The 277,023-nt window shown below is 50.7% G+C and overlaps 5 protein-coding genes across 7 annotated transcripts; 3 read left to right on the forward strand and 2 right to left on the reverse strand.

Moving 5' to 3' along the window:
* Nucleotides 1–9,325: 9,325 nt before the first annotated feature.
* Nucleotides 9,326–24,223, reverse strand: FCF1 (FCF1 rRNA-processing protein). Its single transcript, XM_056133530.1, has 8 exons — nt 24,177–24,223; nt 23,705–23,772; nt 22,130–22,201; nt 18,164–18,312; nt 15,394–15,466; nt 13,468–13,555; nt 10,115–10,209; nt 9,326–9,469 (listed from the first exon to the last, which is right to left on the reverse strand). The coding sequence occupies exons 1-8, from the start codon at nt 24,177–24,179 to the stop codon at nt 9,421–9,423; spliced, it is 597 nt and encodes a 198-aa protein (XP_055989505.1). The 5' UTR covers nt 24,180–24,223; the 3' UTR covers nt 9,326–9,420.
* Nucleotides 24,224–44,706: 20,483 nt separating this feature from the next.
* Nucleotides 44,707–75,691, forward strand: AREL1 (apoptosis resistant E3 ubiquitin protein ligase 1). 3 transcript variants are annotated; one of them, XR_008795063.1, is made up of 20 exons: nt 44,707–44,966; nt 51,696–51,756; nt 52,488–52,714; nt 53,553–53,790; nt 59,646–59,815; nt 59,926–60,106; nt 60,675–60,922; nt 63,804–63,881; nt 65,735–65,876; nt 66,170–66,291; nt 67,931–68,006; nt 68,553–68,662; nt 69,400–69,579; nt 69,752–69,877; nt 70,640–70,769; nt 70,962–71,020; nt 72,867–72,956; nt 73,288–73,463; nt 73,556–73,991; nt 74,169–75,691. XR_008795063.1 is itself a non-coding variant. In XM_056133527.1 (19 exons), the coding sequence occupies exons 2-19, from the start codon at nt 51,741–51,743 to the stop codon at nt 73,656–73,658; spliced, it is 2,472 nt and encodes an 823-aa protein (XP_055989502.1). In that variant the 5' UTR covers nt 44,707–44,966; nt 51,696–51,740; the 3' UTR covers nt 73,659–75,691. The 3 variants fall into 3 exon arrangements, 2 of the variants coding, with proteins under 2 accessions (XP_055989502.1, XP_055989503.1); XM_056133527.1 differs by having other exon boundaries at nt 73,556–75,691; XM_056133528.1 differs by having other exon boundaries at nt 52,488–52,684; nt 73,556–75,691.
* Nucleotides 75,692–106,839: 31,148 nt separating this feature from the next.
* LTBP2 (latent transforming growth factor beta binding protein 2) lies at nt 106,840–205,390 on the forward strand. The gene is made up of 37 exons (XM_056133339.1): nt 106,840–106,880; nt 114,538–115,134; nt 121,866–121,936; nt 127,317–127,381; nt 135,602–135,848; nt 163,451–163,621; nt 164,878–165,084; nt 166,068–166,333; nt 167,080–167,182; nt 175,714–175,788; nt 180,296–180,418; nt 183,050–183,214; nt 183,445–183,660; nt 184,714–184,733; nt 185,609–185,648; nt 186,801–186,920; nt 188,633–188,752; nt 189,479–189,607; nt 191,610–191,732; nt 194,037–194,156; nt 195,075–195,197; nt 195,344–195,469; nt 195,802–195,927; nt 196,561–196,683; nt 196,779–196,904; nt 197,835–197,957; nt 198,706–198,837; nt 199,044–199,169; nt 199,603–199,746; nt 200,273–200,461; nt 200,582–200,665; nt 201,751–201,879; nt 202,032–202,169; nt 202,276–202,443; nt 202,620–202,901; nt 203,859–204,008; nt 204,885–205,390. The coding sequence occupies exons 1-37, from the start codon at nt 106,840–106,842 to the stop codon at nt 205,028–205,030; spliced, it is 5,454 nt and encodes a 1,817-aa protein (XP_055989314.1). The 3' UTR covers nt 205,031–205,390.
* A 6,592-nt stretch (nt 205,391–211,982) lies between these two features.
* Nucleotides 211,983–213,874, reverse strand: ISCA2 (iron-sulfur cluster assembly 2). The gene is made up of 4 exons (XM_056133878.1): nt 213,780–213,874; nt 213,465–213,567; nt 213,187–213,302; nt 211,983–212,740 (listed from the first exon to the last, which is right to left on the reverse strand). The coding sequence occupies exons 1-4, from the start codon at nt 213,848–213,850 to the stop codon at nt 212,566–212,568; spliced, it is 465 nt and encodes a 154-aa protein (XP_055989853.1). The 5' UTR covers nt 213,851–213,874; the 3' UTR covers nt 211,983–212,565.
* Nucleotides 213,875–214,107: 233 nt separating this feature from the next.
* NPC2 (NPC intracellular cholesterol transporter 2) lies at nt 214,108–227,283 on the forward strand. The gene is made up of 4 exons (XM_056134005.1): nt 214,108–214,404; nt 219,062–219,169; nt 222,058–222,230; nt 226,450–227,283. Exons 1-4 carry the CDS (start codon nt 214,323–214,325, stop codon nt 226,534–226,536), a joined length of 450 nt encoding a protein of 149 aa, XP_055989980.1. The 5' UTR covers nt 214,108–214,322; the 3' UTR covers nt 226,537–227,283.
* The last annotated feature ends 49,740 nt before the right edge of the window (nt 227,284–277,023 follow it).

Here is a 277,023-nt window from a genome sequence, read left to right on the forward strand (position 1 = left end):
TATTATGTGTGCCACTTGGTCAATTGTGTGTCACTTAAAGTTTGACCTTGTTTCCATTATAGCAAGTCAGAGAGAAGGTTAACCTCTCACAGGAGGTGGAAAGAATAGAAAGTTGGGCATACCTGGATTGAACTTTAGTTGTGTTATTTACTGTTATTTGCAGGGTAACATGTACATGAAATTGTAGATCATGAGTGTACAGCTTAAAGAATTTCCATAAACCAATTACATTTGTGAAACCAATATTTGCATCAAAAAACAGGACTTATTTTGACTCAGAAATTCCACTTGTATTTTTAATATTTTCAATTAAAATTACAATTTTTTTTTTTTTTTGCTTTTTGGGTCAAAGGGGTTGCATAGGAGTTACTCCTGGCTCATACACTAAGGAATTACTCCTGCCGGTGTTTTGGACCATATGGGATACTGGGAATCAAACCCAGGTCAGTCACGTGCAAGGCAAATGCCCTACCTGCTGTGCTATTGCTCTAGCCCCTGAAATTCTCCTTAAAAAAAAAAAAGTAGGGGCTGGAGCAATACCACAACGGGTAGCCTCGCATGCGGCTGACCCTGGTTCGATTCCGAGCATCCCATATGGTCCCCTGAGCACTGCCAGGGATAATTCCTGAGTGCAGAGCCAGGAGTAACCCCTGTGCATGGCCAGGTGTGACTCAAAAAGCAAAAAAAAAAAAAAAAGTAAAAAAAGTAAAATGAGGACTGGAGTGATAGTGCAGTGGGTAGAGCAATTATCTTGCAAGTGGTAGAATTGGGTTCCATCCCAGGCAACCAATATAGTCTCCTGAGCCCTACGAGCAATGATCCCTGAGCACCAGTGGGTATGACCCAAAAATAAAAATGTGAAATGGACCAGGGTGATTACTTTAGGTGCTTGCATATGGTTGATGCCCAGTTTGATCCCCAGCATCACATATGGTCCCAAGAGTACTACTGGGAGTGATCTGTGAGTATAAAACCAGAAGTAGGGGGGCTGGAGTCATAGTACAGCAGATAGGATGTTTGTCTTGGATGCAGCTGACCTGGGACCTATCCCTGGTATTCCCTATGATCCCCCAAGCACCACCAGGAGTAACCCTTGAGCATCGCTGGCTGTGATCCAGCAGAGAAAGAAAAAAAAAACAGGAATAGGGGCCAGAATGGTAGTACAGTGGGTAGGGAATTTGTCTCTTACGCAGCTGACCTGGGTTTGATCCCCAGCATCCCATATGGTCCCCCTAGCACTGCCAGGAGTGATTCCTGAGTGCAGAACCAGAAGTAACCCCTGAGCATTGCCCCGGACGTGACCAAAAACAAACACAAACAAAAAGCCAACAGCAATAAGCCCTGAGCACCACTGATATGGTCTAAAAACCAAAAAAAGAGAAGAAAAATGTAAAAATCAATGCAAGGCAAGGCACGTGCAAGGCAATTTACTATAGTAATCACTAATGATTTTATTAGATGCAGAAAATTGTTTTATCATATATGATTTTTTTAAAATTGAGAGCTAGAGATATTGCTAAACATCTGAGAGCATGTTATTTTATTTATTTATTTTTGCACGTAGGAGTTGTGGGTTCAATTCCTGGTTCCACATGGTCCCCTGCGCATTGCTTCATAGTATCATCAACCACATATGTTCCCTGTGCACTGCCAGGAGTGGTCACGGAGCAAAGAGCCAGGTGTAGTCCCTGAGCCCCTATATATAGTCTACCAGGTATGACTATATATATGTACATATATACACATTTACATATGTACATATACACACATGTGTATGTACATATATGCATATAAACATACATACATGTATATGTACGTGTACATATATATGGGAAGGAGAAGAAAATGATGTTAGTGAGAAATATAAAGGGGAATAAAAAAAGTTTTATTGATGAGAAATGAAATTAGGTGAGGAAGGCTGGTAATCTCTGTGTTTTCCTTTTCCATATGGCTCAGGCAGGTTTTATTTTATTTATTTTTTGGGGGGGGGTCACACCCAGAGATGCACAGGGGTTACTCCTGGCTCTGCACTCAGGAATGACTCCTGGAGGTGCTGGGGGACCATATGGGATTCTGGGAATCGAACCCGGATCAGCCAACATGCAAGGCAAACGCCCTACTCACTGTGCTATCGCTCCAGCCCCTCAGGTAGGTTTTAGCTACCAGATTTTCTTTCCAGACCCATCTTCATTGGGCCTTTGAGCCCTTCAGCACCTTGGATGACAGCACCGCCATTTGAATGTGCCTTTCCACGTTCCCTACATTTCAAGATAAGTTGTTCTATATAATTCTGTAGAAGTTCACCCCTATCTTCTTACTCTTCACAACGGAGAAAATGACCCAAATAAGCCCCTTAATCTAGATACACAATTTTCAGCAATTAGTCAGGTGGGAGTCAGAAAAATGGTACAGTAGGTATGGCATTTGCTTTGCTTGCAGCTGACGTTGGGTTTCCATCCCCAGCTTCCCATATGATCCCCCGGGCCCACCAGAAGTGATTTCTGACTGCAAATTCAGGAGCAAGGGTTGAGCATCTCTAGGTGTGGCCTCAAAACAAAAAACAAACAAGCAATTAGCTATCTTAATCATAAAGAACCCCTATCTCTAGGAAATTCTTTAAACCAAGCATCACTGCAAAGCTCCCCTTGTGACCTCTTAGTAATGGTGATTTTATGTTGTATAACCAACCCAGGCCCATATTTTGGAGAGTAGATTTACTAATATAGAATGCAGAAAACTAAAACTACAAATACAGCCAACAGAAACCAAGTGCTCTTATTCAAAATGAACCAATATGGCCGGAGCAATAATACATTGGGTAGGGCTCTTGTCTTGCATGTAGATGACCCAGGTTCAATCCCTGGCATCACATATGGTCTCCTGAGCACCACCAGGAATGACTTATGAGTGCGGAGCCAGGAATAACCCCTGAGCACTACTGTGTTCCTCCTCCCTACCAAAAAAAAAAAAAAAAAGAGAGAGAGAGAAAGAAAGAAAAAAAGAGAGGAGGGAGGGAGGGACGGAAGAAGGAAGGAAGGTGGGCAGTGCAAAGAGATAGTAACGAGACTAAGGCTCTTGCCCTACACCCTGGCTGAGTGGGTTCAACTTCCGGCAATACATATGGTCCCTGAGTACCACCAGAACTGATCTCTGAACAGAGTTAAGTCTTGAGCACAGTCAGGAGCAGTGTACCATCCCCCCATAAACGAAAGGAAAAATAGTCTATGTGAGCCTTATCTGACCTAGTTTTACAAATCAACTGAATTTCTGTTACTATGTTTTATACTTGCTGTTACTAAAGAGACTTGAGATCTGGAAGGAGGAAGCAGTATTTGATTGGTATTTTTTATTGAGGCCATATTCTGATTGGGTGGTAACTTGTATGCTTTTCTGGTGCTTTTGTTTTGTTTTGTATGCTTTTCTTAACATTCTGCTAGTTCCTGCAGCTTATACCAGTCTAAACAACATGCTCTGAATGCGTATCATCTGCACGTCTGGTACTAAATTTTTGGATGAGTAGTGTTGGGACTGAGTTCATTGCTAAGAAGTGATCCCCTGGGTTGGGGGAGGGGAGAAGCAGTCACTAAACCATGAAAGAAATGGGCAGGCCAGTACAGGAAGTCATCCATCAATTTGAGGCAGGAGGGCGCTGAATAAAAAAGGCTAACAAACATCGTCTTTACACCAACATTGTTGAGATTAGAGACTGAGAGATAGTAGCACTGTAGCACTGTCCTCCCGTTGTTCATCAATTTGCTGGAGGGGGCACCGGTAACGTCTCCATTGTGAGACTCGTTGTTACTGTTTTTAGCATATTGAATACATCATGGGTAGCTTGCCAGGCTTTGCCGTGTGGGTGGGATACTCTCGGTAATTTTCCAGGCTCTCCGAGAGGGGCGGAGGAATCGAACCCAGATCAGCCACATGCAAGGCAAAAGCTCTACCTGCTGTGCTATAGCTCCAGCCTGAGACAGATACTACTGTGGGTAAAGCACTTACCTTGCACACAGCTGACCTTGGTTTAATCCCTGGCATCCCATTTGTCCCCCCAAGCAACACTGGTAGAGTGCAGAGCCAGAAGTAACCCCTGAGCATCGCTGGGTGTGGACCCCAAACCAAAACAAATAAATAAGAATAGGCTCAGGTCTTAGTAAGCCCAACACAGCTGGCCACAGGTGCTGGTCACAGACTGGGGCAGCCATGCCTGTGAGTTGTGGTCTCAATTCCACACTGAAAGGACTGTTGGAGCTGACAGGAGCCACCCCATCCAACAGATTCAGAGCAGGATGCTGAGCACCTAGGGTTTTTACAGAATCCAGATTTGTTCTTGAAGCACTTGAGTTCTAAAGGGTCTCACAACTTGTTAAACCCAATAAAGGGTGTGGCTATATGTGGCCTGGACTGAGGGCAGCCACGCCTAGAATACCACCCTTCACAACCCCAGTCCCCATGGTCTGGAAGCCTCAGGCCCATGACATAGATTCACAGCTTCAGTACAATCTGACAGGTTTATACAAATACAGCTGGCTTAGAAATAAAGGAAGCTTCCCCCAACACGGTGGCACCTAAGACAGAGGACAGGGAGCACAAAGGATCCATGGAGGATCCGTTTTGTGCCTGCATTTGCTGTATCAGAAAGGGACTGGGAACTGGCAGTTCCCGGCAGAGACAGGGTGCAGCTGTCCCCAGGCTGCAGCTGGGAGCAGTTGTTCCCAAGGCCGCAGCTGGAAGTAGCCATCCCAGAGGTTGCATAGATCTGAAGGTGAGCCCCACCCATCAAGACATGGGTCAGAGCTACTGTCCCCTAATGGAACTGACATGTGTCAGATTTACCCAGTAGCTACAAAAATCCACTTGCTGAGTAGCTGTAATTGGCCACACATGACCACAATCTCCAGTCACTGCCACATCAACTGCCAGGCACCAACAACTGCGAAGCCTGGGCTAGAGCCAGGGCCAGCTAGACCTCGGATGCTACTACAAATCAAAGGTGCCACTAATACGCTGTTGTCATCCAGGTGCACACAAGTCTAAGCAAGAATCATGCAGCTTTTTAAGAAATCCTTACAAGGCATCCGTGCTGCCAGAAATTAGTCAAGTCATAGGCACTTGCCTGAGATTGTGAATGGGAGCACAGACAGTTGCAAACACCTTCATTTAGACATTATTCCTGATGTTTCTTGGAGCTCCACCGTTAGGAGTTCGATTGCATTAGTGGATTGGGACAGAAACCCAGGAAAGCCCTTAAGGACATCAGAACTTCTTCCCAAGGATGATTCCAAAGAAACAATCATTTTTCCCCCCCAAACTGGAGGGAATCATTGGAGGAATCCATAAACTCAAAGAAAGATTAATGGAAAAAATAAATAACTCAAACAGAATTGTAGCAGACTGTTTCAGAATGGAAGAAATAAAAAATTGAACCAGTACCCACAAAGGCAAGATACACATGATCAATAAAAAATAGAAAAGAGATTTAAAAAATATTTGGGGCTGGAGAGATAGTACAGTGGGTAGGCCGCTTGCCTTGCATATGGCCAATCCAGGTTTGATCCCTGGCACCTTATATAGTCTCCTAAGTTCCATGAGGAGTAAACTCTGATGCTGCCAGGTGTGGTCCCCAAACAAAACCAATCCCCGCAAAAGAAATAATGCTTTCTTTAGCATTATTATCCCAAAGATATAGAAGATGAAGCAAGCTCTCCAGAAGATCACTGGTGAAATTGGCTACTTTGACTAAGCATCATACTTTTTTTTTTTTTTTTTTTTTTTTTGCTTTTTGGGTCACACCAAGCGATGCTCAGGGGTTATTCCTGGCTCTGCACTCAGGAATTACTCCTGGCGGTGCTTGGGGGACCATATGGGATGCCGGGGATCGAACCCAGGTCGGCCGCGTGCAAGGCAAACAACCTACCCGCTGTGCTATCGCTCTAGCCCCATAAGCATCATACTTTCAACATCAATAAAAGGATTTGGTAGGGTGGGGGGAATAGGTGGGAAGAGGCATACCCAGCAATACTCAGAGGTAACTCCTGCCTCTGTGCTCAGGGATGAGTCCTGGTGGGTTTGGAGGACAAATGAGATGTCAGGGATTGAACTCAGGTCAGCCACATGCAAGGCAAGTGCCCTGCTGTACTATCACTATGGTCCCCAAATAGTTTTACAGTAGAAGATGTCACATAGGACTTTCATAAAGTCAATTCTTGATTTGGAAGTTTCAAAAGACAGGTGATCCCTTGGGACTAATGCAACTTGTAACTTTAAGTTGAAGTCAATGAGCATTTACCATTCTGAAAAATCCTAAGACTTTAAAGAATCACGCCAAACCTATTATTTCTGGGCTGTTTTAAAAGGAACAACAAAAGCGAAATGAGACCACATCCTTTTATAACCTGCATTACTGAATATCTTAAGCCCACTGTTTTTGTTTTGGGAGGTGATATTCAAATCATTAAGATGGTTGAGTTTAACATCTGCGATGACCTTCATGTCAACTCATGACTCCACATGGATGGAAGTAATCTGCTTATTTGTCTCAGAACTGTGCAAGTCAATGAGTTGTTTGTGGATTCCCATCTGAAAACGATCCCAAGTCTTAAAACCACCACCACATGGATTTTTCTCATAGCGATTGAGTGATCCTAGATTCCTGGCAGACACCAGAACTAGTCCTTTGCTTCCTGGATATTTTCCTTTGTACCTCTGATGAAATCAGTACACATTTCAGGGATTATTCCTGCCTCTGCACTCAGGTACGACTTCTGGCGGTGTTTGGGGGACCATATGGAATGCTGGGGATGGAACCCAGGTCAACTGTATGCAAGGCAAATGCCCAACCTACTGTGCTCTTGCTCCAGCCCCTGGTTAGAGTGATTCTATTTCAGTGAAGTCATCTCTAATGTCTCCAGTGTCTTTCCAACTATCTTTAAAACCCATGATTGCAGAATCCTGACATATATGTTCTCCAACAAGAGAGAACTGTGGTGAGTCACGAGGAGTGGGCCGTTAGGAGCTCTGCTGCAGCTCTGACTGCATCTTCTATAAGGGAAACCTACTGTTAAGACTGCTCACAAAAATAATTCCTGTCCAATATTACTGTGCATTGACAACATACTTGGTTATCAAAGAGCAGTAGTGGCGTAGTACAAGACTAAATACTGTTTTCCAGCCTGCCACAATAGTCACTCTGTACCATAGACCAAGGATTAATTCCAACTTTACATCTTCTTTGTTTTGGGGCCATGTGTGGTGGTGTTCAGGGCTGACTACTTGCTCTGCACTCAGGGCTCACTTGTGAAGGTGTTCAGGAGCTGGGGATTAAACCCGGTCAGCTGTGTGCAAGGCAAGTGCCCTGCCGGCTGTACTATTGCTCCGGTCCTGATTCCAGTTTTTTTTTTCTTTCTGATTCCAGTTTTGAAAGAAGCTCAATGATGGATAAAATGCTACCAGACAGGATTACATGCCACAGTGAGAACTCTGGTGAAAGGAAGTGCACATCGATATGGTATGCTTCACTGCTCTTACTCAGGTAGCTGCCCCAGCCATCCCAACTTTGATTAGCAGTTACCCTGCCCATCACCAGGCAGCAGTTAGAATACCAAGACAGACAAGACCTTCCACAGCAGAGGTTATGAGTGGCTTTACGATCCAAAGTAGGCTATCATTTTTTTTTTTAAACAAGGTTTATTTTGTGCAGCTCTGGGGATTGAACCCAGGCCTCTAAAATGCAAGGCAGGCACTCTACCATTGAGGCATATCCCTGGCTCCCGATAAGTTTTATTTTTGGCCCACACCTAGTGGTACTCAAGGGGCTATTCCTGGCTCGGTGATCGGTGATAAGAAGTGATCCTTGGTGGTACTTAAGGGGTCTAATGTGGTGCCTGGGATCAAACCAGGGTCAACAGCATGCAAGGCAAACGCCTGGTCTCCATATTATCTTTCTGGGCCCCAGGAAGCATTTTAAAATTTTATTTTGGTTTTTGCGTTATACACTGATATGCTCCTTTCTCTGCACTTAGGGATCGCTACTGGTGGACTTGGGGGACCATATAAGGTGCTGGAGACCAAACTGGGACGTTATGTGAAGGCAAGCACCCTACCGACTGTACTATTGCTCTGGCCCATCTGAGCTCTTCTTCAAATGCTTCCCAAGTTCCTGTGTCTTTATTTGCTTGACAAGCACCTATTTATTATTATTTTTTTCCCTTTTGAATCACACCCGGCGATGCACTCCTGGCTCTGCACTAAGGAATTACTCCTGGTGGTGCTTGGGGGACTGTATGGGATGCTGGGAATCCAAACTGGGTTGGCCATGCGCAAGGCAAACACCCTACCCGCTGTACTATTGCTCCAGCCCCATTATTATTATTTTTAAAACCACATCGGCTGTGAACTCAGGATCACCCCTGGAGGGCTCAGGGGACGATATGGGGTCAGCTGTGTGCAAGTCAAGTGCCCTACCTGCTATACTATTTCTTGGCCCCCAAGCATTCACTCATTTTTTAAAAGATTAACTGAAACATCACCATATCTGGTCCATCCTCCTCACCCTAACCCCCGTCAAGAAATCATTTTCTTTTTTTGGTGCTTGGGGGTCCCGTGTGGTTCTGGAAATCAAAACTGACAGCCTACCACATGCAAAGCATGTGAATTCACCCTTTGAGCTGTATCCCAGGTCTGTTCTTTCCTTCTTTGTTTTCTTATCCAGACTTTCACCCAGGCATCACTAGTTATCTTTATTTATGGCTTTGGTTTATTTTTTTGTGCCACATCTGGAGGTGTCAGGGCTTAGTCCTGCTCGGAACTTAGGAACCAATCACTCCTGGCAGGCTCAGGGGACCACATAGGATGCCAGGGATCAAACCCAGGTCAGTCAAGTGCATTTCTCTAGCCCCTATCTGTATTTATTGATACACATTTCTCCCATCATGAATGTCTTTAGGTCATCTTCCCACTAAGCACCTTGTATAAAAAATAAATTTCTGTTGATTCAATATAAAATCAGCAAATTATGTAAGCAACCAGGATTTATAAAAATATGCAGACAAAATTTGTAATGATACAAAATGACATTTTCATTGTGTTTTTTGTTTTTAGGTCACACCTGCTGTTCTCAGGGCTTACTCCTGGCTTTGTGTCCAGGGATCACTCCTGGCGGGCTGGAAGGACCATTTGGGGTGTCAGGAATCAAACCTAGGCTGGCTGATAGTACAGTGAGTAGCAAGTGTGCTACTCACTGTACTATCACTCTGGCTCCCAAAGTATTTTCAAAACATCAAAAAGCAAATGTACTTAACCATTCTCAGCTCATGACAGAGCAAATGGGTGAGTGGAATGATAATTGATACACATGCTAGTGCATGTTTAGTGAACCAGCAACAAAGAAAGTTGAGGGTAGGCAGAACTTTTCTCTTCAAGAAATTAGAACCGAGGGGCTCCATAATCATCCGGCATCCGTTCAATGTTATACCTGAACAGGACAAAAAGTTAACAGTGGTAAGAAAGCTGGGCTCAGAAACATGTAAAAACCCGCCCTTTACTGATACCAACGTTCGCCCCCTCTGAAATGACTCCATCCAATTACTGGGAACATCTGAGAGGAAGAGCATAATGGACGTTGCATTATCTTTTTTCTTTAAAGTCAGAGAAAGTTTGCAAGTTGGAATCCAGGCTCTGCGTCTCCTAATGCATTATGCTCTCCCCAGGCCAAAAGCTGGACAATCATACTCTGAGGACTGACACGGACACATTCAAAAAGGATAAAAGACCAGCTTTTGGTTTTTACAAACTTTTAGTTTCCAGATGAAGGGCTAATCACATGTACCAAACTTTCAAAAACAAGATCTCTGGCCAAAATTATTTGCTTGATTTAAATTACTGTTTTGTACTGAAGGCAACACATGTCTCTACTTCTACTAATCTTATTGTGAAAATATGAATGTCTCATTCCTAAATCCTAGCTTTATTGTTTGCTCTTGTTACTTTGTCTTACTTCTCCAAATATAGCTATACACTGATACAACAATCTCCTCCAAATCCCTCTATAAAACCTGACCTCATTTCACACTGATACTTACTATGCACTGTTAATAATTTCCCACCAGAAAGTTCTCACCTATGATTAGAAATGTACATGATAGGAACTCCGGGGATCTTTCGAATTCTTCTTTTAAGGTCTCGGTCAACAGTGGCCACAATGTAACATTTGTGCTGCAGGCAAACAATTAAGAATTCATAAAACTTTCAGAGTCAACATCTTCATACTGGATAAGGCACCAGACTAGCCAGTTTTAATCACTCACTTTCATAGTAAATAGCTCAGGAAAGGTTACAAAAAATTCATAGACAACTACCATGATCTAGAAGCTCTTATTTATAAACATAAGACGGCAATACAGCTCAAACTTGAAGGGAGAAGAAAAACTATTTAAGTTGTTTTCTGTCACATTTGGGAGAAAATGATGAAGGGATTCTTTGCAAAGGTGTGAGTGCCTTAGAACGGGGGTCACAGTTCGTCTTCTCTGGGCTCTGCAGGTTTGGGTTTAGTCTGAGACCACCTACAGAGAATTGTGGAGACAAGACAGTCAGGGCTAAGAATCCAGACTAGGATCTCCAGGTCAAGTGAGAGCCTAACAGTGATGAAAGCAGCAACATTTGGAAGTGGAATTTGGAAGTGTTGGTTACTTTCACACTTATTCTCTGTTAAGGTTAAATAAGGAATTACTGGCTGGTGTCAGCTACACAATAGGAAGTTAAAGGAAACGTACTCCCACCATAGATGGGGTGGCTAAAGGGATAGAGATGTGGTGACCAGTTAAAGACAATTCTAATCTGCAGAGACAGGCTTTTTTACTGTCTTTGGGGTGGTGGTATTGGGGCCGTATCTGGCAGTGCTCAAAGGCTACTCCTGCCTCTGTGCCTGGGGGTTTTCCTAGCAGTGGAATTGTTGCACACAAGGCAAGGCATTTACCCCTGTACTTTATCCAGTCCACAGAGGTTTGGTTTGGTTTTCTTTCAGGGTTTGGGGGCAACATTTGGCAATGCTCAAGGGCCATTCCTGGCAGTGCTTGGGGGACCATATGTGGTGCTGGGAACAGCCTATGCAAGGCAAGTGGCTTAACCCCAGTATCTCCATACTACAGTGTCGTTGTCTCCCTACCTCCCCAACACCCCCGTTCTTAAAAAGGACAATCAATAGCAGCAATTCTATGATGTTTCATAAGAAAGCCAGAAGACAAGAATAAAACTTTCTTGGGGCCGGAGCAATAGTACAGCGGGTAGGGAATTTGCCTTGCACGCGGCCAACTTGCGGCCAACTCGGGCTCAATCCCCGGCATCCCATATGATCCCACAGCACTGCTAGGAGTAATTCCTGAGGATTGATCCCTTGGGTGTGACCCAAAAAGCAAACAAACAAACAAAAGCTTTACTTATTTCTGGTTTTTTTTTTTTTTTTGCTTTTTTTCTTTTAGGTCACACCCGGCGATGCACAGGGGTTACTCCTGGCTTTGCACTCAGGAATTACTCCTGGAGGTGCTCGGGGGACCATATGGGGTGCTGGGAATTGAACTCCGGTCGGCTGCGTGCAAGGTAAACATCCTGCCTGCTGTGCTATCACTCCAGCACCCCTTTACTTATTTCTTGGGGCTGGAGAGAGTATAATTATACTTGCCTTGCATAAGGCTGACTTGGGTGAACCCCTGGATCCCACACGATCCCCATACACTGCCAGGAGTAATTCCTAAGTATTGCCAGGTGTAACCAAAACAGAAACAAACAAACAAACAAACAAAAACCCAAGAAACCTCCAAAACCCTTTCAAACTTGATTTATTTCAGTGTATATATGAGACAGCGCCCCTAGAAACTCACATTTAACAGAGAAACTTTCGGATTAGGGAGAGATAGAATAAAATTTCTCCACGAGAGTGAATAGAAATACAATCTTAGAATCATAGGGTGTGGAATCTTAAAATTATATTTGTATACATCCACTTAAAATCATTTTCTACACAAGATTTGTGGAATAAAGAGTCAGAAGTGCCCAAATCACATAGCTGGTAAATGCATGTACTGGGATTTGAAGCACAGGTTTCTCCCATGGCAGTGCTCCCCCTTTCTCAGGTCATGAAGCACCTACCCTTACAATGAAGGGGATTGGGATTTGGGGTTGCACTCAGCATTACTGAGGCTCTGTGCTCGGGAGTGGCTCCTTGTAGTGCTTTTTTTAAGTATGTGGGGTGCACAAGTCAAACAGGGTCAGCAGTGTGCAAGATAAGTGACTTAATCCTTGTTATTATCTTTCCTCTATTCAGGGAAGGCCGTCCTCTTCGACCAAGCGCACAGCTTCGGGAGGGACGCACATGGAGCGGTGAGGGAGGAAGGGGACACCCTCCTAGCCAGCCAGATCAGCAGAATCAACCCTAGCGATCAATGGGGTGACAGATGTCGCAGCCAGATCGCCTTTCCTACCCCCACAGTGAAGAAATTTTATATACATTTTTTGTTTTGTTTTGGGGCCACACCAGGCAGTACTCAGGGGTTACTCCTGGCAGTACTTGGGAGACCATATGGAATGCCAGGGATCAGACCCAGCTTAGCCATGTATAAGACAAAATGCCTTACCTCTGTATTATCACTCTGGCCCCTAAAAATTTTTATTTTTTTTGCTTTTTTTTGGGTCACACCCAGTGATGCACAGGAGTCACTCCTGGTTCACGCACTCAGGAATTACTTCTGGTGGTGCTTGGGGGACCATAGGGGATGCTGGGAATTGAGCCGGCTGCGTGCAAGGCAAACGCCCTACCCGCTGTGCTATTGCTCCAGCCCCTGGCTCCTAAAATATTTTTAATATTCTTAAATACTTGGCTATCTTGAACATTCTGGCGATAACAGTTCACCTTATTATTATTAGTTTTTTTTGCTATACCAGGCTATGATCACAGATCACTTCTGGCAGCACTTAGGGAACCATAAGCGTGCTAGGGATTGAATCCAGATCATCCGTGCGCAAACAAAAGCCTTACCTGTTATATTATCTCTCTGGCACTCACCTTATTTTATCAGTGTGCTCAGGGCTTATTCCTGGCCCTGTACTCAGGGATCATTTCCAGTGGGCTTGGGGAACCATATATGGTGCTAAGGATTGGCATGAAAGGCAAGTGTCCTACCCATTGTACTGTTTCTTTGGCCCCAGCTTTCTTTCTTTTTAAAAAATTTATTCATTTGTCTTAAATTTTATTTATTTATTGCTTTTTGGGTCACACTCTGCAATGCACAGGGGTTACTCCTGGCTCTGTGCTTAGGAATCACCCCTGGCGGTGCTCAGGGGACCATATGGGATGCCGGGAATCAAACCCAGGTTGGCCGCATGCAAGGCAAACGCCCTACCCGCTGTGCTATTGCTCCAGTCCCCCAGCTTTATTTCTTAAGGCACAAAGCAGCATGTATACTTAAAAACTGGTGATACCTGAGTGACTCTTTGTACTAAGCAGTCATCTGCATACGTTCCTTTGTGTGCGCATGGTAATCGTTCAAATCTTGGATCCTTGGCAATCCTGGAGAATTGTAAAAGTAGGTTAATTAAGGCAATTGGGTAACTTTCTGAGTATCAATTACGTAAATAAAAGCAACAATTAGGTAAATAAAAGAGATTTTAAGACATCCTCTTACCTTCTAATTAAAAAGCAACTTCCACGGAGGGGAATTAGAGCTTACAGCCTAACAGTATGTGTGCCTGAGGTCATTTATATTTCACAAAACTCAGTAATTTTAGATTTCCATGTCAAAGATGAGGAAGCACACTGAGAGCAATTCATTTGTTCAAAGCTACATAACTAGAAAAAGTTAGGACTCAAACCAAATACCTTTTTTCCCTCTTTTTTTTGGCGGGGGGGGGGGGCATATGCAATGCTCAGGGCTTACTCCTGACAGACTCAGGGGACCATGTGAGCCTGGGTTAGCTGTAAGCAAGACGAACACCCAACCCTGCTATACTACTGCTCTGGCTCCCAAATCACTTTTAACTCAAATACTTCACTTTAGGAAGCTGTTTCACACAAATGTAAAAGAAAGAGGGACAAGGACGGTCATTATAACCCAGTATATATAACAGTAAATATGAGATAATTGGAATCATCAGCAAGATAAACGCTAAACGCATTTTCTATGAATATTATTAACATTCTTCTATGACACACACCTAAGAGTCCAGAGACCAGAGTCCGAGAATAGTTACTTTAAAATCAGGGGTGCTTTCTAAAATCATGCCTAGAATGTGAATCCTTTAAATGTGATTCTGATGATATCTAGATAATAAATAGATTTAAAAAACTGAAAATCTTGAGGTGTATTTATTTTGTTTTGGGGTCACATCTGGTGGTGATTTTTGTTTTTTGTGTCACACCCAAGTGGTGATCAGGACTCATTCCTGGTGGAGCTTGGGAGATCATTATGAGATGCCCGGGATTAAATCCGAGTTGGCTGCATACAAAGAAAGCACCCTATCTGCTGTACTATAGCTCGGGCCCCCTGGTGGTGATCAGGTCTCACTCCTGGCTCTGTGCTCAAGGATCACTACTGACAGTGTTTAGGTGACAATATGCATTGCCAGGGATCTAACTGGAGTTGACCACATGCAAAGCAAGCACCTAAACCCCTGTTCTGAGAGGAACTTGAAGGCCCAAAGACCAACATGACTAAGTAACTTGGTTTAATAAAGCTTCTGCTTAAATATCGTTAAATATCGCTAATCTTCAAGTGTTTATTTTCTCTTTCTTTCTTTCTTTCTTTCTTTCTTTCTTTCTTTCTTTCTCTCTCTCTCTTTCTCTCTTTCTCTCTTTCTTTCTTTGCTTTTTGGGTCACACATGGCAATGCACAGGGGTTACTCCTGGCTCTGCACTCAGAAATTACGCTTGGTGGTGCTCAGGGGACCATATGGGATGCTGGAAATTGAGCCCAGGTCAGCCGTGTGCAAGGCAAACGCCCTACCTGCTGTGCTATCGCTCCAGCCCCAAGTGTTTATTTTCTTAATTACAAACAATTGATCAGTTTTGCATTACTTTTTTGAGTGCATGAGCACACCTAGAAGTGCTCAAAACCTGCCCCTCTGGTGAGGTTCAGGGGACAATGTGGTGCCAGGAATCGAATCTGGGCCTCCTCAATATGCTCCCATGCATTTAGCTAGGTTTTTTTGCAGTTTATACATGACTTTTATTTAAATTAACGGGCTAAAACTTCTGGTCAGCAATTAAGAGACAGTGGGTCAAACCTCTCCAGTACATCACCTAGAACATATCTAGATCAGCCCTTTCTTTTTTTTTTTTCTTTTTGGGTCACACCTGGAGGTGCACAGGGGTTTCTGCTGGCTCCAGCCCCGAGATCAGCCCCTTCTTACCTGAGAGCTACTCGATACTTCTGCCCCAATTTTTCAATCTCAGCCATCACACAGTCAGTTATACAAGGGATACCTGCCAGGGAAAAAACACATTTTAGAAACAGAACTTATGAAGAAATAGAATATGCTCTAAATTACATCCTATTTATGGTCTTGAGAAGGCACATTAGATAGCTGGAATAACAGCAGAATAAACATACTGAAATGAAGAACTAGAAGGAAAATAAAATCTATTCATTTCATCATTAATTTTACCTTCTGAAGGGAGAGGAAGGCAAGGGAGGGCTCTATGGTTTCTTTTTCGCTAATGAAAACATTTAAAAGCGACCTAGTGTGTAATCAGCCAGAAGTGTGTGTGGGGCTGAGGATGGGTAAAATAGAGAAGGGACAGCTATGGGAATCACAGCTGGGAATGATCATGCTGGACAAGAGCTGAGAGTAGGTAAAGGGATATTCTTTTATTTCCTTTTTTTGCTTTTTGGGTCACACCTGGCACAGGGGCTACTCCTGGCTCATGCACTCAGGAATTACTCCTGGCGGTGCTCAGGGGACCATATGGGATGCTGGGAATCGAACTCAGGTCAGTCGAGTGCAAGGCAAATGCCCTACCCGCTGCGCTATCACTCCAGCCCCCGGTAAAGGGATATTCTTGATAACCTTTCAGTATCAATACTGCAACCCACAATGCCCAAAAGTGTAGAGAGAGAGAAAATCGTGTACTAGAGAGGCAGGCTGGGGATGGGAGGGGTGATGGGAAAGAAACTGGGGAAACTAGTGCTGGGAAATGTACAATGGTGGAGGGATGGGTGTTGGATTACTGTACGACTGAAACCTCATCATGAATGGCTCTGTAAGAGTCTATTTTACAGTGATTCAATAATAATAAAAAAGATACAGAGAATAATTTAGCAAATATCAATTTGTTCCTAATCAGCTTAACAATGAATTTTAAAAAAAAGGGGGGTGGTCTGGAGTGATAGTACAGTGGGTAGGGCGTTTGCCTTGCATGTGGTGACCTGGGTTTGATCCCCTGGCATCCCAAACGGTCGCCCAAGCATGGCTAGGAGTAATTCCTGAGTGCAGAGCCAGGAGTAACCCTTGAGCATTGCTGGGTGTGACCCAAAAAGCAAGCAAGCAAACAAACAAACAAAACCCAAAACACAAACAAAACAAGCATTTCTACTTCTTGTGTTATTGTCTCATTTACTTTACAAAACCCATTTACGGCTTACTCATCCATAACTGCAATTCTATTTTTGGTATTTATTGATCTGATGCATGGGTAGCAGTATATTGAATGCACATGCACCTTTAAACAACATACAATGTTCATATGTTTTTAAAGTTTATATAAACAATGTAATGCAACATGTCACATTTAATAAGTTATGTCTTTGATGTTTATGTATGTGTAACTTTATTTTCACTGCTATATAGTATTTCATGCTGTAACTTCCCACTCACTGACTCTCATGAAAAAAATCTTTCCCACAATAAACTCAAAAGATACTCAGCATATAAAAAAACAAATAAATAAAATTGACCCAGTCTTCGAAGACACTACAAGCCATGAGCCTTCAAAGGGTCAACTGACGGTATGTGAATTACATCCCAATAAAGCTATTTTACAAATTCACAAAAAGGGGGCTGGAGGAATAGTATGGCAGAAGGGCACTTTTCTTGCTTGCAGCCAGCCCAGATTTGAGCTCTGGCACACCACCATAGGGTGCCTTGAGTCCCGTCAGGGGTGATCCCTGAGCACAGAGCCAGGAGTAAGCCCTGAGCACAGCTGGGTATGGCCCAAATAAACATAATCACAAAAGGACAAGAGAAATAGCTCCACAGCCAGGGGGACCTGAGTTCAAACCCCTGCACCACATGCCGCCCGAGAACGCAGTGCCTGAGCACAGCCGCACATACTCTGGCTCTAGCATCGTACAGCCCAGTCCAGTTGGTATTACTGGGAGTGACCCCAGGTTCCTGGCCTCCTGCCACAGTTTGAGAAACCTCTCAAAAAAACTCAAAAAGGAAGACAGCAAATATCAGGTGATCCATTTTAAATTTTTATTTTATTAAAACAAAAAACTAAACAAAAACTAAAAACAAAAACCACTCAATAGAGATCATGTGTAAATTTTTGTTGCTTTTTGGGTCACACCCAGTGATGCTCAGGAATCCTGGCTCTGCACTCAGGAATCACTCCTGGTGGTGCTTGGGGACCCCATGGGATGCTGGGAAACGAACCCAGGTCAGCCGCGTGCAAGACAAGCACCCTACCCGCTGTACTATTGCTCCAGCCCCCATATGTGAATTTTAAGAAACTGCCAAGACAGAAAGTATAGCAGGCAAGGTGCTTGCCTTGCATGTGGCAAACCTGAGTTTGATCCCTGGAACCCATGGGGTCAACCAAGCCCTGTTAGGATTGATCCCTGAGCACAGAACTAGGAGTAAATTCTGAGCATTGCTGAGAGCCCCTTCTCACCCCCTACCCCCCAAAACCCTGAAAAACAAATAAACAAAAATTGCCCCACGGAGGCTAGGGAGATGGTTTACAGCCTGGAGTGCGTACTTTCCCCAGATTGTTCTCCAAACCTCCAAGTGATAGTAGGAACGATGCCCAGGCACTGAGGTGGGGGTAGTGTTATGGTGCCAGGGTTCAAACAAGGGCTGAACTGCCTGTGATGTTCTCCCGCTCTTCTCTTTTCATGTCAGTGGATACATCTGACTACTCTGCACAAATGTCACAGAAACATAAAAGTACGATACTCACACTTGGCATACAGACAGTCCATCATTGATTGTACTAAGTCCAGTTTGGCTTTAATGGAGAAGTTGATAAAGTTGGTATCAACCAGGATATGGTACGGTGGGCCCAGCTGCGTGTTATATTGGAAAAATAAGCAGGAAGGGTGCTGGGTGCTGAGGGAAAAAGAAACAAAACAGAATGTCCACGTTGACATTTTAGTATCAACAAACACAACAAAGACATCTCTGAATAGAACCGTTTGCTATAGATTTCTATTTTTAGCTCTTTTTCTATTTAATGGAAATAAACCTTATATATTCATCATCAATCCTCGGCAAAATGAGAAATATAAGGAAAATGTGATGAGGTTTCCAAAAAGTCAAATGTACTATCTTTATTCTGAAAAAGGTGACCTTACTACTTTATTCCCCCCATTTGGGCCACATCCCATGATGCCCAAGGATAACTCCAGCTTTAGGTTTGCAGTGCTGGAGATAGAACCGAGGCCTCCAAGCAAAGAATGTGCCCCAGTCCTGTGAGCTACCTTGGTCCTGGCTGTATTTTTGTCATGTATTTTGAAACCAGGTCACACTACCGACAGCTTACATCTGAATGTGGTTAATTAACACAAATTGGAGTGCCAGAGTCAAGGGGTTAATGAAATGCGAGTGAGTTAAACAATGTTAATTATTTTTGCTGTTAAGACTCTGGGAAAAGAGAAATATTAATAGCCTCAGATTAAACTCCTAGAACTTTAGGCGAAATTCTGACCCATGAAATTAAAACTCTTCTTATTTCTGGGCCACACCCAATCGTGCTTAGGAATCACTCCTGGTTGTGCTCAGGAGACTGTGTGTGGGTGCTAGGGATCAAACTGGAGTCATCTATATAGAGGAAAGCACTTTAACTCCTCTTCTATCTCTCTAGCTCCTCTTCAAAAATGTTTCAACTAGTGAAAATGTGTGTAGGAAGCTCTGGCAGTCACCCTCACGAACCAAATCTAGTGCCACCCGGTAAGCTCTACTACGGGCCTTGCTTCAGAGACCCATAAATAAATCTTGAAAGAGATAAAAAGCCGCAGATAAGCTCAGACCTGCGAATGGCTGAACAGGGGTAAATCAGAGGAGCGGCGGGTTGGCCTGTGCCCGCCCAGGTTGTGGGTTGGTTGTGCCCTCTGGTTGGCCAGAGCTTCTGGCAGTCACTTGCTTCCACAATCCAAAATCGCCACCGTACTCCTAGCCTGACTCCACTATCTCAGGACGAACCTTACCAAGATATAATCTGCTAAAAATTTTGATATGTGGGTTTTGTGACAGAAATCTCCAGGCTTTCTTGGGGTCGGGATGGGCTACGTCCCCCACCTCCTTGTACTTTCGGAAGCCTCAGCAGTCACATCCAACACCCCAAAGCTGCCATCCACCTGAAAAGGTACTCCAGCCTTACTATGCCGATAAAAATACTGAATGCCCCAAACAAACACCATGACCTCTTAGCGCCTGTATTGCAAACCATAATGCATAAAAGGAAAAGGAAAGAGAGAGCAAGAAGGAAAATGCCTCCCATAGAGGAAGGCTGAGGGTAGGGGGTGGGGGTTGGGGATGGTGCTGGGGAAACAGAGGACACTGGTGTTGGGAGATGTGCACTGGTGGAGGGATGGGTCATGAAAACCAACTATAAACAGCTTTGTAATAGTCGATCTCACGGATATCCAATTAAAAATAAAATGAAAAGTAATGTGGAGTTCATGCCCAGCTCAATCAGCTTAATCAATGGCTGAATAAATAGCAGTACCCCTACACTAAAAAAGGAAAAAAAAAGAAAAAGAAAGAAAATGATATGCTCTTCTCTCAAAGAGAGAAGAGCAGAAGTACTGCTAGATGCGGCAGAAGCTGGGAAAAGTATTCGTAACGCCTCCCTGTCCTTCACCAACTACAAGACCAAGATGACTGCCCTCCGACGTCCTGATGGATCCATCACATCCTCCAGAACAGCAATGGAGAAGATTATCCATGACTTCTACTCAAATCTCTTCGATAGCCATGTCCACTTGCTGACATACCAAATTCCACAGGATGGATATGTCGTTCCCAACGTTCTCCCTTCCGAAATCCGACATGCCATTTCGTCGGTAAAGAAACAAACAGCACCCGGCCCAGACATGGTCAGACCTGAACACCTGAAGAACCTGCCATCAGTACTCATCAATACACTGGCTCGGCTCTTCACTCGCTACCTGTCTGAATGCAAGGTTCCGTCCCAATGGAAAACCAGCAGGACCGTACTACTGTTCAAGAAGGGAGACATCCATGACATTGGCAACTATCGCCCGATCTGCCTATTGTCTATCATCTACAAGTTGTTCACTCGAGTCATCCTAAATAGGATTGGCAGAACACTAGATGAAGGACAACCATGCGAGCAAGCCGGGTTCCGCAAAGGATTCAGCACCATCGACCATATCCACACGATAACCAAGCTCATTGAGGTTTCTTGGGAGTTCAAGATGCCTCTCTGTCTAACGTTCATTGATTTAAAGAAGGCCTTTGATTCTGTTGAGACGGAAGTGGTCATTGAAGCCCTAGCCAATCAGGGCATTCAAGCCCAATACATCAGGATCCTCCGTGAGCTGTATTGCGGATTCACTACCAGGATCTCACCATTCTACAAAGAAGTGATTGTTGATGTCAAGAGAGGGGTGTGGCAGGGTGATACCATTTCATCGAAACTCTTCAGTGCCACCTTCGAGAACATCATGCGACAACTGGAATGGGAAGGAATGGGAGTGAAGATAGATGGTCGGCAACTACACCACCTCTCCGCTTTGCTGATGACATTGTTTTAATAACACCAAACATCAGCCAAGCGGCACAAATGCTGGCTGACTTTGACCGTGAGTGTGGAAAGATAGGACTACAGCTGAATCTTACGAAGACAATGTTTATGAGAAACAGCCTCGTTCCTGACGCCCCATTCGCTCTCAACAGAACGACCATCTCCGAATGCAACAGCTATGTGTACCTAGGTCGAGAAGTCAACATGACAAATGACCTGGCACCCGAGCTGCGCAGGAGGAAGAGAGCGGCTTGGAATGCCTTCAAGAACGTCGAAGAAATAGCTAAGAGGACGAAGAACCTCCGGCTCCAGAGGATATCTCTTTGATTCCACTGTTCTTCCTGCATTAACATATGCCTCAGAGACCTGGGCCCTACGCAAACAGGATGAGAATGCTATTCAGGTCTCCCAAAGAAGAATAGAAAGAGCTATGCTTGGAATATCACGTTTCACTCAAATAAGAGAAAAAATCCGGAGTTCCGACATCCGTCGACGATCAAGAATCAGGGACGCTGTCTCATTTGCCAAGGTGTCAAAAATCAGATGGGCTGGTCACGTAATGAGATTTAAAGACGACCGCTGGACTAGAGCTGTTACTGACTGGATTCCACGGGATGTCAAAAGACCGTGTGGCCGCCCACCTACCAGATGGTCAGACTTCTTCATCAAGATCATGAACGATCGGTTTGAGGCTCTTCATGTTCCCAGAGCGAACAGATGCCATTGGGCTACACTAGCACGCGACAGGGATAAATGGAGACGTTACTGGCGCCCGCTCGGGCAAATCGACGACTAAGGGGAAGTTAAGTGATTAAGTGATGTACTCATTAACAGCACTTTCATTTGCATAGCTGAGCCAGACTCACAAATGATTGAGTAAACTAGCATAGGAAAAATCTGAATTTCAAGGTTTTAAAATGTCTCTTGTAGTTTGTTTTGGTGAAGCAAGGTAATTTTCACTGAAACCTATTTAGAAAGATGTGAGGGGAGAGAAAGGGAGAAGTCTGTGTCTGAGAGAGAACACAGTCTTCTCCAGAGTGGAAATGAGCAAGCAAAGAAAACAAAGGCAAGCAAGTGAGATGGGTTCCAGGGTAGCACCAACTTGGAATGAAAGCCATCTCTTCCAGTTTTAAAAACATGAGAATTATGGTTACTCACACTTCTCTTTCCTTAAGTGCACTGGGATCTTTCTTTACTTTCTTTTTAGGTTTTAATCTGTCCTTTTCTTTCCTAAGGGGGGGAAAAGTTCATTAAATGCAAGAAGGAAAACAAGAACACATAGCAGCTATTATCTCATTTGAAATGAGAAGGCTTTTTGGTTTTGGTTTAGAAAGAAAATTCTACTTCGTGATTTTTTTGTTTGTTTGTTTTGCTTTCTCCCAGTGATGCTCAGGAGTAAGTTTTATTCCCAATTCCCCTCTCCCTGTGCCCCCCATTTTTGGGAAAAAGGTGGAGGTACTCAGGAATTACTCCTGGCATGGTGGGGGACAGGGGCAGGGGGTGGCATATGAAATGCTGGGGATCTAATCTGGGCCAGCCATGTGTAAGGCAAGTATCCTATCTGCTATACTACTGCTCCAGCACCTAGGAATTACTTCTGGCAGTGCTCGGGGAACCATATGGGATGCCAGATAGTGAACCTTGGTCAGTGCGGGCAAGACAAACATCCCACCCAAGTACTATCACTCTGCCCCCATCCCCCCAAGTGATTTCTTCACTAGAATATCAGCTTATAATGTCCTGGATGGAATATAATATGGAAGAAACATAATTACTCAGATAACGAAATTTAAAAATCTCCAGCCAAAGGCCATAAAAATTGTTAATAGGTAAATAATTATTGGTTGTACTATTATTTTTCTTTTTTTTGTTATTATTTTTCTTTGATTTTTACATCAAGGATCAAAATCCTCTCCAAGCTGTAGGGAAGCAGGCTGATGTCTATATCTGAAAACTCGTGCTTTAGTGACAGGTAGGGAGGCAGGGTACCCCATATGGCTATTATGAAGAGCTAAAATGTACTAAAACTTATACAAATGACCATTCCTTTTTTTCCTGAGGGCTCTTCACTCAGGCACCACTCCTGCCGGGGCTCAGGGGACCAAATGGGGTCTTGAGATGGAAACTGGGGTAGTTGTGAGCAAGGTAAGCACCTTGCCTGCTGTGCTATCTCTCCAGTCCCTTTGTGAGAAATACTGGTCCTGATTTTCTAACTTTGTTCACCTGTCACTGCTGCAAGTGACTAGGGCCCCAGAATATACATACACACATATATATATATAATGTCAGGTGCTAGAGACAGAATAACAAGGTTGCGCATACCTGTTATTCAACAATTACACTTCCCTAACTCCTGCCCCTCGATATAGTGGCTAATGGCAAGAACGTACAGACAATCCCACCTCCATCATAGAACTTTATCAGGCCGAAACGTGAGATGCTGGCTAGAAGTCCTGGGCAGGTGAAACACTTCAGAGAGGCTTCATTCCTGCCCCCTACAGCTCAGCGGGGCAATTCCACTTAGCTTACAATGTAGCTTAGGAGGCTTCCCCATAAGTCAATCAAGACACAGTAATTTCATGCCATAGTAAATGCAAGGCACAATAATGTCAGAAACACACATAAAACCGCGAATGAATAAATAAATAAATAAATAAAATAAAAGCACCCTCCTTCGTGGCTCCCTACCAACCCCGGGTGCGTCTAGGAACCCAGGGGACGCCAGACACTCACAGCCTCTGGTCTCGGAGACTGAGCATTCGCTTCATGGTCGCAAACTTCCTGGTCTTCTTCTGTTTCCCCTTGGGGCAGAAAGTGCAGAGTTAAAAAACAAACAAACAAACTGGGAGCTGGAGCGATAGCACAGCGGGTAGGGCGTTTGCCTTGCCCGCGGCCGACCGGGGTTCAATTCCCAGCATCCCATACGGTGCCCAGAGCATCTCCAGGAGTAATTCCTGAGTGCAATGAGCCAGGAGTAGTAACTCCTGTGCACTGCCGGGTGTAACCCCCCCCCAAAAAAAATGCCAAGAAGATTCGGAAACACACTGGCCTCTGCAGTTTCCCCCCTCTTCCCCTTCCCTTCTGCCCATTCCCCCATCCCCCCACCACTCCGCAGCTCCCCTTCCCCCCGCCGGGATGCGGGGGTCTCGGCGGGCCCCCAGAGGGGCGGCGAGCAGTCCACCGAGAGCCCAGCCGGCGGTCTCACCATCTCCACGCTGGGCCCCGGCTCCTTCCGGCACCGCCAGCCGCGCGTCCCGAGCGCGTCACCCCGCCCCCCTCACGCGCTTCCGGCGCGGGCCAGCCCGGAAGCGGAAGTCGCTTGGGGAAAGGGAAAAGCCCGGAGCCGGCTCCCAGCGCGGGCGTCTCGCTCCCCGGGCAGCGGCGCCCCCCGACCAGCCCGGTAACGTGGGTCTCCGTGGCCCCCCGGCGGCGCCAGGGGCAGAGGGAGGGAGGATGCGCGCAGACCCGGGGGCCGGGGGCTTGGGGGTGCGGGAGACGGGCTCCGAGTCCGGTTCTTCCTCGGTTCTCTTCCCTGGAGTTCCGAACCTCAGTACCCCCATCCTCGGCTCGGGAGTGCTTAGGGGGCTTTTGGGGCCGGGGGAGCGGGGAGGCGGCTTTGCACTTCTCTGAACTTCTCCGGCCGTCTGTCAGAAAGACTTTCAGGCAGAAAGTCGGGGCATGGTGAGCCTCGAGGTGGGTACCAGCCTCGAGGTGGGTACCAGTCGGCAGCTGGGGGGACGGTTAGGATGGAGGCGTGTTGACTCATCCTTAGGGGAGAGGGTTTTTATTATTATTTTTTTCCTTTGAGAGCTTCACGAAGAGAGGGAGCCGGTTTTTGTTTCTACTTCTTCTTTTAGTGGCTGCTATGTAGGTACTCCTGTTTTTTCTTCCCCCCACTTAACTTTTTGGAGATTGCCATCTCTTTGGCGGAGTGGAGGGGAGGGTCGAGGGAGGTGGAAATTAATAAAAGGGCTCTGGATCACCAGGGACGATTTTTTTAGAAAACGTCCTTGATAAGGGCACCCTTATCACGCCTGTCATCCGGCTCCGGGAATCAGGTGGGGACCTGATTCCCCCCCCCCCCCCCCCCCCCCCCGCCCCAGGGGAACCCTTGGGGTCGATGAGCCCACTAGTGGTGTTCTGTAGCCCGCACTTTAATCCACCTATGGTCAAGGTGCCCCCTCCTCATGTGCCTTTCGGAGAAGCTGGGGCTTAGACTTGGCTCCGGAGCCAGGTTGGGGTGTGCTTGATTCTGTAGCTTCTCCTGATGTACAAGGTCATTCCAGTGTGGGAAAGCCCCAAAGGTCGTTAGGTGAGGAGAAAGGTGACCTTTGCATGACCTTACTGTCCAGCAGCATTGTGTTGGTTAGCATGGTCTTCGCGGGGCTAACTGATGAGTTTTTGGAAAACAGCAACAACAACAACAAAAAACAACCCCAGCCTGTCTCTTCTAACTGTAGTCTGTGCTTCAGTTTGTTTCTTCATTGGTCAGAGGGAAGTATCACCATCACCAATTTAACCGGGTGGATGCTATCAGGACCGGAAGAATTCAAAGGGGAAACTCCCACGACAGTGCCCAGACACAAGTAAACCCAGAGAAAGTGATTTCTCTGCTATCTCGATAACTTCAAGAACCGTGATAATGACTTTCAAGAATCTCATTAGCGTTTAGATTCTTGAGCCCAATTGCAAAGTGGTTTCTTGGGTTGCTTTTGAGAATAGTTTTCTTCAACTGCTTCTCCTTTCTCCTGTAAACATGCGTCGTGCTTTTAGGTGACTTTGTAGTTCCACTTGTGACTTTTTAGCCCTGAATTTTTGATGTGGAAATAACTATATTAGTGAAAGCTTTATATTATTATATGTGCTTGATGCTTTTTTTTTTTTTTTTGGTCACACCTGACCTTGGTTGGGGTTTACTCCTGGTGCTGAGCTCAAGGATCACTCCTGGCAGGGCTCATGGACCATTTGGGGTGCTGGGAATTGAATCTCGGCCTGCAACTTGCATTGAGGTGCCCACCCACTATACTGTCTCTTTGGTCCCTATGCTTAATTCTTTACCTTATTTAAGGTCACTAGACATTTCTAATCTTTCTGGAACAGCTTATCTCTGCCAAGCTGTCGTTTATGGATAGAGCTGACAGCACCATTTTTATGACGCAATGGGACCTCTTGGTGATGTGGCAATAGTTTCTTTTCTTTCTTTTTTTTTTTAAGTAAACATGATTAGTTGTTTATTTTGAACACTTGGAGACCGATTAGTATTTTCTATAAATGTATAGGTTGAGAGGAAAATTGCATATAATTAAGTGGTAATTTGCATTTAAATGCAGGCACTGACAGAAAAACATTCTTTTGGTAATATGTACCCTGGATTTTGGAATCCGTGAACAATAACAAATTAAAAACAGCAAGCGGTTTGCAATACCTATTCTGAGAACTTTCTGATTTCCTTGATTGTTAGTACTTGATAGGGAGCTAAATTAATGTAGGAACACCCTGGGGGATGAGAACATTCTTTTAGAAAAGATTTTGTTGCATGGTAATTTTGTATTGAGATTCTTGTATCCCAAGATTAAAGTTCTCATAATCTACAGCAAGTTTTGATGGTGATGGAAGGGGGGAGATGGTGTTGGCTTTCTGTTGGGCAAAGGCATGAAATAATGCCTTTTGATTACATACTTGTGAGAAAAGGAAATGACTTTAGTCCTCAGCACTGAAGAGCATGGCTTTGTACTTCTCTGTAATATTGAAGAGGAAGAATTCAAGGCATTCAACCCACGGTTTGAAATCATAGTTGAGAGATCCCTGAGCACAGAGACAGGAGCCGGACTACTGGTGTTGTCATCTGAAAACAACAGCAACAACAAAATAATAATAATCATTTACAGGTGTTTCACTTTTTTTGGGTTTTGTTTCTGGGCCACACCTGATGGTGCTTGGACTTCATTTTCATTCACTAATTAGTGTAACTTACTAATTTAAATTGTTATCAAATTTCTTTATAAAACCATGGATAATGAAAGATGCCTTAAAGAACGTCTCTAACACTCTAACACTCAGTGTTAGAGTGTTAGAGATAGATTAAAATTTTTGTCGGGAAGGTGGTCCATGCCTGGTGATACTCAGGGCTTACTCCTGGCTTTGCGTTCAGGGATCAATCCTGGCAGAGCTTGGGGTGCTGCATGGGTGCCGGGAATTGAACCTGATTCAGCTCTCTGCAAGGAAAGAAACTTTCCTGTTCTGTTCATCTGCCCCCCTGTGAATTATTTTTACCCTAATGACCACAAAAATAAATCTACCTCTGGTACTGGAAAGATCCCTGAGCAGAGAAATGGGAGCAAGACTGCTGGTGTGTCACCTGAAAACAAAAAGTAATCATTTACAGATGTTTTATTCACTTTTTAAAATTTTATTTATGGGCTACATTGAGAGTGCTCAGTGCTTACTCTTGGCGGGGCTCAGGGAGCCATAAAGGATGCTGGAGATTGAACCTGGGTCTGCCTGGTAGGCCAGGCAAGTGCCCTACGCATTGTACTAGCACTCTGTCCCTATTTTCTTCACATTCAAATTAGAGTTTTTACACTTAGGACTTTTTTTGGCAGCGGGGCAGGGGAGGGTGCACCTGATGGTACTTGGGAACCATACTGTGTTGGGAATGAAACCTAGTGCTCCTGCAGGTAAAGCAGACAGTCCAGCCTTTTGGGCTATCTTCCTCCCCTCTCCCCACCCCCCCCCCTTTTAAATGTCCTGTGATAAGAGATTTTCCCCAACCAACATTGCTGTTAATTAATTTTCAGTTAACTGAATGTCTCCTAAATATGATCACATAACGTGCTCTTTTGCTAGGGTGTTGATACTAATTTGAATTCATACTATGAGTGGTCAGAAGTTTATCTTATGACTTAAATGGCCAGAGGTATATTACTGCTGTATGTTCATTCTGGTATATTACTGCTGTATGTTCATTCATGCTGGAGCGATAGCACAGCGGGTAGGGCGTTTGCCTTGCATGCAGCCAACATGGCCGACCCGCGTTCGATTCTTCCGCCCCTCTCGGAGAGCCCGGCAAGCTACCGAGAGTGTCTCGCCCGCACTGCAGAGCCTGGTAAGCTACCCATGATGTATTCGATATGCCAAACACAGTAACAAGTCTCACGATGGAGACGTTACTGGGCCCGCTCGAGAAAATCGATGAACAACGGGAGGACTGTGATACCATGATGTTCATTCATTCCAAAGGTGTTTGTTGAGCACCCATTCATCCCAAGGAGTTCTTTGCTTTAGAGGAATTTACTGTGTTCATGTTTCTGAATGTAGTTCAGGTCAGAAAACTATTGCATACAATTTTTTTTTTTTTACTTTTTGGGTCACACTCAGCGATGCTCAGGGGTTACTCCTGGCTCTGCACTCAGGAATGACTCCTGCCGGTGCTCAGGGGACCATATGGAATGCCGGGGATCAAACCCAGGTTGGCTGCGTGCAAGGCAAATGCCTGCTGTGCTATCGCTCCTGCCCCTATTGCGTACAATTTAATATTGTCAACATACCACATAACAGATCACATTTTATGACCATGGTAAATTCTAGTGTATCATTTACCTTTAGTCATGAAGTAGCTTAGCTTAAATTTCACTTGTTCTGGTTTCCTTCCTTTGATGGGTTGTGAGTATTTAGCCTTGACCAATACTCTGTTGTGAGATATTTTTCAAACTATAAATTTGTTTGACCTTGTTATGGGGTGTGTATGTGTGTGCATGCACAGGCCTACGAGAGGGCTTATTAGGGTGTTAGAGCATGAAGATGTTTCCCTGCTGAGATCCTTGAAACTTGTTCTGCAGTGACGTTCTAGGGTGAGCTGAGTTTATTTATTAGAAACTTAGGGAAGATAGGTGTTTTGTTATTTATCCTACATTAACCAGTATCTTCTGATTTAAGGAATTTTTACCATGTTTTTCAGAGCTTGTTGCCAAAGAATTCATTTTAGTAGAGTTTGCTTTTCATATGGAGATGCTGATAGTCAACATTTATTACATTTTTGGTTTATTACCTTTTTTTTGACCTGAGATGTAGTAAAGCTAGGCTAACAGTACTACACATTTTTTTCTGTACTCACTTTTTGCTCTTTATCTGTGATTCAGCCCAGAGTATTTTCCTTATTTATCTTGTTTTGTACACCATAGTGGGCTGTGACCAAGGCTTGCTTCTGGCACTGTGCTTGGGGATCACTGCTGGTGGGGCTTAGGGGACTGTGTGGGATGTGAGCCAGGTGCAAGGCAAGTGCCCTCCCTGCCTTACTGTTTCTCTAGTCCCCTGCTCCCAGCCCAGTTTATTTTAAGCACTCTCTCATCAGCTTACGGAAGGTTCGCTCCAGAGATACCCCTGGTATGTGGTATTGCTAGTAGGAAGAGAAAACAGAATCTTTCAAGAAGTGGGTTTTTTAAAAAAATTTTTTTTAATTGAATCACCATGAGATACACAGTTACAAAGTTGTTTCTGATTGGACTTCAGTCATACAGTGTTTCAACATCCATCCCTCCATGTATAGCTCTCATTTCCCACCACCTGTGTATTTATGGGAGATAATGTAGGTACGGAAAGGTTATCACTTCTATCACTTTACCCCCTTGAAGCACTCATTTCTTGTCAGAAGTGATCATTTCCAGCGCTGTGGGTTTTTTTGTTTGGTTTTGGGATTTTGTTTGTTTGTTTATTTGTTTTGAGGAGGGGGAAGTGGGCTTACTCCTGGTTCTGTGCTCAGGGATCCCTCCTTGTGGTACTCAGGTGACCCTCTGGGGTGTTGGGGATTGAACCAGAGTCAGCACATGCAAGGCAAGTGTCTTACTTATTTCACTCCCCTCTAAAGAAGTGTTTTACTCAAACATTACCTGAGCTGGGGCAGTGACTGGAGGTGCTTGTTTGGAATTTCGTGGGGAATTGAGCATGTAAAGTGGGAAATTGTATATTTGGGGGGAGGTTAGGTCATATTCAGCAGGGCTCAGTGACTACTCCTAGATCTGTGCTCGGATCACTAATGCTTGGGGGACCATAAGCAGTGCTAGGGATCTAGTTAAGGTCAACTGCATGCAAGTCAGGTGCCTTAGACCCAGTAGTGTGTCTCTGGCATTACCATGTGCTTTGGGGTTAACCCTGTCAGTGTTCAAGGGCTGTCGTTTATGCTCAGGAGTGACCCCTGGTGGTTCTCAGGTGCCACTGTGTAGTTTTGGGGATCTAAACCTGGGTTATAGCCACATGCAAGGTAAATGCCTCAAAATCCCATTTGGCCCCACCATGTGCAATTAATAAATAAAATATTTATTTTGAGGGTCCAGGGATGTGATTCAGTGGTAGAGCACTTGCATGCACAAGACTCTGGATTCAATTTCTGACACCACCAAAAGCAAAAGAAAAGTCAAGTTTTATTTTGGGATAATTTTAGATTTGTAGAAAAGTTCCAAAGATAGTACAGGGAGTTCTTATATGACTTTCATGCTTCTCACTTGTCTCTTGTCCCTAATACTGACTTCTTACATAACCACGGAACATTTGTCACATCTAAGAAATTAACATTTGTACAGTACCAATAACTGAACTGCACACTTCTGAATTTTACATATTTTTCCACTTAATGTCCTTCTGTCACAGGATCCACTCCAGGCTCCCACTTTTCATTTAGACCATGAGTAATTTTGTTAAATGAGATGGGAATATTGATAGGCATTTTCTGTGCCGTGTGTTTAGAATAACAATCTCCTTTAGCCAGAAATGGAGAAAGAAAGTCCTTGGCCATGAAAATAAATAAACAATATTGCATAGATATGCGTTTTTGTGCCCCTTAATCCCCAAAGCACTTGAACTCTGAGCCAGAGTTGGCTTTGTTTGCAAGGAAGGTGCTGTGGTAAGAGGTTTCTTGAGAAGCTGAGGGCAGATCCTTCTGAGGACTGCAGCACCGCTCACCCCCGGTGCTCCCTTCTGAGATTCACTGTGTGGATCTAGCACCAATTATTTGCCTGTCTTCCTTACTAAGCTATGTTTTTAAGAAGTTAGGGATCATCTTACTCATTTTAATTCTAAGTACCCTACATGTCGAGTTTCTTTTCCTTGAAATCTTACAGTCTTAGGTTATCATTTCTTGATTTTTTTTCTTCCTGAAATTTTTTTGTTTGTTTTTGGGCCACACCCAGCAGTGCTCAGGGCTTATTCCTGGCTCTACACCCAGGTATCATTCCTTGCGGCTCTCTGGACTATTTGGATTGCTGGGGATTGAACCCAGGTTGGCTGTGTGCAAGGCAAGCACCCTACTCACCTGTACTATTGCTCCCTGACCCTTTTCCTGAAATCTTAAAGTACCATGAATGCTCATTGAAAGTTGCCTTTCCTTTTGATTATAAAAATAACTTATTTCTCTTTACAATCACAGAGTAGAGGGGCGGAGGACAGCGGGTAAGACGCTTGCCTTGCACACGGTCAACATGGGTTTGACCCTCTCCAACCCATATGGCCCCAATCCTTCCAGGAATGACCTCTGAGTACATAGTCAAGAGTAAGCCTTGAGCATTATCGGGTGTGGACCCCCCCCAAAGAACAAAAAAAATCAGAGTGCTGAAACAGTAGTACATTTGGGTAGGGCACTTGCCTTGCATGCTGGTGACCAACATCCCATATGGTCTCCCAAGCCCCACTAGGAGTGATCCCCGAGTGCAGAGCCAGGAGTAAACCCTGAGCACTGCTGATTTGGCCCCGAAATTAACAAGATTAAATAAAAAAGTAGAGGAACTGGAGAGATAGTATAAGCAGTAGAATACTTGCTTTGGACAAAACTATTCCAGGTTTATACTCTGGCACCACATATAGTCCCTTGAGCCATGCCAGGAGTGATTCCCCCCCCCCACCAAAAAAAAAGCAGTAGAATTGAAAGTAATGGATGGTAGTAGAGGTGGAAATTTTGTTAGTTCTTAAGTTTATGTGTGACAACCTCAGTTCTGCTCCACTGGGCTCTCGATTTGGCTTTTTGCCTGCCACATCATGCCCAGTAAATGAAATAACTTTCTAGACTTATTGAAGGAGACAGCTTGTCAGGTTCGGAGAGTTCTAAAATTGTCCTGTTTCAGCCAAGATTCAGTGGCCCAGGGTCACCTAAATAGAAAAGTTGCCATGGTATGAGAACACAGAGGGCTGTTTTAATTCTGTGAATTGAGGGCACAATAGAGTCAGTTTAGGTGGGGGGAAGAGAGAGAGAGATAGGGAGAGAGAGAGAGAGAGAAGAGAGAGAGAGAGAACACTTGATAGTTCTTTCCTCCTTTCACTCATATTTGTTTTGAGTCCCTTTTTTCCAGCTTTCCCTGAAAGAAAATTGAAAGAGTCTGAAAATTTGAAAAAGCAAACTGAAAGAGTTTGCTAAGAATGCAAGCTCTTGTTTCAGAGCACAGTTGAATCTGAATTATGTTTTTGTACATACTGTTCATTTATTTCATTTTGTGTCTGAACAGCTCTGGCTTGTTTGAACAAAAATTGGGCCATACAGAGAATCCAAACCAAATTAAGAAAATATAGAATTAGTTTTTTCTTGGTCAGCTTAACCTTTATAAGCCTGAATTTCTGTTCACCAGCGAGTGACAGTAGAATTCTCTTCAGCTTTTTCCTCGGTTAGAGTGACTTGGTATTGTGAGGATGAAAGCTTCTCTTTAGAGCCAGCAGAGCAGGAGCAATAGCACAGTGGGTAGGGTTCAATTCCCAGCATCCCATATGGTCCCCCAAGCACTGCCAGAAGTAATTCCTGAGTGCAGAGCCAGGAGCAATGCCTGAGCATCACCGGGTGTGACTCAAAAAGCAAATAAATAAAGCACTAATATTAAATAAATAAAGCCAGCAGAGCAGGCCAGAGAGCCAGAGCTCTATGGATGTACTCTTTGCATGGAAGAGGCCCAGGTTCGATCCCTGACATCACACAACCTCCCAAGCTACAAGCCAAAAGTAGCCTCTGAGCCCCCCAAACACTAAGCCTCGCCCCAATAGAGCCAGAAGGCAAAGAATATATTGTCCCTCCCATAATCTAAAAGTGCATGCTCCTAATTTTGGGATCTTGCTCTTGTTTTAAGAGCACGCATGAGAGGTCTAAAGGTTTTATGGCAGTTTTTAGGAGGTCTAAGTGACTAAGACCTTGACTACATTTAAATACGCCATTTAGTAGGTTGAAGAGGGGGGAAATGTGCTAAGAGATAAAATTCTTTCTAAACTCCAGAATAGACCCTTGACTTAAATAGTGCATGTAATGTGGGAAGTTGAATTTGAAAGAAACAAAGAGATAATAAGACTGAATAACTAATTATGAGATAAATGGAATGCAGGGGCTTAAAAAACTCTTGTTAAATTTTTTGACAAGAGATTTTCTTTTATGAACCTTTCAGATAAAGCTTCTGAAAGAAAACAGAAGAAATATCTTTGTGACATTGAGTCAAGTTGAGTTTTTTTTTAACATTTGACAAGAAAATTGCAAATTATAGGGCAAAAAGGTAAGTTAGATTATCACCAAATTAAAAATTTTAGGTTTTTGAACCACACTGATAGAAAAATGAAGTAGTAAGCCATAGAAACTGTTTGCCAAAATACATCTTATCAAAAAGCTTATACTCAGAATATATATTGGTTTGGGGGCCACACTTAGCTGTGTTCACGCCTGGTGGTGCCCGACTACCTCGTGTTACCAGGGTCAGACCGGGGTGGCAGCGTACAAGGCCGGTGTCTTCACTCTTACGCTATTGTTGCTCTGTACCCTGGATTCAGACCATAGAAGGGCTTCTGCAGCTAAGCAGTGAGAAAACAGACCACTGAAATTTTCATGATTTTTTTTTGTCATTTGGGGGCATCCCAAGCAGTGCTCTGGGGGCCACACCCAACTAAACTTGGCCTACCAGTCTATCAGTTCAGTGCTGAAAGGAGCCTGGGGGTACAGAGCTGCTTATGCGGTGCCGGGGTCCTCCAGGATGGCAACTGCCATCAGGTGCTCAGGAGGTCTGGCCAGGCCTGCTTTGCACAGCATGCACTCCAAACTGAGCTGTGTCCCTGGCACCAAACAACTCAGGGTTTGGGTTTTTGTTGTTTGGGGCCATCCCTGGCAGTGCTTAGTGTCCATTCCTAGCTCTGTGCTCATGCAGTGCCAGGGATTGAACCCAGGTGGGCTCTAGACAAGCACCTTACCTGCTTGTCTCTCAGACCCTAACTCAGTTTTTACATAAAAAAAAATTATTTTTTGGTGTTTTGGGCTAACTCAATTTTTAAAAAATGGCAAATGATTTGGAATGCAAAGATCGTTTACAAATAGTCAATAAGTACATGAAAGAGATGCTAATTATTATGATGAGAAACCATCATGAGATATCACCACTGCACACATGATAAAATGGGTGACAGAAAATTAGAAAGATTTACAGTTGCAAATGGTGGGTATCAAATGGCTGCAACTCTTTTTCTGGAAACGCACGGTGGCATAGCTGCTTTGGAAAACAGTTTTGGCAGTTTGTTTATTTTTTTGTAGTGCTGCTGATGGAGGAACCTAGGGCCCTCACACACGCAAGGCAAGTGGTCTGCCTCTGAGCTGTACCCCAGCTCAGCAATTTTTTTATGTTAGATATATTCACTTAGGGCCCAGCAATCTCACCATAAACTATTTACTCAAGAGAAATGAAAGTCTTTGTTTGTCCACACAAAGACTTAAATGTTCATAGCAGTTTTACTCCATAATTGCCCCCAAGTGAATAGAACCCAAATGTTCTTCCATTGGTGTGTGGATAAACAAATAGTAGCCTGTCCCTGTGGTTGACTGGTACCCACAGTAGAGAGAGGAGTGAACCAATAAATGTAGCAATATGTACTCAGCTTAGAAAGGTGTGTCAGATAAAAACAGTGTTTTGTATATGATGCTGCTCATATGGAAAAACTGTAGTGTAGGCCTACCAATGGTTGTATGAGATAAGAGCATTACAAAGCTGTTCATGATTGACTTTCAGTCATACCATGTTCCAACAGCCATCCCTCCACCAGTATAATTTCCCAGTACCAGTGTCCCTGGTTTCCCTCTCGCCCTTCCCAACCCACCATATCATGACTTTAAAAAAAAACATAGCCTTATACAATTGTCAAAATTGTTTACTTTAAATCAATTTATTGTTGTAAACTTCATTTCCTTAAAGCTAATTTTGACTAGAGATTTTTATTTTGGGTTTGTGTGTGTGTGTGTGTGGGGGGGGGAATGTATTTGGGCCATACCCAGGAGTACTTGTGGGTTACTTCTGACTCTGCAATTGAAATCACTCATGGCAGTGCTCAGGGACCAGATGGGATGCCGGGGATCAGCCACATGCAAGGCAAGCTTCCTACTCCTGTACTACCTCTCCAGCCCAAGACGTTTTTCCTTTTTGCTAGTAATTATGTGGGTCAGAAATTCAGTTATATTAGTTTAGATCCACATTTGTTAGAGGTTTTAACATGTTAATCAGCATCACTGAATCGAATGGTAGAAAGCTTATAAATGTTGGGTCAAATTTATTTCTGGTTGAGGGCTGGGGTGATAGCACAGCGGTAGGGTGTTTGCCTTGCGTGCAGCCAGCCCGGCCGAGCCGGGTTCGATTCCTCCGCCCCTCTCGGAGAGCCCGGCAAGCTACTGAGAGTATATTCAATGTGCCAGAAACAGTAACAAGTCTCAAAATGGAGACGTTACTGGGCCCGCTCGAGCAAATCGATGAACAATGGAAGGACAGGTTCTAGGAGTCAGATAGCTGAATGGTTTAGGGCTTATGCAGGAGACCTGGGTTTGACCCCTAGTATGAGTGTTGCCATGAATTATCTCAGAGTACCACTTGGCATAACAGCCCCCTCCACACCCCCCTCCCCAGTACCCCTCCCCCCCCGCCCCGTGGTACCCCGTAACATACAAACAAAAAAGTGTAGACTCTGGAATTGCATTACTTGGTGTTTTTAGTTATGAACTGGGTGACTGTAGGCAAGTTATTTCAGCCTTCTGGGTCTCTTGTTTCCTAGCTGAAAAAATATGGATAATCATATGGGTAACTGGTAGAGTTGATGTGAGAATTAAATGAGGAGACACAAAGTACTTCGAACAGAAAGTTCTAAATAAAGAATGACTCTAAGGAACAAATGGGGATGCATCTATTGACAGACCAGCAGCAGTTGCTTATCTGTTGCCAGGGTTTCCACTACACATGCAAAAAAGTTGTTTTTTTTTTGGCGGGGGGGGGGGGGTAGAAAGGGAGAGAGAGAGAGAGAGAAGCTGTGGGAGGGAGAAATGGAGATGAAGCCAAGGGGCCAGAGATACAGTCCAGGTTTGCCTGTGGCCCATCCTGATTCTATCCCGGGCACCATATGTCCCAGGATCGCAGAGTGCAAGTACGGGAGTTCCCTGAGCCCATTGAGAGTGGAAGCCTATGTAATTCCCAGCACCGTAAGGACTCTGCAACACTGCCGCACCTCAAGGACTCTGCAACATTGCATCCTTGGGCCCTTGCATTGACCTATTGGCCAACTAGGCCTTTGAGCATAGCTTTGGGGTTCCCGAAACAAATTAAAAAATAAAAAGAACAAAACAAAAAAGTTGGTATTTTGGACTGTTACTGGTTTTGTTTCCAAATGTGTAGGGTTTGTTTTGTTTTATTTTGTTTTGTTTTCCTGGCATACCAGTTAGCCCTTCAGGTACATGCAGCATCTTTGTCTACTACGGGTTGGTCTTCTGTGATCTGGGCATAGACCAACGTGATAACTTGGCAACCCAGCAGCTTTGTTTGCAGGAAGAGGCCTTTCCCTTGAGGTGCGCTCTTGTAATGACAAGTCACCTGGGTCTAGTTTTCAGTTTCAACCAGTTCTTCCCCTCGTGCTCCAAGTCTGGTTCCCCAGCTGAATTCTCCTTTCTCTCCCTGCCTCTGTTTTTATCTGATGCAACTGAAGAGAAGTCGTTTGTCCAAGGTGTCTTATGCAATCAGATTCATGCTCTTGCCCACAACCCTCTCTTGTACTTAGAGCTAGTCACCCTAGTGTGACCCCAGGTGAACTGCCCAGATCCTTTGCTTTTGTAATGCTGAACTTGGCACCACTTTCTTACATGGTACTTTTGCTTGTGGGCTGGAGCAATAGCACAGCGGGTAGGGCATTTGCCTTGCACACGGCTGACCTGGCCAATCCGGGTTCGATTCCTCCGCCCCTCTTGGAGAGCCCGGCAAGCTACCGAGAGTATCTCGCCCGCAGGCAGAGCCTGGCAAGCTACCCGTGACTATTCAATATGCCAAACACAGTAACAACAAGTCTCACAATGGAGACATTACTGGGCTCGCTCGAGCAAATCGATGAACAACGGGAGGACAGTGCTACAGTGCTACTTTTGCTTGTGCTGTGCTTTCTGGCTGAAGTACTAGTCGTCTTTGTTTTTTCTCTGCCTTTCAGTGCTTACTCATTGTCAGTAACTGGTCTGTTTCTTCTGCGAAGACTTCCCACTCTATTATTCCTCTCCTTCCTTTGCCTTTCACGCTCCTTTATTCCAGTACTCCACACTGCATTGTCTCTCTCCACCTTGAACGAAGTCTGCCAAGGCTAAGAAAACATACTTTAAAATAAAACAAAACAAAAAAACCCTGACCCTGTGATTTTGGCTTTTAGCACATAATCTGGCATATAGCAAATACCTAAGAATTATTAGAGAATGAACCATAAAGAACCTAAAGAGATTGGTAGGGGGTCAGTTATGGTGAATTTTCTAAAAGGATTTTTTTTTAAAGTCCATACATTTGGCTAAGACATCTAGGGATGAAGGGAACATAAACATAATGGAAAAGCAATTTAAAATGCGAGTATTTGGGATGGGTAGTGATGGAGTAATAGGATAGCAGTTGGGTGGGATCGGTTCAAACTTCCCAGCTCCAGTACCTTAGTGAAGGAGGATAGTGTGTGTATATGTACATCTATATGTCTATGCACGCGCACGCACACACACACAAACACACACACACAGAGCCCCAAGCATATTTTCTGCCTCAGGTACAAAATGTGTATGCCTGGGATGAACATATTCATCCATACTTTCTCTATAGAAACTTTTACCTTTCTTACGTTCTGGATTGTCATCTTTGAGTGCATTTTAATACTAAAGTACCTTTTCTCCCTACCCGCCACACCCCGGCTAGGAGCCATTGCTCCAGGAACACGGGTTGTTTATTCCCTGGCTGCCCGCACTGCTGGCATGTCCCAGTGCCCAGAATCTGGGAATCTTGGAATGCGCCCCTCGTCTGCGATGGAAGCATTCTATATTTCTGTGATTCGGGGGATTGTCTACTCAGGAGTATTATGTCATGGAACTGAGGAGACTGAGCTCATCTCGTTCTGACTAATGAGGTTGTTCCTGGAAGGCTGCAGTCAGTTGGAGGCACCTCATTACCAGGTCGCTGGGGACCAGCTGGAGAGAGTTCACAGAAGACCCACAGGAATGATTAAGAGACTGGAGGGGCTGACTGATGAGGAAAGAACAGAAATGCGAACCGTGTAACTTGGCTGAACGAAGATACCGGGAGTACACAACAGTATAACTATCTCAGGAGTCTAAATGTGTGGGGGACGGTAAGGCTAGGGTAGGGTTTTAGCGTGGGGAACGTAAACCAATAAATTAAGCGGAAGGAAATGTCAGTGGGTCGGCTGATGGTGTGCTTGCTTTCGTGAACCTCTTTAGGTAGACCTCTAACTGGTGAACCTTTTTAACTCATGTCATGGTTTATTTTTAATTTGATTTCCTTGAACTCCTGGGTCTGCGTCTAGAGAATGCCAGAAACTACGATTTTTTAAGTTCTTTATTGAATGACTGTGAGATCTATAGTTGCAAAGTTGTTCATGATTGGCTTTCAGTTATATAATGTTCCAACACCTGAGCCTCTGTGGCAGACACACACTCTCTCCCCCCCCCTACTCTCCTTTTCTCCCCCTCTCTCTCCCCCTCTCCCCCCATTCCTCTCCCCTCCCTCCCTCTCCCCCACATACCCCTTTCCCTCTCCCTCACCTCCTCTCCCTCCATCCCTCCCTCCCTCCCTCCCTCCTTCTCCCCCTTCCTTCTTTTGGGCTTTGTGGTTTGCAGTACAGATACTGAAAGGCAATCATATGTATCATTTTACCACATTTCAGCACACAGTACTTGTCCAGAGTGGTCATTTCCAGCTCTCTCTGTAATAGGGGTCCCTTCTCTGTCCTGACTGCCCTCTCTCTTCCCCTCCTTGTGGCAAACTTCCAACCATGGGCCGTCCTCCTGGCCTTTGTTTCTGCTGTCTTTGGATATTACTTGGAGATTATATCTCATGGAAGGAGATATCTTCTTTAGCTCTGGCTTGTTTTATGGAATTTGGTAGGTGATATTTGGCATTCCAGAGTGCTGCCACTGCCTCTATTTGAACTGGGATTCTGAGGTGGCTTTTCATGTGACAGATTTTTTTATTTTTTAGAGTAGTGCTTTATTTGTTTGTTTATTTCGCTTTTTGGGTCACACCTGGCTGATACACAGGGGTGACTCTTGTCTGTACTCAGGAATTTCTCCTCGCGATGCTCAGGGGACCATATAGAATGCTGGAAATTGAACCCGTGTTGGCCGCGTGCAAGGCAAATGCCCTACCCACCGTGCTATTGCTCGAGCCCCTAGAGTTGTACTTTAAAAGTAGAGACTAAATCAGTAAAAGTTACTGTGTTAATTTCAGAAACCTGGATATTGTATTTGGTCCCTGATGTTCTGGTTTTAGGAAATTATAGCCTTGGTGGAATGCAGGCATGATTGTAAGAAATACGTACTTTGGGAAATGATTTGTATAAAATTCCTAATTGAGGTAAGGGCAGCAAAAAGTTTTTATACAACAGTTGAAACTAGCCAGAAGAAACATTTGCATAACATTGCAAGTTTTATAGCTCTTTTCCAAAGAGAGGATTAGAACTGGGAGAGAATTAATTTTAAGCTTTTAAAAAAATTAATAAAAGTGCATTCATTTATACAGAGCAATTATGCCGTTCTAAGGCTTAGACCTATATCCCAGAAATTGGTAACATTTTTATAAATGATGTATAAAATTCATAGCCCATAAAACTTTGTGGGCTCTGCCATCTCCATTCAAAACCAATCACAGAGAGTACACAAGTGAAGGAACTTGGCTGTGTTCATCTATCCTTTATAACCAAGCTTTTTGTTGTCAAGAATGAGTAAGATGTACTAAGTGTCCTAAGGGCCGCCCATAATCCTTTGGGAGAGACTAAAAATAAATAATTTAGCCTGTCCTTTTTTAAAAATGGGATCGGAGGATATTCAGTCACTGGGACCTACTCCAGGCTCTCTCCTCAGGGTAGTGTGTGGTTCTTGGGATTGAACTGGAATAAGGTGCACAAAAGGCCAGTGCCTTACCTCCCGTACTATCTCTCTGGCCCTACTTCTAATACATTCCAATAAATGCTATAATAGAAATAGCTTTACCATAGGAGTTTCACCAAGGGGGAGTGATCTGCCTGGAAATTGGACCAGACATGGAATTGATACTTGAGTTGAATCTCTCTTTTTTTTTTTTAGGTGGGGAGCACATCTGGTGATGCTTAGGGATTACTCCTGGCTGTGCACTCAGAACTCACTCCCGCCAGTGTTCAGGGAACTGAATAGGATGCTGGGGATCAAACCAGGTCGGCTTCATTCAAGGCTAGTGCTTTTCTGTACTATCTCTCGGGCCCCTTGATCTCAAACTCGTAAGAGAGATTGAAGCATTGGGGTAAACACCGTAGTTCCTGATGGGGAATAGTAAAGATGATGGAACTAGGAGTTGTCACTAGCCAATCACAGAGCTAATCTTATTCGCTTAACTAATAAGTAGAAATAAAAGTTTAGTAATTCTGGTATCTTTGCCCAGTTTTTTTTTTTTTTAATTTTTATTAGTGAAACACCATGAGGTACAGTTGTAGACTTACAAATTTTTGTGCTTGGGCTTCAGTTATACAATGATCAAGTACCCATCCCTCCACCAGTACCCATTTTCCACCACCACGGGTCCCAGTATCCCTCCCACCCCCCATCCCACCCTGCCTCTGTGGCAGGGTATTCCCTTTTGTTCTCTCTGTCCTTTTGGGTGTTGTCTTTGCCCAATTTTTAATATTTTTAATTCAAATAAAAGGCTAACTTGCTTATTCATTCCTGTGCTTATTTTAATTTATTTGGGGGGGCGTGCGGACACGAACTCCCCAGTAGTGGCTTTCTGGTGCTCTAGGCCTGAGTGGTGCTCAGCTAAGCAGTCTGGTGGTCCAGTGCTAGAGCTCGGGGATGCTGCTCAGGCCCTCCCATGCTGGGAATTACCTCACTCACCCTAGTGGTGCTTGGGGACCTCCAGGGCTACACCTGGAATATCTGAGAAGCCACGAAGTGCTGGGGACCCGAGTCAGCTGCATGTAAAGCTGTGCCTTAACCTCTCTAAAAATCTCCAGCCCCTCAGTCCCTTTATTTGGGGCGGGGGGGGGGGGTTGTTTTAGTATTTGCCCACACCTGGCAATACTCAGGAGTAACCCCTGGCTCTGTACTCAGGAATTACTCCTAGCAGTGCTTGGGGGACCAAATGGGATGTCCGGGATTGAATCCGGGTTGGCCACAACAAGGCAAGTGCCCTACCCACTGTAGTATCTCTCCACTACTTCAATTCCATTATTAATTATTCTTAATTTTTTGTGAGAGTTTGTTCCCAAAGGTGTTCAGGAAGGTCCAGGGGTTCCTCCTAGTGATTCTACGTGTGTGTGTGTGTGTGTGTGTTTTGAAGGGGGGCATACCCAACAGTGCACAAGACTTATTCCCGGTGGTGTTTATGGACCTGTATGAGGTACCAAGGAGCTAACCAGGTTTGGCAGAACTGCAGTGCTTGGGTGGCCATGTGGTGCTGGGCATTGAACCAGGTTCACCAAGTGCAAGGCACATATGTGCCTTAACTCCTGTACTATTCTGTTTTCTTCCATCCCCCCACCCCCCATTTATTTTTGTTGTTGTTTGGGGCCACACCTGGGTGCTGAGGGGGGTTACTTCTGGCTTTGTACTTGGGAATACTCCTGGCAGTACTCAGGGGACTACTTTGTTGGATGCTGGGGATTGAACCTGGGTTGTCTGCTGCAAGGCAAATGCCCTTTCTGCTGTACTGTCACTCAGGTTCTCATTTCTTTCTTTTTTTTTTTCTTTGTGGGTCACACCTGGCATTGCACAGGCTCATGCACTCAGGAATTACTCCTGGTGGTGATTGACGAACTATGTGGGATGCTGGGAATTAAACCCGGGTCGGCCGAGTGCAAGGCAAACGCCCCAACCGCTGTGCTACCACTGCAGCCCCTCATTTCTTTTTTTTAGGAAAAAAAATTAAAAATGGTCCCTAAAAAGTATTTGTTCTTAAGAAATAGAAACTATTTTATGTCCTTGTATCATTAAGAATTTAGGAAACACTAAAAGGTATGGGTATAAAATTAAAAGTTTTTATAATTCATTACCAGGAAATCGCCACAGTCACCATTTCTCCGTTTTTTTTTTTCTTCCAGCTTTCTTTACTGTTTCATTTTAAAGTTGGGCTCATAGTGTATAAATAATTTTGTGCTTTTTAAACTTAACATTTTATTTGGGAACGCTGCCCTGTGTTATTCCTTAGAAGTGTCATTTATTTTGAGTGCTCCTATAGCATTCTAAAGATTTCTTAAAGTTTATGTCACTGTTCTCTTGTTTGTGGATCCTTTAAGTTGGTTCCAATTGCTAGTTGACCTGGGTTTTGGCTCATATGTTTGGCAAGTCCATCATCATATTTTAAAGTAAATACATAGACTTATTTATTTTTAATTATAAAAGATTGCCAGCTTCCTTGATCTTCTGGCCTTCTCTCATTCTCTTCTGCTCTTGTTAGCATTTTGTGTTTTCTTTTTTGGTTTCCCACGACAGTGCAGTGGAGCCGTGGATTCTGAGTCTGGGTTGCCTGGCTTGGACTCGACTTTATTGAGTATCATATGTAGTCTTGAGACAGCATCTGGGAGAGTGTCGCAGTTTTCTCATCTGTGAAATAGGGCTAGTTTTATCTGTGTCTTGGGGTTGTGGGCTGATGCTTAGGAAGCACCAATAGTTTGTGTCATGTGGTTACAGACTCTGTGCGAGGGATCAAACTCCGGGCCTCACACTAGGGAGGCATGTGCTCAGCTCTGCGCCTGATTATTTTACTTAGCATGATTGCTTATGCCTGCTCTAATCTCTTTTCTGTTCCATCTAATTAATGAATATTTGAGCAACAGACTGACTTTACTGGTTTAGTGACTTTCAGGTCTCCTCTTCCCCACCCAGTAGCAAGTCTTCCTGTTTTAAAGATAAAACTAGCAGTTATGTAACCTTGTAGAAAGGTATACAGGGCACGAAGGGCATGCTTTAATTGCATCCCTTTTCCAAATGAATAGTACCTTCTTCAAGATATTAGAACAAGATATTAGAAGGCCCGCTGTGATGTGCCCAGTAACTTTTCATTAAGTTCTCATCACCTTGTTCCCAGACCCTGTTCCCCAGCACCCTTAAAGTGGAACTGGGTATGTAGTAGTGATGAGGTTCACTTTTGGGGGCTGGGGGTCTGATATACACCCAGCAGTACTCAGGGCTTACTTTGTTGGTACTGATACACAGAGATCACTTCTGGCAGTACTTGGGGGGCCCTTATGGGGTGCTGGGGATTGAACCCTAGTTGATCGTGTGCAAGGTACGTGTATCTCTCTGTCCTGTGAGGTTTGTTTAAAAAATTTATTCATTTGGTTTTTGAGCCATGCCTGGTAGGGCTCAAAACTTAACTCCTGGGTAAGTGCTCAGGGATCACTCCTGGTGGGGTTTGGGGGACTGTATGTGGTGCTGTGGATTGAATCTGGGTCAGTTGCGTGTAGCAGCAAGTCATACACACTGTACTATTGTTCCAATCCTAAAATTTACTTTAAAATTTCCCATTTTCTTTGGTTGTTGGCATTGGCGGGGTTCATACGGCTGGTGATAGTGCTGTCTAGGGCTCACACACTTAGTTGTGGGGCTTGTACATTTGGTTGTACTGACACTTCATCGCGGGCACCAGGCATTTCAAAAAGCATTGCCACCCAGGGTTTACTCCCAAGCATATAAGGGTAGTACCAGGGACTGAACTCAAGCTTTGTGTCTGCAAGGCAGGGACACTGAGCTATCCCTGGGCCCGGATTCACTGTAAAAATCTGTGCTCTAGATTGCTGATCCTCAACGATTGGGTTGAACCATGGTGCTCAAACTTCCTTCTGGGGAGTGGCACAGTTCCAGAGACAAGATTGCCACTCAACTCTTCCTGTGGCAGGAGAAGCTGTTAAGCGTTTTCATTGGGGGGCTAGAGAAATAGTACAGCAGATAAGGTGCTTGCCTTGCCTACCTGGGTTCGATCCCTGGTACCCCATATGGTCACCTGAGCATTGCCAGGAGTGATGCCTGGGCGCCGCCAGGTTTGGTCCAAAAACAAAAAAGGTTTTCACTGGGAAAGCTTGATCAAGGTTTACCAACTTTTGGGTATTTGTGTCTTAAGATTTCCACTACCTGTTCTATCCCCTCTTGATTCTTGGGATTCACTTCAGTAATAAAATATTCCATTGTCTCTCTTTTTCTTCGTAGGGTAGTCTCTGAGGCTAGCCAGATAGATACAACCTTCGGCAATTAATTGGATCTGGCACAAGAGAGAAGTCCAGGGATGATATATTTGGCGGCTCGATTTCTCCACTGTGGAAGTCATCCAGTTCCTTTCAGAAACACAGACTCCTTGCTTCCGTGACTCACCCTAAGTGAAGGTCTGATGGACAGGCACTTTCCGTCAACATTGCGGCTATTTTCTTTCATGCGGAAATTGGAAGACAAGGTGAAAGGGGCCACACGTTACCTGCTTTGGTGACTAGCGCTGTGCCACTCCGTTCTCGGAACATGGGCCCTCGTTTAAAGGTAAGAACATCATCTGGTCCAGATGGACCAGTAGGCCAGAAAGAGCTCCGCACATGTTCTGCAGCCTGGGGGTCCATCCCTGTCATGTCATGGCAGCACCTCCCAAGCACAGACCTGGGAACAGCCTCCAGATATGCCGTGTGTGACCCCAAAACAAAGAAGAAGCAAATCCCCAAAAGTAGAATGTGGACTCAGTGATTAGTTTCTGTGCCTTTTCAGTTACAGATAGCTGTTAAAGTGCACCGGTGCATTGAATTGACTTTGACTCCCAACAGGATAATTTTTAGTAGAAAGAAATTAGTTCTTTATTTCTGGGAAATGACTGTTAACAATTTAGCGCCAATGTTAGAACTAAATTTATTTGGTATTGTAGTTATAAAAAATTTTTTTTGCCTCCCCAGTGGTGATTATTGGGTGTTCGCTCCCTCCCTCCCTCCTTCCTTCCTTCCTTCCTTCCTTCCTTCCTTCCTTCCTTCCTTCCTTTTTTCCCTCCCTCCCTCCCTTCTTCCCTCCTTCCTTCCCTTCTTCCCTCCTTCCCTCCCTTCTTCCCTCTCCTCCCTCCATAATCCACAGTGCTCAGGGCTTACTCCTGGCTCTGCAATCAGGGGTCGCTCCTGTGCTCAGGTTACTAAATGAAGTGCCAAGGATTGACCCCAGCTTGACTGTGTGCAAGGTGAAGGCCCTGCCCTTTGCATTTATCTCCAGCCCCTTAGTCTTGATGGTAGTTAAATTGGCAGCGTAGCCTGAGAGCCCAGTTCTCAGCCAGCATTGCTGGGTGCCACCAAGGCCACCTCTGGTGCTGCTGTGCAGGGCTAGGGCTCGAGTATGCAGTGCTAGGGATCAAACTTGGAAAACTGTATGCGGGAGGCATGTACTCTGGGCCCTAAAATTGTATTTTTTATTCTTAAAAAATAAAAGAGCAGAGATTTTGTTTAGTTTTGTTTTGTTTGGGCAGTGCTCAGGGCTCACTCCTGGCTCTGTGCTCAGGCATCATTCCTGGCAGGGCTCAGAGATTAAATCTGGGTCAGCCACTTGCCAGGCAAGTGCATACCCACTGTACTATCTCTCCGGCCTGCAAGTGATATTTATATATTAGATAATTGGCCCTGCATTCCTTTTTACTTTGTCATGCTTTATTTTAGTTTCAAAAAATTAAAAAAGGAACCATAAATCTTTATCTTTCTAATTTTAGCTTCATGGTGAGATTCTTCAGAGTAAGATTGGGGAATATTTTTCTTTTATCTTTCTTTCTTCTTTTGGGGGGCCATGCCCCTGGTGCACAGGTCGTGCTCCTGGCTCTATACTCAGGGATCACTCCCGGCATGGCTCAGAGCATATGGGTGTGAGGGATCCAGAGCCTGTGGTCTGTGTGCAAAGCAGGTGCCCTACCCACTTGCTTATCCCTCCAGCCTTTTTTGACCTCTCACACTCTTTTTTTTTTTTTTTGAAACAGATAGATTTTATTTGGAGGATTTTTCGAGAGGGAGGGGCAGAGAGAGAGAGAGAGAGAGAGAGAGACAAAAGCATGAAAGTACACATCTCAGGAGGGGAGATGCGGGCGACACGTGCGCTCGGGCACCACATATGCTCAGCTACATGGGCGTAAGCACACATGGGCTCAGGCAGCATATGCGCGCCCTTCCTTTGTTCAAGGTGGCCTTTATAGGGTTTCTCCAGCCTGCTCCCACGTGACGCTTCTTCCCAGGTAAAAGTCTGTTGCTAAGGAGGTTACCAGGGAGGTCCAAAAAAAGGAATTTCATGGGTTGACCTCTCACACTCTTTACCTCTCCAATATAGTTGGTCCTTGAGCAGCACAGGTTTGAGCTGCATGGCTCAATTGTACCTGGGTTTTTTCTATCCTTGGTGCCACTTTTGTATATTCCACCAACTTTGAATGAATATTCACTGGTTAATCCCAGATTTTGAAACCTATATAGATAGGGGGTCAGTGCTAAGTTATGCAATTTTCACTGTGCCCTTAACTCCCGCATTATTCCTACAACTCCATCAAAGTTTTCATGATTCAGTGTTTCTATAAAATTAATAACGTTGAACTTCAAAGTTAGGCATGAGCTGAAGACACAGCCCTGTCTCTTAAACAGGTGGGAGATGTCCAACAGTTTCACTTTTCTAAACCCAACTTTTTTTTTCAATCTATAAAATGAGAATAATAGTGTTTATTTCACCAGCTTGTTAAATGGGGATAGTTATTAAAGGAGGTTAGCACTCAAAGCCAGTTGTGCAATGGTTTGGCCAATGGCAAGGGAACTCAGTAAGGAATGGTAAGTCACTACTGATTTCTGCTAGGTTAGAGTATTGCAGTTGAATCGTATTAGTTGAATCATATTAGGTCTGGGACACTAAAAGAGATATACTTAGAAAGAAGCAAAATACATAATCGAATTGTGTGAAATAGTGTGGTGGGTGGGGACTTAGCACCCTGCCTCTTTGTGCTTGATTTAGACTTGGTAAGAAATCCAGAATCACTTTATGAAGAAGTGTGAGTAGTAGGAGAGTGCTATAGAAGCTGTTGAAGAAAAATAAGGCTTAAGGAAGATTAAACCATAAAACTGGATACCATGTCATGATTGAGAACTTATGACCTTAGTGGTGGTTAGTTGAATGCATATTTGTAGAACTGAAATTCAATGGTAACTTTTTTTTTTTATGACTCTTTGGTGGGTTTATTGGTTTTTATTGTTCCATTATTTATTTATTTATTTTTAATTTTTTTTAGTGAAACACCATGAGGTACAGTTGTAGACTTACAAATTTTTGTGCTTGGGTTTCAGTTATACAGTGATCAAATACCCATCCCTCCACCAGTGCCCGTTTTCCACCACCACGGGTCCCAGTATCCCTCCCACCCCCCATCCCCCCCATCCACCCTGCCTCTGTGGCAGGGCATTCCCTTTTGTTCTCTCTCTCTCCTTTCAATGGTAACTTTTAATTTGAAGAACTTAAATAACTTCGGCTCAAGTGAATATAAAGAATAGAGAGAATAGAGAGCTCCAGAAAAATTATTTCTAAAAGGAAGATCCTATGTAATATTCCTTATCCTTAGGCTTCTAGCCAAAAAAAAAAAAAAAAAAAAAGAACAGATTTGACTCCATTCAGCATTTTATTACTATTTAATTACTTCTAATACAGTTAAAATTTACATGCTATATACAGTTATGTTGAGTACTGTAGAGAATTTTGTTGTTTGTTTTTGGGCCGCAGCCAGTGATGCTTAGGGCTTACTCCTGGCTATGTACTCAGGACTTACTCCTGACAGTGCTCAGGGGACCATATTGGGTGCTGGAGATGGAACTTGATTTGGCCACATGCAAAGCTAGTACCTTCTCTGCTGTATTCTCTCCTCAGCCCCTGTAGAGAACTTTTTTTTCTTTTTGGGTTACACCCGGCGATGTAACAGTACAAAGGGGTTACTCCTGGCTCTGCGCTCAGGAATCACCCCTGGCCATGCTCAAGGGACTATATGGGATGTTGGGAATCGACCCGTGTGCAAGGCAAGTGCCCTACCTGCTGTGCTATTGCTCCAGCCCCTAGAGAACTTTTCTTAAACTAGTTACTATCCTGAAATGGCCTCCTGCATGCAGAACATATCCTCAACCCATTGAGTTTTCTCTCCAGCTCCAGTTTTAGTCTTGATGGCCATGGGAGGTTGTATTGAAGGCTTCTCTCTCCAAAGGCAATGGTGCCGTGATTGAATTGATTAAATGATTAAATTGCAATGCTTTAACAGTCATGAGGATTCCAAAACATAGAAAGGTCACAGTTACACCTCCAAGCTTCTCACTTTCTCCTCCTCTGCCACCTCTTACAGAAAAGGCAGTCGCCAAGGTCAGTACAGGAATTCCCCTAGGTCTCATGCCTGTGTCATCGGTTTGGTAATGCTCTTACTCCTTCAAAGAGCAAGAGCTGGGGCAGAGTGATAGTACTGCGGGTAGAGTGTTTGCCTTGCATGTGGTCAGTCTAAGTTCGATCCCTGACATCCCATATGGTCTGATCCAGCAAGGGCATCACCAGGAGTAATTCCTGAGTGCACAGCCAGGAGTAAGCCCTGAGCATTGGCAGGTGTGACCCAAAAAGCAAAACAAACAAAACAAACAGAAAACAAAGAGCAAGAGTTCTGAGACCATCCTGTGACATCAGCCACATAGACTTTATCTTTTGCTGAGTTCTACAACTTTGCTAAGGACCAAATTGGCTGGTATTCTGCTTAGTCAAACTACTGAATTTGGTTCCATCAAGTCCTCTAGCACACCTTGAAAGGTGCAGATAGATATTTTCCAAGATGTTAGAGCTTTTCTGCTACGTGTCCCAAGAAGATGGAATACTTGTTTAGGAAGGAGGTTCAGTAGTTGTGATCCCAAATTGGGGTCTGTTTTGTTTTTACAACATGAACCCCTTTGGGGGCAGCTTCATTGACATGTATTAGAGTGTCATTGTTCCCTCTTTTTTGGTAGGACTTTAGGCTTTAAATAGAAATATCTTTGAAACTTGGCATGGCCACTTTTTATAGGAATATCTTTGAAACTTAGCATGGCCACTTTTTTTTTTTGATATAGCCACTTTCATACGGTCAGTTTACCTACTCTGGATTCCATTTGGCATTTGTCTTAATTGAACTTAGGACTATGTTCTGTCTCAGTTTTTTCTAGTATAGTTAGACATAAACTGACATCTTGGGGTTTTTTTGTTTTTGTTTTTAGCTTTCTCACAAATGTGAGCTTAGAAAGTTTCTGCTGTTTTGTCTCTAAGTAATATTCTAGTGCTGGTAAAAAGCATTAAGATGGTAAAAATCTTATGAGTTAAAAGAAAGAATGAGGGGGCTGGAGCGATAGTACGGCGGGTAGGGTGTTTGCCTTGCACGCAGCCGACCCGGGTTCGATTCCCAGCATCCCATATGGTCCTCTGAGCACCACCAGGAGTAATTCCTGAGTGTATGAGCCAGGAGTAACCCCTGAGCGTCACTGGGTGTGACCCAAAAAGCAAAAAAAAAAAAAAGAAAGAAAGAAAGAAAGAATGAATGTAGTGCATTAGAGAATGGAGAATGTACTTAGCTTGTTCTAAGGTCAAACCCAATAATAAGGGCCAGAAAGATTGCTCAACAAGCTGGAGCACATGCATTGTACACAGGAGACCTAAGCTTGGTACATAGTGCCGTGTGGCTCTCTGATCACCAGCAGGTGTGACCCCAAAGCACTAAGCTAGGTATAGCTCCTGTCTACTGCTGGGTGTGACCCCAAAACAAAACAAAAAAGAATAAATAAAAAGTACATATTCAGGAGCGGTGCCATAACACAGCGGGTAGGGCATTAGTCTTGTGTGTGGCCAGCCCAGGTTCGATTCCCAGCATCCCATATTGTCATCGTTCCCACCCCCCACCCCCTCCCCCACCCCTGAGCATCGCCAGGAGTAATTCCTGAGTGCATGAGCCAGGAGTAACCCCTGTACATCGCCAGGTGTGACGCAAAAAGCACTGTACCACTGTCCTCCCATTGTTCATTGATTTGCTCGAGCGGGCCCAGTAACGTCTCCAGTGTGATACTTGTTGTTACTGTGTTTGGCATATCGAATATGTCACGGATAGCTTGCCAGGCTTTGCTGTGCGGGCAAGATACTCTCGATAGCTTGCCTGGCTCTCCAAGAGGGACAGAGGAATAGAACCTGGGCCGACTGGGTCAGCCGTGTGCAAGGCAAACACCCTACCCACTGTGCTATTGCTTCTCCCCCAAAAAGCAAAAAAAAAGTACAAATTCAGTATGTAAAGCATCAGTATATATGCATTGCAATTTTCCTTGGGTGTTTCAGATGAGTGATGAATATTATTAGTCTTATTCTAGAAACAAATTTAGTAACATTGCAAGTTTCTCCTCAAATTCTGGCTTCTGTTTGAACTGTTCTGACCTAGAACATCATTCAGGATGCAAAGTACATTCTGTTCCTTTTTTTCCTCTCGTTGGCCTTTTTGCTGAACTCATCTTCCGCTAGGCCCGTTCATTTGCCTGATCAGTAATAGCATAAGCGGCTTCTCTGACATACCCACTACTCATTATTTGGGACAACCCAGGGTTTATTTTAATTATATAATACCAGTGTGGTGATGATGATAATACTTGCTTTAAAAATCTACATTTTACAGAGCTCTTCTTGATGAATTACTTCCAGAAGGGGAGAGTGATTCCATTATCTTCTTTGCTTGTGTTAATTAGCACGCCTTTGCTTGGGGGAAGCAAACTGTCTTGGAGGTCCTGGCTCCAAAGAGATGGAAGCTGTGTTGTTGCTTATTGTAATTAGCAGTAAAGCAAGTGGCTGCCTGTGGTATTCTGGGGGGGTTGGTAGGTTAGAAGGCTTTATGGGGTGGGAAGCCATTTGTTTCACTGTTGGGGCACCTGTCAGGCTAAAGAGAAGACGGGGAAGTCAGGCTTAAGGTGTGGCTCAAAGGATGTGCTCTATTTTGTCTCTGAGAGGTCTGTACAGAAGAACTGGAGAGGAAAACCAAGCAGGTTTGGAGCTGGAGTGATAGTACCATGGGTAGGGTGCTTGCCTTGCATGTAGCTGACCTAGGTTTCATCTGCAGTACCCCATTTGGCCGTTCCCCTCAGCCTACCAGGAGTGATCCCTGAGCCAGTAATAAGCATAAGCTCTGAGTACTGCGGGGAGTGGGCCCAAACCCACAACAAATGAATAAAACAAAACTAAGCAGGTTTTCTTTTGCAGCTGCAGCTGTGATCCTCGGCTGTCTGTGGGCTTCGAAGGGACCTGATGTTTTACGTTATTGGTATGTTATGGCGAGAACTCACTTTGTTATCTTTTTGTTGCCTCTGTGTCTATTCCCTTTCCCCCAGAAAGTAGAAGTAAAAATATTTCCACTCGTGCCAGAACGTACCTTCACAGAATTGGCAGCGAAACTCATTCAGTTTGGGAAATATTTATTGCGTTATTTATAGTCGGTGTCAGACACGATTTCCTGCCTAGTCAAAGTCAAATAGGGCAAAAATCTGCCTTTAAGGAGTTTGTAACATGAAGGGTAGCTGGCCGGGGGGGAGGGTGTGTGAAATATTTTAATCGGTAAGTAGGAGTTTAAGGGCATCCTGAAAGGGGCCCCTCAAATCTCTCTGCATGGACAAGGGAGAAGGTTTCCTACTAGAGGAAACGGAACCCACAGTTCTTTCTTTGAGACTTCAGCATAGGCTGTTGTTATCTGTCCCATGGTATAGAGCAGGCATGGTCATACTTTCTTTGAGGGGCCAAAGAACCATTTTTTTTGGCTCCGTCTCTATGGCAGCTGTTGAACTCTGTCAGGTCAGGACAAAGTGGCCCTCAGTGATAGTGAGTGAGTGGGTGAGACCTTGATCCTATGGAACTTCCTAGAAAAGGGCCCGACTGGGGTTTGGGCCCAGATGGTCCATTCCGATCCGTATTACAGTAGTTCCTCTCTCCACCCTCCAAGGGGTCGGCCCCGACTGTGAGATGTAAACTGGCGGGTGGTGTGTTCTCTCTTTCACCCAGGCGGAATCACAGTGTCTGTGGTTGCATTCTTCTTCACAATTAAGTTCCTCTTTGAGCTCGCCGCCCGCGTAGTCAGCTTCCTCCAGAATGAGGACCGTGAGCGGCGAGGGGACCGGACTATCTATGACTACGTGCGGGGAAATTACCTGGATCCCCGGTCATGCAAAGTCTCCTGGGATTGGAAGGACCCCTATGAGGTGGGCCACAGCATGGCCTTCCGAGTGCATGTAAGGGAACGTTTCTGTCTCCGTACCCGTTGGGGTTTCTCGGTCACTTGCTTTCCAGAGCCCGCTCAGTTGCTGGCCTAGAGTGTTAATATTTTCCCTTGATTTTCATCCTGCCTAGGAACGTGGGAATTGTTCACGCTTGAGGTCACACATTGATCATTTTGGTTTAATACGTACTTCTTTTTGAAGATGTATAAAGTTTAGTGTTACCTTTTCAAAATGAAAATATTACTAGAAAGAGTCGGCGTTATAGATTGGAGACTTACAAACCAGTCTGAGGCCCAAGTCGGGCTGCTCCCTGCCTGGCCAGGACACAGCCACACCCTTTGCATCTTCCCATGTTGACTGTGCTTTGTGCCCAAAGAAGTCAGCCACAGTTGAGTGGCTGCACAGGGGCCCCAGAGCCAACAGACGTGGCCTCTTGGGCCCTTTACGGAACACGTGCTTCCCCTGAGGTGACTTCTCCACTGCCGTACTCCACTTCACTTCTTCTTCAGAACCCCATGGGGTCAGCCAGTGGTACCCCTTGACTTCTCACACCTGTTCTGGCAGTATAACATAATTTAAAAAGGGCTGGTAAAGACAGGGGAGGCCTCATTTGTAGTTCAGAAATGTCAGGTCGAAGTGGATTTAGTGGCACTTTATCCCTGTCCTGAACAGGTTAAATAACAGTTTCTTTGACACCTTGAAGAATTTGTTTCTCTCTGGGATATTGTGAACCGCACTGCGGGAGTGGGCTGTACCGGTTACCGCCTCTCTCCTGGAACTTGCTGGCGTTGGATGGGGCAGATGTTCTCCTGCTGTTTACTTGTATGTGTCTTTTTGTCTCCTGCTGCAGTTATTCTACAAGAACGGGCAGCCTTTCCCCGCACATCGGCCCGTGGGACTGAGGGTTCACATCTCTCATGTGGAACTGGCAGTGGAAATCCCGGTGACCCAGGAAGTCCTCCAGGAAGCCAGTTCCAACGTGGTCAAGGTGGCCTTCACTGTGCGTAGGGCCGGGCGCTATGAGATCTCTGTGAAGCTCGGCGGTTTAAATGTGGCCTATAGTCCCTACTATAAGATTTTCCAGCCTGGTAGGTTCCTTTTTTTTCCCTTCTCCTTTCCTGTCCATCACTTCCTGCCTTGGTCTTTTTCTTTAACAGCTCACTGAAATTTAATTTACATGTCATAGAATTCATCCATTTAAAATACACAATTCAGGGACTGGAGTGATAGCACAGCGGGTAGGGCGTTTGCCTTGCACGCAGCCGACCCGGGTTCGATTCCCAGCATCCCATATGGTCCCCTAAGCCCAGCCAGGAGTAATTTCTGAGTGCAGAGCCAGGGGTAAGCTGCTCAATCAAAAAAATAAGTGAACTTTTGTGGCTGACATTTCTTTTAGTGTAATGATTTTATTTTATAGATACGTACATACACGTATATATGTGTGATGTGTGTGTGTATTGTGTGTGGGTTTGTGGGTATGGGTATGGGTGTGGTGCTAGGAATAATATAATGCCTTTAAGATTCATCAGTAATTCAGGTTGGCCTCCCTCCTTTCTTTCGTCCTTCCCTTCCCCTCCTCTCCTCTCCACTCCTCTCCTTCCATGCTGTTTAATACCCTCCCTCCCTCCCTCCCTTCTATCCTTCCATCCTTCCTTCTTTATTGGGATAGGTTCCTGGTGATGATGGTGGACATCCCTGGTGATGCTGGGGGGCATTCTGTCTCAGTTCTGGGTTTTTTCCCCCTGTACTCAGGGAAAGTTGGTGCTGAGAATGAATCTAGACCCTGTCTGTACAGCATGTGCTCCAGCCCTTTGAGTGTCTCCCCAACATTTTTTTCCTCTGCCAGCTGATAGGCTGCTGCCAGGGATGCTGCTATGAGTTTTGGCGCATGGGCCTTTGTGTGGCCAGTTGTCTTTTGCTTCTCTAGTGGGTAGCTCATTTAGTTCTTAGAAATAGGCGTGCCAGAATAGACCAGATAAATTCTCATTTTTGAAACCTTTTCCAGTAAAAGTACCTTGACCCTAATTCCAGCACTTCTGCCAAAGTGTTTTACTTCTCCCTGAAGAGTGTCTGCCCAGGCCTTTGGTATCCAAGAATCGCGGCCTTTATCTCTACCCTCCCACCCCCACTCCCTGACAGATGCTCACTAACTTTGAAGCCTAAAAATAGAATCTCTGACTCCTGCTCAGTTTCTGCTAAGCATGTTGAGCTCCTGTGTCCTAGTGCCCTGCCTCTGCTCGCTTCTCAGGGTGGCATTGGACACACTCGCCGGAGGACCTTGGCAGGTTTGCGAGTCCAGCCGTCATAAGAGGGGCCTTAAGATTGATTCCTTTTGCTCTCCTGGGTTCAGTTTTCATTCTCTTCGAGCAGGCTGACTTGAGACGGTGCCCCCCAAGGCCTCTCCCTCCCCGTTTCTCCTTTGCTTCAGTGCCTCGCCCACAGGCTCCGTTCTGCATGAATTATCACCACCCTACCTCCCTGCCACCAGTGGAGAACAGTTCAGATCCTTCTAATAAATTTGAGTTCCTTTCTTCTTAAACTAAAATAAGGCATGTATTGGAGATAATAGTCAAATCCCATGCAGTTTTAAGAAACAGTGCAAAATGCTCAGTACCCTTGACCCAGTTTCTTCCAAGGGCAGTATCTTAACAATACTGTAGCATACTACCTTCTGTATAGTCAAGGTTGGGGGGTTGACTGCGGGGCCTGCAGAGCCACGAATATGGGAGCGGGGCTCCTATCTGCAGAGCATGCGCTTCAGCCTGTTGAACTCTTCCCTGTCCCCCACATTTCTCATTTCGTTTGTATGGGAAGCAGCTTACTGTCAGTTATGACATTTAATAATAATTGTTCAAGTGTTTTGACACCTGCCCTCACCGTGCCTTCATACTTAGTGTTTTTAAATGACAGGAAAACACCAGTAACAGGTTTAATGGATTTATTGAGTTTATCCCTTCAGTTCCTATTTGTAGCAACCTGTATATCCTTGGAAATGCCAGACAGCAGCAGTGGCCAACAGTAAGTTCAGACCTACGGAATTTAATAATAATTAGATGCTAAAAGCGTTCTGTTGCAGTAACCCTTGTTAAATTTGATACCTCCCTATAGTTGGGGAACTTTAAAATATACCAGGTTTTTTTTGTCTTTTGTTTTTTAAGCCATGTTCTCCTTCAAGAAAGGAGAACAAAAATCACTCAAGATGAACAGATCTGTCAGTGGGGTCTTTTTGTCCTATTCCTTCTTTTATGACTATTTTTTTTGCAGTGGACCAAGAGGGACCAGCGTGTGAAGTGAGTACAAGAAATACGACAGGGATGGCTGTAACGGGAGCCCTCAGGAGCAACAGAGATGCCCCTTCACTTCCCACATCTAGCATATGTGATTCTTTAGAAAAGCAAAAAATAAAATAAAATAACAAGCCCATGAAACACAACAGCTAGATTTATAATACTCGAGGGTGATGGAAGGCAGCTGGCTTGGGGGAAAAGCAGAGTAGTCAACTGATGTCCACACTTGGGAAACTGGCTGCTGGGGCGGGAGTGACCGAAAGTGAAGTGCTTGTAGGGTAAGGTGCTTGCTTTGCACGCGGCCAACCCAGGTTCAATCCCTACCTTCCCATATGGTTCCCCAGTCCTTGCCAGGAATAATTCCTGAGCACAGAGCCAGGAGTAAACCTTGAGCACCGCCGGGTCTGGCCCAAACCACCACTGCCTCAAGAAAATAAAGCTGGTCCTTTTAGACTTCCTGGTGTTAAAAATCCACATACTGGCACCAGGGAGATTCTTTTGTACTTGAGTCAGAGACAGAATTTCCAGTTCCAGAGAGAAGGGATTATGCAGAGGGCCCTTGGCTGCATGGGTTCTGCCTTGCCAGGACCTTCTTATCCTGGTTCCCCTTGGAGAGCAGATGACTCAGTGGCCTGTAGCAGGCTGCACTTTGGCAGGAGATGGCCGTGGTAAAGGACTTTCTCTGCTCACGTTCAAGCTGCTCAGGGCAGACCACTGGTCTCGAGGAAGAGTCTGCTGCTCTAGCAAGTCACCCAGGAGAAGAGGCACACCTGGAAAGAGTATGCTTTGTGCTCCGTTGGTACTAACCCCTAGGCTCGAGAGTAGAAGGCTGCTCACGGTATGTGAGGACTGCATTGTTAGGAGGAAGCTGAGGGCAAAGCCAAGCCAAGGTAGTAAGGCCAGTTCCTGGTGCTGGAGCACCACAGCCGCGCTTCAGTTCCTCTGCTGCACCAGTGCTACGAAAGCAGCGCCGTGAGTAGAGAAGGGACAGATGCAGGAGACTCTCCTGCTGCCTTCTGCGATGGACAGGAAAGGCTCACGGTGCTCTGGATGAGGACCAGGGCCTGCTGCAAAAGGCAGGCAGTTATTTTGCTGCCACTAGGGAGAGAGTGAGGCTTCCTCCCTGATACCTCAGTTGCTTATCAGCAATGTCTTGGAACCACTTGGCATTTCCAGCTTTGCTCAGCATGGTTGGAGGAGCATCGAGGAACTGAGGAGCACTGAAAATTGATTTGAGGAAGAACTGTGGCCACCACTAAACATCTCCCAGTAGTGACAGATCACCCGTAGTTTAGGCCGTTATTGGCTGGGCCCGGGGATGAGCAATTGCATAAAACAAGAGTAGACCGAACCAGAGTACTCCACCATCCCACGCCGAGCGTGTCTCTCTCTAGATTTGAGATGGTACATTTTCCCTAGCTCTAGTCTTTGACTCTCCTGGCTAAATCCCATTGAAAGTTTTGTTCCAAACTGCATGAAGGACCTGGCGCCACCACCTTTGCGCCAACTGTGGCTCCAACTTTCACTGACTCTGCCCCCACTCCTAGTCAGTTCAGCTCCCAAAGCTCCTCTGGGCCCCCCCCCCCCCCATGCCCTGTGCCTCCACACAACCTGCTCCCACCTAGGGCACCTGCACCCTTTCTCCTTTTCCCATAATCGTGTTCAAGAATGGAATCATATAGTATACCACTTTTTGGCTGCATGTCTGTTTTTTCCCCCATCAGCATAAATCTTGAGTCATTTGGTCCAGATTAGCTTTCTTCCCTCCCTTCCTTTTTGTGTTGTTGCAGTGACTGAGGATCTCACACACACACTTGACTGTGTTGCTCATATGCTTAGTGCTGGCCAGAGCTGTAGTTTGCCTAAAAAAGGCAGATTTCGGGGGGGGGGGGGTGCTGAGTGGTTTTATTTATCTTTTGGGGGCAGTTGCAGTAGTCCACGTAAGTTCAGTAACTGGTGCTCGGCAAGCATTAAGTGTTGGAAAAGGTCATCTTTCCCTGTTAACCTGCTTTTGTACTTTTGTCAGAGATCAGCTGGGCATATTTGCTGGAGGTCTATTTGTGAGTTCTCAGTTCTTTTCCACTGATTTCTGTATCTGTTCCTGCACCAGTAACACAAGAGCTGTATAAAAAAACCTGGAAATTGAGTAAACTGATTCTTCCCACTTAATTTTTTTTTGAAATTGTCTTATTATGCTAGATCCTTTTTCCTATACATAGAGCGTTTAGAATGATACACAGTTTAGAACTTTTTTTTTTCTTTTTGGGTCACACCCAGGCTCAGGGGTTATTCCTGTACTCAGGAATTATTCCTGGCGGTACTCCGGGGACCATATGGGATGCTGGGAATTGAACCCCAGTCAACCGTGTACAAGGCAAATGCCCTACCCACTGTGCTGTCACTCCAGCCCCAGAATGATACAAAGTTTAGAATTATATTTTCTAAATTTATAAAAGAAATCTTGCTGAGATTTTGATGAATTATATTAAGCCCATCTTCTCTTGAGGAGAATTGACAACTATACTACAGTCTTCCAGTTCATTTGCCTGGCTTACCTCTAAATTTAGACTTAAAAAAATTTTATTTTTAAATTTAAGGGACCAGAGTGTACAACGGGTAGGATGCTTGCCTTACATGCGGCCAATCTGGTTTCAATCCCAGGTACTGCATATGGTCCACTGCGCACAGAGCCAAGAGTAAACCTTGAGTAATGCCATGTGTGGCCCCAAACAAAATTTGTATCGATATTTTGTAGTATTTAACATACTAGTTCTAATATCTTAGGACCCAAGCGTTCTATTCTGGATTGTTTGTGTTGTGGGGTGTGTGTATGTGTGTGTGTGTGTGTGTGTGTGTGTGTGTCTGAGCCACACTTTTTGGCCCTCTTGAGCACTTATTTTCAGGTCTGCCACTTTTTGGTAAGCCTGGGGTAGGATTTGGGCCACACCCAGCTGTGTTCAGGGATTACTCCTGGCAGTGCTCAAGCATGCAGGGCTCCGGATTGAACCCAAGTCAGCCATGTGCAAGTCAGCGCCTTCCTTGCTGTACTGTCTCTCTGTCCCGATCTACCTCACTCTTTGGTTCCTTGTGGTACTCTAGGCATTCAAGCTCTGACTCTCAGTTCACTTTTCTCTACATTCTCTATTCCTTTTGCTTTAGTGCTTATAGTGATGAGAAAATCGTAAAAATCAGTCCCCAAAGTTCATTTGACTTATTTGCTTAATTTTCTTTCATTTTCTCTTCAACTTTTTGTTTGGTGTTTGGCCCACATGCAGCGGTGTTCAGGGCTTACTCCTGACTCTGTGCTCAGGGATTATTCCTGGTAGGGCTCAGGGACCATATGGGGTATCCACAATTAAAGTCGAGTCAGCTATGTGCCAGGCAAGCTGTATTATCTCTCCAGTCCCTTTTTTCCTTTGCTACTTAATGGTATTGTTCATCCCTAGAAATTGGGCAGAGACCCAGTGCTATATGATTCATATATATATGAATATGAATATGTTTAGTATATATAATTCATATATATATAAATATGTTTAGTATATATGATTCATATATGAATATGAATATGTTTAGTGTATATATATATATACTAAACCAATCTGTATATCCCGAAAGCATCTCTCAAACATTAGATCCTACTGTCTTTGTTCCAGGCGTGGTGGTTCCTTCCAAAACCAAAATAGTATGCCATTTTTCTACTCTTGTGCTGACCTGTGGGCAGCCACACACCCTTCAAATAGTGCCCCGAGATGAGTACGACAACCCTACCAACAATTCCACGTCTCTGAGAGATGAGCTCAGTTACAGCTTGACCATTCATGAGGTAAGCGCTTTCTCTGTGCTCTTTTCTCTCATGCTCACCCCTCCCAATTCATTTCCACCCTGTCGCCTCTTCTTACATGCATTTAGTGGTACTTTCTTTTCCTCTTACAGCTTGGTCCTCAAGAAGAAGAGAGCGCTGATGTCCCCTTTGAGAAGTCAGTGTCGTCCAACAGGCAGACATGCCAGGTGTTCTTGAGACTCACCCTCCATTCTCGTGGGTGCTTCCATGCCTGCATTTCATACCAAAACCAGCCTATCAATAATGGCGAATTTGACATCATTGTGCTAAGTGGTGAGTTCCGAGGACGTTGTCCTTTAATCCTCTACCCAGACCACTTGTTTTTTTGTGGGTCCACACTCCTCTTCTCTTTTGATTTGGATTTGGTGCTTAAGGTTTGCTCTGGGCTCTATGCTCAGGGATCACTTGGTGGGCTCGCAGGATGATGTGGGGTGTCTGGGATCCAACCTAGGTCGGCTATGTGCAAGGCAAGCACCCTGTCCATTGTACTCTCGCTCCAGCCCATGTCTGCACTCCTCTGACCAGACTCACAAACCTTTGGTATTTGAGCTAAACTCTGCTTAGAAACTCATGAACTGACTAGTGATAGGTTATTTCTTTAATCTCACAACTTCTGCTTTAGATCTTAATTCTTGGAGCCAGGTTGTGGCTCAGTTGATGGAGCATTTGCCTTATGTACATGAGGCCCGGGGTTCAGTCCCTGGCCTCAGCACATGCTCCCCCACACAAGCATGTGTGTGGGCCACCACTACCTAGTGTGGCCACCCCCCAACCACCACCAAAAGGGAAAAAAAAGTACAAAATTTCATGGCTCTCCCACTTTCTCCTTATCACACTTCAGAGAACGAGAAGAATATTGTGGAGCGCAACGTGTCCACCTCGGGAGTGAGCATTTACTTTGAGGCTTACCTTTATAATGCCACCAACTGCGCCAGCGCGCCCTGGCACCTGTCCCCTATGCACATGAGCTCCGCCCAGCGCCGGCCTTCCACGGCCATTGAGGAGGAAGAGGAAGACTCTCCCTCCGAATGTCACACCCCCGAGAAGGTGAAGAAGCCCAAGAAGGTGTACTGCTATGTATCACCAAAGGTAGGCACACCCCTTCCGCCTCCGGATTCCCCACCTGCACTTGTGTGTGGGATTTGGTGGCGTGGTCCCCCTTTTCCACCACATCTCCTTCCTTGGTTCCAGTTACCCACAGTCAGCACTGACACCAAAATACTAAATGTGCTTGGATGTTTAGAGAGGGGGTGACACCACGCTCATGAACTTTTTCTAGGTTGCTATTATAATCACTCCATTTTGTTGTTGTTCATCTTCCTGTGTCTATACGTGAAGCTTTATTGAGGTGTGCCTTCATAGGAATACTGTCTGGGGTTTCAGGCTTCTATGGGGCAGGGGGCATATGTCTCGGGATATACGCCTTACAGAGAAGTGGGGATTCCATGGGAATTGGTGACAAGAACCACCAAAGGAACTGTCTCAGCATGGAGCATGACCAGTGACTTACAGTGTGTCCCTGCCGCTGAGAGAAGGTGGTGGACGTCGAGAAGAGTGTACCTCCCACCCTGTGACCTGGAGCACCTGTGGCCTTCTTTCTTTGATGCTTCTGGGAAGACTTTTTTTTTCCTTTTTAGGTCACACCCAGCAATGCTTAGGGGTTACTCCTGGTTTTGCACTCAGGAATTACTCCTGGCAGTGCTCAGGGGACTCTATGGGGTACCAGGGATCGAACCCAGGTCGGCTGCGTGCAAGGCAAACGCCCTACCCGCTTTGCTATTGCTCCGACCCTGGGAAGACTTTTCAAGGCATGGTTCTTAGCATTTTAAAGAGAATTGCTTTTTTTTTTTTTGCTTTTTGGGTCACACCCAGTGATGCACAGGGGTTACTCCTGGTTCATGCACTCAGGAATTACTCCTGGCGGTGCTCGGGGTGGGGGGGACGATATGGAATGCTGGGAATTGAACCCAGGAAGGGCCGCTTGCAAGGCAAACACCCTATCCACTGTGCTATCACTCCAGCCCCAAGAAAGCCACTTCCAACCAATAAGCGTTTCTCATTAATGTAAAAATTTCTATTTAGCCCCCTGTGCTGTTTGGAAACAATTTGATCTTTCATTCTGCCTTTTGTGAGACCACAATAAATGGATATCACCATCAGGCTCCACGATTGGAGTGGAGAAATTCTGGCAGAGACAGGAGGGTGACTTTCTCAAGGCCCCTGGGCTAAGAGGCGCTTTGTGTTGGGGGTTTTCTTTTTTGTGTCTGTATCTTACTTATTCATTCAGACCTCAGAAGAAAAAAATGGAACTTGTGAAACATCTCATTATGCCTTAATGTCATAACCAAAACTGATTCCTAATTCTGTTCCTCATAAGATCACTTCGATGCCATACTCTCTTCTGTACTATTGCTCTGGCCCTCTTCTAAAAAAATCAAGAAAAACTGACATAATATGTTTGGGTTCTTGCTTTTCGTCTTCTTCTTCCTTCATTGTTGGTGGTGTTGTGATAACAGGGGTATCTCACTCACACATACACACACACACACACACACACACACACACACACATCTGGTGCTCCTTGTTGGTCAGCTCTGCGTGCTCCCGCCCTGGGCCTCCCTGCTTGCCAAGGGCCGCGCCCCTTTCGTTGTGTGCTCTTGAGTTAGCGTGCTTGTGCGCCTTCTGGTTGTGGTCCTCATGTTCGTGTTCACCCTAGGAGAGGGGTTTGTGCACACCCATTGCTCACTCCTAGCAGGCCAGGTTTGTGCTCCATCACTTTGGGTGTGTGGACATGAGTTTTTGTTGTTATTCAAAGATTATTGCATGAGGCCAGAGTGATAGTGAAGCTGAGAGGCCATTTGCCTTGCATGGAGCCAACCTGGGATCCCATAGGATCCCTGAGCCACCAAGAGTGATCCTGAGCACAGATCCAGGAGCACAGAGCCACACCTGAGCACTGCCGAGTGTGGCCTCAAAACAAAACCAAGTTACTTCGTTGCCAGCTTCCTTTAATGAATGGCGTAAAGGGAACCTGGCCTATAGTTTCTGGCCTGTCACGGCTATGGCATGTGAGCACCATAACAGACAGATGTCAGAGCACTGGGGCTGGGAAGGGGCCCTGCTGAGCACCTCACAGTGAGCTGGAGTCCCAGTCGCACTGGTGCAGGCACTCTGTGAAGCAAGTGAGCCCCAGGGAGCCACAGCCAGGTGTTGGTGCGACCTCTGGTAATCATTGCCAGGAAGAGAAAAAATAAATGAATAAATAAAAACATTTCACTGATTATAGAAATCAAAAGCAGAGATCAGAAAGATAGTGCAACAGGTAAGACGTTTGCCTTGCATGCAACTGGCCCGAGTTTGATCCCCAGCTCCCCAAACAATCCCCTGAGCCCACCAAAGGTAAGCCCCGAGCACCACTGTGCATGGACTGAAAAAGAAAAAAGCAGTGGGTAGGGACCCCTCATGTTCACTCCCCTGCCATGGCGTGGGGTCAGTCTCTGGGCAGCACCGGGCTGAGCAAGAGGTTTTTGTTATTTCTCGGTGAAGTGTTCTTGCCTCATTAGGTGCAAACCTTATCTCAGCTATTTAGGAATGATAAAAAAAAGACTTGAGTGTTGAAAGGATGAGACACTGCATTGTCAGCATAATGTATTTTTATTTAAGTTTTTTTTTTTAATTCTAAATATTTTATTTAAGAGAAGGGATAGGAAGGGGGAAAAACAGGAAGCTTCTGAGTTATGCGTAGGCTCTTATTGTTGGAATTTCCTAGAGTAACCGCATTTTAGTTTGCCTGTTTTGAGATGGGGTCGTTATTCACTTGATTTCAGTATTGACTCAATCATTCTCTTGCTTCATAGAGGAAAGAGGTTAGCGTGAGAGTTGTAGATAGGGACTCTGATGTTTGAGATTTGCTGTCCTAGAAGAGCCTTTAATTCCTCATTTACTTCATTTTCTGTTCTTGATTTTTCAGCAATTCTCAGTGAAGGAATTCTACCTGAAAATCATCCCATGGCGCCTGTACACCTTCCGGGTATGCCCAGGAACAAAAGTAAGTGGGACTTAACATCCGTTTAGGCGAGGCTGAGAAGGCCTCGATGATGGAGTGTGTCAGCCTTTTCTTTCTTTCCTACAAGGGCTTTTTGTGTTTCTGCAAGTTCTCATTATGCACATAGGATTCATTGCCAAATAAACTAAGGGTCATCCTCCTCAGGAAGTGGCGTCAGCGTCTAGAAGTTCTAGAAGAACACATGCCTACAGAAGCAGAAATTACTAACAGGGCAGTATTTCAACAGCTATCTTTGTCCTGAAGATTAAGTTAATGAAGAGGCTTTTGGTAACTTTGGCTTGGTTTCCCAGTGTACTAAGCTAAGAACTTTTCTAGAATCAGTGCTCATAGATTAAAACTTTTTGAGACTTTTCTGAGCTTCAGGAATCTAAAGACTATTTCCATTTGCACAACCTCTCCAAGATAGTTATTTGCTCGTGTGTGTGTGTGTGTGTGTGTGTGTGTGTGTGTGTAGTGCTGTAGCACTGTCCTCCTGTAATTTGCTCGAGCGGGCACCAGTAATGTCTCACAACAAGTTGTGAGACTCGTTGTTACTGTGTTTGGCATATTGAATACGTCACGGGAAGCTTGCGAGGCTTTGCTGTGCGGGCAAGATACTCTCTGTAGCTTGCCATGCTCTCTGAGAGGGGCGGAGGAATCAAACCCGGGTTGGCCATGTTGGCCGTGTGCAAAGCAAATGCCTTACCCACTACTATCGCTCTAGCCCATGTATGTGTGTGTGTTTATATATATATTTATCCTTAGCATTTTTGCCCCTTATGTTTCATGTTGGGAGATCTGTAGTGTTGCCTGTTATTCTTACTTAGAGCAGTCTCTCCCACTCATATTATTCTAAACGAAATCAGAACATTAAGTTGAAAAACACAGCCATACATTCTGTACTGATTAGTCTTCACTTGGAGAAAAAAACCTCAACTTGGTTTAATTGGTTGATGCAAAAGAGTAGGGATGAGAGCTGGAGTGATAGTATAGTAGTGGGTAAGGCATTAGTTAGCCTTGTACTTGGCCAACCTGGGTTCAATCCTCAGCATCCCATATGGTCCCCCGAGCTCCACCAGGAGCAGTTCCTAAGTGCAGAGACTGGAGTAACCCCTGAGCATTGCCAGGTATGCCCCTCCTTCCTCCCTCCCCCAAAGTAGGCATGCATAATCAAGTCCATTAAAAAGTATTTTTGTTGATTTTATAGACTGAATAATTAACCAGCTACAAACTGTTCTCATTATATTAACATAATTACTTACAAAATGTTCCCTGGCAAGCTTAAAGTTTATAAAGGGAAAGGCTAATTTGATTTATGTAGGTTCTATAAGTTTTTCTATCCGTGGAAAGATTGATAGAACAAATTGATAATACTTATGTATCATGAATTTATTATATAGTTTCATTGTAATCAAAGTTAAATTTGCTTTTTAAAAGGGTTGGTATGGGGGCAGGAGCGATAGTGCAGCAGGTAGGACGTTTGCCTTGCACGCAACTGACCCAGGTTCAATCTCTGGCATCCCATATGGTCCCCCAAGCACCGCCAGGAATAATTCCTGAGTGCAGAGCCAGGAATAACCCCTGAGCATCGCTGGGTGTGACCCAAAAAGCCAAAAAAAAAAAAAAAGGGTTGGTATGTGGGCTTGAGAGATTGTACAGGGCTCTTGCCTTGCAGGTGGCAGGCCAGAGTTCAATCCTTGGCACTCTGTATGGTTCCCAGAGCACTGCCAGGAGTGAGCAGAGAGACAGGAGTAAGCCCTGAGCACTGCTGAGTGTGGTCAAATAAAAAAAAGATGTGGAAAGTTTTGTGTATTTGAGGATCTTATATAATAACTTTCCCTTCCCCCCTTTGTTAGTTTTCATATCTTGGCCCTGACCCTGTCCATAAACTCCTCACACTGGTGGTGGATGATGGCATTCAGCCTCCTGTGGAGCTCAGCTGTAAGGAGAGGAACATTCTAGCAGCCACTTTCATCCGCTCTCTCCATAAGAACATAGGTAAGTTTGGGGACAGAGGAAAGAAATCAAGGGGGAAAGAAAGGGAAGTAATGGGGAAACAGGGGTCAGGGCTTCAGTGATGTGGAGGGCGGGGAGCTTATACATCCAAAGCACAGATCCAGCAGGGAAAACGTGAGATCTAAGGTACAGCCACCGAACATTGTAAGGTGCCTGTCAGGGTGGCAGGAGGGGTGCCAGGGACTCTGTCAGGAAAGGTGGCCACCTGCTCTGAGGTCTGAGGGTAAGAGGGTGCAACGGATGTTGTTACCATGATGGATCTTGCTGCTCCTCAGGAGGCTCTGAGACCTTTCAGGACAAGGTGAACTTTTTCCAGAGAGAGCTTCGACGGGTACATATGAAAAGGCCACATTCCAAAGTCACTCTGAAGGTCAGCAGACACGCCTTGTTGGAATCGGTGAGTAAAGATGTATCTCCATTGACAGGTGCCTCCGTTTTCCAATTGCAAACCCTTTTAGTGTTTGAGCATGTGTGCGTGCGTGCGTGTGTGTGTAACTCAAATTTCTCTTCAGATTTTTTTTCTACTTTCCCTCTCTTCAAGTTCTAGTTTCTGTTTGATTCTACTAAGTTGAGGTCTGATTTGTTCAAGCTAAATCACTGACGGGGAAGTCTAGTTAACACCTTGGCTCTGGAATGTGTACTGAACTGGTGGAACAGCCTCACAGTTTCTCTATATAAGGGATATATAGGGCTGTAACTACTGCCATGGAAGAATGTTCTTGTTATGGAATCTCTGGCATTGAAGAGTTCTTGGATCAAAAGGAAGTGAGTTTTGTTGTCACTCTGGTCTAATGGAAAAGGAACACCTAAGGTGTGTCTGTCTGCACTGCACAGACACTGGCCTGGTTCTTACATTCCCCGAGACTGAGGAGGCTTGATTCCTGTCCAGAAAGCATTTGTGGTGTTTGGCTCACCTGGGTGCGACTGGAAACCCCTTTTCTCAGCCACATTCTCCATGTGGTGTGGCTCCCAGTCTGCACCTAGCCCAGTGGGTAACAATTTCTAGTAGAGAATCTGGAAACAGCTCTTGTTGGCAGCTAAGTTTGGGTCATTTTTACTGCTTTTTATGTAAGTTTTCTCATTCATAAAATTAGCACCAAAAAAAAAAAAGACCCTTGCCTTCTAGGTGGCCGACCCTGGTTTGATCCCTGGCACCTCACATGGCCTCCCCAGCACCACCAGGAGTGACCCCTGAGAACAGTCAGAGTAATCCCTGAGCACTTTTGAGTGGGGCCCAAAACAACAAAAAACAAAACTTAAATTTTTTAAAATTTTAGTTTATTTTTATAAAGTTGTTCACAATGATTTATTGCTTTCAATATTCCATCACCAATCCCACCATCATTATACCTTCCCACCACCTTTACTTCTAATTTTCCCATCCACCACCCAAGCCTGCCCTAATAGCAGTCTCTGAATAATTTATTTTATATTGGTTGTCATGAATAATTCATGAAAAATGATGAAAAAAGATTTCCTTAGAAGAAAGTATGTGAAGATCGTTGTATCTCACCCAGGAGCCATTAAGCCCTTCTATAAGAAGTTACTAACATGCTGTTAGAGGTTGAGCCTTGCGTGCTAATATTTTCTTAATCGAGATTGGTTGCCTTCTATTTTACATCCCATCCAATGTGGTGTGCTACTCCTGGTATATCAATGAAAACCTAAATTTCTTCTTGAGTTGTGCATTTTAAATATCAGGTGATGTGTGCGCTTTTGTTTTTATTTTTTTGTTTTTAGTCCACACCTGACAGTGCTCAGGGCTTACTCCTGACTCTTCAGGGATCACTCCTGGTGGGTTTGGGGGACCAGATCGGGTCCTGGGAATGAATCAGGGTCGGCTGCACGCAAGGCAAGTGCTTCACCCACTGTGCTATCTGTGCTATCGCTCCATCCCTTGTGCTTACTTATAAGCACCATATTTCCTCCAAGTGCTCGTTGGCTAGTTAAATGTACAGTGACAGTGTTCTTGTACTTTTGTTTTTAATACCCAAGAGATTCCAGCCAGTATTCTGACAGCTTCAACTGTTTTTCAGTCTTTGAAAGCCACTCGGAATTTCTCCATCTCAGATTGGAGCAAGAACTTTGAAGTGGTTTTCCAGGATGAGGAAGGTCAGTTTTGAAAGTTTGTATTCATCTTTTTTAACTCTCCCAGCGCCTCTTCTTCCTCTTCAGCCCCTCTCTACAAAAAAGTTAGAACAACAACAACAAAACCCTATGCTACCCCACTTTACCCACCCCAACACCACCCCAAAAAAAAAACCCCGTTCCTTTCCAAGGGAAAAAGAAGGCATGAGTTAAGATGAAAAGGGTGGTGGTCACTGGCCAGACGGCCCCGTGGAGCTGACAGCATAGACATGCAGGGCCTCAGAGAGAGCTCTGAGTGTGAAACAGAGGCAGAGTCACCTTTAGAACCCAGAGATATGTCCAGAGGCCCCTTGCAGGGCTCTGATCTGTATTTCCTGGAGGGTTTCTGTTTAGCCCAACAGAAAGGCATGGGGTATTTGGTTTTGCTTAGTTTTTTAAGTCTCTGATTTAGGTGGATTGGAATGGGGAAACACTGGATGTGGGCAGTGTAAAGTGATGGGAAGATGAGCAGATTGATAGATGGTGGGTAGTGAGGCCAGGGTCACTGTTTACTGTTACCATACTTTGCAGCACTCGACTGGGGAGGGCCTCGCCGGGAGTGGTTTGAGCTAATCTGCAAAGCACTATTTGATACCACCAATCAGCTCTTCACCCGGTTCAGTGACAACAACCAAGCATTAGTGAGTTCATGGCTTTCTCCCGGGTGGGAGGGAAATGTGGATTATTTTACCACCACTAGAGGAGCTCCAGATTATGAAACTGTCTTAGAAGTCTGATAACCTGTGCCCTAGTCTTGATTTTGATAATGGAATATGAACTTACTCAGTTTCCTTCTACCTCTTTGCCTTCATTATGTAGTCTATAAAAAAAGAGAAAATCAAGACATATAACTAAAGAGTCTTATAGGAGCTGGGGAGAAAGCTCAGAGGACTAGAGCATATCCTTTGCAGTGTGGGAGCTCTGGGTTAGTCCTGGACACCAAATGATCCCTGAGCACTACCAGGTGTGGCCCCCAAACCCAAAAATAAAGGGGGTGTGTTATAGTGCGTGGCTTTTATATAAACTGCTTTCTCAAAACTGAAGCAATTGAATCTTGTATTAAATATTGAGTGGGCATAGGAGGCAAGAGTAGAAAAGTAGACTTTGACTGAAAAAGTTCTGGTTTAGGGAAAAGGCATCACCTCATTCCCAGTTTAACATGCACGCTCAGCCAAGAATCACACACTTAACATAAGATTCTGCAGCTGAAACTGAGTGCATGTTTGCTCTTTATCTTCATGTCACTTTGTATTACTCAGTGACTGTGGAAGGCTAGTCTGCTTGGAGGGCTTCTGCTCCTAGCACTGGGCTATTTGGTGAGGAATGGAGGATCTGGAAGATAAATGGTTCCAAGCCTTATAATGCCTTTCTTTGACAGGTGCACCCCAACCCCAGTCGCCCCGCCCACCTGCGCTTGAAGATGTATGAGTTTGCAGGGCGACTGGTGGGCAAGTGTCTTTATGAATCCTCCCTAGGAGGAGTCTATAAGCAGTTGGTTCGAGCTCGATTCACCCGCTCTTTCTTGGCCCAGATCATAGGATTGCGTATGCATTACAAGGTAATGTCCTACCCATGTGCTTTTCACTAAGGCCCGGGGCCTGTAACTCTGGGATCTCTCTATTCTGAGCTTACTATTAGGAAAGTTGGATGATAAAATGGTTTTAAGCTGGTACAAATTTGTGTCCTGGGCAAGAAGTACTGTTCCATCCTTACCTTTTCTGTCTTCTCAGTACTTTGAAACAGATGACCCAGAATTCTACAAATCTAAAGTTTGTTTCATCCTCAACAATGACATGAGTGAGATGGAGCTGGTCTTTGCAGAAGAGAAATACAACAGATCAGGTCAACTGGACAAGGTGAGAAAGCGGACCAGAGCCTGTGTCTCCCATTGCTCAGCTTCCTCAGCACAGTGCTGGATGCTAGAACTTTCCACAGCAATGGAGATGTTCTCTATTGAGAACAAACAGTGTTGTCTTTGGTCAGCTGGAGTGACCAAGTAACTGAATTTTCCCCTTTATTTTGTTTCACAGACTTGTAAATAAGCCTCTGAGCCTGGTGGCAACCATATTATATAGTACAACCTAGGGCACTGATTCCCGCCCTTGTGATTCAACCTGCCCCACCCAGAGGAAAGAAACTTACTGGGCCAGAGAGTACAGGGAGTAGGGCATACACGGCTAACTCGGTTCCCATCCCCAGCACCCTTTATGGTCCCCTAAACCCTGCCAGGAGTGATTCCTGAGTGCAGAGCCAGGAGTAACCTCTGGTGCTACTGTGTGTGGCCCCAAAACAAAAAACAATAAAAGGAAAAGGAATTTCTGAGGGTTAAAAGAAGTCAGTCGTGGTTGTATCTTGGATCATGGAGACATTAGAATGTTACTAACGTAGTTCACAGTACTGCTCTGTTTGACTAAGTCTGAAAAGAATCGCTTGGATAACCGGAAATCATGACCAGTAGAACAAAGCAACAGTTGGAACCCCGAAGCTTAGTGACTGAAAAATAAAAGTGCGCTGAGAAGCTGAATGGGCAGGAGAAACTTGTGCGCGGCAGAATTCAATAATGCTGGACGGATAAAATTCCATTCACAGCTTCTGTCTTTTTTTCCGTCTTACTTCAGCTGGTAGAACTCATGACAGGTGGAGCGCAAACTCCAGTAACCAATGCAAACAAAATCTTCTATTTAAATTTGCTGGCCCAATACCGGCTGGCCAGTCAAGTGAAAGAGGAGGTGGAACATTTCCTGAAAGGTGAGATCCTGTCTGTGCTGGGGTCGAAGCTGTTTCTAGTCTTCATGATTTGGGTCTGACTGTTGTTGTTGTTGTTGTTGTTGTTATTTTTATTTTATTTTTAAATTTAAATTTTTTTAAAATTTTTAAAATAGTGTAGGAATACAGCTATTTGTTTAGGTCTCACCTTTTTAATGTGGCTGTTTTCTTCAGGCCTGAATGAGTTGGTTCCTGAGAATCTTTTGGCTATTTTTGATGAAAATGAACTTGAGGTAAGTTCTTCCAGCTGACAGCCCCTGTTACTATGAGTGGCAGGGGGGCTAGTTCACTGCCCCCTCTGCTCAGGGACAGAAAAGCCTCTTCAGCAAGAGTTGGTGTCTATCTGGGATTCTCCTAAGCATCAACTCTTTCTGCAGCTTTTAAAAAGCTCGAATGTGGGGGCTGGAGCAATAGCACAGTGGGTAGGGCATTTGCCTTGCACGCGGCTGACCCGGGTTCGATTCCCAGCATCTCATATGGTCCCCCGAGCACTGCCAGGAGTGATTCCTGAGTGCAAAGCCAGGAGTAACCCCTGAGTATCCCTGGGTGTGACCCAAAAAGCAAAAAACAAAAGCTCGATTGTGAAGTTAGAAGCCCAGTAAATAACCATTTATGAAGAGTAATCCTGTTGATCTGTTCATGAGTATTATTGACACTGGTCAAGTTAGACAGAACGTCGGTTTGCGGCCAGGGCTGGAGTGCGTGCCTTACGTAGGCTCGGCCCCAAGTTGAATTCTCAGAGGCATATGATCCCCTGGGCACCACACTGTCAGTGCCAGGCTGAGTATTGCCCGGGTTCCTGAGTACTGCTGGGGAGATTCCCTTGCCCACTCCCACCAGAAAAGAAAAAAACAGAATGATGATATCAAGTTTAGTCTTCGTAAATTCTGTGACATTTTATGTCAGTGTAAGGAAAAAATAGAATTTATTTGTTCAGGGACTACTTATTAAGGGCCTCCAGTATGTCGTGTACGTGTGAGGCATTGGAGAGATGGCGGTGAGCAACACAGTTTTGCCCTCCTGGAGCAATATTCCAGCGAAGGGGACAAAAACCAAAAGATATGACAAATTTCAGAGTTTTAAGACACGTTACCTAGGTAGATATTCTTATTTCAGTTTTTATAAGAACCGTCAGATGGCTTTCAAATGGCAGTTCCCTTCTGTGTGGGTAAAAGTCAGGTCAGTTTTTACCTGCTGCTCACCGAAGTTTCATACCACTCAGCTGAGCTGTCCGTTGCTTTACGGGGAGCGTGTTTCTGCGGTGATTTCATCTAGAGTGGAAGTTCTGTGTTGAGTCCCTGCATGGCCCACAGTCACTCCACTGTGTGGGATTCCTGGTGCCACAGGAAGGCGCCTTGTCCCCAGTGCCCTGCCAATAGGTATGCCGGTGCCACCCCCAAGTGTGCCATCTCTGGTGAGCACGACAGCCAAACTGTGTGTGTGTGTATGTGTGTGTGTGTGTGTGTGTGCGTGCGTGCGCGTGCGCCCATGTGTTACCCCTGTCTTAGTGCTCAGCGATTGCTCCCCACAGTGCTCAAGGGACCATGCAGTGCCAGGGATGGAACCTGCTCCTCCTGGTGGGCAAAGCGCTCACTGCAGCCCTTTGAACCGTCTCCTCCTTTAGGAACGCACAGGCTTCTATGCCTTTCCTGGAGATCCTGACTCAGGTGGGCTTTCCTAAGGCCATGGACGCCCCTTTTTCCCACACTGGGTAGGATCCAGCCCCTGTTAGCACACACTCTCCTATAGCAGCAGCCTGGCATCAAGGCTCCGCCCTCAGTCTTTCTCCCAGTGTGCACATTTTACATACCAACATGAGTAGTTCAGGGGCTTTGTTGTTTGGTTTTGGGGCCACACCCAGCGGTGCTCAGGAATTCCTCCTGGCTCTGCATCCAGGGATCACTCCTGGCGGTGCTCGGGGAACCATATGGGATGGCGGGGATCACAAATTGGTTGGCCACATGCGAGCACTTTCCCTACCTGCTATACTATTGCTCCGGTCCCAACCTGGATCGTCCTGACCGCATGTTGGGTCTCTGTCCCAGTGGCTCTCCTCATAACACCCGACTGTCTCTCCAGCTGCTCATGTGTGGGACCGGGGACATCAGTGTGTCTGACTTCAAAGCCCATGCAGTGGTCGTTGGCGGCTCGTGGCATTTCAGAGAGAAGGTAAGGAGCCAGACCTCTGGGTCGCTCCGTCCTGTCGCAAGGGAGACGTTTCCGAGGAAAAGGGAGGAGTTGGAAAATGGATCTCTATGGACAAGGTCTATGTGGTTGTGTGGGCGAAGGGCACCCACGTCCCAGAGGGCCGCCATGCACACTGCCACAGGGGCTGTTGTGACAGCGTCAGTCCCCAAGGAGCGGGCCAGCTCTCCCCATTCCTGCCCGTGTCCTCTGAGGACAGGAGCGGGCATACCCCCCCGCCCCCCACATCGGGGTTCTTGCCCTCTCTCAGCCGCACGAGGGCTGTGGCCCCACCCCCCTCTGCTCTCCCTGCCAGGTCATGAGGTGGTTTTGGACCGTGGTTTCCAGTTTGACCCAGGAGGAGCTGGCTCGGCTGCTCCAGTTCACGACGGGCTCCTCCCAGCTGCCCCCCGGAGGCTTTGCCGCACTCTGCCCCTCGTTCCAGATCATCGCCGCGCCCACCCACAGCACACTGCCCACTGCACACACGTGGTATGTGTTGGCACACGTGGTATAGTCTCCCGGGGGCCCGTGTCGTCCCAGCCCTCGTGGCGCGGGCTAATCCCCTCCCTTTGTCCCCGCAGTTTTAACCAGCTGTGCCTCCCGACGTATGACTCGTACGAAGAGGTGCACCGGATGCTGCAGCTGGCCATCAGTGAGGGCTGCGAAGGCTTCGGCATGCTCTGACCATTCTCTGACCCTTCGGGGCACCTGGCGCATGTCACCAATGTCATCACCGTGGACCCCGCGCCACGGAACCGCCCGCCGGAAGCTGCTGCATGCTTCCCTGTGTCTGGAGAGCCGGTCCCCTGCACGCTCTGTGCTTCCTCCCCTCTCCCTCCCTGTCCTCATTAGCCCGTAGGCTGCCTGCTGTGGGGACAGGAAGGGGGCCGTGGTTCTCAGAGGAGCTCAGTAGAGCGCTGCTGCAGCGGCCAAAGGAAGCTCCGCGGTGGACGCGGCGTCCTCGCCTTGCTCCGCTCCCCAGAAGCCCCCTCGGGGGAGCTCGCCGCTTCACCCGAGGTACGCACGCCCTCCCCGCGGGCAGGGTCACCGCCTCCTCTCATCTGGAGCCTCCACTTTGTCCCTCTGCACAGGCCGTGGCACTGGACCTCCCCGTAATGGGAACTGAGGGCAACGCAGAAGCCAGTGCTTGTCCAGGGTGTGGGGTCGGCACTGAAAGAGGAACTTTGTCTGCAGGTGGCTCTGCAAGCGACTGTAACCCCTAAAATTAACAGGAAACTTCCGGAGTCGGAGCCGGGAGCAAAGCAGCCAGGAGGCTGCGAATGAATGTGACAGGGCCCTAGTCCCTAGTACTGAACGGAATTCTCCCTGGAATCTGACGCTGATGCGCATCCCTGCACTCCTGTTACACCGAGGCGGAGCTGGGCGTGACTACTTCCCTCCGGGATCTGTGGTCCGTGAAGAGCTGGGCACTGTGCGTGTGTCTGCTGAAGAGATCTGGTGGCAAGGGACGGGGACAGTAGGAAGAGCCGGCCGCTGCTCCCTGGTTCTGCTCTGCCAGGTCCTTGGGGTCGAGGCCAGCAGATGTCCGCTTGCCCTGTTCTATCCCCTTCACGCCATCAGTCGCCGGCATTCACTTCGTGGTGGTTAGAGAGAACCTGCAGCTTTCTCCCAGAGCACCCCAGCATCACTACTCACCCCCGTGTGATCGCCAGCATTGTCAGGAGTCCGAATCTCATGCGCTTCCAAATCTGTCCGAAGGCTCTCCTGCAGCCATGCCCAGCGGTCCATTCAACCCCGAGAATATTACAAGCCATCTTTATTGCCAAAACCAGCAAGTCCAGAGACGTGGGGCGGGACTTGCGGTGATGCCTTGATCTCCTCGAAGCTTGTCTGAGCCTCCCTGTTCCAGGGACCCGAGGAACAGGCCCTCCTGAGCTGCTCTAGTTCCTGTCTGACCTCCGACCGCGCACTTGTCATTTGTCCCTCCCGGTGTGTGTGCTGACCTCACTAGCAGTGGGGGCCCAGGGCCCGGCATCCTTGCCACACGGCCACTGTTCTCCTCAGGAACCAGGACAAGGCGCTGCTGCTTGCCCCCAGGCGGGGCAGGGGGCCAGGCCAGCATCCTCGCCCTGGGCAATGCCCCTCGGGCGCAGAGGGGGCACCGGGACTGGTTCTGCTGTCTTTGGCAGTTGTTTGTCTTTGGGTTCTGCATGTCCCCTCGGAAGCCTCCGGAGTCCCTGCTGGAGACTCTGTGTTGACTCTCGGCTGGCTCTGTTTCCAGCTCTCGCTGTCGCACTGTTCGCAGCGTCCTGGGGGACCCTGCGGCGTCTTGCAGTGGCCTGCAGCCCCAGAGTCTCTGCTTCACAAAACCTTTTGGTACTGTGGTCCTTTTCTATTCCCGTTTCTTTTCTCCTAGCTCTTTCCCCAGAGTATCTTTGCTTCTCTTTTTCTTTTTCTGTCCTTTTTCTCCTCCTCCCTCCTCAACCTGCTTCGGCACTAGCCATTGAGGGGGAAAGGTACAAGATGTCAGTGAGAGAGAAAAGTGTCTATTTTGTTTGGGGCAAGTCTTGATTGACAGTTCTTGACTCGGGGCTGTTATTTCTGTCCCTCTGACCCAGGGAGTTGGAGGGCCAGTCAGCTCTTGCAGAACAGGCACCCGGTACACAGGAACCCGTCGACCTGTGTCTAGAACTTCTGCAGAGGCTGCAGCAAGAATGTAAATATTTTGTACAGTTAATAAATGAACTTTAGAAGGATGATGGAGTGTGGTGATTTGGTCTCAAGTTGGAGGTGGGAGAGGGAAAGAAAATGTAGGCACGTTGTTGTCTTGTCCCAGTAATTGATTCAGAAACAAGCCATCTCGGGGTAGTGAGTGTTCATGCAGCCTTCATCACTGATTTTTTCCCCCTTCCCTTTCAGGCAGAGAGCCACGGTGCTTAGCACCTGAGGATGTGGGATTGACCAGAGCAAAGCAGGGCTGTTCTCATTAGTCTTCAAACATTTAACTTTTGTTTTACTCCACAAGAAAACCTGTGTAGAGGGGCTGGAAAGCTAGTATGACAAATAGGGCTCTTGCCATGCCTGTAGCTGAATTGTTCCATCCCTGGTGCCGCATATGGTTCCCAAAACACTGCCAGGACTGACCCCGAGCATATAGCTGGGAGTAAGTCCTGAGCACAGTAGGTGTGGTCCAAATACAGCCCTTACCCCACATACACTCCCATCAAAGTACAAGGGAAGGAAGTCACTGGAAGTCACTGGCTCTTCAGAGGGAACTTAACTTCTGTTCGTGCATGGAAGGAAAGCCCTCTGGTTTGCATGCAGCCTTTTTTTGCTTAGACTTGCATATTATATTTGTTTTGAGGAGCCCTGAATGGGGCCTTTCCTGGCCCAGTGCTTAGGAATCACTGCTGCGTGCTTGGGGGTCCAACTGGAATCCCAAATATGTGTGCCTTAGCCCGTTAACCTCTCTCCCCGACCCTTAAAACGTCATCTTTAAGGGCTGACTAGAAGTCAATCCTGGACTGCTTAAGGTCCGTTTGTGTTGACCAAGACACATCCCGATGACAAGAATCTCCATGCAGCCTCCATTTTGGACTCCAGAACCCAGAATCAACCTTCCCTATAGCCCAGCCATAGTCTGGGGTTCAGTCTTCCTGCAGAGGTTCTCTTGGGGACTTGGGGGTGTGATGTGTAGAAGGCGTCCTTAAAGGATAGAGTCTGGAACTGCTGCGCTTGAATGTTCTTTTTTTTTTTTGCTTTTTGGGTCACACCCGGCAATGCATGGGAGTTACTCCTGGTTCATGCACTCAGGAATTACTCCTGGTGGTGCTTGGGGGACCAGATGGGACGCGGGGAATCGAACCTAGGTCGGCTGCGTGCAAGGCAAATGCCCTACCCATTGTACTACTGCTCCAGCCCCTGAATGTTCTATTTTATTTTCAGAGGCGCTACCCCAAGCAGAGCTGATGGTTTGGTGCTCAGGCCTGACAGTATACAATATCATTTTCATGACCTGCAAACTCAGTTATTATTGGAATAAGAAAGTTGACTCAGAGCCTGGAGTTTTGGGCCAAGTTTTCCAATAATCACATTGACTGTGAGTAGGGACCCAGTCATTCCAAGTGAGGGGGCTCTGTGGAACTAGGGGATGGAAGGCTCATGTAAGAGGTAAGAGCCGGGGGGCTGGCACAAAGTTCCAGAATGGCTCTTTGCCTACCTGGCATATGCAGGCAAACCCGGAATATCACCTCAGACACCTAGTTCAGACACGGAAAGAGAAGACCCTAAGTCGAAGTGGCCGCCACACACTTCTCACGGTCCTCCAAAGGCTGAGGAGATTGCACTTAAAACATGTCAGGGTAGGTGATCTAGTGATGGGCAATGCTCACAAGGGAGTTCCCTTGACTCACCTAATTGCTGCCATCATGATGGTATCGTTCATTTTCTATTTTTTCTTTTTTTTGCATTTTGGGTCACACCCGGCAATACACAGGGGTTACTCCTGGCTCTGCACTCAGGAATTACTCCTGGCGGTGCTCGGGGGACCATATGGATGCTGAGAATCGAACCCGGGTTGGCTGCGTGCAAGGAAAATGCCCTACCTGTCGTGCTATCACTCCAGCCCCAAGGTACCGTTCATTTTTGAGCTTTTCCGTTACATCAGGAATTTTCATATCCTATGGTCTTATATGAACAATGAGGGGCTGGAGCAATAGTGCAGCAGGTAGGGTATTGGTATTTGCCTTGCACTCTGCCGACTTGGGTTCGATTCCCAGCATCCCATAGCACTGCTCCTGAGCACCACCCCTGAGCACCGCCAGGGTTAACTCCTGAGTGCAAAGCCAGGAGTAACCCTTGTGCATTGCCAGGTATGACCCCCCCCCACCAAAAAAAATGATCCTCCAGAATAGCCTTACTTTCTCAACAAGACAGTTGGTCTCATTTTCTCCATTCACAGACATAGTTGAGGCTCAGGGAGGATGTGTAAGCACCAAGGCTCCTTAGCTTGGCAGAGCTGTATTTGAACACAGGTCTGTTTCATGTCAGAGCCCAAACTCTTTCCACTTTGCTAATTTGTCTCAGGCAAATTAGTTTAGACTAAGAAATCTCCTGGGCCCTGGGCCCCTGGTGCTCACTGATTTGCCTCATGTTTTCTTGATGACACTGTCTTGACAGATGGACACTTTTGACCCCCATTTACCTGTCAGTCACTCAAGGATTTGGAAATTATGAGAAGGCCCCACTCGAAGAGAATAGCTATTAGCAGTAAGTTTCTAAAAACCTTTTGCATGTAGAATGTCGCAGAGAGTACCAACTCATGACAGATGGAGCTGACTTCCAAGTTTAAATGAATCATGCATAAATAATACAAGACACCCCTGAGGATATAATTGCTGGGGGCTGAGGGGAACCCTGACACGCTAATATCCTAATATCCCCACTTGGGTGGAAAATCCACAGGTCACATGCAAATGAAATGAAGTCAGACACGCTATACAATACCCTGATGTTTATCTCTCTGGCAACTAAATTGTCTGAAAAAAAAGAAAAGGCTCATTTAAATAAACCTTTGTCTCTAAGGTCTCTTCGCATGAAACACTGCTGCATTTTGCAAAGGTGAGATTCCTGATGCCTAGCTCAAGTGGACAAGCAAACACCTAGAATGCCCAGGTAGATGCGCACCTCAAATACAGCGATTCTGCTGGAACTATGATCCCAGTGACACCGCCCCCTCCTCCCAGGGCAGACACTCCTCTGCAGCCCTCATTTCACCTGCTGTCCAGATGTGCACACGCGGGAATCTCTGTGTCTTCCCGTCCTCTACAGACCAGCCTTGTTCCCTCTTCTCAGAACTCCCACTCGGCTGAGCTGCCAAGACATTCCTCTGCTTGCCCGCTCTTAGCGGAGTCGGAGATAGCAGAGGGATTTGTGAGCCAGCTGGGGAGAGTGATGGCTTTCATGCCGAAATGAAATGTTGCATTCTTGGGTAAGAGCGAGACTGTGTATCATCGTTTTTGTGCTAGTTCTTATGTCTTTTGTCTAATCCTACTCCAACTTGTCATTTCATTTCCTACAAATGTACCTCCCCGCCCCTACCACCCACAGAACGCCTGACATCCCTGGTCCATCCATCCCTGAGCTCATGGCCCTTTTCCCTTTAGTTCTTTGCATTTCAACAAGCCTTTGTGGGTGTCAGGCAGTGTTTGGGGGATCTAGGAATACAGATAAAATGTGAATTCTTCCTCAGAACAGCCCACAAGCATCTTGTGGAGGGAGACAGTCAACTCATTGCCCTTAGTTTTCTTTTCCCTAAGGCTGGAGCACCCAAGTCCTTCATCAACTCTCCTCATACTTTCATTTCTATTTAATTGGGGTGGGGAGGGACACATTGCTATTTGGATCATTTTCACATAGAGTCATAGCTGCAAGTGAAATTTCTCTAGCTCCTGCTACATTCTCCAAGGGATTTTCCCTGTTGATCTCAGAGAAGAACCTTAAAGAGATGGATTCCAAAGTAGGAGGCCTGAGGAGGAAGCCCTCCATTCGACACAATTCGAGTGATCTCGAGCAGGTTCCAGGAAAGGCTGGACCTGGGAATTCCATGATCATGGGATCTCCTTACTCTCCCGCCTGCCCTCTCTCCCAGGCAGTGTAGATCTCACAAGGTTGACCTTGGCTGTGGGGGAACTGGTTGGTAAGTGGCCTACAGTTAATATCTGGCCCAGAAGGAGGTATTTCCAACAACACCCAAAACGGTTTGCGTTCTGGTCAGAAGTGGACAGTGATGGGAATGGAGTACAGTGCCACACCCAGCAAGTCAGACGAAGGAGGAGACGAGGCCTGCATCAGCACGATGCCATGACAGGTGATTTGTGGAGGCTCTGGGTGAATTTCTCTGGATGTCTGTCAAACAGGAAACGGGGGTCCCTGCTCACAGCACAGTGCTGCAGCTGAGGTCTGCCCCTCTCTAGAGCTTGGGCAGATATTAAAGTTACACATGCGTGGGGGCTGGAGCAATAGCACAGTGGGTAGTGCATTTGCCTCGCACGCAGCAAACCCAGATTCAATTCCCAGCATCCCATATGGTCCCCCGAGCACCGCCAGGAGAGATTCCTGAGTGCATGAACCAGGAGTAACTCCTGTGCATCGCTGGGTGTGACCCAAAAAAGCAAAAAAAAAAAAAGTTACACATGTGCACATGTGTATGCGCGCACGCGCGCGCACACACACACACACACACTTCTGAGCTGGGTGGCAGCCAGGGATGGACCTCAGACCAGGCTCTGATCTTTAGGAAAAGCTTCGAGCTCCTTTTCCTAGAGGGAGTTATCTGAAGCTGTGTTTACAGTACCAGTCTCAGTCTTGAGTCAAAGCCAAAGCACAAACTTGGGTGTTCTGTGGCTGTGACACTTGCTCTCAAGGCGGGAGTGATAGCCATGCTGGGGAAGAGTGCTGAGCTGCCAGCGGAAGGGCTGGGCCCACAGCCCTGTGTCTGCCTGCTCCCCGGGGCTGGACCGAATCGTCCCGCACACCTTGAACATTCTGTTGTGTTTGTATCCTGTGTTCTCCAGACAGCCGCTCCTGCCCCAGAACAGCACAAAACCCTTTTGTCAGACCTGATCTTGAGTTCTGGCTCCAAAATGTCACTGTGGATTAAGTATGGAAGGGAGGGAACCATCAAAGCAAAACGCCCGGCTGTGAGGGGTCAAGACAGGCTTCAGGGCTTGGTGCGGTGGGAGAAAGGGGCTGAGATAGCAGTTGGCACAAGGATACGGAGAACTCTGGAAGCGGAGCCAGCCAGTGAGGAGTGAGGCCCCGGGAAGTTTGGCACGCGCGAAAGCCGGGTATTTCACCGGAACAGCCACTCTATTTTTCTCGGCCTTGGCAGCGGGTCAGGGCAACAAGCAGTTCTAGCAGGGCCCACATCCTTCCCATTGTCTCCACCCGCCCGGCTCACTCGCCCGCCCAAACATCTGCTTCAGATTGGGGCCCTTGCCCTCTCCCCAATTCCTGGACCAAACTGCAGGGGGCAAGCGTGAGGGGCACAAGTCTGCAGGTATGGGATGGGGCAGACGCCCGGAAAGTTGCCTAAAGGTTTGGCCTGAGGTGCTGCAGAGGGGTCAGGGGTCTGGCCCTTCCTCCCTTCACGTGTCTCCGCCCCCCGCATGCTCCCCTGCCACTTTTTAAAAATGTGCACAGGGGCTGGAGTGATAGCACAGTGGGTAGGGCGTTTGCCTTGCAAGTGGCCGACCCGGGTTTGATTCCCAGCGTTCCATATGGTCCCTTGAGCACTGCCAGGAGTGATTCCTGAGTGCATGTGCCAGGAGTAACCCCTGTGCATCGCCGGGTATGACCCCTCCCCCCCAAAAAAAATAAATAAAAATGTGCACATATATGACCCAGCTAACCTGGGAGCTGTTTCTCTATCGGGGTAGAGGGAGCTGGCGGGGGCGCAAGTAGTCGGGAATCTTGAGTCGTCTAGGCCAGCTGTTCACTGTGGCTCAGGGAGCCCCCAGGCGCAGCTGGCTGAATGTGATTAGTGCCAGAGCACAGAAGGTGCTAATGAGGTTTTAAACAGCTCTTCCTCCCAGGCTGCAGGAGCCAGAGTCCAGCCCGGGCCTGGAGCTGGTGAGAGGAGAGGAATTGGCAGCCTGACTGTGGCCGCCTTGCGCTAGCAGGGTCCCAGTGTCACTAGCCCGGACACTTTGATCCATTTTACTCCCTGTGGTGCTCAGGGTTTCCGGGTCAGCCTTGTGCAGAGCCAGCAGCCTTTTGTAAAGGTGTGCTTCAAACTTTAATTTTTTTATTAAGTATCCTTTGTGTTCTTGGGGGGCAGGGGGCACATTCAGCAGTGCTCAGGGCTTACTCCTGGCTTTATGCTCAGGGGTTACTCCTGGAGACTTTCGGGGACCAGATGGGGTCCTAGGGAATCAAACTGGGGTCTGCTGTGTACTATCTCTTTGGCTTGGTAAAGAGCATTATTATTCTCATTTTACAGCTGAGGAAACAGGTACAGTGCAGTCACTTGCCCGGAGGTTACACATTCAGGGATGAGTCTAGGTGTTAAGTTTTATGTCGCATAAGTTCAGAGGAGGTGGGGTTTGAGGACAGAACTTGGGAGAGTATGGGAGGCAAAGCGTGGGCCTGTGACTTCTGGGGGCCCCGGAGCCAGTCAACAGTTCCTCCCTCAGAGCCTCTCACCGCTTCTGCTGCCCCTTCAGAGCAGAGCTGGGCTTCCCACCACCCTCTGCAGGTCAAGAGGTGCCCCTCCACCTCCCTCTTCAGCCTTAGGGAGTCTCCTGGCTCCAGACCCTGTCGGAAATGGAGGAGGTCTGGCCAAGGCCATTGTGCTGCCAGGAGCCCCATTAAACTTCAGAGTGAGGAGGATGCCAAGCCCATCACTTGGCGGGAACATCAGGAGCCTCAGTGACTTCCCTGGCCAGCCAGAGAGAGAGAGAGAGAGAGAGAGAGAGGCACTGTGCACAGGAAGGGACCTGGGCTCCTCTGGGACCCAGTAGGTCATCTTCAGGGAGAGCAGCTCCTTGGCAGGAGGGAGGAGAGCACTAATGAGTGGGCAGGAGGCAGGCCAAAGCCTGCGTGCATGCTTGGTGTGGTGGGAATCTGCCCAGTTCCTCTGCCTCCTGGCCTTTGTCTAGGACACGGCTGCCCTGAGGGAGATCTGGTCCCCGAAACCAGCTGGTCCCGGACAGAGCTAAACCCTCTATTTAACAAGACATAGGCCAGAATTATCCCAGAAAAAAACTTTGGTTTGGAAATTAAGGGGGTAACTTAAACCAAGAACATGTAAAGCAAAAGGAGCCAGAATCCCGAGGCGTCCAGTTATGAAGTCCAGCGCTGGGGACCAAATTAACAGTGACCCTGACCACAGGTCCCTTTGGCTCTCTTCAGCCTGGCCTAATGGGTTGGGAGTAAAGGCACAAAGGAAGGGAGAGCCCAGGACAGTGGAGAGACACCCAACATACATGCATGCACACACACACATACACGGAGGACTGGTCCACACACATGCATACACACACGTGCACGGACACACACATAAGTGTGTGCTCATAGAACTGAAGAAATTCTGTGTGTGAGCCTCACAGGAGCACAGGAGTTTGGTCACTGAGGCCAGTGTTCTACTCTCCGGCCAGGGGCTGCGCTGGCTCCTTGCAAGGTTATTTATTTTATACTCTCTGCTAATGTAAGACTTTCAAGCACCCGGCCTAGTGAGGAACTATCGCAGGTAAAGCAGGACCCCAGAGGCAGAGCCAGGAAGGAGTAAGTCTTGAGCACTGCCAGGTTGGGTCTGAAAGAAAAAAGGAGCAAAATAACATTTAAAAAAAATTGGAAAGCCTCTGAATGACCATGATCCCAGAGGCACACAACCCAATCTCAGAACCCAGGGGCTTCTGGCAGTAATCCCTCTAGGTTTATTACTAAAATATCAGAAATCCAAATTTGCGTGGCCACTATTGTGGCCACACAATATCATATGCTCTTCGTAATCGGCAATAGAAAACAAATGATCTAATGATGTCTTTTTGTCAGGTCTGAATGTTGGGGAAAATTCCAAATAATAATGTTGGGTCTTTTGTCGTAATATTGAATGTGATCAATGTAGATAGAGAGAGAGTAAAGTGGAAATCTGCCACACAGGCGGGAGGTGGGTGGGAGGGGGCATATACTGGGGTTCTTGGTGGTAGAAAATGTATACTGGTGAAGGGATGGGTGTTTGATCATTGTATGACTGACCGAGACTTGAACTAAAGGGTTTATGACTCTTCTCATGGTGATTCAATAAATTTAAAAAAAAAAAAAGGAAAGCAAAACCAAGGGTGTGGTTCAGCAGCAGAGCACTTGCATGTGTGAGAACTACATACACACAGTTTTTTTCAAATTAAAAAAGTGGCTGTGGAGTCAGGATCTTTTGGGGCAAAGGCAGGTAGGGTGCTTACCTTGCATGCGACTAATTTGGGTTTGATCTCCAGCATCCCACATGGTCCCTCAAGCACCTCCAGGAGTGTTACCTAAGCACAGAGCCAAGAGTAACTCCTAAGCGTTTCCAGGTATGGCACCCAAACAAAACAAAATAATTAAAATTTTAAAATAATTAAAAAGAGACAATACCATAAACGTCACAAAATCCAGACCTCCCCCCCCCCCCCCCCCCCCCCCCGTGCACAGCAGAGGTGCTTCTGGCAGCTTCAGGGTCTGCCATTTCCTGCAGATAGGATGTGGGTAGAGGGACAATAAAGGGTTAACCTGGCAGGATGGAGGAGGGCCAGGAATGGGGGAGGTGGCAAGGATTCATTATGGATCCAAAACCATATTTTGACATTCTGGATGGAGGACACTGAGCCCCCAGGTTCCTGCCCAGGAACTCTCCATACCCAGCCCACATGCTCCTCCGAGGGACTCAAGGCACCAGGGGGACGCCTTGGCCAGGGGCAGCGCTGGGGATCCTGGGCCCCCCAGCTCAGGAGGACACCTCCAGACTTGTTGTTACTGTTTTTGGCATATTGAATACGCCACAGGGAGCTTGTCAGGCTCTGCCATGCCAGAGGGAGGCAGGGGCGGGGATACTCGGTAGCTTGCCGGGCTCCCCGAGAGGGATAGAGGAATTGAACCCGGGTTGGCCATGTGCAAGGTAAACGCCCTACCCACTGTGCTATCACTCCAGCCCGGGCATTTGCATAAAAGTGACAAATTCTTAGGAACTCCCTGGAAGGGGGTAGTCATGGAAAGGAAAGGAGGCGTGGCAAGGACATAGCGTCAATCAAGAAACCAAAGTAGGGAGACTCCAGGTCCCAGGCTCACGACGGAGCCTACACCTCACACCTGCAGCTGGAGATGGGCAGAGGGAAGTCACCTCTCAGAACCATCCCTGAGCTCCCACAGGAAAGGCGGGGGCCCAGCCATGCCGCAGACCACACACAGTCACCGTCCCCTGCTGCTGGCTGCTCCAACCGTGAGCTCCCTGTGTTCTGTGCCCTCACAGACAGCTCTGAAACCTCCTCCTATGCCCCCTCCCCACCCCACCCCCGCCGTGCTTCTGAGTTCCCCCGCGATCACCCAGGCTCCTGCCGGCTCGCCACTCACGCCCACCGCCTAGCCCAGCATCAGTCCTGACATGGTACCACGCCCGGAGGCTGCCAGAACCAGTCAGGGCTCAGCTGCCACTCCTGGGGGCCCACGTCCCCAGCTTAGCACAGTGCAGGGACTGTAGGCAACCCCCCTGATTGCGGAGTGCCACCACCCTGGGGAAGACTGGCAGCCTCTATGCGGATCCTTCACAACACGTCGCCCTCACTCCCCGCCAACATGTGGCACCGATGCACGTGCCTGTCTGCAAAGCCCACGTGTGAGAGGGCCGCTGACCTTGGGACAGTACCCCACAAGGCCTTCGAGAGTCCCTGGCGGTGGAGCCTCTTGCGAGTGTTGCAGACAAGCCAGGGAAAGGCACATCTGCCCGGGGAGGCGGAGGCCCCCCACGGGGTGGGAAGCACAGAACCGCTCTAGCTCTCTGGAGAGCATGGGGCATGGGGGAGCCAAAACACAGCACATTCTGGCCTTGTGCCCTTCCCCTGGGGCCCGGGGCGGGAGCGGGCAGGGCCCACTGGGGTGGGGAGAGAGGTGGCACCCTGAAGGGGACCTCTGGGCCGGGCTGAGGGTAGGCTGTGGCCGGGAGGCTCTCGCAGACGCGGGAGCTGCAGGCTGGCTGCCACCTGCCCTCTCCAGCACAGACTAAATATCTAGGCCGGCGGGTGAGTGAGAAATTCTTGGCTCTGGCCGGCCTGCCTGCGCGGAGGCCTCTCTGGCTTCACATCGCCTCCTTCATGGGACCGGGGCTGCTGTCTGCCCTCAGCCTGGCCTGTTCTTCCTGTTCCTCACCGCAGGGGCCCGAGCCCATTGGCAGCCGGCGCAGGCGCAGGGCAGGGGCACCGGCCTTGGGCAGTGGCCAGGACGAGGCAGGGAGTGAGAGCCAGAGAGCACAGACATGCAGTCAGAGAACGTCTGAGCGCGAGAGACAGAGTCAGGAAGTGACATGAAGACAAAGAGTGAGGGAGACTGGGAGACAGGAGGGCAGCAGAAGAGAGGGAGGCTGGGCTGGGCGGGGGTGGGTGCGGGGAGGAGGCAGGAGAAAGTGCTCATCTGCCAAGAGGGAGGGGGAGCAGAAGGGTCAGCAACTGGCCAGTCAGGCCCTGAGCTGGGGTCCCTGCAGGCCCCCCTGCGCCCTTGCCCATCGGCCTTCTGTAGGGAAGGGGACACGTTCTCCAAGGTGGATCGGAGGCACTGGAGCAGGGACACGCCACATTCCCACATCTGCTTCTCATCCGCAGCCCACTCACGGCACATTTGCAGCCCCGCATGCTCTCCAGAGCCGCAATCCACCCAAAACAAGCCAGGGCTCAGCCTCCAGAGCTGTGAATCCCGGATGACGGCTGCTGTGGCTCCCTTCAGTGGTGTGCGGGGCCCCGGGGTTGGCCGTACCAGTACAGAGCCAGGCGTGGGGAAACCGAGTCACTGACCAAGGTGGAGAAGGGGAGCCTGGGTAGTGGAGAAAGAAACCTGGTCCGGAGGGGGGGTTTGGATGGAACTTGGGGAGTTCCCCCCCACCACACCCCCACACTAAGGCACCAGAGCCTGGGGGCCTTTACCAGTGGCTGTACCAGATAGTGGGACCAGTGTGAATTCTTGATCTGAGGATGGGATCCGCCTGGGCACAGCCCTCGGCTGTCAAGCCTGGCCACATCCAAGCAATAGGCATCAAGGCTTTGAGAGATGGAGAAAGAATTTTTTTAAATTGCAGTTTTCATTTTGTTTTAATTTATTATATTTTTATTGAATCACTGTGAGATACAGTTGCAAAGCTTTTATGTTTGAGTTTCAGTCATACAATGACTGTACACCCATCCCTCCACTTCTGCACATTTTCCATGAGCAATTGTCCCCAGCCCAGTATCCACCCCCTTCATCCCAACCCTTTCCCTGACTCAATGGCAGACAATTTCCCCCATATTCTCTCTCTACTTTTGGGCACTATGGTTTGCAATACAGATACTAAGAGGCCATCATGTTTGGTCCTTTATCTATTTTCAGCACACATCTCCCATCCTGAGCGATCCCTCTAACCATCACTGACTTAGTGATCCCTTCTCTATTCCAGCTGCCTTCTCCCCCAGCTCATTGAGGCAGGCTTCCAAGCATGGAGCAATATTCCTGGCCCTTGTCTCTACTGTCTTTGGGTGTCAGTCAAGAAAATTGTTCTTGTGGGTAGTTAATGAGCTCTGTGAAAGTCTCAGCTCCAGCTTCATGGCTTTTTTCTTTTCTTTTCTTTTCTTTTTTTGGACCACACTTGGGAATGTTCAGAGGTTACTCCAGCCCTGCACTCAGGAATTATTCCTGTTGGTGCTGAGAAGACCACATAGTATCAAACCCAAGTTGGCCGCATGCAAGGCAAATACCCTAACCCACTGCACTATTGCTCTGGCTTTTATGTGGCGTGGGCACCTGCTTCTTCCCTCTGCTGCACCCAGCCCTGTGCCCAGGCACTGCCCTCTCTGGGGCTGTCTGACGGTCAGCACTAACTTCTTCACTCACTTGTTCATGTCTCTGTTCTCATTCCACCTTGCTCGCTTTATCGGGTGCCTAATGGGCATGGCGTTAGGCCAGTAGCTTCATTCCAATGTCTGTGTCCCACCTCCAGTGCATAGACTGAAGCGCTGCAACGTGCCGGTGTTGGGAGGTGAAGGGAAAGAGGTTTGGACGAGGTCATGATTTGCAGGACCGACCGTTGGGAGCCCCCCTGGGGCACACTTGCCACGTGGGGACACAGCATGAAGGCAGCCATCTGCAAACCGGGAAGAGGGCTCTCAGCAGACTCTAGATCTGTTGGACCCTCGATCTGGGAGTCCTCAGCCCGCAGACAGAGAGGGACACATTTCCGTTGTTTAAGCCACGGAGTCTGTGGTATTTTGTTATGGCAGCTTTTGCCGACACAGACACCCGTCAATTATAGAGGCGAGCCTTGTCAGCCTGAGGGAAAGCTAACGTGAAATGGGGCTTGAGGGGCACAGGGGCACCAGACATGACGTGATGGAGCGAACGCTGGTCTTCCAGAAATGGGCATGAAGTCTTCCGAGAGGAAGTGGGGGGTCTGAGTTCTCGGGTCGGCCTCTTACAACAGGCCTTTTGCTAGCACCAACATCCCGCCGTCAAGCCTGACACCCCCCAGCCCAGGAGTGGCAAGAGGACTCCGGGAACAGATCAGTCCATCAAAGGGGACCCCTCTAGGGTGGGAGGGTGCCCCTGGCAGTCTACCCCTGGTCTCTGGGCATGGAGAAGACTCACACCTGATAGGGCCGCAGATGGCAAGACTGAAGCTGGCAGTTCTGCCAGATTTGCTTTGGAAGGGGAGGCCTGGGTGAGGTGAGCGTCAGGGAGAAAGTCCAGCATAGGGGATGGAAGAGGGGAGGCTGATTAAAGTCCTTGGCAGGACCCTCCAAGGGGAGGAAACGGGTGGGAGGATCAGAGGTGGGATGGAGGATGGAGAAGGGATGAGGTGTGGGATGGAGGAGAGTGGAGGGGAGCGAGGGAAGTGGAGGAAAGAGAGAAGGTAGAGGAGAGGAGAAAGAGAGAAGAGAGAGATTAAAGTTGGGAGCACTGTCGCACTGTCATCCCGTTCATTGATTTGCTCGAGTGGGCACCAGTAATGTCTTCATTGTGAAACTTGTTGTTACTGTTTTTGGCATATAGAATACGCCACAGAGAGCTTGCCAGGCTCTGCCATGTGGTAGGGATACTCTCGGTAGCTTGCTGGGCTTTCTGAGAGGGATGGAGAAATCGAACCCAGGTCGGCCGCATGCAAGGCAAAAGCCCTACCCACTGTGCTATCGCTCCAGCCCAAAATTGGGAGCAAAGCAGGAAATTAAGAAGTACTTGGAGCAAAAAATAGAGATTCAAAATGGGAACTGCTGGGGGCTGGAGTAATAGCACAGCAGGTAGGGCATTTGCCTTGCACGTGGCCAACCTGGGTTCGATTCCCAGCATCCCATATGGTTCCCCAAGCACCATCAGGAATAATTCCTGAGTGCATGAGCCAGTAGTAACCCCTGAGAATCGCTGGGTGTGACCATAAAAAAAAAGGCAAAATGGGAACTGCTTGTGGTTTAGAGTTCATTTTCTGAAACATCAAAGCAAGTTCAGGAGTCTTCCAGAAATGAATAAAGGGAATGTATTGGCTTGTGTAGCTGAAAATGCCAGAATAGGACAGTCTTCGTCCATCCCTTACTCAGGGGCTTGTTACATCAGAGCACTGAGACCCCTCCAGTCGTGGTTGTGGCTTATTCTTAGGCCATACCCCCTTCCAGCACATGGACCATCAGGTCTTGCTGGGTTCTACTTGAGACACGTGTTTTTGCCTAAACCAATTGCTGTGACTAGAGCAATATAGTGCTATGATATCGTGGAGTGGTTGGTTCCCAGTGTTCAATATTTGAGTTTTTGAGAATTTGGGTAAACGGTTTTGCCAAAAAGCAGAGAGGTTCTCATCTTCTCACCACTGTCCTCAATTGCAGTCTTTTGTACGGGTTGGACTTCGTTACTTCCGGGAGAATTTAAGCTCTAGGAAATCTTGGACTGTTTGCTTGCTCTGGGACCCCAAGACTCATTAACAGCGCGTGGTACAAGACTCAATAGATAATTGCCGGATCAGTTCAGCTGGCTGAGTTCATTGCTGCGAAGTTCTGGCTAAAGGTTATGGAGTATTTACATATTCCAGAGAGTGTTCTAAGCAATTTAACTATTTAAGTTCACTGTCATCACACAATTCCATGGCAACTACTGCTGGGATAACTTGCATTTTACTTATGGCAAACTGAGGCACAGGGGAGTTACTGTAAGTAACTAGTGTTTGGGCCACACCTGGCTCTACATTCAGTAATTACTCCTTGCCATGCGCGGTGTGTGTGGGGGTGGGGGAAAGGGGAGGGACCATATGAGATGGCAAGGATTGAACTGGATCAGCCACATGTACTACCACTTCAGCCCCTAGTGTTCAAACACAGGCATCTCACAATGCACTCTTTGGGGGTGTCTCCCAAGCAGTGTTGGGGAGAGGGAGGGTCTCTCTTTCCTCTTGATAATGCTTGGTTAACAGGGCTGATGGTTCAATTCTAGGATGTGAGGATGTGCAGTGCGGTCGGCTACCAGCAAGACAAGTACCCTAACTGCAGTATTATCTCTCTGGGCTCCAGCAAAGATGATTTTAAGCACTGCCTCATTCTACTTGGTAGATGGGAAAATACTTTTAGGGTAGACCAATTGTTCAGCCTGCTACTTCCACAGATAGAGGTTTATTTTTGTTTAGGTAAGAAGTTTCTCGAGCTTCCCCTAACCTTCATAAAGAAGTGAAATAAGGGCCGGAGAGATAGTACAGTGAGTAGGGCATTTGCCTTGCACATGATCGACCCAGGTTCAATCCCCAGCACCATGTATGATCCCCCAAGAACCACCAGAAGTAATTCCTGAGTGCAGACCCAGGAGTAACCCCTGAGCATTGCAGGGTGTGACCCAAAAAGCAAACAAACAAAAGGTAAAGGTAAAGGTAAAGGCCCTCCCGTTGATCGTCGATTTGCTCGAGCGGGCCCAGTAACGTCTCCATTGGAGACTTTGTTGTTACTGTGTCTGGCATATCGAATACTCTCGGTAGCTTGCCGGGCTCTCCGAGAGGGGCGGAGGAATCGAACTCGGGTGGGCCATGTTGGCCGCTTGTAAGGCGAACGCCCTACCCACTGTGCTAAGAGGTCCTTCACTTTTTTTTTTCTTTTTGGGTCACACCTGGCGATGCACAGGGGTTACTCCTGGCTCTACACTCAGAAGTTACTCCTGGCGGTGCTCAGGGAACTATATGGGATGCTGGGAATCGAACCCGGGTCAGCTGCATGCAAGGCAAATGCCCTACCCACTGTGCTATCTCTCCAGCCCCAGTCCTTCACTTTTATTTCTCTTTCCAGCTAAAAATGGAGTTGTTGCAGCCTCCTAGATGGGAAATCACAGAGAGTTTGTCTTCTCCATGAGCACCATTTTACTCAGTATCATCTAGATATTCTAAAATAGGACCAAAACGTTTTGTGGTACCCCCAAATAAGGAAGGACTTTGAAAAGGATGGTTCACATAGAACACAGGAATCATCTTTTGGGAGCTGCCTGTGGATGGAGCAATTTGGACAAGATAAAATAATAATAACATAAGATTAGAACTTATGGAATAAGAGTCAGAAGTCCTATCATAATGAAAAATAATTGAAAAAAGAAGTGTGGAAGGAGGAACAGCTCTTCTTTACAGAAGAATCCCCATTAGTAAATACACACATGAAGAGAAATACAAAATCACCATTAGGCAAAAACAGTAGCAATGATTGTTGTAGTAAGGTCCAATAGTGATGATGGTTGCTATAATCAGTGGGAGAAACTTTGAAGAGGAGCAGGATATTTTCACAGTTTTTTTTAAAAAAAAAAACTCTACTTGGGTTGGAGAGATAGTCCAGAAGTTAAGGTACTTGCTGAGCATGTGGCTGTGTTTGCAAACTTAGTTCAATCCCCAGCACAATAGTCCCGGGTTACTTACAAAAAATGCCCCTTGAGCATAAATCCAGGGATGACTCCCCCTAAAATCTCCCTTCAAAGGAGGTAATTATTGATTACAAAGGGAAGGACAGTAGTAATTTTTTTTCATAAGGAAACACAGTGAAAAAAGGCAGGTAAACACAACCAAATGTCAAGGTTAGCTTCACCAGTAATCAGAAAAATAGTTGCTACTCCACACATAGCAAAATGAGAAAACAAAAGGGGTACATCACTTTTGTGGTACTTTCACCTAAAATGCATGTCTTCTCAGCACGAGAGAGCATCCACAGAGACACACTGAGAAGAAACTGAGCAGCAGGCGCTGAAAGTCAAGGTGAGGAAAGAAGGATGTCCAGGGGACTGTTGCAGACTAAAGAGAATCAGCAAGTAAACAGAAAAAGGATCCTGGGTTGGAAAAGGGGTGTGCGGGTGGTGGATGTGAGCGAGGATGAGATTTGAAGAGGAACTGAGGTTCAGAAAAGAGTCTCATGCTTCTGTTCACGCACTCACTTTTATTTACATATAATTTATCCATTTAATCTTGTTATGTTTGTGAAAGCTGTTAGCTCTTCTTCTTCTTTTTTTTTTTTTGAAGTAAAAACAGATTTTTATTTGGAGGCTTTTTGAGGAAAGGGAGGGAGGGAGGGAAGGAGGGAGGGAGAGAAAGGGTGGTAGAGAGTAACATGCTCGCAAGAGAATGAGAGCTTCTCCAAATGCAGGGAGCCCTCCAATACCCATCTCGAGAGGGGACATGCAGGTGACACATGTGCTCAGGCACCACATGTGCTCGGCTACATACAACACATGTTGGAGGATGGTCTATGTGAACATGGTTCATTTCTGCAGCTCTGTACTGCAGAAGAGAACTTCAAAACTGGGACCAGAGAGATGATACAGTCAGTCAGGCATGACTTACATGATGTGGCAACGTGGGTTTGATTCTCAGCAACACATATGCTTTCCCAAGCCCCACCAGGAGTGATCTCTGAGCATCACCAAATGTGGCCCAAAAACAAAACAGAAAGGACTTTCAAACAAAAAGCTAACCCAGATGACCACAGATGTATTGAGCACCTGTTTACACCAACTTTCCAGAAAATGAAAACTTAGTAACTGTTGCAGAGATGATGACAGCAAGGATAATGTCTGCATCCAAGGACCCTTGTTCTCAAACTTACATGCATCAAAATGCTGAGAAACTGTGTTAATATAAACTGTGTTAATATCCTGATCCCTTATATCTATAATGCTGCTCAAGATTTTACAGTTTCTTTTTGTTTTGGGATCACACCTGGCAATGTTCAGGGCTTTCTCTTGGCTCTGTGCTCAGGAATTATTCCTGGCAGTGCTCGAGGGCCCCTATGGGATGCCAGGAGTCGAACTTGGGTCAGCTGCATGCAAGGCAAGCAGGAATAAGTTCTCTTGGAGAACTCCATCTCGAGCAGCCGGGGAGACAGCTTGGTACAGTCCTCAGCAGAAATTGTCCTTCGCTTTGGGGGCCAGAGAGATAGTAGAGTACCCACTGTACTATCTCTGCAGCTGCTTGAGATTTTGCATTTCTAACTAGTTTCCAGGTGATACTCTTGCTACTGGTGCAGGAAGAAGCTGCCACTGAGAGTTCACCTTGCACACACACACACACACACACACACACACACACACACACACACACACTCAGTCCAACGAAGGGAGCTGGGGCCATGCAACTGCCGAGCCTCCTCCTATGTGCAGAGAAGAAGGCATCTTTCCAATAATTTTTCTGGGGTCTCCAGTGGGGTCTCAGCAGCATCTACCATTTCTTTCCAGGCTATAGCCTGCTGGGCCTAGCCGAGCTAGAGTTTAGAAGAAAGGGTCAGGTACCGAGTTAATGACATGCCCAGAAATTTCATCCTATCAGTGCCCGGGTGCCAACCTGGAGATTGGGGTTGCAGCCATGGACCGTTAAGACATCCACTGGCCCCTCTGCCTCTTGCCCTTGGACCAGACAAACTGGTGGTGGGTGGCACTCAGCTCCAAAGAGATCTCTGTGATCCAAGAACATGCACAAACATGGAACCCGTCACCTCAGAGAGGCTCACTCTCCTGCTGATGAACTGGTGTCTGCACACGACTTGCTCACAAGGTGGAGCCCAACACGGAACCAGCAATGGAAGCCACACCCTGCACCATTTTATTCTGGTTCTCAGTCCTGCTACATGCCAGCACGTCCCCTCTGCAGCCAGTATTTAGCTCAGCAGGCTCTTGGCATGCGGCCTTCCAGCCTCTCAGCGCACAGGGAGCACTGCAGACTGGAGGCCTGGCTAGCCCCACTGCCCCACTGGGCGACTCCTCTCACCTCCTCAGCCTCCACTAGATACTCACTCATGGGAGCGATGCAGGCAAATGTGTGTTTGCTAGCAGAGGTCTGGTGGCTAGGTCTGATGGATAGACTTAGAATCCCCAGACAAGCGGTCAAGTGACCAAATTCTCAAGATGGGGTCTGAAGAAGGCTAGGGAGCCTTGTCCCTCGCCTTGGATGTTTCACTTGACCTTGCCTTTGGGGGGAGGGTGGGGAGGCAGACTCTGACGTGAACAGCAGCTATGAGCCTATCCGGCCTTGCATTACATTCTTGCCTCATGCACACTTCAATATTTTTGGTGGTTTAAGTAACCACCCTGCTTATAGTTGGGGAAACCAAGGCACAAGGAAGTGGTAGATTACCTGGGCTGGCAGAGAGCAGTTCAGGTTTCATTCCTTCTCATGTGTAATACTGAGCTACATGCTTGCCTCCTCCACAATTGACAAGTCTCTTATTTCAGCATTTTTTTTGGGTGGGGGGGGCACTTGGTACCACACTCAGCAGGGCTCAAGGGCTACTCCTAGATCTATGCTCATGGGCATTCCCATTGATGCTCAGGGAACCATGTGGTGCTGGGGATCACACCTAGGCCTCCTGCTGCAGAGCGTGTACACTGCCCATTGAGCAATTCCCCTCCCCCCAGTGCTTATTTAATTTATTTATTTATCTATTTTTTGCTTTTTGGGTCACAGCCAGCAATGCACAGGGGTTACTCCTGGCTCATGCACTCAGGAATTACTCCTGGCAGTGCTCGGGGAACCATATGGGATGCTGGGAATCGAACCCAGGTTGGCTGCATGCAAGGCAAACACCCTACCTGCTGTGCTATCGCTCCAGCACCACCACCCCCCCCCCCCGCCCTTATTTTCGATCCTTAATTACCCAGTGCATGTCTCGGCATCTCTGTAAATAGGCAGGCTCTCGTGTTAACTCCTTGAGGCTGTTGACGGTACCATATGTTTGCACAGAGCCTGGAAAATGGCATGCCCTCAGCTGACACTCTCCTTCTCAGCCTTACGGTTTTAAGGTGTCAGATTCTTCACATGGCCGGGCACACAGCAGGGTCCCCACAAGTCCTGACTTCCACTCTGAAGATTTGGTGCCCTCTGCCCAGACCCCTGCAGTCTGTCCTCAGGTCGACCTTGCCTTGTCGATCCAATCACCGGGCTGGCTGTTGGAGGCCTCTGAAGTGTTTCTGGACCAGGCTCAGCTCAGTCTGCAGGCTTCAACCCCGATTAATGAGGAAAACAGGAGCAGGTCGGCTGCCAGAGAGCAGGGCACAGGGAGCCCAGCCCTTCCTGAGGAGACCGACGGGGTGGCAGGACGGACGCAGAGGGGTGACCTGACTTCCTTCCTTCTTCCATGGGTCTCTCCATCTACTACCAGACTTGCCTCTAGTTTGGACACAAGTTTATTTATTTATTTTTTTGGGGTCGGGGGGAGGTCCACGCCTTATGGTCACCAGGCCTTACTCCTGGCTCTGTGCTCAGGAGTCACTCCTGGCAGGTTCAGGAGATTGGAGGAAGTGCCAGGAATGGAACCTAGTTCAGTCCATGCCAAGCAAACGCCTTGCTTTCTGGACTGTTGCTCCCGTCCCTGGACACAGGGTTTGTCACATCTGGAAACTTCCTCTTGGAGAACTGCATCCCGAGCAGCTGGGGAGACAGCTTGTTGCGGTCTTCAGCAGAAACTGACCTTTGCTCTCGTGGCCAGAGAGACAGTAGAGCTGGTCCGGTTTGATCCTGGAACCCCAGCTAGTCTCCCAGCAACACCAGGAGTAGTGTGTGTGTGAATGTGTGTGTGTGTGTGTGTGTGAGTGCATGCGTGTGTGTGAGCACGTGAGTGTGTGTGTGTGTGTGTGTGTGTGTGAGTGTGTGTGTATGTGTGTGTGTGTGTATCAGGAATAATTTTTGAGTAAGCCCTGAGCAACACCAGGTGTGGCCCCAAACCCTCCCCTCATGACAAGCAGCTGGTCTTTGCTTGTTTCAGGCTCTGAGCTCACCGCCACCCCCCACACCCAGTACCACATGGACCCCCGAGCTCCTCAGCACTCCTGGGCCCCAGCACGGATTCGTCTGCCAATGTTTGTCCACTCTTGCCTGGAGCGGCCACTCGGGCCCTTGGGAACGTGACATTCCCCTCATGGGTTCCTGTTTCCTCCCTCCTCCTCCTCGGTCCCAAGAGGAGTGTGGATGGTGGACTCAGGCCTTTCCAGCACACTCACCTGACAGGCCTCAGGCTCCTGTTATGGGAGGGGAAGCGCAGGCACCCAGAGGCAGCAGGAACAGGAAGTCCCTGGCCATGAATTCAGGTCTCTGACATGACTGCCAGCTCTCCCTCTGACAGTGCCCCATTGGGGGTGTGCCCAAATCTCCCCCAAATCCCCATTTTGCCTCAGCAGGTCACAGCCCTGCCCAGGGCCTCTCCTCGCTGCTGCTCCTAATCCAGCCTCCTCACCTGAGAACATTCCCAACAGCTGGACCTACATAGCCTTTGACCCCTGCCAGGTCAAAGGGCCCTGTCCTATTGGCCAAGCACCCGTTTGCTGGCAGTCCATGACCCCTGACTCAGGAGCTGCAGACAGACCGGTGAGGCCCTCCGGAGAGGCTGGAGCTTGGGATTAAGCCGATGAGGACAGCAAAACCCAACCTCCACTTGGACCCCACTTCCCATCACCAGCTTGTCCCACTTTCCAGGACTGAGGTCAGAGGGTGGCGTCAAGCCCCACTTCCTCCTGACCAGTGACACTCTCCTCTGGGGACAGCCACCCCCAGTAGCTGCCCTTGTGGTCAGGGCAGTAGCCGTTGTGTCAGTAGGGGCCTCTCCTTCCCAGGGCTTGGGAAAATAGCCCACTCTCGACCCTGCCCGGGGAGAGGAATGCGAGGCCGCGCCCCAGCGAAGTCTGTGCTCTTGCCAGCACCTCTTCCTGTGTCTCCGGGTGAGTGATGAAGTGGGGTCACTGGGGCGGCAAGGGCTGACATCTCCTCCTGGGGGCCCACCCTCCCGGTCTGGCTCTGGAGGCTGCATCCAGTCCAGTCCCAGCCCATCTTGAAGCACAAAAGCGTGCAGTGTTCTCAGACTCTGTCCCAGATCACTGCACCTGCTCCAGGAAGGCGGGTGTCGTGGTGGCCGTGGTGGCCAACCTTCTACCTCACTCTTCCCTGAGAATGGCGAATAGGGTTACATGTGGGCACTCCAAGATGAGCAGCCCAGTTTGAGATGGTTCCTCCGAGGGGCTGGAGAGATAGTACAGCGGGGAGGGCGTTTACCTGCTCATAGCTGACCTGGGGTCCATATGGTCCCCCTAGCTCTGCCAGAAGTGATTCCTGAGTTCCTAGCCAGGAACAACCCCTAAGCATCACAAAAGACAGCAGAAAGAACAAAAATAGCAAAAAGAGAGTTGTTTGCCCAGAGACAACAAAGCCAGGGGGTGCATGTGAGTGGGTGGTGGCTGTGGTGTGTGGGAGATGCACTTATCAGCCAGTTTTCTGATTTCAACCTTGACCTGGTCCCAAGGCCCTGGGCCATCTGGTGTCTGCAGAGTTGCCCCTTCATGCTGGGTCACCGTGTTCCATCCCAAAATCACCATGGTGACCTCTGCCCCTTCCTCCAGTTCCATCCCTTTCCTGCCAGAAGGATTGCCCTCCTAACATCGCTGGCCATTGGCCACTCTTCTCTAGCCCTTCGCTCATTTCCTGCGTGCCTCTTCTTGGGAGTGGTACCCCCTTGCCTCCCTATCTGGGAAGCCAGTGGGCTTCAAACCCATCTCTTTCTGCTTGTTTGCTTGGGGGCCACCCATGGTGGTGCCCAAGGCTTACTCCTGGTTCTGTGCTCAGGGGTCACTCCTGGTGAAACTCAGGGGACTGTATGGGGTTTCAGAGATTTTAGCCAGGGCCGCAGCAGTGTGGCTGCAGGCTAGGCGAGTGCCTTAGTTCCTGCCCTCTCTCTCTCCGGTCGCCGCACCCCCAGCTTTTGCTCTGCTCCTCCTTCTCCTTCTCCTTCTCCTTCTCCTTCTCCTTCTCCTTCTCCTTCTCCTTCTCCTTCTCCTTCTCCTTCTCCTTCTCCTTCTCCTTCTCCTTCTCCTCCTTCTCCTTCTCCTTCTCCTTCTCCTTCTCCTTCTCCTTCTCCTTCTCCTTCTCCTTCTTTTTCATCACACCCTGCGATGCACAGGGGTTACTCCTGGCTCTGCACTCAGCAATTACTCCTGGCGGTGCTCAGGATGCTGGGAATCGAACCCGGGTCAGCTGCATGCAAGGCAAGTGCCCTACCCCCTGTGCTATTGCTCCAGCCCCTGCTTCTGCCTCTGCACTGCCTTCTTGTGGCCCTGCTGATCTGCTTCTGGGTTCTGCCCTGCTTCCCCCACCACTCTGGTGCTCGGGAAGGAGGGCAAGTATCAGGCCTGTGTGCGCCCCACACCTGGCATGCAGCAGGGCTTCATAGAAGGATGCATATGGCAAAGGCTGACATTGTGATCCAAAGATTTTACTACTTAAGACTATTATTATTATTATTATTGCTTTTTGGGTCACACCTGGTGATGCACAGGGGTTACTCCTGGCTCTGCACTCAGGAGTTACTCCTGGCAGTGCTCAGGGGACCATATGGGATCCTGGGAATCAAACCCGGGTCAGCCGCGTGCACTGTGCCCTACGCACTGTGCTATCTCTCCAGCCCCTACTTACTATTAGACTATTAGAAGTGATGCCCGAGGCTTTTCCCAGGCCCTGAACCTCGAACATCTACCTCTTCCAAACTTGAGGCGATCACTTTCACTACCCAAACAGTTCTGGCTCTCCCTGCTCGGCCCTCACCTCACCGCCTTGTGACTGCCAGGGCTCTCAGAAGAGAGTGGACAAGAAATGGGAATAATAACAAGGGGGTTCTGAGAGAGCAGGTCAAGGCTGACCCCGCTGGAGAGTGTGGTGGGAAGAGAGCCCCAGGGCCTTTTCTCGTTTCAGGGCACATCTATCCCCTGGCCACCAACCTTTCCTGTTGGCAAGAAGGTGAGGCAGCTACTCAGGCCCCAGTGACCTGGTCTCTTGGGCCAGCTGTTACTTTGCCTTTGAATTTGTGGCTGACCCGGGGCTGTCCCCAGTCTGTTCTGAGTAGCCTGGGAGACTTCCAAGCATGTCTTTAAGAGGCCAGATGTGTGTCCACTGGCTGTGAATTGATGCATGCAGAACAGGTGGGTGGGAATTACTCGAGCAGGAGCCAAGTGTGACTGGAAGCTCAGATGATTCTACCAAACCCTCGTTCCCCAACTTACTCCTAGAAGGGGGAGGGGGACGGAATCCTGGACTGGAGCGGGAGCCTTGGCCCCACGGCAGCGTCTGGAGTGCCCTGGACATCCCCACCCCCGCCTCACTCCTTCCCTGCTCTAAATGGACATCCCATGTGTCATGAACATCTGCTGTGTGCATATGCCCCACTCGCCTTCCCCTTCCTCGAATGACAGAAACCCAAGTTTCCTTGGGGGAATCTCCTTGCCGGTTCTATATATTCCTGGTAGGACCGTTAGCTCTGAAGACCCCCCTTACCTCGAGCTCAAAAGGTGGATGCAGGATTCTGGGCAGGTCCATCATCAAATGCTCCTGGAGAATCTGAATCTGACGTGGGGTGTCACTGAGCATGGCAGGTGGTTGACTTAGCATCAGTCAAAGCAATGGGACCCAGCTCCCGAGACTCGCCGAGGCTGGCCTGGCTTCTGGCTACTCAGACCTGGTTATTGGATACCTTCTGTTCCCTGAATCTTTCCACTGAATTCTTTCCCCTAAGTTTTCCGGAGTCTGCTTTGAGAACTTGCAGCCAAAGCTGATATGTATCCCATACACTTATGGCCTCTTCCTGGCCCTGGCTTTTCCTCTTCTCCTACCTGCAGACACAGCTTCCCTTTTCACAAATCCTGAAAGCCCTGTGTCCCCAGTCCCCCTCTCTCTGAGTCCTGGCTACTCAGGAAAGAGGCCATGGAGTGGACAGAAGCGATGTCTTGGGTCTCCGAGGGGTAGCCACGCTTCTCTTCCTCCACCTCTGCGTTAGCTGATTGTCTTTGTCATTCATTTCCACCATTCATGGAAGGCGAAAGTGACAGTTGGGAAAACAAAGTGGCCTCCCCCCCCCCCCACCCACACACACACTGCAATGACCCTCCTCCCCAACCCTCCACTCCATTAACTTCTTTTTTGACTCTTGATGCATACAGTGGGAACTGCTTTGCCTCAACACAGGTCTGTTCAGTCGCTGGTGACATCTGTCCATTGTGAATGATTCTGAGACTCATCCCCACTGAACTTACTTGCTCAAATTACAGGACCTTGATTCAGTGCGAATTAGCGTGTGCAGCATGACAGAATTTGAGCCACATGTACCTATGTTTATTTTTGGAGTTGAAGGCTTATAGAGCAAACACCACCGCCACCCTCCTCCCCGGACCCGCCCTCCCCCGCCTACATGGATTTGGTCCTGCTACTGATTGCAGTGCCTCCCCCCACCCCATCTTTCTCAGTGTCTGGCCCAGCCCACCTCATTCCTTGGAGCCTGCTCGCCACTCGCTGTGGTGGGGCTCTGTCCCGACTCAGTTCCTGGCCATCTGAGGCCAGGTGTTTCTGCCTTTCCTTTCCCATGAGCAGCAGGACTGAGCCTTAACTTGGGGCCCTCCCATGAGGGGCTCGGTGAAGAACAGCTGAAATGCACCAGGGACTCACTCACAATTTGTGTAACCGCCAGCACAGGACTCACCTCTCTCTAAGCCGTCAAGCTATGTGGGAGGTGTCACTGTGGATACTTACACAGGATGGCGCTTGGGTACCAGGAGCTGGTGGGATCAGGAAGAAGCCTGAGGCCCAGCCAGAGTGAGATTGGGCGGGTGGGAGCCTGCTGAGAGCAGCGACAGGGGAGGTCCCTGGGGCAAGCAAGGGCTGAGGAACCGGTGCCAAGCCAGTCTGTTATGGTGGTGTGAGCCTGGGGACCAGGCCAGCCCTGCTCTGTTTCAGAGCCACAGCATCCTAACGAGAGGTGGCGGGTGGGGTGTGGCCAGGTGGGAACCAGGCCATAGGCACTACCCTGGGGCTGCTCACTGGGGGCAGCTTTAGGTTGATGCAAACTCAGATCCTGGTGCTTTCTCCCCCTCAGCCGCTCAACTCCTGCCTGTACCGGAAGATATCAGTCCAGAAATTGGGGTGAGAAGTCTGACCTTTCTGGGGTCCACTGGGGGCTTGAATGGGAAACAGTTGAACCCTACTAGCGGCCTCTCTTTCCATGGCTCCTTGTCTAACTTCCAGCCCCGGTGCCTGCTGTGGTCCCGCCAGGGCCAGGCAGGCCTTCCACTGGGCCTTGTACCCGCTACGTGATCGGCCTTTGCTTTCATGACTGCCGTCCCAGCTGAGCTCTCTGAGAACTGCTCCCTGCTCAGGAAGCATGCCTGGAAGTGTCTGCATCCCCCCTGCTGAGGCCCTTACCCATGTCAGTCAGCGTGGTGACTAGGCCCTCCTGACTTCCCGTCCCCGTGCCCAGCACAGCAGGACCCAGGCACAGCAGGTATGTGGAAAACGGTCATGGAACTGGAGGCATCACGAGGGTTGTGCATTAGAAAGGAGGCAGCTGCCCAGAGGCTGCTCAGGTCCCGGGAGGAGCCGCACGTTCCCTCAGCAGTGCCCAGAACATGGCTGTGCCCGTCTGGGACCAGGACTGTTTCAGCGGCTAAGAGGCGGGGTTGTGTCTGTGTGGAGTGCACAGGCATGAGTGGTAGAAGACAGGGAAAGAGAGGAGAGGGAGAGAGGGAGGAGAGAGGGAGAGAAGAAAGAGAGAGAGAGAGCAAGGAGAGACGAGAAATAGGAGAGAGACCAAGGAGAGAAAGAGAAAAGAGAGAGGAGACTGGGGAGAAAGAGAGAGAGACAGAGACAGAGAGAGAATCAGAAACGAGGACTGTTTCCTGTCAGTCAGCGTGGACCCTTCCCTGCTCCCTGCCAACTGGAAGAGAGGGGATGTTGGCAGCTCATCTCCAGCCCGCCCTGCCTGGGCCCTCTCCCCTCCGCCCCTCCCCGCCTTGGCACTTGCACTAAGCCTGTCAGATGTTCCCAGGCCCCACTGCTGACACGCACAGCGACTCTTGGCTTCCCTGCAGAGACAGCCAAATGGCTCCCAGCTTCTTGGGGGAGTTGAAAGAGAAAGCGCTGCGCGTCCTGGCAGCCAGTGACCCCGCTTCCATGCTTCCGGGACCTCGCTGCCAATGGGCTGTCACGAGACCATGGCCCAGCCTCGCTCTGGTTTGTTTTTGTTTGGGAGACACACCCAGTGGTACTGGGGTCGGGGGGAAGGGAGATGAGGGAGGTTGTGCCTAGTGTCATGTGCTGTGTGCCATGTGCAGGGGACCATGCAGTGCTGGGAACAGTACCCCGGGCTCCCACACGCGAAGCCTGCGCTCCAGCCCTCTGAGCCATCTGCCCAGCCGCTCGCTCTCCCGCTGGGCCTCTGTTTCCTGTCCTATCAGTGGAAGGTGTGGGCTGGCTCCTCTCTTAGGGTGCCCCTCCAGGGTCCCCATTCTGTGGGTCCCACTGCTCACGGATCCACTCCTACCCCCTTCCCCGTCTCTTCCTCAAATCAAAACAGAATTTGAGGCCACCCAGCAACGCCTTCTCTTATATGTAAAACAATTTATTTATTATATTTGGGGTTATTTAGGGGCCACATCTGGCAGTGCTCAAGGGCTACTCACGCCTCGGTTGTTCAGGAGTGACCCCTGAGGATCATCTATGTGGTGCCAGGGACTGCAGGATGCAAGGCAAGTGCCTTAAATCCAGTGTTCTCTCTCCTGCTCTGAAACCTTCTCTTTTCGTGGAAGAGGAAGATCCTGCATGCAGAGCGAGTAGCCGCCGCGTTCAGGGGCCTCTCTGGTCTCTCTTCCCGGCCGTGTTTTGACCGTGTCCTTGCTGTGAGCAGCAGAGGTACCAGGGCCAGCTCAGAGCACCGCAGTGCCTGCCTCCCGAGCTTCAGCCACTCTGAGCTCGACCCAGGTCCAGAGGCTGGAATTGCCCTCCATGGCACTGAGGACCACTCCGAAGCTGCAAAGTCATTTCCTAGACCTGCAGTTCGGGATCAGTCGTGTAGGGCAGAGGGAGCTACCTACCCTAGTGCAACAGGGGTTTAGTAAAGAGAGATGGAGCATTCTGCAGGTTGGGTCAGGCAGTGAGATGGGCTTTCTCCTCTGAGGAAAAGACCTTCAGGTGGGGTTTAAAGGACACTCAGGCAGGGTAGGAGCCAAGACATTCTGATGGGGGATTCTGGGAGAGGAACGGGTGGGAACAAAGAGGGGATCCTGAGCAAGAAGGTCTGCGCTAGAATAGGGAATGTGGGTGTGTGCCTGCAAGTGTGTGATGGTGGCTGAGCCGGTGAGCAGACTGATCGGGTCTGGGCTGTTGAAATGTACAAGTTCTCATTTACCAGTTTGCTTGTCCTGGTCAGAGATCTCTGGGCAGAGAAGGGGGGTGGGGCTGAGGGCTGCCATGGCATCACCCTCTTTGGGCGGAGGAGTTAGAAGAAAGCGGGTAGTGGCCAGGGCTTCCTGAGGACTGTGGGGGGTGAGAAGAGGGGGGTGCTCGGGACTTTCCTCGTCCCTTGGCCGACAGCCCCCTCCGGACCAAGGTCTGGTCTGGAGAAGCAGAGCACAGAGCCTGTCTCGGGCGTCTGTGTGAGTTCCTAAGGAGTGACATCTTTAATTTTTGTCTGCTGAGCCTCCATGGGCGAAGGGCCAGCCTGTGTTACAACCTCCCAAAGGTCCCTGGGCCAAGGCGCTCAGATCACAGTGGACAGAAATAAGGAATGAATCACCCACGCTGGAGGAGGCCCACCAGGATTCGTCTGCACCCCTGCCCCCAGTCTGGTGTTTGTGCCCTGTCCTGGGGGTCAGCGCCTGTCCCTAAGACAGCGTGGAGCCACCAGGTCCAGCTCAGTGCTGCCCACTGCCCCAAGGTTGAGAGTGAGCAGGGTGTGGCTTCTGGGCCCCTCTGGGCAGCTCATTCTAGGAAGACCCCCGAGCACTTCTCACTGTCTGCTCCACAAGCTTCAAACCTCAGCGCAGGGGGATCCTTCTATTGTAGAGGGCTGCAAGATGGGGACAGGCTGGAAGACGCCAGTATCCTACAAAGGAAGCAGCTTCCTGATCCCTTGTCTTAGCTCCTAGCACAGCCCCTGTAGACAGGGAGCTAGGGAGAGCTCACAGGGGGTCAAGTGCTGTTTTAGTGCGCCGGTGGCCAGCACCTCTGGTGTGTGGCCTTGGTGTTCCCCGGGCACTGCAGAGTGTGGGCACTATTCATTTTGGTGGGGCAGGACATGCCCCAGTGATACCAGGGTCCACTCCCAACTCTGTACTCAGGGGTGGCCCTATCGGTGCTAAGGAGACATTTGCGATGCCAGGATTAAACTGTTTCTGATGCAGGCAAGGGCAGTGTCTCGCCTTCTATACTAGCTTTCTGGCCCTCTATTCATTTTTTTAATTTTTGGGTCACACCTGGCCAGGCTTGGGGGTCACTCAAGCATGGTGATGCTGGGGGACCATATGGTGCCACAGAACCTGGACCTTCTCCATGAATGCAAGAGCATTCAGCCTCTTGAGTATCTCTCTGGATTGTCTCTGTCATTGTCACTGTCCTCCCGTTGTTTATTGATTTGCTCGAGCGGGCCCAGTAACATTGTGAGACTTGTTACTGTGTTTGGCATATCGAATACATCATGGGTGGCTTGCCAGGCTTTGCCGTGTGGGCAAGCTTGCCGGGCTCTCTGAGAGGGGCAGAGGAATCTATCTTGGGTCGGCCATGTTGGCTGTGTGCAAGGCAAATGCCCTACCTGCTGTGCTATCGCTCCAGCCCGGGTTGTCTCTATTAAAAAGAAAAATAGAGTCTAGGCTCTGTGCTGTCCTTCTATCCACAGGCTTATCTATCTCCTTGGGGGTTTTGAAAGGCTAATACAATGGGTTACCCCTTTCCTGCCCCCCGGCCCCCACCATAAGGCACTTTAAGTTCCTGAGATCCTACAGGGGGTGCGGATGGGGGTGAGAGGCAAGAGAAGACCTTTCAGGCAACCCCATTTCCCTGCTCAGATCTTTACAGAGACTCTACCTGGTGAAGCTACAAAAGTTCCCTCAGGAGTTTTTGAAGATTCCACTCCAGACAGGCTGAGGGTATTTGTGTGGGAGAACAGGCCACATCTGACTTTCAGCAGAGCATCTTCAGAGACAGAAGATGCAGGAAATCAGTTATTTTGAGGCTTTGCACTTTGAACCTCGCCATTGTGGAAATAGCTGGGATTTGGAGGTTCTGGAGCAGTCAGACTTTTTAGCTGAATTCTGGCTATGCTTCCAACTGTATGGCCTTGAGCAAGAGGCTTCACTCTCTTTGGATTTGGGAAAGAGATAACAATGCCAATTTTCTGCTGTGCAGATGCATCGTTTTGTCACTTCCCTCTTTTTTTTTTTTTGGTGGGGGGACAGTATACCTGGAGTTGCTCAGGTACCACCCCAGGCTCTCTGCTAGGGGCTGCTGCCAATGACATGGTGTTTAGGGAGAACATTGTGGTGCCATCAAACCCAGACCTCGCTCAGACAAAGCTTGTGCTCAGCTCTCCAACTTCATGTCACTTCTCTTAATGTCAGTGGGATAGCAGTAGCCTCAATAAAGAGAGCATGGGGCCACAGTGCAGTGGGTAGGACACTTGTCTTGTACATGGTTGACCCGGGTTCAATTCCCAGCATCCCATGTGGTTCCCCCCAAGCCCATTAGGGATGATTCCTGAGTAACACTGGGTGTGCCCTAAAAACAACAGAAAAATAAAAGAGAGCATGACTGTCCTGCTTTGGTTCACCTCAGCCCCACCCAGATGTCTGGGTAGGGGAATAAGACTAGAAGATTATTGCCACAATCACCAGCGTGGAATGGGCCTGGGTTCCAATAGCCCCACCAAGGCAGCCCCTAGACCTGCACTGGAGGTCCACTTGATCTCCATGGTGTGGGAACTGATGGAATCATTCAGGTTCTCAGGAAGTTGTGGACTCAGCCAGGGGAGTGGGTTCCTCTTTGCAGAATATCCTCAGTCCTGACCTCTGCCTGGGTTTCCCAAATTATCTGTTCTTGCATAAAAGAATTCAGGAGGTACCCAAGCACAAAAATTTGTAAATCTACAACTGTACCTCATGATGTTTCAGTAATAAAAATTAAAAAAAAAATCAGGAGGAGATTTGATCACGTGCCATCCTATTGATTTACTCAAGCAGGTGCCAGTAACATCTCCATTCGTCCCTGTCGTGTAATAGTGTAGCCCAATAGCGTATTGGGGAGTCTTTCGGGGTCAGGGGAATGAGACCCATTGTTGTTACTGTTTTTGGCGTATTGAATACGCCACGGGTAGCTTGCCAGGCTCTGCCGTGTGGGCGGGATACTCTCGGTAGTTTGCGGGGCTCTCCGAGAGGGACGGAGGCTTTTGGGGCGGCCTCTAATCGTTTTTACAGGTGTTCCCAGTCTACCAAATGCAAGCTTTTGGTTGACTGGCATGCTGCAACATTAACAAACACACCTGTTTGCGCCTCTGGCAGCACCTGGGACATCTGCGGCTCCAGGTTGATCTTCTTGAGGTGGATGGAATGCGCCTGGAGGTTATTGAGCAGCTGGCAGAGTAGGACCCCAACGCAGAGGGTCTGTGATGGGTCGAAACACCTGAGCTGAGTCCCAGGTCACCTGGTAGTTGGCGGACAGCACCTTGCAGTAGATGAGCCACTGCGCACACTGCTGCCACAGCTCCATGGCTGATGGCGCTGCGACTCGGCCTGGCCGAGGCAGGCAGCGATGCTGCTGCCACCGCAGGGGTTTATCCTTGCCCCTCTGATGCCATTCTGTCCGAATCCTGTAAAACAGCCAGCGATGTCCAGCAGGAATCACACGTAGAGTTCCATGCCTGGCGTGCTGAGCCGCACGCTGTCTAAGGCGAGATGGTGAGCTGGGGTTGGGATTGCTCAAGGGGTTCTTACCTCCAACCAGGAGGAGACAAATAAAGGAAATATAGGGATTTTAAAGGGGAGAGAAAATACACTCGAGAGAATGTGGGCTTTCTGTGTAAATAAGGCCAGTCCCTAGGCTGTATTAGGAGAAAGAATTTTGAGCCCCAGAAATCTACATTTAGAGTCTTTTGCTGTTGTTTGTTTGGGGGCCACACCCGGCAGTGCTCAGGGCTTATTCCTAATTCTTCACTCCTGGCCCCTTGGAGGGGAGCGGGTTGAGCTTTCCTCCCCGCCCTGACCAGGGCCCCGGCAGCCGAAGACCTCCAGGACCAGCCACCACCATGCTGAGACCACTCTCCGCACACCTGAAGGTACCGGCAGAGGGACAAAGCCACGCGGGTTCCAGGGCCGAGATCTCCAAGCCTACTCGGATTGGAGTCGAGCATCCTCCAACCAGATCCTTCAAATTCCAGTAGGCGGGGGTCACACCCACCAACTGGCCCCCTGGCGCCGTGTAATCCCATCAGCGGCCAAGACTCAGAGACTATAAAAACCTGCTCCTGGAACCTGACATCTTATTATGACATCTCATTCCTACTTTGACAAACTGGCAGGCTACATTCGGTAGCCTGCCCACACGGCAGAGTCTGGCAAACTCCCCGTGGCGTACCCAATATGCAAAATACCAGTAACAATGATGGGTCTCATTCTCCTAAAGAGCCTTGAATATAATCTCAGGGCTAGGATGAAGGAGGCGTTACTGGGACCTGCTCGAGGCAATCGACAAATAACAGGATGATTTGTGATTTGTGATTGTGCCACAATCATTCCTCGCTGTCTTGGGGGGACCATATGGGACACACAGGATGGAGCCAGCTGGGTGCAAGGCAGGCTTCCTACCTGCTGTACTGTCACTCTGGCCCCTGCATTCAGAGTTTTCTCAGCTTAGTTCCTATTGCATTAGTAACCCGAGGGGATCCAGACGTCAATCTGGGCTGGGTTCTGGGCCATCTGGAACTGGAGCCTCTTGTAAGTCTGGCTCAGTCATTTGAATCCCTGCAGCAGATCAGGGCAAGACAGCTCCTTCTCAGACCACATCTTGGTTTTATTCCATCCGAAACTCATTGCCAGGAGTCCCCTACCTGACTCCCTGGCTCAGCTCTTCCAGACCGCGAGGGTCGAGATGAGCCCGGCTGGCTGTGGCACGCGGGGCTTTCTTCCTTCTCCTTGGGAGTGGGAATCAGACGCACGGAAACTCGCGCCGTGATGACCTCTGTCTGATGGGAACCCAGGGGACCCTCCAGCTGTAAACAGACCTGAGGAGGGTGGGATGTAACTTTGTGTGTGTGTGGGGGGGGGGGAGACAGGGAGGAGGCTAAGACAGCAATTCCCTGTGGCCATCAGCGTCCCCCCACCCCAAACAGCTGTGACTGCTTCCGGTTCCCAGAGCCACGAAGCCAGAGGCCGCATCTGGGAGCCAGACACGCCAGGAGTGAGCCGGCTTCCGAGCTGTGGTTGCGGGGAAGTCACCCTACCTCTCTGGGCCTTCATTTCCTCATCTGCAGCATGAGGAAATCATAGCATTTCCTTTAGAAGATCAAACGGGAAAATAACTGTCTAAACTTAGCAGAGGGCCTGACCTGGTAGGTACACTTCAGGTGCTCAAGATGTAAGAGCCAATAAGTGGGGTATCCATCACTGATGCCCCCATCCCTGGGCAGAGGGGGCTGGTGTAGGTGGCAGGAAGAGGACCCTTTTCTTCCTTTTAAAATTATTATTATTATTTTCTTGTGTGTCACACTCAGCATTGCTCAGGGCTTACTCCTGACTCTGCACTTATGGATTAATTCTGGTGGGGCTCAAGGGACTCATTTTCAGGTGCCAGGAATCGAACTCAGGTCGGCTGCATGCAAGGCAATGGTACCAGGTCCTGACCTGCTGTACCATCACCTTGAAAGAGGCAGCCTCTTTTCCTCTCCAAATAGGAGAGTGGAAGCCCAGGGCAGCTCAGGATGAGCTTACTTTGTAAAAGACAGAGCACTGAACAGAGAGTCCCCAGCACCTGTGGCTTGACGGAAGCTTCCCCCCACCCAGCGTCTGAAGAAGAGCATCTGAGCGCAGCCAGCTTCAGTTCCTTCCTTTAGGTACCCGTGGATTTGCCAGGGAAGGCCAGCTTGGTTCTGAGCAAGGAAGAGGAAGGTGGGGACAGGAGCACCAGCCCCTTTAAGAAAGAAAGAAAAAAAAATGCCCCAAATTCCATGTGGATGCGGGGCTCAGCAAAGGGAACAGGAGTGCAAGTCCTTGTTTGGGGTCCTTATTTACTGAATTAGTTCAGGTTCTGGTGTCGCTCTGGCCGCCAGCATTATTCCAGCAAGACATGGGAAAGCAATTAGTCGGTTAGGGGTGTCCAGCAGGTCCCTGGGTCCTCCCCCACCCCCTCAGGGGCCACAGACCCCTGCAAACCCTCTCCACTGTAATCCTGTGGCCTTGGGACTTGCTCTGCAGGATGCTGGAGAGGATTCCTCCCGGAGATGGGGGAGTTGGCACCTGATGAGTCGGGCTAGGAAGTGATACAGGGTGAGTCAAGGGCCTTTCTGGAAAAGGTTACCCCTCCTCCTTTCACTGGGCAGGGAGGGGAGAGTGGGAGAGAAAGTTCTGCCAAGCCCATGTCCCCCAGGGAGTTGGGGAGGGGGCCAGCAGGCAGTAGGAGGGCAGTGGAGGGGGGTGGCGAGGGCGTGGGGTTCCAGTGTGGGAGCCACGAGCTCCATCCCTGGGGGGTGGGGAGTGGAGCAGTTGGGGAGTGCAGGTGGGATACGACCACAGGCTGCCTCCTGCATCTGCTGCTCATCAGCCTGTGATCTCCGGCAAGCTGGGAGCCAGGCCCAGCCTCAGTTTCCTCCCATGTTCATGTGGAAAGCATAACGCCGCCTTTATTGGGTTCAAAGAGCCAATTTCTGTAGCATGCGGAGCCCGGGGCTGGCTGAGACCAGAGAGAAGGCGCCCTAAATTTTGGCAGCTTAAAAAAAAAAAAAGAAGAAGGAGGGGCTGGAATGATAGCACTGAGGGTAGGGCACTTGCCTTGCATGCGGCCGGCCAGGGTTCGACTCCCAGCATCCCATATGATCCCCTGAGCATTGCCAGGAGTGATTCCTGAGTGCAGAGCTAGGAGTAACCCCTGTGCATCGCTGGGTGTGACCCAAAAAGGACAAAAGAAAAGATAGAAGGAAAGAAAGAAAGAAAAAAGAGAAGAAAAGAAAAACACCCCCCCCCCCCAAGTGTTTAGGGGATTGGAGTTTCGGAAGGGCTGATCCACAGGCCCGGACAGCTGTGGGGAGTGGAGTGGTGGAGGAAGGCGCCAGGCAGGGAGGAGGTGCCAGTCGTGGGGTAGATTAGCCGTGGGCCCCTGGGGAGAGCAGGGTGGGGATTTCCAAGGCCCACTTGTACTCACCCAGGAGTGGGGGCGGGGAGGGAAGCGTGCCTGGAGGCAGGTTTTGGCTGAGGCGCAGCCACTAGAGGCTGAATGGGCGGCCGGCTTCCAGCAGCGCAGACGGAGCCGTATTAATGATTTGGACACTCGGGAGGAAAAAATAGCTCAGGGACGAGGATGACGCCAAGGTTTCTGGCCTTGGGAGGCTCCTGGGGATCTGAGGTGAGTCTTGGAGGGACCGAAAAGAGAGCTCCTGGAAGAACTGGCCAGGTAGGAGGACAGGAAGGAAGGAAGCTCAGGTTTGAAAGAAGGTGTCAGTCGCTGGGGATTCAGAGGGCGTCCGTCCCTACGTGCAAGCTGTGGGCTCCGACGAGACCTTCCCAGGCAGCCAGCGCTTGAATTTGGATCATAACGACACCCAGAGTTTCACAGCCTCCCTCTAAAAAGGGGTCTAGGGGCTGGAGTGATAGCACAGCGGGTAGGGCATTTGCCTTGCACGCGGCCAACCCAGGTTCGATTCCCAGCATCCCATATGGTCCCCTGAGCACCGCCAGGGATAATTCCTGAGTGCAGAGCCAGGAGTGACCCCTGTGCATCACTGGGTGTGACCCAAAAAGCAAAAAAAAATAAAATAAAATAAAAATAAAAAGGGGTCTAATACAGCAGGGAGGGTGCTTGCTTGATTTCCAGCACTGCACAGGAATGACCCCAAGCATGGAGCACCGCCAGGAGTGATCCCGGAGAGCAGAGCCAGGTGTTAAGCCCTAAGCACCACCCGTCCCCAGACCACAATAAATCAAATCAATCAATAAAAATGGTCTAAAGGTAGCAGGGCAGCTCCTGTCGTTCAGTGAGCATGCTGGTAGTCACCAAGCTCCCGCCATGCTCTCTCTGGGCTGGGAAGCAGGAACAGGGAAGGCAGAAAATAAGATGCTCCTTCTGTGCGATTCCTGTGGCTGGGAAACCAGGCAATAATGCTTCTGCCGTTTGTGGAATGGGTTTTGCATTTCTGCAGAATCTGCCACAAAGGACAGAGAGACTCCCCACCTTGTCACAGTGCAAAGAGCACTCGACTCTGGGCTAAAAGCAGAGCAAGGAGAAGCCCCCACTCCCCACAGAACTCACCCTTCAGTTCCAGCCAGAGGAAAGGACTGGGGTGGGGCTGGGGATTCCCCAAAGGTGCACCAAGTGAAGGGGGCTCCCAGAAAACCTGTTACAGAGATTGGGAGGCTCCCAGGAAAGACCAGCCTGACTCCCCACAACTCTCCCCTCGCTGATGCTGGCTGAGTACCTAGGAGCTGCACGCATGCTAATATACCGAAGCCCACTTAGAAAGTTCTGGGGAGAACATGAGTTGTTTTGGGAATGGAGGTTGGAATGGTTCTCAGCCAAGCTGGGGGAAGAGGCCTCTTCTTTTCCTCCAAGCAGGGGAGAAGCAGCCATCAAAGGGGGCACAGACAGAAAGGTCCCACGAGGGGCAGGAGGCCTTGGGGTCTGCAGGGAAGGTACAGAGAGTGCTTTTCCAGAGCAGGCTTGGGTGAGAAAACGGACCTGCAGGGGCTATCCAAGGACCCACAGGTGCCCATGAAAGTGGCTGCCCTGCCCAGCCTGTCCACCACATAAACAGGACTTGATCACTTTTAGCACCTGTCTATCCCCTGAGCCCTGGGAGTCAACGCAGAGACAGGCCATGCCCACTCACCTCCCTCTAGTCTCTGGGTGGGAGATGGGTGCAATGGGTGAGACTTTGACTGGACAGGCCCAGACTTTTTTGATACTGAAATTGCCCACAACGGGGGCTGAAGTGATAATACAGCAGGTAGGTCTTTTTGCCTTGCACGCAGCCGACCCAAGTTCGATTCCCAGCATCCCATATGGTCCCCTGAGCACCGCCAGGAGTAATTCCTGAGTGCAGAGCCAGGAGTAACCCCTGTGAATTGCTAGGTGTGACCCAAAATGCCAATATATAAATTAAAAAAAATAATAAAAAGTAAACTGTCCACCTCAGAATGAGACTGTTCTTGTGAATCTTGGAGAAGGAAAGCCCAGGGCCCTGCTCAAGAGGTTTTCAGGGTAAGAAGGGAAAGTCAGCAGCGGAGGGTTGATGCTTAGGGCAACAGGACAGAGCAATGGGAGAATTAGTTACACGAATAAACAACTGAGATCACTCTGGCTAGTCCTTAGCGCAGTGAAGGTAAATGGGGTTCGTGTCAGAAAGTGATGATTTGGGACTGGGAGGGCTGCTGGGGGATGGGAGGTACGTAGTCAGGGATTGGATATGTGAGCAAGCCAAGAGAAGGGATTAGGAGTAAGTTCTATAAAAAGATAAAACCCTGGATCCACAGCACCCCAGATGGTCCCCTGAGTCCTGCCAGGAGTGATTCCTGAGCACAGCTGGGTGTGGCTTCCAAACCAAACCAAACTGACCAACAAACAAAAAAATCAACAACTCTGGCCAGACGAAGCTGAGCCAGAGTTTCTGGTTCCCCGAGCCCACCAGAAGGAATTCCTGAGCGCAGAGCCAGGAGTAAGCCCTGAGCACGACTGGGTGTGGCCCCCAAACAAATACAAAACAACCCCCCCTCAAAACTCAGCACTCTGGATAGAAAATTCAGTGGGCTGGGCTCAGGCTTTGCATGTAAAATCAATTCTGTCCCACCCCATCCCTACCCCATGCCCTGTACCACCAGGAGTGACTCCCCGAGCACAGAACCAGAAGTCATCCTGAGTGCTCCTGGGTGTAGCCCCCTCAAACAAAAAAAATAGTAGAACAAACGCCAAAAGTCTTGGAGACAATGCTTTGGAGGCAGGATGGTCCTGCTCTGGGCAGTGAGGACTCTGTGCACTGAGGCTGAGAGGGTCATGCAGATGTTGGGAGGAATCAGAGCATCCTTTGCAGAGGCACTTTGCAGCTGAGGACAGGACAGATGCCCTAGTGTCCCCTTGGGCGTGAGCTTAGCCGTTCCAGCAGTTGGGCAGTATGGGTAGGTGGACACTGGCACCCTTCTTTTTTACCTGCGCTCCACTCATGCCTCTCCAAAACTGCGCTCCCGGAAGCCCAGGGTGGCAAGGCCTTCGACTATGAAGGACATGAGAGAAGGACCAACTGTTGGGGCTGGCAACTTGCACCCCTGCCTCCTCACTGTCAAGCCAGGAAGATGCCAGCTGATGTGTGCGGGGACACACACACACACACACACACACACACACACACACACACACACACACCACAAACACTCAGAGCAGATCAGAGCAGCTCGGTGAGTTCCCAAGCTCCGTGAATTCCTAAGAGGGTGACTCCCTGGAGGGAATGAGGGGCTGATGTGGGAGTCCCAATAAAGGGCCTCTGAACCGGGAAGCCGGATTTCATTCCCGGATTTCATTCCCGGAGTCCTGATTTCATTCCCCCACTGGCCTTACTCCAGAACGCCCAAGTTCATGCTTCTGCGGAAAAAGGGATCCGGCCAGCCGTGGCCTCCTGCCCCCCACCTCCCCCCACACCCAGGCCTTGCGATCCTGACGCAGCAGGAAAGGGATTAGGATCCCGGAGCGGAGGCGGCGGGTCCCTGCCAGGAGCGGGAAAGGCCAGAGCGACCAGCAGAGGGCGCGCGCCCCCCAGCCGACCTCTCCCTGCTCCCGCGTTCGACCGTGGCGGTCGTCAATGGGCAACTCCGCGCTCGCCCGCACCAGGGAGGGCGCCCCCCAGTGGCCGGGGTGGGAAGCGAAGGGTCTTAGGAGCCAGTCGCTCGGGTCCTGGGGATAGGGGTAGGATGGGGTGGTCTTGTCGTGTCTTGGCACCTCTCGCGGCCGCCTTCAGAGGCTGCAGCCTCGGCCATCCAGGCGGCGGTGCGTCCCCGAGGTGAGGGACCGGAGGTACATCCAGGACAGGTCGACAGTGGGAGCTGGTGCAGGGGCAGGGCAGAGGCGCCCCCCTCCCTGGCCGACGTCATCCTGTCCCCCCCACCACCACTCTGTCCCAGTCCTCGGGTCAGCCCTGGTTAACCCCAGCTCCTCACGGGTTAACCCCCCTCGCCGCCCGCTCGCTTCGCGGTGCCAAAGTGGGTGTTGCTGGAATTCCTCTCTCCCTCTGCCGTAATGAGGGGGGCTGAGCTGTCCCTCCGAGGAGGGGGCATGGTGTGGATAAAAGAGACGCGGGGTGAGGGGGGAGAGGAAAAACCCGGGAGGAGGTGCCCCAAATAAAAGCCTCCGCTCCCCCTGCCGAAGGCCACAGTGCCGGGGGAACCGGGCTAAGGTGCTGCGGCGGCGGCGCGCGCGGCTGGAGGCTCGGTCGGTGCGGGCGCGGGGCTGCCCGGCGAGCCCCCCGCGGTCCGACTCCACGTCTAGGGGCGCAACCCCCCGCAGGTCCCGCGGCCGCCCCCCACGCACCATGCTGCCGCCGCCCCCAGCGCGCTGGCTGCCGCTGCTTCTGGCCCTGCTGGCCGGCCTGGGGCACGCCCAGCGGGACCCGGTGCGCGGCTCCGAGCCCACGACGGGCAGCCGCCCCGCCGCCGCGGCCAAGGTGTACAGCCTGTTCCGCGAGCAGGACGCGCCCGGGCCGGGCTCGTGGCCGGCGGAGCGGGTCCAGCCGGCCGGGGGGCGCCCCCGAAGGCCCGGCGAGGCGGAGAACCGGAGACCGGCCCGCGCGCAGCCGTCCCCGCGCCGAGGGCAGCCACCTGCGCAGACCTGGCCGCGCCGCCCGGGACCCTCGGGCCCGCAGCAGCCCGCCCCGCGGCCCCGCGCCGCCCCGGCCCGCCCGCGCCTCGGGACCCCACCGCGGCCCCGGGCCGCGCCCCCGCACCCGCCGCGCGCGCGGCTCTCGGGGTGAGCACCGGGCCGGGCAGCTCGGGGGACGGGGGACGGAGGACGGGGAGGGAGCGACGGTCGGGGGTTCGTTCTGGGGTGCGCTGGGCCCTGGAAGGGAGCACCAGACTAGACGGGGAGGGTGCGGAGGCCGGACTCTGTCCCTCCCGCATCCGGGCGGCGGGGGATGCTCCCCGCGCCCAGGTTCCCAAGCGGGCGCTCCGTATCCCACGCGCCTTCGAAGACTCCGCGGTCCTCGTGGGCCAGGCGAGGCGCCCGCCGCGCGCCCCGAGCCCTGCGGGAACCGCACACGGAGCGCGGGGAGGGGGAGCTTGTCGGGGCTTTGGGGTTGCGGAGCGTGGGGGACGCGGGCGAACTGGGGCTCAGGGATGCAGGGAGGGGCGGACGTGCGGGTTGGCACGAGCTGGGCAGGGTGCGGTGGGCAGGAAGCCTGTCCCGGGGTGCCGGCACAGTGGGGAATGGGTGGTGGGGGGGTTGGAGGGTTGTGCTTGTGCGTTGGTGCCTGGAGGTGCCCGCACCGAGCGTCCTCCGCACCTTGCGGGTCTGAGCCTCCCCCCTCATGTCCCTTTTTGCTCTCTCTGGGAAAAGGGGCACTGGTTGCATGCCGGGGGGGGGCACCCCCAAAGCCTCAGGAGTTATTCATCGGGATGGCCCTGGTGGAAGGGCGCCAGGTGTCTCCAAAATGGGTGCCTGTGGTCGGGAACGACGCTGGCAACCCCTTTGGGCTGGGTCTGACTTACAAGTGGGTTGACTCTTGCACCCCGCTATTCAGCCCCGAGGACGTTCCGCCGGGCTTTGCACCCTCCCACGTTCAAGCGGGAGCCCGCTGCGGAGTGAGTTACTGGACCGGGTCCCCTGCGGGTGTCGTTTGCCCCTTTCCTGTCGGGTCTGGGCTTTACTTCTTAAGAGCCCCCAGGGACGGGCTCCACAGTCCGGTGCTGGGAGAACCGTTCAATGACTTTCAATCATCTTGAGAAAGGAAAGAATGAACTCGCTTTCTAGTACCGGAAGCTTCCTGCCGTGTTCATCCAGGAGCGGAGCAGCTCAGAGGAGGCCACTCTTGGGCTCCGTGGACAGAGGGCAGGGAAGCAGCGGGGAGGTGACAGACGGTGCAAAGAGTCCAGGGTCAAGAGACTTTCACTGTTGTCCCTGGCCTGGGCCCGATTGCAAGGCAACCCAGGAAGCTATGGGGCTGGGGGCACAGTCTGGGACAGGTCTTGGGGGACGCTTTCTGTGGGTGGTACTTTCCAGTCCAACCCCACGTGGGGGGCTTGGAGGCATTTAGGCAGTGTTGGGGGTCATAGAGGACTGGCTTGGGAACGTGCAAGTTGTGAACTTAAGTGGTGATGAGCAAAACATTGTCCCCACAGAAAGGCAGGGAGATGGGCGCAGATGTGTGCAGACTTGGGCTGTGCCGAGCACAGGTGAACATCCTGTCCCATTCTGGGGTTGGCACTGCCTCCAGATTCTCTTTGGTTAAAGTTGGGTTCCCCTGGCACTGGTTTCAGCCCGCCCCTACAAGTCAGCTGGATCCGGACAGAGTAGCAGTGTTTCTTGTCTACTGGCTTCTTCTAAGCAAGGTCATTAGGGCTAAGGGCTTGTGGCCAGGTGGACCACTCCGGTCATGTGAGCTGCTCAGGGCCAAGGACCAAGTGCCATCTGCTGGTAGAACTTAGAATCGTGGCACTAGGAATTTCATTCCTTCAAATGTTTGCATTAGGCACTGCAAGAAGTGTACCAGCTTGGGTCCTGGGGAAATTGTGGTGCCGTGGGGATCTGTTGCACGTGATGGGTATTTTAAACATGTGCCAGGCACAGAGCTAGAAAATGACAGTTTGAAGGGGACTTCTATTTTTTTTTATTTAAAGTTAATTTTGGGGGAAGCATACCACGCCATGCTCATGAACCATTGCTGATGGTACTTGAGGAAGTCATGAGGTGTTGGGAATAGAACCCAGGACCTCACATATGTAGGTTTTGCTACCCCCTCCCCCAGTGCTTAAAGGGATTTTAAAAGCTATTATTTTCCTGTATTTGGTATTTCTTGAACTTGCCTCATGGCATACCACGTTCAGAATATTTTCCCTCTTGCTTTATTATTTTCTTTAGATCCATATACAGTTAAAAGAAAATTCTGTGCTTGATTTTTTTTTTGCCACACTTGGCAGTGTTCAGAGATTACTCCTGGCTCTGTGCTCAGGGGTCACTCCTAATGAAGCCTGAGTGACCATATAAGGTATCAGACGTTGAAACCGGGTCAGATTATCCCTCTGACCCCTTGTTTGATCTATTTGAACTTCTTCATGTTATCAAATTGTGTACATATAAAAGATATTATTAATAATATATCTTAGGGCAGGATTCAATCCTGGCATCCCATATGGTCCCCTGAGCACTGCCAGGAGAAAGTTCTGAGTGCAGAGCCAGGAGTATCCCCTGAGTATTGCCAGATGTGGCCCCAAAACAACAAACAAAAAAGTCATATAACTCAGAACCTAGCTTTATCAAACCTGAATATTTCAGTCTACTTTGCTTCTTTTTTTTTTTTAAATTAGGGGCCATCGCCTGTGATGCTAAGTTCAGTAGAGCGGGCTTCATGGTTGCTCTGGGGGGTCACAGGACCACAGTCTGGCAGTGACAGGCCAGGGATTGAACCAAGGGCCTGGGTTCTACTATTTACACTAGCTTCCTGGCCTGCTTCTGACTTTTTCGTTGAAATTTCTCTATAAATTTGCTCCCAGTCTTCAGAGTGAACCATCATCCTGAGTTTACTTCTGAGTTTGATTTGTTTTTATGCCATTGTTGCAGATGCATGTGTTCATAAGAGAAACAATATTGCCATGGAGCATCTTAGTGAATAAGTGATACCAGATGGGACCCCAACCTGCTTCCTCTCTACCCCTGTCACTAGAGTAAAAACAACTTTTCCTTCTCAGTAGATTTTTGAGATTTAGTCACATTAATTTAACTAGCTCAGGTTTATTCATACGTTAATGGTTGTATATTATGCCACTGTCCGAATATACTTCCGTTTAAGTACCCATCCTCTTGTTTTTGGACATTTCTCTGAGCTGTGTTTTTTTAAATTTTTACTATTACTCATGGTCCTGAAGTTATTTTTCTGCATTTTTTTCCAAGGAAACTTTGTATCAAAATTGAGTGTTGAAAATAGTATACTTGAGGCTAGGGAGATAATACGGTGTGTGGGGAACTTGCCTTGCATGTGACTGACCTGAATTTAATCCCTGGCACCCCATTTGGTCCCTGGAGCCTGCCAGAAGTGATCCCTGAGCACAGAGCCAGGAGTAAACCCTGGGAATTGCCAGATATTGCCCAAAATAAAACAAAAGGAAAAATTCTGGAACTGTAGTGATAGTGGGGAGGGCACTTGCCTTGCACGTGGCCAAACCAGGTTTGATCCCTAACACTGCATATGTTCTCTGGAATCCTTCCAGAAGTGATCCTTGAGCTCAGAGCCAGGAGTAAGTCCCCATGACTGAGTATACACCCCTACACTCCCTCCAAAAAAATAAAAAGAAAAAACCCACCAAGAAACAGTACCATTTGGGGCAGATAGTACAGTGGGTGAGTTTTTGCCTTGCTTGTGGCTGACCTGATCCCAAGCACCCCGAAGAGTCACTGGAGCCTGCCAGGACCCCAATTTTTTTTTAAAGTGTGGCCCATTTTTTTTTTTTTGGAAAAATGTGGCAGCAAATTTTTTTTTTAAAAAGATGAAGTAAATAGAATTAGTTTTTTAAAAAAAGAAGTAGTTCTAAAGAGGAATCAGCAAGGACCCTCAAGACCCCAGGGAGGAGACAAATGCTGCCACCCCTCCCCCCCCAAAGACAATCAGCCTCGAATGATGGCAGCGCCAACAGTCAGGGGGAAGAGATGTCTGGGGTGACTTTACACCAAGGAGGGGACATTGCATCTGAGAGTGTCGGAGTATGCGAAGGATTTCAGTTGGCAGAGGAGAGAGGAAAGGGAGGCTTTCTAGGCAGAGCAACTTACTCGGAGGCTTCCAAATGTGACCATAAATGGCGCAGCTGGGCATCGGCCAGCCTCACATCCTTGGAAGAGCCCAGCGCTGACTGTGGACAGTCTCAGACATGAGCAAGGATTGGGGAGACATGCTTACCCACTGGCGGCCTCTCACAAAGGAGTGGTCTGACTAGCACCTGTCCCTGACTGTTAGCTAGATGGTGCTGGGTCTGGGGGTTCGCTGAAAGGGGTTCCCGGGTTCAGCCAAGACTCAGAACCACAGATGTCTGCCTCCACCAGTCAGGTCAGCTGTTCTCGAGCTGGCCAGAGTCAGCAGGTCTCTCTCCACTGACCACTTCCTGAGCCTGTGGCTGGGACCAGTCCTGACGAGAAAGGATTCTCCAAGCTCCCTGCTGTGTATCTGACGCCCTGCTCACTATCCCAGAGAGCGGTCTCACTGCTAACCTGGCAGCCTTTGATTCTGGCCAGCCCTTCCGGGGGCTGTAATGGCCTTAAGGGACCCACCTGGCTGCAGCCCCTCAGATACCCCTGCTTCCTCGCCCAGCCCTCCCCAGTCTGCTCACCGCCCTGAGGGTGGGAAGGAGGCAGACCCTTCCAGGAGGTTCCCAGAAACCCAGCAGAGGAGTGTGTACCCCGGAACCAGGAGAACAGGATCCTAGCGGGAAGCAGGATTTCGCAGCCCAGTAGCTGCTGAAGGCACTGGTCCATAGAAGCTTCCAGGTGGCCACAGTGGCATAACTCTGGACCAATGGGACATCCTGGGAGGCAGCTGGGTTGAAAGGGCAGCTTTCAAAAGCCGCAGGGATTTATTCTGAATATTTTATAAGGCTCCCTAAGCCACACAAATGTGGGGATTCACTCAGATGTCTAAGTCACCCTATATACTCGCCATGCTGGCCACGGGGGCAGCATAGAGCCCCCTGGCTCTGACCTTTGTCTAGTTCCGTGCCCTGCACCCCACTCCTCCAGTCTCAACATATTGGAAAATACTTTCTTTACCTTCGGGGTTTTTGAAGCACACCGCAAGTGCTCAGGACTTCCGCCTGTCTCCGTGCTCAGGGGTGACTCCTGGTTGTGGTAGTACAGTGATGGGGGTTGAGGCAGGATTGGCCGTGTGCAACGCAAGAGCCCTACCCACTGTACTATCTCCTTCGCCCTGCAAGACAGTCTCGAATGACCTTGATTGAGTTCACAAAGCCAGAGCCCAGCCCAGCCTGTGCCAGGGAGGCAGGAAATGCCCAGAAGTCTCCAAGAGGGGCCCCCTTTGTCAGGGTCCTGGCCAGTCGACCCTGACACACTGGAGTATGATTCCCCAGAGTCGCCGGACTTACTCCCTATAGGAGAGGGAGTGGGCAGGAGAGACGCCTCTGCCCTGGCACTCCACACACTGTGGACTCCAGCCGCCTCAGAAAACCATACGGAGGGGTGAAAGCTGGTGGTCAATCAGCAATCCGTTTATTAGCTCTCACACAAGGGTTTTTATATATACATTTCAGGGGCCAGTCCACATATATCACATTTACCTCCTCAGGCCTAGTACAGATGATAATGATTTACATCTTCCCCCCACCCCACCCCCCCCACCCCCGGGGTGTATCAGCTCAGGCAAATGGTAACTGTTATATCCCTCATCCTCAACCAGGGTGCCTACGTGTGTGGAGTGCTGGAGCAAACCCCTGGGCCCCCGTGAACAGGGCCGGCTCTTGCTTTCAGGGGCAGGGAATTTGGTCAAAGTCTCAGGCTGGCTGCTGAGACCTCCAACACCCCTTTAGCACTTAGACACCACGGCTTTGGGCTGAGAGTCAGGCGGGTGAGGGAGACCAGCCTTGCCTGAGCCTGAGAGCCCAGTTTGGGCCAGTGTCATGAGTGGGTGCTTTGGCAGCTCCCAGGGGAAGCTAGGGGGATGGGCTCCCGTCCTTAACTGCCCAGTGCTTGCCCTGAGAAGCTCTACCTCCACAGAGAAGAACCCTCTTGAGTGCTGACCCTTGCCGTTCCCACCCAGTTCATAGTCTAGTTTGATTGCTCATTTTGTTTTGGGGGGAGGCACACCCAGGGTTGTGAGGGGTCACTTTTGCTAGTGTCCAGGGGGCGATATGGTGCTGGGGGTTGGACCTGGGCCTCCTACCTGCATCCCCACCTCTTTCAAATTTGGGCCAGACCCAGCTGTGCCTTGAGCCGTGCCGTGAGCCTCGTGGTTTGGTACTTGGAGGTCCCTGGGGTCACAGAGCCGGGCACCGGCTTCTTGGGCCCACAGCTCTGCCCAGGGGCCATCCATCTGTCGGTGGGTGACACGGTGAGGCAGTTCTGTTTGCTGGTCCTCAGCTCCACATGGGGACCAGCATTACTGGGCCAGGACACCTGTGTTTATCTGGGGGAGTCGCGATGGCATGTCCTTAGGGTGTGGGCAGCCAGGGCGCCTCTGAACTTGTTCTGGGTCATCTTCATGCCTCAAGGTTCTGTCGTGGCCACCAGAGGAGGGCACCCTGTCTGAGGGCTGCCCCCACTCACCCCCTTCTCTCCTCACCCGTCGGCAGGGGCAGGTCCCCAGTTTCGTGTGCAGAGAATGAGGGGCCCCCACACGGCATGCAGAGACCCCCTCAGATCCCAGCGTAGATCCACAGCATAGATCCCCTGCATGTCTGGGGGTTCTGCCAGGCTCTGGAGGTTGAGGGGGGAACCCCGGGTCTCTGTGAGTTGCCCCTCTGAGCTGATCTGTTGGTGCCCTGCAGGAGGAACGTGTGCGGGGGACAGTGCTGCCCAGGCTGGACGACAGCGAACAGCACCAACCACTGCATCAAACGTGAGTGCCCCATCCCTCCCCCCAACAGTGAGCAGAGACCCTAGAACTCAGGAGTTCCAGGCACACATGTGAGGAGTCTGGCTCCAACACCCCGTCTCTCATCTGGGGGTGGGGGGCTTTGTTCTCTCCCACCACCCATGGCTGTGCCTTCTGGACTTTGGAGCCCAATGACTAACAGAGATGGGGGCATCTGGGAGCCCCTCCTGGGCCTCTCTAGCCCCCCCCCAGGTCTTGGGGCCAACACCTGGGAATTCTACCCACTGTCCCGCCTAGAACCGCCTCTGCTGTCTGCTTGGCCCCAATTTCCTTCCTGCCCCCGGGCTCCCCCGGTGGCCCTGTGGTGTCTGGCCAGTCCTCTGGGTCCCTGGCCCTGATGGAGGCCTTCATCTTGGTACTCCTGAAACCCCCAAGATGGAGCTCCCCAAGGAAGGGTGCTAGGTCTCTGCCTCTCAGGGACCAAAGAGCTGATCTGTTGGTGTCCTGATCTGTTGGAGACCTCCAGTCTCAGAGAGCAAAGGCAAAGGGCTGGACTCGGGGAGGGACACTTATCCTTGGTGCTTCTTCTGTTGAACACAGTGTGACCAGAAGAGGGGGTGACCCCTCTCTGGAGGGGAGGGTGTGAGGGTCTGGAGCTAGAAGCCAGGGTGGGGGGGACCAAACAATTTAGGTGATTTGAGTCCCTCTGGGCCCACTGAGCAGAGTGGGGGTCCCACCCCACCCCCCGAAGCACTGCAGAGGGAGCCTCCCAGAGTTGCATGCACCCCCAAGTCCTCGAGGGTCTTGTTCAAGTGCAGATGCTGTTGCAGTAGGGTCACTGTGAGCAACAGGACCTTGGGGGAGGGAACTCAGGGCTGGGGAACCGAGCAGACTGGTGCGGAGATGGGGCAGGAGCAGGGTGTCCGAGCCGCATCTTGAGAGTCTGTTTTCCCGGTGGCTTGGGATTTCCTATGGCCACTGTGTCAGACGGAGTCTCCCTCTGGGGAGCTGAGGTCGTGCGTGTCCTGGCATAGCCTCGCCCTTCCCACTCTGCCCAGTGGGGAGACGTGGTTGGGGGGGGGGGGGAGGACATCTGTCCCTCTGCCCTTCCCCTCCCCTCGCTCCCCTGCTGCTCGGCGGGGGGGGGGGGGGGACCCTGACCCAGAACACAGCCTGCCTGTTCTCCTGGAGGAAGGAAGAGCCAGTGGGCTAAGCCTTTCCCCTTGGCACTGCTGCCCACTGGGGGCTGTGCCCCCTCCCTCCGCCCAGAGCACTGTGATTATGGCTATTTTTCTGTTAATGAGCTTAACGAGAACCACGTGAGCCACGGGGTTTGGCCCCGGATGGCGGGGCTGAGAGGGAGCTCTGCAGAATGTGGGGGTGCCTGGCTCTACACCCTGCTGGCCGGCCCCCTGCTCTGTGTCCCCCACCCCCCCATCCTTCCCCACAGCTGCCCTGCTGGCAGGAGCCGCAGCTGCCCTGCCAGGGAACGCTCCAGACTCGGCCCTGCAGTTTCACACATGTGGGTGCCTCCCCCCAGCAGGAAAGGGGGCGGCAACCCCCCGCTGCCAGGATTGGGACCGGATCTGTGCCCTGGTCTTGGGCTGGTATCTGTGGGCCCACCTGCTGCCCTCCCGGGGCCCCCTGGGTTCCTTGCACCTAGCCCCAGGTTGTTGGAACACCTCATTAGGCCATCTCCTGTGGCCTCATCTCTGTCCAGTCACTGGACCTTGGGTGAGGGGGGCACCGTGCCTGTGGTTGACCGTCGCCGGAAACCAGCCCCTCTGTGCGTGTTTAGGGGTTTGTGAAGACAGCAGACTGGGGCCTGGCTGGCCCAGCTGAGGGGCAGACGAGGGAAGCGTGGGGTGCCAGGGTCCTGCAGGGTGTTTGGTTTGGGTTTGGCAGGGATCTAGCCCTGGTTCTCCCCTGTGCCAGGCCGATACTCTACTGCCGAGCGCCTCGCTGGCCAGGTGCCTGGGTCCCGCGCGTAGTCTGGGCCTTGAGACAGCTGTGCTGTGTCCCAGACAAGCTCTCCCCAGCACTACCCTGACACACGCATTCCCTGGGCCCCTGCGGAACAGGATGGGAACATTCTCTGACTCGCAGAAGTCCAGCCTGGATGCACAGGGTCAGGCTGTTTGGGGGTGAGGAGGGCAGAAGGGGGTCCCTGCAGGGGGCAATGAGGGGCCTGGGGCTGCCTGTCCCCCCCCCCCCACACACACACTGAGCACCCCCAGCAGTCAGGCTCAAGGTAATGGGCTTTAGCTTCTGCAGCCGATCCTAGGAGTCGCAGGTTCGAATCCCAGCTGTGGTCTCCGGCAAGTGATTGTCCTTCCTCTAGTCATCGGTCATCGAGGTTCACCCCTATGTCCCTGCCCTGCCTGGGATCCTCTGAGAACACCCAGAGAGAGGGCTGCGGTCAGCTCTGGGGCCATCCAAGGACGCTTACAGGCAGGGGGGTTGCGTCTTCCCCATCTTCGTGCGGGGAACTGTGATTTGATAGTGGATCACAAGAGGCTGGAGTACTTTGTGACTCAGCTTCATCTGGATCATGGGGTGAGCATTGGGCCCTGCCTGTGAGTCACACGAGGGATTGGGGAGCAAAATGTCCCCCTCGAGGGCTGGTGTGCTCCATGTGCCCCATTCGTGCCTGGCCCTGATCTTGAGGGCAGCAATGGTGGTGGCTTGCAGCCCCCAGCCAGGGGCACCGAGGCCTGAGTGCACTGGGACCAGCCCTTCCAGAACACTCCCCGGTGTCTCAAGAGGGGTATGGCTCTCTTGGGGCACCCACAGAGCAGCATCCTCGGCTCTGCAGTGCAGGGTTCCAGCCCCTCCGCTGTCCTTATTTGGGCCGCTGCCTTGGTTTGGCACAAAGCACTTTCCTGCATTGTGACCGCGCCCCTGGTGTGCCCACCCCCTACTCCCCACCGTGCCCATGTCGCTGACCCAAAGGAGGAGACTGACCAGTTAGGTACGAGCCCAGATCTGGAGCCAGACCCCCTGGTTCACAGCCTTCTGCTCCACGTCCTTACACCCAAGGCTTGCCGCTGGCTCTCTCTTAGCCTCAGTTTCCCCACTTGACCCAGGGGCTTGGAAACAGTCCAGGCGCATTTCTAAATAAAGAGATGCGTGCAAGGGTGCTGGAGAGGTAGCACCGCATGTGAGGCATTTTGCTTTGCACGCAGTTGACTCCAGTCCCACTCCTAAACACACCTGGGAGTGACCCTACAGCCTAGAGCAGGGGGTGTCTTCAAGCATCACTGGGTATGACCTCCCACAAAATCCAAAATAGCACTGTAGCACTGTCCTCCCGTTGTTCATCGATTTGCTAGAGCGGGCACCAGTATCGTCTCCATTGTGAGACTCGTTGTGACTATTTTTGGCATATCGAATATGCCACGGGGAGCTTGCCAGGCTCTGCCATGCGGGTGGGATACTCTCGGTGGCTTGCTGGGCTCTTCGAGAGGGACAGAGGAATCAAACCCAGGTTGGCCACATGCAAGGCAAACGTCCTACCAGAAAACCCAATTTTTTTTTTTTTTTAAAAAGGGTGCATATAAAAAGCAAACACTTTCCTCATAGTAAGTGCTAGACACATGTTAGGGAGAAGGCCAGGCCAGGCCTGGGCAGTGCAAAGACTGTGGGGCTCCGAGGAGGAACACCCAGAGACAGCATTGGCAGAGAGGGCACTGGGCAGGGGCCCAGAGCAATAATCATGTAGCTTCAGGGGAAAATCTTTCACCTTCCCGGAGAGCAGTTGGGCACCCCAGGCCTCTGCTGCACTGAGTGTTTAGGATGCTCTGAGCCTGAGCTCCAGAGCCTGCCACTGCCCCTTAATAACAGCCCGGCGTGGTCCCCTCTACCTGCGTGTGTGGTCTTGTCATTCCGTGACCTAGTTATTTTCTTCTCCGCTCCCGGCTCCCGGCTCCTTCTTTCCCACCGACATCATTATGTTGGGCTATCCCAGTACTTGCCCCCAGTCTTTCCGAGTGGCCTCTGCACAGAGGTGGGGGGCCCTGGGGGCCATACTGAGCATGAGTTGTCCCCCTCGATTGAGCCCCACAGACACTGCACCTTGACAGCAGCGGCTGTCGGGGGGTGCTCTGTGCCCGGGGCCAGCTAAACACCTGAACGCCCTTTCACCCTGCCAGTGACCCTGTGCTGGTCTGCCCTGGTCTTTCCCAGGTCCCTCTGGCCCTTTCTCCTCAGCCCAGCAACTCCCCATTGGGTTTCCCAGGACTGGGTCCCAGGCCCTCCCCCCCTCCTAGCCGCCCCCCCCCCCCCCATCGGCCTTTCAACGCCCCTGCTGGAGTGATCTAATGCATTCCCGCGCGTGTAAACATGCGGCGCGGACACCGCCCAGACGGGGAGATCTGTCTTCAGCCAGCCTCGGGCCGCCCTCCAGCCTCCAGCTCGCTGCCTGCCTGCACCACTTCGGCTCTCGGGGCCTCCCAGACCTGGCAGTCCCAGCCTGTCCCAAACGAGCTCTGGATGTCGCTCCCTCTGAGCCGTCTTGCCTGCCAGTCTCGCCCACGCTGTTCTCCGGGCACCCCCAGCTACCTGACTGCTCAAGTCAGACTCCTGGGGGCCCTTAGGGACCCTCCCCCCCCCACAACACACACACACTACTTGCTGGGGCTTTCTGTATGAACCATCCCCATGCCCTGCATGTTTGACTTCCGTATCTCGGGAAATCATTTGCTTCTCCTGTCATACTTCTTGTCTAGGGAGCAAGCAAGCGGGTCTGGGTGAAGAATGCAGGGACAGGGCCCCGAACTCTGGCCTCCAGCCGGTGTAATGCCAAGCTCAGCCCGGGGAGCTAGCACACCACCGCACACCACCGCCTGCACTCCAACTCTCTGCCGGCATCCAGCTGGGTGCCCCAGCCTCCTCTCTCAGCCCCTGCACCCTGCTCCCAGCCAGGCATCTGGAATGTGCCACCTCCAGGCTGTCTCCTGGATTGGCTGAGCTCCCCGCTTCCTCCTCGGGGCTCCCACCCCCGATGGCATTCACTCTGGACCTCAGCCCATGTCTCCTCTGTCACCCACGCCCTGGTGTCGGGTGTCCCTATTTGTCTGCTTGCTTTGCGACAGTCTCTTGCACTTAAAAGCTCCAGGAGGAAAAAGGACAGTGCGTGCCTGGCTTGGCTCATTGTCCTGGGCACAGTGTCCATGTCGAGGACACGGTCATGTGGGGGGGTGGCACTGAGGTTACAGAGGGAAAGAGATTGGCTCAAGGTCCTGCAGCCGGAATTTAAGCCGACCACTGGCCGCTCTGTCCTGTGTTTCTACCTTGACCTTGGCTGGACTCTGGGTGCAAATATGACCCTTCCCTCATGACATTTGGGGGGCTGGTCATGGAGCCAGTGGGTCCGCGGGACATTGTGCCCCTTCACTGTCCCTAGGGGAACATCTAGCACTGCGGCCTCTAAGGCTCCCAGCCAGGCCCCAGATTGTGAGATGGGTATGTGTGTGTGCATGTATGTATGTACATGTGTATGTGTATATTCCTGTGATGTGTGAGTGCATGCATGTGTGATCGTGCATGCATGGGCATGTGTGTGAGTATGCATGCATGTGTGCATGTGAATGTGCGTATGTGTATGTGCATGTATGTGCACATGCATGTGTGTATGTATGTGAGTGTGCGTGCATGTATGATTGTGCATGCAGGTGCATGTGTGTGAGTATGCATGCATGTGTGCGTGTGTACATGTGAATGTGTGCATGTGTGTGCATGCATGTGTGTGTGAGTGTGCGTGCATGTGCCTTTGTATGTGCACGTGAGTGTGCATGCACGTGCCTGTGTGTATATGTGCATGTGTGTGCATTGTGTGTGATTGTGTGTACATGTGCCTGTGTGAGTGTGAGTATGCATGTGTACATGTGTGCATGTGTGTGTACATGTGCCTGTGTGAGTATGTATGTGCACATGTGTGCATGTTTGTGTGAGTTTGTGTGGATGTGCCCGTGTGCATATGAACAAACACATGCGTGTGTATGTGTGTGTGTCTTCTTTGATGCAGGAGGTAGCGCAACCCCTAGCCTGTCCAGTGATGTTCTCCCTCACGCCTAGCTGAGTCTCTCTGCCCCAGTCCCGGCCCCCAACCTCAGACTGGCCCAACATTGCGGCATTTGTTAATGCGATTAGCAGGGCGGTCCGAGCTGAGGGGCTGGGGCCAGGGTCTGACTCACACCTCCCCTTCCTCCCCTCCGGCCGCCAAACAGTAGAGGCCCCTTGGCCTGCCAGACAGCGTCTGCGGAGCTGTGCGAGGGGCCAAGAACTGCATCTTTCTCTCATTAGAGGCTTTTATGCGAACACAACTGCTATTTTGGAGCTGGGCGCTTAGCCGGCCCCTGAGCCCCTGTCCAGTTTCCAGCCACCCCCAAGCTGTGGTCCGGGCTCAGCTGCGGTCAGCCTGAGGCCCTGACTTCTCCACCAGCCTGGGAAGGCCACTGGGCAGAGCGTGCATGAAGAGTGAGGTGTCCAACACACATTCTTGGACACCCAGGGTGTCTGGGACACACTGGGACTTCCCTGGCCTTGGGGGTCTCTGATATTAGGGCCCCCTCTGTGTGAAAACCAATGACCAAGGCTGTGTAGAAACAGTTTAGGCCACAGACAGAATCCCCACGGTGAGCAAATCCAAAGACCAGCAGGAGAGAGCCTCGGTGGGCTGCCCTGGGAAGAACTGAGGTCAGCGGTGAGGAGGGGCAGAGACTGGCCTCAGTGCGGAAGGTGACAGGGCTCCATCTCTGAAGGGGATACTGGGGACCAGAGAGAAAATATAAGAATTAAGGCAACTCACCTTGCACGTAGACGTCCCAGGCTTGATCCTTGACACCTCCTATGGTTCCCGAACACTGCCAGGAGAGACTCCTGAGCACAGAGCCAGGAGTAAGCCCTGAGCACACCTGGATGTGACCTTAAGCCGCCCCCTTCCCCTCAAAACTCAAAAGGGGACCAGATGCTGGTTGCCAGGGCTCTGCCCCACTGACCCAGGCTGAGGAGAGAAGGTAGTTTAACCTGGCCTGGCATAGCAGATCTTTGGGTGTTGGGGAGTTGGGCCCAGAGTCTGATCTGGACCCAAGGCTCATCTCCCCAAAAAAGAAGGGGCACACTAGAAGGAGGAGGGGGCAGGCTTGAAGGGCCCTCTCTAAAACTAGTGTCTTATCAAATCAGATTAGATGAAGGGGTAGGGGGCTCTGGGAGCCAGAAAGGGCTAATGATGAAGTGAATGCTGGACTGAGTGCGTCTGGAGAGGGGACCTTGCGGCCTTCTGTCTAATCAGGTCTTCACTGACGGGTCTTTCTCATAGGGCAAGGGTCATGGCCAAGTTTACAAGCAACCTGGCTTCAGTTGCTGGGACTTGCATGGCTTTGTTTGCTTTTAAATAGCTCAGAATGGATCACATACTTAATTATTTTTATGGGTTTGTTTTGAATCACCGTGAATTACAAAGTTACAAAGATATTTGTGATTGAGTTTCAGGCATATATTGTTCTAATACTGATTCCTACCCTCCACCAATGTCCCTGTATTTGTGTGTGTGTGTGTGTGTGTGTGTGTGTGTGTGTGTATCAAACCCAGGAGCTCATACATGCAAAACATGTGCTCTCCCTCCACCCCTCTCTGAACTGCAACCCCAACCCCTATCATGTTTTTACCAAAAAGCTTCCAAAGGTTGTGAAATAGAAGTTTCTCTGATGACAGAGATGTTCTGGATCTTGCTGTTCAACATGATAGCAGAGGCCACATGTGGCCCGTGTGAATTGGGAGCGGAGTTTTTGGTTTTGTTTGGGGGCCACACCTGGTGGTGCTCAGGGACTACTCCTGGCTCTGTGCTCCGAGGTGCTGGAGATGCTTGGAGGGACCATATGTGGATCGAGCCCGAACCAGGGGAGCGCAAGGCAAGCGGCCTCCCCGTTGTACCCTCACTCTGGCTGGGAGCGGATGCTCTAAAGTGGTCATTAAATTCAGTCTGTTTCACTATAAATAGCCATCGTAGCTCTGGCCCCCCAGTGAGTGGCTGTATTGAACACTGGCGTTTGCAGAGAGCCCAGAGTGCTGTCACAGACATCAGCTCTTGGAGTCTAAAATCGTGTCCAGTTAGTGGCTGAGACCATGGTGGAGGCCTATGAGAGGACACCCCCATGGTCACACCTCTGGGTCCTCCTGCCTTCCACCACAGAGGCACTGGTAGGTGCTTGGGGTGGCTTGGACAATGGGAGCTGTTTCCAGAACCTTCCCCAGGCTCGTCTATACAGCTTTGGTCTCCTCCCAAGGGTAGGGGTTTTGTGTGGAAAATCTGAGCAAAGTTGCTCCACTGTGTCTGGAACCGAGAGAAGGTAGAAGGGGGCACGGCGCCATCTGTTCCTTACTTTCAAAGCCATTTCAGGAGTTTTCTTCTTGGCATCCTGCTCACCCCGCAGAGCTGAACTCCCCTAGCTGAAACTTTCCACAGGCCCAATTCTCAGCGAGGAGGGCGGTGCCAGGCAGCATGCTAGGGAAAGACCAAGTAGTGAGGCTCAAGTTATGAATGGCCGAGGTCAGGGACGTTGGAGCCAGCAGTGCCTTCTGGAGGCTGGGGCATGCCAGGGTCTGTGGGGAAGTCCCGTCTAGAGAAGACTAAATAGTGGACACGGCGGCGTCAGGAGTGATGACCCAGCCCTCCAGTCCACCACCATGGCTGTTCATGTCTCCCCATTGTATGTGACCTTTGCTCCTGAGCAGCTCGGGAGGGCAGGGATCTGGAGACAGAGCACGTGGGCTTCTGGGACAGCGCAGAACAAAACGCCTGGACTTCTGGGTCTTTCTCTCACCACCCCCCCCACCCCCTGCCCAGTCCTGTCTATAAACTCCCCGACATGCGGCGCTCCCATCCTTCCAATTATGAAATCTGCACTCATTTGACATAGGAATGGTTTGCTTTGCTCGCCCTGTAACAAAGTGAGCTGTAACAGTCGTAGCTACTGTCGTTTGCTTCTTCCCAGCCAGTGGGCAGAACCCTGTGAGCCTGGGTTTCGTGCAGCCCCGGTGAGCTACGCCAGAGCATCCTAGGAACAGAAGCATGGATGCCAGTTTTTCCTTTTTTGCCCAGTGTGGTTACTAGAAATACAAACTACCGTTTGTCATCACCTTTAAAGAGAACATATTAATACTTTTTTTTCTTAAAGTAGCAAAGACATAATCTCAAATGAGACACTTTTATGTGGAAAACGCCAGGGAACTTTTCATTTCTCTGATTTTATGGCAGGTCCACGAGAACTGCTGTAGAACTGACTGGAGAAGCCACCTTTTGGAGCCATGTGGGTGTGACTTTAGAGGGAGGGGAGGGAGAGGAGAAACATTGATGGCCTAACCCTTTAATGTGTATTCTCCACTCAGTAAAATATTTCTTCTTTCTTCTTCTTCTTCTTCTTCTTCTTCTTCTTCTTCTTCTTCTTCTTCTTCTTCTTCTTCTTCTTCTTCTTCTTCTTCTTCTTCTTCTTCCCTCTTCTCCTTCTCCTTCTTTTCCTCCTCCTCCTCTTCCTCCTCCTCCTCCTCCTCCTCCTCCTCCTCCTCCTCCTCCTCCTCCTTCTCCTTTCTCTTTCCCTTCCCCTTCTCCTCCTTCCTTTTTGGGTTACATCCAGTGATGCTCAGAGGTTACTATTGGCTCTGCACTCATAAATTATCCCTGGCAGTGCTCCGGGGGCCATATAGGATGCAGGAGATTGGAACTGAGTTGGCTGCAGGCAAGGCAAGTGCCCTATTCACTGTACTATCACTCTGGCCCTGGGGAGTATCTTCTTGATAAGACTACTGAAAGCAGCCAATCACAAACTAAATGACAGTGCAGAGGGTTGGTTTGAAAGCTGAAAACCTGGAACAGGTCAGAGGCTCCTTCTCAGCACATCTGACCTACCTCTTTTCCCTTCCCCAGCATCTGGCTCAAGAAGAGTCTCTTCTTGAGTGGGTTCTTTTCTGATTGGTTCAGAGGCCTTCTAGTGCTTTAAGTTACATGCATGAGGCCTGGACCAGCCTCATAGGGTTTACAGAAGCACTGCCAGGGTGACCCAGGAGGTTCCTGAGCCTGCCCTGGTGACCCCTGGCATTGCAGGACCTGAGCGGCCCTGCATCCTCAGACCCTTACATGGAACCATCCAGCTCAGTTGACTGGACATCACTGGGAGTGACCCCTAAGCACTGCCTAGGAGGCCCACCATAGTCACATGCAAAACTTTATGAGAGATATTAGTTGGAAATAGACATACCTTTCAGGGGAGAGGGTTGGCCACACCCTGCTGTGCTCAGGGCTTATTCCTGGCTCTGTGCTCAAGGATCATGCCTGGGAGACTTGGGTGACCCTGTGTAGTACTGGGGACCTCAAAAGGCAAGTGTCTTTGTACTAGCTGTCCAGCCCATAAGGCCTTTTTTTTTTAATGTAGGAGTACTGCTGTTTATTCAGCCATTGATTAAGCTGATTGAATTGCACACGAACTCCACGTTACTTCTTTTTTTTTTTAATTGAATCACTGTGAGATACAGTTATAAAGCTTTCATGTCTGCCATAAGACCATTTTTATGGCTTTACTATTTGCCCTGAGCTATTACTCACACCAACTAATGTGTTCAGGCCGGGCTTGTCTGGTGACCTAACTCCCCGCAGGGTGAGGGACTTTGTGGTTATGAGAGCCCACTCAGGGGCTTCCTCCATGCAGAGACCTGACTTGTGACCTTTGGACTCCTGGCAGTCCGTTTCACTGAGAGCCTTCTCCCTAAACCTTTGCAAAATGGATTGTGGGAAGGCAGGAACCTGGGTAAGAGAGTGACCTCAGGCCACAAGCTGGGCCTGTGGCATGTGGGGGCTTGAGTGTCAAGAGTGGAAGATCTTCTTCAAGTCCAGGACAGACACCCCCCAGGGCCCAGGAGAGGGGAAAGGGGATACAGTGATTTCAAAGCCCACCTTGAGGGCCAGGCCTGCCCATTAAGGGATGAGCAGGAGACACAATAAGGGGGTGCTGTGTATCTTATGGCACCCAGGTTTTGAGGTTCTGCCAAGGTCTGGGGCCATGGGTCGGAGTGGGAGTGCATTTCTAGTCCACATGAGAACCATGGCAGGCTCCTTTCTTCTCTGCCCCCAAAGAAACCAGGTCTGAGACCTGTCCCACCCCTACCTGCTTTTTCAGAGAGCCCTGGTTGGGTTGCAGGGGGGACTGTCTCTCACTTCCGTACTCCTCCCCTGCCTTGTGTGAACGTTGTGGTCAACACACCACTCACTCCGCAGTGTCCTAGCTCTGGTGAGAGTGCTTGCTGCTTGAAATCTGGGTCCTTTCTGCTTCTTGCCTCTCTCCTAGTGAGTGCCCGGGCCTGAGCTGGTACCAGCCTCCTGCACAGGGTGAGTGAGACCCCAGGAACTGAGGTTTCCACCACCAGAACCAGCCTACCACGTGCCACTCTCTGGGTAGGTTGCAGGACTAAGTTCGGAGGTGGCAGAGAGGAAAATTCATATCAGCCCTGCTAGGAAGAGATGGGTGTGGGTGGGGGGAGGGGCTGGGATTTTCAACCCAACAGACCGAGCCTGGATCCCAATCCACCATGGGCTAAGCTGACTTAGAGGCATTGGTATAAAGGGGATCCCAAATGACCGCTAAGAGCTTCTGAGCTAGTTGATGAGCTGGAATCCTGGGAGCCTCAGAGAGAGAGGACACGGGCCGGGGTGTGTCTTGGAGAGATTTCTTCCCATGGGCCCCTGGCATCAGGAAGTTCTGGCTCCTGTTCTAGATGGCGGGGTGGAGTGTCTGGCAAAGACACTGAGAAAAACTAAGGCTGTCCAGGGCCTGCAGGATCTGCCTCTGTTTCCTAGCTGACCTGGGAGGTCCATGCACTCTAGCCCTCCTGGGATGTGCCACACGCCCACCACTTCCAGAACATTGAGCTTGTCTGTCCCTCTGCCCAGAATATTCTGCCAAATCACTGCCTTTCCGGCCCCTTTGTGTGGGTCCCGCCTTAGTCTAAGGAGAGGCCTTCCCTGGCCTCCTGATCTCAAGTGCCTGGTTGGGTGTATAGCACCCTGTGTCTCCTGAGTGACCAGCTTTAGGCTGGTGGTTCCTCAGGAGTCCATGATAGGGTCACATTCTTGTTTCTCATCTTGGTCTCCCCGACTCCATGGCTAACTTTGAAGATGGATTGTCCCTTTGCCCTAGCATACAGTAAGCACATGAATATGCTTGCACACACACATATACTTTTTTTAAAGAAAAAGTTGTTCACAATAATTTATTGCATTAAAAATTATAACACCAATCCCACCACCATTACACCTTCCCTCCATCATTATTTTTTTTTTTTTATGTAGGAGTACTGCTGTTTATACAGCCACTGATTAGCTGATTGAATTGGTCATGAACTTCACACACATATACTTTTAAAATCAATTTGTTTCCCCCTTCTCTCTAGTGATGTTGCTGCCGTGTCCGGGGTCTCACGCCTGCCCGGCCATGATGCTCACACACTGGATGGTGATGCTTGTGGGACATGTAGCCCTTCAGTCGTAGAGCTTGCCCATAAGGTGCCAGGGGTGCCACCCTGAGTTGTAATTAACACATTTGAGTGAATGAGCCTGTGTTTTTGAGCTGATGAGTGACAGATGGAGGAGACCCTGATTAGAGGCCCCAGGCTCTCCTGAGTTCCCTCTTCCTTGTCCCCTGGTGGGTGGGTGGGTGGGGGGTGTTGGGGAATGTTGCTGGGAGTCGTTGATCAGGATGTGTTGCTATCATGGATTCTCCCATGGCCTGGTCACTGGAGTTTCCTCTAGATTTTGCCAGGTTATTAAGAACAGTGAAGGGACAAGTTCTGAGCCCCCCTCCCCACCCCGCACCCCCCATGTCTGTGACTGCAGTTCTGTGCCAGCCTGGAGGAAGTAGCCCAGTTCATGTCCCACTCTGTCCCCACGGGCTAGAGCTGCACTCCAGGAGGCAGAGTCCTTCCAGCTGCCTAAGTTACAGCACAGACAGTGAAGCAGTGAAGGGGAGAGCAGGAGAGTATGGAGTAGAGAATCATACCGAGAATGCCTTTGGGAGACCCTTGGGGTTCCCCCCAGCTTTCTCAGCCCATCCCATGCCTAACTCAGGAGCTGATAGGCTCAGTGAGATCAAGAAGACAAGGGCTCAGGAATTCAGAAAATACTAACAAGTCCAACCACTCCCAGCTCCCAACTTTCAGTCAGTGTTGAGCCTTTTCCCATGAAAGAAACTCATCCATTCAGCCATCCATCTGTACATCCTTCTTTCCTTCCTTCCTTCCTTCCTTCCTTCCTTCCTTCCTTCCTTCCTTCCATTCTTCCTTCCATCCATCCATCCTTCCATCCACCAATTTATCCATCCATCCATCCATCCATCCACCCATCCATCCATCCAAGATTTGCTCTGTGACCATCTCTGTTCCCAGTTCAGGGCCTACAGGAGGGAACAGTACAGAGATGTCTGCCGTCTCAGACTCCCCGTCGGGTAGGAGATGCGGAGAGTCTTCAGACGTGGGCCTGTCGGTGCTGCTGTGTGCGGGTCTTCTGCCTCTCTATGGCTCCCATCTGGGTTGCTCACTGATTGTGCAACCCAGGCATCAGGGAACTTGCTCTGGAGGCCAGTGGGAGAAGGGCGGACCTGAGACTGGCTGCCCCTGACAGGAATGCCCCCTGCTCTGTCTCCCCAGCCGTGTGCCAGCCGCCCTGCCAAAACCGGGGCTCCTGCAGCCGGCCCCAGCTCTGCGTGTGCCGCTCCGGCTTCCGGGGAGCCCGCTGTGAGGAGGTCATTCCCGAGGAGGAATTCGACCCCCAGAACTCCAGGCCAGCACCCCGGCGCTCAGTGGAGAGCTCACCTCACGTGTGGAGGAGCAGCGTGTCGAGAGAGAGCCCTGAGGCCAGACGTGGACCGTCAGTGCCACAGCCACCACCAGCCAGGTAAGTGCTACCTCCCAGGGTCCCTGGCTCTGTCTGGCCCAAGGCTTGTCCTCCTGTCCTTCCTCAGTCCCTAAAGGTGAGCAGGGTGCGGGTGTCTTTGGCTGCTGGGAAGCAGCTGAGAAGGTCGTGTCAATGGCCAGGCGCTCCAGTCTCAAATGTCGCCATTTCCCGGGTAGGTGGTCTTGGCCAGGCCACTTCCTTCTTTGCTTCTTCAGCCTTGTGGTGGGGACAGCCGTGGTGACCCTCTCACAGCACTGCTGTGAGGATGAAGTCAGTTACCGTTAAAGAGTTGTGCCTGGCACCCAGAAAACGGTGGTCCTTCTCCATCTCTCTCTGCGTGTGGTCCCCTCTGCCAGACAGACCCCTCCATTCTCTCCGTACCCAGGGCTGCCTCTCCTTGGAGGAGAAGAGAAGGCACATGGAAGGAAAGGGGTGTAATTAAATAAAAAAGGGGCAAGGAGCATGCCACGGGCAGAGATTCCTGGCCTGTGTGCCAGCCACTTGGCCAGACTCTAACTCAGGACAGGAAATCTGAACTTTGTAAATGGGGCCATTGCTAGGGGGCTGTGTTTTCTTTTCTTTTTCTTTTTCTTTTTTTTTTTTTTTTTTTTTTTTGGTTTGGGGGTTTCTTATTTCCATTTACCGCCTGCTTTGGAACTTCTTTCTTAGGACATGTTGCGAACTTGCCTTGCCCAACTAAGGAAAAAGGATCGACTGTTCCAGGCTAGAGAAGCAGAGGCGGGTGGGGGAGGGAGAGGAAGGCAGGAAGGGGGCTGCAGGTCAGCCCCTCGGGCCCTGGGGTGAAGTTGGGGCACAGGGTCTTGGTGGGGGGGGGGGGGTTCCAGGTCACCAGAGCAAGCAATTTCCAAAGGCGTTCAGGAGCAGGAAGGCTGGAAGGATGAACTCAGTTTGAGGCCTAGATAGCTCCAAGGTCAAACTCAGAAGTGCCCACGCCAGTGGCCATAGCCTGGGGCTGCCAGGCGGGGGTGGGGGACTGAGGGGGTGGAGCTAAGCTGCCAGATGGCCTGGGGGTGGTCAGGACTGGGTGGGCCAGTGCCAGGCTAGACCTGAGCTATGTGCCTACTGGTCCTGGCTGTGTGGGTCCCTGGCAGAGGGCCTGACACGTGGATGGATACTTGGTGTGCCCTGCAGCGGTGCCAGCTCCAGGGCTAGCCAGGGCTGACGGGAAGCAGGGTCCTTCCTACTAGGCTTTCCCCGGGCTGACTGTAGACAGTTGGGGTGCTGTCATTGATGCCTGTGTTCCTCTCCAATGAGTGTTAAGTGCACTGGGGGCAGGGGGTGGGGTGTGAGGTCGGGGCGGTTGCCAGCACCTTACTGAGCTAGGTGACCTCCCTGCCTCATCTCTCCAGCCCGCCCCACTCCCCCTGCTCTTCAGGGTCCCATTTGCCTTCATCCCCAAACCTTCCCCCACCATCGCCTCCACCCAGTGACCTGACCCTGCGGGGCCCACTTGGCACACCTCCTCACGGGTCTGCACCCTGAGTGACCAGGAGGACGGCAATCCTGTCTCACACTCTTTGGTGGAGTCCCCACAGCTCGGTTCTGGCTCATAGGAAGTGAGGACGCGGTCGCTCAGGCCAAATGGAAGAGTTGGCCCGACGCGATCCCCCTCATCCCCGCCCCCCAGCCTGCGCCTGGAACTGCAAGGCGCCCCACACCCACACACTGCACCAAGTGCAGGATGAAGGGGGGTCCCAGGCTCCTCTCGGGAGCATGTGTCCCCGCGGGAACAGTCTGCTCCTTGACACCAGTCCATTCTTTACCAGCCCGTGGCTCCAGGAGCAGGCGCTGAGGCTGCCAGGGAAGGAAAATGGACCCAGTGAGCCCGAACACCCAGGGAAAGTTCCGCAGGGCCGCAGACTAGAGGCGCTGGAGGAGAACGGGGCAAGCTCTGGGCCTGTGGCAGGGCCTTCCTAGCTCGCTCGCACACAGACTACTGTGGGGCCTTTAATGAGCTGCAGTCTCGTCCTTTCTCTGCCCTGCGGCCTTCATGCCAGGCAGTCGGGGAGCGTCCGAGGGGCTGCATTTGGCCCAGCTGTGTGTTTAGCTTTGGGTCGCCAAATCCTGCCGGCCTTGGGGTCAGACGCTTCCTGTGCGCTTGGCCGGGTTCCCCAGGCCGCCGCTGGCCTGGCTCCTGCTAGCAACTTGGCCAGGTGTCGGTGGTGGCCAGACAGGGGTGACATGTTATGGGGATAGCCTAAGAGCGAGGGAGGAGGCGATACCAAATGTCCAGGGAGGGGCTACCCTGTGGGGAGGGATTGGGGGCAGAGGCCCCTCGCAGAGAGCAGGACCTGGGGGCCAGGAGACGTGGAAGGCGAGAGGGAGGTCTGGAGAGTGGGCCCACTGGCAGCTGGCCCGACCCACCAACCGAGCACCAGATGTGCATTGAAGCTGTCCAGCTGTGGTCTGGGCTGACTGTAGGGGCCTGGAGACTGCCCCCGCCCCCAGCCCCTGGTCTCAGGTTCTTCCCTGAGGCACGGGGCAGGGCCTCAGAGACCTGGTGATTAGCGCCTGGGCCCAGCAGCCCCAGGAGACACTTGGCATTAGTGCTTCTCCAACTGCAGCGGGAGGGAGCCAGCTGGGAACGTGTGTGTGAGCGTGTGTCTGTGTGTGTACGTGTGTGTGCATGTGCATGTGTGTGCGTGTGTGTGTGAGTGTGTGTACGTGTGCATGTGTGTGCGTGTGTGTGTGCGCATGTGTGTGAGTGTGTGTGCGTGTGTGTGCACATGTGTGTGAGTGTGTGTGCGCGTGTGTGTGCACACACATGCATGCATAAACCTTCCAGTCTGGGGTGGTCGTCTTCTCTGGGTTCCCTAGACCCCATCAGAGCAGTGAGTGTCAGAGGTTGGGCTTTGGTTCTAATCATCCTGGCTTGGAAGGTCTGGGTTTCCGGTCACCAGCCGTGTGCTTCTGTCCCCGGTCTGCTGGGTCAGTGATGTCCCCGAGAAAAGTTGCAGGGAGGAGTGAATGAATGAGCGCCCCCTCCCACCCCACCCCCACCCCCCCAACACACACACACACATCCCAGTCCTGTGCCTGGGATGAGCACAGGATCACAGCTCCATGGCTGTCAGCCGCCCGTCAGGGCTGAGCAAAGAACAGGCAGAAAACCGGGCTGCTTGTGTTGTGACTCAGCGTACATGTGTGCAAAGCTGTTCTGGGAACTGAGCCTCGGGGCAGCGTGAGCAGCAGATGCAGCACCCCAAGTGTCTGCTGTGGACCGGTGTCAGTGTGACACAGGGGTCAGAGGGGCTCCGACATTTCTCAGAATGAGAGGGGCCTCTGTGGGGGCGGCTCCTCAGTGGGGCTCTTGGGGGGCTCCGATGCAGGCTGGGCAGCAGGGCCCGGAGGACAGACAGAGGTGGCGGGTGTTGGGGAGTTGGGGCTCCCTGGCGGGAGTTCTCGGCAGGCTGTGTCCCCAGACAGCTGGGGCAACCTTCTCTGAACTGTGCCAGCCTCTCCCTCCGGGTCTCCTGCTCTCCTCTCTGCCCTCCCACCTCTCTGTCCACCGTATTTGCTTTCCATGGCTGCCAAATTGGAAAAAACTTGGGTTTTGGTTCCAATCACCCTGGCTTCCAGGTCTGGATTTCCGGTCAATCTACCGCACAGTCAGCAGCGTAGAATCACATACATATATTTTCCCAGTTTTGTAGGGGGAACTTTTGATGCAGATGCCTCTGAGTTAGAGTCAAGGTGTCAGTAAGTCTGAGTTCTTGGGGGCTCCTGAAGAAAAGGCTTCCTTGCTCATTCAAAATTCTTATCTTGAATCTCTCCTTCCCTACCCTCCCCCCTCCCCCACCTCTAGCTGGCTTTCCCTCACACATTCAGTTCCTTGTGGGCCAGGACATGGCTCTGATAGAGTGCAATCCTGGTGGCCTGAAGCCCTGGTTCTGTCTCTAGCACCGAAACCCAAACCAAATCAACAGAAATCAGTTCCCTGTAGCTGTGCCTCTAAGGTCCCTTTTGACTCGCTGGCTGCCATTTGAGGCCATTCCTAGAAACTGCCCGCGTTCCTTGGCTGGTGGCCACGTTCCTATCTGAAGCCTGCTTGGCTGGTGAACTCTCCTTGCTTTTCTTTGGGGAGGGAGGTGTCCTCTCAAAGGGTGCTTAGGAGACCTTGGGGTCCCTCCTGCGATTCTCAGGCAACTGGACTGGTAGTTCAGAGCTGCTGGTGCCTAGTGTCCTCAGAGTCACACCTGGAGTTCCTGTGGCCTTCCAGACCTGCCCCTGGAAATGCTCAGGGAACCATGTGGTGTGACCATCGAACTGGGGTAGGCTGCACGCTAGGCAAGTGCCTCAGCCCCTGGCTGTCTTTCCAGCCCTTTCCTTCTTCCCTTCCTCCCTTCCTCCCTCCCTCTTCCTTCCTTCCTTCCTTCCTTCCTTCTTTCCTTCATTCCTTTCTCCCTTCCTTCTCTCCTTTCTCCCTCCCTCCACTCTCTTTCTTTCTTTCTTTCTTTCTTTCTCTTTTTCTTTTTTCCTTCCTTCCTTCTTTCCTTCCTTCCTTCCTTCATTTTTTTCTTTTTTTCTTTCTTTGTCACACCTGGTGATGCTCAAGGGTCACTCCTGGCTCTGCACTCAGAAATTACTTCTGGCAGTGCTCAGGTGACCATATGGGATGTCGGGGATGAAACTCAGCCAATCGCATGCAAGGCAAGTGACTTACAGGGCTGGATTTTCCTGTAAACTCAGAGGAAACTCTCCTGGCATCTGATGGGTCCCTGTAATCCTTGGTGTCCTTTGGCTTATAACTACATCACCCATCCCTGCCTCTGTAGTCACATAACGTGTGTGTGCATGTGTGAATGTGTGTATGTGTGTGTGTGTGTGTGTGTGTGTGTTTGTGCGCGCGCGCGCACTTGCCAGGTAATCTTAGACACCAGTCACTGGATTTATGACCTTATCTCTGCCTAAGTACTCACATCTGCAAGATCCTATTTCCAAATAACTTCACCTTCATAGGTCCTTGGGGGAGAAGAGGGTTAGAACTTCTATTTGGGGGGTACACAGTCCAACCCCCCCTCAGACTTTCTTCCAGATACTCTCATGACTGGATCCCTGTCTCCCTTCAGAGTCCCCTTCCGCTGCCCGCGTTCACGTGGTTTGAGACTGCATTCATTGCCCGCATATCCAGCCTTCCCATGCCGACATCTTGGCAGAGTGCTCACACTCACACACAGTTTCCTTAGTGTTTGGTTTAGAGTTTTTCTAACCCCAGTGCAAAGTCGAGTCTAGCGGGGCCTGGGCTTCTGTGGATTCTCTGCTGATGAATGTTCAGCGCCTGGCATGTGGCTGACAAGAGTGGAGTTGAAGGAAGGCGGGGCTTGTTGTCACTGACAGGAAGGACACAGAGGGCAGCCTTGTTCCTGCTCAAATAGTCCAGTGGGGACCCTGTCCTCAGCCGGCCTCTCTGGTCTTCTGTCTGTGGGGAGCAGGTCAAGGTGAGGATGCACGGCACAGCTCCTGCCGGAGATGCAGTCTGGCTGGTAAAAGCCAGGGTGGGCCTGGGGTGCTCTGGACTCTCCCTGCTGCCTCTCCCTCGCCTACCCCCCACCCCACCCCATGCCAGTTCTCTCACCCTGTGCTGGGACAATGGGGTCACATGTTTCATTTCATCCCCGGACCTCCTCATGGGAAACTCTGCCCCCCACTCCCTGGTCTTCGTCACTCTGGGGAGACAGGACAACCTCTCAGGAGCTTCCTGTCCCAAGAGCCACACTAGAGGGGACACCCTGAGTCCCGTGGAGGGGGTGAGCAAAGTCAGCAGGCAGCTGACACAACAGGAGGGATTGTCCCAGGAAACCTGACTTGGAAAGGAGATAACTGCGGAACGCAGGAAAGAGGGTCCGAGTTGGGTTGGGGTGCCGGGCTTTGGAGTCAGGCAGATTTTCAGTGCTGGTACCTGACTGGCTAGTTGCTCAGTAACTTCACCGCATTGCAACTTGAATTCTTTGAGCTGAAAGCTGAGACCCATTTTGGAGGCGAGTGAGAGAATTCAGTGCAACAATGCATGTGGAGTGATTGGCAGGTGTCAGGCACACGCTGGGTCCAATAAAGAAACTCACAGTCTTTTTCTCTACCAGTCTAGGGCGAATCAGTATAAGACTTTCTCTTCCTTCTTTCTCTTCCTTCCCTTATCATCCAGGAGGTCCTTTTCCCCATCGCATTGTCTGGGCTCACAGATGGGGAAACCAAGGCAGGACATGGTTTAAGGGCATTGTCCTAGGCATACGGGCGATCATGACTCTGGACCATCTGAAGGCTGCAGGGGCCCTCTGAGCCAGTCTCTGGCTCCAGACACCCCCTCTCACCTGCTCTGTCCTCTGCGACTGTGTTCCTTTGGCTCATGCCTTTGAACCAGGACCCGTTGCTTCTCCCCCCTCCAACTTCACACCCCATAGGTCCCAGATGGTTCTACAATGCAGTTTAGGACAAGATGAGGGACTAACACGAGCCAGGGCCTGTGGGAAAGTCTCGTGGCCTCTCCGAACCTCAGTTTCCCTCGTAATGAACCAGAGGGATGGTGACTCATCTCTCAGGCCTGAGGGAAAGGTCACAGATCCGGACCTCCAGGATCGCATCCCATCCCTGGGTTGTGGCAAGGAGACGTGACGTCCTGGCCCAGGGGGGTCCTTGGCTATCCCTCTCATGCTGTGTCACCATCCTCAGCATGATGGCAGAGCCTCCCTGCTGGCTTGGCTGAGCCCCACATCCTGAGTCATGCCTCCGGCACCTTGGGTGGTTGCCGGCCTGTCTCTCCTTTCTTTTTGGTTTCAGCTTTATTTTTTCAGATCTGTTTTCCTAAATCTGAACCCTATCCTTGCCTCCTACTTTTTTTTTTCTGGAATTCCCCAACCCTTACTATTTAATTTTTTTTTCTGTGCCCAGTATTGAACCCAAATCTCATGCATGCAAGGCCAACACTTCCCCAAGGAGCCAATTCTTCATCCCTGAAAAGACTTAAGACCAGGAGACACGATCTTGTTTCCAAGCTGAGCCACTAAAATTAGACTCTGACCTTGAACTTGCCGCATACCTTCACAAGCCTTGCTATTCCCGTCTGTGAATAGAAAGGACAGTTCTTGCCTCACTGGGGTGTGATGAGGCTCACCTGGAACAAGGTTTGGGTGAGACCGGGAGCTGCGGGGTGTCTGGTCTGTGGTTCTTTAGTAGCCTTTGCCTTTCTGTCCACTATGACCCCTTTCCTTTTTTTTTTTTTTTGGTCTTAGTTGCAGTTTATTCCATTCCCATCTCCATTCTCCTCTGATTCTCCTCCTGCTTCTTCCTTCCCCATGCGACTTTATTCTCCTCCATCCCCCTTCATTCTCCTTCTGGCTCTGGGATCTAGATCCCCTTTCTCCTTCTCCTTCTGAAGTCTGGATCCTGATCCCTTTCTCCTTCTCCTTCTCTGGAGTCTTGATTCTGATCCCCAGCCCACTCTTACAGTACAGTTAAATCCCAAAGCATGAGGGGTTGGGGTTTACACATAAGTGTGGTCACAGTCAATAGGGGTAAAGTTCTTTCCCTCAGGGAAAGCAGCCGCTTCTAGGACAGATACTCTCTCCGTGGGACGACCCACTCTAGAACGGAATCCCTAGGTTTGTTTCTCCTCTCCTTGTCCAGCAAACATATAAGCATACATAATATAAATCATTTTGTATGGATACAGTAAGAAATATCTTAAGCTTATAGAATTGCTCTCCTAGGACCATCTCAATCTCAGACTACAGTGTTCAGGCTAGATAGTCTTTCCTATCCCTAGCAGGGTCCTAGTCTCATCATTACTTTTGGATCATGACAGCATTTGTATGACCCCTTTCTAAAGGTATTGACCTTAGGGCTCTTGTTCACCCTTGGACACACCTCGGGGGTCTCACCTTGCAGTGTCTGCAGGGACGGCAGCCCCAACCTAGGCAGCTGTGTTGGGGATCCTGGGTCTGGCTTCTGCTCGGGAGGGAGATGCTCCCACCTTCCTTTTATTTAAGATTATAAACTCCTCATTGAGGGTCCCCCTCCCCTGCACCTGACTCATTCTTTATTTCCACCATACTCTTTCTTTTCCACATTCTTTCTTTTTTTAGAGGCCACATCCAGCAGTGTTCAGGGCTAACACCTGGCTCTGTGCTCAGGGGTCTCTCCTGATGGTGCTTGGGGATCATATGGGGAACCAGGGATCGAACTGGGGTCAGCCGTGTGCTAGGCAAGCGCCCTACTCTCCATTCTATCGCTCTGGTACCTCTTTTCCACTTTCTAAGTTGAGAAACCATTTACTTATTTGTTCTGCCCATGGTCGTCTCATGTCTCCAGCTGCTGTATAAGCTGGTCAGGGCTGGGGTCCTTTTATTTTTTAATTTTTAAAATTTTATAAAGTAAATCACAATTTTGGTTACATTTAATATTCGAACACCAATCCCACCACCATTATAAACCTTCCCACCATCATATTTCAGATGCTTCCATCCTGAACCCCAACCTCTGCACCAAGGCAGAACCGAAATCAATTATTTTGTATTGTTTGTTATGAAAAACCGTTGAAAATGCTACAAAAAGTTTCCTTAGAGGAAAGAGTGTGAAGATTGTCGTATTTCACCCAAGGGTCATTAAGCCTTTCTATAAGAGATCACTAACATGTTGTTAAAGGTTGAGCCTTGTGTGCTTACACACACACACACACACACACATGTGTGTGTGTGTGTGTGTGTGTATCTGTAAAAAAAGCTTCCTTCTAAGATTGGTTGCCTCTTACTTTAAACCCCATCAAATGTGGTGCGGTACTCTTGGAGTATGGGTGGTGTGAGGTATGAATTGTTGCTTGGTCCAGGAATATGTTCACTCATGGGTGAGACACGGCTTGAGCATTTGCAGATTGGCCGTGAGCATGGCGGTGGTTGAGTTCTGGAGGTTTTTGGCTGCCGGGACTGGGTCCCTTGGAGGGGTCTCACCCATTCCGCTCTGGGGAGTGGGGTCCTTTTTTGTCCCCTAACATAGCCCTGGTGCCCAGAACTCCTCCCCGGGTGCCGTCTGTGCTCAGTGAGGAAATGCCCTCACAGTGACAGTCCTGTTGACATCCTACTGCCCCGAGCAGAGAGGAAGGATGTGCTTAGTCTGAGAAACAGACACTCGGCATGTCCCAAGCAGCTCCTTGACCTGGAAGGGGCCTTTCAACTCTCCCAGGAGCTGGGAATCTGCTGTGCCCCTAGGCACTGGGGGTGGTACCAGGCTTCTCCCTAAGGCTGATGGCGGTGGGGTGAGCACAGGGCTATGCGCCCCCTCAAGAATTCCAGGAGCCTGGCCAGGACGGGGGCAGCATTTGAGGGCTCTCCCAGTTTCTCCCACACCTTGGCCCTTAGGAGAAACCCAGGAGCCCTTTTCCCTGGGTTGTGAGTGTGGAAGAGGAAACACCTCAAAGGGGCCTTCAGCTGGGGGCTTCTCCCATAGCCCTCACCCATCTCCCCACTGTTTTCAGGGGCTTCTGGAGGTGCAGGGGGCCCCTAATGAGGTTTGTGGAGAGTCTCTTTGGTTTGTGGCAAAGGCTCTTTGGAGCGGCTGGGTGGTCTGCAACTTCCTGCTGCCCAGGAGAGAAGGCAGACAGGCTGGACCTTTCCCAGTGGGCCTGACCTGGGACCCCAGGGGAGAGGCTGGCATGTCCGTCCTGATCTCTGGGGAAGGACCCCTGGAATTGTTCTGTGTGCTGTCTCTGTCCATCCCAGGCTTTCCTGCTGGGAGGAAAGGTCCTGCGTTTCCCTCCCTCCCTTGCATCTTGCTTCGGAGTAGTCCTTTCTAGCTGGGTGGGCTGCTGAGACACACCCCACCCACCTGCTTTCCTAAGACCCTCCACTCGAGGCTGGGGCAGGGTGCTGGCTGGCCTCTGGGTGCCTGGTTGTGAATAACAGAGAGTCAGGTTCTTAGCAGGCGCTTGGCAGGACGCAGAGGCTGTGAGGAAGATGGGGGCTCGTGTTCCCCTCCCCAATGTGGTCGAACCTGCCTTTCTCCTCCTTCCTCTTCGCTTGTTCAGCCCAGACTCCTCATCGTGGCGAGGATGCCAGGCTCAGGCTTCTGCATGCTCAGGGCAGAGGAGCCTGGGGTCTTCCGACACTTCTGCATCCCCCTTCCCCCCCACCCCAGCACAAATGTAGGCCAAGGGGCAGGTTCAAGGGAGAGGGATATCTCCCTGGCAGGATGCTGCTGCCTGACACCCTCCGCGTATGTGAGCTGCAGACCAGCGCCCCTCATCTCTGCCTCCCTTTCCCAGGATTCTTCCAGCTGAGGCGTCACAGACTCCTTCCCTTAGCTTCGGTTCCAGAGAGGGACTGGCCCATCCTGGCCTGCCCCCTCCCACCTTCCCAGCTTTGACATTCCTGCCTGCCCTATGCCTGTTGCATTAGATGGAGACAGCACTTGGCCTCCTGCTCCTGCTCGTGTGTCACCAGCATCTGTGCACTGCTGGCAGTGGTGTCCTTATCAACAGACATTTGGGTCCCTGTCGCCAGCATCTGGGTCCCTGTCACCAGCATCTGTGTCCTTATCAACAGCATCTGCTATCACTATCACTAGAGTCTGTGTCTCTATCACCAGCCTCTGTGTCCCTGTCACCAGTGTCTGTGTCCCTATCAACAGTATCTGTGTCACTATCACCAGCATCTTTTCTGTGTCACAAATGTTCGAGTCCCTGCTATTTCCGGCATCTGTGTCCATATCACAGCTGTCTTCTCCCTGCTCCTCTCCGTGTCCTTCCCACAGCCAGGCCACTAGCTTGCGCCTGTGGATGTGAACATTACACAAACGTCCTTGGGCCAACACCATACTCCAGTGGGCTGAACTTCCCTGGCCCCGGCTCAGAGCTGTCCCTGTCCCTGGCTGACCCCAGCCTGACCCCCTGGTCTGGAGTTGTGGCTCAGGGTCAGTGTTTGGGTTAGGAGTGGATGGGACAGGGCTGATGGTTCTGGTGGCATTGGTTTCACAACAGGGGGTGACTGGGGGTGGCAGAGACATAACTTTAGTCTCATTAGGCTGAGGTTTTAACTGAAGCTTGTGATTAGGGTTGAGTTAGGGTTTACGCTACAGTACAATTTTGGATGGTGGCTTTTTTGGAGTGGGGTATCCAAGCTATATTTTATAGTATTTTAAACATATTTATGGAACCATTTTGACTTGGCCAGTCCTGCTGTGCAAAGCATTTTATAAGCTATCCCTAACTTAGTTCTGGGGACAGTACAGACAGTGATGAACTGTGGGCCCTGGACCAGATCTTATTTTCTTTTGGTGGGGGGGGGGGGACTCACTGGCAGTGCTCCAAGAACCACAGGGGAGCAGGGACCAAGCCAGGGTTGGCTACATGCAGAGCGTGTGCCTTCACCTCTGCACGACTCTCCTCCCCCAGACCTCACCTATGCTTTGCTGCTGGGCAAGTCTCTCACCTCCCCGAGTCTGGGTGTGAGACAGCGATGCCAGTAGGGATGCAGAGTTGTGATGGGAAGAAGGTGAGAGAAAACGGAGAACCCGGGGGGCTGCCTCACAGGAACTCAGTACTCAATGGCGAAGACTCTTAGAGGATCCATCACCACGCAGGCCCTCAGCCGGAAACAGGCCACACTCATGGGGATGCTTTGATCAATGGTCTCTTTGCAAAGGCCAAACAGGCCAGACAAAGGAGTTGGTGTGCCGGGGGGGGGGGGGGGGGGGGGGGGCTGTGAGCCCAGCAGGGGAGAAACCCTGGCCCACCACAACTGAAGGGGCTTGTGATCGCTGGTTCCCAGACGGTGTGCGGGGACCAGGATGCCGCCACCCAGAGTGTCCCATCAGAATGGAAGCAGGGAACTGACCTTCACTCCCTCTCCTATGTGTATCCCATGGGTGCTGAGTGGAGCCAGAAGGCAGGGCCAGGGGAGCCTTCCAGAGCCCAGCATGCGGAGGAGATGGGCCTGGAGGGGCAAGCATGCACATGAGCGGGTCCTCATAAGAAGCCCATGCAGGGAATATTCCTGTGCCCCCATCCCTCCCACAAGGAGCAAACCAAGGGAAAGGGCAGTCCCAGGATTCCAGCCCAGTTCTGCTCAGGCCTCTGGAATCCAAAAAACACTCGCAGTCATTTTGCTAAAGGGTCCTGAAGAGCAGGTGAGCTCAGGCTGAAGCCCTTGAACAGATGGGGAGTTGGGGGGTGGGGGTGGGCGTGAAGAGCACTGAACCAGGCAAGCCTCGGGCGACTCTTCAGGAAAATGCAGAAACCTGGGCAGAACTGGAGACAGAGTTCCCCACCCGTGGCTGGAGAGGGAGGCAGCATTTTGGGGATGAGTGAAAACACAAATGTGTGCAGTTTCCAGTACCGCGTTCAAACTGCAAAAGTAACAGCAGGCATTTCAGGTGCTGGCGCCCCTGCCTCCTGCCTGCACTGGATGAGTCCTCCAGGGGCTCAGATGTTTTGTTGTTAGAGAAGAAAAGGGACAGGGAGGGCTGAAGAAGCAGGAGAGACAGACAGACTCGAGAGAGTTGAGAGAGACTCCGAGAACATCTCTCAGAAACCACGATGGAGATATTTCAGGGACTGTGAATTATGAATTCTCCTTCTAAGTTGAAGGTTTCCACGTACTTATCAGGTTTCTCCAGAGAAAGTTTCTGATTTATAGGCCCAGTGGTTTTTCCAGTTACGTGATCTTTAAATCTGCCATCAGTTAATTAATTTGCCACTGTCAGAAAAGGCACTCTAAGCTTCCCAGGTGAAAAACACTCTACGAAGGAAAGCAGTGTTATGATAACAGCAGTAAAAAGGGGCCCTGAAATGTATATTTGTTTCCACTTGTGGAGTAACTGAATCAATGTCTCAGTGTTCCTTATTCTGCCCCATCACAGTCAACACACAGGTGTACTATGCATTCACCTCCTCCTCCTCCTCCTCCTCCTCCCCTTCCTCCTCCTCCTCCTCCTCCTCCTCCTCCTTCTCCTCCTCCTTTTCTTCTGTCTCTTCCACCACCTCCTTCTCCTCCTCTTTCTCTTCTTCCTCCACATTTTCTTCCTCCTCCACCACCACCTCCTCCTCCTCCTCCTCCTCTTCCTCCTCCTTCTCCTATGCATCTTCCACCACCTCCTCCTCCTCTTCCTCTTTTTCTTTCTCTTCCTTCTCCATCATTTCCTCCTCCACCACCTTCTCCTCCTTCATCACCTCCTCTTTCTCCTCCTCCTCTCTGCCTCTTCCACAATCTCTTCCTCCTCCACCTTTTCTTCCTCTATCACCTCTTCTTCTTTCACCTTTTCCTCCTCTATCACCTTCTCCTCCCCCATCACCTCCTCTCCCTCCTCCTCCACCTCTCCTCCACCTTCTTCACCATCACCATCACCACCATCTCCTCCTTCTCCACATCCTCTTCCTCCACCACCAACTCCTGCTCCTCTTCCACCATCTTCTTCCCCTCCATCTTCTTCTCCACCACCACATTTCCTCTACCTCCTCCTCCTCACTCTTCTTCCTCACCTTCTCTTCCACCACCTCCTCTGACCCCATCTCTACCTCCTTCTCCTGTACCTCTCCCATCACCATCACCATCACCATCACCATCACCATCACCATCTCCTCCTCGATCGTCTCTTTTCTCCTCTTCCATGGAGCTGAAAAAGAGGCTAATTTCCCAGGAAAGAATGAGAAAGGGAAGATGAATCCCATGCAAAGTCCTCCGATGACTGTGGGTGTCAGGGGACTCCTCAGGACCCAGATGGGTGTGCATTTGCATCTGTCTGTCTGTCGGTCTGCAGATGACATAGTGAATTGCTAAATGATTTCCAATGATGAGATGTGAAAACACATAGCTCCTTTGTTAGCCACATAGCTGTGGTTTTGTGTCCGTGATTCATTGTGGAAGGGAGTAGCTGCGACAGGCATCTTGTGGGTTGATTTTTTTTTCCCTCCTTCTTTTTGCTCCTAAAAAAATATTTGTGAAAGGTCTAACATTCAAGGAAGTCCAGTGTTTTTTGAAAAGAAAAATCCCCTTTCCTTGCAAAATGAAGATAGCAAATCAGAATTCCAGCCTGTCGACGACACTGCACAGAGCCGCCAAAGTCCCTGACTTGGGGACAATGTCCCAGCACCCTCATCCACCCCTGTCCACTCCGGGAGCAGGAATAGCAGCCGAGGCCTCTCAAGGGAATTTTGTACTTTGAGGAGGTGAAAATAGGCTCTTGAGACCCCCCCAGATAGGCCGCACCTTTAGGGAACAAATTGGTCCACATTTCTTTCTTTCTTTGAGGTACTTGGGAGAAGATCAGAGTGCCTCCAGCAGGCAGTGACCTCGTGGGAGGGAGGAATTGTGAAATCAGCTCATCCTACAATAAGATATGCCTCAGTTTGATGCTCAGTGCAGGGTAACTGCTTAGCAGCGGCTAGCCTAGAGCAATGCTTTAACCCCACAAGACTTTTTTCTCATCTGTGGGAAGGACTTTCCTGTCACTGAGTTACACATTGTCCCAAATACAGGGGGATGCGCCTGGCACCTTTGTGTGCTCTGTGAATGCTTTCTGCTCTTGTCTGTAGACTCTGAGGTCTCTCAGCCTTTGTTTATGTCAGAAGCAGCAAAGTAGCTTGAAACTCTGGGAGTTGGCCCAGATTACCTGAGTGTTTTTGGCACTGGTAAGAGGGTTTTTGTTTGTTTGCTTTTTTTTTTTTTTGGTTTTCTGTTATAGCCATGGTGAGCAATGGGGGTTAGGGAGAAGGATCCTCATCCCCCAAAGACAAGTGCATTCAGGCAGGGGTAGGGGTGGAATCCAGGCCGATATTAGCCTCTCTGCTTCCATTGTCTCTTCTTTCCAGTGAGAGAGAGAGAGAGAGAGAGAGAGAGAGAGAGAGAGAGAGTGAGTCCAGGAAGGAGTGGAAGAGGCTGGAGCAGCCTCGGGGTTAGATCCCCAGTTCTTGTACAACTTAAACCCCTGAGTACTTTTGGGTGTGGCCCCAAATCAAAAATAAAAGGGAGGCGGAAATCATTGTTCATATGTTAGAGTGTTGTAGTTTTGTTTTTTTTTGAGGGTTGTAGTATTTTTTTTTTTTTGAGGTTGTAGTGTTACGTGAAATCTCACATGTCAAGGGCCTCCCAGCCATTTCTGAGGGGAGGAGCACACTCAGCAGTGCTGCAGACTACTCCGAGATCCGTTTGGGGGTTGCTCCGGAGGTGCTTGGGCGATCATGTGATGCTGGGAACTGAACCCTGAGCTGGCGTGCACAAAGCACTCATTCAGCCCCTAGCAAGCCTTTTTAGATAAAATGCCTATAGCGGGTGGTAGGACAGGCAGTTACACTGCTGAATGAAGACCTCTCAGGTGTTGGGGCCAGTTGTCATAGAAATCCCTTTGTTTATGTTTCTGGGGTTGAGTCCCGCCCCGGGCAGAGCAGGCTGGCTGCTGGCTGCCAGAATTCTGGCTGACCCTGAGAAGTGTGCCTGACCAGGTCCTCCGCCCACTGCCTCTGTCCACAGCGGGCCTGTCCGGGCAAGCCCAGGAGTGGGGAAAGCGCTCCTGAGTCACAGCCGGGGCTTGTGTCCCCTGAGCTGTGGTGTGTGTGTGTGTGTGTGTGTGTGTGTGTGTGTGTGTGTGTGTGTGTGTGTGGTGGGCATATTCCTCAGCACAGAGGGCCCCTAGGACCAGAGCTGGGAGCTGAAGTGTTTAGAAGGGGGACTCCTGGTCAGTCTGCAGGTGGGGAGGGGCCCATCGTTCACATTCTGGTGGCTTTGGGAGAGGAGGCCTTGATCATTCCCTCACCTCCCCACCCAAACCCCTCTCTCCTGGATCACTTGCTAGGGACCTCCAGGTCCTGAGTTTTCCTTCCTGACCTCAACCCACACCCCACTCCCCACCCTCTGCCCCTGGGTTCCCCACAATTGCTCTGGGGATCCAGAAATGCAACAGTTATATTTTTTTAAATTTCTTATTAGCGAATCACCGTGAGGTACAGTTACAGACTTATAGACTTTCATGCTTGTGTTTCAGTCATACAATGCTCGAGTACCCATCCCTCCACCAGTGCCCATTCTCCACCACCGATAATCCCAGTATCCCTCCTGCCACTCCCGCCTCAGCACCCTCAAATGCAACAGTTATTAACGAAAGTGTGTGTGTGTGTGTGTGTGTGTGTGTGTGTGTGTGTTTGTGTGTGAGGCAGGTGGGCTCCAGACCTCCCAGCCTCATCTTACCCTTGCCTAGACGACATCACCTTTCCAACCACTTATCTCCCCAGATTCTTTATGGCTCACGCTGTATCACACAGTCAGAGTTGGGGGCTATGTAGGAGGAGTGTGGTGGGCTGGAGACCCTGTTGACCTGAATTTAGAGCCAAGTTTTTTGTTTGTGTGTTTTGTTTGGGGGCCACACCTGATGGTGCTCAGGGCTTACTCCTGGCTCTGTGCTCAAGGATTGCTCTTGGTGGAGCGTATGAGGAACCATATGAGATTCCAGGGATTGAACCCAGGTTGGCTGCATGCAAGGCAAAATTCCGTACCTGCTGTACTGTGGCTTCAGCCCTGGAGCCTAGTTTTGGCCTTCAGGAGCCGCTTGAGCTCAGGCCACCACTGACCTCAGACCCCCCCCACCCTCGCCCCACCCCTGGGTGCCCACATGTCTCTGGGGTTCCAGAACCACAGCAGTTATTCATGGTGGTAGTAGTGCTTTGTGTATGTGCGCGCGCGCGCGCGCGTGTGTGTGTGTGTGTGTGTGTGTGTGTGTGTGTGTGTGTGGCAGGTGGGCTCCAGACCTCCTTGCCTCATCTCATCACCTCATCCCTCAGTATCACAGATACCCTCAATGCCTCTGGGAGGGGGGTGGCTACCTGCTCTCAGAGGCAGGAGAGGTAGGGGGCACTTTTGGTCAGACAGTAGGGTGCCAGGGACAGAGGGGCCTCCTGGATGTTTTCCTTCTGAAGGGACTGTTAGCCTTGCTCCTTCCTGGTGGTCAGGCTTCCCTCTCGTGCTGGAGAGCTAAAGGACAGCCCCAAAGTGGATCTCTGCTGGACCACGTGTTGGGGTGCAGGCTCTGAAACCAGAGTGCCTGCTTGCAGTCAGGATCTGACCTCCAGCTTTGTTCCTCGTCTACTGTGTGACCTTAGGCAAGTGTCCCTGCTTCTCTGGGCCTCCTTTGTACATTGGAGGTAGCCACACTCCCGGCTTGGGTGTTTTCCCAATGAGTCAGTGAGGGAATCCGTGGAAACTCCTTACCAGCAGGCAGTCCTCATAAGAAGCCCCAGGGAGCTGTTCGCTGTTATTGATGGAAAGTTCTCCTTCCCATTAACCAAGGCCAGTTTTCTGGCTCTCCAAGTCAGGATTTTGCCTCTGTGCCCGCGGTTCCTCTGCCTTTCATGGACTCTCCTTACACCCCTTACCTTCCTCCAGCAAACATCATGACCCACTTGGCGGTGGCTGTGGATTGCAGCTGCCAGGGTGGCCTGGGGTTCGGGCTGGGAAGCCCCCTGGTGTGACAGTGCTGACACTTGCGACTCTTCCATCTTGGGTTGCTGAAGTGCTCATGGCAGGTGGGGGTGGCCCGCTATTCGGATGGGGGAGAAGCTGTGGGGGATGGGAGGTGCTAACTCCAGCCTGGTTCTGCTCTTCCTGCCCTGGACTGGGCCACACTGGTCGGGGTTCGAAGGAAAGAAGGTCAGGGTGTGGGCCGCAACTTTGCCGGTCACAGGAAGGCACTGGGCTCGCCCTTCACTTCTTTGCCCTCCTGCCTGGTCTGTGAGACACCAGTCCTACTTTCTATGCACCCACAGGAAAGGTGCTCTGGGTTGCACCCTAGAAGGTCAAAGGATGAATTTCTGACATCCGGGGTTTTCCCGAGCTCTGAGACTTCTGGGAAAAAAACTAGCAGGGGGTGGGGGGAGAGTTAGGCTGGTGTGGAAGGGGAACCAGGCAGGGTTGTCAGGCTGACATTGTGAGGCGCGGGCATCACTGCAGAGGTTCAGTGCTCCCTGTGATGGAGATCTGGGGACAGCATATCAGCAGGGGTGCCCCAAACAGCAGGGGCTCCCAGGAGGCTGTGAAGAGAGTGAGACCTTGGCCCTTCCCTTGTGTCTGGGGGTCTGTGCCTGGAGGTGTTAGGAGGAGCCCTGGAGCCCATAGCGGGTCTTGCTGGATCCTTACCTCCCCGAGAGCATGCACTTAGCAGATGGTGGAGCAGCCCACCTTCCCCCCCCCCCCCCGCCTCCACATCCCCTGGGCCCCTGCCCTGCTCCTTGGCCCTTCTAGGTGCCAGACAGGAACTCCAGCTGGCAGCCGCTGCGGAGAAAAGATGCTGAGTAGGGTGGCATCCATGTGCACCCCTAGACCTTGCGAGACCAGCCAGCACCTGCTTCAGGCTGCGTTAGGGGGGTCAGGACTCAGGTTGGTGGTGCCCCCCAAGATATCCCCCCGCCCCAATATGCTGTTTGTAGCCCCTGTGCCATTGTCTGCAAGGATGTGGGGGGCTATGTTTCTCTGGGTCTCAGAGTCCCCCCACTTCTGCTCTCTCTGCTCCACTCCCCTCCAACCTGGCGGGGGCACCCCTGGGTCTGTGGGCTGATGCTCCAGACACTCCAGGGTGTGGCCACACAGAGGGCCAGACTCAGGCTGGAGCCGGGGGTGGTGACTCACGGGGGCAGGGCAGAGGTGGTGACTGATGGTGGACACAGGATGAGCAGCAGGAAAGGTCCGAGACACCCAGGGGAGTCTCAGCCCTTTCAGGCACGGAGGTGCCAAGCTGCAGGAGGGCTGGGTTCACAGGATACCTCCACCCTGAGCTCCTGGACATCAGGGCCTCGTACCCAGGCCCAGCAGGGAGTCTGCACCTTCCTTGGTGGCACATGGACACACAGCCCATATGTAGGGACAGATACCCCAGGTCCTGGTCCTCTCTGGCCCTTCACCACATCCTTCCTCCAGGGTGCTGAGGCTGGAGCCCTCACCAGTTGTGGCCAGAAACCCACCCCCTGTCCCTCCAGAACCCCCAGGACATCTGGGGACAGGCAGGACAGCAGAGTTGGGGTGGGTGCTGAGTCCCCCAAACTAGGTCCATCTGGGGATCCAAGTGGCGCCTTCAAGGGGTGCCAGGCAGACGGCACGAGGCACCCCAACCCCTGCAGTGACACATCCTCTCTGGGAGTTTAAATTCCAACTCCTGCGGCTCTGGAGGGGCAGCCACCCCATATGAGGCCAGTTAAGTTTAACTTTCGTAAATCACAGCCCTTCATCCTCTCAGCAGCCTGCTTGGGGGCGGGGTGCTGAAAAGCCACAAATGGAGAGTCGTTAGCATTGTTGGAGCTTTTCCATTTCCCAAGCTCCACAAGTTCGGTTGTCTCGTACCTTCTAAATGAACAAACTCCGACCAGGTCATCTTCACAGGCTTCCGTTTTCCTGGCTGGGAAGAGGAGCTGACAGGATACAGGCACAGATCTTAGGGACACAGATCCAGGATGTGGTTCTTTCGTGTGCATTCTCAGGGCTGGCACAACAGACGGGGTCCGGGCCTGCTCCTGCCCAGTTGGCAGCTACTCTGTACCCATTCATCTTGGGGTGCCCTGTGTCTGCACGGCAGTGGGCGGGTAGGTGGCGGGGGCTGGGGCAAGGAGTTTGGAGCTGCTGGTGCAGGATTGCGGGGTTCAAAGCAAGGACTGGAGAATGAGAACTGCCAACCCATCAGGAGGAATTAAAGAGAGGGGTCTGCCAGGCCCACCTCAGCCCCTGCTTGACAGCACTCAGACCCTCTGTGGAAAGTGAGGTCTGCAATTGTGGCAGAAGTGGGGTGAAGTTTTGGGGTGCCCTCATTCCAGTGCTCCCACCCTGTTCCTTGACAGGTGTTTTTGGTTTTGGTTTTCATTTTTTTTTTTTTTTGGTTTTTGAGTCACAGCCAGTGATGCATAGGGTTTACTCTTGGCTCATGCACTCAGGAATTACTCCTGGCTGTGCTTGGGGGACCATATGGGATGCTGGGAATCGAACCTGGGTCGGCCATATGCAAGGCAAACGCCCTACCCGCTGTGCTATCGCTCTAGCCCCCAACCAGATGTTTTTATAACCCCTTCTCTGCCTACCCCAGGAGGGGCGTTCCAGCCCCTCTTCCCCCTTTTTTTATTCTCTGGACTCCTATATTTCTCAAGCGTTTACCTAACCAGATGGTAACACCACTGGGATCTCTGAGGAATAGCTTGAACGGTCAATGCGATTCATTCTGTAAGTTCATAGCATGAACTAATACAATTCATTAGTTCCAGGAATAGTTTTTTGCTTGGGGGGGGGGGGGGCGCCCACACCGGGTGGTGGTCAAGGCTTACTGCTGGCTCTGCACTCGGGAATCACTCCTGGTGGGCTCCAGGGACGTGGTGCTGAGAATTGAACCCACTTGGCCCTGCGCGAGGCAGGCTCCCTGCCCGCAGTCATAGGACTGCAGCCCCCCGGGAGTAGTTCTATCAGCAGAGCTGATGTTCGTCTGTGTGAGCTGAGTGAAAACTCAGCGGTGGGCACCCGTGTCTGTGACAAGCACAAGCTGGCGTGAATGTGACTGCATTTCCCGTTACGATTCATTGACGGTGTGTGTGTGTGTGAGTGTGTGTGTGTGTGAGAGTGTGTGTGTGTTCTCGTGTGCTTGCAGGCATGTGTGAGCAGGCGCCAAAGGGTGGAGGCAAAATTGATGGGAGCAAAACTTCCAGCTGAGGGCAGTCTGCTCATGAAGGCATTTCCCCCCTCCTGGAAACGGGGAAGTGTCAGACAAGTGAGGAATGTCCTAAGCCAGCGCGGAGCGCTGAAGCCTGGCTCTATCCCCCCGAGTGGTGGCGTCGCTCCCCCTTTACCCTGGGATGTACAACATGACGGCCATGGATGTTAACACTGCTGTTTGGAATATTTGGGATCTAGGCAGTCGGGGCTTCGGGGATGATGGCGCTGGAAGTTCAACCCAGGGCCTCACACAAACTTTGGCTCTCATACCCTCAAGGCAAGCGCTCTGCTGCAAGACACATCCTCGGCCCCTTTATCTCTGCAGCCGCCACCTGGCCCCCTTATGACTTCCTCATTTGTATCCGTCGTCTGGGTCTCTCTCCCAAACCCCGTTCTGGGGCGTTTCCATCTGGAGATGCCTCTCGAGGCACCCAATGCTTGTGTCCAAACCTGAGCCACTTTTTGGATCTCTTTGTGGTGATCTTGGCTCCTGGAACCCGCGTCCGCCCACTTGTATAAGCAGCCGCAGCTGGGAATTGTCTGTGTCTCTTACAGAGTCCCACATCCCATGCCTTCATCCTGGCCCAGCAGACCTCGCCGCAGCCAGTCTCTTGAGCTGGTCTCCACTCCGCCCCGTCTGTCCCCTCCATATAACCTTTCGCTGGAGTTACAAGGATTTAAAATGCCCGATGCAGTAGGGCACATGCCCAACATGAGCAAGGCCTTGAAGGGTCCCATCTCCTGCACTCTGGCCAGGAGTGGCCCCTCTACAAAGTGCCCGTTCCTTGGCCCTAGCCCTCTGAGAAGACTGTGAACATCTCAAGACCAATCTGTGGGGGCTGGAACGATGAGAGCACAGCAGGTAGAGCATTTGCCTTGCATGCGGCCAACCCGGGTTTGATTCCCAGCATCCCATATGGTGCCTAGCACCATCGGGAGTATTTCCTGAGTGCAAAGCCAAGAATATCCCCTGTTCATTGCTGGGTGTGACGCCCCCCACAAAAAGAGACCAATATGTGGCTCCCTGTGTACCACACACCTTTGCTGGGGTGCTGATCCCCTTGCCCAGATGCCACAGATGTAGAGAGAGGCATCCAGACACCGTGGATGTTGGAGACTGGCCTGTGCCTTGAGTGCGTGGAAGGGTGTGGACGGACAGCTCTTCCACCTTCAGCATTTCCTCATTCCCAAAACCTCCCCGAGAGCCCAACAACACCCCAATATTCCAACTCCTCCACCCTGTGAACCCAAACCTAGTCTCCTGAACCCCGCAGAGTCACAGTTTCCTTGTCTATAAAAAGGGGAAAACCGAAGTGACAATGGGACAGAATGCCAGGAGAGATCTACCCAGTTTGGCAGCCTCACGTCTATACCCAAGAGTCTACGTGTATAACTTTCAGGAACCTCTGTTTTCTTGACTGTATAAAAATGGGGATAATGAGTAACTCTTGGGGTGGTGGAGAACCTGTATGAGAGAAGGCATGGGACTGCATCGTTGGCACAGCCTGGCACAGAGGAAGCATTCATTAAATCCTAGCCCCAGCTTGTCCACACTCTTCCCTCCCCACACACATAGACAACCACTGAAATAGATTCCCAGGGTATCCATCCAAGGTTGCTTTATAAGTATGCAAATGAATGCAACACGTATCCTTATTTTCTCTATTTTTACAGCAAAGTTTACATGCTCTCCACCAGAAGTCGGCAAACGTATTTCCATAAAAGGCCAGATAGTAAATATTTCGGCCGTGGATAGCATATGGTTTCTGCAGCTGCTCATTGCTGCCATTGTAGAGTGAAAGCAGTTCTCAGACAACCAGCGTGGGGGTGTTCCAACCGGTCTTTATTTATGGAAACTTTCACTGGAGTTCTGGAGAGTTCTCTCAGGTCATGAGATCTTTGGGGTTTTAACTGCTTTCAGCTTCAAGTACAGGATACCACTGCTAGGTGGGTCACAGTCGGTGCAAACCCTGTCGCTGGCCCCATGTGGGCTGCTGCTTCTTCCTCTGGGGCACATCTTGAGGGGAGTCTTCCCTGTGGCTGTCAGGAGCGATTTCTTTCTGCCTCGAGGACATCGGACTCCATCCCCTGGACGTACCCTGGTTTGTGTAACCAGTCCCCTCTGAAAGGCACTTAAGTTGTTTTGACACTTTGCGAAATAGTTTGCTATTTCAAAATAGAATTGCTCTGAACAATCTTGTTCATCCATCATTTAGGACATTTACAAGTGTGCCCCAGAGGCAGAGCTGAGGCGAGGACAGGGGTGTGTGATTTATGAAGGCAGAGCTGCGAGAGAGCAAGCAAGTGGTATGGAAAGGTAGCAAGAGCCAAGTGTGAAGCTTTCCGGGAAGCTTGAGGTGGGGTTGACCCCCCGGGGGGTGGGGGCAGGGCTTTCTGGCCCGGATGGGGGAGGAGCCTGTCGATTGGTTGTGTCAATCAAGAGGGATTCAGAAGATGCCGGTGGAAGGGGTGGAAGGTGCGGGTGGGGTTGTTTACCTGCAGCTAAGGGGACCTGGGCGACTGGCCACAGCGGTGTCTACCACAGTAGATTACTCCGCTGCCTGGGAAGGGGAAAGACAGGGCAATAGCCAGGTTGTTGCCATACGGACAATACATGTTCCTACCAGTAACTTCTGAAAATGACAATTTCTACACAATCTTACCACTTAGTCCATGATTAAACAACCCGAGTTTTGTTCATCTAAGGGATTAAAAAAATGCTATCTCAGCATTATTTCTGTTAGCACATCTCTCTGGTAGGGCATTTGCCTTGCACACAGCCGAACCGGGTTCGATTCCTCTTTCCTTCTCAGAGAGCCCGGCAAGCTACCGAGAGTATCCCGCCTGCACGGCAGAGCCTGGCAAGCTCCCCGTGGTGTGTTCGATATGCCAAAAACAGTAACAACAAGTCTCACAATGGAGACGTTACTGGTGCCCGCTCGAGCAAATCAATTGAACAACGGGAGGACAGTGATACAGTGCTACAGCACATCTCTCAGAATGAGGAAGGTCGAGTATATTTTTATGTGTCTAAGAGATGTGGGGGCCAGAGAGATAGTACAGGGTTTAGGGCCTTTTTTAGGGAGCCTCTGGTCCAATTCCCAGCACTCCATATGATTTTCTGAGCATTGCCAGGAGTTACCCCTGAACACAGAGCCAGAAGTAAGCCCCGAATACCATCCCCCCACCCCCAGTGTGCTCCATAGCCCATAAAAAAGCAATACATAAAATTGGATTGTATTTTAAAATTTTGTTTGCTTGTTATGAAGCCTGGAGTGATAGCACAAAGGGTAGGAGTTTGCCTTGCAAGTGGCCAACATGGCCACCCGAGTTCGAATCCTCCGCCCCTCTCAGAAAGCCTGGCAAGCTACTGAGATTATCTCGCCTGCACAGCAAAGCCTGGCAAGCTACCCTTGACGTATTTGATATGCCAAACATAGTAACAATTGTCACAATGGAGACGTTACTGGGCCCAGTCGAGGAAATCAACGAACAACGGAAGGACAGTGACAGTGACAGTTATGAAGCCACACCTGGTGGTACTAAGGATTTGCTCCTGGTTCTGTGCTCAGGATTTACTCCTGACATTGCTCAAGAGACCAGGTGAGATGCTGGGGATCAATCTCAAGTCAGCTATGCGTAAACACCCTATCTGAGACACTACCACTAGGGCCAGGATTGTCTTTTTTCAAAGAAAAAAAAAGTGCATTTTTTCTTTTAGGGCCATTAGTGTGTCTTGTCCATTTCCAGGACTTGTTTATAGATTACTCAGATTGGTCTTTTGCCCTGGCTATGAATCATGCTTATTTCTCCAGTGTTGTCACCTATCTCGTTATGTGGTTTAAGGTGGTTTTGACTAAGAAGGGATTTTGATCAGGGGTTGTTTGCACAAGCAAAAACTTAGCCTGGTGGCTCTTCCCTGCTGAGCCCTGGATGGGGGTATTTCCCTGCGCTGCTCCCTGCTTCATTCTGTGCTTTCGCCAGTGGTGCACACGTCCTTTCCAGAAACCCAGCTCGTGCATTTTCCTATGCTTTCTTTGTGGCGGCAGGAGCCCGCTCTGGCAGTGCGCTGGGGCTGTGATCCTTGCTCTGGTGGCACAGACCTGCTTCCTGGTCTATAAACAAGAGTGCAGGGACCTATTTGTGCTCGGAATGAGAGGCATAAAAGATTTGTTGGGATGGAAAGCGATGAATCATTTTTTTTTCCCCCACTAAATATTTTTGTTATATTGTTAAACTATTGAAGAGCCTCGGGGGGGACAGGGAGCCCCCCCTCCATCTCACATCTTCAAAGTGCCCTAGGGGACCCCAGGGGGCCAAGTTACCTGCCGAAATAACCCAGCAAAACACCTGGCTGTTCCACACAGGGCCAGTACTTCTGCTGCCAACCCCACACTAAACACAGTCCCCTCCCCCTGGCACCTCCATTCCCCCCCAACCCCCCCACCCCCCCACCTCAACAGAGGGGAGTGGCTTGCAGCCCTGCAGCAGGGGCTAAGTGACTGAGGAGGGGAGGAGGGAGGACTCAGTGCTGCTGCTCTGGGGAAGGTGAACATCCCCCCCCCCCCACACACACACACTTGTCTTCACAGGACCCTGAGTGGGCTCAGCCAGCCTCGCCCTGCCCAGCAGCATGTGGGACTATCCCGGACCGTCCGCCTGTATCCGGCCAATGCTGCCAGCCAGCTCACTTCCAATGCCCTACCCGCTGGGCCAGGCCAGGAGCAGAGGGATGGCACCCAGCACGCAGCCTCCCTGGACCCCTCATTGTCATCGTCTCCCTGGGGTAAGGAGACCCGGCCTGGGGCTCCCAGACTCATCCCCCGACCTTTGCTCCGGAAGCTGTCACCTGCCACTCATCCTTGCAGCCAATCAACAGGCCGGTGTGAGCGCCTGCTTTGCGGAGGGTCTCGAGGCAGCTGAGCGGGGCCGGGCCTGCACTGTGTTCAAACTGCAGCCCCCATGCTCCATCTCTGTCCCTTCTGTGGTCCCCTTCAGCCTCAGCTTCCTGGGGAGCCATCCCTAACCTCAGCCTCCAGCCCTGCCTCCTCAGATGTCCTGCCCTGCCCCTTCCAAGGCCTCCTTAGCATCTCTAGCCTGGCCTGCTGATTGGTAGGCATGAGCCCAGCAACCCCATGGATCTCCCCCTCCCCCCCACCGCACCTTCTTGGTAACACTTCCAGGCATCCCTGTGTGTCTGGGTACTCCCGCACTCAGAGCCATCTCCTCAAATCCTGCCCCACCACATTGCACCCAACCCTCTGCGCTGGGAGCAGCGCATCCCCCCCCCCCCCCCACGTCTGCCCCACCAAACCCGTGTCTGAGCTCACCTCCCTCCTTCTCTTCTGTTTGAACAACTGCAAACGAGCCACTTGTAAGTGCTCATTCACTAGAATGAATGTTCTAGTCCATAAGGGAGTTCCTGCCACTGCCACCACAAAATCCTAAACATGTCCAGAAGGAAACCTCAGATTTGTAGGCAGTGATCCCCAGCCCTCCCGTTCCCACCTCCATCCCGGGGATGCCTCCTACTTAGCGCCTACTCCTGTCTCTGGACCGGCTCTGCATGCATGTTGGGACCCTAGCACCCCACGTTCCCCCAAGCATACCAGGAGCGACCCCCAAGCACAGGAACAGGAATAGTTCCCAAGCATCGCCAGGTGTGGCCCCAAAGTCAAAAAATAAATAAAGCAACAACAGACACACCTAGGACTCTCACCCTCAGGTGTCAGGGTTTGGGGAACCTGCCTCCAAGGGAGGATGGAGGTCAAAAGCAAAGGTCAGAAAGAGAGAAGCCCTAAAAAATAAATAAATAAATAAATAAAAATTTTTTAAAAAAAGAAAGAGAGAAGCCCTGAATACCTGTGAATTAGGGCCTTGTAAGAGCTTCCACCTCTGTGCCGGGAGCTGGGGGCCAGACCCCTTACACACTTTCTCTCGCCCCACCTTCTCACTCCGCCTGTGTGTTGGGCTCCCCTCCCCGGGCTCCCCCCATCAACCACACACCTCTCCTTTGCTTCCCAGCACCATGCCAGCACCTGGGTTGAAGCAAGCGGCCTGGACTGCAAGGCTCCAGGGTCCTTCTGATGGCACCCCTCCATGGGGCACTATGATGCCCCCCACTCCTCTTTCATCTCCTGTGGGAATTTTTCAGTGACTTCCCTACTACCAACCATATAAAGCCCCTGCCCTTGTCCTGGGAACCCCAGAACTGCCCGGATTCCCACTGTTTGCCTCCTTAAAAGGCTTCCCAGAGAACCCGCTCCTCCCTGGCCAGTCCAAGCTGTGTCCTGCTCTCTGCCCGCAGTCACTCCTGCCAGCTCCCTGATGCAGGTGACACAAGCCTCCTTCCTCTGCCATTCAGTTCCCCGACCTGGGAAATAGGACACAGTGCTAATGGCAATTTCTGGGGTGGAGTGGTCGTATAGCGGGTTGAGTACTAACCTGACACACAACTGACCTGGGTGTAATCCTCAGCACCCCATGTAGTCCCCCAAGCCCTGCCAGAAGAACACAGAGCCAGGAGTAAGCCCTGAGCACCACTGAGTGTGACCCCCCCAACAACCTTCTTTCCCCAAAGACAATTTTTTTTCTCTTTGGAGGTGGGTAGCAGTTGGGCTACCCTGACTGTGCTCAGGGATCACTCCTGCCAGGGCACAGGGGACCACAGGCAGTGCCAGGAATGGGACCCAGATCAGCTGTGTACAAGGCAAATGCTCTCTCCCCCCGCCCGCCCACCGGGGCAGTCTCTAATGGCGCAGCCCTAGGAAGTCCCGCTGAAGAGAGCTGGAGTCGGTGGGCTGGCAGCAGGGCAACTCTGCCTTGTTATAGTCACGGCCCCTCCCTGTTCTCTCCCCACGGGGGCCCTGGTGGGTCCAGCCCTGGGCCCGCTCAGCTCTGTTCCCTGGACCCAAGCCCATCTCTCTGCAGGGCTCAATCTGACTGAGCGAATCAAGAAGATCAAGATCGTCTTCACGCCCACGGTGTGCAAGCTGGCATGCGTGCGCGGGCACTGCTCCAACAGCTGCGAGCGGGGCGACACCACCACCCTGTACAGCCAGGGCGGCCACGGCCACGACCCCAAGTCTGGTTTCCGCATCTGTGAGTCCGTCCCTGCCTCGGATGGTTCCCGGTTTGGCCTGCGGGGAGGAGGGGTCTCTCGGGGAAGAGACGCTCGCTGTTCTCCGTCTGGGGTGCCTGGGAGCCGAGCCTGGCCACTGCCTAGCGGGGTGACCTCGGGGACAGGGACCTGGCCTATCTGTACCCAGCCTCCCTCCACAGAGACATGAAGAGCAGACGGTGCCACCACCCTGGAGTCCCGGGTCCTGGGGGCCAGGGGAGGTGGGAAGCGCTGCTGAGGGTCTACCCTTGTTTGCTTTGGCCTCCTGGAGGGGTCCTGCTTTTCAGGTCTTCTAGATTTGGGGTCCTGTTGCTTCTGTGATGGGGGCTGCTCAGGTCTTCCACCGCCAGTCACCTGGAGGCCAACTCTAGATTTGTTTTATTTTTCTCTTCATATTAACCTTTGACTTGTGTAAGGTATACAACAAAATATACAGGTATACAGATAATAATTAGCCCATATTAGCTAACATCTATAGATAATAGTTCAATATTTTGTGATAATTTAAGATCTTTTTATTATTATTTTATTGAGCCCGGCAAGCTACCGAGAGTATTCGATATGCCAGACACAGTAACAACAAAGTCTCCAATGGAGACGTTACTGGGCCCGCTCGAGCAAATCGACGATCAACGGGAGGGCCTTTACCTTACCTTACCTTTTTTAAATTGAATCACTATAAGATAACACTTTTGCAAAGTTGTTCATGCTTGGGTTTCAGTCATACAATGTTCCAACACCTGTCCCTTCACAAGTATATATTTCCCACCACCAAATGTCCTCATTTTCCCTCTCCCACGGGACCCTCCCCCTTAGTCAGCCTCTATGGCAGGAATTTCTCTCTCTGTCTCTCTGTCTCTCTCTGTCTCTGTCTCTGTCTTTCTCTCTCTGTCTCTCTGTCTGTCTGTCTCTGCCTTTCTCTCTCTGTCTCTCTGTATGTCTGTCTCTGTCTCTCTCTCTCTGTCTCTCTGTATGTCTCTGTCTATCTCTGTCTCTGTCTCTCTGTCTGTCTCTGTCTGTCTCTCTGTCTCTGTCTTCTCTGTCTCTCTCTCTGTCTGTCTCTGTCTCTGTCTTTCCCTCTCTCTCTCTACTTTCTCTCTCTCTCTCCTTCCCCTGCTTCCTTCTGGCCATTATGGTTTGCAATACAAGTACTGAAATATCATGTCCACTCCTTTACCTCCTTTCAGCACTCACTCCTTGTCCAGAGTGGTCATTTCCTACTATCCTCCATCCCTAGATTTCTGCCAGATCCCTTGCCTGAGCGGGGGCCGCTGTGTGGGCAGAGATGAGTGCTGGTGCCCCTCCAATGCCACCGGGAAATTCTGCCACCTGCCTGCACCGAGGCCAGATGCTGAAAACCCAGAGAGGGGTCCCCAGCACAGGGGCCCTCTCGGAGGCCCCTTGAGGCAATCCACCTTCACACTGCCTCTCTCCAACCAGCTAGGTGAGTGGGGCTGGGGTGCACAGGGCCAGGGTCCGGGCAGCCTCCCTGTCCCGCCTCCCTCCCCCTCAAGACTCCATCTTACTCCCTAAACATTGCCTCTCTGTTGGATTCCATCTTGGTTTTCGACCTTAAAACCTCCAGGTATTAGTTGAGACAAAAAGAGGAGACTGAGGCCAGATCTTCCCCCCAAGGAGTCCCTAAGCCTGGGTGATGGGGGAAGGATGGAGGGGAGGGAGAAAACTGAAAAACATTTCATTCTTCTTGCCTTCTGTTGGTGGGTGCCAAGGGAAGGGAACCAAAAAGTACAGAATCCTAGGGGCTGAGGATTAGCTCAGCAGTGGGGTGCTTGCTTCACATGTTTGAGACTCTGGGATCCATCCCTGGGACCAACATTAAAATACAACAGGGGAGCTGGAGCGATAGCACAGCGGGTAGGGCATTTGCCTTGCACACAACTGACCCAGGTTCAATCTCTGGCATCCCATATGGTGCCCCAAGCACTGAGTAAGTCCTGAGTGAAGAGCCAGGAGTGACCCCTGAGCACCACTGGGTATGACCCAAAAAGCAAATAAATAAATAAATAAAATACAACAATAACAAAAATAAAAAGGATTCTATTAGCCAGTGGGTGGAGATGAGGGAAGGCCTGCGTGGAGGAGGTGGCCTCCAGTTTGGTTTTTAACAGGGCCTTTGGTAAAACAGAGGGAGGAGATGCTCGATAGGAAAGTGAGGGAGAGGGCGGTGTGACCTGGCATTCTGGGTGAGGGTGGGCTGGAGCTCAGGGTGGCCGGGCTCTGGGAGAGGAGGAATCGGGCAGTGGTTTAGATCCTGAGAGGGGCCACAAAGGAGGAGTGTTCACCTGTTTTATTTGGGACCTGCTCAGGGCTTGGAGTCTAGACTTGGAAAGGGAAGGGGAGTTCTGGGGAGACATGGCAGGAGTATGGGGCGCCATGCCCGACTCTGAGTCCAGCCCCTGTGTGCAGCCTCGGTGAATCCCTCCTTGGTGAAGGTGCATATCCGGCACCCGCCTGAGGCCTCCGTGCAGGTCCACCAGGTGGCCCGGGCCCCAGAAGAGAACAGCGTGGAGACCAGCCCTGCAGCCCGGCCGCCCGCCAGCCCCGGCCACAGCCCCTGGGACAGCAACAACATCCCGGCCCAGGCGGGAGACAGCCCCCGGCCACCACCCCCGGTGGTCCCCAGACCGCGGGGACCGCTGGGCCGGTGTTTCCTGAGTGCTGTGAATGGCCAGGTGAGAGCATGGTGCTGCCTCAGCCCGCAGGATCCCAGACAGAGAATGCCCCGGTGGGGGGGGGGGGGGGGGTGCCCACGCCTTTGCTCCCCGGAACGTAAGTGGCACCACTTCCCAGATGCAGAAGCTCAGGCAGGACCTCCCGTTTCCCAGCACATGCACCAGTCACTAGTCCCTCTGGGCTGCCCTGGCCACTGCAGGGCCACGCACATCCAAGAGGACATAGGGGGTCCCACCTGTCCTCATTGGACCCCACAGATCCTGGGGCATCCTGGACCTGAACCTAGGGAGCCCTTGGGGGTGGGGAGAGCAGTTTGGTGTTCATACTTTATTGGGGTGCAGGCAGGTTAACCCCAGAGTGTTGGGGTGCAAAAGCAGGCCCTCCTCGTCCTTCCCTAGGAGGCACCCCAGTGGGGGATGGGTGGCCATCAGGTGGGGGATGGGTGGCCATCAGGTGAGAACGTCTGAGCCTGGGTACCCGAGAATACGGGCTCAGCCAGACCCAGGGGCTCCTCAGGGGGTGCAGTTTGGTGTTTGCTGATGCCTCTCTGAAGATGAAGAGGCTGGAGGAGTTGGGAGAGGGACCTCGGGGGCTCCAGCTCGTCCTCCTGCCCTGGGAAACCTGAGTGGCCACAGTGGTGGTGATGAGGGCCCCATCCTTCGGGGATCGGGGTGAGGGGCAGAGGCCCTGGGCAGGCGAGAGGGGTGACCCTGTGGGTGACCAGTGTGCTCGGGCTCTTTTCCAGTGTGCCAACCCCCTGCTGGAACTGACGACCCAAGAGGACTGCTGTGGCAGTGTGGGCGCCTTCTGGGGAGTCTCCTCATGTACCCCGTGCCCAGCCAGACCAGGTGAGTGTTGGGCGTCAGGGTGGACAGGGTGAGCAGACCTCCCCAATTGAGGGGGGTCGGCCCCCTCAGCTCCCACCAAGGCCTCAGAGGCAGGCCTGGAAGACAGCCTGGCAAATTGGGCAGTCTTCTACCTGGGGGGAAAACTGAGCCATTTGTTTTGTGTCTGGGCCACACACAGCCAGTTCTCAGAACTTATTTCTGGCTTGATGCTTAGAAATCTCTCCTGGCAGGGCTCAAGGCACCATATGGCATGCCAGGGATTGAACTTGGGTCAGCCACATGCAAGGCAAGTGCCCTACCCGCTATAAAATTGTTTCAACTCAAACTACATTATCAGTGGTTTACAAGAATGTGAAATTTTAGGGCTGTTGTTGAAGTCATTTTGGGGGGGTGAGGGTGGGGGAAATTGGGTACCATACCAATGATGCTCTGAGCTTACTTCTGGCTCTGAGCTCAGGGATCACTCCTTATGGAACTCAGGGACCATATAGGATGCTGGGTATCGAACCCAGGTGTCTATTAAAAGGCAAAAACTATACCCACTGTGTTATCACTTCAGCCCAGGAAACTACTTTTAACTGGTAGGGAGGGTCCTGAGGGTTTGGACAGTTCCGCCCCTTGCTGGACGTAGCCTGGCCTCCTGACTCCATCTGATTTCCAGGGCAGAGTTCCTAAAACCCAAAAGCTCAGAATTTAGGTTTGCCTCCCCATCCTGGGTCCCCTTCCATATCCTCTGTCTCCCTTGGGCCTTGGCTACTGACTCAGTGTCCCTCAGTCTCTCTCCTTAGATCCTTCATGGCCTCCTCCTCATCACCTCTTGTTCTCCACCTTCCTTTCTTTCTTTTTTTTTGGCTTTTTGGGGTTACTCCTGGTTCATGAACTCAGGAATTACTCCTGGTGGTGCTCAGGGGACTATATGGAATGCTGAGAATCGAACCCTGGTCAGCCGCGTGCAAGGCAAATGCTCTACCTGCTGTACTATTGCTCCAGCCCACCTTCCAGTCTTTTTTTTTTCTTTCTTTTTGGGGTACACCTGGTGATGCACAGGGTTTACTTCTGGCTTTGCACTCAGGAATTACTCCTGGCGATGCTCAGGGGACCATATGGGATGCTGGGAATCAAACCCAGGTCGGCCATGTGCAAGTCAAATGCCCTACCTGCTGTGCTGTCACTCCAGGCCCCCCACCTTCCATTCTTAGAATGAGAAGACCCCTGACTCTGCACCGCCTTGGGGTCTGGGAGTCCAGCTTCCTGCTCTGTGTGGTGGGAGGCACCTTCATTCCCTTAGCAGCTGCCTTTGGCCGGCCCAGCGCTCAAGAACCAGGACCAAGCCTGCTGCCCTGGTCAGCCTCACCGTCCCCCTGAGGCCTGCACCTGGGGGTGGCTTGTGCTTCCTCCAGCCCATCTCCCCTTCCCGGCCTCCCTCGAGGGCTGGGCCTGGGCTTGGGCCTGGCAGGGATTTCTCTGGCCTGTCAGCAGTTCACTTGTTGAGTCGGCTCATTGGGGGGCCTGGCCCAGAGCCCAAAGGTGGGAGGTTCCTAACTGCAGACTCAGCTGGGAGTGGCGGCCATGTTTGCCAAACGGAAACGCGGCGTGAAGGGCTGACTCCAGGGGCGGTGGGATGACGGGGGCCGCCACAAAGGGCCAAGGAGCCAGCACACCGCAGGTACCTGCCCCACACTGCCCACTAGTCTCTGCTCGGGGAAGAGATGACGGTAGAAACGCCAGCCAGGGAGGGTCTCGGTGGACAGTGAGTGAGATGACCCAGCCCTGAGCGAGTGGACCTTAGGACCCATTCAGAAAAGCCAGGGGACCCTTGCCCCCCTGGGGAGCATCTCTCCCATCTCCCAGCAGGGCTGAAACCCTGCCCCAAGCACAGTGAGTGTGACATCACCCACCAGGCTTCTTGCCTGGCCAACTCCCTTCCCACCCACCCACACCCCTACCCTTCATTCCATTTGGTCAACAAATATGACCAGGCATGAGGCCGCCCTGGGAGGTGCCAGTGGGCTCCAGAGTTGGCTCAGGAGCGTGTGCTGCTAGTGGGAACCCCAGCTGGAGCCTGGACACCGCATGGTCCTCTGCGCAGCGCTGGGAGTGGTCCCTCCATGTGGCCAGCTGTGACCTAAAAAAGCTCAAATCAGAAGAGTCCCCCCGTGCACAGTCCCCAAGCCAGGACTGGAGAGCGAGGGAGGGAGGAGGGGCCATATCTCCAAGAGCACAGGCTGGACACAGACATGTGACAGCATCAGGGACAGGGGCGTGGGGGGGAGGGGCAGTGACCTGAGGCCCAAGTACAGTGGGCACCCCAAGAGCAGAACTCTTGAGATGTCCTGCCCCACATTGGTATACCCGCTTTAGGAAGGTTTTCAAAAACAGTCTTGAGTGAGATGTCAATCTAGGGTGCCACCAGCCCCCTGGGGCAGTACACAAGCTGCACACATGTGCCCTGTGGGTAGGGGAGGCTCCTGGCTCCAACGGGTCTGGACGAGCTTCTTTTAGGAGATGACATCCAGAATAAGGGCTGAAGAATTATTCGGGCAGGCCAGCCAAGGGGATGGGCAAGAGCGGAGCAGCCCAAGGAGGCTGCATCTGCCCTCCCGGTGCCAGGGGTGGGCACCTCCCCCCGCCCTCCTGCTTGGCGTCCCACACAGCTCAGCAAGCTGGGCACCAGGGCGCAGACCCTGGAATGTCTCGCATTCCAGCACACCGAGCAAGAAATAACAAAGACCAGGGCAACGTAAACATGGAAAACACATTCAAGTCCGGCGGGTGTTGTATAGAGACGGGCAAGAAGCTGGGGGACCTTGTTTGCGTTGACCGGCTGCCAGACACGCTGCTCCACACACACGTGCCCAGCCAGGTAGAGGATGTTTCTTTAAGGAGGCGTGACAAGCAAGCTACTGTGCAAATCTGGGGGGGTTGCTGGGATGGGTTTGGGAATGTGGGCAAGGAAGCAGAAATTTCCTGCTTAACCCTGGTGATTTTGCCCCTCTAAAGCCTTTATTTCTCAGGGCTGGAGTGATAGCACAGAGGGTCGCGCATCTGCCTTGCATGCAGCCAACCCGGGTTTGGTTCTCAGCATCCCATATGGTCCCCCGAGCACTTCCAGGAGCACTTCCAGGAGTAATTCCTGATTGCAGAGCCAGGATTGGAGTAACCCCTGTGCATTGCCGGGTATGAACCAAAAAGCAAAGAAAAAAATAAGCCTGCATTTCTCTTTCAATAAAAAAAAAAAAAGTGGGAGGGGGTATGGTTGGGCAGAGCATCAATACAGCAGGGAGGGCACTTGTCTAACACGGGCTGACCCAGGTTCATTCCCTGGCACTGCATGTAATCCCTTGAGATTGTCAGGAGTAAGCCCTGAGCACTGCCAGGTGTGCCCCCCTCCCCAAAAGACACTGTCACTGTCCTCCCGTTGTTCGTCGATTTGCTCGAGCGGGCCCAGTAACGTGTCCATCATGAGACTTTGTTGTTACTGTGTTTGGCATATTTAATACGTCATGGGTAGCTTGCCAGGCTCTGCCATGCAGGCAAGATACTCTCGGTAGCTTGCTGGGCTCTCCGAGAGGGGTGGAGGAATCGAACCTGGGTCGGCCAGGTCGGCCACATGCAAGGCAAACGCCCTACCCACTGTGCTATCACTCCAAACCCCCCCCCCAAATAAAAGCAACAACAAAAAATGAAAAGGTGGGGGTAGCTCCTATTCTTTTGTCCAGTAGAATCAGGGGGTTAGGGCTGGGACTAAGGCCTGCAGCCACCAGCCTGGGATTCTACGGCTCCCCCTAAGTCACCTTTGGCTTCTGAGGCGCCATGGTGGAAGATGGCCCCTGCAGAATGCCTGCTATTTCTGACATGGAAAAGGGCTGCTTTGAAGTCTCAATGACATGGCACAGACAATTCCCTTTTCTTCCAGAAAAATTCCTCTGTGCCGCTTTCCCAAGGAGATGAGTTGGGGCGTCCGCCTAGGCTGGCTGCCCGTGAGCCCTTCTCCCTCATTCTGAGGGACACGTGCTGCTGGCTTTCCTCCCTGATGCAGGGTGGGGTGGGGCCCCCAGGGGCGCCTCTGTGATCCCTCTGCCAGGTCCTCGGGAGCCCAGAGCGCTCCCCAGGCCACTCTGATTGAGGCCACATTTGGGAGTTTTCATCTGAGACAGACATCTGGGTTGACTGGAAAGTTGGCGGTGGCCCCATCTGGCTTGGCACTGGCTGTGTCAACCCCAAGGCCCCTTTGCTGGGGCGTTGGGGCGGGTCTGCTCTGGCAGCCTGCATTGCTGGGTGCCAGCACTTTTTCCCGAGATTGTCTTGCCTTCCACCTGACCAACAGGGCTCAGTTCACTTCAGAATCTTGACCCTCCTGCTATGTCCCTGCCCGCTCCCCTCCAGGGAGAGCAGGTTCTCTTGCTTGGGCACTTCAAGGAATTCTGTATCTTTCCATCTTGGAAAAAAAAAAAACGCTGATGGCCAACCGCCAGTTCCGGAATGTTTACATGATGCTGGTCTCCTTGCCTGCTTTCACTCATCTAATTGTCACGACTACCTGCAAGCTCAAGGTCTTTACCTTGGCTTGACGGAGGAAGAAAATGCAGCTCAGAGAGACTGAGGAGCTTGTCCGAGGGCACACAGGTAGGACAGGAGTTTGGATGCAAACCTCACCATGTCTGAGACTTGCTATCAACCAGGGTCTCCCTGATCAATCTAGAGAGGCTGGACCTGCACAAAAACAGCAGAAATCAAGATGCCAGGGCAGAATCCCACAGCTGGAGGGGGTGCCCCAAGGACTGTATATCACAAGTCTGTGTGTGCAGGACAACCCCTCTCAAGGTGGTTGGGGAGTGCCTGAAGTCCACCAGGAGGCCGGGATTCAATGTTGGGAAACAGTTTTCCCCAACATGCCCAGACACGTTGCGTACCGGGTCCGGGCAGACGTGGGGTGAAGGATGACAGGTGTGCGGAGAAACCGCTCTGGGAGACAGCTGATGGCCACTCACTTTATTGCCAACTACACACATATTTTATAGAGGGTCTTGGCTTAAGAGGATGGTCCAATCACATAAAGTTTAACATTGCTGGCCGATCACCTTTCCAACTATGCTTTGCCCTGGCCCAATCCCAATTAGGGCTAGATGCTGCAGTTAGGTGAAAAAAAATTTTTTTTTGGCTTTTTGGGTCACATCCGGCAATGCACAGGGGTTACTCCTGGCTTTGCACTCAGGAATTACTCCTTGCGGTACTCAGGGGACCATATGGGATGCTGGGAATCCAACCCAGGTTGGCTACGTGCAAGGCAAATACCCTACCTGCTGTACTATCACTCCAGCCCCAAGGTGACAATTCTTGGGGGATGAGACCCAACACCAGATTCCTGGTGTTTGTAAGAAGCGCCTACACACTCCCTACTGGATCACCATACAGGGACAGGTCTTATCAGCTCTGGTGCCTGTTGCCATTCTCCACAGTTCAACCCCAGCAAAACGTCATCCCCTAAGTACTGCCAGGAGTGATCCCCAAGTGCCAAACCAGGAGTAACCTCTTAGCACCACCAGGCGTATCCCCCCAAAAAAGAAGATTGGGGTTCCATAAACACTTAGGCCTCGGGAGTAACAGAGAGGTGATGTTGATTTGGTTCTGGAGGAGTTGAGCTGGTGTGTACAGGTTTCCGGTGAACAAAGTTCAACTCCATCCCGCAGGAGCAAGAGTGTGCTGAGAGCCACAGCCTCATGGTGCAGTCACAGGCACGAGAAGTTCCCAGAGCTAGCTGGAAGCAGTGATCCCCACACCCAGAGTGGTTCAGGAGGGTTGGTGGAAGGATTTTAAAGGAATGCGGATGAAGCTATGCTCATGAAACGCATATGTGACCCTTCAGAAGGAAGCACGTCTGGCTTGACCTGCGTGTCTGCGCCTTACTAGGGGAGGGTTATGGGGGCGCTCAGTGAGGGAGCAGAGGCCGTCACGATGGCAGCATGGGTGCCGTCACTGTCATCTCTGGCATGCCTAGCCAGTGCCCTCACTCACCCAGGAGGGGATGCTCCTAGTGCCGTTCCACTGACGAGGAAATTGGGTGGCCCCAAGCCCCCAGCATCTGGATTCTGGAATCTTCCCCCCCCCCCCCAGCCACTTCTGGTGTCCTTGGCATGTCATTAGCTGAATGAGAGGGGCCTGGCGTGGGAACAGCTGGGCTGGGGCGGGGCGCCTGTGTGGGGATTCGACTTCAGGTTTAGCTGTCAGCGTTCCCGCTGCTGGGCTGAGGAGAAGCTGCGACTCTGGCCTAGGGTGGTGTGCTAAGCGCTCCTTCCAAGGTACCCAGAGCCCCCCAGAGCTTGTGAGCAAGTTAGCGCTTTCCTGCCCTGTAGGAGGCATCTCTCTCCTGCAGAACTCCAGGGTGTGTGTGTGTGGGGGGTGGGGGGCGCGCGCGCATGCTGGGATCTGACCAGACCCTCCCCCCTCACTGTGCGACGTACCCGCAGCTGACCCCGAAGAAGCAGGCAGCACTCATCTTTGAATGTATTTCTAGGGTCAAGGGGGGGGCCCAATGATCCCTCCCCACCCCCAGGAGGAAAAGCCACATGGATGGGCATGATGTCATGATGTCATTGCCAACATGTGACAAGCATTTGCTGTTTCACATGCTTTTCAGTGTTCACAGGGAGCAAGGAATTGTCACCTCCGTGTTACTGGCAGGAAAACCAAGGTTCAGCAATACTGAGGAACGTATCCAAGTCTGTCCAGTCAGTGAGGGCTTGTTGTCCTGGAGACTACATTGCTGGAAAGATGGAAGGAGAGGAGAGGAGAGGAGAGGTGGGGAGGGGAGGGAAAGGAAGGGGAGGGGAGGGGAGGGCGAGGAAAAGAAAAATGTAAAGAAAGAAGGAGGAAATGAAAAGAGGAGAGAAGGAAGTGGAGAAGGAAGAAGAAGGAAAAGAAAAGAGGGAAGGAAGGAGGGAAGGAGAGAGGGAGAAAAGGAGGGCAGCAGGAAGAGGGAGGAAAGCGAAGATTTAGGGAGCATCTACAGGCTGTGCCAGCTTTGTGCTCGCTTCAGCCTGAGGTCTATATCAGGAAATAGACCTCAGCCCAGAACTACGTCTCAGTCCCCACTTGGATAGATACAAACTGAAGCCCGGAAGAGGGAGAACTGTGCCCAGGTCCCCCAGCGATTCAGGGAGGAGCCAGGAATGGGACATGGGTCTGACTGCCCTGTGCCCCGTACTTGCCTCGTGGCCTCTCCGAGGGAGCAGACGTTTCTCTGCAGCTGTCCAGTTAGCCGTGGAGGGTTCCGCTGCAGCCTGCTAGCATGCCTCTGTGCAGTGAGTGGAGCCTCACATCCAGCCCGTGTATGTGTGTGTGTGTGTGGGGGGGGGGGTGCTTTGGGCAGAGGGAAATCTGGCAGGGGACCCTCCACATGTCCCTGCTGCAGCCATCTGTCATCACAGGCTGAGATCAGTGTGGGCTGGAAGCAGCCCCTTGGCGAGACGCATGTCCCCACGTCTCCCTGGGCGCTGGCATGGAATCCGGGCCAGAACTGTCTCAAGCAATTAGCCGAGCCTGGCTGAGGCCTCTGGGAGCCCCAGCAGTTAGAGGGGTGAGCAGTACAGGGGCCGGGGCCCCGCAAGGCCCCTCGGCTTCCTTATCAGGCCTGTGCTGTGCACAGGTGCAGCGAGGGTGGACAGGCCAGGGCCAGTGGCCTGCAAACTGAGCCCCGGGGTGCACGTGGCCCAGGTGTTCTCTCCAGGAAGGTCAGGCCCATCTGCCCAACATGCTTCATTTGGTGCCATTAAGGCTCCCTGGAACTTGGGCTGGCCCCAACTGACTCCTGCACGTGGGGCCCTGGCTTCCTCAGGCCTGAGTAGCAGTTGCCAGTGGCCAGCAGCCCCTCCTGAAGTGCCTGTGATCCCCACTCTGCTCTGTGCCCACCCACTCCCACCCCGCGCTTTTGTATCATCTGGTGGAGCACCTGGCCCATGCTGATCCCGTGTCCGTCCGATGAGTTCGTTCTGGCCTCCTGGGGAGCCCTGCCTTTCACCTGCTTCTGTCATTTGCTGTGTGTGTGTGTGTGTGTGTGTGTGTGTGTGGCTTTTTGAGTCACGCCCAGCAATGCACAGGGGTCACTCCTGGCTCTGCACTTAGAAAATACCCCTGGCGGTACTCAGGAGACCATATGGGATGCTGGGTATCGAACCTGGGTCGGCCGCGTGGAAGGCAAATGCCCTACCCGCTGTGCTATTGCTCCAGCCCCTGTCATTCACTGTCTTGATCCTCATTGGGAAAAGTGGAGTGAGGCAAGGAAGCCTGAGTGGGGCGAGAGGCTCCCCATCTGCGGCTTCCTTCTGGGCCCCTGACAGCAGTTGTGAAAGGTTAGTCGCACTGCAGGTGCTTGAGTATCGAGAACGGTGTAGGACTCTTTCCCTGCAGCTGAACCGCCTGGCTTCAGAATTCCCGCTCTGTCTACCTCCTTGGGCATCAGCCTGTACCCCACTTTGAGTCAGGATGACAGAGGAAGCCCAGGGCCCTCATGAGACCTCTCTGTATCTCCTCAGCCTCCCCTGTGATTGATAACGGCCTGCTGGAGTGTCCCCAGGGATACAAGAGACTGAACCTCACCCACTGCCAAGGTAAGGATGGGGCCAAGTGGGGCTGGGGGTGGGCTAATGCAGGACACCCCTACTGAAACAGGAAGGGTATCTTTTAGCCACCTGAGTGGTCTCCACTGGCTACCCCTAAGACCAGTATGAGGGAGGTGTGGGGGCTGCTGGACCCAGGGACCTACAAAGTTGGGGTGCAGTGATGGAGAGGGCTGGGAAAGGGTCTGAGAGCAGAGTGTGTTCCCTGCACCCCATCTCCTCCCATCTGCACCTAGGCAAGGGACCTTGTCTTGAAGACCCCCATCCCGCCCAACCCCACCCTCTCATCCCATAGGCTGCTCTCCTGGCCACAGGAGAACTTGACCTCATGATGGGAGACTAAGTTAGTCTGAGTCTGGGGGGTACCTCTGGGGACTTTCCCCACCAAAGTCTCTCTGTCACAAGGGGGGCAGGGGCTGGTGTCCAGAGGGCAGGAGACGAGACCCTCCAGCACAGAAGGCCCCTGGCATACTCTGTAGGCATGCGGGAGTCAGAGCAGCCCTGCCTCAGTGACCCCAGACGGGGCAGGCCCACAGGCCCCTGTACTCTGGGCACAGAGTAACAGGGTGGGACTAGCTGCAGCTTTGTCTCTTGGGGGTCCCAGGGGCCATGGGGAGACCAGGATGACTGAGGGCTCCAGAATGACTGAGGGGACTGTTGGCTGCAGGCCTGGTGTCAGTGGCCTAGGAGAGGGGCCTTGCAGTAGGCACACGTCTCCCGAGAGAGGAGCCGCGGGTGGGGGTGTGGGGGAACCACAGGAGCTGGGCAGGACTGTGCGAGAGACCAGAACTTGACCCAGAAGTGTCCTAGACAAGGTTCGGTCAATAATGGTGTACCAACGATCGAACAAGTGCACAACAATTATGTAAGATGTTTATTTAAACAGAGAACTAAAGCGAAGTGATCAGGATCATGGGGACCGCTGGGGGGGGGGGGGGGGCGGCGGGAAGCCAGGCAGAGTGTAGATCCTAGAGACAAAGACAGTCGACGAGACCCATGCCAGGCAGACATGCAGTGTTCCATCCTAAGGAGGGACCAAAGCTTTCCTTGAAACCTCAATATGAATTCCCTCCGACCAAGCAGAAGTCTCATTCTTCTAAAATCTTGATAATCAAAGTAAGATATTTTGAAAAACGTCAAATCCCAGAACCACAGATTTCCATGGTCTCTTCTCTTTGTATCAATAAAAAATGTCTTTTAAAAAAAATAAAGAAGTATTCTAGATAGGCATCCCCTGAGTGGAGGGTGCCATAGGGCGGCTGGGTCACCTGCTTGTGGCTGCTGAGACCAGAGAGGAGTTCTGGGCTGTGGTTAAGAGAAAGCTTGAGGAGCTGGAATGATAGCACAGCCGGTGGGGCGTTTGCCTTGCATTCGGCCGACCCGGGTTTGATTTCCAGCATCCCATATGGTCCCCCCGAGCACCGCCAGGAGTAGTTCCTGAGTGCAGAGCCAGGAGTAACCCCTGAGCATTGCTGGATATGACCCAAAAAGAAGAAAGAAAGAAAGAAAGAAAGAAAGAAAGAAAGAAAGAAAGAAAGAAAAAAAGCTTGAGGGCCAGGGACATGGCTCAAAGGGCCAGAGTGCTTGCTTTGTATGGAAGAACTCTGGGTTCAATCTTTAGCATCACATGGTTCCCTGAACACTGCTGGGTATGGTCCCCTCACAAAACTTAAAGAAAAGGACAGAGAACTGGAGAAATGGTACAGTGGGTTGGTCACTTGCCTTGCACACGGCCAACCTGGGCTCAATCCTTGGTTTCCCATATGGTCCCTAAGCACTGCCTGGATTGATCCCTGAGTACAGAGCCAGGAGTAATCCCTGAGCATCGCTGGGTATGCCTCCTGCCCCCTCCCCCACCCCCCTCAAAAGAAGCCAAAAAGCAAAGTAAAAGACAAAGGAAAGGAAAGGTTCGGACTTGGCAAAGGACAGTCTCTGGCTCATCAGGCCTGACAGATTATGGGTCCTAAGAAAAATCTGTCATTAAAAAAAAATTCCTTTGAATTGAGTCACCGTGAATTGCCAAGTTACTAGGTGCTGAAAGGAGAGGTCATTTTGCCCTTGGACGGAGGAGCAGCCGGCTCTTTGTATCTGACCGGCCCCCAGCAGCCTCTCCTCCGGGAAACTTTCCTTATCTGGAGCATGGAAGTTTGTTCCCAGCACCTCAACTGAGCCCTCAGCTCCCCCCTCGGATGAGCCTCTGAAAGGCAAATGCCCAGGGCCCTCCCCGTTCCCCTGTCCACTGCCCAAGCAGAGCCAGCTCAGAGATGCACCCACAAGCACTGCCTCTCCTCTCGTCTCTCCCTCCCGCTCCAGACTAATGCAGGAGGTTGTTCTGAGCCGCATACAGGTTTGGGTGCTCCGTGTCGGTGCGAGCCAGTGGTTGCTGCAGGCAGGGCAGGCCCTGAAAAGTGGCGTGCAGTGGGAGCGGTGTCATTGATGGAAATAGGCTCAAGTGGGGTCCCCCAGACCGCAGGGTTGAGGAAGGCTTCCAGCACTACCTAGACGTGAAAATGAGAGTTGCCCAGTTACAGAGAGACATGGGTCATCCAGGCAGAGGACAACAGAAACCAGGAGCTGGAGTCCACACACGGGATGGCACAAAGCATCCGAGGGTCCCATTCAAGCCCCCCACTCACCCCAGGCTCGAGAGAAACTGTTCTGGTGAGGATTTCACGCCCGCTACAGTGGAGATGGACTTGCAGTGGGAACGGAGGATGGTCCCCAGGCATGACTGTCCGAGCAGCGTAGCTTGCCAAGGGACAGTTGGCCTGTCTCTCGACCCTTGAACCTGTGCAGTTTCTCCCCCATGTGTGGATGCTCAGGAGGAAGGCGTGGGTGTTCCTCTTCACTTCCTATGTCTACCTCTGAAGTTGAGGACAGGGATGGCATCATTGTGGCCATCCTCAATGGGACACCCAGCTGCCTTTTGCCAGAATTTGCTTCTTTTCCAGAAGCTATTTCCAGAAGGAAGCATTTGGGGGCTTGGGGGGTTGGTGGTGGGGTTTGGTCCATACCCCTCAATGCTCAGGGGTTACTCCCGGCTCTGCCCTTAGTGCTCTGGGGAAATATGGGATGCCAGGGATCAAATCCAGGTTGGCCACATGCAAGGCGTGTGCCCTACCCACTGGGCTATCCCTCAGGCTCCCTCAGGAAGCGTTTTTGAGATGGAGAAGGAAGCTGGCACAGTCTGAACAGCAGCATGAGAAGCTGCTGGGCTGGGTGATGTCTGGGATGGGCCCGAGGCAGGGGTCTGGAGGACTTGAGGAACTCTGAGTACCCTACTAGCTCCTGCCTTTTCCCCATGTCGCCCAGTTCTGGTCCCACAGGAACACATGGGGTCTCTCAAGGCCTGTGAGTAGGAGTGACCAATCTACTCCTCTGTGAGACCACGTCTCCTTCCCACATGCCTTCAGACTGTTCTTGACTTCCCAAGTGACTAGGCAAGTTATTCGAGGGCCTTCACCTGTGTCCCTTACTCAGTCAGTATTTGTTTAGTTTTGTTTTTCATTTGTTTTGTTTTCGTGCTATATGTGTTGTGCTCAGGAATCATTCCTGGCAGTGCTCAGGATTTCGTACGGGGTCCCTGGGATTGAACCCAGCTCCCTGAACTCAATGCCTTGCAAGGCAAGTGTCTCCTCCATGTATGATCATTTCAGCCCAGCCAGTATGAACTCAGCACTCTCATGATTTCCAGCCAGTAAATCTGGCAGTTTGTAATTTTTTTAATTTTAATTTTTTTATTTTAATGAATCACCGTGAGGTACAGTCACAGACTTACAAACTTTTGTGATTAAGTTTCAGTCATACAATGAGTACCCATCCCTCCACCAGTGCCCATTCTCTACCACCAATGTTCCCAGTATCCCTCCTGCCACCCCCACCCCTTCCCACCCCCTGCCTCTGTGGAAGACAACTCCCTTTTAACTCTCTCTCTCTCTCTCTCTCTCTCTCTCTCTCTCTCTCTCTCTCTCTCTCCTTTTGGGTGTCATGGTTTGCAATATAGGTTCTAAGTGGCCAAGTTTGCAATTTTCATGTCATTTTGTCCTCCGAACGAGACTCTCCTCATCCCTGTTTGACAAAGGAGGAGGAGAGCTGAGTACAGTGGAGAAAATTGCACGAGTAAATTGCAGTTCTCTGATTATTGTTTCTCTGGAGGGACAGGGGGACCCAAGCTGTGTTCACGTGGTTGGGAGGGAGAACTGGGGACTGCTCCTGCTGATTCTTGGCCAAGCAGGCCGTGTGGTTCAATGCTCAGGCTCTGTACTGCCGGGGACCACCAGGCCCACATCTGGCAGTGCTGAGGGGAACGGGAACAAGGGGACATGGAATGCCAGGCGGTGCGGGGGTGGAGGGGCCTGACCTCTGAGCTCCCTTTGCCATCCTTTGATCTGGAGAGAGAGTGTGAGGGTGACTGTGCCCTGCCCACCTCAGGTCTGGGTGGAGCACGTAGAGGCTCATGTGTGTGGTTTTCCCCACCCCACCTCCCTCTGCCCTGCAGACATCAACGAGTGCCTCACGCTGGGACTGTGCAAGGGTGCGGACTGCGTGAATACCAGGGGCAGCTTCCTGTGCACGTGCAGGCCAGGCCTCATGCTTGATCCTTCCCGGAGCCGCTGTGTGTGTGAGTGTGGGTAGGGGCCAGGCTGGGGGGTGGAGGGTGGGGAGAGATGGGGGCAAGCTATGGGTCCCCAGGCCAAGCCCAGAAGAGCACTTGCTCCTAGACCCAGAACCCCAGACCCGGGGCCCAGGGTCTGCCACTCAGCCTTCAGCTGCACCCAGAGCACGAAGGTCCCTCCCGCCAGAAGGAGCCGGCGTCCACCTCCCTGTTAGGCCTCTCCTTGTCTGCTTCCTGGGTTCTTTCTCTGAGCCTTTCTGCCCCCTCTGCCGCTGCTGTGTCTACACAGGGATTGTGTGAGCGCCCTCTGCTCTCGGCAGCCCCATCCCTAACCGTAGGTCTTCCCTAAAAGGGGTCTTGTGGATTCCTGGCACTGGGGGCCCTGCTGCCGGGTCCCCACGGCTCTGAGTCACGAGCACATCCCCAACCATCTGAGCATCCCCTGTATTCACGTCCTTTTCCTGCACGCCAGTGGGAGCAGCTGTTCCCACTGCGAAAGCTCCAGACGGACAGCGCCCCAGAGCCCTGGTAGAGCCAACGTCATGTCCAGGAGGGACTTTCCTGGGGCCTGACTGGAGCGGAACAAAACCCCAACTAAGGGCCTGGGGGTGGAGAGCCTCTCCCCGCTCAGCAGGGGGCCACATCTCTGGGCATCCCCGGGCTGCAGGAGGCTGCAGGGCTCCTGGGCTGGGGAGTCACAGTGCCACCTAGAGGGAGCGCCTTGTCGAGCAGAGGGCACTGACGGCCCCTCCTGGTGGCCAGGGGTTGGAGCCGGCCCCCTGCAGCCAGGAAGTGGGGTGTCCCCATTTTAATCTCAGGGACTCATTGTGGGGAAGGGGTGGAGCTCACAGGGAACCAGGTGCTTAGGCCAGAGCAGGGGGCATAGGTGCCAGGCAGGCGGGCACAGAGCACTCCATGGCCCACGGCGTTGCCATCCTCCATATTTTATTGAGGCAGCAGGTGGAGCCCAGCGCGGTCCTGGGGTTGATGGGGAGCTGTCTGGGTCAGCTCCTCGGCTTTGAGGGCTGCCCTCTGCACCCAGCCCTCCACCCCTCACCTGGCCCTCTGAGGGTCTCCTCCCTTCCGATCAGGAGTACCTTCTGATCTTCCATGAAGATGCAGAGTCCAGCAAACAGCCTTCGTTACTGTCCAGCACAAGAGAGGCACAGCGGAGGGCTGGGGTCATTGTGTGACCTCTCGTTGGTATTTATTAAAGAGACTGTGATTTGAAAAGTTGTTCAATATACAGTTGTGTCCAGCACTTATTGTTCCAACCTCACCAGTGTGACCTTCCCTCCACCAATGTCCCAGTTTCCCTCCCACTCCCAACCCCTCCCGCTTAGGCACATAACAAATTTACTTTCTGTTGCTTATTCCAAGAAAACTTTTAAGACTGAGAAATAGAATGATCAGAAAATAAATCAGCAAGGGCCAATTTCTATATGATTTTGACCTATGTCACTAAGAAAATTAGGACCATTTAATATAAGATAAAAAATAAAGTCCAATCTCATTTACATATATGTATTTTCAACTCTGGACTCTAAAGTATATGACATTAAAGTTTACTTTATACTTGGATCGCATTATGGTAATAATCATGTCTCACCTGCCATTAATGACACTTCTTCACGGTCACGGTCCTCCCGTTAGTCATCAATTTGCTTGAGTGGGCCCAGTAACGTCTCCATCATGAGGCTTGTTGTTACTGTGTTTGGCATATAAAATACATCACGGGTAGCTTGCCAGGCTTTGATGTGCGGGCGAGATACTCTCAGTAGCTTGCCAGGCTCTCTGAGAGAGGTGGAGGAATTGAACCCGGCTCAGCCGGGCCGGCTGCACGCAAGGCAAACGCCCTACTGCTGTGCTATCGCTCTAGCCCAATGACATTCTTAAAATTTTTTTTAATTGAATCACTGTTAGATACAAAGCTTTCATGTTTGAGTTTCAGTCATACAATGATCGAACACCCATCCCTTCACCAGTGCACATTCTCTACCACCAATGTCCCCAGTATCCCCCCGTCCTTCCCAACCCTCCCCCTGCCTCCATGGCAGACAATTCCCCCCATACTCTCTCTCTACTTTGGGGCATTATGGTTTGCAGTGCAGATACTGAGAGGCCGTCACGTTTGGTCCTTTGTCTACTTTCATCACACATCTCCCATCCCAAAGGATCCCTCCAACCATCATTGACTTAGTGATCCCTTCTCTATCCCAGCTGCCTTCTCCCCTGCTCATGAGGCAAGCTTCCAACTATGAGGCCCCGGGGTCTTAAGGAGACCATGGCCCCCAGAACTCTCTGCTCCCCACTCTCCCCTAGGGCCTCCTTGGGCTGGAGGGGACACAGAGATGAGCACTTGGTCCCCACTCCACCCTGGGTCTCACAGGCGCCCCGGCAAGGCCAGCGTGGGAGGTGCTGAGATATCCTTCGGCTGCTATTCTTCCCCTAACATTCCTCAGAGCATTTCCAGGGCCCCCAGCCTCGGGCCTGGCACAAGGGCGGGGCAGGTCTGAGCGCACCTGGCGGGGCCTTCCCGCCCCCCCCCCCCACCAGGCCCAGCCCTGCCTCTGCTCCCTCCTGGGGCCCTGCCTGGCCCTGCCCGCCCCAGCCCGACCCACCCGGTGTCTGTTGCAGCGGACAAGGCGGTCTCCATGCAGCAGGGCCTGTGTTACCGGTGGCTGGGGCCCAACGCCTGTACCCTGCCTTTGGCCCAGCGGATCACCAAGCAGATCTGCTGCTGCAGCCGTGTCGGCAAAGCCTGGGGCAGCAACTGTGAGAAGTGCCCCCTGCCCGGCACAGGTGAGTTTTGCTCCCCAGCTCAGCACCGGCCACGGGGGGGCCTGCCTCCCTGCAAGCCTGGGCTGGTGGGCCGCCCTCGGGCTCAGAACCCCCCGGGTCTCCCCTGGCCTGGTCCCAGCCCCCGGCTCCCCTCTCTGTGTTGCCATGGCCCTCAGAGGGGGCACAAGCAGGGAGCACCCAGCTTCCTGCAGGGACAGCAGCTCTCCAGTGGGCACCCCTGGATTTTGCAGAGGCCTTCCGGGAGATCTGTCCTGCAGGACACGGTTACACGTACTCCAGCTCGGACATCCGTCTGTCCATGAGGAAAGCCGAGGACGAGGAGCTGGCCAGGCCCTCACAGGAGCAAAGTCACCAGAGCAACAGGACACGCCCAGGGCCGGCAGAGAGGCAGCCGCTCCAGGGGGGTGCCCACACATGGCAGGAAGCTGGCACCACCTCTGCTGCGGGTATCTGGGCTGGGTATCTTGTTATCTGGGCAGACACCGGTTCCCTCGGGCTCCAGCATTGGGAGAGCCAAGAGGGGGTGTGGCTGGACTCCTTGGTTCTCTCCTGGGGGCATGAGAAAAGCAGAAGCCCCCAGTCCTGGGTGCTTGGGCTCATGTTCAGCGTGCTAAAGGGTTTCACCCTCTTGCTTTCTCATGGGGGGGGTCCAGGGAGTCACGGAGGGGGATCAGGGGCAGCAACAGCCTCCAGCCCAGATGTGCAGCCTTTGCGTTCCCGGCCCCGGTCAATTTGGGCCACTCCCACAGTGCTCAGGGGACCATGCAGTGTTGGGGTTCAAATGTGGGGCTCCCTCCTGCAGAGCCTGCGCTCGGCCCTTTGAGCCCTCTCCCCTGCCCCCCTCCCCCATGCAGCCTCTGGGCTGGCATTTGCCGTTGGACTTGATGCACTGGTGGATTATGGGGCATGGAGGGATGGAGGGGAGGGGTGTCCCATCATCCCCACTGGGGTCTTAGGGGCGGACAGTCCACACCATGCACTAAGTGCAGCTCCTCCACAGGCCCAGGACGGTGGCATGGCAGTGAGACCTGCAGGGGGCAGAGGATGAGGCGGGATGGAGCTGGGCTCAGGAGGGTGGATTTGGACTAGAACTGCGTGATGGACCTCAGCAGGGAGGATGGAGCCGAAGCCCCTGGATTAGCACCTGGGTCTTGCTAGAACACCCACACCTGAAGGGCGGGGGATGAGAGAGTCAGCTTTGGGAGGGAAGAGGCCACAAAGGATGCTAGGAGTCTTGGTGGGATGGGGGCATTGTCACAGAGCCTTGGGGGGACAGGAGACTCCCTTGTCCAGGTGAGTCACCTGGCAGGTGATTTCAGGTGATCATCCTTGGAGGGTCGGAGTGGCACGTCCTCGAAGGGTAGGAGCAGCAGGTGCAGGGGAAGTGTCCCAGCTCTCAGGATGACCCTACAGGGGAAGCCGGAAGCTGGTAGAAGGGAGCAGGTATAGGGTCACGGGCAGAATGTTCCGCAAACTCACTATCTCCCTTCCCTTCCCAGGAGGTGCTCGGGCTGGCCAGGTGAGTCCTCAGCAGGGCCTGAGGGCAGTGTGGCAGGACATGGGAGCTGGGAGCCTCTTACACCCCATGCTACTGTCCCAGGAGGGAGAAAGGGGGTGAGCTGGTGGGGGTGTGTCCCAGTTCCTGGAGGATTTCATGGCTGTCTCTCAGACTGGCACCAGGGACTCTTCCAGCTCTGCCTGGGCCCAGTTTGACTCTCAGCATCTTCTCTGGGGGGTGGACTGTGCGGGACAGGAACCCTGGGAATCACCTCAGAGCACACCCCAGAACAGGAAGTGTTCTTTTCCCTGGGCCCAGGGCTCAGTGTCCTGGAAAAAAATCCAGAATCCTGAATCGGCTCCTTCCCTCCCATCTGCCTCTCCCCGCCCTTGCCCTTCCCTCCAACTCCGTTCCTGCCCCCGCTCGGTCGATTCTCTCTTGAACTTGTTCTGTCCCCAAAGAACCAGGAGCCCCCTAATCCTCAGATCTTAGTGGCCCCTTGTGTCCTGCACCCCTCAGCCGTGCTTCTCTGCCCGCCCTTCTTCCCTCTCTCCCTCCCTTCTGCCTACCCACTGCCAAAACACCCTGGGGAGGGGCTCCAGGAAGGACCCTGTGATCCTGGGAAGGTCTGTGTCCACCCCCAGCCCCTCCTCGGGACAGCTTCTGTGGGATTCGTGTCTGAGATGTGAGACAGGGCCCTGTGCTGGCCTGTCCCATTTGGCATTTGATCATTCAAACCCACGGTCTGAAGATTAGTGATGAGTCAAGACAATGGGCATAAGGTGCCCAGCAGAGTGCCCAGCCAGACGCAGGCACACCTGGAATGAGCGGACACACAGAGCAGGGGGACCTGGTCACAGAGGCCACAAGAGTGACCCTGTCCCGTTTCCGCTCAGGTGGAGACCAGCGTGACCCACGTCCCTGCCTGGGTTCCAGGTGAGTCCTCTGTGCTCCTAGCGCTCCGGGAAGGGGAAGGAGCTGGGGGAGTTTCCCCCGAGAGCTCGGATCAGCTGGGGCTGAGCCTGAAAAACAAGTGACAATTTTTTCCCCGGGAACTCAGTCCCCTTTATGCCACCAAAGGTCAGCAAGACGCTGACAGGCCCTGCCTGTGTCCACCCCACACCCTGAGGGTGGGAGCACTGGTCCAGGGGTGCTGTGGGCCCTGGGAGCACTTCCTCACCAGTAAGTGCCACTTCCTTCCAATGTTGGTTGTCTTTATACAACGTGAGGCCACATCCCGTGATGCTCAGGGCTGCTCCTGACTCCAGTAGTGCCTGGGGGTCCCTACAGTGCATGCAGAGCATCTGCTCAGTGCTTCCATCTTCTCCAGAGAGTGGTCAGGGCTCTGCAGAGTCTGGAGGGTGAGGGGCAGGCACAGCTGGGCCTGCAGCTTCCTCTCCCAGAGCCTGGCCACTAAGGCTGGCCCCAGCCACTAAGGGCCCCCAGCAAGGAGGCGCTAATGTTCAAGCCGAACTCTGTCAACCATAAAGCGCTTTGCCAGCAGGAGAAGAAGCTAAGGTGGGGGGCTGGAGAGATAGCACAGTGGGTAGGGCGTTTGCCTTACAGGAGGCCGACCCAGGTTCGATTCCCAACAGCCCATATGGCCTCCTGAGCACCACCAGGAGTAATTCCTGAGCACAGAGCCAGGGTTAACACCTGTGCATCGCCGGGTGTGACCCAAAAAGAAAGAGAGAGAGAGAGAGAGAGAGAGAGAGAGAGAGAGAGAGAGAGAGAGAGAGTGTGTGTCTAAGGTGGGCTCCCAGAGGCCCAGGAACCGGTTCTGGCCCCACAGACAGGCTGGCCCTGGACAGAGGCCCAGCCAGAAAGCCACGGTCTCTGCTCCTGACCGGCGTAGTGTATGTGTGTGTGTGTGTGTGGGGGGGGGGGGGGGAGGGAGGTGCTAAGATGCCCTAGAAGGGCTGGGCCGTATTTCAGCAGGCAGAGGTGGCCGGCCCCGGCATCCCTCTTTGTCCCCCACCAGCGAGAAGGGGCACACTAGGCCAGCTTCCCAAGAGGCACTGTTCAGGGGTGGAGAGACGGGGCTAGGAGCCAGGACCCACCTGTTCTCCGCTCCCCTCTCCCCTGCAGAACACGCCGGAGGCAGACCCACACAGCCCCTGCCTGCCCAGAGGAGTCCAGAGACCTGGACGCAAGTGCCAGCACCTGCTCCCAGCCCCACGGAGGTGCCGGTGGCCCTGGGCCCCCCAGGTACGTACATGCCACAGCCCCCCACAGGCCCTCCTCCCCAGACGGCTCTCAGCCATCCCCCAGTCGCCTCCTGGCCTCTGTGTGGGGCACTGGTCCTGCACAGGAGAGGACGGGGAAGGAGTGTCTTGGGGAGGGCGTCTCTCAGAGCCGTTCCTGGGGAATCCGGGGCTACCCCTTATAGATGGGAGCTGCCCCCTGCATCCACTGAGTATGGGGGTGGGGTGAGATGGGGTGGGGAGAGGGCTGACCCTGGAGAAGGAGCATCCATGTTCTCAGGGGTGTGACCACCTCGGGGCCTATATCCCCCACTCTGGGCAGCTCCAGGGCTGAGGGCGGATGGTGGCTCCCAGTGAGCGAGCCCGGGCCCTGACCGGGTCTCCGCCCAGTGCCTTGTGGGACCCGGGGCAAGGGAAGCCAGGCCTGCATTACCACTGGGGCACCCTGCATGGGCTGAAGGGTGTCCCTCCTATGGCCTGGCCAGGGCTCGGTGCCCACTTTGTTTGAAGGGGTACTAGGGAAACCCTCCCAGTGATTCCCAAGGAGCCAGGCTGGCAGTGTAATGCAAGGCCCCAGGATGCAGCATTGCTCAGGCCCTGCAGTCTGAGGATTGGCTGAACCCCCTGCAGTGGTAGGGGGCCTCCGGGGCTGCCCCTTGGGGTCCCGGGAGTTAGCCAGGACAGCTGCATGCAGGCTAGCATCCTATCTGCAGTTCTGGCTCTCCAACCCCATCCCTGAGCCCATCCTCCTTCCTGTTGAGCACCTCCCAGAGTCTCAGGCACGCCCAACAGCTGGGATCTGGGCAGTGCTGCCCACACCTTACTCTGCATGACCCCCTGACTGAAGGATTCCCAGCCTGTCCTGCTCTGGGGTGGAAACAGGTCCATGGGAAGATGACCAGGACTCAGAGTCACCAGGAGAAAGTCCAGTACAGAGGAGAGAATACAGAGGCACCCAGGCTGCCTGGGGCAGGGTTGGGACAGAACTGCTGATGAGGTTTGCAAATTCCCGGTGCTTGAGCTGCTTCTAGTCCCTGAGGAGGCCCCTGGCAGCGGGGCAGCAGACAGACATGCCCTGGGTGGGGCCATGGAGCCTCAGCAGCTGAGAGGGTTCTGAGCACCCCCAAAAGGCACAGGAACCTGGGCGAAGATGCTTCACAGTGACTCTGAGACCATCAGGAAACTGGTGCATCTTGCGGGGAGGGAGGTGTATCCAGCAGTGCTTGGGGGACCATGTCGGGGTCCTGCTTGCAAAGCCTGTGCTCCCCACCTTTCCAACGCCCCCCTGGTGTGCGGCTTGCATTTTTGTGACTGAGTTCCCAGGGGATAGCATGCCGTCCTACCCAAGTGGTGCCCCGGCGGTGGGGTGGGGGGAGTCATAATCCGAATCACTCACACTCAAGGCCCTGCTCAGGGATACCAGCCCACTTCTCCCCATGCCCCCTACTTACTACATCTGTCTGTCCATCTGTCTGGCAAGCGTGGTGCCAGGGAAGCACTGGGCACTGTGGTGGGAGCCAGGCTGCGGTCAGTCGAGGTTTGAGGAGGCCTCGTGGTGATGCTGAGATCTCTTCAGCCCTGTGGGTCTCTGGAATGGGGCGACTTCTGCGCACCCTATCCCGGGCAAGTGTCTGTGGGCCCCTCTGCTCCCCACTCCCTTCAAAAATTCCTGCCCTCCTCTGCACCACCCTCACCCCTGCCATGCCCTCTCCACAGACATGGACAGATGCGTCCCCAACATCTGCGGCCCCGGGACCTGTGTGAACCTCCCCGATGGCTACAGATGCCTGTGCGGCCCCGGCTACCAGCTGCACCCTAGTCAGGCCTACTGCACGGGTACCACTCGGGACTCCCTGCAGGGGAGGTAGTGGGGGGAGGCCCAGGGAAGAAGGTGGCACAGCTCTGGGGTGGGGGAAGGGGCCGAGCGATGATACAGCAGGTAGGCCTTGCATGCAACCGGCCCCAGGTTCGATCCCCAGCATCCCATATAGTCCCCCAAGCACTGTTGGGAGTAATTCCTGAGTGTAGAGCCAGGAGGAACCCCTGAGCATCGCTGAGTGTGAACACAGCAACACAGAAGAATTAAAGTCTCAGCATCAGCCTGATCGGGGCAGACCTGCCTCTGGGAGCACCACCCGGTGGGATTCTGGTACCCTGAGAGGGGTGCTCACTCCAGTGTTCCTCTCCCCAGCTCATGGGGATGACAGCCACCAATAATCCTGGAACTGTCCTGCCCCACACACTAACTGCTCGCTCCCTTGTGGACCAGAACAATCTTGGTCCTAAATGTCTTCATGGGGCCACCCTTGCGGGAAAGAGGCAGGCAGACCCCTGTGACCATTCCCACCCCCATATGTTCATACAAGGGAGAAACATTCACTGTGACCACCAAGGAGACAGGAAATGGCTCTCAGGCCCCTGGGGAGAGGGAGGAGGTCAGCGTGGAGGTGCAGGTGTGCCCACAGTCCAGCTCATGGACCCCCAGTCTCAGAGAGTCTCACCTCCCCGCTCCCTCCCACCCATCTGGCTGCCCTTGGTGAACCTGTCCCTCCCCTCTGCCAGATGACAACGAGTGTCTGCGGGATCCGTGTCGGGGACGTGGGCGCTGCATCAACCGCGTGGGCTCCTATTCCTGCTCCTGCTTCCCCGGCTACACACTGGGCCCCGCGGGAGCTGCGCACACGTGCCACGGTGAGTCCAGCCTGTCCTGCCCCAGGATGGGCACCCGGGGTGGGAAAGGGTCCATGGGAAGATGACCAGGACTCTGAGCCACCAGGAGGAAACCCAGTACAGAGGGGGTACAGATGCCCCCAGCCTGCCCCAGGGGAGCAGGGTCGGGACACACTGCAGATGAGGTTTGCAAATTCCCAGTGCTCGGAGCTGCTTCTAGTCCCTGAGGAGGCCCCTGGCGGCAGGGGCAGCAGACAGACATGCCCTGCGTGGGGCCATGGGGCCTCAGCACCTGAGAGGGCTCTAAGCACCCCCAAAAGGCACAGGAACCCGGGCAAAGATGCTTCACACATGACTCTGAGACCATCAGGAAATTGGTGCATCTTGCGGGGAGGGAGGTGTATCCAGCAGCGCTTGGGGGAACCACGTTGTGCCGGGGATGAAACTGGGGGCCCTGCATGCAAAGCCTGTGCTCCCCACTTTTCCAATGGCCCCTGGTGCTCGGCTTGCATTTTTGTGACTGAGTTCCCAGGGGATAGCATGCCGCCCTTCACAACTGGTGCCTGGGGAGTCATGATCCGAATCAGGTCACAGCACCTGCTCAGCTCTGCAGTCTTGGGGCTGGTTCTCGCCGGGCCAGCCCTGCAGTGCTCACGGTCGCTCCTGGAGGCCAGGAAGGCTGTGTCTCTCCCTTGTCCAACGTCCCCTGCATTCCACACCCCCCCAGGATCTGGTCTACAAAGACCTCAGTCCCTACCCAGCGGGATCTCCCCTGCTGTCCCGTGGACCTGCTCCTCCTGTTCTCATCCCTCCGGGACTAGAGCAGGGCAAAGTGAGGACCCAGCTTATCAGAAATGCTGGAGGGTTGTTAGAATGCGGGTTCCAGGGCCTGGCCGGCACTGGTGGGTCAGAATCCCCAGGTGTAGGCCTGGAACTGTGCATTTTACAGCTTCTGCCAACTCTGAGCACTGATGCTTTAGAGCTACGTCTGGGCCAGGCTGTGGCTCTGGTAGAGTCACACAAGGGTTTGCAAAGCCAAGACCCTGAGCTCCTGCCCCGGCTCCATACGCCCCTGGGAATGGCCCCGGTATGGTCCCCGCAAAGAAAGTGCTGCCCAAGTAGAAATCCAGAAACAAAGGCTCGTTATTCCAGCCATCCAGTCAGCAGCTGGGGGGATCTGGGCTGGGCACTGGGGGCACTGATAGTAGGAGGCAGCCGGGGAAAGGCGAGTGGACAGTTGTTTGAAGCCTGGGTCCGGAGGCAGTCCTGGGAAGGCTATTAGGTTGAAGGGGAGAGACTGGGGGTCCCAGGGAGTCGGGGAGAATGGTCGTGCTAGGGGGTGGGCGGTCCCCCAGACCAGGCACGTGGTCAGTTGGGCTGAGACTAGCAGGGGTGGCATAAAGGTGGGGACACGTCCATACCCTTCAGCTGCCTGGGCAGCTGTCTCACAGGTGCTGTACCCCTGTCCTGTCGGGAGGCCCCAGAGAAACCACAGGATCCTCTGGGAGCAGGATCCAGCCAGCAGGGAACGTACCCCTCAGGCCATGCCAGCTGGACTACTACCCACACCCAGGACTGGCCCTTGCTCTGAATGAGGAGATAGCCCCCGAGGCCCCCTGAGGATTCCCTGGTAGCCTCCCCTCAGAGAGAGAAGCCCAGGGCTGTGCAGGGCCTGAGCTGGGACAGGCTCAGCACCCCCCCAATCACAGCTGCAGCAGGGGCATCCCTGGGCTCAAGCCCCCAAGGGCTGTCCTGGGACCCCCCCTCCCCCCAGCAAGGCACAGCCCACATCTAGAATTTTTCTTTCCTTTTTTTTTTTTTTTTTTTTTTTTTGCTTTTTGGGTCACACCTGGCAATACTCAGGGGTTACTCCTGGCTTTGCACTCAGGAATTACTCCTGGTGGTACTCGGGGGACCATATGGGATGCTGGGATTGAAGCCGGGTTGGCCATGTGCAAAGCAAATGCCCTACCCATGGTACTATTGCTCCAGCCCCCATCCAGAACTTTCTGTGTGTTCCCAGACATAGACGAGTGTGAGCGGCCTGGGGTATGCGGCAGCGGCGGGCAGTGTGTCAACACAGACGGCTCATACCACTGCGAGTGTGAGCAGGGCTACGTCATGGTGAGGAGGGGGCACTGCCAAGGTAAGGATCAGGGCAAGCCTCTGCCCCCCTCCGGTCACCCGGGCTTCCGAGTCTGACTGAGCCTGCCCCCACCTCACCCTCTGAGAAATGGGCAGGCAGCCTGGCCTGAGGCTCCTGGACAAACAGCACCCAGCATATAGTGGGGGGCAACAGTTCCTTGATGCTTCTGGGGTCTCTTCCACGGCCTCATGCAAGCGGGCGTGATGGTCGGTCCCCTGGTCTCGTTCTGATCAGCAGGGGAGTTTCCATCAGCTGTCTCCGGCTTACCCCATCTTAGGCGGGTGGTCCCCCTCTCCCCAGAGGTCAGCACATTGGTGTTGAAGTTGGAGGGCCGATCAGTGCAGCCCACAGCTAGAGCCCAGAACTGCCCGACCCACCTGAGCAGCACCAGCTGAGCAGGCGTGCCGGCCCCAGTCCCAGGGGTGGCGGGCCTGATGTGGGGGTCCCTGGTGACTCACTGGAGCAGCTCAGAGAGGCTAGAACCCTGATGAGCTCCTTCGGTTGGTTTCGGGAATGGTTTCCCCCACACGGGGAGGGGGGCACATTCACACTCTTAGCTGGCTCGGGTGGGGGGCAGAGGGGCCACTCTGGATGTTGGCACCCTTATGCCTTGCTGGGGTGCTGGTCTAAGGGAAGAAGCCAGCATAGACCAGGTGGCATGGTGTGAGCCAGCACCCCCAACCCCGGTGATGGGGACACGGCTCTCTGCATCAGGGTCATGAGGGCCCCAGCGAGCCGAAGCTTTGTCCCCTCCCACCCCCACTGAAAGACCCCCAACACCCACTCAAGTCCCTCCTCCCTTGCCAGCCCTCTCTGCTCTCCCCTTGCGGTCTGGCCTCAGCTATGCCCCTCATCCTCTTCATCTCCCGAGGCAGGATTGCTCAGGCCTCCGCTGACCTTCGCAAATGCTCTCCGGAGTGAGGGGAGGCACCCAAGAGAGTTCCTGCAAGGGGGGGTCCTGCAGCTCCTTTCATTCTGCCGTCTTTCTGCAGAGAGGCTCTGAGTTTAGCCTGGTGCCTCCACCACCCCAGGGGGCTCCTGGCTGATCTCTCAGAGACAGGGCTGATGTCAGTCCTCCGAGAGGGTTGAGGAGTTTTGGGGTGCTCCTTGCTGGCACTCCACTGGATAACCACCCACCCTGTCTCATCTCCTGGACCCTCAGGGTGAAGTTTGGGGCTTGCCAGCCCGCCAGGCCCCTAGGCTATTGTGGGTCTGCCTTCTACAAGACCAGCCCCTGGGGGAAATGGGATCTCAGCCCCCCACACCCAGGCCCATCCCCGGCTGTGGCCTGGCTCGAGCTTCAGTGCCCCTGGGAGGTCAGGGAGAAGAGGGGGCATGTCCTGACGCTTGGCCCCGTCCTTCCTCCTCCTCCTCTCCCTCCCCCTCCTCCCCCTCCTCCTCCTCTTCCTCCTCCTCCTCTCCTCCCCCTCCTCTTCCTCTTCCTCCTCCTCCTCCTCTTTCTCCCCCTCCTCTTCCCCATCCTCCTCCTCCATCCTGTGCCAACTCTGTCCTCTATCTGCCTGTAAGGGCCACAGTGCCTCTGAGTGTTAGGAAGCTGCAGTCATCCCATTTCCTGCTGCTCATCCTGCTCCAGCTCTCTGTGGTCCTCACCTTGGCTCGGTGCCTTCACCATGGTCCCCTAGGGCCCAGCCCTGCCCCAGCTGCACACGGTCCCCCTGCTCATGTCCCTCCTCCCGTGCTCCCATGTCCCTCCTCCCATGCTCCCGTCCATCCCTCCTGGCTGCTGCTCCCAGGTCTCACGGCAGGGGCTGCTGAGAGCTCCCCCCACCCCGCCCCAACTTGTCGTTCTCAGCTGGAGCCTTGCCAGCTGCCCCCGAACATCAGCCTCAGGCGGGTTGTGGGGTCCAGCTTCAGTCTTGGTTTCAGGGTGCAGGACGCTCGCTTGGCCTTCACTGCCCTGCCCATGGCTGACTCTGATTCTGGGGCTCTGACAGGCTCATGTACTCGATGGCAGTCATTGCCACCCTTGTAAAGGGACAGGAGTCCCCTGGGCAGAGAGAGATGAGCCCCAAGCCCCACTTGGGGGGTAGAGTGCAGGTGCCGGCCCCTGCCCAGCCTGGAAGTCAGCTTCTGCTCCAGCTGATGCTCATCCAGAACCTTCTCCCAGCCGGGACCGGGTGGGACGTGGCGCGGGGAGGTCCAGACAATGCTCACTGTTTCCACATCCCTGTCGGTCCAGAATCTTTCCCTGCTGAGGACAGGGTCAGGACCCGGCTGCCCTCCCCCGCTTCCGCCCTCCCCCCCCCCCCAACCCCATGCATGACGGACTGGGTTATTTTTCAGATATCGACGAATGCCGTCAGCCTGGCACCTGCCCCGATGCGAGATGCCTCAACTCCCCCGGCTCCTACGCATGCCTGGCCTGTGAGCCGGGCTTCCGGGGCCTGGGCGGGAGCTGTGTAGGTGAGGGCCGCGGGCCAAGGGGCTGGGGCCTCCTGGGGCCCACACACAGGAAGGGCAGGAGCTGGGCGAGGGGCATCTGTGGGAGGCCATTGTCCTCCACGGTCCGGCTGGGCCTGAGGCGGGTGTGCTTGGGTGACCAGTGCTCTGCCCTCTGAGTCAGCGAGGGTGCGGCCCCCTGGCCCTTGGGCCGTATCTGTCTGGTAGCTACTGGCCCAGATGCCAGATGCTTCTGTGGCTGCCTCCTGCCATGGGTGGGAGGTTGCTGGTGTTCCCAAAAGAGGCAGCCAGACCCACCGTGCTCCCAGGATGTCGCTAGTACTCTCCTGACCACCCCCCCACGCATCGTCAAAGGGTCAGCTGAGCAGCCGGTGCTCCTGCCTGGGGGCTGTCCGCACCCCACTACTCCCACCCAGGCCCTGCAGGAAGAGGGTGCGTGCTTCCGAGTGTCGGGGGCGCTGCCTCTGAATAGCTCCTTTGAGGCTCCCAAGAGGGCAGCCAATTCCCAGGCCCCGGGGACTGGCCACTCTCGCTGCACTGCCCACCCATCTCCCAGGCACAGGGGCCCCAGCCTGTCTGATTGACAGCAGGGAGGTTGGAGAGATGTAGACCCACTGGTGGGTGAACCCCGCTTTGGGGGTCCCTTCACTCACTGCTGGGGTTTTTGGAAGGGCTGAGCCCGCCCCAGAGCTGGGGTGGGTCTTGGCCCCCTTTTCTGGGTCCGAGGCAGGGTGCTTCATGAGGTGAGCTGGCAGCAGCGATGGGGGGAGAGGGTAGGATGGGAGCAGGAATAGGCGCCTGGCCCTCGCGGGGCGCTGTCAGGCTACTCCCCCTCTTCCATCACTTGAGAATCTAAGCCACGTGGGGTGGGCTTGAGAGAGAGAAGCCGCCAGTCACCCTCCCTGGGCTTCCTTCTCTCAGATGTGAATGAGTGTCTGACCCCCGGGGTCTGCACCCATGGAAGCTGCACCAACCTGGAGGGCTCCTTCCGGTGCTCCTGCGAGCCAGGCTATGAGCTCACCTCCGACCAGAAGGGCTGTCGAGGTAGGCAGAGCCCAGAGGGCCTCCATCCACCTCCAGGGCTGCGTGTGGCCTGTCTGTCTGAAGACCACCCCCACCTCTCACCTAGACCCCCACCCCCTCCCGTCCCTGCCTCCGGAGCCCCTCACGGGACCCCATGGCCATTGCAGATGTGGACGAATGCGCCCACCGGGCTTCGTGCCCTGGGGGCCTCTGCCTGAACACTGAGGGCTCCTTCACCTGCTCAGCCTGCGAGAGCGGGTACTGGGTGAATGAAGAGGGCACCGCCTGCCAAGGTGAGCCGGGGCCTGGGTGACGGGCACGCCAGGGCCACAGACCACCTCCCACCCAGAGAGTGACCAGCATATGCCTCCGAGCCCTGGGCCCCGGGGAGAACCTCTGTCTGGGAGTCCCAGAAGAGGGGCGCCAGGGGCCGAGTAGAGCCAGGAATGTCAGCCAGCTCTGGGCCTACAGAAGGCTCCTAACCAGGGCCTGCCCGTCCCAGGGTGCTGGGGGCGTCCATCAGCTCAGACAGTGGGGAGGGGAAGCAGAAGGGGTGAGGTGTTTTGTCTTGCCAGCCTCGATGGGGTGGCTCTGGGGGTCACCCTGACTGGCTGTGATCCCTCAGACCTGGACGAGTGTGCCTTTCCGGGAGTCTGCCCTGACGGAGTCTGTACCAACACGGTGGGCTCCTTCACCTGCCAGCCCTGTGACCCAGGCTACCAGCCAAGCCCCCTGGGCCGCACGTGTGAAGGTAAGTGCAGGGCAGAGAGAGGTGTGATGGGGTCAGGGAGGGCTGCTTTCGGGCCAGGATACCCCTGGACACCTCTGGACATCTCAGGTGGGCGGTGGGCTAGTTGCGAGGAGGTAGGCTTTCTCAGCCGGGCTGAGCATCAAATCACTGAGCCATACCTGTGCGGCTTCCTGGGCCCAACTGGGAGCTGAGTTGGTGGCTGGAGCTCCTCTGGGTTCCTTGGAATGGCCCAGAACGGGCGGGTGAAGCTGGAGTGGGGATGAAAAGAGCACGGGTGTCTGCCCCGCACCTGTAGGCCAGGGGGACGACCTCCGACCATTCCCTCCCTGTATGGGTTGTGTGTACTTCCAATGTCACCCTTTCCGCCTCTCCCCAACACCCAAGCCACTTCAACCAGAACACTGGAGGGTTCAGGGGCTGGGACTGCAGGCGTCCCCGGCGGGGGGTCGAGGAGGGGCATTGTGTGTGGCTGAAGAAACTGAGTCCAAGGGAGCTGCCTGGTGGACCACAGAGCTGTGGTCACGTGGCCCTGCTCCTCCCAGCTACATCCCCTTTAAGGGCCCAGGCCCCTGCGGGTGGTTCGTGGCCAGGGGTGCAGACTCAGCAGCCTGTGGCTCCCGCTGTGCCCTGCAGACGTGAACGAGTGTGAAGCCCTTCCGGGCAGCTGCCAGGGTGGCGAGTGCAAGAACACAGCGGGCTCCTACCAGTGCGTGTGTCCCCAGGGCTTCCAGCTGGCCAACGGCACTGTGTGTGTGGGTGAGCGGCTCGGGTACCCCCTCCAGGGAATCAGGGGCTGGGCAGCGTGGGGATCCGCAGCCATGCCACTGCCCCTGCCTGTCCTCTCTCTGCAGATGTGGACGAGTGCTCAGGGGAGCAGCACTGTGCGCCCCGGGGCGAGTGTCTCAACAGCATGGGCTCCTTCTTCTGTCTGTGTGCCCCCGGCTACACCCCCACGGATGGGGCCACCCGCTGCCAAGGTGAGAAGCCCCTAGGCCCAGGGCACACTTGCCAGCAGGAGCGGGTGCTGGAGGCTCTGTCTGGACTAATATCAAGTCAGGCTAGAGCGATGGGACAGTGGGAGGCCAACCCAAGTTTGATCCCCAGCACCCCATAGGGTCCCCTGAGCAGGCCAGGAGTGATTCCTCAGTGCAGAGCCAGGAGTAACCAGAGTATACTCAAAAAAAAAAAAAAAAAAAACAAGGGGGCTAGAGTAATAGGACAGCTGGAGAGCACAGGGCGTTTGCCTTGCATGCGACCGACCGGGTTCGATTCCCAGCATCCCATATAGTCCCCTGAGCACTTCCAGGAGTAATTCCTGAGTGCAAAGCCAGGAGTAACCCCTGTGCATCACTGGGTGTGGCCCCCCAAAAAATAAATAAAAAATAGGGCTGGAGCAATAGTACAGTGGGTAGGGCGTTTGCCTTGCATGTGGCCAACACGGCCGACCCAAGTTCGATTCCTCTGCCCCTCTCGGAGAGCCTGGCAAGCAACCGAGAGTATCTTGCCCACACGGCAAAGACTGGCAAGTACCCGTGACGTGTTCGATATGCCAAACACAGTAACAAGTCTCACAATGTTACTGGGCCCACTCAAGCAAATCGACGAACAACGGGAGGACAGTGACAGTGACAGACTAACGTAAAGTGCTGGGGGGAAGGGAATTTTGGCAGACTAAGAGGGGGTCCCCAGGATTCCAGGAGGAATTGGGGTTTCCACTAAGGCTGCCTCCTGGGGTCCACAGCAAGCAGGCACCCTCCCAGCTCCAAGTGTTGTTCCTTCCCCCTTAACAGTGCCAGGGCCCCTCACCACAGCCCTCGCCTCTCAGGCCGCCCGCCCCACTCACCCTGAGCCACCTGCTGCCTCCTAAGGGCCAGAGGAAGCTGGCCTGACCCACATGTCTGTTCCAGATGTGGACGAGTGTGCAGGCCCCGACCGGTGTCAGGGCGGCCGCTGCATCAACACGGATGGCTCCTTCCACTGTCTCTGCAACACTGGCTTCCAGCCTGCCGCCGAGAGCACCGAGTGTGTGGGTAAGGGCTTCCTCGGTGGCTGTGATCGGTCAGTCATACCCCCACTGCCGGGACCACCTGCCTGGGAAGCTGGGATGGATGGGGCCTGGCTGCTCGAGGGAACGGCACGGATGGCAAAGGGCAGAAGACCAACAGAGCCCCTCATGCTAACAGAGCAGACAGTGTTTTAGAGCCATGTTGGTCCAGTGGCGCTTTCTTAAGTACCCGCCAGCCTCCTCTGGGAGAAGTAGTTAGGGGCCACCTTAAAATTGAGCCGTGAGGGGCTGGAGAGATAGCACAGTGGGTAGGGCATTTGCCTTGCACGCGGCCAACCTGGGTTCAATTCCCAGCATCCCATATGGTCCCCTGAGCACCGCCAGGAGTAACTCCTGAGTGCAGAGCCAGGAATAACCCGTTGCATTGCCGGGTGAGACCCAAAATTGAGCCGTGAGACAGAGGTGGGGTGAGGTGAGGTGAGGTGAGGTGAGAACCGCTCTCTGGAACACACCTGCCAAGGGTCCCCTCTGATGGAGTGACTGCAGAGCTCTACTGGAGGTGGCATGGGGGTCAGGGGACCAAAAAGACTCAGAGCTCCCCTCCTAGATGCTCCGTGGGGAGGGCAGACTTGGAACCGGATGTTTTGGGACTGACCTGAGACAAGGAATTCAGAACAGATGGAGGAAACCAGAGCTTGTCTGGGATGGGAGGGGCCAGCGAGGTGAGACAGAAGCCTGACACTCCTGTCCCCTTCTGCTGGCCCTGGGGACAGACATCAATGAGTGTGAGGACTACAGCCGTCCAGTGTGTGGGGCCTGGCGGTGCGAGAACAGCCTCGGCTCCTTCCGCTGCGTGCGGGGCTGCCAGCCTGGTTTCCACCTGGCACCAACGGGCGAATGCATTGGTGAGTGGGCAGCGAGGGCACGGGGAGTGGCTGATTCCTAGGGTCCGGCCAGGTACTTTCCTCCAGAGGAATTTTTTTTTTTTGGCCACTGTTTACCAGTTACTTTTCGCCAAACTGGGGTGGGGGTGGGGGTTGGAGGGTTCATAGACCCGATAAACAGGCAAACATTCCCAGCAAACTGACCAAGCTCTCCCCGCCGCCCCCAGACATCGACGAGTGTGCCAACGACACCATGTGTGGCAGTCACGGCTTCTGCGACAACACCGACGGCTCCTTCCGCTGCCTCTGCGACCAGGGCTTCGAGAACTCCGCCTCGGGCTGGGACTGCGTGGGTGAGAAGCTCGTAGGCCCCACCCCCCACCCCCACCGCCCCCTGGTGCCAGGGTACAGCCCGGGGTTACCGTGCAGAGTGGCCAGGGCTGGGGCTCCTGTCTGCACAGTAGGCCCTAGAGAGCGGGCGAGGCAGGGCGAGCTCATAGCTCATACCTACCTGTGATTGGCACCTTGGCCAGGCTGTGTGTGTGGGGGGGGGGGGGTGGTGTTGGGGGGTAGTCCTCAAGGTTTCTAGAGCCGGGACACACTTGACAGGAACATCCTTTCCTCGGGGTCTGTCGGGGGGCTTCACCCTCCTCTTCCTCCCCCTGCCCCGTGAGCTAACTCAGACCCCCCCTTCAGCTCCTGCTGGGCTGCACCTGCTTCTCTGGGCAGGGGTGGGGAGGGGCCCCAGGGCTTCCCCTAACCACCAGCCCATCCTCCCGGCCACAGACGTGAACGAGTGTGAGCTCATGCTGGCCGTGTGCGGGGCGGCACTCTGCGAGAATGTGGAGGGCTCCTTCCTGTGCCTCTGTGCCAGTGATCTGGAGGAGTACGACGCTCAGGAAGGGCGCTGCCGCCCACGGGGTGCTGGAGGTGAGCCCCTCTAGCCCACCCTGCCGGGCAGGACCGGCCTATTGCTTATGGGGGAGGGAGGGCGCATGTGCGGTTGTGAGTCTGAGAGCCCTGAGGAGATCAGAGATCGGTTCCAGGTGGGAATGAGGGTCCTGGGGTGGAGGTTGGGGAGGGGGGTAGCCGGCTGGGATGAGTCTCTGGGTTCAAAGCCCCCACCCACTGAGGGCGGCCCCAGGGGAGCTCAGATTGAGCCACCCCCCATCCCACCCATCCTGCTCCCCAACACCCCAGCCCTCCTCACCCCTTGGCTGGTGGCTGACATGGGTGGAGGAGGAGGCTGGGCACCACCAAGCTGTACCCAGGGCTCCAGCTGGGGAACCCAGGGAGGAGGGCAGGGTGGTCCGGGGGGATGGGGGGGGGCACAGCGGCCATCACCGTGGGAATGAACAGTCCCGCGCCTGTGCTCAAGCCTGAAAGCCTTTCCACGGCGAGGAGGCCTCTGAGAGCCACTGAGAAAGGACACTGAGAAGGGGCCCCTGTCACCCAGGTCAGAGTGTCCCTGAGGCCCCCACAGGGGAGCACCCCCCGGGTCCCCGCCACGCAGAGTGCTACTCGGGGACGGAAGGCCAGCCCTGCTCCCGCCTCCTGGGCCGGAACACCACGCGGGCCGAGTGCTGCTGTACCCAGGGCGCCAGCTGGGGGGACACCTGTGCCCCCTGCCCCACCGAGGACTCAGGTAAGGCTCAGGTTTTCCCAATCCTCACAGCTCCAAGTGGGGGGTAGGGAGGGGGGCAGGCAAGGAAGGGGTGGGGTGGAGCATCCCTGTCCCCGGCTCAGCCTCTGCCTCCCCGTGCAGTGGAATTCAGCGAGATCTGCCCGAGCGGGAAGGGCTACATCCCCGTGGAGGGCGCCTGGATGTTCGGGCAGACCACTTACACAGGTAAGCCGAGCCCCCATTCCCTCCTGCTGGCCCAGCGTGGGGAAGTTCTGACTTCGTTCCCCCCTAAGAGTCAGTATCCCACCTCCACCCCCCAGCTTCTCTACGCACTCGAAGGCTTTGACTAATCAGGATGCGGAGCACAGGGACGGAACAGAGAGCTCTGGCACCCAGAGGCTCATCCCTCTGGTCTCACAAAGTCTGAGTCTCCAGAGTTGGGGATTTGGGGGGTGGGGGTGGGGGGCTCAGCAGTCTGGCCCTAAGGCTGGAGAGAGAAAGGCCTAGAAAGAGCCCAGCTGGCCTGGAGTGCCTACAGGGTCTGGCCCCCTGGAAACACTCACGATAGAACCATCCTTCCTCCCTGTCAGAAGCGGATCAGAAGTGGTACCCACATTTGTGTGTGGAGGGGGGAGGGTTTGGGCCATACCTGGCAGTGCTCAGGGCTCACTCCTGGCGGGACTTGGTCAGGGCATATGGGATCCTGGGCATCGAACTGGGGCTGGCCCACACATGCTAGGTGGAAAGGCAGCTCAGATAGAGAAGGGAGCACCAAATAAAGGATGTTGGGAGGATCCTCCCAGGATGGGAGAAGCATGCTGAAAGTAGACTATAGATCGAACATGATTGCCACTCAATGCCTCTTTTGCAAACCACAGCACCCAAAAGGAGAGAGAACAAAAGGGAATGCCCTGCCACAGAGGCAGGGTGGGATGGGGGGATGGGGGTGGGAGGGATACTGGGATTAGTGGTGGTGGAGAATGGGCACTGATGGAGGGATGTGTACTTGATCATTGTATAACTGAAACCCAAGCAAAAAAATTTGTAAGTCTACAACTGTACCTCATGGTGTTTCACTAATAAAAATTAAAAAAAAAAACAAAACTGGGGCTGGCTGTGTACAGGGCAAGTGCCCTATGTGCTTTCCCCTCTCTCTCCGGCCCTGGGACTCACCTCTTTTAGGTAGGAAACTGAGGCCAGAGGACCCCAAGCAGCTTGCCTGCAGTCCCCTGCCTGCAGGACCCGGGTTTAGGCATGGTGGTTCTCATGTGTGGCCCCCTCCTCAGTCCTGTCTCCTACTGCTCCCACAGATGCGGACGAGTGCATGATGTTTGGGCCTGGCCTCTGCCAGAACGGCCAGTGCCTCAACACGGTGCCCGGCTACATCTGCCTGTGCCATCCCGGCTACCACTACAACGCCGCCCATGGGCAGTGCGAGGGTGAGACGCCACCCGCCCAGCCCCGTCCGTCCGCAGAGCAGGCAGGAGGGGAGCAGCTGTCCAGGGCTGCCAGACTGAGCTGGCTGTACCAGGATGCTGCCCACCCACACCCTATCCCCCCCTCCATGTCTCCTGTCTTTCTGTCATCCCAGATCACGATGAGTGCCAGGACACGGCCTGCGAGAACGGCGAGTGCGTGAACACCGACGGCTCCTTCCACTGCTTCTGCAGCCCGCCGCTCACCCTGGACCTCAGCCGGCGGCGCTGCGTGAACGGCACTGGCGACCCAGGTGAGTCAGGTCGGGCCTCAGCCGGGGTCCAGGGGCCGGGTGGGCAGCAGGGACCACCAAGACGCGGGGGCTGGGCCCTCACGGTCTCTGCGCCCTGGGCCTCCAGAGGACCTGCCTGACCATGACATCCACATGGACATCTGCTGGAAGAAAGTCACCGACTACGTGTGCAGCCAGCCCCTGCATGGACGCCGCACCACCTACACGGAATGCTGCTGCCAGGATGGCGAGGCCTGGACCCAGCAGTGTGCTCTGTGCCCCCCGAGGAACTCTGGTGAGAGGGGGAGGGGCACCTGCAGGAGCAGAGCGGGGGCCAGGCCTGGGGGGCAGCGGGGGAGGTGGGGATGGGGAGGGCAGCACTGCCTGGAGCTGTGAGAGCCAGTCCCCCGCACCCCTTGCCCTCGGGGCCGCCAGAGTGGGGCAGCGTCCTCTCCCTCTACCCCCCAATAGAGGTCTACGCCCAGCTGTGCAACGTGGCCCGGATCGAGGCAGAGCGGGAGGCTGGCGTGCACTTCCGGCCGGGTTACGAGTACGGCCCCGGACCCGACGACCTGCACTACAGCCTCTACGGCCCAGATGGGGCCCCCTTCTACAACTACCTGGGTCCTGAGGATGTTGTCCCCGAGCCGCCCTTCTCCGACCCAGCCGGCCACCCCGGGGACCGTGTAGCTGTCCTCGAGCCACCCCTGCCCCCCTCAGAACTCCAGCCCCGCTACGTGGCCAGCCAGCCAGGTCGGTGTGTCCTACAACAGAGGGACAGCTGGGAGGGGAGAGAGGTACTACTGAGGCCTCTTACAGGTCACTCAAGGGACAGCTCCAAATGCCCAGATGTGGCGTGAGGTCAGGGTAAAGGGTACTATGAGGCACTGGTGCCGCCCCAAAGCGTCCCTGTGGGCTCAGGAAGTGGGCACACATCCCTCCACACCAGTCAGTCACACTTACAGGATAATCTCCCGTCCAAGTTCAGGCTGGCCACCGAGACGGGAGCTGAGGGCTGCTGGTCACTGTGAAGTCCCACCCCACCACTCCTTGGTGACTTGGGTCACCAATAACCCCAGCACTCAGGCCTTAGATTTTACTTTTGATTTTTGGGTCACTCCCGGTGGCTTAGGAATCGAAGCCTGGCCTTCAGCATGCGAAGCCCAGGCTTAGCTCATGTCTCAGGTCCTGGACACTAACACACTGATGCCGGCGCTGTAACTTGTGTTCATCAAACTGCATGCAAGTGTGGGCCACCGGTGGAATGCACTGTCGACAGTGCCAATGAGACCTAATGAGGTCTCTCTGACCGGGTACCCCCCATACCACCCAATTTGGTGCTTATTCTAGGGCAGTTTGCTTAAAGAAGATGGTTCTGGTGGAAGCTTTGGTTTGTGTTGGCTGCGAATATTATCCTCTGTTACTGCCAACCCCCTGCCACCCACCCCCCTCTTGCAACATATTTACAAAGTATCCTACCACTAACCACCACAGTAAGCCAGGGCCTGCACAGACACTGCTCTGGAAAACTCAGGGGTCATGGTGAGGGCTCTGGAGCCCGACCCTCCCAGGCCTCCCACCTAGCACCTCTCCCCAGGGACACGCCCCTCAGAGCAGTACCCTTTGTTCTCGTGCCTGTGAGAGCGCTGGGCACCGAGCAACAGGCCCCAGCGTCCTTCTCTCTGACCACCACCCCTCCCCGCCACCCAGAGTACCAGGCCGGCTTTGAAGGGCTGCAGGCAGAGGAGTGCGGGGTGCTGAACGGCTGCGAGAACGGCCGCTGCGTGCGCGTGCAGGAGGGCTACACCTGCGACTGCTTCGAGGGCTTCCAGCTGGACATGGCCCAGCTGGCCTGCGTGGGTAAGGCTGGACCCAGGGGCAGTGCCCGGGAGCAGGCTGGAAAAGGCAGCCCGTGCCCATGGCTCACCAGGGATGAACAGCTGGCGTTAAGATAGTGTAATCCACTGCTGCCCCCTAGTGGGGCTGCGAGGAGGCGGCCTGGGTGCGGTCAGAGATCTGGTTTAGACATCCAGTTCTCAAACCTAAACCATAATCTATACCATTATCCCAAGCAGGTAGGGTGTTTGCCTTGCACGTGGCCGACCTGAGTTCTAATCCCTGGCATCCCATGTGGTCCCTGAGCACTGTCAGGAGTAATTCCTGAGTGCAGAGCCAGAAGTAACCCCCCAAAAGGAAAAACAGCAAACAAAAAAACGAGAGAAAGAGAGAGAGAAATCCAGTTCTCCAAGGTGAAGAAACATACATCTTCACACACTTTCTTCTAATGAAAAACCTCTTTAGCAGATCATTCATAACAAGCAATACAAAAGAAATTATTTAGGATCTGCCCCAGTGGTGAAAAATTTTTAAATAATGGTGGTGGGGAGCAGTAATGGTGGTGGGACTGGTGTTGGAATATTGAATCTAATAAATCATTGTGAGCAGCTTTATAAAAATAAAATTTAAAAAATTAATTAATTAAAAAAAATAGAAAGCCAGATCTAAGGAGGTTCCGAGACAGAAAGGCAGAGGAGAGAGACCACTGTTTCCCAGGCACCGGCTGGGATAATCACCTTCTGCTTGGGCCCTTGAGTTGCTTAGTTTGGGCGACAGCTTTGGTCTCTGGAGGTGCCCAGAGGCTTCCACCATAGGGCGGGGGCCGGGGCTTCGGGAGCAGAGGGAGAGCAGACATACTCAGGCTCCCTCTCCAGCTCCCAAATCCGTCCTCTCTCTTAGATGTCAACGAGTGCGAAGACTTGAACGGGCCTGCCGTGCTCTGCGCCCACGGCCACTGTGAGAACACCGAGGGCTCCTACCGCTGCCACTGTGCCCCGGGTTTCGTGGCCGCGGCAGGTCCCCCACACTGCATTGCTGAGGAGTAGCAGCGGGGGTTCCGTGTGGGCAGCAATCTGGAACTGGGGCCCATGCCCCAGGGAAGGGCCTGGAGGGAGCTTTCCGGGTCAAGAAGACCCCTGTGGACACTGGGCAGGCGGCTGTGCAGCCGACTCTCTTCGGGTCTCGTGGCCCCCGGCTCGGGCTCTGGTGATGAGCTTGTCACCACCTCCATGCTGCATGCCTTTGCTTGGCTCCAATACCACCAAATAAATGCTTTAATGCTTCCGCCACTGACCACAAGGCCCAGCCCTCCGTCTGCCCTGGCTTTGGCATGGGATGTGTACAAAGGGATGGTCCCATCTACCCACTCAAGCTGCACAAAGGTGGCAAGGTCCTTTGGCATCCCATCACAGACACCCTTTTCCTTCATGATCTATACCACTATCCTGATGATTCCCCAAGTGGGTCAGAAGCCACGTCGACCCTGAGCTGGTCCTTCCGATCCATGGAGTAAGGAAATGCTGGTGGAACACATCACCGCCAGTTTTTGGTGTAGACCAGATTTTGCTACATCTCCATTCTGTGGGCCCAGAAAGGAGTAAATGTTTCCTGTCAAAGAATTCCAGATTGCAGGGAGTCTGAGAAAGCAGAGAGAAGGCGGTGTGAAAAGAATCGGGGAACGGGGTGGGGTGGGGTGGGGGGGATTTGGTAAGAGCGTGTTGGGGCTTTGTGCAAGTCTAAAGCAAAATACTCAGTAGTTGGGGTAAATAAATTAAACCTATGATCTGCCCTGGGAGGTCCCTGTGCACTGCAGCAAGGGTCACAGACAGGAAAGCCATGGCTAAGAACTTCAGTAAATACATATGCTTCTCACAGAAACAAATATCCCTGGGCTCTGCCTCTGTGCAAACCAGTTTGATGGAAAGCCCTCCTTCCTAGCTTGTGAAACACAGTGCAGTCTTGTTTAGGGGAAGGCAGATTTCCTGTGTTCTTATCTGAACTCAAGGGCTCTGTCCTCCTCTCCTCGTAAAGTAACTGTCCCCTGTCCCAGGTTAGCGGGCAGTTCAGAGCCGCCGGGACTAAACGGACATACAGCTCAGCACTTCTGTTCTTGTGTTTATGTCACTTTCAATCAAATTTCTTCACGTGTTGGCTGAGTCGAAATGTTTGCAGTGAGGTTGTGCCACTCCCGTGGCCAGCTACGTATCCCCAGGGAAAGGGCTCGTGACCCTTCCAGGCCAAGGTCACCTGTGACTTGGCATTTCTCTGAGGAACGGCCATGTCAATGAAAAAGGCGCCCTGTGACTGATGACGTGGAGGTGAATCCGTTTTTCTGACTTCATCTGTTCTGGCCTGACCTGCCACCAGCTGCTGGTCATCTCAGTCACTTACTGGAGGCTTGCTGTGGGCCAGACGCTGTGCTCAGTCTCAGTGCTGTGTATGAGTTTCATTTAAGCATCCAGTAATCCCACCTACTGTATTTATTCCCAACTTATAAAACGAGATGAGAAAAGCTGGCACACATAAAGCCTTAATGATTTGCTCTAGGTCATGCTGGTTGAGACAAAAACTATATAGTTCTTAAACATATGAACATATTCTGACCTTTCTTCATAATTAAAAAAAAAAAAGCACAAGTCAAAATCACATTAAGATACTCTGTCAGACTGACAAGAATTTAAAAACATTTTTTAAAGAATCCTAGTTGAGGGGCCGAGGATATGGCTCAGTGGTAGGGCATGTATCAAAGCACATGGGGAAACTGGCATTGTCATACTGACAGGAGTATCAACTTCTGATGAGGATGCATTGAGCACTGTCTTCCAGAATTACAAGAGCATTTACTCTTTGATTCAGTAATTGTACTTTTAGGATTTTTACCTTCAGATATAGTCTCGCTACATGCGCAATAACATCAATATGGTTATTATAGCATTACTTGGAGTAGCAAAATATTAGAAATGATTGCTAAGAAGCCCTAAAAACACACAAGAACAGTTCTAGCTATCAAAGATAGAGTAAGGAGGAAGGGAAGTTTGTATAACAAAACGCAACATGCTGCTACTTGTCTAACAACAGGGGAATGCGAATTGGGTATCTGCAAATTCTATCCTTACAACCCCACTTTACACCCTGTATTTCAGAGAATTCCTAACCATGCCCTAATATCCCTGCTGGTATTGAGCATTCCTAAATGCAATTTCCACATTCCCTCATCCCAAAGCTCACCTTCGCGAGCTATTTTGTGCATATGCATATTTATCTTTGTATTCGAAGCGCATCTCGCACATCACGGATGCTCCCCTGCACTTTCCTCTTTCACTTTATACTTGCACACAGAGAGCTGTCGTGTCCTATTTCACAACTGTATGTGACTCCATTGAATGGATAAACCGTAATTTATTTCACCAGTCCCCTACTAATGGAGGTTTCTGTCTTTTTTATGCTGTTATGTTGTGCTGAATACTCTTGTACATGCTTGCTCCTATCGTATCAATGGCATTGTATCTTAGAAACAATGGTGGCTTGTGGGGAGTGGGATGGGAAGATGGGTACAGGATGAGGACTTTTTTTGTATCCCCTTTTGTGTTTTATTGAATTGTGAACCATATGTATTACCTATTCAAACAAATAAAATATTTTTAAATACAGCTGCTTGGCCGTAGTCTGCTTCGATGGTCCTTCCCTTTAGCTCTTTATCTGACAGTATCTTACATTTTATTTTTGTTTTTTGGCATTATCTGGTGGTGCCCAGGGTTTATTCCTGGTTCTGCAACTCCGGGATCACTCCTGGCGGGGTTCCAGCACCTGGGTTGCTGGGAATTGAAACTGGATTGGCCCCAGGCAAGCCAAGTGCCCTACACTCTGTACTGTCTCTCCAGCCCTAGAGCAAACATTCTTGAGGTACCTCTGTGGAGAAAGAAGATTCTAGGAAGGTAGAGGAGTTTCCTGCCTTGGAGCCAAACCCGGGAAACCAGGCTCGTGTTGGGAGGCCATGTGAGAGCCCGCCTAGGGCGGATGCATGACCTCAGCTTGGCCAAGGTTCAAAGAAGGCCCACACCTCCTCAAACAGCGCTGCCCACTACTCCATACAGGATGTGCCCACGGATGCAGACCCTTTAAGGGGATACTGAGCAGGAACAACCAAAAGAACAGGATTCAATTTTCAGAAGTTAGAGAGATGAGTGTGTCATCACAGAACCCTGGACAGCAGTCCTTCCTAATCTGTTGTAAACCTGTTTTCCTAATTCCTTGCTCAGTCATGGGTCCCAGGAAAAGAATCTAAGGGTGGGCAGGCCATATAATTTACAAAGCACTATGCGCTATCAGTCACTTCACTAATGTGACATCTGGATGTTAATTCTTTGTTTTCCCTCCATCTTCCCCCGTTCCTTATGACTAACTCTTTGAGACAACCAAGGGTCAGGTTGCTAAAGGTCACCTTTGGTGCTAAAGCAAAGGTGTTACTTGCTGCTGTTGGCATTCGCTATGAAGGCTAAAAAGTTAAATATCAAGGGGTTGGAGAGATAGTACAGTGAGTTAAATATCAAAGGGCTGGACCTGAGCACAGAGCTGGGAGTAGCCCCTGAGAACTGCCATGTGTGACCCCACCTCGCTCAAAGGAAACAAATAATTTCACAACCTTAACGTAGTTCTTGTAGCATTTAGATGTATTTTTCTTACAGTTTTAGTACATATTATTGTTTTATAATTGTACTCATAGCAGTATTATAATTTTATGGCTGGTTTTTAGTCTTTTAAACTATTATAAAATGGGATATCTCTCTAAGACCAAATGGTTTTTGCGACTGTAATTTTCAATGGTTGCATGAAATCTTATTTTGTGGATTACCATAATTAGCTACTGGTGATTATCGGACATATTTGTCACGATTTTGCCATTTTTATGATACAATTGACATGTAAAATTATATTTTTAAAGATGTACATTATGAAGTTTTGATATATGAAAGCATTGTGAAATGACTAACAAAATGTACTACGTTAACACTTTGATCACCTCAGACAGTTACTGTTTTTGTGTGTTAAGATCTATTGTCTTAGGAAATGAAAAATATACAATGAAGTATTATGAATCACAAAAAAATATATATATCAAGGGGTTGGAGAGATAGTACAATGAGTAAAGCAAGTGCCTTGCATATGGCAGACCTGAGTTGGATCCTCAGGACCCCGGAGGGTTTCCTGAGCCCTGCCAGGAGTAGTCCCTGAGCTCAAAGCCAAGAGTAAACCCTGAGCACTGTTGGGTCTGGCCCAGAAAAGTTAAATAACTATTCCAGAGAGATAACTCAACAGGCTTTGCATAGGCCTGGGCTTGATGCCTGGTACAACAGTCTCCTGAACATCACCAGGATTAGTCCCTGAGCACTGCTGGGTGTCACCTCACTGAAAAGAAAAAGAAAAAATCAATTCTGCAGCCAGTAGTACCTTGATAACTTCCTCTTGAAAGTTGTGGGGAGGTAAGGTTTTTTTTTCAACTGACACTAGAAAAGTATAAAGTTTCCCTAAATGAATCCGCAGTAAGCAAATTTTATAAAAATGCTGGATTTTGTGGTTTGCTAGGTAAAAGAATCTATGCAAAAAAAAGTCTTAAGGAAATCCTTAACCCATTTTACTGTTCTTGTTTATTCCAAGCAAACTGCCCAAAGGAAATCCTTAACCCATTTTACTGTTCTTGTTTATTCCAAGCAAACTGCCCAAAGTCCTGCTATAGCCGGAAGCTATCATTCCCTCATGACAGTGCCTTAACTTTCACCCGTTTGCAACAGAACCTTCTTACCAATTCAAATTTCCTTATAAAGCTTTCTCAATCAGAAGGCGATTTTTCCCAAATGTACTCCATTCTAAACATAAAATTCCAACCAAGAGTCAATACTTACGCATAGGAAATAGGCACTTAAGTCAACAGGCACTCAAGGAAACCTATCCCTTGCCTACAACAATTTAATGAATCAAGGAATAGGTGAAGGAAATGCTATTTGAATGATTTAAGCACAAAGCTGTTGTATTTATTTTGCTCAGCCTGAGTTTTTAAACCAAGAGAGCAAACAACAACCAAGATTCTAAAAGAATTGGTTCTAAGATTATGATTGTATAGCAAAATCCCCTTTTAGAGAGAAAAAAAATATTTTCTTTTGGACGACACCTAGTGCTGCTCAAGGATTACAGGATTACTCCTGGCTCTGCACTCAGGGATCACTCCTGACAGTGATCGGAGGGACCATGTGGGATACCAGGGGTCTTTGGACTGAGTCAACCATGACCATGTAAAGGAAAGCACCTTATGCACAGTACTATCTTTCTGGCCCAAGAATGAAAATCAGTTTAGTCCCGTGTGTTGGACAGTTGTAGGCATCTTGGTTACTACAGAGCCTTCCATGTGGCTGCTTCCTGCTGCCACCACTGCAAAGCTATCAAGTTTGCTCAGGAGCTGAGTGTCCCCCACTTTTTCTCTTTATACACATTGAACACACAAGTAGCTGTTACCTCAAAGTCCTAGGTTTTCCCTTGTTAAGACTGTAAGGAAGATTCTAAGATATTTCCTCTGACCTCTGCCTCCATTCTTCTTAGTGGTGCATTTTTTTTTTTGGTGTATTTTAATTCCAATTCATTTAAACATTTTAGTCCTGAAATGGATTTTTGTTGTTATTGGTGTTGAGACACACTTTGAAGGTTTTAGGCAGAGAGAGATTTAACCAACAATTCTTTGAGAATCAATCTGGTGATATTTTTCCTAACATTAGCATTCAGAGATCATTTATCTTATGGTGGCCTTGTCATTTTCAATTGTTTGTCCATATAGTTCTGGTTCTCCTGGCACTGTAATACACAAAGTGTGACTATTTCTAATTAGTGTAGCCTAATTAAGTGATGTGCCTAAACACATACTTTAAAATTCATTGAAACCTGTGACTTACAAAGCTTTGTTTTGGCTGGCTGGAGAAACAGTTCCAAGACCTGGAGTCCACACTGCATTTGGCAGGTTTGGGTTCTATCCCTGCCACCACACAGTACCCTGAGCACCACAGGATGACCCCAGAAAATCAAACCAGGAGTAGTCCCCAAGCCCTACTGGGTATGGATCCAAGACAAACCAAGAGTTCTCTTCAGTGGCCTAAAGTGGTGCTACCAGGCTTGACATAAATAAAAATACTGGATGTCCTGGTTAAAGTTGAGCTTTAAATAAATATATTTTGTATATCTCATGCAATATTAGTGACATACTTACACCAAATTTTTTTTGTTTATCTGAAATTTAGATTTAACTGGGTATCCTACATTTTATCTAGGTTTCTACCTTTTTTTTTTTTGTCCTACATTTTAACCCAACCTAAAAGAAAATTCTCTAAGAATCTATTATTTAGATCTGAGGTTCCCAAGTTTATTTGATCTACTACTGCCCTTTTCAGGAAAAAAAAAATCACTCAGTGGTACCCGCCTGAAAAGGTACCTTTTCTAAGCCTACAAAGGATTCTGCAGCTGCCCCTGAACCACTAACTGCTCCCCTGTCCTCACCACACCATTCCAGCACCCTCAGGGCAGTCTCTCTTTCTTTGGGAAATAGTGATCTACACCAACAAGGAATCACTTTCTGCTATGCATGGAACAGGAAGTACTGTACACTATGACAGGAGTGTGCATACCCTATATGATCACATATCCTATATGATCACAGAAATGTCAATATAAGTAGGGGGAGGCCATTTTTCAAATTATTCATGCATCCATGGGGCTTTCTGGGTAATGTGTCACTGGTTTTGTCAACTGAACAGATTCATAAGTGTATAAGAGAAAAATTGTGGGGCTGAAGCGATAGTACAGTGGGTAGGGCATTTGCCTTGCACACAGCCGACCCGGGTTCAACTCCCAGCATCCCATATGGTCCCCCAAGCACGGCCAGGAGTAATTCCTGAGTGCAGGGCCCAGAGTAACCCCTGAGCATCGCCAGATGTGACCCAAAAAGCAAAAAAATAAATAAGAGAAAAAAAATGTATATGCTTTAACAAATAATGGAGAATGGATGCAGAGGGGAAGAAAAGGATCAGTCAATGGGCACATTCAGGAAGAGAGAGATGAAAAGGAATGTTTCATTTGACCAACTTGAAGCAAGTAACAACCAGGTATTTCTCCAGGAGGAATAACCAGTGTCCAAACTACCCAGGCTATGGGTAATCCAAAACACAGTAAGGTCATTCTTTGAAAAGCTGCTTTTATGCACACGCACACACACGATATAAATACAAACAGCTCTGAGGGTCAGAGAAATTCAAACTCCAAATTCCGGAAAACCACGAAGGTTCTACAGATTCAACAGGATTCCAACCTGTTATTGAATCTTAAAGAGACTAGCATCTAGCTGCCTCAGAATTGCGGATACTTAACTACAGTCAAGTGTAAAAGTGTCACATTCTGAAAAGAATAGTGGCAACAACACCCCTGGACTGAAAGGGGGAAAAAAATCGATAGGGACATGATTGGAAGGCAACCTCTAGAACGCTACTGACTCCAGGTTCCTCAGCTCAGTTCAACGTGCGGGCGACCTCGGCCGCCTGTCACAGCATCAGAGTTTGAGAGAGAAGGATGAGCCACAGGAGCAGCCTTGCTGCGCTTGAGGGTTGTTCAACACTTGGAAGGAGCTTCGGATCAGTTCTTGGCTGAAGTCCACCTGGGCGCCTTTGACGAAGGCCAGGCTATCAGCATCAACCACCACTCTGGCCCCACCCTGTTCGAACACCCTGCAAAGACAGGAGGAAGGCACAGCAGTGAGCCTGGTAAACACCGTAGCCTCCAGCCCTGTGCCCTCTGCTGCCCTGTGAGCACAGAGGGCTCAGTTTCAGGAGGTGGCTCCAAAGGAGACTGCATTGGAATGGAACACTTGGGGGCCAAGGCATCCTCAGCAGGCCAAGTGCCAGGGCCAGAGAGAGAGCCCAAGGGGCTCAGCGCAGGCTTTGCATGTAGAAGGCCCAGGTTCCATCCCTGACGCTGCTCCCCTAACACCTCCTTCCCACTCCCATCCCACCCTAATACCCCCACCACCACCACAATCCTGGGGCAGAACTGGGAAGTCATCCCCGAGCACCACCAGGTGTAGCCCCCAAATAGAAAAACAATCCCAGAGGGCCCCTTAAACTTCAGAGCTTTGTCCCCTCCTCCACCCCCACCCCCTCCCCTGCCTCCTTGCCTGTCGTCCGGGTTGACAACTGTGTCCAGGGAAAACTTGTACTGGAATCCGGAGCATCCACCACCTTCCACCTCCAGCCGGAGGAATTCTGACCCTTGGGTGATTTCCAGGAGTCTCTGAAATGCAGGAAGAGAGATTGGGGGGCAAGGGGGAGTGGGAGAAAAGTAGTAGCCGGGGAAAGAGAGCAAAGTGCAGGAGGCAGGAGGTGTGTCCCCCCCCCCCACCACCACCCCCACCCCCGGCTCCCGCTCTCCAAAGCCCCACGTCCAGCGTCCTACCTGGACGCAGCTCTCGGTGAGGTGGATCTGCCCTTCATCGGCCTCGGGGTTGGAGGACGACGATGCCCGACATACCGGTGACCCCGTGGGGACCGCCAGTAGCCTGCAGCACAAAGGGAGGGGGCTGAGCCCGGGGACACAAGAGCACCTGCTGACCCCCTAGCAGAGGACAGCCGCGAGTGGGACCTTACGACCCCAGCCTGGACAGCCGCACACCGGACCTCACTTCCTCCCGCCGCGAGCCTCCACTTTCCCCTCGGCCCCGGAGGCGTTCTAGACCCTGACACACCCGGGGCGCCCTCCCAGGCTCGGTACCTGCCCCTGGGCCAGGGAGTGACCGCTCTCAGCGCCGCGGCAGTTACGGACAGTCCGCGCACGGCCGCCATCTTCCTCCCCGGGCTCCGCCCTCCCCCCCCGCCCGCGCCCCTCCGTCCCGTCCAATCCCGTCTCAGCCTGGGTCAGGGGAGGCGGGGCCCCAATGAGTCCACGCCCCCCAACACGCCTATTGGGCGGTGTCGGCAGAAAAGCGTTTGATTGGCTACAATTCTCCCAAGGCGGAAGAGTTCCACAAAAATCCTGGCGGAGAGCAAAGGGGGTTCGAGCCGGGCGGAGATGGAACTTGAAAGCGGCGAAGCGGCGGGGGCCCGAGCCGAGGGGCGGAGAGAGTGGGCGCCTGGGCCCGGCCAGTAAAAGTCCGTCCCGGTCCTCGGGGGCGGGGCGAGGGCGGGCCTGTTGCCCTGCTGGCTGACGCTTCGTCGCCTGACCGGGCTCCACCCCGGCTCTCCGGCTGGATATATCTTGTGACCCGGGCGGCTGCATCTTCCTTCCTCGGGGAGTTGCGTCTCGGTCGCCGTTGCCATGAGTTCCCTGGCCGCTACGTTCCTGCTCCTGGGGCTCTTCACCTCCGCGCTGGCGGAGCCGGTGAACTTCAAGGACTGCGGTAAGCCCGGGACCAGCCAGCCCAAGGTTCCCGCGCGCCAGAAGCCCCGCGCGGGGATCCCGGGACGAGATGGGGGCGGGTCGCGCAGTCGCCTGGGATTCCGTCCCGGCTCGGGTTCGGATGGGTGGGGCCCAGGCAGAAGCTTGCTAGGCCCAGGTAAACCTGCTCCCAACTTGGTCTCTGTCCCCGGAACCGGGCTCGGGGCCGCTCCTGGGAGCGAGGCGTTTGCTAAGTTTCTTGAAGTTTGTGGCACCGACAGCCAGGTGCAGCGCTGGGTTGCGGAGTGAGGGTTCACTTTTCCCCCCCGACCCCCTGAAGCCCTGTGTCTTGCACGACCTCGCTCCCTCGCCACCAGGATTGTTTTTCTTTTCCCTTTTTTACCCCCCAGACAAATCAGTTTGGCTCCGGCGAGGGTTTGTTGGTGATTTTGCATCAGTTTTTCCTCCTGTTAAACTCGTGCTTTTATTGACATACAGTCACCAGCCACCCTTGTTTGAAATCTTTATTAGAAAATAGGGGGTCGGGGGAGCGGTGAAGGAACCGGGCAGAGACGTTCCAAGTCCAGTCAAATCTACAGAATTCAATGTTTGAGCTCGAACTTTTCTGGAGTGGAACGGGGTTAAACATCAGTAAAAGATGAAACTGATGTTGTAAAAAAGTGTAAACCGAAAGAAAACGTGGGGATCTTTTGTAGTCAGTCATCGGATCCCAAAGATGTTAAACAACTTACAACCAAAAGTACACGGAGTACCCGAATAAGTTGACACTTTATGTCCAGTATCAGGTAATTGTAACTTGAACAACAAAAAAGATTTGTTTGCAAAATAAATGGAGAGTGCTGAAGAGATAGTACAGTGGGTAGGATGCTTGCCATACGCGCTACCCACCAGAGTTGGATTTTTGTTGTTGTTGTTTTGCTTTTTGGGTCACACCTGGTGATGCTCAGTGATTACTTCTGGCTCTGCACTCAGGAATTAACTCCTGGGGGTGCTGGGGCTGGGAGAGGAAGGAAATGGGACTCCGGGGATCAAACCCGGGTCAGCCGCATGGAAGGCAAACGCCCTACCCGCTGTGCTATCCCTCCGCACCCCCCCACTTTAATGCCCATCACCACTTATGAACCCCCTCATCCTCCAGCCTCCACCAGGAGTAAACCCCGAGCACCTCCGGGTGTGGCCCCAAAACCAACAATTTTTTAAATGTGAGAATAGGGCATCTGCCTTGCGTGCAGCCGACCCAGGTTCGCTTCCTCCATCCCTCTTGGAGAGCCCGGCAAGATACGGAGAGTATCCCACCTACACGGCAAAGCCTGGCAAGCTCCCCGTGGCGTATTGGATACGCCAAAAACAGTAACAAGTCTCACAATGGAGACATTAGTGGTGCCCACTTGAGCAAATCGATGAACAGTGGGAGAACAGTGCTACAGTGCCATTGTATGATCAAAAAAAAATTTTTTTTTTTTTGCTTTTTGGGTCACACCCGGCGATGCATAGGGGTTACTCCTGGCTCTGTGCTCAGGAATTACCCCTGGCAGTGCTCAGGGGACCATATGGGATGCTGGGAATTGAACCCGGGTCTGCCAGGTGGAAGGCAAATGCCTTATCCACTGTGCTATTGTTCCAGCCCCCAATCAAAAAAAAATTTTTTTTTTGCTTTTTGGGTCACACCCAGCGATGCTCAGGGGTTACTCCTGGCTCATGCACTCAGGAATTGCTCCTGGTGGTGCTCGGGGGACCATATGGGATGCTGGGAATGGAACCTGTGTCGGCCATGTTGGCTGCGTGCAAGGCAAATGCCCTACCCACTGTGCTATCGCTCCAGCCCCAATGAAAATAATTTTTGAGGCAAAACTAAAATGGGCTAGGAAACAGATGTGATTGCAGAAGAAATCCGCTGGCTTTGGGCCACTGAGATAACTCGATAGGCAGCCCTAGATCTTTTCCAGCACTGCATGGTTCCCTTTGCACCATTGGGAGTGTCCCATAAAAGAAAAAACTTTGAAATGCTGATCTATTGAAACTTAACACTGTCCCACCAAACTGTGAGCGTGGTACCAGAAAATGTGCTATTACCACCTCAGATTACCGCCTTTCTCTATATTTAACTTAATAACCAACACCTGTAAACGCTGTTAACTGTGCAAATTCATTTCGTCTTTACAGTCTTTTACAGATAAGGAAACAGGTGCATAGAGTAACTGGCCCAAGATCACACAGTGAGGAAGCAGTAGGAAAATAATGGGGATTCATGAGATGCCTTGGATTTCAGTGGTAACATTAAAAAAAAGAAGAAGAAGAATAGAAGGAGGCACAGTAGCACTGTAGCACTGTCCTCCTGTTCATCGATTTGCTGAAGCAGGCACCAGTAACATCTCACAACAAATTGTGAAACTTGTTACTGTTGGGGCTGGAGCGATAGCACAGCGGGTAGGGCGTTTGCCTTGCACACAGCCAACACGGCCGACCCGGGTTCGATTCCTCTACCTCTTTTGGAGAGCCCGGCAAGCTACCGAGAGTATCTCGCCCATACGGCAAAGCCTGGCAAGCTGCCATTGACGTATTCGATATGCCAAACACAGTAACAACAAAGTCTCATGATGGAGACGTTACTGGGCTCGCTGGAGAAAATCAATGAACAACGGGAGGACAGTCACAATTGTTACTGTTTTTGCATATCGAATACATGACGGGTAGCTTGCCAGGCTTTGTCGCACAGGTGAAGTACTCTCGGTAGCTTGCCAGGCTGTTTGAGAGAGGCGGAGGAATTGAACCCGGGTGGGCAAACGCTCTACCCGCTGTGCTATCACTCCAGCCCAAGAAGGAGACACAAAGGAACATAAATTCTAGAATTGTCCTGTTCATTTGAAAAGAGCTGGTGTGCCTATATGGAAAAAACATCTTAAGGAAAAGAATGTTTCACTTACAAATTTTCAATTTACTTTTGAATTGGGAAATACTATGTAACAACTCAAGTGTCCACATCAAAAGGTTTTTGAGATCCACTTACTACCCCTTTCCTTCCAGAGTGGCTCATTTCTCAGTCCTCTCTTCATTTTCTTTTGCAATTTTTGCTAATTTTTGAGAAGTTTGTTCTGTTGACTTTAGAAGCCCAAGAACCTCTTATTAACCAGAAGCTGGACGGAGGAGCTATAAGAACAACCTTTTACTCAGTTCCTACAAGAACACAAGCCAGCCTTGAAAAGAATAGGTAGAATTTGGACCTTGAAAGCCACTGATTTCCAATAGATCGTTGATTAGAGCTTGCATTTGTCTTATTTGGGGACAATCCCTGGCTTTGTGCTCAGGACCTGGTCTAGGTGGTGCCTTGGGGAATGTCTGCGGTGCCAGAAATCGAACCGTTTGTGGCCATAACCGCTTGCTAGGCAAGTAAGTGGCTTTACCTTTGTACTATCTCTCCAGCTGCATAAATTGATTTTTTTTTAAACTGCTTTAAAACAACACTGGCAAGTCAGACTAATATTACTTCTTTACCGAGTGCCTTCCCAGGCTGGCCCTGGTTTTCCAGCCTTTGAGGCATTCACAAGTAAGTTGTTCCCAGCCTGGATAGAGACCTATTTCAGGTAAGGACTGCCAGGGAACAGAAACTTAGATCAGGTGGCAGTATTCTCCTTTATAATACAATTAGTTGGACTTCTCTCTTTTGGGAAGCTTCCTGATTTGAGTCCAGTATGATTTGGGCCCTTAGTTTGTAATAGAGCTTTGAAGACCATAGCCTCTGGAAAGAACTTGGAAATCAGTGTCCTAATGACGTGGTCAAGATTGTGAGATACTGCAGCTCTGCATGACCTGGGTCTCCTTTGAACAATTATCTCTCTTCTTATCTCTATGCTTCTTTGCTCACCTACTTCCACTCTGCAGAAGCCTGTGTCTCTCTTGAACACACATTTCTCCCTCTCTCTTGCCACACATCTTTTTAACTAAGTTTCAATAAAAATAATCTTGCTTTTTGAGAAATTAAGATACTGCTTATTTTTCTAGCCAAGATAATTTGACTCCTGAGTAGACCTCTTAGCTTTCTTCCCTCAAACAAACATGATAAATAACAGGAAAATAATTCCCAGCCGTGCAGTGGATACAGTGTAGTTCCTCTTTCAGAGGTGGAAACAAACTTGATCTATTCTAGCACTTTCCTCTAGAGAGTGGTTTCTCTTTCATTTCATAGCCCACTTAATCGGTAGCAATCAGGCTTCTGGAATGAGCCTCATTTCAGAAGCCAAGGCTAGATGGTCTAATTGTTTTTGCTGTTTTCCAATTCCCATAATAGTCCTGGGGCCTGGAGCGGCAGTATGCAGTACAGTGCACCCAGCCCACCCTGGTTCGATCCCAGAGCTACACCTGGTCCCCTGAGCACCACCAGGGGTGATCTTGAAAGGCAGCTTGTAGAGTTTTGTTGGTTGTGGTTTAATCTTTGGTGAAGACAGCCTCCGGCTATCATCTAATATAAAGAAGGTTTCTTATTCTTGGTGGAGAAACCAACTGGCCTCCTTTCAGCTGATTGAAAGGATATGATTTTATCAAGTAAGTGGATCCAGATTCTGACTTTTAACTCCATCCCAGAAAAGGCGCCAGGGAATAGGCGTATCCTGACTAGCCGAGCGCAGCACCTTCGTGGGTCATTCATTTCTTCTCTCCCGCAGGCACTACGACTGGACTTCTCAAGGAAGTGAACGTGAACCCCTGTCCGAGCCAGCCCTGCAAACTGCACAAAGGACAGTCATACAGTGTCAATGCCACCTTCACCAGCAGTGAGTATAAGTGGCTCTTCTAATGTTACATAAAGCAGATTGTTGGCTTGAGGACTTGTTGAGAGAGCAGCCGTCCAGAGTTCTGTGACCTCCTCTCCCATGGGTGCAAAGCTCAGATCCGTGTGCCTTGTGTCTTTCTCTTGCTGGAGCCCCAAATGCCTATTTCCTCGAGACCGGAGTTACCAGATGCCCTATAAACCAACAAGGAGATTTCCATGTACTTACAGGTTAGAGAAGATAAGGAGGGCTTTTCTGTCCTGTTTTGGCCAGTGGCATACAGAAAGTTTTTGTAGGAACTTGAGTTCTTCTAGCTATAGACTACAGAGTTTTAGAAAAGACCCCATTTCTATAGGTTTTGAAACCCATTCAAAATGTTGGGGTTTTTTGGTCCTTGTTGTTTGTTTCTGTTTTGTGGGGCCACACTTAACTGTGCTGGGGTTTGCTCCTGATTCATTGTTCAGGGATTACTTCTGGCAAGTCCCAGGCGACAGACCATATGGGGTGCCAAGGATCAAACCCAGGTTGGCTAAGTGCAAGGCAAGAATCTTAATCACTGGACTATCTTTCCAGTCGTCAAAATGTTATTTTAAAAAGTGTATTGAATTCCAGCCCGCTCCAGCTACCGAGAGTATCCCTCCTGCACGGCAGAGCCTGGCAAGCTCCCCGTGGCATATTCAGTATGCCAAAAACAGTAACAACAAGTCTCACAGTGGAGACATTACTGGTGCTTGCTCGAGCAAATCGATGAACAACAGGAGGACAGTGCTACATATTAAATTCCAGCTATTGAGTCTGAATCCTGCATTAAGATAAAGGTGCATGGCCCAGTGAGGACTGAAGAAAAAAATAAAGATGTCTGAGCTTGCTTCTTCAACTTGAGGAATTATTATTGAAGCTTGTTTTTTCCTTGTACCACTTCATCACTTTCTGATCCCCATGAATCTAGACAAATGAAAAACTTTTTCTAGGAAATAAATGCCTTTATTTCTAGGAAAGGCATCTACCTTGAATCCTTCCTTCATGAACTAGAATCCTAGCCCATGAAACTAGATAGTCATACAGAAATCTCCAAGGCATTTCTCATTCCTGCAGCCAGTTTGGGTTTTGTTTTAGTCAGTGGGGTGGGGACCACACCTTATGGAGTTTGGGACTTATACCTGGCTCTCCTTCGGGGTCTCTCCTGTCAGTGTTTCAGGCATTGTGTAGGGTGGAGGATTTGAACCCGGCTCAGCTGCAGTCCTTAATCATTGTGCTTCCTCTCTAGCCCTCCTCTCTGATTTTTTACCTAGAGACGACTCTAAGTACTAGAACTGTTTTTAGTTCCAAACCAAAAATTTACCTTTTAAAGGAAACTAACTCAGTCTCCCCAACCAAAAATAAATAAATAATAAAACCAAGACTCTGCATCTTAAAAATTCCCTAACATTCATAACACTGTTTACCCCCATTTTATTATATTTATTCCTTCTGATGATCTTGTTACATGACGTGTAGAGATTACAAAGAAATGTACTTCCTTCTAATTTGTGCCTTTTAAAAAAGTTAACATCCTTTTTTTTTGGTGGGGGTTGAGCGGCACACCTGGCAGTACTCAGGAGTTACTTCTGCTCAGCACCCCAGAAATTACTCCTGGTGGTGTTCAAGGGTCCACATGGGATGCCAGGAATTGAACCTGGGTTGACCATGTGCAGTACAAACCCTGCCTGCTAGAGATATATCTAGCCCCAAGAGTAAAAGTATTTTCACTATAGTTATTGCCCTTGGAATGTATCTGAAAACTTCTAATTCCTTCCCTCTTTTTGTATTCCAACCCATATTTATTTATAATCAAATCCTATGGGCAAGCCTACTCGGATTGGAGTCGAGCATCCTCCACCCAGATCCTCCAAATTCCAGTAGGCGGGGGTCACACCCACCACCTGGCCCCGTGGTGCCGTGTAATCCCATCAACGGCCAAGACTCAGAGACTATAAAATTCAGCTCCCAGAACTGCGCGGCCGCATTTGTGGCCGCGTGACATCTTATCAGGACATCTTTTTAGGACATCTTATTATCTCATTCCTACTTTGGACAAACTTGCAGGCTATCGAATGTAGCCTGCCCACAGGGCAGAGTCTGGCAAACTCCCCGTGGCCTACCAAATATGCCAAATACCAGTAACAATGATGGGTCTCATTCTCCTAAAGAGCCTTGAATATAATCTCAGGGCTAGGATGAAAGAGACGTTACTGGGGCCTACTTGAGGCAGTCGACGAATAACAGGATGATGAATGAATGAATGAATGAATGAATGGGCAAGCTGTTTTAGAACCCAGAAATCAGTTCACTAAAACTTTTATTGTTGTGGAGACCAGCTGGGTGAGAAGGAGCAGAAGGTGCTGGAAACCGAGCCCAGGACCTTTGCACATTCAAGGCATGTGCTTGAAGATTTGAGCTGCATGTCCAGGCCCTTATCCATATAACTCCTTATGAATCACAGTACATTTGAACTAAAGTTACTGTAGATAGGAAAGAGAAAGTTTATGTCACAAGTCAGTTATCTTGTGGTATGTGATTACTACCCAGGTAGCTCCAATTCTCCTAAGAAACTGAAAGACAGTAAGAGCAAAGAAAACAATTCCCACTGATTTCTTTTATTATAATTTTGGGGTGGGGCACAATTTAGTCATTTTTTGAAGTATGGAAGTGAATTCTTGTCTGAGCATTCGCAGAGGTACTAAGCATAATTGTAAGGAAAAATAGCCTAGGATTTAAGAGGTATGATTTTATGATTTTCTATTATATTCATGCCATGCTTAAGAATATATTTGAATTTTTTTTTATTTATTTAGCATTTGGAAATACACTATTTTCTTCACTTGCTGATTTTCTATTCTTTTATCTCTTAGATACGAATTCTCAGAATAGCACAGCTTTGGTGCATGGTATCCTGTTGGGCGTGACAGTTCCCTTTCCCATTCCTGAGCCAAACGGTTGTAAGAGTGGAATCTCCTGTCCCATCCAAAAAGGCCGGACCTACAGCTACATTAACAAACTGCCGGTGAAGAGCGAATACCCCTCTGTGAGTCATGCTGCTATTGAGGACACTTGTAGGCCATGTGATTAAAAAATTTGGACGGGGCGGGGGAGGCGGTGGAGCGTCAGAGAATCCGAGTTGGGAGGAGTTCTTTGTCTGATGCAGAAGAGAAGCTGTTATAAAGGGAGGAGGTTGGAGGGTTAGAAACCATGAGGGGTAGGACAGATCATTTTCATCGAACCCCTTTGTTCTTTGTCTTAGCCCAATGGTTAGCCAGGACCTAATTATGTTTTTGTTTTGTTTTTTTTTTTTTTTTGCTTTTTGGGTCACACCTAGTAATGCTCAGGGGTTACTCCTGGCTCTGCACTCAGGAATCACCCCTGGCGGTGCTCGGGGGACCATATGGGATGCTGGGAATCGAACCTGGGTCGGCCACGTGCAAGGCAAATGCCCTACCCGCTGTGCTATTGCTCCAGCCCCTGTAATGATGCCATTTTAATATATAATACAGTCATGCCTTGCAGTCCCCAAACTCCACTGACCTAGTAACCTTACTGTTGCCTATTACCATCTAGAGCCCCACTCATCTTGTTTATTGCCTCTCTTGTTAGCATCATTTTCCCTTGTGCTTGATTGAATCTCAAGCAGTTTTGTTCATCCTTTCCCTTAAGCACACACAGTCCACTGCTGTTGTTGCCTGTAAGAGGCCCTGGGAGAGATTGACGTGGAAACAAAGTGATTAAGGGCTAGTGAGGTGGGAAATCAAGCATGTCCTCTTCCACCTGAGCTTGGATCTTGACTAAGAACAAAACAATGGAAGCATTTAAAGGATCATTGAATTGGAAGCAGGGGGACTAACGAAAATTTGAGAAGGGCTTGTATTATTGGGGTTAGAAACCAGACAGAAGCGCATCCCTCAGCACAGTAATCATGAGAGAAGCAGGTTTGTTGAAAGAAAAGCTAGAGCCCCTCGCTGCCTACACTCTGAGGTTAGCGGCCCCAGCCCGCCCTCACCTCCAGAACAGCAGCAGACCCAAGGAGACACTTGTCCCTGGTCAGCCAGAGACTTCCCCTCAGACCTGCTATTGGAGATGGGCAGCTCTGAGCTGCTACCCAGGGCAGGATTCCCCAAGTCTGCTCCAAGGAGGACAAAACTGACCCCTCTACAGACTGGTCAGGCTAGAAAGAAGTTGAGCACTAGTGCTGCTGCTCCCTCTTAAATGAGGAAAAAGTCCCAAAGCCAGGTATTCCTTCAAGGAGTTCAGCTCAAGGTTTGAGGTCTTATTTGCTTGTGCTATAGACTCTAGCACCAAGAACCACAATAATAACAGTCTGGGGAAGTAGCTCAGTGGTAGAGTACTTGCCTTGCATGTGTGAGGCCCTGGTTTACACCTCAGTATCACACATGTGTATAGGTGCATCTCTCTCTCTTTCTCTCTCTCTCTCTCTCTCTCTCCCCCCCTCCCTCTCTGTTATAAATATAATAGGTCACTTTGTATCAAGAAGTTAATTCTGAAGAGCCTAGATTATTATTTATTTTTTGCTCTGTTTTTTGGGGAGCTGGGGGGTGTCATATCTGGCAGTGCTCAGGGCTCTGTGCTCAAGAATTACTTCTGACAGGCGGAGGAACCATATGGGGTGCGTGGTTCCCTCGTCTGTCACATGCAAGGCAAGCACCCTACTCACTGTGCTATCACTCTGGCCCCAGAGCCTAGAATTTTTAAATTAGAAATGTACTCTCTGGATTCTGTTGTGACACAGCATTTAAATAGAGAAGAGTCTGGACCTCACTCTGAGGCTGAAGCTTCACTGCTGCTCCTGGGTAGTTTAAGGCAGTGTTTTTCAGTGCCAGGCTGTAAGTGTTAAAAGGTTGAAAATCACTGTTTTTAAACAAGTCAGGAATCATTTTATTTATTTTGTAATATGAAAGCCCATTAGTCTGCAAATGCTGATGCAAAGGCAGCTGGAAAGGTTTTGGAAAATCTAGACCAGCTGATTGTGGAGGAAAGTTACTCACCAAAGCAAAGCCTTCATGTGGATGAAACCCCTTATTCTGCAAATGGATACCTGAAAGAATTCTCATCCACAAGGAGGCCAAGCCAGTGTTCAGTGGTTTAGGTTTTTCAGGACAGGCTGGCAGTCTTGCCTGGGGCCAATGTTTCAGGCCACAAATCAAGCCCCTTGTGATCTGGTTCAGTGAGAAGTCCAGGGCCGTCATGCATTCACCAGGCACACGCTGCCGTCCAGTGCGCACCCATCCCGAACATTCACAGGCAGTGGCAGTGCCTCGGGATGAATTTCTCAAGACCTCACCCCACCGTACCCCAAGTGTCTGTATGCATGGCCACCCTGGGTGGAGGTGAACCCAAATTTCCCAGATAAAGAAATTGGAGCCCCTGATAATCCGCAGCATGACCTGCTCTGATTACAGCCTAGGGGTAAACCCAGTCTTGTGATTGCTGGCAAAAAAATCTTTGCCAAATATCAGATAGTTCAAGATGTCATCATGTTTTAGCGCTGTCTTCAGGAGATCCTGGCTTCCCCAACCGTCTGTTAACTGGAGGCCAGTAGTCTGTTAGCACCTGGGCTGTTCTTCCTCCCCGCTGCCCCCACTGCCCCAACTTGTTACACCTGCTGCCCTTTCCACCAGCACTTGTGAGATAAAGCCTACTAAAATGGGCTTGTATTGAAGACAGGAGTCTTGATAAGAACCGTGGGAAGTAAACGGATTCAATTCTTTTCTTCCCCCCATGAAAACAAGAGCTCCATTTTAATTATTTATTTATTTATTTATTTATTTGCTGCTTTTTGGGTCACATTTGGTGATGCACAGGGGTTACTCCTGGATCCGCACTCAGGAATTACTCCTGGTGGTGCTCAGGGGACCATATGGGATGCTGGGATTGGCCGTGTGCAAGGCAAATGCTCTACCCGCTCTGCTGTCGCTCCAGCCCCAAGAGCTCTGTTTCTTTGAGAAGAAATCAAGTAGAACCCAGGAGCAACCTGACCATTTCTGGTTTTTCAAAATGGCAGGTAATTTAAAAACATGCTAATAGAGTTGTTTAGCACAGGATCTCTGTGCCTAAGAGACTCTAAAGGTCAAACACAGATTATAAATTAATTTGTGGAGTATCTATGCAGTTGTGGGCATTTCTGAGTCTCGGGTACTTCTGTAGAGTGTCTGGTGAAGGCCTGATACATATCAGGCACTTTTAAGCTGTGGTAAGCTATTGTTTGCCAAGAGAATTATAGTTCATTTGCAAAACGGCTTTTTAATTTAAACACTAGGTGAAACAGAAGTTAATGGATACTAGTCTTGAAAACTTATCAAACAAGTTTTGAGAAACTGGGTATCACCTTCACCCAAATGTTGCTTTATGAACACTGGCGTATAGAAGGGAAGCAGCAGCTGATAAAGCAAGTCAACTAAAGTTCACAAGTAAGACCTGGTACAGAGCTGGTGAATAGAAACAGTTAGAGGGGGTGATTCAGCATGACTGAAAAGTCACGAGTGAAAAGTCACAGCACACATCTCTGATTAGCTTTGTGGTCCCAGAAAGCTTGAGGAAGTCAACAAGAACCTCATTGCTACACAGAGTTCTTGTTCCTAACATTATTCACATGCCGTGGACTTTGGACCCACAAGGAGTTTGATATTTCTAGCTAATAAGTTTCCTTATCTCTAAGAATCTACCTTTTACTTGCTGCTCTTCATGGTTAGAGATGGGAAAGAACTGGATCTGTTTCACAAAAAGAAATTGCTTGGATGCGAAATCAAATGATTTCTCTTTGCGAGATTTCATTCAGGTGTTATTGATCTAAGAAGGGAGAAAAAGTACTACTAGATAGCCTGGGAAGGGGACTCAGCAGTAGCGCATGTGCCTGGTATGTGTGAGGCCTTGGGTTTAATTCCCAGCACCACACATACACACCCCAAAGCTTTATAACTTGTATTTGATTATTTAATTAGGTTAGTATGTGGTGGTACTGCTAAAACACCAAAGTAGTAACTTGATTTACTTTATATCCTCTGTTCCCTTCACTATGTGGATAGATTTAAGAAGAAAAGTGTGGAGAATGTTAGGCATTTTGTTGGTTTGTTACCACTTACATCTAGGACAGACTTAAAACGAAGAGAAAAAAGAAGAAAAATGTGAAGGATATTAGGCGGTTTGCTACTTACATCTGGGATTCAAAATTAATCCAAATCTGGGATGAAGCGAGGTCCTAATTTCATTTTCTCCCATTTTTTCTTTTGCTCCAGATAAAACTGGTGGTGAAGTGGGAACTTCAGGATGACAAAGGCCAGCGTCTTTTCTGCTGGGAAATCCCAGTACAGATTGATTCCTAGAGCCATACGATGCCAACCTGCCTATCTGGGAGTGAGAGCGCCCAGGTGGAGGGAGGGAAGAAAAAAAATCACACCTAAACTAAATCAGTGTTGGAACCTATGAGATGTAGTTCAGCAGTAGAGCACTTGCCTTGCATGTGTGAGGGCTAGGGTTCAGTCCCCAGCACCATCCGAAAAAAAGAAGAAAAAAAAATAATAAATGCCCTAATCAGTGCTATAAGATAAAAGGAATCTTGATAGGCTGCTATTCTTTGATGCTCAGCCTCCAAAAAGCATCTAAGACTCCGTTTCCTGAGAAGCTCAGTTGGTTGATTACCCTTGGAATATTTTTTACAGAAAAATTGAGGGAAAGTTAAGGAGTGAGACTGGAGGGATTGATTTCATTGCTCTCAGTATTTTTTTGCTGAATAAAGAGGGTCCAGCACAACAGACCCAAGTGACGCAGCTGAGGGATGCTGGGTTTATTGACCCGCACAGCGGAAGATGAATCACAGACCGCATCCGTCAAAGCTGGGATCCAACATCTGCAAGTTGCTCCTCTGGCAGTGCCTCCCGGGGACCAGTGAGACCGGGCTCCTCCGCTCCCGCTCCAGGGCTTTCACCGGCAGCGCCTTGTTCCCCAGTGCCCGCCCGCAGCGCCTGGGAGAGATGGGTGCCAGGACAGAAACTCCTCCTTGGATGACTGGTTCTCATGGTCTCTCCTCTCCTTTTTCTGTCTTTGGGGGTTTCATTAAACGCAGCATTTGATTAACAAAGTTTTGCTTCCTTTTATTAAAAATAAAAAAAAAAAAAGCGCAGCCGTCTTAGTGGCTGCTCTGGGTACCTGGAGTCTGTGCTCCCCTACTTCTTCCAGGCAGACTGAGTCCTCCAGAACCATGCAGGGTGGACAGCCAGGCTCCCTGTAGGACAGCACAAAGTGACCCTTCTAGGGGCTGGGACAATAGTACAGCAGTGAGGGCACTTGTCTTACATGCGGCAAACCTGGATTGGGTCCCGTGCACTCCGTCAGGTCCCCCAAGACCCACAGGATGGGATCCCTGAGTGCAGAGCCAGAACACAGATAGATGTACCCCCACCCCCTCAAAAAAAAAAAAGGATTTCTAGAAATATCCTTTTCTTTCCTGTGCCCGGTTAGACTACGCCAATCTGAAATAACTGCTTTGCACAGACTAATATACCTAACAAACTTGGAGAAAAAAAAAAAAAAACACAAAGCAAGAATCACCTAATTGGAAAATAACTGAAAGGTCAGGGGAACTGTATTGGGAAGGTGGGAGTATGCAGGTACGAGCTGAAATCTATACAAAACCTAGAAATCTTTGGAAACTTTCCACTGCAGAAAAAGCCTACAAGATTAAAAACGAAGTATGAAGTAGTAGAAAGTTAAGGGCTAACTGAAACTTTGGTGTCTCCTAATACTGAAATACAAGCATAGTGATGAGGCATATATTTTGCTGTGTTTAGAATCACATAGTATTGTTTCACCACTCGCTTCCACAGGGGTTCACAAATAAGTTGGGTAACATGTGATCCGCCCCCACCCCCCCAAGGTCATTGGCTTATGTCGGGGTGCTTAGGCAGCAAATAAGTTCAATTCCTTTCATCCACTAATTTCACTAGAACCCTCAGCGTTCTTTGGCTTGTGAAATTTCCCAGGAAAACCACCAGGGGACAGCAATAGATCAGAGAAAAGTTAGCAACAGTCTGGTCGCTAGTTAATTCCCGCACTCGTTCAAGCACTGTCCTCTTAGCCATGATCTTTTGTTACCCTTCCACATGAGACAGCCCACTGGCCTCCCTTACTCGAGTCAGACTTGTGTGGATTCCAGAGGGGATGGTTAGCTGCGCTCTGCCTTCACCCTGCCAGTAGTTGGATCCTGACTTCACCAACTCAGAACTAGCAGTGTGATCATTCAATTCTTGAGCCTCTCCTCGTCTCTTAGGTTCCATGGGAGGAGGGCTGTGAGGAATTGATCGAGATCACCATGCAAAACATTCGGAGTGATTCTGGCATGTAGTATCCATTCTGTCAGTGTTCGCCGTTAGTCTGAGGGACAGGCAGACATGCCTCATCTAGAAATAGCAGGAAAGACAGGTTCATTCTGATATGCCACCTCAGGAAAATGAGGTTCTCTTCTGCATGGAATCTCTGAGGTGTCTGCGAGAGGCTCTATTCTTGCGGGTCCGTGACTCGCTATTGTCTCGTGTCCCCGGCTTTCTTTGAGGCTGGCAGCTACCTGCCCTGCCTTTTGTACTTCTGCCTTACGTGTAAGGGGAGAGATGCAGTCGAGCCAGTTTGTTCGGTGGGATGCCACAGCTTCTGTTTACCAGCCTCCGTGTGCTCAGTGGAACCTGCGGCCGTGAGCGAGGTAATGCTCCTGTGGGGGGATTAGTCTGAAAGGTCGTCTTTTGTACAGACGGCTCCTAGGTGCCTCTTGAGTCAAAACATTGGGAAGCACTGTGTGTTGGGCTATGTACTAAAGGTCATGCTCTTTCTAATGACAGTCTCATGCTTTTCTAGTCCACTGAGCAGGCTGCAGAGGCTCACCTCCAACTCCTCTCAGGGCAGAAAATAATCCCACATCCAGTCATTAGAAATCAGGGGAGGGCATGCCTGGCCTCAGAATAAAGAGAACCCCGTGCCCCAGACCCCTGGTTTGGGAGTCTGTGAGGTATAATCCTGGTATTTAGTCAAATCTTTGATGAAAACAGTGACTGTGGAGTACTTGCCAATCTTGTCTGTTTGGTTTTAAAATTTGAGTTGGTTATTTATCTGCTGGGCTTCCCACTGGATGCTCAAGAGACCCTGAGGTCCCTCCTCATGCTGGTTCAGTGCATGGTTGTAATACTGCTGGGCGCTGGGGATTCCAAACTTCCCCAAACACCACCTCTGTGGTGCTCGGGAAGCCTCAAGGGCCACACCCAGAACTACTGAGGCAGACCATGTGGTGCCAGGAATAGAACCTGAGTCAGCCACATGTGAGGCATTCGTCTTAACCCCTGTGCTAGCTCTCTGGCCCTCAGTTGATTTTCCGAAAGAGAAACAGATTGATCTCCATGCTTTGATCTTAATTATGATTAAGGATTAACTATACTTGAAAGATAATATGAGTCTCTGAAAACACTCGCAGACTTTGGAAAGGTGACCAGACGCAGGTGAGGGACTTGATAAAGGAGAGACTCTGGCTAAGTGGAGATGAGCTGGGCCTGGCCTTTCATGTCAGATAACCCAGATGAGCAAATCATGCTTCAGTAATGAGGCTAAGACAGCAATCCATTCACAATTCATTCATGGAAGAAAAAGCACTGTCCCAGTAGAGGATTCTGTGTGAGAATGTGGTCAATGTGATTGTCTCTTTGGACAAATGTTCTTCCCTTTGGGAATGAGACAGAACAGGGGAGACCCGATTGAGATGTGTGTGTGTGTGTGTGTGTGTGTGTGTGTGAGAGAGAGAGAGAGAGAGAGAGAGAGAGAGAGAGAGAGAGAGAGACAGTGTTGTATGACTTGTGGTAGAAAGGCTTTGATCCCCCACAGATAACTGCCTGAGTCTTTAGTAGAGTTGAGTCATTTGGGGTGGTTGTGTCTTTTTCTAGGAAGAAAATCCCCTGGTCTAGCCCTCCCATTCTAAGCTGAATCCTTTTCACTTAAAGCTGTCAGTTGAGTAGCAACTAAATGGTCTGGGTGTTGGTTGCCATGGAAACAGCTAAAAGGCCCATTGCTATGGGAACCTACCATGCTCTCCAAACCAGGGGTTTGGTTCCTAAAAAGGAGAGGAAGGGTGGCTGATAGGTGGGGCCCAGGAGATGGGCGGCCTGTGTGCCTTGAGGGTCCTAGAAGAGGGTGTTCCTCATGGGTGAGTGGTCCTGACGTTGCCCTTCATCCTGGCAGAAGAGAACTTTCTCCACTTTCTGCAGCCCTGGCCTCTCTGCTCTCCACTTCCTGCTCCGTAGTAGCGCTGACCCCAATAGCGAGTAAGGGTGTGAGGTTCTGGGCACACTGGGCACATCCGTGCTGCCACCTCAGCTGCAGGGGGCTTCCAGGGAACATCCCGGCTCCTCTCGCATGGAAGCCACTTCCCTGCAATTCCTGTGTCCCAGATAAGCAGCCAGCAGACAGATGGAGGAGCCCAGCTCTCAGCCTGGCAGACAAATGGATGGTGCTGGCTTGGACCACGGCAGTGAGGTTGGGGGCTGCAGGTGAGGACGCAGGGGGGCAAGGATGTTTCTATTCTCAGCATTCTCTGTTCTCGGCCCTGAATGGGAGAACTACAAAGGGAGCAAAGCATGAAAGGGAACGTTGCATGGAGATTCTCAATGGATGCATACCAGAGTGGTTAAGTTTGTGGCTTTTACCATCTAGGGGAAGAACTGACCTCAGAGTTCAATGGTGATGTGACCTATGAAACAAAATGGCTCTGCCTGAGCTGCTGGGAATGTGTCGTCAGGGAAGGGACTGGATGGTCTGTAAAGTCTTTGCCAGACTGACTGTCTGTAGCACTGTCCTCCCGTTGTTCATAGATTTGCTCGAGTGGGCACCAGTAACGACTCCATTGTGAGACTTGTTGTTACTGTTTTTGGCATATCAAATACGCCATGGGGAGCTTGCCAGGCTCTGCTGTGTGGGCAGGATACTTTCAGTAGCTTGCCGGGCTCTCTGAGAGGGATGGAGGAATCGAACCCGGGTTGGCCGTGTGCAGGGTAAACGCCCTACCTGCTGTACTATCACTCCAGTCCCTTGCCAAACTAACATTTGTCATAATTCACTCAGTCGCCCAAAAGGATTCTGAACAACATGGGTAACAGGACCAATCATGCCTATAAGGGTAGGAAAAACCCAGTGCCCAGGGGGACTTCACGTGGAGACTTGGTCAAGATCTTTGATTTCAAAGCCATGGTAAATAAGTTTGGACCAGAGGAGTTTCATCCAATTCTCCAAAATTCTGAGTTATTGTACCAGGGAGATGGCTCAAAAATCAGGAGCTCGGGTTGGGTTCCTGACACCACATGATTCCCTGAGAACTTCTGGGAGCAAGCACCCTGTCAGGCATGACCCCTGAGCACCACCAGGGATGGCCCTGAAACAAAACAAATTCTGAGCTATAGGGTCTTTTTGTTTGTTGGTTTGGTTTTGCTTTGGGGGCCACAACTGGCAATGCCCAAGGTTTACTCCTGGCTCTGCCCTCAGGAATTACTCCTAGTGGTGCTTCGAATGCTATATGGGATGCCAAGGATCAACCCAGGTCAGTCACATGCAAGGCAAGCAAGCGCCCTACCTGCTGTGCTATCACTCCATCCCTGAGCTACATGGTCTTGATTGTCCCTCTGAATTTTGCCTTCTCCTGCCTGGAGTTGTTGGTTTCAGTAGTTCTCCTAGGGAGCCTTGTAGTTGAGGACCCTGGCATGAGAGAGAGAGAGAGAGAGAGAGAGAGAGAGAGAGAGAGAGAGAGAGAGAGAGAGAGAGAGACCCTTTGTGCTACTCCATAAGACTTTTCCCTAATGGGGGCTGGAGCACACAGCAGGTAGGGCATTTGCCTTGCACGCGGTCAACCCAGGTTCAATTCCCAGCATCCCATATGGTCCCCCGAGCACTGCCAGGAGTAATTCCTGAGTGCAAAGCCAGGAGTAACCCCTGAGCATTGCCGGGTATGACCCAAAAAAGGAAAAAAAACAAAAAGACTTTTTCCTGGTGTCTGTCATGTTTGAAGCCCAGAATTGGTCTATAAATTTCTATAACATTTACAATTCAAAATATGAGTTAACTTTACATCCTATCTCCTCTCCTTGCAGTTGATTGACTTTGGATTAAGAGGCCTCGATTTCCTGAGCTGTAAAGAGGATGAGGGGCATGCAGTGCCCAAGGCAGGATTGAGTGTTGTCGAGAGATGCCAGTGTACAATGCAGCCTGCCTCAATGAGAGTCCAGTGATCATGATCACCCCAAGTAAGAAGGGAGATTGCTTCACAGATACGACTCACAGGCGTTTGTCACAATTTGTCTTCCTAATCCAATTCCAGATGCCATTCCAGATGGATGGCTTCCCTGCGGGCTGTCTTCTCTCGGGCCCATGCTAACTCTCTTTTTAGGACACTTGACCACATTCTTTGTCACATATAATTTTTGTGTCAGCTTTTCATCCTACCACACTAGGAAACTTCTTGTGAGAGGAGGTGCTTTTCGTCTTTAAGTGATTGCCTAAACCCAGCGGCTCTTCGGTGGATTTTTTTTTTTTTAATGGGAACATGTCATGATTCTTTAGGTTTTTTAATCTGACCATGTAATCCATTAGCAGCCTTTGTCCCTAAAGGGGCAGGAAGGCTAAATACACATTGATGTGTGGGGCTAGAGGGCAGAGGCTGGGTAACACTTAGTGATGCTTAGGGACTATTCCTGGCTCTGTGCTCAACTCAAGGCACCACATTCAATGCTGAGGATTCAAACCAGATAAGCAGGATGCAAGGCAAGATCTGGAACCCCTGTACCTCCTCGGCCTGAGGGATTGTTGATTAGTTTCACCCTCCTAAAATAAAGGGTCAGTGGGACCCTGCCCTGGGTGGGCCATGCCAGGACAGGGCATGGGTTCCCGATCTCTAGAAACTGGCTGTTGTGTGCGGGACTTGTGACAATAGGAGCTTCTCTGCATCCTCCAGGCCTGGCACTGGGTTCCCCTCCCCACCAGCTGCCGTCTGTCTGCAGTTGATTTCAGCAAACCTCCCGGGCTCCTGGCTGCTCCTGACTTTATCAGGACGGAGGCCCCGAAGCTGCAGGCTGGGGTCTGATGGCCTCAGAAAGCAAAATCAGGTTCCAGCTTCCCCAGCTCTCCCATCTTTGCCTCCCTGGATTGCAGCAGCCTCCTGGCCAGCCAACCCCGCTGGCTTTCCAGCCAGAGCCTGTCTGTGCTCAGCCCAGCATGCACGAGGCCCAGGGGGCCAGCCGGAGGTGTCCCGAGGAATGGCTCAGAGACATGTTCCCCCTCTGCGCCTGCACGTCCAGGGCACGATGGGCAGGAGGTGAGGCCCTCGGGACCTGGGCCTCTCTTAGATCAATATCTGGGAGAGAGGTTGGAGGTCAAAAGGAAATCCAGGCTGGCGCTCCAGGGGCCAGACAGAGAACTTGCTGCCTCGGTTGGGCAGCTGTTCCCAAGGGTGTTGGGCAAAAGTTGGTGAGTTGGGTCTACCCACAGGGACCCCACAAGAAGCCCAAGGCTCTGGGTTTAAATGCTGCAGAGCCAGGTTAATGCTGGGACCTGTGGCCCTCCTGAAGCATTTGCTCTGCACCCCAAGAGTGTCACAGACTGGAATCCGGCTCACTCTGTCCCCTGTCACCACACGAACAGAACCAAGTATGGGCGTGAGTGTGCCAGGCACGGTGCTGAGCTCTGGGGGGTGACGATGGTGAAGACAAGGAGCCCCCAAACCAGTGGGAAAGGCAAGAAGCCCTCCTTAGGGCCTAGCCGTGGGGGTCGCTCTGGCAGTACAGGCATACAAGGTGGTGGCCACCCAGGAGTGCCCACTGGGGACACTGTCTCTGAGCGAGGCCGGGCAGGTGAGGACTTGTGCTGGGAGGAAGCTCCAGAGACACCAGTTCATCTCTTCTCCATCCACACCGCTGTCCGCTCCGCCCTGCCCCGGTGTCTTCAGGGCCTCTGGGGTGTTCCTGTCTCTCTTCATTTCCTCCTGAACTGCCTGTCTTGGTTAACTGGTTTTACTCAAAGTTCCTCGTGCTTCCTTTATTCTGGAACTAAGTCAGCATATTTGATTATGCCCTGACACTGCTTCCTGTGTGTATGCTTATGTATATGAGTGTGTGTCTGTGAGTGTAACCGTGTGTGTGGGTATGTGTGTGACTATGTGCCAGTGTGAGTGTGTGTGTGTGTCACTGTGTGAATATATGAATGTGCGTAACAGTGTGTGTGCCCATGTGGAATGTGTGTGTGTATGTGTGTGTGTGTGTGCACGCACACATCCAGCTCAAATAATGTAGTGGGATTCTAGAATTCTGCACCCCCACCCCCTGACCCAGCTCATGGGCGGCCACTTCTCCTTTCTCCGTCTGCCCTCCAGTTTACTGGGCACTTTCAGTTCTCCCTTCCACTCCTGCCCCAGTCATGGGACAGTCACAATGCGTTCCCTCTGTCTGGAATGGCCAGCAGTGCCCTGGCTTGCTCTACTTTCATGGAGGGACACCTCCTCATTCTCCACACTTTTGTTGACCTGTCCCTTAGTGAGGGACACCTTCCCTGACCGCTTTATGCAGACCAGACCCAGAACTTTGCCATGCACCCTCCTAGTATCCGAGGCTCCACTCTGGGCTCCTTCCAAGGTGTGGCTAATATTATCTCCCCCAGCAACTGGGAACCATCATGGGGGCAGGGGTTGGGGTGGAGGGAGGCAACAGCATTGGTATTTTTCTCACCACCATATTTCCAGAGTCCAGCTATGCTTAAGACAAGGAGCAGGGAACCAACACATGGTTTTGTGGGGCTGGAGTGAAAGCACAGTGGGTAGATTTGCCCTGCATGCAGCCGATCAGGTTGGATCCCTGACATGCCATACAGTCTCCAAAGCACCGCCAGGAGTGATTCCTGAATGCAGAGCTGGGAGTAAGCCCAGAGCATCGCCGGATATGACCTAATCAAACAAACAAAAAATATTTTTGTATCGATTTATAAATAAAATAAATATATCTTGGCCATATTTGACCCTGAATGTTTGTGTGTTCAGAAAAAAAGCAATACTAGGTCCAAGGAAGGCCAAAACCCAATAGGGAGCTGCCCCTAAGAGAGAGACAAGGAAAGGCAGTGATGGGGTGCCCCTGAACCAGAAGGTTTGATGGAGTAGGGGCCAAGGTAGGAAAACCAAGGAGAATGAAGCCACCTGTCAGGGTCAGGCAGAAAGAGGCCCAGGAAGGAGGGAGAATCGGAAAATGAGTTTGATGTTTCCACTCTCCTGGTTCCCAGGAGGTCTGTGTATCCCCAGGGATAAAATAATGTGCCAGGAGAGGGCAAGACAACTGTCTCTCTTTCCTGGTGCGTCGTTATAACTAGACTTTGAGGGACGTGGCATTGGAGGAAAGGAAGGTCATTTTATAATGAGAACCGTCACTAATACAGAGTAGAAGATAAATTTCATGTGATTATAGAAACTCATGAGATTTTCAAGACGTTAGTACTGTGACTTTAATGGGAGTTCAGTTGAGTCCAAGAAGCATTAATACTTCAAAGTCCTATATTCCATATGATTCTGTTTGAATTGAAGTTTTATAAATGAGAAAAATATTAAAAATACATGGAGGACATGGTCCGTAGGGGCAAAACTTAGCTTGTTCTTTTCCTCACCCAGCACCACTTCCTCTGTGCCTAGCACAGGATCCTAATGGCCCAAGGAGATGCAAACCAAGTGTTAGATTAAATCCAGAACAAACAACTCACTGAGTCTGGTCTGTACATTGTTCATTGAATTTTGTTATCAAGGGTTGCTTTGCCCACATATTCCTTCAAGAGAGCTGGTCCCGCTGTGTCTCTCTGGAGAGGATCTAAATACAGAGGCTCCCTGGGGTGCTGTGTCCAGAAGATTCCAGGACTTAGCTGTAGGGAATACAATGGAGAAGTACCAGGAGAGATGAAAGCTGAAAAGTAGGAAGTGAGTTTCACTTCCTGCTGTTATCTAGAGGAGATGATTCGCTCTTCTCTGCCTGTGGCCAATGTTAACAATGTTCACTGGGACCCCAAGAGAAACTCTGAGCTCCTTGAAACCAAGGTTGTATCTTTCCTTAACCTTAGACACCCAGAAACTAAGCACAGCAAATACTTGCCCCGGGTCTGACCCAAGGAATCCCTGGGAGCAGAGTACATAGAATCTTGGCAAAGATAGCTTAGAAGTGGGCACAGGAAGTGGGCAGCTGGAAGAGCAGACCCTGTGGGTCCTTTCTCTGCTCTCCTAAATCTACCTGACAAGAGTGAGCCAAACCTCAGGGAGCAGCAGAGGAGATAGGGGAGGGTGATTACTGGGATTGATTCTCAGCAGGGGCTGAGACGAGGAGACAATGTTCTCAGACTTAATCGCTGCTTTTAACTCCCCCCACATCATCTCTAATGGTCTCCGGCTGGTGCCACTCAGAGCATCCACCCCCAGACCCCCCAACTCTGCCTCCCCGCGCATCTTCCCAGCCTCCCGGCAACGCTGCATCTCAGTTCCCAACCTGCCTGCCCCTCCCTTCTCCACTTTGCACCCAGTTTATCCAGCCGTCAGGAAAGAGGCAAAGTTGCCTCTGCTGGCTAGATGCTGTTTCTAGAGCTTGGCAAGTCAACAGCCCCTTAAGCAGCTTTCTGATGAGGGGGGGTCAAGCCACAGGCAAAACATAGCAAGCCAAGGGTCCTGGAGAGCAAAAGCCCGGGAGGTGCCAGCAGACGAGTGATGTGTCTGAGAAACAGGAAACCAGGCTGCACACTCGTTGGGGAAAGGCTGGAGATTGGCCAAATGGAGCTGAACCCCCAAACACAAGAATTATCTGTAGCTTCTTTTTAAAAATTGGACCAATAGTACAGTGGGTAGGGCGCTTTCGTCTTGCACAGGGCTGACCCAGGCTTGATCCCCATCGCCCTGTATGATCCCTGGAGCCCACCAGAAGTATTCTTTATTTTTTTCTTTTTGTGTCACACCTACCGATGCACAGGGGTTACTCCTGGCTCTGCACTCAGGAATCTCTCCTAGTGGTGCTCAGGGGACCATATGGGATGCTGGGGATTGAACCTGGATCGGCTGCATGCAAGGCAAATGCCCTACCCGCTGTGCTATTGCTCCAGCCCATCCAGGAGTGATTCTCGAGTGCAGAACCAAAAGTAAACCCTGAGCAACCCCCCTCCAAAAGAAAAAGAGAAAGAAAGAAAAAAGAAAAACCTGGAAGGTAGAGAGTGAAGGAGGGCAGAGTCAAGGACACAAAACTTGTTTCCAAGAAGGCCAGAGGTGAAAACAAGCCCAGGCGCCGCTATCCTCGCTCCCTCTAGGCCGCATTTTCTCTTTCCGCCATAACCTCCGCGATGAACCAGCTCAGCTGCCAGGTGGAGCCGAGCTGGCCGCAGCTACCCGAGCCGCAATCTGGCAGCCCTAAGATTGGCGTGCAGGGACTGTCTTTGTCACGAAAAGCAGAATTCTTGTTTATTTTGGTAAATGAATTGCTGGCAAGAGAGGACTTCTCATTTTCCAACAATAAATAAAAGAAATGTAAAAGAAATTGCACATTGGAAAGCATCAAAAGGTTATCCTGGGTCCCACCGCCGGCTTCTGTGGCACAAATGCACTGAAGGGCAAATCACACAGAGGTCGCAGCAGCCAGTGTCCAGGAAACAGGTGCCGCCCAGCCTGTGGGGCTGTGGTGGTGACTGTGGGTGCCCCTCAGCTGTGTCCCCGACCCAGCTTGTCATGAGGAGAGAGGCCTCAGGGGAGCACTTTTGAGTGGAAGTGCTGGGAGATCTCCCCACCCTCAGAGATCCTGGGACCTCTGTCCTTGACTCTGTCACCTTCCCCATTGGCACTCTGAGGCCCACTGAAAAGGTGACATCTATACAGTGACTGACTCTGCCCGCGAGCTAGCACCAGATACCCCCTTAAGACCAGCACTGTGGTATCTTTGGCAAGGACCAGCCTCAAAATCAGGGGACCTACCCAATACCACACACACACACACACACACACACACACACACACACACACACACACTCTACAGAGGAAAGGAGGTCTTGGTGTCAGTGAGGGAGGAGAGGAGTGACCAGTCAGCCCAAGGGTATTTGGGGGATTCAGCAGAGAGATGTGGGGAGACCTGGCTAGCAGCCAGGAAGAAGCGGATCAGAGTCTGGAAGGCTCCGGTCACTGGCAGAGTGGGCCCGAGTCCTCACTGATGAGTAACACGGCTTCCTGTGGGCTGCACACCTGAGCGCACAGCAGGCCTCCGGGAGGGGGAGGACAGCTCCAGCAGGTGTATGTGGGAGGAGCGGAGGTTGGGGGGGCCTGGAGCGGGGGTCCGGAGAGAAACTTTGCCTTCCAGGGAGTTCAGTGTCAGAGGCGGAAGTGGACTGAGGCAAGAGAGGGAATGCAGGTGTGGCTGAGAGGGAGGCAGGGGAGGCTAGAAGAGAGAGAGGGGTCAGCGAGTGGATGCCCATGGCAAGTTTAAAGGACCAGGAGGCAGACTGGAGAGAGTACAGTGGTGAGGGCCCTTGTCTTGCACCTGGGTTCCATCCGTGGCACTCCATATGGTTCCCTGAGCCCCGCCAGGAGTCATTCCTGAGCCCAGAGCCAGGCATAAGTCCTGAGCTCAGCCAGGTGTGACCTCAAAATAAAAATCAAATATCAAAGGAGCAGGAAGAGGCGGCCAGTCCCAGAGCAGGAACCCTGACCCTCTGGCCACCAAACAAAGTGCTCCACATGCATTCTGACATCCAGACAACTTCCACTCTGTCATTGGACTTGCTCAGGAGTGCTCCAGGAAGGAAGTTGGTGGAAAGTCATCTACATAACGAGAAAGGAAGTGGAGGCAAGGAGCAAGGTTCTAGGGTGTCTAGAGACCCCCGTGGCACCTCCAGCCATCCAGAAGGCCAGGCCCCAAGGATGAGTGAGTGCAGACCTAGGCTTCCCTTCCACAGGGTTTCTGGCATTCCCCAGGCTGGCGCAGCCTAGCTGCGCCCAGGTCCTGGGGACACAGGGCCAGCACCTCTCTGCAGGAACTCAAAGGCCTCCCAAGCCATCCCCCTCTGCAGCCCCAGGATGGAGGGGTGCCCGGTGGGTCCTGGCTCTGCTTCCCTCCCCTGGCATATTCTCTCAAATCTCCCTGTCACTTATCCTGGGGCTCGCCTCCATCCACGGATGGACCCCCCACCCCCCTTCCACTGTGGGTTTGGAACATTCTTTCTAGAACCTTCAACTGATGCACAAAGGCCGCCCCTCCCCTGCTTTCTCATCTTTCCAAGCGCTTCACCTGCTCTGACTGGGAAAGGTCACTGCTCCGGTTGCTCAGTGGGCCTCACTGAACCTTGAAGGTGCGCAAGGGCTCGGATAAGGGATTTCATTGCAGCCTCAGGAGAGGCAGTTGGGCGTGCCCTTCTACACCACCTGTTACAATGGGCCGTATTTATTTTGGCTCCTCAGGCCTGTTTGTGTGTGGAAGGCTGAGCTGCCTCTGTCTAAAAGAATTTGTTTCTGGGAAGCTCAAAGTTCAGGCCTGACATGAAAGACCCCATGGAAGGGTTAAGGCAGCCCTTCTGTCCCACGGGTCCTGCCTTGCAGCTCCACAGCTCGTAGCAGTGTGGCATTCCCAGGGTGGACAGGCTTGAGGTCCTGACCAGGATTCCAGGATGCGTTCACAGAAACGAAAAACCACTTGGCCAGGTTCTTTCAACAGACAAGGAAACTGAGGCCAACAGACGTGACCTGCCCACAATGACACAGCTCTTCAGGGGCCCTGACTTGGTCTGCTCACTTCCCTCTTTGCTGGGACTCAGCCCCCGTCCCTTCAAGCAGGGTCGCCACGCACTCCCCAGCCCTCGCCGTCAGAGTCACCTTCTCGGCAAACCTAGGAACAGCACGTTCCCCATACCCCAGCACAAGCCCCCATCCTGCCTGTCAACTCAGGCGCCAGCAGCCAGAGCTAAAGATAGAATTGAGGGCAGCGTTTTAAGTCAACGGCAGCAGAACCAGCTAGCCCAGTGCAGAGCAGGAGCCAGGTCAGGGAGGAGAGCTTAGAGGCCTCCCCATCTTGCATTGCTCTGATCATGGCCCAGCCCGGTCCCTGTGGCCGGCTGTTTCAGCTTCTGGTCCTCCTCCTCCTGACAGCTGCAGTGTACTGCCCCAGTGAGGGCTGGCGAGGCCTCGGCTGATTCCACAGCCCAGCAGCTGGACCTCAGACAGGGTGTGGCCTCTTCCTGCTCTGGACCCGTGCTGCTGGGAAGACCCCGCTCTCCTCTCTGCTCTGTCCTCATCTTGATTACAGGGTAGTATCCGGGCCAGAGCAAACTAACAGTAGGCGCTGACCTGGAGAGACTGGGCCCTAGGCCAATAGTCCACAGGTGTGCCGGCCTGTCTGGAACCCTCCGCCTGTCTCTGCACCGCCAGCTCTGTGTGGCTCTCTGTCATGGACCAGAGGTCAGGGGGAGGCAGGCAGGGGAGGGGGAGGCTGGGGCAGGGAGCGAGTGGGGAGGAAGAGAAACCTATACTTATTCCCACACTGGCCATGGGGCTACCTGCCCTGGGATGGGGGTTCTCAGGCAACGGGGAAACCAGGGGAAGAAAAACAGGGTGAGGGCTGGAGTCAGGTTCTTGTCTTGCCCACAGCCCACCCTGTTTGATCCCCAGCACTACATAGGGTCCCTTGAACACTGCCAGGAGTGGTCCCTGAGCACAGAGCCAGGAGTCAGGCCCGAGCACTGCCTGGTGTGGCTAAAACAAAACAAAAAAGACAAAGAAAAGAAAAATAGATGAGGCAGGATAAACCCTGAGCTGCTTTTAGCTCAGAAAGAAGGGAGAAGAACACGTGCCTTGGTGGGGTCGCTTCAGCACCCCACCAGCACCCCTATCATGTCAAATGCCATGGCAGAGATGAGAGTGAGAGGGACCCTGCAGATAAGTGCTGTCCCCTGTCAGCCATGTTTTCTAGACCCCAGGGTCTGGAGACAGCCCAGAGAAGGAGCAGGCCACAGGCCCGGGATGGACACCGTCGGCCCCGCTCCCACCCACGTCCCCGCACGGTGGTAAAGCAGGATCTACCTCTCCAAGAACCTGCTTTCCAGGGACAGAAATAGTATGGAAGGGTGGGGTGCGGGGGTGGGGCTGCCACATGCTGCTTTTCCAGGGGCATTCTGGGTAAGAATAATAATGAGGCTATTAATAACTTCTTACCTCGGTTTCAGTCTTAAAGACCTTTCTCTAGATGTTTTCACCGCCTGCACACCCATTATCTCATTTGGTTTTCAAGGCAACCCTGTGAATCTGTGGGTTGCCACCCCCACTTGATAGATGAAGAAACTGAGGCACAGGGAAGGAATTATGTCCTAATGAGGTCTTGCTGCTGCTTTGTGTCTGAGCCGGGACCAGAACTCCAGAACTAGAATTGACTTGAGTTACATCTTTTCTTTCTTTTTTTTTTTTTTTTTTTTTTTTTTTTGGTTTTGGAACCACACCTGGCAGTGCTCCTCAGAGCTTGCTCCTGGCTTTGCACTCAAGAATCATTCGTGGGGGCGCGTTGAGTTTCAGCAGAACCCCGGCAGCCAAAAACCTCTAGAACCCAATCACAGCAATGCTCAAGGCCGCTCTCCACTGACTTGAACGAGTCCTACCTATGAGGGAACCTGCAGAAAAACCCAGATATGCAGGACCTGTGACTGAGATCTCCAAGCTCTTTCAGAAGAGGACTGGGCCTCTGTCCCCCCAATTCCCTAGTTTTCCAGTAGCTTGACAGTCACATCCACAAACTGCCCCCAGCGCCGTATAATCTCATCAGGAGCCAAGATCCAGAGACTATGAAATAAAGCTACTGGAAGAGAGTGACATAGAACGTCCTGGAGCGTGACCACATTTGTGGTTACGTGACCTCTTATGCTCTAGCCCACTGATATACCAAAAGTACCACACATTTGTTTAGGCTTAACATACATGCCGGTAATCTCTTATACAAAGGTTTACTTAAATGGCTCCGGGATGAAATACAACAATCTTCACACTTTCCTTTTAAGGAAATGGTGGGAAGGTGCACATGATAGGATTGGCATTTGAATATTATCTGTAATGAACTATTGTGAACAGCTTTCTTTTTAAATTTTTTAAAAAAATTTTTATTAGTGAAACACCATGTGGTACAGTTGTAGACTTACAAATTTTTGTGCTTAGGTTTCAGTTATACAATGATCGAGTACCCATCCCTCCACCATGCTCATTCTCCACCACCAATGATCCCAGTACCCTCCCGCCCCCCAGCCCTCCCGCCTCTGTAGCTGGACATTCCCTTTTGTATTGTGAACAGCTTTATAAAAATAAAATAAAATCTATTAAGAAAAAAAAAGTCACAAGAGGGTCGGGCAGAGAGTTCTGCCTGCAGACGGTTCAGCACCATCTTACCAGGCACAGCACACGCCAGCATCGCCAGGAGCAAGCCCAAGTACCAAGTTCAGAGGAACTCCTGGCGCTACCACATGTGGTTCCCAAACAATAAAATAAATAAAAGTAAAGAGAAAAAAAATAAAAGAATCATTCCTGGCAGTGCTTGGGGGGGACCATATGGGATGCCGGGGATCGAACCTGGGCCAGCAGCATATAAGGCAAGCACCCTACCTGCTGGACTATCTCTCCAACCCCCAAGGATTCCATCTTTTATGTTCATTTCTGGGTCAGACGTGATGGTGCTCAGAGGACCAAGTGGGGCCAGGGATCAACCTTGAGGCTCCTACATGAAAAGTGTGTGTTCTAGTCCTATGAGCCATTTCCCCAGCCCCTCCTCAGGCCATCTCTCTAGCAGTCTTGTTGTGAGGTGATCCAGAAATTTCTAGCAGGTCCTACTGGAGTCATCTATGGGGACAAAGGCATTGGGACTTTGATCAATGAATCAAAACCCTCTCAGCCTTTATTTAACATGGTCTACAAACTGTGTCAGGTGCAAGAGACAGCCCAGAGAAGAGCAGAACATGTTCTGCTGATCGCCGTTTGATGTGGAGAGAGGCATGCTCAGGGAGCATCTGAATGCCACAGGGTTCATTTCAGGGCCAAGCTAGTGCATAGTGTGTGGGAACAGAGGAAGCACCCAGACCAGCCTGGGGCTAGCCAAGAGCTTCCTGCAAGAGGCCATGCGCCCACCAGCAGTTAGCCAGGGTATGCAGCTCTCTTCTAAGCCCCCAGCTGTGCTCGTCCTTGTGCTACTCTCCCTGCCTAAACCCGCAGCCTCTGGCCTCTGTAAGAACTAACGTGACCAAGCAGCACTCTACTCTACTCTCTGACTTTGCAGACCACTCATGCCGCCTGCCATGCAGGACTGGAAAAGGACAGAGGGTCGGGACTGAGCTCAGTTCCCTCCTGGAAATTGCCTCTCCAGTTGCAATAGGTCCTGGGGTTTGAATGGGCACCCAATCCCAGCCACCTGCCCATTCTACCCAGGATTCATCTCCAAGGCCCAAAAATCTAACTTGTTTTATTTTTTTCTTTTCTTTTCCTTCTTTTTTCTTTTTTTTTAAATTTTATTTATTTATTTGGGCCAGAGCGATAACATAGCAGGTAGGGTGTTTGCCTTGCACGCGGTCAACCTGGGTTCGATTCCTCCGCCCCTCTCAGAGAGCCCGGCAAGCTACCGAGAGTATTCCGCCTGCACGGCAAAGCCTGGCAAGCTACTCATGACGTATTCGATATGCCAAAAACAGTAACAACAGGGGCTGGAGCAATAACACCATGGGTAGTGCATTTGCCCTGCACACGGCCAACCCAGGTTCGATACCCAGCATCCCATATGGTCCCCCGAGCACCGCCAGGAGTAATTCCTGAGTGCATGAACCAGGAGTAACTCCTATGCATTGCCAAGTGTGACCCAAACGGCAAAAAAAAAAGAAAAGAAAAGTAATAACAGGTCTCACGATGGAGATGTTACTGGTGCCCGCTCGAGAAAATCGATTAACAATGGAGGACAGTGTTACAGTGCTATTTATTTATTTATTTATTTATTGTCTGTTTGGTTTGATAATGCTCAAAGGTTACTCCCTGTTCTACACTGATGAATCACTGGTTATGGGATGCTGGGTATCGAACCCAGGTCAGCTGCATGCAAGGCAAGCACCTTACCTGCTATCCTATAACTCCAGCCCAAAATATCTAATCTATGTCTTAAAATCTGCAGATTTTTAAAAACATTTGCATCAGAGTCAACATTGCTTTAGCTAATTCCAAGCATTTAATTCTTTCTCTCTCTCTGTCTGTCTGTCTGTCTGTCTTTGTCTCTGTCTCTGTCTCTCTGTCTCTCTCTGTCTGTCTCCTCTCTGTCTGTCTGTCTGTCTCTCTCCTCTCTGTCTCTCTGTCTCTGTCTCTCCCCCCCTTTCTCTTTCTCCCACTCTCAATTTTGGCATTTCTGTCATTATGAAAGCCTAACCTTTACCTACTTGGTCTTGGGAATAAAGAGGGCTATTGGGCATACCCTGGATTGGAATCTCTGTTTGAAGTCAGTACATAAGCTCCCTCATCTGCAGTGGATGAATCTCAGTTTTTATGCTTTTCCTCCCTCCCTCCCTCCCTCCCTGCCTGCCTGCCTGCCTTCCTTCCTTCCTTCCTTCCTTCCTCCCTCCCTCCCTCCCTCCCTCCCATCCTTCCTTCCATCTTGTTTCCTTCTTCCCTTCTTTCCTCCCTCCCTCCCTTCCTTCCTTCCCTCCTTTGATGCTCAGGACTTACTCCTGGCTCTGTGCTCAGGGATCATTCCTGTTGGGCTCAGGAAACCATATGTGGTGCCAGGGATTGAACCCAGGTCAGCCATGTGCAAAACAAGCACCATATCCAGTATACTACCTCTTTTGCCCTGAATCTTCATTCTTTTTGCAATTAATTTATGTCTGCTTCAATCTCACTTCTTGTGGGTGTCCCCCTTCTTTAGTTAAAGAACCCAAAACTGGACATCGGAGCTCCTATGTCCAGATGCTGACATGTCCAGATGCTGACCTGAGCTGCAGGCGACAGGGAGGGCAGAAGCCATGGAACCTGCACTGGGGGACAAGTGCAGACAGTGGTAGGAGCTGAGCCAAGCAGATGCCCTGATAACCTTCCTGTCTGACACCCTTCTGCCTTTTGAGATGCTTCTTGTACTAGAGCACACACATACTTCCCATGCCTCCCTGCACCCAGCCCGCTGTAGAGGGGTGGAGGGGGAGCAGGGGAGCAATAGAACACAGCAGGACAGGGGGTGAATCGGCAGAATCCTACAGACTCTCTGTTCTGAGCATGGGTTTTCTGACCTCAGCTTATCCTCTTCAGAGAAGTCATGCATAGATCAATAGCATGATGGCCATATATAAGTTTTTTGCTAACAGGAATGATCAAAAGTACCCATTCAATCATTTCCAGGAGCAAAGAAGAGCCTCCCAGATGCCCTACTGGCTTCAGGGTTTCTCACTAATGAGGATGCCATGTTGGGTGTAATGCCTACATACTGGAAGATGGGGAGGATCTGGGTGGAGGAGGCCCACCAACTACCCCTGGCGCCGTGTATTTAATATGCCAAAAACCAGTAACAATGATGGGTCTCATTCTCCTGACCCTGAAAGAGCCTCGAATGTGGCACTTTCTAAAATCTCAGGGCTAGAACGAAGGAGACGTTATTGGTGCCTGCTCAAGGCAATCAATGAACAACAGGATGACAGTGATACAGTGAGGATGCCATGCTTTTTAATGGATAAAACACTCTTAGACTCCTGCCTACAAGGAATGAGATGGGCAATGCCCAGTGTGGAGTCTGACATCCAGAATACACTGGGGGAATGAGAACATTTTCAACCCAGCTCTGATGAAGGAGAGGACGGAGGCTTCGGAGTAGTGAGGCTGGGGTAGCAAGAGGGCAGAGCCGAGAACACGGTGAGGTCGTTCGTGGTGATCAGGTGAGAGCAATTGTTCCTTCCTGTTGTGACTATCTGATGGTTTATTAACTCAGGGGCTGGAACACAGCGGGTAGGGCGTTTGCCTTGCAAGCAGCCAACATGGCCAGCCCAAGTCTGATTCCTCCGCCCCTCTCAGAGAGCCCCGTAAGCTACCCAGAGCATCTCTCCCACACGGCAAAACCTGGCAAGCTACCCATGACGTATTTGATATGCCAAACACAGTAACAATTGTCACAATGGAGACGTTACTGGGCCTGCTGGAGCAAATCGATGAACAATGGGAGTGACAGTGATTAACTCAGGCCCTGGGAGAAGGGTAACCGCTAGTACACCTGAGAGATTCAAGGAACACCTGAGGAGGGTGAGAGATGGCAGGGGGTGGGGGCGGATGCTGTGGCAGGGGAGACCAAGGAGAGAGTTAAGGAAGAACAGGAGCTAAGAGGCAGGAGGGAAGAAGGAAGTAGGCGACTTAGCAGACCAGAAGCAATCATTGCCCCCACATCCAGCCTGCTGGCCTGGGGCCACCTGGGGCCTTTATAGCCATCAGAAATGGTCAGTTACTCTTCTCTGCCCTTCTCTCCCGAAACAGCCTGGTCCTGCTCACAAGCCCACACTGGCTCAAGTTGCTTAGCATGCGCTGGACAACATCCAGGCAGTTGCGACAAAATTAGCCAATTTCCAAACCCCATTAAATCTGCCTCCTGATAGCATCTCTCTCAGGGCCATTCCCAGAAGCATGCAGTGCCGGGCGAGGGCAGCCGAGACGTGACTCGCTACGGGCCACCCACGCCTCCTCTCTGGCTGACTTCACCAACCCACGGTTTCACTGCGGGCTCTTGCAGGGGCCACGGCCCCAGCTTCCAGCATGCTCCGTGCCTCCTTGGGAAGCTAATGGCACTCACCCAGTCCAGACTGATGACCACTGCAATGTACCAGGCTATTGGACTGTGAGTTCTCATTCCTGCTTGGCAGGAGATTGGATGGTGCCCCCGCAGCTCCCATGACCTGTTGTAAAAGACAGACGCCAAAATAAATACAGAACTGAGGGGGACAAGGAAAAGGAGTCCAGCAAAGCAAGCATGGCCAGGGCCTTGAACACGGTGGGCTCTGGGAGCTAGAGAGGACAGCGGGAGGGTTAGGGCACTGGCTCTGCAAGTGGACGATGCTGCTTTGATCTCTGACACCTCGTAGGGACTCCTGAGCATCACCAGGAGTGATCCCTGAGCTCAGAGCCAGGAATAAGCCCTGAGCACCGCTGGGTATGGGCCAACCCTACACAAATGATGGATTCCACTTCTTTGTAGGAAAGCAGAGGCCCAGAGTGGGCCCGAGGAACCCCGTGTCACACAGCTAGTGCACAGCAGGGTCAGGACTGAAAGTCAGGCCCTCAGTTTGGGGGTTTCTGTTCCCCTCACATCTGAGTGATGAAGCACATTGGGACAGAATCATTTAGACCCTTCAGATTCCAAGGGAGAGCACTGAAACCAGAGTCCAAAGACCTGGGTCCAAAACCTGGATTCTCCCTGTATAGCTGTAGGGTCTTTGGCAAGTCAGTTTATTTGCATATGTCTCCTCCTTTCCATCCAGGAAAAGCAGCCCTTGCACCTAGAGGTGATGGTTTCTCCCCTTTCCCTTCCCTCTCTCTGCTGTGGTTGTCGTGGTGCTCAGCAAGATCATGTGCCCAGGCGTGGTACTTGCACCCTCCACCATGAGGCTCTCCAGGTTTGCTCCCACTCCCTGCAGGGTGGGGGTAGCCAGAGGCAGCACCAGAAATGTGAGGCAGCATGCTAGGGTCGACTTGGCACTTGTGGACAACCTCAGGGACAGAACTGTGGCCTCATTCTGGGGGTAGGTACTCAAGCCCCTGAACCATTCCCCACCCGCGGTGCACCCAGAATTTTGTGATCCTAGGAGATTAGATGGCATCTGCCTGGCACAGACGAGATACTGAGACTTGTTTCTTATTGGTTAGGCCGGCTGAATTTTAGGGCACACCCTGCGGTGCTCCAGGGGACAAATCCCAGTTTGGTGCCGGAGGTTGTTCTGGTATCAACTGTCTGTCTGGAGCACGTGCTGCAGCCTCTTTGAGTCATCACCCCAGGCCTAGGTCTCCCTCTCGATTTTTTTTTGTTGTTGTTGTTTTTGCGTCCCCACTCCTGGACAGGGCCAGGACAGGGGAGTCAGCTCCAAAGTTGGTGTTAAGGAAAGGTAGAGCCAAATATCCAAACGGCAGAGTCAACGACACTGAAATCAAGAGACCCAGACGTGATCAACCAGACTTAGAAAGGTGCCTGTCAAGTGGGCAGGCTTCAGGGGGCGGAGGAGGTAGGGGATATCAGTGGGAATATTGGTGGACAGAAACTGACGTGGGTGGTGAAATTGGTGCTGCAATATCGTGTGTCTAAAACTCAACTATGGGGCTGGAACAATAGCACAGTGGGTAGGGCGTTTGCCTTGCATGCAGCTGACCCAGGTTCGATCCCTGGCATCCCATATGGTTCCCCAAGCACCTCCAGGAGTAATTCCTGAGTGCAGAGCCAGGAGTAACCCCTGAGCACCTCTGGGTGTGACCCAAAAAGAAAAAAAAATAATCTTTAATTAAAAAAATAAAATTCAACTATGAATATCTTTGTAAATCACAGTGCTTTAATTTTTTAAAATGAAATATATAAATTTACAATTAAAAAATAAAAACAAATTCTTCTGTTATTTGATTATAAACTACCTGAAAGATGAGGCTGCTTTATTCATCCGTATGGTCCCAGCGCTAGGTATACAGTGAGGTCTTAAGAGAAGATTCGGAATCCCCGGAGAGTGGTCTGTGCAGCTCGGTCCCTCGTTCTCAGGTGGAGCTGAGACCAGGAAAGAGAAGGTGAGCTGGAGTCCTCCTGGGAGCAGCAGGGTGTCCCTGGCTGGTGGTCTAGAGACAAGGTTCCCAGACAGTGACATTTAGGGCAGGAGACAGCACAGAGACAGGCAAACAGGCAGCCACTGAGAGGAATCCATCGCTGTCCTGCAGAGAAGCACTTCCATGGGCTCAGCCACAGATGCAGGAGGGATAACTGCATGCCTGGGGGTGCGGAGTCAGAATTTCTAGTAAAGAAACATTGAACTACAGGAGATAGGGTGAAGGGCTCAAACTCTGCAAATGGGAGGTCTGGGATGGGTCTCCAGCACCACATGGGTTCCCTGAGCTTTGCCGGGTGGGACCCATAAACCTAAAAGGAGAAAGAGAGAAATTAAAATAGAGGGAAATTAAGGGCAGAAAGAGAGCATAATGGTGTGGGGTAGTGGTAGTGGTGTAGGGCACTTGCCTGGCAGGAGGCCAATCCCAGTTCAAACCCTTGGCATCACACACAGTCCCCAGGGCACTTCCAGGAGGGATCCGTCAGCACAGAGCCAGTAGTAAGCCCTGAGCATTGCCAGGTGTGGCCCAAAAAGAAAGAGAAAAAGACTGAGATAAAACATAGGAGTGAGGAACTAGCACAGGGTCTGGCTTCCTTTGTTTTGTTGTTGTTGGCATTTTATTGTTGTTGTTGTTAAGGGATTTGTTGTTCTTGTTGTTGCTATTGTTTGTTTTGGGGTCGGTTTTTTTTGTTGGATTTTTTTTTTTTGGTTTTGGGTTGTTTTTTGGTGTTTTGTTTTGTTTTGTTTTGGGAGGGGGGTCTGGGCCACATCTGGAAGTGCTCAGGGTTATTCCTGATTTTGCATTCAGAGATCACTCCTGGTGGATTCTGGGGACCATATGGGATGCTGGGGGCTGAGCCTGGGTCAGCTTGCAAGGCTAACACTCTACCACTCTACCCGCTGTACTATCGCTCTGGTCCAGGTTTGCTCTGCATGTGCTTGGCACCTCAGTTCCATGCCCAGTACCTCATGACTCGCCTAGTTCTGCTGGCTATGGCCCAGGTTCCGGGAAACTGCAAACTCTGGCAACTCCGCACCTCAGGCTCTAGCATTCAACTCTCCGTTCCAGTTGGCCAACTACCTCCAGGAGCAGCTCCGGGCCCCCTGAATGCTTTTTAGAAGAACCCCCAAATAAGCACCAAGTAAACAAGGAAGAGAGACAAGAGTTCCGATGCCCATGGCATGTTGACTCAATTTAACATACTGCATTATCTATTGGAAAGTTTCTAAGAGTAGATCTTAAAAGTTCCCATTACAAGGGGGAAAAGCATGAAACTATGTAAACTCAATTGCAGGTATGAGCCTTTCACAGCACACATCAGTATTAAATCCCTCTATCTTCCACTCGAGAAGCCTGGAAGAGAATGAGTTACCTAAAGGCACAGTAACTCTAACCGGACTTTAAAACAGTTATACCAACAAATGCTTTCAGTTCACGCTAGAATTGAAAAAACTAATAAAAAAAAAAAACTAAACCTGTATGTGGTGAGGAGAATGACCTAGAAGGCAAGAAGAGCGGGGAATAAGGCGTTGGGGGCGATTCAAAGCCAGGTGGGTTGACTGTGGGGGGGCGGGGGGGTGAGGGGAAGTTGCTGGAGGTTCCTCTTTGTGGATGGAGCTGAGCAAGGGGCCAGATTCCAGCAGCTGCAGGATCAGAGAAGGTGCTCCTGACCTTCTTCCTGGTATTTTATCCTCTTCTGGGCAAAGCACAAAATAACCAGAAAGGGCAAGACCCCAAGTAGGAATGGATGTGGTGGTGGCGTCAGGGGAAGTGTAAAATGGGAACTGAAAAAGGGGAGGTAAAGTATCATGCTGGGGAGTCCTTCTGCTCTGCCGAGAGCAGGTTCTTTAACCTTCTTTTCAACACCCATGCGCACTTGTTCCAACCAGGGCAGTAAACCAGTGGTTTCCGATCTCTTTACCCCTGAAGGCCAACACCCGCACTGGAGACCACTGGTCCAGACCAGGAAATCCCAGCCCAGCTGCATGTTAGAATTCCGGGGGCAGGGAGGAATTCGTGTGTGTTGGAATGTTTACAAAGCTCTTCGGGAGACTGTCCTATGTCCCCAGGCCTCTGTCACCCCCACAGCGGCTGCCGTGAGGGAAGGAGTGTACTGTGGAGAACAGGACGGCTCAGGGATGCAGAGAGAGCAAGGGCCAGTCCCGGGAGCCTGGAAATCAGGGGTGCTGGTGCAAGTGACTCATCTAGCTAGAGAGAGGTGCCCAGAGGGCTGATCCCCAAAGCTTTGCACCATTCTGGTGCTGTGTTTTGCTTTGCTTTCCTATCTTGCCGCCCCCCTCGCCCAACTCCTTTCTGCCACCACCAAGGAGAGAGGGGAAGAGTGAGCCCACCCTGTTTTTCCCTTTGCCATTCTCCTCCCTCCTTCCAGATAGGTGCTCCTCCTCCCCTTCCTCTCACAGGAAGAGAGGAAGTGATGGATACTGTACAGGCATATCAGCCAGAGTCTTCCCAAGAAACAACAGAAGGATACATACAGACTAAGAGATTTATTTCAAAGCATTGGCATACAGAGTTGTGGGAGCTGGCTCGTGAGAATCTGCTGAGAAGTTCAGCAAGCTGGAAAGAACCAGGCATTTGCTGAGGCTGTGACTCTTTCATCCTCAGGAACCCTTCAAGGATGCTCTTCAGATTCCTCCTGATTGGACAAGGCAGCCGGAATAGCCTTTACTGAGTCAATTTGGCCACGGTAGACCAGACAATAGCTACACACAGCACTGTGTTTGACGAAGTAATTGTGGCCCTGGCCTAATCATTTTTTTCTTTGTTTGTTTTGCTTTGCTTGTTTGTTTTTAATTTTATTGAATCACCTTTCACGTTTGGGTTACAATCACAAAATGATCAAACATCCATCTAGTGCACATTCCCCACCACCAATATCCCTGGTATATCCCCCCTTTCCCACCCTTCCTCTGCCTCCATGGCAGACATTATTCCCCATACTCTCTCTCTACTTTTGGGCATTATGGTTTGCAATACAGACACCGAGAAGTTATCATGTTTGGTCCTTTATCTACTTTCTGCACACATCTCCCATCCTGACTGATTCCTCCAGTCATCATTTTCTTAGTGATCCATCCTCTATTCCAGCTGCCTTCTCCCTTTTGCTCATGAGGCAGGCTTCCAGCTATGGAGCAATCTATCTGTCCCATGTATCTACTATCCTTAGGTGTCAGCCTCATGTTATTTTGTTTTATACTCCACAAATGAGTGCAATCCTTCTATGTCTGTCCCTCTCTTTCTGACTCATTTCACTTAGCATGATACTCTCCATGTCTATCCATTTATAAACAAAGTTCATGACTTCATCTCTCCTGACAGCTGCATAGTATTCCATTGTGTCAATGTACCAAAGTTTCTTTAACTAATCATCTGTTCTAGGGAACTTGGGTTGTTTCCAGATTTTGCTTATTGTGAACAGTGCTGCAATGAACCATTGACACACAGAAATCACCAGCACAAAGGGTGACCCTATATTCCTTTTAGTTGCTCTGTATAATTTTAACGTGGATAAGGAAAATTCTGACCATTTATCAGAATTCTCCTTTCACTGTGATGACTGTCTGGGATGAGGCTGAGTTTAAAAGTGAGTCGATGCAAAGATGAAGAATGATTATTGTTTAAATAGTGGGTGGGGGGATGGGGGTGGGAGGGATACTGGGAGCACTGGAGGTGGAAAATGGGCACTGGTGGAGGAATGGGTACTCAATCATTGTATAACTGAAACCGAAGCACAAAAAATTGTAAGTCTACAACTGTGCCTCATGGTGTTTCTTTAATAAAAATAATCACGATCACGATCATCCTGTTGTTCGTAGATCGCCTCGAGCAGGCCCCAGTAATGTCTCCTTCGTCCTAGCCCTGAGATTTTAAAAAGTGCCATATTCAAGGCTCTTTCAGGGTTAGGAGAATGAGACCCATCATTGTTACTAGTATTTGGCATATTGGGTACGCCACGGGGAGTTTGCCATACTCTGCCATGTGGGCAGGTTACATTCGGTAACCTGCCAGGTTGTCCAAAGTAAGAATGAGATAATAGATGTCGCGCGGCTGTGAATGTGGCCGCATGCTTCCGGGAGCTGGGTTTTATAGTCTCTGGGTCTTGGCCGTTGATGGGTTTACACAGCGCCAGGGGGCCAGTTGGTGGGTGTGACCCCTGCCTCCTGGAAGATGGAGAATCTGGGTGGAGGATGCTCAGCCCTGATCTGAGCAGGCTTGGAGATCTCAGCCCCGGGACCCGCATGCCTTTGTTCCTCTGCCGGTACCTTCATGCGTGTGGAGAGTGGTCTCAGCACTGACCTTGGATAAGTTACTAATTTTATTGACCTACTGCTTATTTTCTTCTTTCTTTGTGTGCTTATACCATTGCTACCGACAGTTTTACTGAGGTCAGTGGACTGAGTAAAATGGAGTTGGGTGGTATGCTCAGAACTAAGGTGCAAACGTACACTCATGAAATTGTTCAAAATCCTGCAATTTCCTCCAGGTCCCTTGAAACCCTCCATCCTACTCTCTTCCCATGGACCCAAGCCCCAAGTGAGCCACAGCCCATTGCTAGAGGTTAGTTTACCTTCTCTAGTGCAGTGTTCATGCAGAGCAGTAGCTTTTCCTCTGTCTCTATTTTTTTTTTTTTTTGCATCTCTGTATAATCATTTTGAACTCCACCCTTGCTTAGGTTTCAATGCTTTGCTTTGTTTTTGTTGGGTACTATTCCATTGCGTGAGTAGATCACATTTCATCATTCCTTGCTTAGGGATGGAGTGATAGTACAGTGAGTATGGCATTTTCTTTGTATGCAGAAATCTGGGTTCAATCCCCCACACTCTATAAGGCCCCTTGTGCATTATCTGGAGCAAGCCCTGAGCACCACTGGGTGTGCTCCCCTCAAAAATTTCAGGAGCTGGGGGTATGGTGCTGCCAGCAGGCCAATCTGTACCTGTGAGGCGAGTGCATCAGCAGCCTGATGGTGCCTTCAGACTTCTAGATATCCCAAAATTGCTGCTTTGCCTTTGGCCAGACCCCAACAACTTGGGGCCAAGTTTACCAAGAAAGTAAACGGCCAAAAGTTAGGTATGTGGGAGCCACACCCACAAACCACCTCCGGCTCAGCTATATAATTGGAGGCAAGGCCTCTCTGGTTCCTGATCAAACTGCTTACTGGCCATGATCCAAGAGACTCAGAAACAAATCTCAGAACGCAGCAGCTTTTGGCAGAAGTGTTTCTGGTCCCCTCAGTAGGTTACTGGCCCCGGGCCACCCCAGGTGGGGAAGGGTACTGTCCATCCTCCTGCTCCGCCTTGGAGGCTCTGTGACCACAATCCCCCAGAGGACATTGGAAAGTCAGGTTTGGGCCCACAGTGACGAGACATGCGGGGCCTCACAGGATGGGGGTGGAGCCGGCCCTTTCCTCCCCACCCCAATGAGACCCCAAGTCGCTGCCCATGAATGGCCTCTCTGGCTCCTGATCAAGCTGCTTAACAGCCATCATCCCAGAGACTCAGAAACAAATCTCGGAACCCAGGAGGTTTTTGCAGAAATCCCTCCAGATTTAATTGTTAAAATTTCAGAATTCCAAAATCGCATGCCATTACTGTGGCCACACAACATCATATGTTATTCATAACCAGCAATAGAAAACAAATTGTCTACGGTAGCCTTTTAGGCAGATCTGAGTGTTGGCGTAAAATCCCAAATAATAATGGTGGGTCTGGGGTCGAAATATTCAATGAAATCAAAGAAAGAGAGTAATGTGGAAATTATCTGCCCCACAGGTAGGGGGAGGGGGTGGGATGGAGGGTATACTGGGGTTTTAGGTGGTGGAAAATGGGCACTGATGAAAGGACAGGTGTTTCATCATTGTATGACTGACACTTAAACCTGAAAGCTTTGTAACTGCTCTCACGATGATTCAATAAATAAATTTATAAAAAAGGGGAAAAAAGTAAGGTGGAGTTCATGCCCAATTCAATCAGCCTAATCAATGGCTGAATAGATAGCAGTACTCCTATATTAAAAAAAATGTAGGGGCTGCAGTGATAGTACAGTGGATAGGGAACTTTTCCTTGCATGTGATGGACCCAGATTTCATCCCTAGCACCACATATGGTTCCTCAAACCCTGCCAGGTGTAATCCCTGAGCACGGAGCCAGGAGCATCGCTGAGGCTGTAGACTTTTTTTTTTTTTGCTTTTTGGGTCACAACCAGCAATGCACAGGGGTTACTCCTGGATCATGCACTCAAGAATTATTCCTGGCAGTGTTCAGGGGACCATATGGGATGCTGGGAATCAAACCCAGGTCAGCCGCGTGCAAGGCAAATGCCCTACCTGCTGTGCTATCACTCCATACCCTAGATTCTTTCTTTTGTCTATAACATCACTGGGGTTACAGACAAAACAAAACACAAAACAAAACATTCCATGCTTAACAAAAGATTAACTTGGGCTTGTTTCTGGTTGGGTCTCAATGAAACTGCTTTGAGTATGAATGTAACTGTCTTAGTATGGACATATGCTTTCTTTTTTTTCTGGGTAAATACTGAGGAATGGAGTGATAGCACAGTGGTAGGACGTTTGCCTTGCACGCAGCCGGCCCAGGTGAACCAGGTTCGAATCATCTGTCCCTCTCGGAGAGCCCAGCAAGCTACTGAGAGTATCTCGCCCGCATGGCAAAGCCTGGCAAGCTACCCATGACGTATTAAATGCCAAACACAGTAACAAGTCTGGAGATATTACTGGGCCCGCTCAAACAAATCGATGAACAACAGGAGGACAGTGCTACAGTGGGATAGTTAGCTCATGCAAAGGGTGGAAATTTGGGGTCAGAGTGACAGTAGAGCAGGTAGATTGTTAGCCATACATGCAGCCAATCCAGGTTGGATCCCTGGAATTCCACATGTTCTATTGAGTCCCACCAAGAGTAATCTCTGAATGCAGATCCAGGAGTAATCCCTGAACACAGCCACATGTGCACACCCCCCCCCCAAAAAAAGAAAAGTCATTTAAGGGGCAAGAAGATAGAAAAGCACTTATAGCACATGCCTAGTATGTGCCTGACCTGGATTTGATCCCCAGCAATGAATGGTTTCCTCCCCTAAACATCCCAAGGTACAGTCAGAAGGACATTGAGCTTAACCAGATGTGGTGTGGGCCTAGAGGACCCCAGAACCAGAGGATCAGCCAGGTAAAACCCTGTACCATGGGGTCTGAACATTACCATCCTTGTGCCCTTGCTTTGAACCACTTGAATGCCCTATTTTTGGTAAATGCCATAAGGTTTTCTTCAAGAATAATCATATTTTAAGGCAGCTTTTCTGCTTCTTTTCCAACTTAAATGTCTTTAATTCTTATTCTTGCCTTATTACACTGGCTACAACCTTAATACAATGTTGAAAAAGAAGTGGTAAGAGCAAAATATTTTTCTTATTCCTGATCTTTAGCAAGAAAGATGCAGTTTCTCACCACTACATATGATGTTGCTCTCTTTGCTGCATCTGCTGCAAGAATGAAGACTATTCTCAGCTATGATACTGTCGGCAAACAAGAACATGTTAACCTCTCTCTGAATAATGCAGTTACTGTGCAGGGACCCTCGAGGTCCTCTGTGGAGGCTTTTGAATCACATCAATATAGAAAGACTCCTTAGAAAGAAAAAGGGATCAGGGTTGGAGAGAGAGTACAGCGAGTAGGGAACTTGCCTTGCATGCAGCTGACCCAGGTTTGATCCGTAGTATCCCATATGGTCCCCCAAGCACCACCAGTAGTTTCTGAGTGCAGAGCCAGGAGTAACCCCTAAATATCATAGGGTGTGACAAAAGGAAGGAAGGACATTTTTAAAAATAAAGGAGGGAAGGAAGGAAGGAAGGAAGAAAGAAAGGAAGGAAGGAGGGAGGGAGGGAGGGAGGCAAGGAGGGTGGGAGGGAGGAAGGAATTTGTCCCAGGTTGACAAATTGTGGAGGGATGGAAAGGAATTGGGTATAGTTTGCACTATTTGTATTTATGTGCAGAATATGATCAAGTGAATTACTCTGGGCTTTCATTATTAGTTGAGTTTGTTTACAATCATTTCTCCACAAATGTCACTGTTCAGAAAAATGGACTCTCTTGTTGAAATCCAAAATTTTGCAGGTGGTTGGGGAGGTGCAGAAAGACAGGGTCTGGGCAAGGACAAGCATTACTTGTTCTATGTTATATTTCAAGCCAAGAAGGATGAGTTAATCCTTGAAGAAAAAAACATTGAACCTGCATCAAATTTAGCTGCTTTGATTCAGCCAGCCACAACAGTTCAAAACAAGGATCTCGGGAAAACGTTGGATGGTATCTCTTTCTGAAAGAAGAGTTTAGCAAACTGGTGAATAAGAAGAAGATATAAGTGGTCCAGCTATAGAAACAACATTTTATGGGATGATTCTTCAGTCCTATTTGTGATTCTTTAGAGATGCAATAAAAAGTGTTATTGATTTTGAAAAAAATTAATGTGATGTTGCTATAGATTTTTTTATAGATGCTTCTCCCCCACTACCCCCAGGCTGCATGAGCTCTTCTGTGTTTCTAGTTTACTGTGTGTTTGTGTGTGTGTGTGTGTGTGTGTGTGTTTTAATCAGAATTAGGTCTTGGATTTTATTGATATTTCACTATATTCACTAAAAAGCTCTCATGCGGGGACTGCGAGATAGTATAGGGGTTAAGGTACTTACCTTGCTTGCAGCCAACCCCAGTTTGACCCCCCAGGGCCACATATGGTCCCCCAAGAACTTCCAGGAGTGATCCCTGTGTGTAGTACACTAGTACATGTGTCCCCCGTCTCCCAAAAATATCTTACGGGGTCTAAGAGATATATAGTTCAGTGATCAGGTGTACCCATATCTTGTATGTGAACAGACATGAGTTAGATCCTATCATTGCATGTCCTCACCCCCCACCACCCCCAACAACACTGAGTGTAACCCAAACACTTCTGGATGTGTCCTTGGTGTCTAAGTACCACTGAGAGTAACCATCTGTCCCACTGTGCACCACCATGTAGTCCCACCTCCACCCCACAAACATTTTGTGTTTCTCTTTACACTATTAATGCCATCAATTGCAGTGACAATTTTTTTTTTTTTTGCTGTCTGTAATGGAGTTAAGTATTGCAAGTTTTTTTTTTAACTTTTATTAGTGAAACACCATGAGGTACAGTTGCAGACTTACAAATTTTTGTGCTTGGGTTTCAGTTATACAATGATCGAGTACCCATCCCTCCATCAGTGCCCATTCTCCACCACCACTGATCCCAGTATCCCTCCCACCTCCCATCCCCCCATCCCACCCTGCCTCTATGGCAGGGCATTCCCTTTTGTTCTCCTCTCCTTTTGGGTGCCCTGGTTTGCAAAAGAGGCATTGAGTGGCAATGCAGTGACAAATTTTTAAATGTTAAACTAACTTTGCATTTCTAGGATAAACACTCAAAATTGTATGTTTTTAAAATTAATAAACAATAAAAATTTATTGGTGAATTTTATCTCCCTGGCCCATTATGAACTTCTTTGGCAGTATGTCTTTTACAGAAATCATCCATTTCGTCGAAGTAACCAAACTTGTTGGCATAACTTGCTCAGAACATAGTCTTACTACTCTTTTAATATTGATGAAATGTGTGATATTACTTCCTTTATTCCTAATATTGGTAATTTATGTTCCTGCTGCTTTTTTTTCCTGCTCCATCTGGCTAAAGATTGTTCAATTGATGTCCTCCAAAGTTATTATTTGGTTTCTTTAATTTTTCTGTTCTTTTTTCTGTTTTTGAACGCATTAATATATACTCTGGTCTTTATTATTTCTTCTGCTCATTATCAATGCAATTTGATCTTATATTAAGATGAAAGCTGATTTTAAAACTTTTCTTATTACTAATATAGATGTTTATTACTATGAACTAGCTTCTCAGTACTGTGCTGTTAATGGCATCTCACAAGATTGTTTTTCTTTAGGGGGCACGGGTTTGGGGTCACATCTGGCAGTGCTCAGGGCTTATTCCTGAGTACTCAGGGCCTGTGTCTAGGAGTGACCCCGGCAATGCTAGGGAACAGTATGTGGTCCTGGGAGCAAACTGGACTTGGCTGCACAAGGAAAGAAAGTCCCTTAATCCCTGTACTATCGCTCTAACCCACACATGATGTATTGTCATTTTTATTCAGTTGAAATTATTTTCCTTTTTGATTTATATTTAAGTTTAAAAATTTTTAGTTCATAAGTTATTAGAAATCTATTGTTTGGTTTTGATATATTTGGTAAATTTTCTGTTATTTATTTATAATATTCCATTACATAATAAAATAATTCCATTATGGCTAAAGGACATCATTATTATTATTAATAAGTTTTGGGGTCACACCCAGCAATGGTCAGGCCTTACTCCTGGTTCTATGCTCAGGGATTATTCTTGGCAGGCTTCAGGGGACCTCATGGGGGTGTCAGGGCTCAAACCTGGGTTGACCGTGTGTAAGGCAAGCTCCTGAGAACATTCCTTATATTATTTGAATTCTTTCAAATTATTGATTCTGTTCTCTATCTTAAATTTGATTGTTTCAAAGGGAATGACCTGCCACAGAGTCAGGGTGGGATGGGGGGATGGGGGTGGGAGGGATGCTGGGACCCGTGGTGGTGGAGGATGGGCGCTGGTGGAGGGATGGGTACTTGATCATTGTATAACTGAAACCCAAGCACAAAAGTTTGTAAATCTACAACTGTACCTCGTGGTGTTTCACTAATAAAAAAAAATCGATTGTTTCTGGTAAATGATCTGTTTTCCCTTTAAAAGCATCAATTTAGACAAGGGAGTTAAAATTACAATTTGATTATAAATAAATCACCACCTGGCCCCCTGGCGCCGTGTAATCCCATCAGCGGCCAAGACTCAGAGACTATAAAATCCAGATCCCGGACGAGAGCAGTGCAGTCTCTGCCCCCGCGCTTCGGTGTTCCTTCCCGGAGTCCCTTGGAGGGGAGCGGGTTGAGCTTTCCTCCCCGCCCCGGCCAGGGCTACGGCAGCCGGAGACCTCCAGGACCAGCCACCACCATGCTGAGACCACTCTCCGCACACCTGAAGGTACTGGCAGAGGGACAAAGCCACGCGGGTTCCGGGGCCTAGACCTCCAAGCCTACTCGAATTGGAGTGGAGCATCTTCCACCCAGATCCTCCAAATTCCAGTAGGCGGGGGTCACACCCACCACCTGGCCCCCTGGCGCCGTGTAATCCCATCAGCGGCCAAGACTCAGAGACTATAAAATCCAGATCCTGGAACCGCGCGGCCGCATTTGCGGCCGCATTTGCGGCCGCGCGACATCTTATTATCTCATTCCTACTTTGGACAAACTTGCAGGCTGTCGAATGTAGCCTGCCCACAGGGCAGAGTCTGGCAAACTCCCCGTGGCCTACCAAATATGCCAAATACCAGTAACAATGATGGGTCTCATTCTCCTAAAGAGCCCTGAATATAATCTCAGGGCTAGGATGAAAGAGACGTTACTGGGGCCTGCTCGAGGCAATCGACGATTAACAGGATGATGAAATGAAAAAAAATGAAATGATTATAAATCCATCTATTTTTCTTTGTAATTTTATCTGTGTTTTGTTTACCATGTTTTGAAGCACTATAATTAGCTATATAGATGACAAGGGGTTTTATGTCCTGTTGATGAATTCGTGCTTCCTAGTTATGAAATAATCTTTGACTATGGCAATATTCTTTGCTGTGAAATCTACTTAATGTGATCATGCTGGCTTTTGTTTTAACTAATGGTAGCATGATTTATTTTTTATATTATATATAATAAATTATATAATATATAATTGGGGCTGTATATTTTATAATATAACTAATAGTACAGAGCCAGGAGTAACCCCTGAGCATCTCCAGTGTTAATTAATTTTAAAAGTTAATTAATTAATTTTTAAAATAGTTTTAAAAGGAACCTTACAAAAGTACACCAGTATTTCCCAAATTCTGACCTCTACAGTACTATTATCATGCGTTCACTTAAACATGTGTTATAAATTATGTTATATATTAAATTAATTATAATTATATTATGATTATATTCTCCACTTCGAGTCTAATCTATATTTCACCATTAGATAAGACTTGTTCTTATGTTTTTCAAACTTCCTATAATCTTTGTATAATTTCATCTGGTTAATTCATTATTTAAAGATGTGTTCAAGTCTTCCACTATAATCTTATGTTTGTCTAGCTTTTCCTTGAAATTTTATTATTTTTAAGGCTATAATATTAATCCAGAGCCATTACTGACTGGATTCCACGGGACGTCAAAAGTTCGCGTGGACGCCCACCTACAAGATGGTCAGACTTCTTCATCAAGACCCTGAATGATCGGTTTGAGGTTCTGCAAGTTCCTAGAATGAACAGATGCCATTGGGCTACGCTAGCATGCAACAGGGATAAATGGAGATGTTACTGGCACCCGCTCGAGTAAATCGGTGAATAACGGGGGATCAAGTGATCAAGTGATCAATATTAACAAATAGAGTTGGAATTTTTTGTTGTTGTTTCACTTGTGAATTAAACTTTTAAATGACCTATAATTTAAATTATCTATGATTTTAATATCTTATATCCATGATGTGATTTTAAAATTTTGCCTTCATGGTTTTTTTTTAGTTTTATAAGTTTGTAGTTTCCTAGCACATTATTTTATATTTCCTTTGGTATTTCCATAATTTAGATATGTATTTTAAGCAGCATATGTCTGAGTTTTATCTTTTAATCTAGTTGAAATCTTATGATAGCACTCATCAATTTGCATGTATTGCAATTGCAAGTGGGGCTGGAGAAATAGCAAAGCAGACAGGGCATTCACCTTGCATGCAATCAACCCGGGTTCCGTACTCAGCATCTCTGATGTTCCCCCCTAGGCCCCAACAGAAAGATATTTGAGCACAGAGCCAGTATTTAAACATTGCTGGGTGAGACCCAAAAACAAACATAAGAAGACATGCTAGTGGGTGATAAATCTGAGTAAAGGCCCTCCCGTTGATCGTCGATTTGCTCGAGCAGGCCCAGTAACGTCTCCATTGGTGTCCGGCATATCGAATACTCTCGGTAGCTTGCCGGGCTCTCCAAGTGGGGCGGAGGAATCGAACTCGGGTCGGCCATGTTGGCCGCTTGTAAGGCGAACGCCCTACCCGCTGTGCTATCGCTCCAGCCCTGAGTAGTCTACTCATTTATTTGGGTGCATTCTTTTACTCTATGAATTCCTTTTCTTTTCTTTGCCTTTCTTTTCATTTCATTTCTTTTCCTTTCCTTTCTTTCCTTTTCTTCTCTTTACCTTTCTTCCCTTCCTTCTTTCCTTCCTTCCTTTATTTTTCTTCCTTTCTTTTTAAGTATTTGGGCCATACCTGGCTCAGAGCTCTTTCCTGGCCCTGTGCTCAGGCATCACTCTAGGGGAACCATGTGGGGTGACGGGGATTGAACCGGGCTGACCATAAGCAAGGCAAATGTCCTCCCCACTGTCTTATGGCTCTGGCCCCTCTGTGAATTTCTTTCTTGCTTGCAAAATCATTGATGCATTAGGAGTATTTTATCCATAAATTTGAGTTATTTTCCGTGGAATAATTGTTGAATGTATCTAGACTTTTATGTGTCTTGAAGTACAAGTTTACCTAATCTTTCTGAGCTTTGATTCTCTTGGACATTAATTGTGGATAGCAGTAAGAAATGCCTCATAGAATTGTTTTGATGAATGAATGGGAAATATGACAAAGTAGTAATACAATATAAATATAACATGTCACAATATAAAATAGCTTAAGTCAAACACTGGAAGTTAGCTCAGCCTTTGGACTAGCTCATTTTTGTGCAGAGCCTAGAATCAATGTTTTTGCTGCCATCTTTGATTAATTAAGGACTATCCTGACATTTCAAGGTAAAACTTATTGTTTGCAATTACTGATCTCCATGACAAGATTGAGGATTCTTTTTACAATCAAAACAAAATAAAGAAGCAAATTGATTGATGAGGCTAATAGAACTCCTGATTTCCTTTTTTTAAACATTATCGGAACCACCTCATTCTTCTCATTTTCTGATCCTATAATGTATAAATAAAAATTGAACATACCATTTTGTCTGTTTGATATATTACCAAGTCTTAAATAAACAAGTACTAAATCATGTAGGACTCCAAGGTGCTCCAGGCATTGAGCGAAGTTAGTGAGTTGAAGTCGTTGATGAAAACTTCATGGACCTTGACAGAGAGGCACTGAGATAGGCTGGGTACTGGAGAGACAGTCAAGGAGTTAAGTAAGACACTTGCTTTGCCCCTAGTTCAGTTTCCGGTACCACATAGTCCCCCAGCACTACAGGGACCAAGCCTTGAGCACAGAGTCAGGAGTAATCCCTAACCAATGCCCAGCATGGCCACAAATCCGCCCTGCCAAAATAAATAACTAAATATGGTCAGCGGGTTAAAAATAAATATAAGGCCCGCTCCTCTCTGGAAAGAAAGATGGTGGCCGCACGGGAGCCTTGTGGACAGCAGGTTTGAGCCGGGGTTGGTGGGAGCGGCAGGGATCTCATGGGAAGGGGAGCGTTGTGGGCCGTCCCTCACGCCCGACCGAGGTCGCCAGCTGCCCCCCACGAGCGGCTCTCCGGCACGGCCACGACTCCAGGGCACAGAAACCAATCTCTTAACTATCTAACTTTTAATAGAAATTCTTTCAGGGTCAATAAGTAAAATAGCAGAAATCCAAAACCGCGCGGCCGTGATATTCTTAAACCAAGTTGTAGAAAGCAAATCATTTCACAACGCTGTTTCAGCATGTCTGATTGTGGGGGGGTGGGTCGTAAACTCTAAACAATAATTGTGCATCTTCTATCGAAACAATGTATCTAGTCAAAGTAGATAGAGTATTAACTAGAACTCATCTGCCTCACAGGAATTGGGAGGGGTGGGAGGTGGGGTTTTATTGGGGTTCGGGGTTAAAAATAAGTATTGGTAAAAGGAAATGTGTTTGATATTTACATGACTGAGACCTAAACCCGAAAGCTCTGTAACTTTTCCCACAGTGATTCAATAAATAAATTATAAAAAAAAAATTACTACTTTTTCTAAAAAAAAAAAAAAGAATTCTCATTGTTTTAGAAACCTCACTACCTTAAATATTCAAATCTCTAAGTCTACCAGGTAAAGCCTATCTATATTTGTTTACTTTTGTAAATTTAACTTCAGTTATACTTGAAAAATTGCTTATTTGATCATGTACAATGTTAATTCAGGGCCACTGTTAATGTACAGAAAAGTGAAACATGTTATTTACAGAAAAATGAAACAAGAGCGATTGCTCGCCTTGCCTTCCCTGAGAAAACCTTGGTTACCTGAATTATTGTAATGCTATTTGTTGAAGCTTAAATTTAAGGATGAAATAGAGTGATAATACAAAAATAAAAAGGTTTCACTGTAAAAAAATAAATAAATAAATATAATAATAGAAGAGATGCTTTGAAGACTTGGCTCTTCGCAAAGGAAATCATGTTTGTACATGCCTCACTCCTGGTCATAGTTGTTAACTCCACTTCCCCTTCCTGACGCTAGGACCATGTCATCCCCACGATGATGGTTTTTGTCTCTTCCTTTCCAGCTGCCCTCCAAAAATCTCTATCAAGAGGACTGAGTGCATGTTACAGAATATATGCTGTCACATGGAAACACTAGTCAAATACTTAGTCTTTTGAAATCACATCTTTCCTCTAAGGCAAACACCTGGGTTAGTGGTGAAGCACTGTGCCAAGTCTTTTATACCCATCATGCAATTTACAACCTTCTAGAAACCTCCACTTGCTGCCTGTTTTCTCTCCTCACCATCACAGTTGTGAAAGACCATTCTATATTCACCGGCATCATTTTCTCACTTGCCACTGTGTCTTCCACCTTGTTTCTACCTTGTCACTCGACTCTGGTAGCCAGTGATTTTTATATGTTTAAATGCAGTGAAATGTTAATACCCATCTTCCAAGATTACTGCACCATATTTGATAGGATTCAAATATGGGAACACCTGCAAGGGCAATTAGAGGCAGCCCTAAAACCCTCTATCCCTCTTGGAGAGTCTGGCAAGCTATCAAGAATATCCCGCCCACATGGCAGAGCCTGGCAAGCTATCCGTGATGTATTCAATATGCCAAAGCCAGTAAATACAATGGATCTCATTCCCCTGACCCTGAAAGAGACACCAATATGGTAGCGTTAAGAAGGATGAGGAAGGAGAGGCTGATAAAAAATCAAGGCCGAACTAGGCTGCCAAAACGAAGAAGGACAAAAATGACTGTACTTTCAATGCACGTATGCTAGCATCAGATGTATTCATCGAGGACCTGATGGTACAAGCGCAAAAGATCAAGTACAATGTCTGACTGAGACAAGAAGGCATCAATCACACCACGTGATTTTCGACACTGGAGAATAACTGTTCCTTGGAATATGCGAGAAAAGAGACGTCAGTGATGTCGGTGTCCTTGTCAACACGAACTTGGCCATGAGCATTGATTCATTTGAATGCCTAACAACCCAAATCGGATGATTACACTTGAATAGATGTGGAAAGAAACTACTGCTGGTAGTTTCTATCTTCATTGTCTATGCACCAACATCCAATTATGATGAAGGAGAAATTGAGAAGTTCTACATGGAACTGGAGAAATTCTATAAAGACCACACCTTCTACAAGATCATTGTCAGCGATTTTAATGCCAAGATAGGACAGAGAAGATCAGCCGAAGAATTCTACATCGGGACCCATGGCCTAGAATGAAATGAACAGGGTGAGAGACTGTCTGAGTTCATCATGTCACCCAAGACCATCCATGGTAACTACAGTTCCAGAAGGCCAAATCTAAACATTGGACATGGGAGTCTCCGGCTGGACGGTTCTACAACGAAATTGACCACATCATATTCAATCGATGGTTTTGCCTGATCCATGTTGCTGTTGTCCCAAAATTCCAAACAGGATCAGACCATCATCTTCTTTGTGCAAAATTCTACTTCACAGAGCAGGGAGAGAGGGCCGCAAAGTTTAAGAAGAGAACTCCCAGAACAACCACCAACTGGGAGCTCTTTGGGACTATTGCAGCAACATGGGAAGATGCTGTCATTGACAACATTGATGAGGAATACGATCGACTGGTTCAGCACCTCCATGATTATGCGAGGAACGCCGAGAGAGAGATAGCCACAAAAAGACACCTGTCTTCTAAAACTCTCGAGCTCATTTGCCAATATGGCTTGGCGCAAGCCTCAGGCAACTGCAAGCGAACTTCCGAGCTCGCAAAGCAGTGCAGAGAAGTGATCAAGGAAGACCTCAGAGAGAGAAGAGTAGCAGTGCTGGCAGATGCGGCAGAAGCCAGGAATAGCATTCGCAACACCCACCTGTCCTTCACCAACTACAAGGCCAAGATGACTGCCCTCTGATATCCTGATGGAACTATCACATCTTCCAGAAGGGCAATGGAGAATGTTATCCATGACTTTTACTTGGATCTCTTCAATAGCCATGTCCACCTGCCCACATACCAAATTCCACAGGATGGACATGTCATTCCCAACGTTCTCCCTTCTGAAATCCGACATACCATTTCATCGGTAAAGAAGCGAACAGCACCCGGCCCAGACAAGGTCAGACCCGAACACCTGAAGAACCTGCCTTCAGTACTCATCAATACACTGGCTCGGCTCTTCACACACTACCTGTCTAAATGCAAGGTTCCATCCCAGTGGAAAACGAGCAGGACTGTACTACTGTACAAGAAGGGAGACATCCACGACATTGGCAACTACCACCCAATCTGCCTGTTGTCTGTCTTCTACAAGCGGTTCACTCAAGTCATCCTGAATAGGATTGGCAGAACACTAGATGAAAGACAACCATGAGAGCAAGCCAGGTTCCGCAAAGGATTCAGCACGATCGACCATATCTATAGGATAACCAAGCTCATTGAGGTTTCTCAGGAGTTCAAGATGCCGCTCTGTCTAACGTTCATTGATCTAGAGAAGGCCTTTAATTCTGTTGAGACTGAAGTGGTCATCGAAGCCCTAGCCAAACAGGGCGTTCAAACTCAACACATCAGGATCCTCTGTGAGCTGTATTGCAGATTCACTACCAGGATCTCACCATTCTACAGGGAGGTGATCATTGACATCAAGAGAGGGGTTTGGCAGAGTGATACCATTTCACCAAAACTCTTCAATACCACCCTCAAGAACATCATGCGACAACTGGAATGGGATGGAATGGGAGTGAAGATAGACAGCTGGCAACTACACCACCTCTGCTTCACTGATGACATCATTCTAATCACACCAAACATTAGCCAAGCGGCACAAATGCTAGCCGACTTTGACCGTGAGTGTGTAAAGGTCAAACTACAGCTGAATCTCATGAAGACAATGTTTATGAGAAATGGTCTCGTTCCTGATGTTCCATTCACTCTCAATGAAATGAACATCTTCGAATGCAACAGTTATGTGTACCTAGGTCGAGAAGTCAACATGACGAATGACCTGGCACCTGAGTTGCACAGGAGGAAGAGAGTGGCTTGGAACACCTTCAAGAGCGTTGAAGAAATAGGTAAGAGGATGAAGAAACTCTGGCTCCGGGCACATGTCTTCTATTCCACCATTCTTCCTGCATTAACATACGCCTCAGAAACCTGGGCCCTACGAAAACAGGATGAGAACGCTATTCGGGTATCCCAAAGAGGAATTGAAAGAGCTATGCTTGGGAATATCACACTTCACTCAAATGAGAGAAAGAATCCGGAGTTCCGACCTCCGTCGACGGTCAAGAATCAGAGACGCTGTCTCGTTTGCCAAGGCATCGAAAGTCAGATGGGCTGGATACATAATGAGATTTGCAGACGACTCTGGACTAGAGCCATTACTGACTGGATTCCACAGGACGTTAAAAGATCACATGGATGCCCACCTACGAGATGGTCAGACTTCTTCGTCAAGACCATGAACGATACATTTGAGGCTCTTTGTATTCCTAGAACAAGCAGACGCCATTGGGCTACACTAGCATGCAACAGGGACGAATAGAGACGTTACTGGTGCCTGCTCGAGCAATTGAATGAGTAACAGGATGTCAAGTGATCAGGTGATCAAATGCAGTGAATGCGGGTCAGTCCACATTTTACTTGACCTTCTATTTTTCCAATTCGCTTTCCAAATGTTTCCTGCATGAATTATTTTTCCTTCATTTCTATGGCCCATTATCGCTACACTGGTTTCAATTCCACATCCCTTGGACTTTTTCAGGTTCAGCCTATGGAGGTACTGACCATCAAGCCAGGATCTTGCCCACGAGGCAAGCGTCTTTCTTCTATACATGTTCTCTGGCCCCAGGTTCATCTTCACCCAGCAATTAAGTCTTCAGCTTTCTTATGCCTGAGGCCGTCTTCTTTCTTTAGTTGTACTTGATCCCAGGGGTAACTGATTCAGGTGCACACTTTGGCTTGCTGTCTCTGTTATTGCCCCCAAATCTCTATTCCTAGTTCAGCTCACATAGCAGACTGCTTGTTGGATAACTCAACTTCAGTGTCTCAAGGGCACCCCAGGCCCAAAGTCACTCCCAATGCTGAAATCGCCTTTGAGATTCTCTCACCTGGGGAATAGCATCATCACCCATCCGATTGCTCTGCCCAGAAATGTAGGTATCATTCATGACAAACTCCTCTGCTCAACTACACCTGTCCAGTTCCATCTAATCTTTCACTAAGTCCTGTCAATTTCATCTCAGATGTAGTTCTCAAGTCTGTGCCCATCTAGCTCCCCTCTTCCCACCTGTTCTAAGTTATCAGCTCATTTCAGCTAGACACAGTACTGGCCTCCTAGCTGGTACACCTAAATTCACTTTATTACCTCCCTTCAAATCTATTTTTTTTTTAATTTTGGTGAGCCATACCTCGCAGTGTGCAGGGATTACTTCTGGCTGTGGACTCAGAGATCACTCCTGGCAGGGCACTGGGGATCGAACTTGGATTAGCTACATGCAGGGCAAATGCCCTACTCACTGTACTATTGCTCTAGCCCCTCATATATATTTTAAATCGGTGCTTTTATAAAAGTAAATATGATAATAGCTGCCCTGCTTAAGCCCTCCATGGCCTCCCACTGACTGAAAGATAAAAATAAAACTCTGCCACAAGGCAGAGGTGCTGCTGTTTCCATCTTTGCTTGGTCCCTGGCTCACTTTCATTCTCTTCCCTTCTGTCTGACTGACCTCCTTCCATATCTGTCACCACAGGACTCTTGCACACCCTGATTACCCCTCTTACCTCATTAGCTATCCTCATTGATTAGTGCTCAATGCATCACCTTCCCAGAAAAACCTTCCTTAAAATTCCTCACCAAGTAGGATTCCCTTGTAATACTCCAATGTTCTTTTTTTGTTATTGTTTTTGTTTTGTTTATTTGTTTGTTTGTCTTGGGGGTGTTTGGACCATACCCAGCAATGCTCAGGGGTTACTCCTGTCTCTGCACTCAGGAATTACTCCTGCTGTGCTCGGGGATGCTGGGTATCGAACCTGGGTCAGCCACATGCAAGGCAAACATCTTACCTGTTGTCTTACGGTTCTGGCCCCTGAGCTCCATAGCTTCTGTCACAGTGGCACTTTTGCATTTGCTGAGATTATTCAGTATTAGATGTGTTCCCCACAGAATACAACTGCCACTGATTTTTCTTATAATTGTATCCCAATGCCCAGCTCAGTATCTGGTTATCAGTGAGTACTTAGCTAATATTTGTATAATAACAATGATAAGTCTGTTTAGGGGTAGGAGCTTTGGGTATTGTTGGTATTCAGGGGCTACTCCTAGCTCAGTGATAGGAGTCAGTCCTTGCAATTTTCCAGGGACCCTGTGGTATGGGATCAAACTTGGACCTCCCACATGCAAAGCACGCTTACCAGTCCATATTTTTAAGGTCGGGTACTATTATGAACTCCTCATTATATAATAAAGAAATTGAGGCCTAGATCGGTTAAGAAATGAGTCTAGGGGCTGCAGCGATAGTACAGTGCGGGGGGGCATTTGCCTTACACACAGCCAACCCGGGTTCAATTCCCAGCATCCCATATGGTCCCCAAGCACAGCCAGGAGTAATTCCTGAGTGCAAAAGCTAGAAGTAATCCCTGTTCATTCATCGTCGGCTGTGACCCAAAAAATAAAAAAAGAAAAGAAATCAGTCTAGCTAGAAGTGGTGGAGTCAGAAATGGAACTTGGGGGCCGAAGTAATAGTATGGGGGTAGGGCATTTGCCTTACACGTGGCCAACCTGGGTTCAAACCCTGGCATCCCATATGGTCCCCAAAGCACTGCCAGAAGTTATTCCTGAGTGCAAAACCAGGAGTAACTTCTGAGCAACGCTGGGTGTGACCCCAAACGCAAAAAGAAAGAAAGAAAGAAAGAAAGAAAGAAAGAAAGAAAGGAAGGAAGGAAGGAAGGAAGGAAGGAAGGAAGGAAGGAAGGAAGGAAGAAGAGAAAGAAAGAAGGAAGGAAGGAAGGAAGGAAGGAAGGAAGGAAGGAAGGAAGGAAGAAGAGAAGGAAGGAAGGAAGGAAGGAAGGAAGGAAGGAAGGAAGGAAGGAAGGAGAGAAAGAAAGGAAGGAAGGAAGGAAGGAAGGAAGGAAGGAAGGAAGGAGAGAAAGAAAGGAAGGAAGGAAGGAAGGAAGGAAGGAAGGAAGGAAGGAAGGAAGGAAGAAAGATGAAATGGAAATTGTCTTTCCGATGGCAGAGCCTGCGATGCCTCAGAGGCTCTCTGTTCTCCAGCCCCAACACCCAAACCAGATGAAGCAGAGGTTCTAAGGACATACATTCCCTACAGTCACATCTGCATAATCCTGGAAATTAAAAGCAGAACCCTAGAAATCTGAACAGAATCCTAGCATCCTGGAGCTGGATACAATCTAGAAATCCTGAGTGAAAAGAATCAATTTCTCCAAAGTCACACTGCAAGGCAATTGTGGGATTTATGCTTAAAACTTTCACTGCTTCCGAACTCAGTGCTTAACACCCTGGATTCTTCACGCCAGCCTTCTCTCCCCAGGGTCTGAGCTTGGCGTTCAAGGTCTGAAGTTCAATTTGCTATATGAATGTGGGACTCCACTTTGGGGGGACTATGGTCTAATAGAAAAAGAGCACAGAGCAAAAGATCCTTTGATCCTTGAGGCCAGAGCAATAGTATAGCAGGTAGGGTGTTTGCCTTGCACACAGCCGACCCGGGTTCAATCCCTGGCATCTCATATGGTCCCCCAAGCACCACCAGGAGTAATTCCTGAGTGCAGAGCTAGGAGCAACCCCTGCGCATCGCTGCATGTGACCCAAAAAGCAAAAAACTAAAAATCCTTTGATCCACTTAGTCTCAATTTCTAGGATAACAGTGCTCAGTGCTACCAATGAGGGGGGCTCGCTAAACATCTGCTCTAGAAGTAATTAGAGCGTGACTACTTCAGATTTGAACACAATAACTTGCTCTGCCCCAGGCATTGTGTGAAATCCATTAGCTGCATTATCTGGTGTCATTTCATAGCTCCACAAGGAAGTGCACAATTAAACCCACTGCAACTAAAGACTTGGAGGTTTACAGAGATTGGGCAATTTACTCAAATTTATAGTTTATGAGGAGGGACTTGAATTCAAAAATGTTTACGGACTGAAGAGAGGGTACAGGGGTCAAGGTGCTTCTCTTACATGCAGTCAATCCAGATTTGATCCCTGGCAGTGCATAGTTCCTGGAGAACCACCAGGAGTGACCCCCACATAGAGCCAGGGTTAGCCCACTGAGCACGGCTGGGTGTGGCCCAAATCACCCCAAATGCAATAGATCTAGAACTAAACCACTCCACTAAGCTCCTTCAGAAAGAAACAGTGGAGCCCCAGGAAAGTGGCTCAGTGGTAGAGTACTTGCCTTGCATGCAAAAGGCCTTGAATTCATTCCCTCTGTGTTAACTGTGATCCTCTGACACTGCTGTTTATGTTCCCTGGTGTGAGAGCAAAGTGTGTGCTCTCCAGCACACCACAACTGAGCTCAGGTGAGCAATACAACCTCATTGCACAAGTATGTGAGTGCTGAAAGCAGGTGCGTTAAATCATCACAACGACAACAATGGGAAAGGAAAAAGAGTAAATGACAAAGCTTGGTACGTAAAAAAACAACTGACATGAATATATGTCTGAAAGTGTAATGTCTGAACATCTATTACCTTCACTCCTGTCTGCCTACTACATTTCTCATTTCATTTCACTAATAAAATGAATACTATAAGAGACAATACTAACAAATTTTAAAACTAACAAAAATATCCTGTAGAGTCAGATATAGAAAGGTACAGTACTAAGAAAAAAGAACTATTGTAGACCATTATGAGATCCAAAATGCATTCTGCCATCCTTTTGGAAGGATATATGAATAGATCATTAATCTGCTGGCAGTGGACCTGGAGTAACAAGGACTGGGGCCACAACCTGTGGTGCTCAGTTCTTACTCTTGGCCCTGCTCTCAGGGATCACCTGAGATGCGTTCAGGATCACAATGCTTAGGAGGTCACATGTTGAACTGGAATTAACTGCCTGAAAGGCAAATACCTTAACCCCTACACTATCTATCTCAATCCCCACTGTATAATTAATAAAGGAAACTATATAAGATAAATATACATCATTTCACAATGTATTTAACTAGAAGTTCACACAGCTAAATTGATTTAACACTAGCAGTAATTTAATCTTCGCATTCCCATAGTCAAGCCAACACCCATAACAAGAAAGCAAAAGAGTGGCAAAGTAATGCATTTTGCAATTTGAACTCTGGTTCCTCTGTTAGTGTAGGTTATATGGCCCCTATTAACCTGAGTTTCCTCACAGGTGAAATGGGGCAGCCCTGCCTCTAAAATGAAAGAAGGGTGAAAGGATACCAGAGATAATGCATGCTGTAGCCAGGGATGTAGCTCGGTGGTAGAAACTTACATGTGAGTGGCCCTGAGTTTGACCCTGGAAAATAAACTTTGAACTTAAAGAAAGAAAAGCAACACATGACAAATACTCAGTATAGAACCTGACGGGTCAGAGAGACAGTACAGTGGATAGGGTGCTTGCCTAGCACATGTCTGATCTGGGTTTGATCCTCAGCACCATATATGGTCTCCCAAGCCCATCAGGTGTGACCCAAATATCAGAAAATAAATGAGGTCTAGATAATAATACAGATAATAATAATAATAATACAGAGGGTAAAGTGATTGTCTTGCATGTGGCTGTCCTGGGTTCAATCCTTGGCACCACATATAGTCCTCTGGGCACTGCCAGGAATGATCCTGACTGCAGATCCAGGAGGAAGCCCTGAACACCACCAGGTGTGCCCCCACCCAAAAAAATAACTTGGCAGACAGTAGACAGTCAACAGGACTAATAGTCATTCTGTGTACTCATAACCAATTATTCCTATCACTGTCATTCCAACTGTATTTATACTTGGTGTGACAGCACATGAGATTTGCCCAGAATAAAGGAGCAGTCAGTACTCTGAATGGAATAAAAAAACTAATGGTTTCATTGTTCTTAAATCTGTGTGTTATCCATGAGGCTCCCAGGGACCCCCAACTCCACTTCAAGAAATAGTACCTCTTTGTCCTGAGGAGAAAATTACACTGAGTTTTTGGAGATGGAGAAACGGGGTTTTCTCAACCTTCAAGCTGGTCCAAGTTTGTTTGTTTGTATTTCATTGTGTTTCTCATTTATCCCCTGCCTCCAATTCCCAGTTGGGAAATCACCAAGCTTGGAAAGATTGAGCCACCAAAGGAACTCTATAGGTCATTTTAGCTCAGGGTGGAATCCAACATCCAGATGGGGCCACAATTTCTTAACAAAGTTTCTGAAATCCACAACACTCAAAAACCAAATGTTCTTTTATCGGTCTAAAACAAACACGTTTGGAAGAAGACCCTAATTTGCCATAATCATCCTGCGGACAGCTAGTCATACAATTCTTTCCCAGAGAACACTGACATGATTGTGTGGTGCTGCTTCAGACCTCACAGGATTTGCATAATAGGTCATTGATATTTCCTGTCACGACCTGAAAAGTTCTGGATTCTGAAACACATGTGGCTCCAGGAACTTCAGATACTGGAATCTGGACTCGTGCTTCCAGACAGGCTCTTTGGTTTTTTGTGTTGATAATGCAGCTTCTTCCTATTATTCCTCTGCTGGGTCAAACGCCAACGTCTCGGTCCTGTACAGGGACTTCAGCACCATGGACAGCAATGCCACCCCAGGGGAGCTGCAAAACAAAACCACTCAATCCACCTCCGGACACCCACCTGGGAAAGAGGAATAGTTTGCCTGAGAAGTGCAGCCATTGTTTTCTGATGTAAAACACAAGGAAAGTGTGTGGTCTGAGGAATAAATATGTTCCTTATCTTTCGCCTCCAGCTGGTTCCGAGGCCCTTCTCTGACATTATTAAAAGCCTGGCAGGTGCTTGGAATGTTTCTTTTCATCAAATGTTCTTGCCTTTCTAATCTGCAAATACTTGGGAATGATTTTTTCCCCAAGTGCTGGGTGTAGTCTAGCCACTGGATTTTCACAGACTTGCCGCAAAGTAAACCGGTCACTGAGCCGAGACCTGGTTGGAAGTGGACAGGAAGGCCCCAGTGGAATCCTGCCAGCCCCAGTGACTCTCACAAAAGAGAGCTGAAGTAAGATGCAAGTTCCCTCCCTTGCTCATGCTGGGATTATCATTAGGTCCCTGAGGAGGAAAAGAGGGGCCACAGAGAGGGGATTCCTTTCACTGCCAAGTGAAGTCATATCCAGCCTCAGAAACACTGAGCCTGCTCTCTCTGAAAACAAAGTCTCCACTGGTGAGCACAGGCCCACATTATGTTAGAGCTGCAAGGGACCTTAGAGCTTATATGCTGGTGGCAGGATATAAGAATGGCTAGTTTTCTTCAATCAACACATATCCGTTAAGTGCTTACTTATGTCAGACACCAAATAGACATGAGCAATGGCATGCACAGTTCCCTGCTCCTCCCAGATGCTTGGTCAGGCGGCCAAGCAAGAGAAGCAAGGATTAAAAGTATAACAAACTTCAGGGCAGAAAGATAGTCCAGCAGATAAGGTACCCGCCTTGCACGCGCCAGACCTGGGTTCAATCCCTAGTACCCCATAAGGTTCCCCAAGCCTGCCTGGAGTGATCCCTGAGTGCAGAGTCAGGAGAAATTCCTGAGCACCACAGGGTGTGTCCCCCTGCCCCACCAAAAAAGAAGAAGTAAAATTAATGAGAGGTGTGGTGATGGGAAAACACAGAACATTACAGGAAGCTCAGGAGGGGAACCCAACTCAAGCCAATGGTTCTGGGAAAAAATGCCTAAGGAGGAAACCACCTGAGCTGAAATATGAGGAATATGCCAGTGGGTGCAGTCAGGGATTTCAAGGGAGCAGAACAGCACATACATATTCAGGTAAGAGAACTCAGGCTAACAACCACATTATATGTGGACCATGTCCCACTGCTAAAATAGTCACTTCCAGGGCTGGAGCAATAGCACAGCGGGTAAGACGGTTTGCCTTGCATGCGGCAAACCCAGGTTCGATTCCCAGCATCCCATATGGTCCCCCGAGCACTGCCAGGAGTAATTCCTGAGTGAAGAGCCAGGAGTAAACCCTGTGCATCGCCAGGTGTGACCTAAAAAGCAAAAAAAAAAAAAAAATCACCTCCACTCTACCCCTTCCCTTTGTTGCAGGGTCATACACGCTCTTGGCTATGGTGCTCACACACTTGGTTGCAGTATTCCCTGGGAGTCACGCACACCTGCCAAAGATTACACACTCAATTGTGCCACCAGAGCTCCTTGAGAACAGAGCCCCCGAGCTGGTGCTTGGTACATGTGAGTGGCACCAGGGATCAAACTCTCGGTCTCACACTTCTGAGTTCTCCTCTGTCTCCCTCCCACACACATACTAAAATAATCATGTCTGTGATGACCGGGACGTATCTTATTTCTCCACATCTTCCTAGACCATGCAGCTCCCTGGATTGAATGCATCCTCCATCCATTGCTATCAGTGCCAATGGGTTTTTTAAGGCTCACATACCAGGACCATTGCTGAGCAGCTGAAAGTTAGAGGAGGAAGCAGAACGTTACAGTAGAAACTTGGACACTCTCGATTTCTCTTACTTTTCAGCTAATCCAGGAGGCCCAAGGGTTTCAGCAAACCACGTAAATTAAACTGCTCCTGACTTCCCAGGGCTGACAGGTCCTCAGGAAACTGTGACCGAGCTCTCATGCCCTTGAGAAAATTTCACCCGAGCCCATTGATAATGAGAGAATTCCATGACCTCTCTAAGTTTCTCCTTTTCTACTCACCAAAATAAAACTTGCGGGGGGTGGAAGAATACAGAGATATAATGCAGTAGGCAGGGCACTTGCTTTGCATGAGGCTGTCCTGGGTTCAATCCCCAGAAAGTATAATAAACTTCAGGGCAGAAAGATAGTCTAGCAGATAAGGTACCCGCTTTGCACGCGCTAGACCTGAGTTCAATCCCTAGGAGCACTGACAGGCGTGATCCCTGAGCAGAGCCAGAAGTAAGTTCCAGTAACTTCTGGGTATATTCTCCAAACAAAAAATGTACTAAAAATTAAAACTTGTATCTAGAGAAATACTTTTGGGTTCCTGCAAATAAGGCTCTTATCTTGCAAACAGCTGGCAAGAGTTCAATCCCTCCCCCCCCATACCTGGTCCCCCTGATAACTTCATCAGGAGTGCTCCCAAAGCACAGAGCCAGGAGTAAGCTATAGACTCATCCAGGTGTGACCTAAAACCAAAATAATAATTAAAAATTATATTCCATAAAACATGACTCATAAGCCACTGATCATCGGGTTGGGAAAGAAAAAACCCAGACTTCCCTG

The sequence above is a fragment of the Sorex fumeus genome, unplaced genomic scaffold (assembly GCF_029834395.1).
Source record: "Sorex fumeus unplaced genomic scaffold, SorFum_2.1 ptg000098l, whole genome shotgun sequence".
Lineage (NCBI taxonomy): Eukaryota > Metazoa > Chordata > Mammalia > Eulipotyphla > Soricidae > Sorex > Sorex fumeus.

Bases quoted from the DNA above. Each gene is read 5' to 3' on its own strand.
- FCF1 (XM_056133530.1), bottom strand. The intron at 18,313-22,129 runs GTGAGTAACCAT...TTTTTCCCTCAG, and splicing joins GCACTTAAGGAAAGAGAAGT to CACCCAGCACCCTTCCTGCT. The intron at 10,210-13,467 runs GTATCACCAGTT...GTTTGCCTGCAG, and splicing joins TAGTACAAAGAGTCACTCAG to CACAAATGTTACATTGTGGC.
- AREL1 (XM_056133527.1), top strand. The intron at 53,791-59,645 runs GTAGGTTCCTTT...TCTTTGTTCCAG, and splicing joins CTATAAGATTTTCCAGCCTG to GCGTGGTGGTTCCTTCCAAA. The intron at 66,292-67,930 runs GTGAGTAAAGAT...ACTGTTTTTCAG, and splicing joins GACACGCCTTGTTGGAATCG to TCTTTGAAAGCCACTCGGAA.
- LTBP2 (XM_056133339.1), top strand. From the start codon at position 106,840: ATGCCTGGCGTGCTGAGCCGCACGCTGTCTAAGGCGAGATG. The intron at 189,608-191,609 runs GTGAGTCCAGCC...GTGTGTTCCCAG, and splicing joins AGCTGCGCACACGTGCCACG to ACATAGACGAGTGTGAGCGG. The intron at 196,905-197,834 runs GTGAGAAGCCCC...TGTCTGTTCCAG, and splicing joins TGGGGCCACCCGCTGCCAAG to ATGTGGACGAGTGTGCAGGC.
- ISCA2 (XM_056133878.1), bottom strand. From the start codon at position 213,850: ATGGCGGCCGTGCGCGGACTGTCCGTAACTGCCGCGGCGCTGAGAGCG. The intron at 213,568-213,779 runs GTACCGAGCCTG...TTTGTGCTGCAG, and splicing joins ACTCCCTGGCCCAGGGGCAG to GCTACTGGCGGTCCCCACGG. The intron at 212,741-213,186 runs GCAAGGAGGCAG...CTGTCTTTGCAG, and splicing joins GTTGTCAACCCGGACGACAG to GGTGTTCGAACAGGGTGGGG.
- NPC2 (XM_056134005.1), top strand. From the start codon at position 214,323: ATGAGTTCCCTGGCCGCTACGTTCCTGCTCCTGGGGCTCTTCACCTCC. The intron at 214,405-219,061 runs GTAAGCCCGGGA...TCTCTCCCGCAG, and splicing joins GGTGAACTTCAAGGACTGCG to GCACTACGACTGGACTTCTC. The intron at 222,231-226,449 runs GTGAGTCATGCT...CTTTTGCTCCAG, and splicing joins TGAAGAGCGAATACCCCTCT to ATAAAACTGGTGGTGAAGTG.